General features: G+C 40.3%; 4 protein-coding genes and 1 long non-coding RNA gene across 16 annotated transcripts in view; 2 read left to right on the forward strand and 3 right to left on the reverse strand.

Annotated features, from left to right (window-relative positions):
• Window positions 1-48,834: 48,834 nt before the first annotated feature.
• On the reverse strand, window positions 48,835-109,145 carry stat3 (signal transducer and activator of transcription 3). Of its 5 annotated transcripts, XM_008113408.3 has the most exons (24): window positions 108,996-109,145; window positions 73,422-73,563; window positions 69,589-69,733; window positions 67,695-67,793; window positions 66,162-66,257; window positions 65,984-66,065; window positions 65,259-65,353; window positions 64,148-64,299; window positions 63,397-63,555; window positions 62,515-62,607; window positions 61,807-61,866; window positions 61,627-61,656; window positions 59,744-59,837; window positions 59,135-59,182; window positions 58,587-58,670; window positions 57,311-57,409; window positions 57,082-57,217; window positions 56,404-56,456; window positions 56,215-56,309; window positions 54,547-54,686; window positions 53,523-53,738; window positions 53,082-53,127; window positions 52,220-52,332; window positions 48,835-50,986 (listed from the first exon to the last, which is right to left on the reverse strand). In XM_008113408.3, the coding sequence occupies exons 2-24, from the start codon at window positions 73,547-73,549 to the stop codon at window positions 50,928-50,930; spliced, it is 2,322 nt and encodes a 773-aa protein (XP_008111615.1). In that variant the 5' UTR covers window positions 73,550-73,563; window positions 108,996-109,145; the 3' UTR covers window positions 48,835-50,927. The 5 variants fall into 5 exon arrangements, with proteins under 5 accessions (XP_008111615.1, XP_003222526.1, XP_008111616.1 ...); XM_003222478.4 differs by lacking the exon at window positions 108,996-109,145 and having other exon boundaries at window positions 53,082-53,124; window positions 53,526-53,738; XM_008113409.3 differs by lacking the exon at window positions 108,996-109,145 and having other exon boundaries at window positions 53,526-53,738.
• Window positions 109,146-126,994: 17,849 nt separating this feature from the next.
• On the reverse strand, window positions 126,995-160,703 carry cavin1 (caveolae associated protein 1). Its single transcript, XM_003222477.4, has 2 exons — window positions 160,082-160,703; window positions 126,995-132,610 (listed from the first exon to the last, which is right to left on the reverse strand). The coding sequence occupies exons 1-2, from the start codon at window positions 160,499-160,501 to the stop codon at window positions 131,921-131,923; spliced, it is 1,110 nt and encodes a 369-aa protein (XP_003222525.1). The 5' UTR covers window positions 160,502-160,703; the 3' UTR covers window positions 126,995-131,920.
• Window positions 160,704-172,157: 11,454 nt separating this feature from the next.
• Window positions 172,158-219,951, forward strand: atp6v0a1 (ATPase H+ transporting V0 subunit a1). 8 transcript variants are annotated; one of them, XM_062984144.1, is made up of 23 exons: window positions 172,158-172,309; window positions 176,241-176,403; window positions 176,762-176,840; window positions 177,453-177,550; window positions 178,216-178,344; window positions 184,185-184,288; window positions 185,795-185,921; window positions 188,297-188,379; window positions 188,555-188,648; window positions 192,234-192,446; window positions 193,967-194,117; window positions 197,278-197,417; window positions 197,997-198,154; window positions 198,283-198,373; window positions 200,234-200,352; window positions 201,458-201,671; window positions 201,944-202,051; window positions 202,915-202,989; window positions 205,334-205,441; window positions 206,703-206,720; window positions 210,658-210,775; window positions 211,281-211,452; window positions 218,179-219,951. In XM_062984144.1, exons 2-23 carry the CDS (start codon window positions 176,287-176,289, stop codon window positions 218,270-218,272), a joined length of 2,610 nt encoding a protein of 869 aa, XP_062840214.1. In that variant the 5' UTR covers window positions 172,158-172,309; window positions 176,241-176,286; the 3' UTR covers window positions 218,273-219,951. The 8 variants fall into 8 exon arrangements, with proteins under 8 accessions (XP_062840214.1, XP_062840217.1, XP_062840216.1 ...); XM_062984147.1 differs by having other exon boundaries at window positions 184,206-184,288; XM_062984145.1 differs by lacking the exon at window positions 172,158-172,309 and adding an exon at window positions 172,339-172,493.
• An 18,561-nt stretch (window positions 219,952-238,512) lies between these two features.
• LOC134299933 (uncharacterized) lies at window positions 238,513-246,221 on the reverse strand. The gene is made up of 2 exons (XR_010007176.1): window positions 245,587-246,221; window positions 238,513-238,687 (listed from the first exon to the last, which is right to left on the reverse strand). It is a non-coding gene; the product is annotated as an uncharacterized LOC134299933 (long non-coding RNA).
• A 181-nt stretch (window positions 246,222-246,402) lies between these two features.
• Window positions 246,403-288,358, forward strand: part of asic2 (acid sensing ion channel subunit 2) — a 553,450-nt gene continuing 511,494 nt past the window's right edge. Inside the window, exon 1 of the mRNA XM_016994592.2 lies at window positions 246,403-247,137. Coding sequence (XP_016850081.1) covers window positions 246,556-247,137 — 582 coding nt within the window. The 5' untranslated portion in view covers window positions 246,403-246,555. The remainder of the gene's footprint in view (window positions 247,138-288,358) is intronic.

Consider the following 288,358-nt stretch of genomic DNA (forward strand, 5'->3'; position numbering starts at 1 on the left):
AAAACTGGCAGAATTCGATGCCAATATACAACAATACAAAAGAATAAAACATAAGCAATTTAAAACAGATTTAAAATAATACAAAATACTTGAGCCATTCATCCACAAAACCTTGTACATAAACCCTAGCCCAGACGGAGTTGAATATCTGCTTTGAACTGGGTTATCTGAAGCCCCTTCCACACAGCTGAATAAAATCCCACTTTATTTGCTTTGAACTGGGATATATGGCAGCGTGGACTCGGGGCCCTTCCAGACAGCCCTGTCTCCCAGAATATTAAGGCAGGAAATCCCACAATATCTGCTTTGAACTGTGTTATCTGAGTCCACGCTGCCATATATTCCAGTTCAAAGCAGATAATGTGGGATTTTCTGCCATCGGTCTTGATAGCCTGGGTTTTATGGCTGTGTGGAAGGGCCCCAAAATCCGCATTGAACTGGATTATCTGACAGTGTGGACTGCAGTCTCTTCCACACACCCCTATATCACAGGATATGATATACTCTAGCAACCACCATGTCAGACTATATAGAGAATCCATTGAAATCCACAAGTATGTGGATAGATAATTTCAACACAAAGGAGAAAACAATGAAAACGAACAAAATCTGGCTGCCAGTATTTTTTAAAAACTCTAAAACTCTAAAATTTGGACAGTAAATAAAGAACAACACTCTGAAAACAGGAATTCCAAACATGAATCAATCAGGGTCAGCTAACTCCTCCCAAGAAAGGATTCCCCCAGGCAGGAATCAGCCAGGCCTTGAAGCTGCAAGGTTTTTCAGTGCTAATCAAGGTGATTAATTACAACATTCACACTTGCCTCCATCAGACAAGAGTTCTTTCTCCCACCCTGGATCTTTTACAGATATAGATAAACCTCCCTTACCTAGTTTCCAATATACCTCACAACCTCTAATGATGCCTGCCATAGATGTGGATGAAACGTCAGGAGAGAAAGCTTCTCTCCTTTGCTGAGGGACTCAGAGCGGCTAACACTCGGCAGCAATTCGATTCTTTTCAAACATAATCTATATATATAAAAGAGTGATGGAATCCTGGTGACCGCCAAAACAACAAAACTAAACACCCCACAACCTCGAAAATTGGCAACACAACCCATCATCCACTAGCCTCTAGGTTGATACAACAAAAAGAAAAGAAAAATAAAGTCCTAATTAGAGGGAGAGGAATAATTGTTTTTATCCAATTGCCAGTTAGAAGGCTAAGCTCCGCCCACTTGGTCTCCTAGCTACCCACTCACCCAGGAGACAGGCAGAGTTAGGCCTCACTTAGGCTTCTTCCACACTGCCTATAAAATACAGATTATCATATTTTAACTGGATTAGATGACAGTGTAGACTCAAGGCCCTTCCACACAGCTATATAACCCATTTATAATCTTATATTATCTGCTTTAACTGGATTATCTGGACTCCACACCTTTACCCTTTACCTTAACTACCACCAATTCCTCAATACTTTATTTCCCATACCACCCTACTTCGCCACAGCAATGCGTGGCCGGGTACAGCTAGTACCATACTAAAACAAAATGCATAATCCAGTTCATAGCAGATATTGTGGATTATCTGCCTTGATATTCTGGGTTCTATGGCTGTGTAGAAAGGCCCTGAGTCCACACTGCCATATAATCCAGTTCAATGTGGACTTTAGACAGCTGTGTGGAAGGAGCCTCAGATAACCCAGTTTAAAGCAGATATTGTGGGATTTTCTGCCTTAATATTCTGGGTTCTATGGCTGTGCGGAAGGCTCTCCCTCAGCCAAAAGACTCCGGACCAGAAGTGTTTGGGATTTGGGAGAGTTTGGGGTTTATTTTGAGATATTGATAATCCCTTGTCCCAAAGGCTTGGAACCAGTAGCGCTTTGGATTTCAGGATTTAGTTTTTTTCTTCAAATTTTGGAGTACTGGCAGTCCCCAAGTTACACACAAGATAGGTTTCTGTCGGTTTGAAATTGTACGTGATTCAGAACAGGTAGATTTTTAAGTGTAGCTACAGCCATATATATGTATATGCTATACAAAGCTAAAAGATACATACACACACATTTTAAGTGTAGTTCCAGCCATATATATGTGTGTATATATATACACACACACACACACACACACACATTTTAAGTGTTGCTCCAGCCATATGTGTGTGTGTGTGTTATTTTATATATCTATATATCTATCTCACAGGGAAGGGTTAACACCCCTGTGGTGTTTGTTTTGCTGTTTGTGCCCCTGTTCAGAAGATCAAACCGCATTTTCTGTCCCTGTGAGAATTGGATTTTGGAAAATTTGGCTTGTGGAAGCAGGGACTGGTGAGAAAACTTAATCTGAGACACCTTTCTCCCCTGATAACTTTCAGGATTGAATTTCCCTTCCTTCCTAAAGGTAGATTTTTTTCTCACTTCCTGTTGTCTTACACCAGTTCTTAACTATGAGTCATTTGTAATTCAGATGTTTGTAATTTGGGGATTACCTGTATTGAGTATCCCTTACCTGAAATGCTTGGAAGCAAAAGTGTTTTGGGATTTGGGAATGTTGTGTATTCTTGATCCCAAACTGCTGAGACCAGCTGTTTGGGACTATTGAGTGCCCCTTATTCTAAATGCTTAAGACTAGAGGTCGTTGGTATTTGGGAATATTGGAATATCTCTTATTCAAAAAGCTTAGGACCAGATGTGTTTTGGTTCTGGGAATATTGTATCCTTTATCAAAATGCTTTGGACGTTTTAGATTTGGGAATGTTGTGCATCCCTTGTCCAAAATGCTTCCAATCAGAAGTGTTTTGAATGTGGGAAAATTTCAGATTTGGGAATGTTAAGTATCCTTTGCTTAGAATGCTTTGGACCAGAAGTGTTTTGGTTTTCAGGAATTTTCAGATTTGAGAATACTGAGCATACCTTATCTAAAATGCTTGAGACCAGAAGTGTTTTGGATTTGGGAGCATTTTAGAATACTTGTATTTGCATGTTCATACATAATGAGATATCTTGGAGATAAGACCCAAGTCTAAACATGAAGCTCATTTATATTTCATAGACACATTAAACACATAGCCTGAAGGTAATCTTATACAATATTTTAAATAATCTTTTTGCATGAAATGACGTGCACAAAGCAAAGTTTGTGTACACTGAAGCATCAGAAAGTAAAGGTGTCACTATCTAAGGCCCGCATGTGGAGGATTTTGGAGTGTTTCCGATTTCAGAATTCCTGGTAAGAGACTCCACCTGTATCTGCATGTATACATAACGAGAGATCTTGGAGATGGAACCCAAGTCTAAACATGAAATTCCTTGATATTTCGTGTGCATCTTATTATACACATAGCCTGAAGTTAATTTTATACACAAGACTTCTAATAAGTTTTATGCATGAAACAAAGTTTGTGTGTCATATCTGAGCCAGCCATGTAGAGTCTGGAACATTTCAGATTTTCTGCAAACTCGTATATTTCCTATTACATCTTCAGGATTCTCTGAGTTTACCTATGAAATAATGGGATCACCATAAGTCAACAGACAACCTGACAGCACATACAGAACACATTCATGTATCACATTGCCCCCACACATTGTCTGAAGAGCTCTCAAACCTTTCCTCCCTTGCAGCCCACACATCTGGCATTCCTTCCCTCCCTCCTCCAAACTGTTAAGCAAGCCCTTATTTGTACCCTTGAAAACTCACCTTTTCAGTGAACTTGTTGGTATGCAGCCTCTTTTAGTCTTCATCTTGTTCTTAAACATATGATAGAGCAGAGCCCACATCCTTCCCCTGTTTATCCTGGTCTCCATCTATTACCTCAACACTGTGGCAAAGTTTGTTCTCCTCCAGTGAATGACAGTTATTCTGTATAAATATGACATATCTTAATTGTATTGTGGAGTAGTAACATCAGTGTTAAACTGTAAACATTGAAGGCACTACACTTCAGGAGCACCTTTAAATTTATATAGCCTTTAACAACACACACACATACACAGTCTTTTCTTTATATTCCTATTGTCTGTCAATATAAGATGCCCAAAAAAGTTCTATTATAAATTTAGTATGATAATAAATGACATAAACTATCATTAAATAAGCTAGACAGCAAGGGGAAAACAGAAATACAAACTAAAGGGGAGGAAAGAACGGTGCAGACTCCGCTTATCAAAAAAGATCTGAAAAAGATCTTAACCTCTTCCTAAAGAGATTACCAAACCAGAATCCTTGTCCCCAAGGTTCGATTTCTCAGTTTCCTCAGAATTAAGAATGGGGAAGAATAAACAATCTAATTTTCAAGGAAAGCTTGTGGCAGAGATGGATTAATCCATATTTGAACATTTTGCAAAAAGCGACACCAGAGGGACTGAAACCTTACTGTGATGGAAAGGGTCACCCCTCTCTCCCGTTCTTGTAGTGAGAACATTACATGTACAATTCTTAGAATGCTATTGGTCCCATTACTAATCGTAGTGGTCCCATTACTAACATGCAACTGTAAAATGATAGAGAAGACACCAGACAATCACGTCACTAGGTTGGTGTCATCTGGTGCAGTTACACATGGTGTCACCCTCATGACCTCCTCCCATACCAGATCATAATACCAGGAAAATTTGACAAACTTAATAACTGTTAAAGCAGCAGCAAGAAAAACAAAACTTCTGCTTATTACACATGCAGATAAAACTACTTAATTGGAAGCATCATTGTAGTTGGGTAATAATGACAGCATACACATGTGAAGGTTCTAAAAGTAAATTAGCATGCAGTTTTAGCTTTGTAAACTTACATTGTGAAAAACGTTTTTGTGGTTACATCTAATGAGGGATATTGCAAGTTTAGAAATAATTATTTGACAAATACATTGTAGAATAGTGGGAAAGACAGGCTCCTACACTTTCATATAATCCAGATTGTCAAAGCAGATAACCCACATTATCTGCTTTGAACTGGAATATATGAGTTTACTCTGCCATATAATCCAGTTCAAATCAGATAATCTGGATTTTATATGGCAGTGTAGATGGGGCCACAGTCTTCTACCCATTCACTTTCTTTCCACCCTAAGACTGTACCTGTCATGCATATATTACTCACTTGTATTAATGGCCAATAAGGAAAAAGGTGGAGGAAATATTTTTATTTAACAAATTTTGAAAAAGCCACATAGTAGAAGACAAACATTTGATATGAACAACAGTTATTAAAAAATACAGTTGACCCCCTGTATCCATGGGTACTACATCCATGGATTCAACCAACTATGTTATTTGTTTATTCATTCAGTCGTTTCTGACTCTTTGTGACCTCATGGACCAGTCCACGCCAGAGCTTCCTGTCGGCCGTCGCTGTTCCTTCAAGGTCAAGCCAGTCACTTCAAGGATACCATCCATCCATCTTGCCCTTGGTCAGCCTCTCTTCATTTTTCTTTCCATTTTTCCCAGCATAATGATCTTTTCCAAGCTTTTCTATCTTCCCATGATGTGGCCAAAATACTTCATCTTTGCCTCTAATATCCTTCCTTCCAGTGAGCAGCCGGGCATTATTTCCTGGAGTATGGACTGGTTGGATCTTCTTGCCATCCAAGGCATGCTCAAGATTTTCCTCCAACACCAAAGTTCAAAAGCATCTATCTTCCTTCGCTCAGCCTTCCTTATGGTTCAGCCATCACCTCCATAGGTTACTATGGGGAATACCATCGCTTTAACTATGCGGACCTTTGTTGCCAGTGTGATGTCTCTCCTCTTCACTATTTTATCGAGGTTGACCATTGCTCTCCTCCCAAGAAGTAAATGTCTTCTGATTTCCTGGCTGTAGTCTGCATCTGCAGTAATTTTCGCACCTAGAGATATAAAGTCTGTCACTGCTTCCACGTTTTCTCCCTCTATTTGCCAGTTATCAGTCAGTCTAGTTGTCATAATATTGGGTTTTCTTGATGTTTAACTGCAACCCACCTTTTGCACTTTCTTCTTTCACCTTGGTGATAAGGCTCCTCAGATCCTCCTCACTTTCAGCCATCAGAGTGGTATCATCTGCATATCTAAGGTTATTAATATTTTTTCCAGCAATTTTTACTCCAGCCTTGGATTCATCAATCCCCGCATGTTGCATGATGTGTTCTGCATGCAAGTTGAGTAGGTAGGGTGAAAGTATACAGCCTTGCTGTACTCCTTTCCCAATCTTGAACCAGTCTGTTGTTCCGTGGTCTGTTCTTACTGTGGCTACTTGGTCTTTATACAGATTTCTCAGGAGACAGACAAGGTGACTATCCCCATACCACCAAGAACTTGCCACAATTTATTATGATCCACACAGTTGAAGGCTTTATAGTCAATAAAACAGAAATAGATGTTTTTCTGAAACTCCATAGCTTCCTCCATTATCCAGCGGATATTGGCAGTTTGGTATCTCGTTCCTCTGCCTTTTCTAAACCCAGCTTGTACATCTGACAACTCTTACTCCATGTATTGTTGGAGACTGCCTTGCAGGATCTTGAGCATTACTTTACTGGCATGTGAAATAAGTGCCACTGTACGAAAGTTTGAGCATTCTGTAGTGTTTCCCTTTTTTGGTATGGGGATATAAATTGATTTTTTTCCAATCTGATGGCCATTCTTGGGTTTTCCAAATTTGCTGGCATATGGCATGCATCACCTTGACAGCATCATCTTTCAAGATTTTAAACAACTCAGCTAAGATCCCGTCGTCCCCTGCTGCCTTGTTATTTGCAATGCTTCTTAAGGCCCATTCAACCTTACTCCTCAGGATGTCTGGTTCTAATTCACTCATCAAAGCTATCCTCTATGTTATTATCCTTCCTATAACTATGGCTTGAATTTTTAAAAAATTCTAGTGAGAAAACCTTGATTTTGCTGCACACCGAGCATCACACTATTGTATAGGAATACCCTACTTTGGCCTTCCACCATTTCACAGATCCTCAGAGTCCCTCTAAGTTGTTTACCATTTTATATAAGGGATGCAGGGCCGGTTGTTACTAGGCGGCCGCGGACGCGGCCGCCTCGGGCGCTGGCTGCTAGGGGCGCCATTCGGGCCTGACTTCCTGGTCGCGGCCGGCGATCGCCCGGGCGGTCGCCGGCCGCGACCAGGAAGTCAGGCCCGAATGGCCTAGCTGTGCTGTGCGCGTGCGCACAGCACAGCTAGGCCATTTTGCCCTTAGTAACAAACGCACAGCCAGATAAGCCATTTTTGCCCTTAGTTTGTTACTAAGGGCAAAATGGCCACGCTGGGCGGGGGCGGGGCCAACTGTGGCCCCGCCCCCCTCACTAATCGCCCTGGCCCCGCCTCCCACGCAGCGTGGGAGGCGGGGCCAGGGCACGCTGGGCGGGGCCAGGGCGCGGGTGGCGGGGGCGCTTTTCAGCACCCCCGCTTCCCATTAAAAAATATCTCCGGCCGGCCCTGAAGGGATGCTATTTTACTACACCTTGGTATATTTGAGCATCCATGGGTTTTGGTTGCCACATCCCAGCAGATACCGACGGCCCACTTAATAAGTTTGCAGGAAGCAAACAGGCAACCTTTTGTTTAGCACCTCAAAAGCCAATAAAATGATCAATATTATTTGTTGTTTTATGGCATGATTGAAGCAACTTTTTCCACATCCATTTATCTTTTTTGGCACTATGGTTGCTGCTTTTGTCAATATTGTTGTTATATTACAAGCAGGGCTCTTTCACACTGTGCAGTTATAGTACTAAAATTGTGCTTTCACTGCCATGGCTGCATCCTATAGAATACTGATCTTTGTAATCTGGTGAGGCAGTAGAACTTTTTTCTCTCAGTACTCCTCTCTAAATGACAATCATTTAATTATCCTAGGATGCTGGCAGTTAAAATGAAATCATAGTGCAATTGCACTATGATTTCACTGTGTGTATAATGATTTCACTCTGTCTATAATATTTTATGGGGATAAAGCATTATACGCACAGAAAATGGTATAAGTCTTTACATATGGCTAGCCCAGGCTGTTAGGAATTGTGGGAGTTGAAACACCCGGAGGGCTGAAGTTTGTCCATGCATGGGCTACACCAGTGCGGTCACAAGTCCTAGAACTGTACATATAAGTACATGTAAAGATAATTATACAATGCCATGCCTTCTCACACAGAGCTATATACCCGGAATATCAAGGCAGAAAAAACCTACAATATCTGCGTCTGCGTTATCTGAGTCTACACTGCCATATATTCCAGTTCAAAGCAGAAAATGATTTTATTCAGCTATTTGGAAGGGGCCTCAGAACCATTTTGATAGCCTGTCATTCCAGTGGCCAGAAGGTCCCCTTCTAAACGACTCACCTGCCTTGATTACGCCTCAGTTAACATTAATATTTCATTGGTGCCCCTAAAGGTAAAGGTTTTCCCCTGACCTTAAGTCTAGTTGTGTCTGACTCTGGGGGTTGGTGCTCATCTCCATTTCTGAAGAGCTGCCGTTGTCATGTGGCCAGCATGACTGCATGGAGTGCTGTTACCTTCCCGCTGGAGCAGTAGCTATTGATCTACTCACATTTGAGTATTTTCGAACTGCTAGGTCGAAGCTGGGGCTAACAGAAGGAGCTCACCCCGCTCCCTGGATTCGAACTGCTAACCTTTCGGTCAGCAAGTTCAGCAGCTCAGCGGTTTAATCTGCTGCACCACCTTGGGCTCCTGGGTACCTTACACCATGCCAAAGAAAACAAAATTAGCCATTTGTGAAATTGTGCAATATGTTGTTTCTGCAGCAACGATTATCACTATGATTTTATTTGTATTGTATATCATTCTTTAATTCATATAGCTTACAAATAATTCCACAATATTTGAAAGTTGATAAATAAAAGACAGTGTACAATAAAAATACAATAAAACCATACCCTCCAACTATCTCAAATTGACAAGGTCTGTCCCAATTAATCCCACTATTTCACCTTTCACTGCTTTTAAAATATCCCAGTTTCTTTTTCCTCCTCCCAGTTTGATGTTTTTTCAATTTCTAATTTCAAAGTGCAAAAGCATTTTTATTCTATTAACTCAGCAGGAGATAAATTTGCCCTTCCCAGTAAATTCATGCACAAGGAAACTTGCATCCTCTCCAAGTTGTGTGTTTTTCCTCATTTAATAACTGTTGACATTTTGACCACACTCTTATGTTGCTTGGTCACACAGATCCCCGTTTTAATCTGTCAAATATTGTGAATATATGTAGAACAAAATAAATAAACAAAACAATATAGGGCAGTACATTTACAGTACTGACAAATTTAGGCATGCCTAACTTGCAGAAATGGCAAAGAAACCTGTTTTTCCTAGACGCAACAAACACAATAACTTTTCCTCTGGAAACAAGCTTGTAGGGCATAAGTCATTTGAATAACATGCAAATAGCAATATTTTGGTTGATAATATAGATCAGTGTTGTCTTTTTAAACTTTCTTAGCCTTTCCAATTGCATTCCATATGGCATTAAAATAAAGGGTTCATCAGATTTCCCATCCTCCTCGAAAGCAAAACTGGGAAGTTGAGCACTTCAGCAAAAGTGAAGCAAACGCCACAAATCAGATAAATGATTTTATATTTTTGACTGTGAGCAGAGGTTAATTTGATCTATGGCTCAGACTTGGATTACATATTGATTAAATGCCTGGGCTCAGCATGATGACTTCCCTTCATTGGAGAAGATATTACATTAACTGAAGGTCTTTAATTAAGGTTAAATGACCACCTTTCAGGAATGTTCTAAGCATTCTTGCATGGCAAAGAATTGTACTAAATGGCTCTTGGGATCCCTCCCAACTGTGTGATTCTATGATTCTGTGATGTGAAGACAAAAAGGTTGTGCATTTAATCTTGTAACTCAGCAAGTTGAATTCAGATTAAAAATTGAATCCTTTGCAAATTTTCCTGGGAATAAACTCCATTGAAAACAATTGAACTTACTCTAAAGTGGATAGATAAGATTGTTTTATGAAAATATATTTTAAAAAGGAGACATGACTCAATACAAAAAACAATAATGCTTGGTAAGGTAATAGGAAAAGACAATGACCATAGTACAAATTGATAGACTCAGTCAAGGAAGCCCCAACTCTGATTTTGCAAAACCAAGCCGTGCTGTTAGTAAGTGAGTAACTTGGAGATCTCTGATTCATAGGATTTCCATATGTTCAAGTTAACTTGATAATACAGAAATCATAGATATAATTTATTTATTATTTATGCCTCTGGTATCAAATATTCTATTAAAGGCAGACATAAAGCTCATGAACACGTCAATTTTATTAATTAACTGAAGTATACCTGCACCTCGTTTTACTCCTCAAATAATTTACAAATAAGAACCTTATCGAAATGCTTGGAACTAGAAGTGTTTTAGATTTTGGGTTTTATTCCAGATTTTGGTATACCTAAATTTGCCTATATGAACATAATGAAAAATCTTGGAGATGGAACCCACATCTAAATTTAAAAAATTAATGGATGTTTCATATACTCTTTATAACCATGGCCTGGAGGTAATTTTCCCCAACGTTTTAAAAATAATTTTGGGCATGAAACAAAGTTTGTGTACACTGAAAGCAAAGTTGTCACTATCTCAGCCACCCAGGTGAACATTTTCAGATTTTGGAATTATAGAAAAGGGATGCTCAGCCTGTAGATACAGTATAAATACTTCAAATTCAATAAGATACAATAAACATTTTCAGATTTTGGAATTATGGAAAAGGGATGCTCAGCCTGTAGATACTTCAAATTCAATAAAATAAGATACAATAAACTATGGAATAACCAAAGACACTGAAAGCCCCAATGGAATTGGTACAGGAGAAATTGCTCAAACTTTACTTATCCATTCCCATTTAACCTGAATTTTTAAATCTAAAAAAGATCCTTGGCAGCAGGATTAACATAAGACAAAATAAACAAAAATTACATGCATGTATATCAATTGACTTTCATGTCATATAGTTTAATCTGATGCATTAAAACTAAAGCAATGTGAAATAACCTGTTAATGTGTTGTTGTTTCTGAAGGCCTGACAACAGAAGCGTGACTTTTGCATTGAACTATTAATCCCTGCACTGGCAGTAAAAATGTACCTGTAAAAAAAAATCCCCACTAAAGTGAACATGATCTAATCCTGACCTTGAAGTTGGAATCACATTATGCTGGCAATATGTTATCACAGTCATCAGTCTGCTTTAGGTAGGTGTGTCTCATTCTCCCACTGCCTATTTTCACATTTCTGGGTGCATTTTTGCGTAAAAGTCATGTCCTATACCACTGAATTCTGATCCACAATTTAATAATTCTGCATATACAGTTTGTTGTTGTTAGCTGCTGTCAAACTGACTTTAATTTATGACAGACATGGGCAAACTTCGGCCCTCCAGGTGTTTTGGACTTCAACTCCCACAATTCCTAACACCTGGTAAGCTGGCTGGGATTTCTGGGAGTTGAAATCCAAAACACTTGGAGGGCCAAGGTTTGCCCATATCTGACTTACGGTGACAGTATGAATGGGAGACCTCTGAGTCACCCTGTTGTTATCAGCAGTGCTGCTCAGGTCTTGCAGACTCAAGGCTTACTTGATAGAGTCTATCCATCTGTAATGAAATCTTTATCTTTTCCTACCATCTTCTACTTAGACAAACCTTTCTATCTTTTCTAGTGAGTCATGTCTTCTCGTGATATATCCAAAGTATGGCAGTCTCAGTTGATCCATCTTGGCTTCTAGGGGAGAGCTCATACTTCATTTGTTTGAGAATTCACATTGTCTGTTAGTCTTTTTAGCAGTTCATGGTATTGGTAGAATTCGTCTACAGCACTACATTTCAAATGAGTTAATGTTCTTCCTATCCACTTTTTTCACAGTTCCATTTTCACAACCTTACATAGAAATCAGAAATACGATGGCATGGACAATCCTAACTTTAGTATTCAATTCTATATATTGACATTTTGGGACTCTGTCCAATTCCTTCATAGCTTCCTTTCCAAGTCCTAGGTGTCTTCTGATTTCATGACTGCAGTCTCCACTAAAATTAGACCAGTCCAATATATTTTGTCCAAAAGTCAATAGTGAATGACAACACAAATGCTATTGTATATGTGACACGAGCAGCATGCACCATGCATTTCCAAAAATTCAACTGCAAATTGTCAAAGGCTTTCATGGCCAGAATCATCAGGTTGCTGCGAGTTTTTCAGGCTGTATAGCCATGTTCCAGTAGCATTCTCTCCTAACATTTTGCCTGCATCTATCTGGCATGTTCAGAGATTCTGTTGGCAGTGGGGTCAGTGAAGTGTATATATACCTGTGGAATATCCAGGGTGGAAGAAAGAACCCTTGCCTGATTAAAGAAAGTGTGAATGTTGTAATTAGTACGCTTGAATTAGCATTTGAGTAGCCATGAAGTTTGCAAAGTCAATCAGTCAGGGTATCTGCATAGAGGTAGCCTGACCTTTGTTGCCTAGAGCAGTTTCTCAGACTGCTTCTCCAGATGTTTTGGACTTCAGCTTCCACAATTCCTAACAGCTGGTAAACTGGCAGTGATTTCAAGTCCAGAGTTTGAGAAACACTGGCCTAAAGGCATCCTCTGTTTGAGAAGTTTTAGCAGACCCTCAATTGTTTATTGTCTGGAGTTCTCCTGTTTCTGAGTGGTGTTCATTATATACTGTCTTGATTCTGGTGTTTTTTTAATACGGGTAACCAAATTTTGTTCATTTTCATGGTTTGCTGCTTTCTTTTGAAGTTATCCACTTGCTTGTGGATTTCAATGGCTTCTCTGTGTAGTCTTGACATAATAGTTGTCAGACTGGTTCAGAATTTCTGTGTCCAGGTTGATTTAGCACGTGTTCTGCTATAACTGAATTCTCTTGTTGTAGTAGAGCCTGTGAGTAACGTTACAAACAGTAGTATGGGTTCCAGGAGGGGGAAAAGGGTTACCCGGGAGCAGGAATCCGATGATGAGCAGCAGCGAAAGAGGATCCGGGACATACTTACAGCATCTACAGATGAGGAGTCGTTTGAGGGGTTCTCTGGGGATGATAATGTTGCAGACAGTAGTATGGGTGTCAGAAGGGGGAAGAGGGTTATTCGGGAGCAGGAATCTGATGATGAGCAGCAGAGAAAGAGCATTCGGGACATACTTACAGCACCTATAGATGAAGAGTCGTCTGAGGGATTCTCTGGGGATGATGGGTCAATGAGTGAAGGAGAAGGAGGAGACCTGAACCGGTTTGGCTGGAGACGCTGCTTCTGCAGACACTGGAGCAACACTGCTTTGGATTCCTCCTGCTTCGACCTTGGACTTCGACTGACGATGCTTCTCTTCTTGCAACTCCCTCTGTTAACCATTTGTGTACTGTGCCTTTTTTGTTTTGCCTTAGAGCACTTTGTTTGACTTGCTGTTTTTTGCATCCAGTTGATCTGGATTACATTTCTGTTTACCTTTTGGACCAGGTCTGGTTTGGGTTTTTGAGTTTTTGACCAGTGGAACTGCATTTAAGTATCCCTGTGTCCTTTTCCTTTTGTTTCAATAAACTCTGTTTTGAAGACACTTTTAAGTCTGGCCCTTTAAGGTGTCTATGATTCCAACATCTCTGGTTGAATTAGTCTGCAGTGCCTTTTGTGTTCTTTGATTCATGTCTGGGTGCTGTGTTTGGTGGCCCCTATGTAGACTTGTCCACAGCTGTACACTGCATACAGTAGATTCTTGCAGTGGTTAGAGAATCCGTCTTGTCCTTTACTACACCTCATTACTAACTACTCCAAGGACAAAAATTTGAATTAGAAGAGAGAAAAATGTGACTGGTGTAACTGTGCTAGCATAAGATAAGGCAATGGAGGAAATAGTGCTATCAGAGAGGAAATGAGGTTAGAGGTAATGAAACTATCCCCCTCAGGAGCTAAAGCTGTCCTGCCAGCTCCCAGGCAGCTTGGAAACAGGTAGTTCAGCTTTCTTTCATGACAGGGATATTTTATGTTGCCCTACTCCCCCACAACTATGCCTCCCAGGAAAAAGGACATACACTTAGCTAGACAAAATGTCTGCTGGTGTAAGTCATGAATTATAGGTTCCAACCAGTATAAAGAATTTATAGGAAAATTTCAAAATTGTTTTGGGCAAGAAACAATCTGATATATTACGTGCCCTAAATGGGAAATAATTCAAACTGAACATAGTGGGACTTTTCTCTGACACAAACTTGCTTTCCAAAGCAAGGTTTATCTGGCATTTAATCAATGTAGAAGCTTGGCTCATATGTTTACATATATGGATGCATAGTTTGACCCCTGTATCTGCAGGAGATATATTCTCAGACTTGTATGATCAATCAAATAGTTTATTGTAAGAAGGCAATGACCAAAAGGTACAGGATGCAAAGAATAGTACCCTCAAAGCAAACAGGAAACAAAAGATAACAAACATAGGCAAGCTTTATGCCCACACAAAGAGCAAAAAATAATGTGAATTATCGATAGTTACTGGAGGAGGGTCAAATTAGCCCCCTGAGTCTTCGTAGCAGTTGATGGCAATTTTATCTAGCTCTCTTGGATCTTTTTACAGACAAAGCAAAGAGAACCACTTTATATGTTACATCATCATTTGAGTCACTTAGCAAAACCTGAACCGTTTCTGCCATTGTCTTTTATCAGCAGGAATTTCAAATATCTTTTTCTCTGGTCACTATACAAAGGCAATTTAGCATATAGTGCACAATGTTTTCCACCTGACAATGGCTACAGATGCAAAGTCTATTTTCCAATGGCACATTATGGTAACAACCATCTAATATTGCAATGGGCATTACTTGGAATCGCAGTTCAGTGAAGGCAATTCTTAAGGAGGATGGCTTAAGTTTAGTCAGATATCTGGCTCTAATATTTTTGGATTTCAACAAGGGAAAACATGGGGAGAATTTTGTGTTCCTGATTGATTGCAAATCCCTTCTTGAATCAGTCTTGTAATTGCCTTTTATCCATGCCCAAGGCAGAATTCAGCTCGGAAAAGTTGTAACTGTATAGGAGATTTTCTAAACTTATTTTCCAGTCTTGGTGGTTACTTATTTCCAAGTAACACAATGCTGGAAGACGGTTACTTGGTAGAGTGGCAATTCATTTAAAGTATCTTAATTGGGCACAGTTTACTTTTATCTTGACTGGTGGCCATCCAGATTTGGTATGCAGAAGTGCTGCAAGAATTCCAGTTGGGAGATAAAAAAGTTTTCGGAGGAACTTTTTCTGCAATATTTCCAAGGTTTTACAAGTATTATCTAGGCCCCAGATTTCTACACCATATAGCATCTGTGCCAACACTTTGCTATTGAATTTTTTTAGAGCATGTTCAGTTAGCTGACTACCCTGAGTATGTAAAAATTAATTGTATGGAGATAGTAATGCCCCTTTTGAAATGTAGAACATCTGGCCCAAGAATTTCATAGAGTCATAGCGGAGGATCTAGAAAATGCCTAGAGAGGATATATTTTGTTGGATGTGGATAAATGAAACCCCAGATTCCACTCCTATGGATACAGGATCATACTGGAAATGCTTCTAAGGTTGTGACATCAGGCCTATCAATTATGAAATTTCAAGGCTAAACCTGTGGACCTAGAGGTGAGTACCTAGAGATTCCTAGAGTGGTGTTCTGTCTAGAAATCGATAGGTCTTCCAGCATGACTGGAGGAAGTTGATCATAAAGTCATACTGGAGGAGTTAGAGATTACTAGAGAAAACATTTTAATTAAATCCACGATTAATAAAATCTGCAAAGTCAAAATCACAAATGTAGTGTGATGACTGTATGATCCCCATATCGATAGGGGATATGTTACGAGACCCCCTATGGATACCTGAAACCAGGGATAATCATGAACCCTATATTTTGACCATACTTGGGACGGAAGTATACCATAGAAGCACACTGAAGGACCTAGAGAGGCTCAGAAATACTTCCAGAGAAGAATTTTTTTTATCATAAGTCAATGAAATTGTGGCAATTGAGTCCTTGGATAAGTGGGTCAGATGAAATGGTTTTTGAAAATAAACTTTCAATGTGCTATCGTTTCATGGACCTAGAGGTGATCCTTTGATGTGACAGAGAACAGACCCTTGTGATGAGTATGGAACTGAGATGTTTTAAAAAAACAAGTCTAAGTAATAAGAGCAGTATATATGAATAATATTTCAAGGTAATGCTTTTACCCTGAGAACTAGACAAGAAACTCTAGGTACTGAAATCTGGGAACCCTATGAGAAGTATCTTGAAACAGGGGAAGAGGGAGACACAACAATGTAAAGTGTTGTTGTTGTTTGTTGTTGTTGTTGTTGTTATCAGTCTAGCCAAAAATAACAACTTTGGATGTTTATCAAGACATGAGGAGTGTAGAAGAGAAGCAGATATAGTGGGATTTGGTCCCACACTCCGAGTTACCTCTTTCACATACGAGATCAAGGAAAACCCTTATGTAAAAGAGGTAACTGGGAGTATAGTGGCACAGAACACAACTGAGAAAGACGAAGACTTCAACAGAGATATTACTGTATCATTTCTATCAAATGTTTTGTTGTTGTTTATGTTCAGTCACTTCCGACTTTTTGTGATCTCATGGACCAGCCCACGCCAGAGCTCCCTGTCAGCCGTCGCCACCCCCAGCTCCTTCCAGTCACTTCAAGGATACCATCCATCCATCTTGCCCTTGGTCGACCCCTCTTCCTTTTTCCTTCAATTTTTCCCAGCATCATTATCTTCTCCAAACTTTCCTGTCTTCTCATGATATGGCCAAAGTACTTCATCTTTGCCTCTAATATCCTTCCCTCCAGTGAGCAGTTGGGCATTATTTCCTGGAGTATGGACTGGTTGGATCTTCTTGTGGTCCAAGGCACTCTCAGAATTTTCCTCCAACACTATAGTTCAAAAGTGTTACTTTTCCCTTATTTGTAGGTGACCTAGGATTCTCAAATAACCTAGGATACTTTCTGCTTTGTGAAATTTGACTGAAGCAGGTTGCAGCTTAAGTTTGGAAAGGAACGTTTTTAGCAATATCTCTTGCCCAATTATGTTGAGATTTTGTTAAAAACACCACTACTTTATATCAATTATTTTTCTTTTCCCCAGTCCTCATATGTTATTAATAAAACTATAATTGAGAGTTTGCACTAATGACTTTATAATACTGCAATTTGTTTGTTCTGGGATGCTCTGTGTTCTGATTTGGGTGTAATCACTGGTCTGCTAATACTTTGTTTGCATAACTGGTCATAATGTTCTGGCCAGCTTTGTTTATGTCCTGTTTTGAATGGCATACAGATAGCTATTTTCTAACTTCTTGCATTCTTTCCCAAACAATCATCCAGACAACTGCCAAGCCCTAGCTACAGACAGGTAGGTAGGCAACTGTGCTGTGGAATGGTCTATTGTCCCATTACAGTTTGTTGGAGAGAGAGCAGTAATTGTCATTCCTCTGTGAACTGCAAGGGAATGAGAGGTGGTCCTCACTGTCCAGGCACTTCTCTTCTCTCCTCTTCCCATGACCACTTAATAGCCATAGTAGCAGCCCCACAGGCAGCAGATGCCACCAAGCAAGTCAGGCTTTATACAGTCCTGTAGAATAATCACATTAATGTAGACCAGTGGTTCCCAAACTTATTTGGCCTGTGGCCCTTTTCCAGAAATAATATTACTCAGTGCCCCCTGGAAAGGGGGCATGGCTTAGAGGGGTGGGCGTGGCTCCTGCTCAAGAGGGCGGGGCTGAGCCTCTCCCCTAGTCCAAGATGCAGGGCTGGGAGAGGTAGGTGTAGGAGGCGGGGCCACAAATGGGCGGCCAGGACTGGGATGGGCAGAGTTACGAGCTCTGAGGCAGGGCTGAGCTATCCCTGTCCTGTGGTGCCTGCCAGGACACAGGGCTAGAGGAGGGGGCGGGGCCTCTATACTCCGCCCCTGTGTTCTAACAAGAGCCTCAGGGGAAGTATACAGAGGCTCGGCCCTGTCTTGTGCTCTTGGGAAGAGGCCCCGCCCCAACCCCAGCCCCGCCCTTTAGTCCTAAAAGGCCCCTCAGGAAAGGTATAGAGGCGCAGCCCTGTCTCAGGCTCTTGGGAAGAAGCTACGCCCACTCCTCTAGCTCTGCCCCCTGTGTCCTAACAGGCGTCTCAGGTGCTCAGCCCTATCTCTGGCACTTGGGAAGAGGCCCCGCCCCTCCCCTGGCCCCACCCCCATGTCCTAATAGGTGCCATCATCGCCCCCCTGGATCGCTGCAGCACCCACCAGGGGGTTATAGCGCCCACTTTGGGAATCACTGATGTAGACTCATCAATGAGCAACTTGTTCAGGGCTATTGTATTTGACCTCATTTCTGTGTGCAAAATTAAAAAAATCCAGTTTGCAACACCCCAAAGTTCTTAGACCACAGATGCCTCTTTCCATTTGTCAGATCCACATATATCCATTAGCATCTTCAAATTAAAATACTCCTCATCTTCAGATTAATTTTTGTATTGTTTCTTTCCTCTAGTTACTTATTGGTAACCACAAAGAAGAAGAAAAAATAGGAGATACTGGATTTCTCTCACCATAAGGACAGGCTGTAACAAAGTGTCAAAGTGTTATTCTTTAGATGCTTCTGGAGCTCATAGATCCCTTAGTTGGCCATACTAATTAGGACTGATGGGAATTGCAGTCTAACAATATCTAGAAGGTCACATACTCTGCAGTCAGGGCTATTTTTCAGTATTTCCAGTTCTAAGTTGGGAATATTATATGTTGTATGTGAATTTGAAGCAAACTAGAAATGAAAGGAACTTTGGTATTCCCTTCCTGTACGAGAAGGGAGCACAGAACTTACACAGTAAATTAATATGTTCTTAGTTAAATGAATTTCAACAATCAACTGCCTGTAACATGATACAGTCAAAGATTTAGTGACCTCCTTTGGGATGCCGTGTCTGAGTGGGCAATAAAACAACCCTGTTCAACTTTTACTGTAACAGCTTAGTAGAAGGTGTCTCCTCCCTCAATAGACTAAAACACAGAGCTTTTTTGGACTCAACTTTTTGAGTTTTCAACTCAGACTGGTATAATTCTGTAATTTGTAATTCTCAAAAATTAACTTTTCATAGAATAGTAGAGTCATAGAATCATAGAATCGTAGAGTTGGAAGAGACCTCATGGGCCATCCAGTCCAAGCAGACTGAAGACTGAAGCATGAAAAGGTATGTTTTCATAGAGCGTCTGCCTTTCTGTTGTTTGCTGTGTTGCATTGTCTTCGTTGCATAATGTTCCATAATGTTTCATTGCCTAATTCTTATTGATGCCAATTTATTTAATAATTGTATGGAAGCTGCTTGGTGACAGCCAGATGAAAACCAGTGTAAGAATGCCTTAAACAAACTGGTCTTTCGGTATAAATGTTGTGACTGAAGGCAGGGCTGTAGCCAAGGGGGGGGGGGGGGTAGGGTTCAACTCCTCCCCCCCCCCCCTGAAAATTTTCAGTTCATGGTTTACTTATGAATTTTAACTGGTTAGCCAAATCCCCATGAGTGTCCATTGACATTTATCTGTCTTGAGTGTCCACTGAGGCATGTAGGTTCCTTGAGCACAGAACAACTAAGATTAATATTTCATAAAGCAAGTCCAAAGCCCTATGTATATGTAGTACTAAAATCTCATTCATGTCAAAGGGAAAATAGCTGGCAAACTACATATCCAAATAATATGGCAATTTTTCAGGCCTCCTTGGACCCCCTTTCTCTCCTGATATCTGGCTACTGTGTAAGATAACAACTATATAGCAGCAATCATATCAGACTTGAAGAAGTATCATTACCTCTTTTCCCACACATGTGCACATATGTACAGACTGAAAGGAACCATGAAAAGTAACATAATTGTGGTAGGACAGCTTGTATTACTCTCTTTCCAGCTTACAAGAAGAAAGAGTCCTTCCAGGAAACAGAACATCCATAGTGAAAATAGCTAGCAGGCAAAACTGTCTGCTGTACTATTTATCAAAAGTAATAAGTCAGAAACATATGAAAAGAATTAACAATATAAATTATGAATTTAGTCCAATGGCAAATATTGCAGTATCTGTTCATGAGGCATCTATTTCTGTGTTTTTACTACTACTTTAGTGATGGCTACAGTATTTAATCAGCCAGAGTTCTCTTGAGTTCATCTCTAGTGCCAAAGTCCACTTCCCTTAAAATGTGAAATAACATTGGAAATTGCACCTTAGCACTACCTGTCTGTCTGTGGTGGTGAGATTGTATGTGCCAGTGAAATTAAAGACTATCCGGGCAATAGCACTGCCTCTGTTAAGGTGGTCCCAAGTTCTATAGGCTTTTGCTGAGGATTATATGTGTTGAGCAACTTGTGAGCAGCAGCGGTATTTGTGAAGGGGTGACATTGACAAAGGATCCTCAATTCTTCTTTTGCCTATCTCATAGAAGGGAAGTTGAGAGTGCCAATCCCAGCAGGTGATCAAATATATTTGCACTGGTGCTTTGTCATTTCTCATCTTTGAACGGTTCCAGTTTGGTAGAGACAGTTCCAGTTAATCCTCTGGCCTCTCACTTATTCAGCTGCTTTTAAAATTTCCCACTTTTCTCTCCTCTTCCCACTTTACTCCTTCCTTCTCATCTTACTTCAGTTGCGGAATGGATACTAAATTCAAAGTGCAAAAATAGTTTTCTGACCATTAATTAAGCAGAGGGAAGATGTTTCCCTTTACAGTAGACTCAGACAAAAGCAAACTACTGCAGACTCTCCCAGTTATTAATTTCTTCCTCGTTAATAATTGTTGTCATCTTGGCTACACTATGATATTGTTTAGAGGTTTTCATCTGTAAAATGACGAAGCATATGTCATTGGTGGTTTGCTGCTGGAATCATTCCTAAACTGATCATACCGGCCATATTTCCCCAAAGACTCTTTAAAAATTAAGAAAAAGTTGAAAGCATTTTGCAACTGAAAAAGATCAACAGAAATGAATGCCAAACAGCCTAATTCTACAGAAATGAATACTATATAGAATATCCAGATAGTGCACTGTAAAATGGAAACACAAGCTTCTCTGAAAAGCTGAGAGCATGCCTGCCCTTGAAAAAAGCAGAAAGTGTGCAGACTCAGAGACTTTTCTTCCTTTCTGTTCTGAAAGCAGTTCCCATGAATGTTGTATAACCTAATACAGTGTGAGGCAGGAAGCAATATACAGCAGTTGTCTATACTTCAGTGCTCTCTAGACAGACACTTGAGAGTTTCCTGCACTTTCACTTTCAGTAGTCGCTGAGATAACGACAACAACCACTTCAGAGAATATGTTAGCCTTCTAATAGAGCAGAAGTTGCACACCATTTGTCTCTGCTAATTGAAGCAATTTGCATGTGTGAAATGTGTTCTACTTTGGGAGTTTTTATACATGTATTGTCAAGCATTTTTTTCCATTCCTTATGATGAAAGCTTCATTTAAGTGAAATTAATTATTGCAGCCTAAGGAAGCAATAGCCCTGAGTTTACAAAACCCATGGAGGGCAATAGACTGCTTATTTTTACTTTTAATCTGGGTTGGGGGTTACATTATTCTACACATACATAAAGGTATGTGCTGCACAGAATCCAGTAATATACAGAATTATCTCCTAAACATCTGAGCATATCAATCAGGGTAGCTCCATCTTACTGTTCAATTTAGGACTCACTTACTTGTCATTATTATCTGGATTATTGATGTGTGTCACACAAAAATAAGTGTTTGGATTGAAAGGAATTATTGTCTGTTTTAAATGAGACCATCTGCCAATCACAAGCATAAGTTACACAGAATAATTCTGAAAATCATTTTGGGTGAAACAGCATATAAATACAGGGCCATACTATGTTTCTGAGTGGAGATGTCCACATTTTTGTACAAATGAGGAACTGGGAACTCATCCATTAACCATTTTCAGCATGATGTGAACCTCTGGTGCATGGATACTGCAAAGGGGAACATACTGGGGACATACCCATTTGAGAACCATCACTCTCACACTGCCTCGAATCATGCTCTTGCATTGCTTCTCCTTTCCTCTTTTTCAGTCTTATCTATTTTCCCGAATCCCAGCTCCTTCCTTTCTGTAGGCTTTGTAAAAAGATTGTCCCATTCCCCAATTTTTTTAAACAGAATGTGTTAGCAAAGAGGACATGCCCCTCCCTTCTCTCTTTCCTTTCTATATGAATACTCTTCTTTCTATTGGAGGGGATAATTCTGCTGACAATTGAGGGAGAAAGGTATCCAGAGTGGCCAAAAAGAAGAGGATATTTCCTAGACAACTTGCCACAACAACCAGTAATTAAATTAAAAACTATTTATTATATATTAATAGTTTTTCTGTCTTTCCTTTTTCTTGCTCCTCAACAGCCAAGCATCATTCTTGCAGTTCAACACTTCTTAGCTACTAGCATGAAATATCTTCCGCAACATAATGGCAGAAAACAAAGCTAGCATTTCATGTGTGTAATGTCAGCAGTGAGGGTATTTCTCTTCCCTTTCCCTCTTTACAGGAACTAGAAAAGCCTTCAGGCATTGCTGTATCTGTATGCAAAGGAAGACTGGATGCAGCAGGAAAGGTGAGAAAGTTTAATTCCAATAAATAAATAAATGCTTAATAATTAATTCACGTGCAGCATGAGAGTCTAGCCGGGCCCTTGGCATATCTACCTGCTAATGAGCCAGAAAATCACTTCTGAAGTTTCCTCGGCCCTTGCTCAATGCAGCATTCTGCTGGGCGGGTGAAAATAATGAAAAGCTCCTATTACGAAACAGTACATTCTGTTCCTGTTCAGTTGCTAGATGGAATCACTTGGGGAACACCTCCCTTTCCTTCTTATTAAACCCAGTGCATGGTGTCTAGCTGGATAGGACCCTGGAATAAAAGTTGTTCCGCTGACATATGCCTTCAAACAATACATAATTTTATCAGCACTATAACATCTTTTGAACTTCCCATGAACTAGTTGGTGGAGTTAACTCAAGCCTGCAGCTCCATCCAGGCAGAACATTAATCAGAGCTTGGAAGTACACCAGCACAAATAATCCAGGGGCAATTCAGAGTACTTATGTCTCAGTGCCATCCCAAATTCATCCCGTTAGTACCACAATAGCTGTAGGAACCAGGGGACTCTCAGGTACCTTGAAGCTAGGGTGTTCCAAAAATCTCCTGGGCAATTTGGGGCTTTTCCACACTACACAATTCTAGCACTGTGGTCCATTTTAATCACCAGGGACTGACATGGGAGGGAGGTTAGAATTCTCAGCCAGAGAGCACCAATGCTTCACTGAACAACAAATATCATGATTCCATGGAATGGAGCCATGGAATCACTGCATTATAATTGTTTAGTACAAAAGGGCCCCTGGTTTCCCAAAGTCCAAGAGGGCAACCACTTTCCCTTTTTCTGAGTTGCAGAGCTTCAGAAGGTTAACTTTTGGGAAGCCTTCCTGCCCCTGAGGAATTGCCTGCCCATGAATCGGTTGTGAGAGCGTACCTTAACACTTCAAGATGAGATGATGTCTGAGAGCAGAAAAAAAGCCCAGCACCATTTTTTTTATGCTCTGTTAGCACTGAACGGGAGCCCCAAATGGCGCAGCAAATTAAACCGTTGAGCTGCTTAACTTGCTAACCTAAAGGTCGGCGGTTTGAATCCGGGGAGTGGGCTGAGCTCCTGCTGTCAACCCCAGCTTCTGCCAACCTAGCAGTTCGAAAACATGCAAATATGAGTAGATCAATAGGCACTGCTCCAGTGAGAAGGTAACAGCGCTCCATGCAGTCATGCCGACCACTTGACCTTGGAGGTGCCTATGGACAACGCCGGCTCTACGGCTTGGAAATGGAGATGAGCACCAACCCCCAGAGTCGGACACGACTAGACTTAATATCAGGAGAAAACCTTTACCTTTAGGATCTAAGCCCTAAAAAAGTGGAACAGAAGATAATTGAAAAGTAAAGAGCAGTCCAAAACGTTTTGTAACAATTCATTTCTTCATTACTAATGAGTGCAGCCCAATGAGCCCTCCACATTTGCTGGTGTTAGGGGCACAGTATCACCATGAAAGAAAAAAATTGGTTGGGTTGGGTTTTTTTTAGAAATTCCTCTTTAGGAATTTCTAGGTCTTTCAGCAATCAGCATGGCTCTACAGTCAACCATTGCTGAAAGCTGAACATAGGATTGTACTTGAGGACCTAGAGATTCATAGAGAGGTATTCTTTCTAGAAATCTGTCTTCTAGCATGGTTGGAGGAAGCTGATCATAAAGTTGCACTGGAGGAGCTAGCGATTCCTAGAGAAAACATTTTATTTAAACCCCTATGTATAATAAAATCCACAAAGTCAAAATCGCAAATGTAGAAGAACAACTGTATGACCTCAATATCTACAGAGGATATGTTACGAGACTCCTTATGGATACCTGAAACGGTAACCCTATATAGCAAACCCTATAATTTGACTATACTTGTTCCAGAAGCATAATACAAAAGCACACTGAAGGACCTAGAGAGACTCAAAAATACTTCTAAGGAAGAACACTTTTTGGAACATAAATAAATGAGTCCTTGGATAAGGAGGGGACAGATGAACTGGTTTTTGAAAAGAAACTTTCTAAGTGTTATCATTTCATGGCTGACCTGGCACTGAACTAAGAAACATACATAAAGGGAGAAGCCCCAATCGGCAATTGTTTTTCCCACTACAGTAATTCTTTGTGTGTATTATTATCTGCTGTAATCTCACAAGACTGTGGTTTACCATTCGGATTATAAATTGATCCTGGATCTTTCATTTTTTTTCTGTTGAGACCGCAGGGGGATTTCAGTACAGTATTTCATTAGCAATTTTTAAACCATACAAATCCACTGGATGAAAAAAGTTCAAAAGAATCTAGGCAACAGAATTAAATGATGAGTACATAAAAAAGATCTATAGAAAAGGAAATAATTGAATTTTATTTCACATTCAAATTAAAAAGAGTATCATCTTGTCTCAGATTTATACTACATAGTCTTTGGTTAATCCAAATAGAACAGCCTATAGTTTAATGTAACTTTTGAGAGTTTGCTTGCTTCTAACATTTGGTATACAGTAACCTGACTACCACTTTCAAATGAAACAGCAATATTTATTTGTTTTGGAGAATTTTCTACTTTTTAAAGACTCACTAAGCCAGGCTAGACTAAACCTCTATTACTTATGGCCTTTGCAAATTATTCAAACAAATGAAAAAGCATAATAGACTACAAACTGCATTTACAAATACCAAGCATGAATGCTCAAAATAAAATGTACTCAAAATAATTTAGCAAAATCAAGAATAGTAATGTGAGTATTAAAAAAGAGTTTTCTTCAGATCAAATTTGAGCATTGCTATAATATATACATCTTTGGAAAAGCTCTTTGCACAAGGACTTGAAGCAACAAGCACAAAAAAGAGACCCCATTAATGAATGGATCATTATCTAACAATAGGTGGCATACATTTACTGTTCAAAGTGTTTTAATATAATCCAATTAAAATGAGACCCAGACACGTAAAACAGGTTTCCAAATACAAAGAGGAAAATAAAAGTTGGAAAAAATTCTGTCTCAGAGATTCTAGAAAGATAGCCAGTTCAAGCCAAAAGAGGCCAACAGTATTGGCCAACATCATAGTTTGAAAGCGAGTTTAGAAAAACAAAAAACTAAACAGGACTATAAGGATCATTTTTATATAGCCAAAAACTACCTGGAACAAGTGAATCTTATCAAAGATACCTACTGACCAACATCATTTGTACTGTTTTCTTTCCAAAGACCAAGAACTTGGAGTTCTGCATGATTATTATTCTTTCTTTATTTGTAGTACTATATTATCCAAGTCTGAATAACTTTTTAAAAAGTCTACACAACTAAAAAGTACTATATTATCCACATAAAGAAGAACAGAAGACTTAATGGAAATCATTTGTAGGTGGAAAAAAAATAAAAGACCACATTAACTACACAGTGGTATAGTTAATTAAAAGAGTGAAAAGTATAGAAGCTAAAATTCACCCAAGCTTTAATGTCTTGATTCACTGCAATTTATTTCATCAAAGTCCTCCTTCGATTTTTGCCCCAACGTTACTATGAAACATGAAGCAAACCAAAACACCTTTATTAATGGTAATTTGCTCTATATATTATTTATCTTAGCCAAATTGCATGCTTTAAGTTCATAAAAGCTGCATAAAGATGTCTAGTAAAGCTCCTAATGCTTTGTTGATCAAGTGTTGCAATGATCAGTTTTACTTTGACCTTTTCTGAAATGATGTTTATGACAGATTATATGATTTCCTTTCTCCCACTCTTCCAATTTATTCAAAAGGCATGTGTCATACAGTTTAGAAGGAACTTCTAAAAGGCCTATTAGTGGAGAATAAGAAAGAAGCAGCAAAAACATCTGGAAAAAGGTTACACTGAGGAGAAGGAGAATTATTATTAATCAAATCTCCAGCCAAAATTGGATTCCAGGTCTGGTTGTGGTCATTGTTCATCTTTGTACCTCATTTTAACAGGAAGTTTGGAAAGTTGAGGAATAATCAAGAAGTCTCTAGAGATATGGCAGAGTGTTGTTTAGCCAAAAGCCTGGATTTAGTAACCACACTGAGAAATATTCCTTGCATGTGTAGACATTATTATTCACAAATTATTGAAATGGCAAATATTTTTTCCAGCACTGTATTTAATCGAGGTGTGGGGAATCATCAGCCTCTGCCAGTATGGCCAATAGCCAGGTATGATGGTCACAGTTTCCACATTTTTGATTAAAACAGTGTTTATGCCCTAAATTCTCAACTACTTGTTACAGAATGAAATATACAAATATAAAATCCTTTCTGACTGTTTTGGATGGTTTTTGGACATTCCCCAATACCCCATCCTTCAGGACTCTCTTTAGGTGTATAATTAGCAACTCAGCTCCATGACATAGATTTGAATTCATTTCAATCTGGCTTCAGACCCAGCTGAGGAACAAAAATGTCTTTGGTTGCTGTGGTAAACAATCTACCATGCTTTAGTTACGTCCCATTGGATTACTGTAATGTCTCTTGCATCCATCGGTCTTTGAAGAGCTTCAGAGTTTGGAAATTTGAGCTGGTTCAAAATTCTGAGCCAGACCACTGACCAGAACGGGTTACTAGGAACACATAATTTCTGGCTACCCTTTATCTCCTGGGAACAGTTCAAAAGACTGGTTATGACCTCTAAAGCCTTATGCAACTTGAGTCTAGGGTACATCTACACTGTAGAATTTTTGCTGTTTGACAGCACTTTAACTGCCATGGTTCAATGCTATGGAATCCTGAGAGTTGTAGTTTGGTGAGGCACCAGCACTCTTTGTCAGAGAAGGCTAAAGACCTTGTAAGTCTCAATCATTTCAAAGCATTGAGCCATAGTAGTTCAAGTGGTGTCAAAACTGTATTAATTCTGCGGTGTAGACGCACCACAAGACTGTGATTCATTTCAATCATAGTAAGTTGATTTCCCTCCCATCTGTAAGCCATTTACCTGCATGGAGAACTAGTTTGTTGTAGTTCCTTAAGTGCTGGATTTGTATTTTGGGAGACTATGGCTTGAATTCTGCCCCTCTCAGCCATGAATATCCACTGGTCAACTGTGGACAAGTCACACTCTCAGCTTCACAGGAAAGCAATGGCAAACCTATTCTAACAACTCTTGGCTAGAAAATCCTGTAGAGAGTTGCCTTGGGGTCACAATAACTTGGAAATTATTCAAAGGCACACAAGTCCTAGATAGCACCAAGTTTATTAGCACACAGAGACTATTGGACATAAGTTATTAATAGTTTCAAAAAAGCTCCAGTGTACCCCTTTTGTAATTTTAGGAAAGCTAATCATAATATAGGAAGCCTTTTTTTCTTTGGTAAGGTTTAATGTTCTTCCCTCTCTCATATTAAATGTCATACATTATAAAACCCCACTGAACAATAGATGTTGTCCTTGGAGTAACCTCAAAATAGAAACAATTAATCAACTTTATTATCATAGATCTAAATCTAGAAAAACATACGGAGAACAAAGTGGAAAATAAAGGTAAAAAGCAACTGAAACTTGCAAAGATTTAGTGAGAAAGAGAAATATAGATACAAAAGTATGTGGCTAGGTGATGTGTGATGGTTTGAGTACTGGTCTATGATGCTGGAGATGAAGGTTCAAATCCACATTCAGCCATGTAAACCCACTGGGTGACTTTGGGAAAGGCATGCTCTCTCAGCCTCAGAGGAAGGCTCTTCTGAACATATATAGCTAAGAAAATCCCCTTAGGGCCACCATAAGATGGAAAGATTGAAGGCAAACAACAGCAACAAGAAGGCAGTTCCACAACCAGCTTCTAAATCAATAATTAGTGGTGTTCACTAGGGTTAGAGAGAGTCCTTATGAGATTTGATCAACTTACTCCTACTGGAAAATGCTGGCACATGACACAAATTCCAAAGTTGAGACGGATTTTCATGTATTCCTCCACTGCTGTTATTATCAAGAGCTAGAGGGTAGCTCTTGTACCCTATTACACAACCTTTTCTAAATTGTTCTAAGAGTCTCTTATCATTATTTTATTGCAGAATTTTAACAGGTCACTTACTCAGCAAGGGCTGTTTCTAAATTTGGTTGATTTAACTAGATCAACAATGGCTGTGTAATCATCATGTAAATTAATATATATTTTAAATAAATGCTGATTTTGTGTCTAATACAGTACCACAAATTGTATATTTTACTAAAATTAGATTTAAATACAATACTTTAATGATCTATAGTAAAGAGATGATGATGGTTGATGATGGAGATGATTTGAAATCCTACACTTTGTTACAAATTATCTGAGGGCCCATCTAAACTGCCATATAATGTAGTTTCATAATGCAGTTTAACTGCACTGGACTGAATTATATGGCAGTGTAGACTCATATAATGCAGTTCAACGCAGTTAAACTGCATTACATGGTCAGTGTAGATGGAGCCTGGAACACATCCACTGCACATTTATTTATATACTTATTTATTGAATTTACATCCCACCTTTCTCTCTCAAAGTGAAATCTATATAATCAGTAATGGGACTTATTCCTTCATGGAGGAATAAATCTGAGTATTTTACTTGCGGTGTAATCTTGGATTTAAATTTAACTGAAACATAAATTTTAAAAAAGAAACAATTCTTCCAAATATTGCCAATTGCTTTCAATCCAGAACATACTGTTCTCTTAGCAGGACCACCAACAGGGATCGAAATATGGTTGCTTTCCACATATTTCCACCACAATTTTAAATCACCTCTCTCCACTTGGGTTAACTTAATCACAGTGCAACTTTTCTACAATATTTTTCACTATGCACTTATAAAACTACCTGCATGTGCAAACAATTTCTCATTGCATCTACTAGCAGATATACCAAATTCTGCACAAGATGGAATACCCCAAAGCCTTCAAAATTGTGCCTATTTAAACCATGGGAGTTCATTATCATTGGAGACCCGTGGAAGTTATCAATTCCATGCCCAGTTCAAACTCTATCAAATATAATGGAGAATGAAGAACTGTGCCATGCCACCTAATGACTAACAGTGGTATCGCTTGACTCCATGTTTGCATGCAGACATATTTAACAAATAACTTTTATTGGCCTCACTGGCTGTGACAGAACTGACTGCTTCTTTGTCCTTGTCTATTAACCTTTGTCAAAGGTTTAAGAGCAGTGCACAGTATACAATAAAACAGTAGCACAAACATCTTTAAAATTCTCCTACAATAAAGTCAAGACCAACACTGAAACATATAAGTTAAATGTCAGCTTGGAAAAATAATTGTGCCTGAATTCAGTGGCTCTAACTATTAAAGTAGGTGCATCACCCACTTTCTGGAAAAATAGAAACCCTAAAGCTGGAACTGCTGGAGAAAACAGTATTTACATAGTACTGCACTCACAAAGAGAAAAACACTCAAAACAAGTCCTAAAAGAATCTTAATGTGCCTCAGACTAAATGACTGTGAAATTCTATCTCATTTTATAACATTTTATAACATTTTAAAGTATGTACTAGGAGAGTGTTTTTATGTCTGATAAGATTTGATAAATTAGAGATAAGTGGGTTGGATCCAGACTTTGTGAGACTTACGAATACTGAAATCAATGGATCCAACAACTCAGTAATGATTAACCTACGTCATATTTATGTCAAAGGACTTCAGATCTGGCTTTATCTGTTCCATCCTGTTTTGCTTCTCATTTATTCCTAATGCTACTTCCTTTGGTTTGCAACAAGTAGATCTGCCTAACAATGCAAAAATCTTCTGTGCAACTACAGGAGCCCTTACTCTGTGGTTAGAGTCCTGTTGAAATGTTATGTCAGTCTGGGTTATGCAGATCTACTTTTATAGGAATTAACCAATATCCCTTTATGCAAATAGCTCTCCATTTGCCCTGAGCATAAAGAGCCATCAGGAAGGCTGATTTGGCATGTGAACCTACTTCTACCCCTCCACAACACAAAATGACCACCAGAATGTCACCCAGAAAACTACAACAGCGTAAGTAGCACGTTAAGGAGGAACTTGGCCAATGATTTGCTGAACAGCTGCCCCATACCAATTATGGAAAATGTTTTCTTATCATCAGACAATATCTCACTGGTCTGGAAATTAATTCTGATACGCTGAAAACTTGTGTGCCTTGGAGCAAGGATTGCACAGAAGTTTAAACATGCATGTGTTACTATTTCGGTGTGGCTAATTGTTCACTGAGGCACATGGAGATGTAAACCTTTGAGGCAGGAACTGCAACATTGTGCAGAGCCTGGCAAATTATCAGCACCAAATAGTGATAGTAGAAGGATGACCCCAGGAATGAGCCTTCCACCAAGTGGAGCAAGCATCCTCTTCAAGTGATATTACACAAAGAGCAATGAATCCAGCCACCACTTCAACCACCCCTGCCAGAAAGTCCTGCTACTGCTTTGAAGAGTCTCCCCATCTTCAGGAAATGCAGCACTTCTACTGCTGAGAAATGACCAAGCAAGTTCTCCATGATAGGATAGTGGGGATACCAGAATACTGCAGCCAAAAATGTAGAACCAGAGGAAACAATGTGGTATGCTGGTTGGAATGGTGGACTGGGACTACGGGAGATCAGAGTTTAAGTCCTAGTTCAGCCATGAAAACCCACTGGGCAATTTTTGGCAAGGCACAATCAAAGAAAGGCAATGGAAAACCTCATCTGGCCAAGACCTTCATAGTAGGGCCACCATAGGTCACAGTCAACTTGAATACACATAATGAGACCAAAAAGGGAAATAAACAATGTGTATGTACAGAAGATCTGATGGCAGTGGGGTAGATTTTACTTTGAAGTTTGAAAGTTCTAAATCTGATCCCGAAGGAAGTGCAACTGCTTGGATAGTTCCTTTACATTTAGCCTAAATACAGGAATAGATTAATTCCTTCCATTGAAACCAAACCAACCTATTTCCTTTGGTCTCTGTCCTAGGCTTTGTTTGTGGGGCAGCTGCACGGAAGGTCTCCAGGTTCACCCAGAGCCACCCACTGGGGAATTATGTATTCAGAGTGAAGCTTTTGAGTTGAAATAAGTGGTGGAGAGAGGAAGTTGGGGCAGTGTGGTTAAGAGTAGAGGGGCAGGGGAGTGAAGAGGGGTGCATCAGGCTATGCTTTCCTCGTTTGGAACATATAAAGCCTTTCATCCCACAAAAAATGCAGACCTAAACCAGACTTTGGAAAAGGCAATCTGTTTAGGACGCTAGACAAGGTGCCAATTTTCTCTTGCACCCACCTGTTTAGCAACATGGCCCTGTTGAGTGGGTCATGGCAGGTCAGACAGCAGTGGCTCTAAAACCAATAGTTATAGTAGGCCAGGTAGGAGTTAACAGCCCCACTGAGTCACATACAGCTATATAGCCATGCCAAATCAAAAAGAAATGTAGAAAGTTGAGTATGTTCCATGGCTGTGGGATACTGATGATCTCTAATTGATTTCCAAGAAAATTGTCCGTCCTTGTTCCATGTCAGATGTACACGAATGGACTGTTTTCATGGTAACCCTTTTTCCTTCCAAATGGCACTTTCAATTACCCTCTAAAGAATATGCATCTGTTTAGCCAAGAGATGAGACGTAGAAGGGAGAGCTTTGCGTATTTGGGCTTATTCCTACTGCCAAATACGCTTTGTGAATGCACAAACTCAGTTGTGCACCAGCTGTGCCATACTCAGCCAGAAGATCCATCCACTGGTGAAATGTTTTGCTTCCAATGTGCCCCTGCTAGTATACAGAGAGCCTGCTGGGCAGAATCCATTGAAAGAGGCATCAAGCAAAGCGCTGTTGTTGTTCCTGCTTTCATCGAGTGCATTCCAGCTTCAGTCCTCCAGCTGCTTCCTCGCTTGGACTCTGGGCTGGATGCTTCTGGGTTTTGCATAACAAAAATAAAAAGAGCTTCAGAAGTCCCACCAATGTTTACATTCACATGTTGTCAGTGTTTTCGCCAATTATATGCCACCAACTATGCAAAGATTTTTCATTCAAAGATTTAAAACCAATAGCATCAGCAACTTTATAGAAGCAAAAACAAAAGAAGACCAATACTTTACATGAAGAATCTTTGACTGGTTGAATCCCCCAGCCACATTAAGAACAAAAAACTCTTGACATTTAATGTTTGTTTCTTCAGAGAAAGTTGTTTTAAGAGGCTCACTGTCTCTCTCCCCTCCCCCCCCCCAACCGCCCAAAGTTCTGCCGCAGTATGCAATTATAGCACTACAATTCAACTTTAAGTGCCATGGCAACATCCTGGGGTTGTAGTTTGGGGAGATGTTGGAGCTCTTTCTGGTTGAGAATTTAAAAGCCCCCATCCCCCAAACTGCAAATCCCAGGATTTCAGAGGATGTTGCTGAGGCAGGTAACCCAGAATCATAGCTCTTTAACTGTATGGTGTGAATCCATCTATAATTTTTCTTGCACTGTTAGTTTCATAAAAATCACGCGAAATATATATATTTTTGCCATGAGTCAAATAGCATTGTGGGTACAATTTGAAGAACAATCAAAATTGGAAGAGAGTTGAAGTTTTAAATGAACTCTGACTTCCATGTTTTGTATAGGAATATCTAGGTCTTCCAGTGCCACTCAGTTGGTCATCAGTTGACCTTAAAGTTGTGCTGGAGGAGCTAGAGATTTCTAGAGAGGTATTAAAATAGTGTTAATTAGTTTAAAAATCCAGTTTTTCCAGTTTTATGCAGGTTTTGCATCCTTCACCCCTGCAAAGGAAGGCTAACTGTATGCCTATTCTTGTGCTGGTGAGTAAATTTCTCAGCTCCATGTCAGTTTAATCTGAAACAAAGTTGTGGGGTACAGATCTCCTCATGTAGCCATATTCCTTCTCACTCATTCAGCTGTAGCGAACAAAAGCTGTTACACAAGTTCTTCAGACATCTCTCTGCTGCTACTACTACTACCACTCCCCACCTTCTCTGGGACTCGTTTTTCTGCATTATAGGAAGATTGCAAAAGAGGCACTGATGCTGGTTTCAATTCTTGCCTGTTGTTTACTTTCTTATTTTTCCACTTCACTATTTCATACCACAAAAATGTAGACATAAACCAGACTTTGGAAAAGGCAATCTGTTTGGGACACTAGACAAGGCGCCAATTTCCTCTTGCAACCACCTGTTTAGCAACATGGCCCTGTTGAGTGGGTCATGGCGGGTCAGACGGCAGTGATTCTAAAACCAATAGTTACAATAGGCCAGGTAAGAGTTAACAGCCACACTGAGTCACATACAGCTGCTGAACTCACATCTAAAGCAAACCCATGATTCACAAGAGAGTCAAGGTGAAGACCATCCAAGATCAAGGCAACAGGGCCTTCAAGCTTATCTAATACCAAGAATGTTGGGGATGAAAAATGTTTTCCTGAGATTGTATATCCTAATTTATTTAGATTGCTGCTGCTCTTATGTACAGTGGGCCTGCTCATTGCAAAATCTCGCAAAACATGGTTTGAATTATACACAAAAAGCTTTGAATATTATAAAATCGCACTGGAGGACCTAGTGATGCTTAGAGGAAGAAAACCACAAATAGTAGCCAAATGAAGATGGTCAATGGCCATGGAATACTAGGTGACTTTGGGGGATTATGATGGAAAAGTGCATGCTGGAAAAGGACAGAGCTGGCTGGAATCTTTTATGGCAGCATTCTGTGCAGCAAAATATTGTCTCTTTCCACTTGAACAATCCCTATGTCAAAATATTCTTCAATTTTAATGTCTCTATGGATTGTGGAATGGCTTTATTGAATGCTTTGGAACCCACTGTGTCTCTCCATCCACCCACCCACCCCCTTTCCCTGGCCAATTGCTGCAGGATTTGCCATGATTTTGACACTGATCATCACTTATTCACTGGTAATCAAGAGGCATGGGGCAGCACATCTTGTTTCCATGGAAAATCATGTTTCTTGTTGCTTCCAGAAAGCAAATTCATCCATAAAAACTTAGTATGTGCTTTATGGATCATGTTTATGTACACAAATGAATCCGGTTTCCTGTCATTATGGCAAATTCAGTGCCATGGCTTGATGAGGACCCCAGTGTGTGGAAGGGGGAGCACCATAAACGTCCTAAAACCTTACCACCTAAAAACTTAGAAACTTTTCAAATCATTACAGGGGTCCCTAAAATTCCCCTAACTGCAGTTGCTATTCAAAAATAGGCAATGAGGATTTGGGGAAGGAGAACAGTGCATGTGTTAGGAATGGGGCCCTGGTTCAAATTGAATTTATGATCTGATGTTTCCATCACACACTCACACCTTGCAATTTCTAGTCCAAAGATAAGAGACAGGCAAAGCAAAGCTAAGAAGACCTTCTGAAAACACAATTATTTGAGGACTAGCAAGATGTGAGCTATCCCCCTTTGTGGGCCGATGACTGACTTTTCTGCCAAGCTCTCATTTCTCTTCTGTTTAGTTTCATGGATTTATTTATTTAAAGACAATGTTTCCCACTCATCCTTGTCATCATGATCAACAACAATGGCTCCCACAGCAACTTACAAAAACCTGTCATTATATAGTTTTCATTCATTATACTCACAAAATAAAATCCAAACATTTCAAGGAAAACATTGAGAGGAGGAATATGTGCATCTTTTTCGTACTTTTCCCATTTTCTCAAAGCAAGATGCAAATCCATCTAATGGCAAAAAAAAGCCTATAGCAAGTTGGATGCCAATTTGCATCACCTGGTGAATTCTCTCTTGTTAATGTAGTATGCCTTCAAATTATTTCCAATTTATGGTGATCCTTAGGCAAACCTATTGTGGGGTTTTCTTTGCAAGATTTGTTCAGAGAGGGTTTGTCTTTGCCTTACTCTGAGGCTGACAAAATGGGACCTGCCCAAGGTCACCCAGTGGATTTCTGTGGCTGAGACAACAGCACCATGCTTTAAAAGCATTGGAACCATCTCTAGTTTTCAATCTGTCATCCCAAAACCCTATTACATTTATCCCCCTCAAAACAAGGGGGCATGTTTAGTGGAGTAATATGTGGTGATTTTTTAATCTGTAGAATTGTAACAGTTTTTTACTCTTTTTATTTTTGATTGATTGAAACAGGAGAAGTATCAGCGGGACTGGAGATGCATTGCGGAAATGTACGTAATGCAGAAGTGAAAGAAATACAGGAAAACAGAGCAACAAGCAACAGTAATGTTTTTTAAAAAAGCAATTTCCAGTGCTCTCGTCACCACATTTGAAATGTGAGCCTGCATATCATTGGGTTCAGGCAATTAATAGCAGCTCAACAGGTAGTAAATGAAGAGCTAACTGGCAACGGATCTGGGAAGGAGCTGGCAGTTACAAGTGGGCCAGACAGGACTTATTGGGGGGAAAGCACCCAGTGTATTTGTTCCACCTTCACTTGACTTGAGCAGTTGCCAGGGTAACCTTTGCCATCTCTTTTCCTCCCACCACCAGCCTGTTCTCATTTTCTAACCATCTAACAGCAAGCAATACCTACTCCCCACCATGAAAAAAGTGGGGGAGGGATTGGTCACCGTGACTCATTTAAAACTCCACAGTAATTGCGAGCATTCAACATAACACGATGCAGAACATTTGTTCCTCAACAAAAACACATTGCCCTTGTCCAAGTTAGTCAGGATTTACATACATGCCAGTTTCCAGTTTCTGTACTGGAAACAAACACAATTCCTTCTCTGGAAAACCACATCCACCCCCTTATCAACAGTCTCCCAAGAAATGTGGTAAAGGTGAATATCTCCTCTGCCTCACTCACATCTGTACCAAGGGCCATAGGGTGCTGACTCAGAAATTCAGCTTTTGAACTGCTGCCTTCTTGCCTTGGAGAAATCAGATTTGTCAACTTCCATTTCTCTGTATTAATAACACCAGAAGTATTTGACAGAACATTAAGAAACAAAAAGAAAAGGGCAGTAGTGATAGTAATTTTCATAAATACCATAGACTCACCTCCTTCAGGCAGCTTTAAATGCATATGTGTGATGTCTCATGGGCCTTGTAGTCCCGTTCCTAGTGCTATTGTGGCAGATGAGGAGGAAAATTTGGGATTTCCACCGGTTCAGCTTGAATCGGAGCCTCGCCACCTGGAGGATGTTTGTCCTCAGGAAGCTAACCAAACAAGCCTTGGGCAGAATTCTCCCCCATTTTCCCGAAAGGACAATTATAATAGAGATAGAGGAGTGAGGGAGGCTAATCGCCGGAGCCTCAGAATCGCTGCCAGACAATTAGTTGATTAAGTCTGCTTCCCTTGGGAAATTCTGAGGAGTCATGCATCTGGACACAGTTTGGGTTTCATTTCTTGTTCTCCAGGGAAAGTGTTCTATTGGCGGGAAAACAAGATCCTATATAGGGGTTTTGCCGCAAGGGGAACCTTGCGGAGTCAATTTGTTCAGCTTGAGGAGAGAGATCGTGTGTGGACTACGTACCCCAGTTCCCTGTTTCCTGGATCGAGTTTTCAGCCTTGTCTTGTTTCACGGATCAAGTTTCCAGCCTAGCCTTGTTTCACGGACTTCTATGGACTCAGTTCATGTTTCATGTTTGCCTTGTTTCAAGTTTTGTTTTAGCCAAGAATCAAGTCTATTTTCCAGCCTTGTTGTCAAGCTACTTTGGATTTTAAGGACCCTGTCATTCCCCACACTTTGCTTGGCAAAGTGTGTGTTTCAGCCAAGTGGATTATAACTTTGGACTTTAATATCTTATATTGGATAATATATTTCTGGACTATATTTGACCTCATCAGAAAGGTCTGCTTCTGAACTATATTCTTCACTTGTTTTTATTGACTTTATATATTTCTTTAATAAAGATATTAGATAGATTCTGGTCTCTGCGCATGGTTATTGGTGCTCTGCAGCCTGGGTCCTGACAATATGCCCTATGTGCTGATGTAAGCCAATGATTTCTTCTATGTAGTACTAGGTGTCTGTAGGGCAGCTAAATGTAAAAACGTAATGAGTTGAATTTAAACATGGGGATCTACATTGAATCCACATGGCACTTAACATCCTGCTATAACATTTGCCGCTTTCCCCTACTTTGTTGCTTTCCATTAGGGAGATTCATGATGCATTGCTTTAATTGTCTTCTAAATGGCTTTTTAAAACTACTGCACCATAGATATTTCTGTAGAATGGAGAGGGTTCCTTGCTTATTTCTTTGCATTTTTTATTTTATGGGGAACTAGCACCTGTTTCAAAAGCAAGCAAGCACAAAAATGAGAGTAGATGCGTAATTAAAATCTCACTGCATGGCAACAATGTTGTTCAAGTTATTTCCAACTTATGGTTACCCGAAGGCAAGCCAAGGCAAACCAGGTTTCCTTGGCAAGATTTTTTCAGAGTGGGTTTGCCTTTGCTTTCCTTTAAGCCGAGAGAGTATAACTTGCCCAGCTGATTTCCATGGCTGAGCAGTAATTCAAATCCTAGTCTCAAGGGTAATAGTCCAGTGCTCAAACCACAATTCTGTCTCTAACAAAAAGTGACAGTGAGCCCAAGAAGCAAGAGTGAGGTTGTATCTACCTAATTGCCTAGCCTAGATAAACAGAAAACAATAAAATAGGAAGAACTGGCAAAGAGGAACATTTAATTAAAGGCACAAAAGCCCTCATTGTTCTGTACTTCTCCAGGCTAGTGCTATAACCCTTTCACCAATCACCAAAAGGGAAATCTTAATAGGTTGCCAGTTTGAATACTGGGCTCCTCCTGCTTACAGATACTGGATCAAAAGACTTGTAAAATTTTGTAAGGTGGAAATATGACATTTGTTGTTGTTTTCCAGCAATATAACTTTATGAATTGCACTTGTAAAAATGAAGAGTTAATTTGTTCAAAACATCAATACTAAGGATCCATGATGACACCGTGAGTTGCTGATTCGAACTCAAGTGATACTACTGCTGCATCCACAACTCTTTGATTTTCCTTAGACCTCCATATACCTGGAGTTTGCTAGCAGGTTTTTAAAAAGTAGGTATAGTTATGTTTACTTAAGACATTAACATGCAAAGTAAGAGTAAATGGAATAAAGAAGCTTTTAACTGAATTCTCTTTTGATCCTTCTTCTTCACTTCCATCTTATTGCTTGAATTTTGAAAAAAAATATCATCTGCATTTTCAGTAAACTCAAAAGAAATATTTCTTTTGAAGCAGCTATGGACAAATTCATTTGGGAGGTGTGTGCTTAATTTCCCATTGCTTCCAAGACACATTTCCCAATGCAACCAGATTAACAGTAGCATGCCACACTGTTTTCTAGTAACACTGGCAAAATGACATCATTCCTTGAAAATTGAACTTGCACAACAGTCTTTGTGTGGTATCTTGATAATACCAAGATTTTGATTGCGCTCTTCTTTATAGAATGCTATGAAAATTCATTGCTTTTGTACAAACCAGTGGAATAGCCATCCAACCAAGCCAATTTTTTTGTTTTAACAACCTTGCTGTCATGGTTACTTAGTACTATCGAGGGCTGTCAGGTCGAAAATGGAGAGAGCTCTGGTACCTTTAAGGATTGTGTAGAAGAGGGAATTTCAGCAAGTATTGCTTCTCACAAAACCAGGGAATAAGCCACACACACTAAAATTCTATCTTTCACCCTATTAATGGAATAGTACCCCATCTTCTACACAACAATTGAGATAAAAGAGACCTCTCTAGTTTCCACTCTTGCAGCCCTACTATCATCTGCATGATTTTTCCTCACCATACCTAGTCAATGCTATAGGTTGCTACTGCTTCTCCCCCACTGTTAATATGCAAGATAAGATTTCTTTTTCTCATGCATCTAGATCTTACTCGTATCATTTACTCAAAATATTTAGGATCCAGCATTTTCTTTTAAAAGTCAAAAGTTAAGAATAATCTATATACATAATAAAAGTGAAAATCTGTATGTGTGCATGTGCTCACACAGACAGCATTCGGCCTCCACAAACAGGCCATCGTTCCCAGTGTTGTGGAGCCACCAAGTCACTCCCACCAAGGACATTGCAGGTTACAACAAGCACATCCCAGTGTTCCTTTCTCTCTCCATTTGCATGGCCACACACACTGCCTCTCTCTTAACTCTTCCCTGCCCTTTCCTATGACACACAGCAAACAGAGGAATTGATCAGCAACTGAACATACTGAAGAGGTTTGAGGAGAATTCACCATGATTTATAAGAGTTGTAGGAACTGGTATGTACAGTTCACCTTCAATCAGGGCCGGCCGGAGATAATTTAAAATATTAAGCGGGGGTGGGGAAAAGCGCCCCCCCCCCGCCGGCGCCGCGGGAGGCGTGGCCATGTGCCGTGGGAGGCACATGGCCACGTCTCCCGTGGCGCCGGCGGGCCCCGCCTCCCGCGCCCTGGCCCCACCTCCCGCGCTGCTCGTCCTGACCCCGCCTCTCATGCAGCGTGGGAGGCGGGGTCAGGGCGAGCAGCGCAGGAGGCGGGGCCAACCCTGGCCCCGCCTCCCACGCTACTCACCCTCACCCGTCTGGCCTTTTCCAGCTGGCCAGACTGCAGCGGCGGTCCCTCCAGGCCACGCTGGGCAAGGCCAGCCAGGCCAGGGTGCACTGGGCGGGAGGCGGGGCACCATCAGGGCACTGCCCCGCCTCCCGCCCAGTGCGCCCTGGCCTGGCTGGCCTTGCCCAGCCAGTAGCGGCCATGTGGAGCTCGCTCATCGCCGAACAGGCCTTCCTGTTCACCAGCGAGCGAGCCCATGGTCCCCGCTGGGGCAGGGGAAGCCTGACGGCGCCCCCCGGGGACCTGCGCCTGAGGCGGCCGCCTCACGTGGCCTCTATGGTGGGGCCGGCCCTGCCTTCAATCTAAGAGCACTCTGAACCCCACCAACAATGGACCTGGAATTCACTTGGCACACAGACCAAACATGGCCAAATTTGCATACTGGTGGGGTTTGGAGGTTATTGACCTTGACATCCTGGAGTTATAGTTCATCCGTATTCAGAGAACACTGAACCCATTTGATGACGGATCTGTAGCAGCTATTGCTATTGCTATTAGAAGAAAGGTGCTCCTCTGTGGTGAAGGTCTTCACTGTGTTTGACCAGGTGGAAAATAATTGCAGGCATTTACTAATATGAAATTTCAAAAATGAGTATTTCAGAACTGAGGAGGGGAACTAGTGTAGAATCCTATGTATCACTTTATTTCCCCAGACAGGATGTGGAACTGGCACACCTTATCTCTCCATCCTCTCCCCTGGTCAAAGGGAGGGAATAGTCAATACCCAGATTTGGCAAGCCAAAAAGTTCTGTGCAATTCTGTATAAATATCTTTTATCCTGATTGGCATGGACTGGAAGGGATTGGAATTATAGTAGAGGACCTGTCACTCTCCTATTCCATGGGTCCATTTAGGAGAGCTTAGTCTATCACAAAAAGCAGGAAGATACTGCCACCCCCACCCTACTCCCCCAATGAAAACCACAGTAATTAAAATGATTCAACATTTTGTAGCAATTTAATTATCTGTAACAAATATAAAATGTATAGTTTAGTACAGCATCTTCAAACCTTCAATGTCCCCAAACCCTAGCTAAATAGGGAGGTTTCTAATTGTGGAAATTTTGTAGAAGACCAGGGCATAGTCGATGAGGGCAATAGCATTCCTTTCCCCCCCCTGCACTTTTAACCAGGACTTTCCTCAATTTAACACAAGTGAAATCTGCATGCATGCATATGAATGCATGGACATATGCACTTCACACTAGACAAATGTACAGATAGACAGCCAGAGATTGGAACCATTACTTTATCCAGTATGGCCAGTGGCTATTTTGCCTATTCTGGGTGGGAGATTCTGGGAGTAATTGGCAAAAAAGCATGTGTCTGTGCATCCATGTGGTGATGCCATTGTAACCACACTCTGATGTTGCATAGAACCTTGGGAGAAAGGTTCATTCAAGTGTCCTGATTTTCATCTGTGAAATGCTGGAGGACATTAAATAAATATAAAAGAACATCATCATTCAACTGCACTGCAACTGAAATCTAGATCTATCACACAAACTGTGGGCAGAGGAATGTGGCAGCTACTTACATTGACTTCATGGAGGAAACATGGAGGATAAACTGGAGGAGAGATGTTGAAAAACAGCTGTAAAAATAGGTTATAAACAAGTGTAGAGGCAGTGAACTGGATTTGGGAAAACAAGGAGGGGGCTGCGGCAAGATTAATGTTAATGATTGTGATTTTTTGCTTAAGCAATCTCTGCTATTGCATTGAAATGGCTCCAACAACATAAGCTCAAAATAGATTAAATTCAGTCAAGGTTGGTGTCTAAAGCTGGAGAACAAGGGCTTGTCAATGAAAATAGTTGTGAGGGACAGAGTTGGCTCAATAAAATAGCTGGAAAAGAGTGATTATTATCACAATCTGTAGGAGAACAAAGGTCTTACGTGAGACCCTCTCCCACTCTCCTGATGAGAAACCCACCCCCCATTAGGGATAACTGTTATTAAAAAGATGAAAAGGTCAAGATAAAACAGATGGGATGATTGTTTTGAGCTCCTGTAGTGTGTTTCCAAGAGCTTTGGGTTAAGATCAGTGAGGTTCTAATCATAATCCTTCTATAGCAGGAGAGAGGAAAGAGAAATTTTGAAAGACGAACAAATCTGGCAGCAGGCACTATGTACTGAGTCTCCTTATCCAGAATTCCGAAATACTGCAAAATCCAAAATTATCTACATGGGTGGCTAAGATTTGCTTTCTGATGGTTCAATATATGCAAACTTTGCTTCATGCACGCAGTTATTAAAAATATTGTATAAAATTATCTTCAAGCTATGTATATAAAATGTACATGAACATTAATTCATGTTATAGGAGCCCCCGGTGGCACAGTGGTTAAACCTTTGGGCTGGTAGAACTGCTGACTTGAAGGTTGGGTTGCTGACCTGAAGGTCGTCGGTTCAAGTCCAACCCGGGGAGAGCATGGGTGAGCTCCCTCTGTCAGCTCCAGCTCCATGAGGGGACATGAGAGAAGCCTCCCACAAGGATGGTTGTGGGATTTTCTGCCTTGATATTCTGGAATATAGGGCTGTGTGGATGCACCCTAAGGTACCTGAATTGGACCAGTGCTCCATTTGTTGTGATATCTGTGCATGTGGATGATAATTTACTTTCTGGCCATATGGTTAAGCTTCTCATGGCCAACACTGTTTCTCCAGATTTTTATCAGAGGCTGAGAGAGGGTAAATAAACTCCCCACAGAGGAAAGGACAGACAGGTGGCTGAGGTCTGTGAGTGAAAGGAGGGGATGGGTTGCAGACTTACCATGCTTGTTCCAATCTCAGAGACTGAATTTACTTGGAGCAGAGTTTTTTTGAAGGGGGACACTGCATGGGGTCCATCTTTCTAGGGGAGAGTAAACTCTTTTTCTCTCTAGCAATGCTCCAGAGCTGCAGCAAATCTTCTACTGCCTAATCTATATGCCTGAGGACATTACCCACTTTCATCAATTACGGGTGGAGCACCTGGTGGTACAATGGGTTAAACCCTTGTGATGGTAGGACTGCTGACCAAAAGGTCAGTGGTTTGAATCCAGGGAGTGTGGTGAGCTCCCATCTGTCAGCTCCAACTTCCCATGCAGGGACATGAGAGAAGCCTCCCACAGGATAGTAAAACATCAAAACATCTGGACATCCCCTGGGCAATGTCCTTGCAGACGGCCAATTGTCTCACACCAGAAGCGACTTGCAGTTTTTCAAGTCACACCTGCCACACACACATACACAAATTATGGGTAGTCTCCTTGCTTCTTGCCTCTTTATCACATACTCCACCAATTCAAGGGTATTAATAGAGAGTCATTTTGCATCTCAGATTTGCTTGCAAATGTGGTTACGTGCAATCCCTGCTGGATGAAGCAAAAGACAGCAGCCGAGGCTTTCAAGGGAGAGGTTATGCTATGTTCACACAGATGTAGTGACAAGACAACAGACTTTCCTTGTGTACATCTCATTACCTGTTGGCGCATGGCCCTTTGAATTTCAGAGGGTTTTTTTTCAAAGCAAGGAATACCCATAGGTAGTTTTGCCAGTTCCTTCCTCTGAAATATAGCCTACAGCACCTGGCATCCATTGGTCCCTATCTAACCAAGGCTGATTTTTTTTTTTGCAAAAATGGGATATAGTGCCTTTAGAGTACCCTGGGGTTATCTGGCTAGAATGGTGCCCTGTCTCTTACTGGGGAAGGACAAAGCTAGTGGACAGACTGGTTTAGGTAGAAGGAAAGTGTGCCTATTAGCAGCATTTTGACAAGGAAAGCTATCAACTGTTGAAATATATATATATAGACACACACACACACACACACACACACACACACACATATGCATACATATACACTGCCCTTGTATGGACCTAAAGCTCTCAAGGGCAGGGCAAACCCATCTGAGTCTAGGGATAAGTAGAACCCAAAGCAAAAAGGGGAAAGAAAGAATGAACTTTGACAATGGAGACTTTAGTGTTTAAATGATTCCGTTTTCACATGTGAGTTCATGTTTTAAATGGTTTGAGTGTTGGACCTGAACTCCCAGAGATCAGGGTTCAAATTTCCACTCGACCATAGCAGCACACTTGAAGAATTTGGGCAAGTCACTTGTTTTTGCCTGTTCAGAAATCAATGGCAGCCTCCCTCTGAACAAAACTTGCCAAGAAAGTCCTATTAAAGGCTGCCTTAGGGTAACCCTAAGTCATAAACCACCCGAGCAAATCAAGCCTGAACTCTCTAAATACTAAGATAACTAAACTAAGGCATTGAACTTCGGATACACCATGAGATGAAATGACTTATTGCAAAGAATTGGAATATTTGGTAAAGCAGAAGACAATAGGAAAAGGAAAAGATAACTTTATGGGTAGGTTGACTCAGTTAAAGAAGCCACAGTCCTGAGTTTGCAAGAGCTGTGTAGGGCTGTTAATGACTGGGAATCCTGGAGGTCTCTCATTCATTGTTGTTGCTGTGTGCCTTCTGACTGATAATGACCTGTAAGCAACCCTATCATGGGGTTTTCTTGAAAAAAAACTGTTCAGAGTGGGTTTGCCTTCGCCAGAGGCGGTTCAACCACCAGGCCAACTAGGCAGTTGCCTGTGGCGCCATCTTGTTGGGGGCGCCATCGAGGCAACTCCTGTCTCCTGCGGCCTACCTCCGCAAGGTATTGAATTGCTTTTTCTGTTGATTTGTTGTAAAACATTATGTTTTAGTGCTTAATTTGTAAAATATTAATGTAATTTGATGTTTAATAGGCTTTTCCTTAATCCCTCCTGCTTTTATTTTTCAGTGATTGGTTTGGGGGGGGGGGGGCAAAATTCTGTTCGCCTACACTTAAAAAATACCTAGGGCCGGCTCTGGCCTTCGCCTTTCTCTGGGGCTAAGTCCAACCTGCTGAAGTTCAGCCAGTGGGTTTCCATGTTGAGCAGGTATTCAAACCATGTCCTCCAGAGTTGTAGTCCACCATTCAAACTACTACACCATACCAGCTCCTATTTATAGCATGATCGTAAATTAAAGTCCACTTGATGGCAAACAACAGTTGATTTATTTTAAAATGTTATTAGGTTAGGCACAACCATTTGGTAAAGGAAAAGCAGGTAAAATTTTCAGAATATTGTCAAAGACCAGGAACAGCAAAAGGGACTTGATTTTGGTCTTTGTCCTCTTTACACTAGAAGTAGGCATAGGTGTTGCTATTACATTCAAAGCAGTGAGACTTGAGCAGAGAATTACAGCTGTAATGTTTTGAAATGACCACATGGTGACAGCATATCACCAATCTCTTTCTCTTCCAAAGCCTGGCGGTTACATTGTGTTCCTTTCCAACTTATTAGGAATTCAGTTAGAAGAGTAGTAATAACTGATGAGGACAGTTTGTCTATTATTGCACATGTTCTTCTGGAACAGAAAGAAGAGACGTGGCACATTCTGGGACATACACAGCCATTGTGTTGTCGAAGGCTTTCATGGCCAGAATCACTGGGTTACTGTAAGTTTTCCAGGCTGTATGGCTATGTTCCAGAAGCATTCTCTCCTGACGCTTTACCCACATCTATGGCAGGCATCCTCAGAGGTTGTGAGGTATATTGGAAACTAAGCAAGGGAGGTTTATATATCTGTGGTAGGTCCAGGGTGGGAGAAAGAACTCTTGTCTGTTGGAGGCCAGTGTGAATGTTGTAATTAATCACCTTGACTAGCATTTAATGGCCTTGCTAGCTTCAAAGCCTGGCTACTTCCTGCCTGGGGGAATCCTTTGTTGGGAGGTGTTAACTGGCCCTGATTGTTTTATGTCTGACTTTCCTGTTTTCAGATCATTGTTCTTTAATTACTGTTCTGATTTTAGAAGGGTTTTTTTTTAGTATTGGTGGCCAGGTTCATGTCTCCATGGTGGTGTGTTAGGAATTTACTTTTTTGTTTGCTGAATGTTTAAATGGGTGAGAATACTCCTGTCCCTTCCTTATAATCATTCATAGTTAAAATACAACCTTTTGTACAATTACATATTGGTCCTTGCCCCAGGAAGTTCATAGACTCATAGAACAGGAGGCTTTAAGGTGTCCTTCCATTGGATCTTGTGGCTTCCACCAAAATCACTAAATTCCCTCCCCTCCCATTCACACTTTGAAGGGTAGAGAAATCCTCTATATCAGGGTTTTGTTTTGTTTTTTTTGCACCACTGTGGCCTGCAACAGAATAAAGACTCAATTAAACCAGATGCCAAAATTCAACATCCCCCCCCCCCCCACACACACACACATATGTTAGAAATGTATCTGAGGACCATCTAGTTCCTTATCAGTACAGATGGCTAAACAACTTCTTTAACACCTCCAGCAAAGGGCAACCAATGACCTCCTGAGATAGACTAAGGAGCGGTTCTTGCCAGTTCTCTCAGGTCTTACTGAGGATCTGCTTCCCTGCCATTTCCACCCATTGGTCCTGTCTCTTATTCTGCAGCCGACCTAGTCACAAATATGGCCCAAGCCCATATTTCCCCACCATTTTCTTGTACTTTTTTCATATCCAGAAATTTAAAATCCATTGAGGTAAGGAAAGGTCACTATAGAAACAGTGCCTTTGATCTCTATCTGTAGGCCTCCTATACTTGATTGATATACTCAGACAGCTTCCATGTCTCCATTTAGATCTCTCCAGGCTATACATGCCCAATACTTGCAATCTGTCCTCATAAGGCATAGGCTGAGTTGTTACACCTTAGCTCTGCCCACCTGTCCTTGTCAATCAGCTGTCAAGCCCAAAGAGGAGTTGAAGTTGCTTCTCAACAGTGAGGAGGGACTGGGTAAGTGATTTAGATCATGAAGTGCCAGGTGGACCCAGTGATATGATGAAGAAATGAGGATGAGTAGTTTTCCCTTCCTCCTTTCCTTCCTACCTACCTACCAGGAGCCTAGAGCAGCTGTAGCTTCATTATCTGGTTTCTGTCCCTCGTCCCTTCCTTTCCCACCCTTTGGGGGCTTGACACTGCCTTGCAGGGAGAAGTCTGGGGATGGAGCACAAAAGCAAAAAATTAACTGTCTGCACCTCATCCATGCACTCTATGTGGGTCTGCCTTTGAAGATGGCTCAGAAACTGCAATTAGTGCAGGGGTCGGCAGCCAGATTATTAACTGGAGCTGCTTATAGGGAGCACACCATGCCGCTACTAAAGCAGCTTTGGCTGCCGATAAGTTTCCGGGCCCAATTCAAATTGTAAGTTATCACCTATAAAGCCCTATACGGTTCGGGTCCTACCTACCTACAGGACCACATTCCCCCCTATGAAAGTGCGTGGGCTCGGAGATTGGTCGAGGAGGCCCTCTTCTTGGTCCCACCTCTGTCTCAAGTATGGTTGATGGGGACGAGGGAGAGAGCCTTCTTGGTGGTGGCCCCCTGGCTCTGGAATGCCCTTCTCGGGGAGAATAGGCAATCCCCCACACTGTCCTCTTTCTGTAGGGACCTGAAGACCTGGATGTTTAAACAAGCATTTGAAAATTCCTAGGCCCCAGTTAACTAACATAATTTTTATGAAGCCTTGCACATCATCCCATGCCATTGTAATAGTTTTGCACTTATTCCTTGCCCTAGTGTTACAGCCTGGCTACATGTACCACAGTTTAATTGTTGTTGGATTGATGAATGCCGTTTAAACTAAGTTTTAAGTCATGGTTTTATATGTGCTGTTTGTTTCATTCAATTTGTGATTAATTTTAGATGTACTTTTTGTTTTGTATTTTTAGGCACTTTGTGCCAGGCGTAAGCCACCCTGAGTCCCTCTGGGGAGATGGTGGCAGGATACAAGAATAATTTGATATAATTTATTATTATAACAAGATATCCTTCACTATCATGGTCACCCTTCTTTAGGCAATAATTTGTCAGGGCCCTTTTTAATAGGAAGCAGTCAGAACTGAACACAGGAATTCAACAGGTAGCTGGGCCAACATAAAAGGATTTACTTCCATGAAACATGTCCATATATTGCAGGAGTGGTTGACTATAACCCTCCAGATGTTTTTGGTCAACTATGACCACCTTATTGGCTCTATTGAGTGGGGTTGCTAGGAGCTACATTCACTCAGTTTTTTGGGCAGCCACAGGTCTCTCCCCTCACCCCTTTGAGATATAGCATCCTTTATCTGAAATACTGAAATCTGAAATATTCCAAATTCCAAAATAATCCACATGGATAGTTGGAATAGTAACACTTTTGCTTTCTGATGGTTCCATGTACACAGACCTTGTATACATGGTTTTTAATAATGTGTACATGGTTTTAAATAAGGTATGCCATTATTTAAAATAGTCAGACTATAAGGTGTATATAAAAGATGAATTTTGTGTTAAACATATAGACACTGAACATTTAATGCAGTTTGAAGCTAGCTTCAAACTGCAGCAGCCAGGCAAGAAACCTTCACAAAACCGTGCAAAACAATGCTCTAATCTGCTTTAATGTTCTGTGGCTCATGTAATCATCGTCCAGGCCTCAAACTGGTTCCACGATTTCCTAGGTAACCATTGGCACAACGAAACCACTTTCTTCAATATCTTTTTGAAATTGAATTAAATAGTGTAAGTGGGGCCATAGACTATCTTCACTGCTCCATGCCTATTTCTTCCAAGCTTTTTTCACAAGCCCATCTGCTTTGTGGAATCATTCCACAGACAACCAACACAGAAAAACTCACTCATTACAATCTGCCAGAGAAATATGATATTAGACTTTATTTAAGAGAAAGTGGGGCCTGTAGATACAGCAATAAAATATACAAAACAAATTAAACTGTTATACTCCTAAGAGCAGTTAGCTATACAGAAACAGGAAAATGATGTGGGAAGGAGCAAAGAGAAGAATGATGCAAAATGGAATTTGGCATAAATAAGCTATTTGGTTAGAAGCAACCAGTGCAACTGTATACTAGCTAGAGACCCTATAGCAGCCTACCCACATTTGGTGCTGTCCAGGTGTGCTGGACTATAACTCCCAGAAACCCTGAGTAAGCATGGCCCGTGCCTCTAAGTAATACTGAGGAAAAACTTGTTTTATCACTCTCTTCCATAGACATATGGGAATAGCAATCTGAAGCCCAATAACTAAAACAATAAGACCAAGAGCATCCAGATTCTCTGTTCCTAACACCAGTGCTAATATCACAGTACTGGTTACAACTAGAGTTAAACTACTGAACCACAAATCATGGAAACGGGCATAACAGAGAACGCCATGGATCTGAACACAAAGACTGGGCAGAGAATGTCTTCAGTATAGCTGCAGATATAAAATGAAGAAAAAAAAATTGGCTAACCCAGAGTTTACTAGTTGGGTATATATCCAGACATCTTGGACTATACTTCCTCTAACCCCAGCCAGCTGTTTAGGGGATTATGGGAGTTGTCATTCAACACATTTACAGGCTTCTGGGCAAAAAGCTGGGCTAGCTCAAGCAACAAAGCATTGGAATATCGAAAGAGACACCACCTTTACAATATGCTCTCCTTTTGCTTCTAATTTACAGCGGTGGTGGAGGGTGGTGACTAGAATGGTGAACACCTACTTGGGAGACAAGGTTCAAGTCTCCACTTGACCACCAAGCTCATGTGACAACCACGGGCCACTTACTTTTGCTAAAGCTGCTTCACAAGGCTGTTGTGAGAATAAAATGGAATTCATGCCTGGGTTTGGGAAGGAAAAAACAGGTATGCTGTCCTGCGTTTCTTGGCAGGGCAACATAAAAGTGCAAATAAATAATAAGAACAAAAATTAATTAGAACCAAATGCCAACAACTCATCTGCCAGCCACCAGGCTCTTATATTTCATTCTAGTTGCGCTATCTGGACTCAAAGCCTTAAAAGTATGAGAGTCCCCTAGATCTGAAACTTTACATGAGAGACAAAAAGAGAAAGAGAGACCGAGGGACAGCAGAGAGAAATATTATATAGAAATTTGGACTTTCTGCTGAATGGCTTGGATTCCAATCATAGTTCTGCCATGAATATGCTTGTCAATCCTTGGGATATTACTCAGTCAATTTTGTATTATATGGTTATGAATCTGAGCATCCTTCTTTTGGCCACTGTTCCCCATCAGTATGGCTCAAGTCGCTTAGGGGTTTGAAAAATACATACTTCCAAATACTAGTTACCCACCATCTTCAAAGTCCAAGGTGACCAAGCCAATGTAGGCTCTGTGGACTCATAGTCATTTCACTTTGTAGGACTGTTGTCTTAGGTTTATGTTCATTTGGGAAATTTTAAAAACCAACAATGTACAAAACAAAATTGCACTTATTTTTAAGAAGCAATCCTATTTATTGCCCATCCCCACCCTGTGCTCAGCAGAGAGCATTCTGCCTGCCTCTTTAGCACAACCTTTTGCTTGAATACTGAGAAAACATCTGGATGTGACTACCAGCTGGAGGAATAAGCCTTTCACAGCATGCAAGCAAACAAAGACAGGAGACCAAGAAGTACTGCCAAGGGTGTGGGTATGAAGAGGCACTTGATCTAGCAAAATAAGACACCCCGTAATCTAACTTTTATATAAAAAGAAAAATACTTTTGCGGAGAAGGGGGTAAATCCCTACTAACATTAAAGGGAAGGGCCCTTCCTCAAGCCAAGAGGCTCAGGCAATGAGCCACCAGCAAGGAGGCACTTGAGTGGCTACAAGAGAAACCAGGATCAAGCATCTCCCACTGGAGCAGAGCCTAGCTGAGGGAGGCTCCACAGTGGTGCAAGAGAAGGAGACGTTTCATGCCAGGAAGCCAGAGCTGGTCAGTTGCCCTGGTTGGGCCAGTCACATGGGCGAGTTGGCACAATCGCCAGCCATCTCCATATCGAAGACTTGCAGTGACTCTGCAGAAAAGAGGACAAAAAAGACAGGAATGTCATCTAGTGGCCAAAGGCAAAGCCCCTGCTGGGATCACAGTCCTTTATCCATTTTATCAAAAGCAGAGTAAAATATGGAAGATATGGTATTACAACACAAATATTTGTCCACGACACAAGATTTGACTTTTGAGGCAAAATTTTTATTTTTTTCTCCCCCCCCCCCCCCGGCCCACTTTAGGGCAGAAGAAACATGGAAGATGCATTGCACAGCAATTTAAATACTGAGTTGGTCTTTTGAACCTTAGCTGGTTTTGTTTCATTCCATTTCCTTTCTGCTTTTGCCAGTCATTTTGCATGCATAATATTCTTCATGCCCTTGTGCTGCCTCATTTTCCTTCTCCTAGCTAGGTTTCTTCCACCCCACCTCCTTTAAGCTCCTTTTGTTGTCATTAATTCATGCATCTCCTGTTATGCGGCCTTCTAGATGTTGCTGGATTGCAACTTAGCTCTCATGGCTAACTGTGTGGGTGCTGGGGTTTGCAGTCCAACAATATCTGTAAACTGCATGATACCACTGTTCTTAACAACTGTTTGAAGGACTCCTTTGGGTGGAACCTTCAACTCTTCATTCTCTGTCTGTTCCTACTACAAAGGGCCTTGTTATGAGGTGTGTTGAACTTCCTTATGTTCTGCATCATATTTCAAACTTGTGCTTTAAATAGGTTAAAGTTTTAAGAAGAATGGCTTATTAAGTTATCTGTACTTTGTTTTAAGCTACATTATACATTGAACATTCTAAGCCATCTTGGGTTCTATGCCTTGGCATAGAGAAGTGGGATAAAAGGACATGAGTAACACTATGTTATTTTTGTTCCTGGGTTATAAATATCATTTCTTAATTGGTTCTATAATACAAACATGGAAAAGTTTATTAAACTGCAAAAAACTTTGTTTTTGCGGGACATCCTGCAGCACATTTTGTTATAGCTTTTCAGTGAATATCTCATTGAGTCTCAACCAATTCAACATAGCCACAAAAATGAAATTTCTGGAGTATAATAACTACTTTCAAAGTAAGTACCGCACAATTAAACAGGAATACCACTTTCAAACCAGGAACAGAATTCTTTTCAAATTTTGTTACATAGTGCAACCAAACAAACATCAAATGCAGATAGAGTAGGAACGGAGCCTCTCACCCCAAGCCACACACACAAATATCCACACACAAGTGCACCAATCTGCCCCCACACTTACCAAACTGGCCACTGGCATTTCCTTCAGCTCCCTCCCCATTACTGCAAAAAGGGATCAGGGATTCGAGTGTGCGGGGAGACATGGGCAGTTCAATGGTACTGCTGCAGGTTGTTCTGGAAAGAAAATGGAGAAGGGAAAAAGAAAAAGGAGGGAGCAGCAAGGAGGTTCATGTTATTAGTTGAAAATAATTCAGTCCCCAGCTCCAGAACCACTAACTTTGCTCTGTGCAGTAGGACATAGCTAAAGCTCAAACATCAATCAATACACACACTTTAAACACCATTTTGGGGAGGGGAAATAAACAGACAATGCGAGTTCTTTCTTATTATCCATGGTATTATTATTATGTTTATGATGTCATGCAAGTAAGAAATATTTATGGAATTTTGTTCCTTCACTATGCAGTAGGAGCAGGATATGGGTTGTTATAGGGACAAGGTAAGCCAATTTACAACATCCCTTTGTGCTACATTTAGTGATAGCAGTCGTGAAGTTTCTGAACAGAGGCCTCCAGCTACTGAAGCAGAGGGTCAAGAATACATTCTTGTTGTCTGTCTACCTTTAAGTACTTTGGGACTTATGGAGAACTTGAGACAAACTATTATGGGGAATTTTTGACAAGATACATTCAGAGAAGGTTTTTGCCTTTGCCTTCCTCCAAGAGAGAGCATGCCTTGCCCAAGATCAGCCAGTGTGCTTTCATGGCTGAGCAGGGATTTGAACCTGCTCTCCGAGTCTAACATTTACACCACTAGACCACATTGACTTTGAAACCATCCTAGGTATAAACAAATCCTATCTAATGGCTATATAGACCTCTGCCTAAGGGAGTCCCATCCCCTTAAAATGAAGGCATACTCACGGGGTCACACAGATGAACTTGGTCTTCAGATATGGAGCAGTACCTGCTGGGATGTTGGGAAGAAATATGTCATTAGTTTGAATATAATGATAAGCAGAAAGAAGAAAGAATCAAAACATACCCCAGAATTATATTAGATGGGTGTTGAGATACTGTCTTGATAAATGCTTGTAGAAGAGTCTTTTAATCTTGGGAGATGAGCATTTGGAAAATAACCAAATGATGTTATTATTGTGAAATGGATGGTGCCCAAAGGGCAAGATTGGGACTGTAAGACAGCAAGCTTTAGCATGAGGTTCCCCAGCCCTAGAAGATTGAACTGTCACCTAAAAAGGCTAAAATACACCCTGTGTAAGGTGCATGCACCACAGACAGGTGACCTACCTTAGAAATCCCATCACCACCAAAATACAGAGGAGAAGAGCACAGAAAGCCAACAACTACCTGGGTCAGTGGCTTCGGGGTGTTCCTGGCTCTCAGGGCGACAGTATTTTCCAAAGGCCTCCTCCTTGGGGATATCCGGGTACAAGTAAACAAGTGGGGACACAAGGATGTTGGTGGCATCCATGATCTTGTAGCCCATGATAATCTCGGCAAAGGACATGCTGTTGAGCTGCTGCTTGGTATATGGCTCCACTGACTGGATTTGGGTCTTTCCTACGTCAAACGTTTTACATGAGTGTTAGAAAAAACCCACAGCATAAAAAGGAACAACACATACAATTTCCCCCAAGAAAAAGCCAACAATGCAAAAGGTTACCAAATGCATTTTCCCGGTAAAAGTCTGAAAAGAAAGAAATCTTTCTGTCAGTGATGGGGCTCTCTCTTAATGATGCATTGGGCTGCTATGATGGCCCTGAACATTAACTTTGGGGAAAGGATAAGACTGCCGGCCACTGGTGTAGCTTCTGCAATTACTGAAATGTCCATGTGGCACAGTTCCAAAGTAGAGGATATGCTTTAAAGGCAGAAACTCCCAAGTTCAATGTCTGCCACCTCCATTTCGATGATCTCAGCAGGTCTGCAACAATAGACCTTTGCTTCAGACCTTACTCGCATAGTAAGTATAGCTCTTAAGGCGAACATTGATTCAAAAGCAGGGAAGTATGCAATAGATTCATCAGAATTTTTTAAAGCAAAAAAAAAGAAAGCTACTCCCAATAATTCAAGCAACAATTAAAAATAGTATTACTAACTGCTGGTAAAACGTGTAGATGGGAAGTACTAATTTAAAAGAAACATTCTTCATTCTTTCACACAGAAAAATGCCTCTTTTTAGATGGTGCCTACAAAACATGTGCAGAATTTTAATGTGCAGATAGCCTGAAGGCTATCCTTGTAGTTTCAGAAATATAGGTTTCGAAAAGCTTTCAATCAATTAAATGGCTGAAACACAGATAATAAATACAATAGAATTAATGCAAATAGTTGAGCAGCCCTTCTAATTTCAGGGCCCGCTTCTTACCGCTGATGTCCTTCTCCACCCATGTGAAGGTGATCCCACCTTCCTTGCTGCTCTCACTGAAACGCAACAGGAAGGTTCCAGGGGGTTTTGTGCTCAAGATGGCTCGTTCCCGCTCTTTGCTGATGAATCCCATGATGTATCTGAAGAGGAGAAAGTAATATGGTTTTGCTTCTTCCCATGGAGGTTTCAAAGTGGATGTTAACGTCATGCACAGAACTGGAGGGATGTGGTAAACCATCTAGTTCGACCTTACAGGATAATCAATAGACAGAACATTTCCAATTGTTTAACTATGAAAGGCTTCTAGAAAAGGAGAACCGATCATCAGTTTAAGCCTAAAGCAAGTGGTTCTCAACCAGCTGTTAGGATTTCTGGAAGTTGAAGGCCAAAACATCTCAGGACCCACAGGTTGAGAATGACTGCCTTAAGCCATCATTTTTATTGTCAAATTGCTCTGTCAAAATGTTTCTACTAGTCTAATCTAGCAGTTAATTTTAGAACGAAGCCCTGCTCTCTGCAGCAGTCCTCTGTCTTTGCCCTTCAGGTATGTGAAGAACACACTTTCTCTTTCTCTCATGGAGGCAAGGGGAAGAGTCTTTCCTTCTCCAAGCTAAACATAAACAGTCCCTTCAAATTTCTGTCACATGTATTGTTTTCCCTTGTCCATATTTGTTGCCCTCTTCTGTACGCATTCCAATTTGTCTATACAAATTCAATGGAGTTTGAGTCCATAACCTTCATGGATACCAAAATCAATGGATTCTCAAGTCTAATTATATACAATGATATAGTAAAACTGTGCCACTTATATAAAATGACTAAACCAAGGTTAGATTTTTAGATTTAAAAAAATACATTCAAGCTGTGGCTGGCTGAATCCATGGATGCATAACACTATGTAACACGATTTTTGTTCCTGGGTAATAAATGCCATTTCCTAATAGGTTCTAGCATAAGAACATGGAAAAAGTTTATTAAACTGCAAAACTTTGTTTTGTGGGACATCCTGCAGCACAATTTGCTATCGTTCTTCACTAAATATCTCTTAGGGCCCTTCTACACAGCCCAGGCTGTGGCGCAGGCTGGTGAGCAGCCAGCTGCAGCCAGCTGCAACAAATCACTCTGACCAAGAGGTCATGAGTTCGAGGCCTGCGTTTGTCTCTGTCTTTGTTCTATGTTAAGGCATTGAATATTTGCCTTATATGTGTAATGTGATCTGCCCTGAGTCCCCTTCGAGGTGAGAAGGGTGAAATACAAATACTGTAAATAAATAAATAAAACCCAGAGTATCAAGGAAGAAAATCCCACAATATCTGCTTTGAACTGGGTTAACTGAGTACACGCTGCCATATATTCCAGTTCAAAGCAGATATTGTGGGATTTTATTCAGCTCTGTGGAAGGGGCTCTAGAGTCTCAACTAATTCAACATAATTTGTGGCAGCCACAAAAACCAATTTTCTGGAGTATAACAACTACTTTCAAAGTAAGTACTTCACAATTAAACGAGAAATAACACTTTCAAACCAGGAACAGAATTTTATTCAATTTCTGTTACACAGTGTAATCAATGGAAACAGGTGGCTGACTGTATCCTTGTAGCACCAAGTAGTAGATAGAATGGACACCTGCGGAAGGCAATTTCAATGGCATCCACAGCAGATGCTCACCCTTCATTCCAGAGTGCCAGGATGTACTTCTTCACCAGGTCAATGATGTTGTCCAGCCAGACCCAGAAAGAGAAGCCTTTGCCTGCCATGTTCTCCTGTAGGGAGAAGAGGTCAAAGGAGAAGCACATAAACAAAACGTCAAATACCACACTTGCCTCAAACCACTCTTCATCTTATGAGAGATCCTACCTTACAGAACTTTGCCCAAGTTATCTGACATCCAGAATAATTTATGCCTGGCCCTGGAAGGAAGAAGAAATAAGGAGTAGTTAAAGATGTATAATGTTGTGAAGTGGTTGCACTATCCTCCCTTGGCTGTGATGTGCTAGATTACTACCTCATCGATAGGGCCATGCCAGAGCTGAGGAGAGCCAGATTTTAATCCCTTGCCCAACTATAAAGTTCCTCAAGGTCCCTCCAGCCAGTCATACTCTCTCTCACCTTATCCCATTCACAGGATTATCCTGAAGGCAAAACAGAGTACGGGGGAAACTAGATATGTCACAATTTTTAAAAAGGTTAATGTATGAATATAGTGAAACACATGTTCTAGCCTTCATGTCTTACTTGGAATTTGTTGATTTACATATTAAACTCTATGAAAAGCTTCCATTTCAATATTCAACACTTTGTACATGTTTCAGACTCATATGTCAGTGCTCAACTGAAGAATTTCTGGGATTGAGATCAAACAACTCCCAGAACTTCCTTCACCCTCCATAGCCAGTGGCAAGGCTATCCTGCAGGATATTATGAGTTTTATTCCTGAATTGTAACTTTCTGGTTGATATTCCCATATAAGATTGACCAAAGGGTAAGGGTAAGGGTTCCTTGTAGTCTGGAATCCAAGAAATGGAGATGGGTTACCAAGGAGTTTTTCAGCAAGCGTTGTCAGCTGTTCTATGCTGAGTCCTCGTTTGGTAGTTGAGGAGAACTGCCAGCTAAGCACCTCTGCAACCTGGTCCCACGTGCCAATTGGCGGTTTGGTGAAGAAGTTCACATTCTGTCCAGAGAGGAAACATTTATCATTTGGAATGAGAAGAAAACAAAACTCTGATTCTCTTTTCTACACTATGTTTTGGGAAACTCCACATACCTTGGGGTTGTTTGTCAGCATGTTGTACCACAAGATCGACGCCCAAGCGTTTGGCATCTGGCAAATGTTGGAGATCACCACTACAGGAAGCGAGTGGGTCTGTGAGAGGGAAAAGCAGTTGTTTTGAGCACAAATAACAACTATTATCTTTCTTTTTAGCCTTCATTGTTTCTGTTGCATAATATGTATATCCGAACATATATTCAAACCAGCCAATGAAACTATCAAGATTATAGTCCACATGTATCATGATGCTAACTGTATTAGGTAAGGAGCTAACAGAATTCCTTCAAATGAGCTGGCAAGGCTGGCATCAACATAAAACAAAATACGAGTGAAGAGGAAAGGCAATAAAACAGTGTATGGGGTTGGAATGGATTCCGTTGTATTCTAGTCTTGAGACACGTTTTCACCCAGCACCACACCAGAGTCCAATAGTACTAACTACAGCAGTTTATTAAGAAAAGCAGGTACAAAAGGAAAAAGGGCATTTTCTAAAATGCTCTTTTCTAAAACAGCAGTAGAAAAGGAGTTATAAAATAGCAGTAGTCCAAATACAAAAGATCAATACTTCAAAAAATGGCAAGGTACATAAAATCAAGGAAGTCAAGATCACAGGCATAAATCCATGAGCATGAAAGCAGAACTTTCCCCAGGGCAAAACTCTTCCAGGAACATAGGCCAACACAAGAAACTTGATTCATGAACTTGAGACCTAAGACAGGAACCTGAAGCTTTATGAAATGTTGTCTGCTATGAGAGACACTAATAAACAGCATTTAATTTAAATCCAAGCCCAACCAAGAAGCCATGAGATCATGTCTCACACATCTGGATTCCAAGGACTTCTCACGGAGTCTTTCTAACTAACTAATTAATCTCTCCTTCACTCCCTCCACATGAAGACTTAATCTGATATCCTGGGAAAACTCCCCATCAACTGCACCGGCTGAAGGCCGATTCCCAAGAGAAATTGACCTTTCACTGTTTTACCTTTTCTCCTGTGATGCTAAGGAATGAGCACTGGAATCCAAAACATACTATGTCTGCATTTCCCTCTGATCTAAAGCCTGTAATTCGCTATGATCACACACAGATTCCCAATTTCATTTTCATAAAAGTTGCCCCCTGAGAGTTACTCTGTATAACGATTCGTCTCTATGTTTCAAAGGTCATTTTTAAGAAAAAGGTCTCAGACATAGAACACCAGTGTCAAACAAATCCTGCCATAAATGGGGTGGACCAGGGAGTGGACACAGTCATTTTCAGGCCTCACCTCGAGGTCAATCTTCAGCCCTTGGTGGTAAACTTCTGTCTCAAAGGTGATGAGATGGAGCTCTTCTGTGACAATGAGAGAGGCCTGAGGACATGACGCAGAAGAAGTCAAACATTACTCCAGATTAGTGGTTTTAGCATGTCGAAACACTTGCACTTCTGGTTTCATCTCTGCAACCACTGTGGGCAGGTAAAGTCACCTCAGAAGTGAGAAATGGTCAAAGCCCCAGAGCTATACAGCAATTTGAATACAGGTCTCTCCTGTAATCAGCCCTGACAACAGCCAGTATTATTTGTTTTCTGTTTAATAGGAGATCCTTACAGCAAACACTTTAGCCACCAAATAAAAGGCTGAGTACCTCTGGAAATTTCCACAGAAAAGCTGATATGAGTGAGGGAATGCGAGAAAGAGAAAGAGAGAGCAAAATTGAGAGAGAGAAAGAAGGGAGATGCCAAGAGGGGACTATACTAGCATTTCACACTGGCGTTACGCAAGTCACTAGTCCTACTAGAGAATATTTAACACCTAAAGGCTGATGCGTCACTCACATCACAGTTTGCTCTTCCACCATTACCGCATCTTTGTTCCCGCAACGTCTGCAAGTGGAAAAAGAGGAATTGGGCAAGTTACTAAATACTAAAGTATCTAAAATAATAAATGGTTTAGCATTCTCTAAATAAATCTAGATGAGTAGCTGGACTAAAACCAGTGTTACTACTACCAAGAATACACCCAATGTAATGAATGAGCCTTCTTAGTCACGACTTAACAGGAAGAAGCAACTTCAAAGAATTGTTTATGAACTTCCTTTGTATTTAATAAACCTAAAATAAACCACATTTCAGGGTTTGAATGCAGCACAAACTAAAATGAGAAAGGTAGCTTATATTTACAGTATTGGCAGGGAATGTTTTAAAGTTTTCCAGGAGGGTGGCAATCATATAACCCTCCCAATGTTGCTGAACTACAATTTCCATCACCTGATGGTGAGGAATGCTGGGAGCTGCAGTTCAAAACATTGGTGGTGATGGGGGTCAGAATTGCTATCCCACTTGTAACACTGAACTATGGATTAGTATTATGTCAGAATCAAGTCTGCATGTCCAAAGAGTAGCTTAGCTGAGGAAGGAGAAGGGAGTTAAAGCAACACTGCTCACCAAGTGCTTGAATTCTGCAGAGAGGCTACCATTGTTAGATTCTTCCATGTTCATCACCTTTGTGTTTGTGCCCAGGATGTTAAACTTTCGGGATCTTGACAGGAAAAAAGGAGAGAGGAAAAGAAGAAATGCTTTTAGAATGCTTATGTATTTAAATAATAATCACTGTCAACAAATGTCAGATCCCAGTAGGGAAAGACATACTGGGAATCTACGAGCTGAATTTATTTATTTATTTATTTTTACAGTATTTATATTCCACCCTTCTCATCCCAAAGGGTACTCAGGGTGGATCACAGAACACATATACGGCTAACATTCAATGCCGGTTATACAATGACAAGACAGACAACAGATAGAAGTATTATAGGCTTTCTCCCATCTTTTCAGCATCTTTGGAGGTTGTGCTTGGTTCTGGCCACAGGGGGGTACTATTACTCAATCTCCTTGCCGCAGAATTTTCTTTGTTCGTAATTTTTTCTTCCTTTTTCTGATTAAACGGCCATGCCTAAAATACCTCCCCGCTTTAATGCGGTTCCTATTTATCTACTCAAATTGCTGTTTTTGATCCGCAAGGTGGGTGTGGAGCTAGGCTGAAGGTCAGGAGCTCACCCTGGCCTGGCTTCAAACTGTCAGCCTTTTGGTTGGCAAGATTTACTGCAGCTACAGCTGGTGATTAACCTGCTGAGCTAAAGCCGGCCCTTGAATCTTAGATCTCTTTGGATAGCACAGGAAAGGGTTAACACTCCTGGTATTTGTTTCACTATTTGTGCCCCTGTTCAGAAGATTTCACTTCATTGTGATAATTGGATTTTGAAAAAAAATGGCTTGTTGTGGAAACAAGGATTAGTGATAAAGCTTTAATTGAGACTCCCATTGCCCATGATAACGCTTTCAGTGGTGAATTTCCCTTCCGAGGGATAGATATTTCTCACTTCCTGTTGTCTCACCCCCATTCTCAACTATGAGTTTTTTGTAAGTTGGATGTTTGTAGCTCGGAGACTGCCTGTACAGTGTTTCCTCACTATTTATTTATTTATTTATTTTACAGTATTTATATTCCGCCCTTCTCACCCCGAAGGGGACTCAGGGCGGATTACAATGAACACATATATGGCAAACATTCAATGCCAACAGACAATCAACATTCAGTTTAGACAGACACAGAGGCATTTTAACATCTTTCCAGCTTCACGATTCCGGCCACTGGGGGAGCTGTTGCTTCACCGTCCACTTGGTGGCTGTTCTTCCTCATTCTTTTCCTCGTGTTTTGCTGGCAGTTTTATGGTGTTGTAAATTAGTTAAATTAGCTTCCCGCATAAAGCGTACCTAAATTTTCCCTACTTGACAGATGCAACTGTCTTTCGGGGCTGCATAGGTCAACAGCAAGCCAGGGCTATTTTTAATGGTCGGAGGCTTAACCCGACCCGGGCTTCGAACTCATGACCTCTCGGTCAGTAGTGATTTATAGCAGCTGGTTACTAGCCAGCTGCGCCACAGCCCAGCCCACTACTTTGCGGTTCGCTTTTTGCAGATTCCCTGTTTTGCGGTTTTTCAATAAACTCTAAAAGACTATTATAAATCATAAAAAATTACAATTTACAGCCTAAGGAAGGTAGGAAGGAGAAGCCGAAGGGAGAGAAAAGGAGCCCAAGTGGCAACGAGAGGAGAAAGAGGCGATTTATCAACGCACGATTGGTTGATAAAGACTTAAAATAGGGTATAACTACTAAAATAATGTATAAATATATAGTGTCCCTACTTCACAGATTTTCACTTATTGCGGGTGGTCCTGGAACCTAACCCCCGCAATAAGTGAGGGAACACTGTAGTCGTAAATAGACTTTAAAGGGTTGCTACAGAGAACAATTCCTTTAACTTACCCCCGAAGGGCAGCCACTTCACCAGAATCCCTGCAGGAGAGAGAGATAGGAGAAAAATAAATATCTTGGTCAGATCAGGGGGATGTTGCATAATACAAACAACACAAAAGCTTTAACGCAGAAGGAAAGCAGCTGCAAGTTCAGCACTTCTAGTGCTTCTTTTAAAGTGTTTGGACCTACTTGTCAATGCAGACTTTGATTTTCAGCTGGTAGTTGAGCTCTGGAAACTTAACCAGCAATCTGCAGAAGACAAAATACCTGTTAACATTTGAGAGCACTATGTCCACTATGCTTTCTGCTGCACACATGCCTTTTATTAAGGAAAACAACAGTGACTGTTCAGTAAAAAAAAAAAGCATTGAGAAGGTAACAACAAGAGACAGAAAATGGAACTTGCCAAATGAACTAGATTCCATTGCATACTGCCAGTCTTTAGGAAAAAGTGTTTTAACATAAACAAAGCTTTTATAACTTCTACAATCTGGCAGTTATAATTTGCAACTACATAAGCTAATACTCAGCGTCAATTCAGCATCTTGAATATCTCAAAAATCCAATGATTCATTATCTTTTTTTTAAATAAAAAAGAGGTTGCTAGTCCTTATGAATGCCTCAATAGTCTTCAAAATGAATGTGCAATGCTCTTGAAATCTGCATCATCTTTTGCCTCTTCTCAAAATGGAATATAATTTGGAATTGAGGGAAAGAAACAATCCATATAATTTTCTATAGGCTGTAGAATTTAGCTGAGAAATTCAGATTATTTTGATGCAGAATTTGAAACACATCACTTGTGCAGTCTTCTTTATAACTAGCACATATCACATCACCCTCAACTCTCTTCTTTACTCTAAAGGTGTGCGTGCAAGAATACAGCCAAGAACTCACCGCACTTTTGTTGTGAACTGTACCCCTGTTTTGATAACCAATGGGCGATCCGGATGCATGGGCATACAAGGTTGCCGCTCCACTACAAAAGCACTGCAAGGGATGAGAGAGATAAAACAGTGGTGGAAATTGGAGCAAATGAGTTGTCAGTCCAAACTTCCAAGCTTGGTAAAAAGATTCAGGATGTTCATTGGGACTATCAAAGATTTTTTCTTCTCTATTTGCACTTAAAAAAACAACCCAATCTGTCTTAAACTTCCCATAATATCATAAGCACTGGACCATAGGCATCCTTTGGCTTTGTGCATCTCCAAGGTTAGTTTTGTTTTGGCTAAAAATGTACACCTTATTGAGGATTCTGGATGAATGGATTCTAATTTTGGACATGGTTAAAATTTTATATAATGTGATTTTATTTTGTTATTTGTATCTATTTTTATATGAATTGTTGTTTTGTACATTGTCTTATATGAATTGTTGTTTTGTACATTGTTTTTAGGCATTGAATTTTTGCCTATTTATTGTAAGCCGCCTTGAGTCCCCTCGGGGAGAAAGGTGGGGTAAAAGTGGTGTAAATAAATAAATACACCGTACATTTAAAAATAAATCAGATGAAAATATGTAAAAACATGCATGTATTAAGTTAAAATTGGGTCATAATGTGTTGTTTGGGATAAAATGCACAAGATAATTTGTAGTTTAAGGTAATGCATATAAACATAAAGCCTGCACACAGCAGAAGCAGAAATAAAGAGACTTGAAGATGAGTTCATAAAAACTGAAATGAGCAGGAAATAGCCTATTCCACCTACTCTATAAATTCCACCCGAGTGCCTTTCTCTGTGATGATTTTGCTACATGGCCAGGAATGACAGGACGTACCTCTTCATGAGGTTACGGAACAATTCCACAATGCGTTCTTCCAGTAAAGGCCGGTGTTGTACGATGGGGTCACCTTTGTATGAGACCTTCTGCTGGAGCTCCTCCAGCTTCTTGATCTGTTGACGTGTCTGAAGCTGTGATTCAGCCAGTGATGTTATCCTGGGAGGAGGCAGAAGGAGAGAAGTAAATGCACACATACAGAACTCCCCATCATGTCAACTAGACCTGATCTCAATACAGTAAGACTCCTGTGTCTGAGAAAGATAAGTTCCACATTAGGACAAGGTTAAATGAAACTGTGGATATGATTGAACACAATTTAAAGCATACCGTAAAGTTGTGCTATGGGACTGAGAGAGGTATGCCCTCTAGAAACCTGCCAGGCTTTCCACACAGTTGTATGGTCACTCTTGGAGAAAGTATACCAACGAATTGCCTGGAGGATCTAGCAAATTTCTAGATCCCCCCATGTGCAGGTGAATGTGGTTACAGGGGTTTTTCCATGTTCTTGGAAGAGTCATTGCAACTTACATTCCTTGTTTCCTAACTGAACCTTATAAGCAGAATCATCATCTCTGTTTTGTCCGCCACAATGGAAGACCACTCATTGCTAAGCTCCAACATTTATGTCTCAGAGTGGCATTAGACACAAAGTCTTTACTCATAACCAATCCTTCTTTTTTGTAACAGGAAGGAGTACTAGCCAAGTAGCTCTAAGGAAAAGAAAGTATCTGGGTCACTCAATTCTCACCAATTCTCCAGGCGATCGAGGCAGATATTGGGTGGACCACCGATACATGCAATCTGTTGCCTCCTTTTCCAGTCTGCCAGTTCCTCATCCACCAGTGTCTTTTGCACATACTCCATAGCAGACAAGAGTCCAGCCAGCTCACTCACAATCCCCTAGTTGGAAAAAATAAGCAAAATTGAGACTTCCACAGATTTCCAATTAGCATTTCTAAATTCACATACACACTGTCACTTAGGGAAAGCAGTGAAATGATGTGTGAAGCAGATACACATCTGAGACGCAGCACTTTTGCATCAACTGTTGCCTCATTACATTTACTCATACCTAAAAGTCAGAACTAGAACTCTTCGTTTTGCAAAGTGGGGTATATCCTGGCCAGCACAGCCACTAGATAAGTGTTTTCCAACCTTTGCTTGGAGTTCATGCATTGAAAACAGTGAGATTCAAATCCAGGCAAGACTGATCTCTATTCATTACAATGGGTTTACTTAAAGCAAGATTAAATTTGGATCTGACCCAATAGTTTGAAAGTCAAGCTTCCATGTTTAATAGTGAATCATCCTGGAATAAGGCATGGAGTTCATATTCCTGAAAGTCTGACTCAGTGCTATACGAAGAGAGACAATGCCTGTAAGGCCTTTATCTGCTTGCCATAAACCCCAGCACACAACATGGAGTGTGCACTCTGTCAAAGCTTGCTGCTTTTCTTCAGAGTCTTATGATGCAAAGCAGATCATATTCTGGCTTTCCAGTGAATGGAGGCCAAGTTCCTGCAAGAACATGGCTCATCCCTCTCTGAGCAATTCCAAGTAAAACCCACAGGAAGACGATAACTAAGAAAGCTATCATGGTATGGTAGTTTAAGCATTAGATAATGATTCTGAAGACCAGAGTTTGAATCCTCACTAATCTATCAAACCCACTAAGAGATCTTGGGCAGATCACATTCTCTCAGCCTCAAAAGAATGCAATGGCAGATCTCTTATGAACACATTTTGCCAAAAAGACTCTATATGTTTACCCTAGGCTTACCATAGGTCAAATACAACTTGAAGGCACACAACAACAAGGACAATAATGGGCAATGAGGGAGGGGTGTGTGCCTTCTTACCCTCCGCATTTGATCAAGCGCTGTCAGCATTTGCTCCAGCTGCTGCATCTTTTGTCGGGTCACTGATTGGTTATTGCCATTCAGATCCTGCATGTCTAAAGAGAAGACATAAAGCAGACATATTGAAAGGTTTTGCCATATTGTGTAACAAAAAAAGTTCACTTTTAGCACTTTCTGGACAGCGCATGGTTTTGTGGAGACTATGTAACTATGATTTGTTTTTCATTTTGCTTTTAATTTATTTTCAGTGTTTATTCTTATTTAAGATGTGATAAATACCTTCAAATGCATTCATTTAATGGCACAAATTAGAAGTGGTAGACTTCACTAGCTATCTCTTGGTGAGAAGTGAGAAATCAGACTCCTTGTCACTTCTCTGGAGCATCTTAAAGCCCCTATCTCTCTCATTCCCATTTCAAAGCATCCTTCTGCAATCTGGGACCTTTCCCCAATGCATTTAATAAAAGTCTCACTACTGTAAGCCAGCACATCCATATTGACTGGGGATGATGGAGGGTTCTCACCCAATATATCTAGAGTAGTGCTTCTTATCCTGTGGGTCCCCAGATGTTTTTGGCCTTCAACTCCCAGAAATCCTAACAGCTGGTAAACTGATACTGTTAAGGCCTAATATTGTTAACACCAATTGCAATAGTCTTCTAGAACTTCAAGCGAAAGCTATTTCTTTCCACATCTAAGGTCACGTGGAACAAAGTCCTACTTACCTCCTTGACTCTTCAAAGTCTTGTAGTTGAAGTCAAAGTCATCCTGGAGATTTTCTACCACCTTCATCTTTTGCTCGAGGTCCTGCAAGAAAGCCAGGAAGATTGCATGGGAGTCACACCCCTGGGGCAATCTCAAATCTGGGACCAAGGAAGCAAAGACACGGCCTCTCCCTCTTACCTGCACTCTCTTCCTCACATCTTGAAGGTGTTGCTCCAGCATCTGCTGCTTCTCTGTCACAACTGCAGCTGTAGGGTGGTTCGCCTGTCCACCTTGCTGCGATGAAAAGACAAAGAAATTGGTTTTATTATAACATAAGAGGTTTCACTACATGTCACATCATTTATATATTTTAAAAGGACAAAAAGACATATATAACATCTGTATTTAATAAATGAAAGTGCACATTCAACAGGAATGCATCACTTTTCCCTATGGTATAAATTATTCCACTGATCCTCTAGGCTTGGCCTGTTCCATATTCTGGTTCAGTACAAAGACGGGAAGGAAAAGGGTGAAGGGGTTGAGTTTGGTTGGGTTTTCACGCGCATGGAACTCATGTATCACACTTATAGTTGCTGGCTTGGTTCAAGGAGTGCTTGTGGTCAGGGAGAAGGGAATGTTTTAAAGCAACATTGCAGATCTTCCCGCTTGACAGCAGACTGTCGAAATCTCGCAATGGCAGCCAAAGTTATGTTCTGCTGATGTTGAACCCAAGGGGGAGCAATTTCACTTCAAAAGTGATGGACAGTTGCTCACTTTAGGAAGAAGCCCTATTTTAGGCAGTTGTGAGTAGTCATGCAACTCATAAGTACATTCAGTATTTGGTCTCTTTCTAAGAGCAGAATGGATTGCTGTGTCAAGAAATAGATTCTTTCTGTCTGGACTAGTGGTGCCTAGAAGCAGGAGGTAGTGTAAACAGGGGACTACTTAGATGCATGTTGTTTCTGTTTCACAAGATCTGGGCAGAAGGTTATCATCACAAGCCCTCCACTACAACTGTTATGTAGCATTTTAATAATGAACAGGGAAGTGTTTATTTCTGGGGTCCCATTGTCAAAAAATCTTACACTTTGCTAAATGCTACTTGACCCTCATTGCACGAAGGCAGGCTCAGTTACAGGTTTACAGCAGATATTTTTTTGCTTCAGCTTGTACAGTCACTTGTCATTGGCCATGCTGGTGGGAGCTGAAATCTAAAATATCTGCAGTCCCCAAAAGTTTTCCAATCCTGAATTAATGTGTGGTTTCTCAATATATTTTTATTCTAAACCAGAGTGTGAAGCAGGAAAGGGGATACTGAATGACAGTGTACTTCCATACCTGTCTACTAAGGGCCCTTCCACACAGCCGTATAACCCAGAATATCAAGGCAGATAATCCACAATATCTGCTTTGAACTGGGTTATTTGAGTCCACATCACCATATAAGCCAATTCAAAGCAGATAATGTGGGATTTTTTATACAGCTGTGTGAAAGGGGTCCAAGATGCTCAATGGGACTGACTCCCAGGTGACTATGTATATGAGCAGTGGCAGTGCAAGGGGAACCCAGGAAGGTTTGGTGATCCTGATGTGTTCATGCATGCACAGAATCACCCAGGTGATCCACCATTTGTTTTTTGTTTTATCCCCCAGGTACTTTGCAGCAGCCTTACATGAACCACTGGTGTGGCACACTAGGACAGGCAAACAAAGGCAGCCTCTTCTCACCTGAGCCGCTGTTGCTGCTGTTTGCAGCAGACGGTTCTCCTCCCAGAGGCAACGAGCCACGATGCGGGCAATCTCCATAGGCTTTTCCAGGTACCGGCTCTGTGCAGAGAAAAAGAAACAAAATGAATGGTCGCAAAGTAGGCTCCGTCTTCCATGACTAGGCTTGTGATGCAAATGCCAACCTTTTGTCAAAATTATTGGTATTCTCCTTGTTATCTAGCCTTTTCCCCAGTCTGGACCTCAAGGTGAAAGGGATGGCCATGATTGTACAAAGGTAAACAGAGATGGAGCATTTACACCAGAGATGATGATGATGATGATGTGTGTGTGTGTGTGCGCGCGCGCGCACGTGTGTGCAATGTAAACACAGTGTCATGCTGGTTTCAGATTCAGATACACATATGTTACTGTTATATTTGAAACATCCAATATGTTATCATGCAACTGGTTTTTTACTTATATATACAACGTAAGTTTAAAAAAAGGTTGCATGACAACATATGATGTTTCAAATATAACAATAACATGCTATCTCTTGTATCGCAGTTATAGATATCTGTGCTCTAAGCATAAATATTCAGATTCAGAGCAGCAGGTGAAAAAAACACGCCAGGCGCCCAACAAGAGCAGCCGAGAATTTATGTCCTACAAGATGTCCTCGTAAAAGTTAAAATAAGTCTGGTATGGGCCATCTTGTCAGCTAAAGGACTTAGCACATCCTTAAAACCCTGTAAAAGGGTACACCAAACCCGTGTCAGCTCAGATTGTGCAACAGTTTTTGTGCAGATTTGGAAAGTTGTATTTTTGGAATATAGTGCCCAAAAGCCTATGGTCATGCTGCCTGGATCACTCAGATTTTGTTGTATCTGAAAGTAACTCTTTCCAGCCCAGGTTGTCCATTCGTATGCATATGTTTGGTGAGGGAAAAAAGAGAAGGGTAAAAAAGCCATGCCTTTATAGGAATGTTCTCATGGCTGTTCATGCGTAATTGAGATCTTGTTAAAGGGGCAATAGGGAAAACAAGAATGTGAAGTGCTTAAAAGCACACAACTGCAGATTTACTGAAATCCAAGTCTATTACAAGTCTATTACATGATATTGCTCATTTTATTTTTACTTCTACAGACTGCTTTCTCGTTCATATCATTTTAATTATATTGTTATTCTTTTTCATAGACCTAGTATTATATAGCATTGCAGTTGTGTGCTTTTCAGCCATACCCAGGTTCTATCTCACAAGAAATATGGCTACAATCTCAAAATGAGGAATATTGCTAAACCAATGTTCAAAACTGGTGGTTTGTTGCAACTTTTGTTTCATTTGTTTATTTTGTGTGAAATGCTTTAAGACTGTGCCTATTCTTTTGTCTTTTAAATTTCAAGTGCCAAGGGCACAATGGAAATGTTTTCAAATACATAGAGATGTGGGAAGTAGGTCCAAGAAAAGCAATTGAACTGCTTGTCAATATGGCCCTGATCTAAATTCAAGGCATTTGATAACATTTGAAGACCGAAATGGCTTGGAAACTTTATATCTGAGAAAATGGCTCTCCCTATATCAGGTGGGATATATACAAAATGAATACAGAAAATTGACCCTTTGACTCAGTTTTTTAAAAATTGTGTCTCTGGTGTGAGATAATCGGCTGTCTTCAAAGACGTTGCCCAGAGGATGCCCAGATGTGTTATCATGGTTTTAATTCCACTGTTATATTTTGTGGATTTGATATGTGATGTTATATGTGAGGCATTGAATTTTGTCATTGATTATGCTACGAACCTCTTTGAGTCCCCCCCCCCCCCCGGGGTGAGAAAGGAGGTATGTAAGTGCAATAAATAAAATAAATAAATAATAAACAATCAAACTATATACAATTAGGCTTGTTGTTCCCACCTGCAGAAATTGCTTGATCCGGCGCAAATTGTGCTGATAGAGAACATTGGATTCTTGAAGAAAGCGGCTGTACTGCTGGTCAATTTCTCCCAAGAGGTTGTGAAACACCAGTGTGGCATGGGACTCCTTACTGGCGGCATAAGCCCTGAGGTAATTTTGGGAGTGGAAAGAGAAAAGGAAGAAAACAAAAAAAGAGATCTGAAACAACAGTCTTTATGGCAGAGGATATGTGGGGATATGTGTTCTTCCCATCCTCAACACTTGTTCTTACAGCCCTCAATCCTCTCAACCTTTGAAGAACCAGGATTTCCGATTATTTCCTGATTTCATATATTTTGGAATGTTCAGTACTGCTCATTCTCCAGAAGACCCTGTACCTGAGCATTGACCCTTAACTCACTGATTTGAGCAGTGGTTCCCAACCTGTGGTCCATGAGAACTAAAATATGATCCGTGGTCTTACTGTTACTACTATGGATAATAACAGAGCCCAACCAAAAAAATTTTTTTCTTGATGTCTTCATTTTTAGGCCTGTTCCTGGGGTTATTTAGTGTGCTGATTAAGAAAATTGCATTGGATAGACCACATCAGCTTTAGATTATTAAATATGCTTTTCTGTGGGCGAGCAGATGGTAACTACAAGATGGCATATGGCCTGTATCAGAAACAAGAGTTGATACAATTTTCTGAATCAGCACCCCAAATAACCAAGCCAAATCTAAAATTGACTAAAAACTGATTCATAACCCTTTTGGTGCTAATGTTGGAGAGTGGTCCCTGGTCAAAAAAAGGTTGAGAACCACTGGTTTAGAGAAAAAACAACAATATCCCAAAGGCTAAGTAATGTGTTACTAGTATGTGCTTTCACAGACTGTAACCCATCATATTGGATAAACTACACTACTGTCATGAAAGATCATGCTATGAGACATTTTTAAGTTGTTATGATGCTGCAGAACACTTTGGCTAGATCTCTGGAAAATCTTCAGAGTGTGATCTTTAAGGCCAAGAATTTCCACTGAGTCCATTGAATGTTCTTCTCCATTAGAAGCAGGAAGTGTAATTAATGTCAGGAAGCTCCTGTGTATTTTTGCAAAACAGACAAAGGTTTCTGTCCATTTCCAGCTGAGTGGTATAAGCAAAATTCGGGGAACTTAAGAGCATCCACCAAATGATTCAGATATTCAGAATTGTCAACATTTCAACTATCAGATGCATTGTGTTTCCTTCTTTCCAAGTTGCAGGATACCAGTTTGACAACTTTGACATGATAAATAAAGGAGTCTGATGTTTAAAACCGCCAGACCAGCCTCCGCTTGAATCCTGCCTAATACAGTACATGGGTTTGTAGCTGCTGCCATTGTCAGAGAATACGTAGGAGGACCTGAGTTTTAATTCTACAAGTCTGGCAAGCATCTGATTGAGGAATTTGGTCTCAGATTTTCAACCAATGGCCCACAAACAAGGGCCCTTCAACACAGCCATATTACCCAGAATATCAAGGCAGAGAATCCCACAATATCTGCTTTGAACTGGGTTATCTGAGTCCACACTGCCATATATTCCAATTCAAAGCAGAAAATGTGGGATTTAATTCAGCCGTATGGAAGGGGCCCAAGTCTGATCCTCCAGAAGTCCTGCCTGGCCTATTTTGGTAGCCAAAAATCTTTCCAAGCTCTTGGGAAAGATAAATACAGTATACAGTTGGCCCTTTATATCCACAAATATAACCATCAATGTCTTGAAAAAGCCCTCCCTTCAAAAAACAAACACAAACAGCAGATCTTAATTTTGACATTGTATGTAGGGGACATCATTTTACAGAGCTTTTATATATAATGGGACTTGAGTATCCATGGTTTTTAGTATCCACAGGTGTTGTGGAACCAAACCCCAATGAATATTGAGGGAAACTGTAGAAGCATTTCAAATGAAAAAGAAATACATTTTCAAGCTGTAAAAGAGAGTAAAGAATTCTATACTTTAATGGGACATTCCATATAACTTGGCTTCCATGCTAATTTAGGGCCCTTCCACACAGTCATATAATCCAGAATATCAAGGCAGAAAATTGCACAATATCTACTTTGAACTGGGTTATATAAGTCCACACTGCCATATATTCCAGTTCAAAGCAGATAAGGTGGGATTTTATTCAGCTGTTTGGAAGGGGGCTTACTATGTGTTCCTCAAATCTGAAACCTTTAGATCAGGACTTTGGCCTTCCATCTAATTTCAAAAGATTTCTGCAAGAGATTACATATCAGACCTATGTCCATAACGTAGTCAAGTTACTTTTTAGACTACAACTCCAAAGTGCTGGCTGGGGATTATGGGAATCATAGTGTAACCTTTCCAAGTTCTCTTTCTAGCGACGGTGGATTTACTTTGTAAGCCTTCCCTGCTTATTATGACTCATTATTGCAAGTGAGCAGAGATGGGAAAAACTGAGAAATAGCACCACTTATAAAGAAGCCATAAAATCCTCAACTATTGACTGACCAAGGTTTATAGCAGTCCACTGTCGTCTGAAGGACAAATATTTTCATAGCACAGTTAATGTTTGGCCTTTGGACTATTATCTAGAGAAGGTGTGTTCAAAGTCTGGCCCGGGGGCCAACTGCGTTCCCTGTTCAAATTTCCACCGGCTCTCTCTCTCCAAGCCTCCCTCCCTCCCTTGACTTCCTTCCTCTCTTCCTTCCTTTCTTCCTTCCTTCCTTCCTGGGGATCAGGATCCTGGAAAAGGCAGGAGAGAAGGAGAGATGGCAGTCTCTTGCACACCTACATCCTGATTAAGCATCGCCTTCTTCTCGGGTGGCTCGGCTTTTTTTGCACTACAAATAAGACATTTGCAGGATGCATAGGAAAGCGTTCATGCTTTTTCAAACTATACTCTGGGCTGGATTGTTGTGAGTTTTCCAGGCTGTATGGCCATGGTCCAGAAGCATTATCTCCTGACATTAATGGCAGGCATCCTCAAAGGTTGACGTCTGTTGGAAACTACGCAAATGGGGTTTATATATCTGTGGTATGTCCAGGGTGGGAGAAAGAACCCTTGTCTGCTTGAGTCAAGTGCGAATGTTGCAACTGGCCACCTTGATTAGCATTGAATGGTAATTCAGCTTCATAGCTCCCCCTAATATCTATCCTCCAGAATACCCCACTCCCTTATGACCCTGTTCGCGGTGGTTTTTATTTTTTATGTCTTTCTCACCCCGAGTTTTAACTTAATGTTCATGTTGTCTGCCCTTGTTTTTATTGTCTCCTTGTTTTATTTTGTAATGGATATTATTTACTGTATTGCTTATTGTATTGTGTTGTGCTGTTCTTTTATATGCTGTTTACATTGTATTGTTTTGGGCATGGCCCCATGTAAGCCGCCCGAGTCCCCGTTGGGGAGATGGTGGCGGGGTATAAATAAAGTTTTATTATTATTATTATTATTATTATTATTATTATTATTATTATTATTATTATAGCCAGGCTGCTTCCTGTCTGGGGGAACTGTTGGGAGATGTTAGCTGGCCCTGATTGTTTCATGCCTGGAATTCCCCTGTTTTCTGAGTGTTGTTCTTTATTTACTGTCCTGATTTTAGTTTTTCAATACTGGTATCCAGATTTTGTTCATTTTCATGGTTGAAATTATCCACATGCTTGTGGATTTCAATGGATTTCTGGCTCTCCAACAGGCTGAGGGCCTGCAAACTGGCCCTCAGTTTAAAAACTTTGGACACCCCTGAATATTTGCTACATTTCCCCGAGAAAAAGAGGCAACCTATGAAAAAAATTCATCTTTAACCATGTATATTCACTGAGAAATATAATGGCTCACCAGTCCTGGCTCTCAATCCAGGGTGCAAGGAACTGCCTCAATTCCATTGGAAAGCTGTCACTGTAGAGTTGATGGAGCTGCTCCAAATACCGTGTGTCCAGCTGCTGAAGTTGGTTCCATTGCGCCATCTTGGCAGCTGACTCTGGAAACAGGAAACATACAAACGCTTTATATCAACCATCTATTGATGGCCCCGGTTGTCAGCACTGATAATAATGTACTAAATGTGACTGCAAGCACTCTACCTGTCCTGATCTGGAAGGGAAAATTCCAATTAATCCTCGGTCATCCCAATTCTCGATTGTCTTAAAAATGTCCTTTTCCAGTATTCCTCCCACTTTTCCTTTTTGTCTGAGTTTAAAGTGCGAAACTGGTTTACACTCAGTTAACCCAGCAGCAGGAAGAAAAAAGGAAGGAGCAAAATGTTGCCCTTCCCTTTAGGCTGAGGCAAAAGCAAACTGCTGCAGCAACTTCCTAGTTTATGTGTTTTTCCTCATTCATAACTTTAGCCATCTTGTCATGTGTCGCAGCTTTTAACTATTAAATACTGGAAGGTATGTAACTACATGTTTTTTAAAAGAGTAAAACATAAATATACTGTTATCACAAAGGGAAAAGTCAGTGATGAGCTTGGAAAAGCTCATTTTTTTACTATAGCTCACAAAATCCTGGAACCAGTATGGCTGCATACCATTCTGGCTGGGAGGTTTTTGGATTTGTGATCCAAAATGTAATGTTCCCAGTTTGGAAATACAATTTTAATAGTATGTCAACATTCTCTATCCCAGTTCTCAATATCCTCAGTCAGTTTATCAATGTTCATGTTGCCTGTGGATGATGAAGGATGTAGCCCCACAGATTTGGAGGACATAATGTTAAAGAAGTCTGTTGAATATTCTTTGAATAAACATTTCATATCCACACTTTTGTCCCATTGTCATAAGAATTAATCCAATTCCAATATAAAGTAATTGCTTTCCAACAATCCAAAATGAAGAATGGCTCAAATATTTGCTTCAAAGTGTTGTGATTCTAATGTAAACATATACAATAAGTTGTATGTGACACATTTTAAGTTCCATTCTTCCACTAATACACCCTTCCATAGTCTTCAGAATATTGCTAACAATATATTTGCAGTATTCACACATCATTGTAATTGCTATTCAGCTAGCATCCAGTAAGACGAGATAGGGATCTGATGTGCAAAAATGATGATCACTCATAGCAGGGAAAAAGGCTTACACACTTCTGAGAAATAGGAAATTATGGTATATGCTTATGCTGCATAGCCTTATCAAGGACATATCAGCCTACAGAGCTGTCCTGAAGGCAAAATACAAGCCTCACCCTACTCTCTGATTCCATATACAGGAACTAACCAGACTATCCCTATTACCCGACACTTTATAGCACTATTATTCCACTTTTACTGCAATGACAACATTACATGGAATTATGGGATGTGCAGTTTAGAAAGGGCATTTCAAATTCTCAGACAGCAGTCTTAAACCTTACTGAATTACAAATCCCAGAATTCCCACAGCAATTAAAAGTGAAATAATAGTGCTACAACAATGTACTCTGATAGGACCCATACTTCATAACTGTCAATTTCTTTCGTTCTAAATCGTTCCCATCACAACACCCAAGGCAGGCAGCTAACTATAAAATTAAAGGAAAGCACAACAAATTCCTGCCACACAAAACAAGAGCTAATGACCTGTAGTGCACCTAAACTTTGGGATTAGTACAATTTGACCTTGCTTTCATTTCCATTGCTCAATGTTATTGAATCCTGGGATCTGTAGTCAGTAAAGCACTAGTACTCTTTGGCACAGAAGGCAAAAGACCTCATAAAACTTCAGCTTTCATGAGTCCATAGCATTGCATCACAGAAGTTAAAACAGTGTCAAATTCTGTGTTGATTCACTTGTGCCAAAATACAAAAGTAGTAGGAAAGCAAGAGCCAGCAGAAAAACTTATAGAGGACAAGGTAAGCCACACTTTTCCTAGACACTTTCACCTCTACACATCTTATTTCTTTCTTCCAGGACCTTGATGGTGTTTCTCAACTTTGAGAATCTACTGCTCAAAATTGGGATGGAGACAGATGGTAAGAAGACGGAAACAAAAATCACATTTGGGATAAAGGTTTTTAAAAAGGCAGTTACTTCCTTTTCACATGTTGCTGAACTAGAGACATCATCACCAGTAACTGGCCAGGGGGGTGATGAGAACTGTATTGCAACGAACTCCATTTCTCCACCCCCAGATAATTAGGAAATGACTGAGCTATAATAATTCATCAAGGGGTTCCCTTTCCTCCAATGCAAATCGGAATTGCTGTGCTCATCTCCTATTTCTATATAATGAGGAAAACAAGGCATGACAGCATGTAGCAAATACCTTTTTGTTTCGAAAAAAGGGGAAGAACCACCTTGGGGCAACAAACACCAAATGGACACTTTCTCAAAAGCTACATAAAGCAGAACTTTGTGGTTTTAAATTCTATAATCATGACACATAAGCGGCCAAGTTCTAACACTGACTTACTAAAGCGATGTTAACAAAACGGTAAAACCCTCTTGATCAATTTTTCATCTGACAGCTTCATAGACAAGCATGCTCAGGAACACTAAGTTTGGCAGGAAAATCTTGTTTAAAAATGGTAAGGGGAGGGAAAGAGCCTGATGGAAAACTGAGCAAGATAAGTGGCCAGAGAAATGGTGTCACTTGGGAAAACAAACAAGAAACATTATGGGAAGATGATGGGAATGGCATTTTTGTGTGTGTCAGGAGTGACTTAAGAAACTGCAAGTCGCTTCTGGTGTGAGAGAATTGGCCGTCTGCAAGGAAGTTGCCTAGGGGACGCTTGGATGTTTTACCATCCTGTGGGAGGCTTCTCTCATGTCCTTGCATGAGAAGCTGGAGCTGACAGATGGGAGCTCACACCATTCCCCGGATTCAAAACTCTGACCTTTTGGTCAGCAGTCCTGCCAGCACAAAGGTTTAACCCATTGCGCCACCAGGGACTCCAACATAACTGGTGACAACACATTCCTATGGGAATGGCTGCACTTCAATGTCTTAGAACTTTTTATATCTTAGGGCATTTCATACTACAGCCATTGATTCCCAAAGTGGGTGCTACCACCCCCTGGTGGGTGATGGCCACGGGTACATATATCTTTCTGTTTAATTGCTATTAAAAAATTAAAAAAAAATTCCAGGGCACTGAGTAATATTTTTTCTGGAAAGGAGGCGGTAGGCCAAATAAGTTTGGGGACCACTGCGACTACACTATGATTCCACCTTAATTTACCGTAGCTGCATCCTATGGAATCTTGGAATTTTTACCTGGAGGAAGAGGCACCTAAGGTAGCTGGTTCCTGTATCTTTAATGGGCATGCCGAAGAGAGAATTTCATCAGGTACCTCTTGTTATGTAAGTAGATGAGAAATAACACCTCCTTAAATCCCATCTCTATGCAATCATTAGAGGTACAAGGCCAATCTCCAGTTTTCAGTTTGGCAACAAGACATACAAACTATGCTGGCTTTCCAATCCAACAACAACAACAACAACAACAACAACAACAACAAACTTTATTTATATACCACTCTATCTCCCATGAGCGGTTTACACATGGTAAACATTAAATACCAACATATATCATACAAGATACAACAATCCAATAGTAATAATAACAACTTAAACATAGTAAAAAAAATTAAAAACAATATAAACCTTTGATATAAAAAGCAATTATAAATTACACCATTGGGTGATTCTACAACCAATGGGTATAATTTCTGGATCGGACAAGATGGCTATATGAGCTAGAGTAGGGCTCATGTAGTAAAAATAACATAAGGCCAGGGGTGAATTGTGACTGATAGCAAGGAACATAGGCCAAAATTACACCATCTGGAGGATTCCACTATTCTACCAGCTGTAGAAAGAACACAGGATGTTGGCTTACACTATGTCAGACTATTATTGTATACTCATGTATTAACTTGGCCTCACGTATAAGCCAAGGGAAGATTTGAGTCATAAATTATGGATTTTGGTATGACCCACAGATCATTCCACAAAGTGTTGAAAGCACAAATGATGCCTCAGGTGACAAGCTGCCCTGTCTGCCACCATCACCATTTTCCTGCCAAGGCCAGAAGAAGTGTCACAGCAGAGAAAGTAGAAGGGATTGGTGCTTCTTTTAGATTCTCCCAAAAAGGGCTAAATTCTTGCTTTTTGCCCCTGTACTCAGAGAAGGGATGGTTCCCTTTTAAAGGAATTAAGGTACAGTATTTTCATTGATGCCTGGGTAAAGCAATCAAGGTTTTTGGGGTTGACTTTTTGACTAAACTACCCAGACCTAGTATTTAGTGTAGTTTATCCAGCCCAGTACTATGTGATTTTACTCTCAATTGCTCTCCAGTGCCTCAAATAGATATTTTTTCCAATCAATGGGGACCTGCTTTGCAAAAATGCAAACAGGCATAGACTTCCACATTCAATGGATTTGCAGGACTCCCACTAAAGTGGAAAATCACTGTTAATAAATCATCCCCCCACCCCCCACCCCAAGATAACACCTTTCTAGCAACCTCTAGTTTCTCCAGGATAATTACTGTCATCTTCGGTCTGAAACTAACCATATAACTCCATGGAGGATCTACAAGTGGGTAGTTTTCTCTTTAGTAATCTTTAGGTCTTCCAACGTGACTTCTGGTGGAAGTGGACCATACAGTTGTGCTATAGGTGCTAGAGCAGTGGTTCCCAACCTTTTTTCGACCAGGGACTACTTGACCAGGGACCACTCTCAAACATTAGCACTAAAAGGGTTATGAATCAATTTTTGGTCAATTTTAGATTTGGTTTGGTTATTTGGGGTGCTGATTTAGAAAATTGCATTGGATAGGACACATTGGCTCTAGTTTCTGATACAGAACACATGCCAGCCGGTAGTCACCATTTGCTCACCCACAGAAAACCATATTTAATAATCTTGAGCTGATGTGGTCTATCCAATACAATTTTCTGAATCAGAACTAGAAAAAACCCCAGTTTCAGGCCTAAAAACTAAGACACCAAGAAAAAAAAACTTTTGGTTGGCCTGTGTTATTATCCATAATAGTAACAGTGAGGCCGCGGACCATATATTAGTTCTTGCGGACCACTTGTGGTCCATGGACCACAGGTTGGGAACCACCGTGCTAGAGATTCCTAGAGAGAACATATTAATCAAAATTGTGAATAATCAGATCCACAAAAGGCAAAGCTACTAATGTGGAGGGCCATGTCAAAGATCTGATCAATTTAAGCCTGTGAATTGGTTCTTTTTGTGTAGAGAATATATCTGGGGATTACTGACAACAAATATGCAAAGGCCAGAGTCACTCATAGAAAATGTAGCATTACTTTCAGGAGTGCTATCGTTCACTGGAACCAAACCAATGCCTCAGATTATGTTTTTCAGAGGAACTACCAATAATGAAACTACATAAAAAATTTTGGGCTGCAACAGCGTGGTATTTGAAAACAAAACCTGGGAAGTTCCTGGCTCAAATTGCCTTTGCACCAGAAACTCACTGTACAACCGCAGGCAAACAACTATATCTCAGCCACCTAGACAAAAGAACAATATGTGGATAATAATATTAGCCTCACATACAGAACGGTTGAAAGGGCATTACTAAAATAATGTATGTACAGTAGAGTCTCACTTATCCAACACTCACTTATCCAACGTTCTGGATTATCCAACACATTTTTGTAGTCAGTGTTTTCAAAACACCGTGATATTTTGGTGCTAAATTCGTAAATACAGTAATTACTACATAGCATTAATGTGTAATGAACTACTTTTTCTGTCAAATTTGTTGTATAACATGATGTTTTGGTGCTTAATTTGTAAAATCATAACCTATTTTGATGTTTAATAGGCGTTTTCTTAATCTCTCCTTATTATCCAACATATTCGCTTATCCAACGTTCTGCCGGCCCGTTTATGTTGGATAAGTGAGACTCTACTGTATGTATACAGTTATGTAAATACAAACATACCTCAGTTTGCAAAGCCTCTGACAAAGAAGTTCCTTCTTACATACACATATACACACACACCACTTTGTCTCTCAGCATTTTTCAAGCTGGATATTTTTTATTTTTTTTTTGGCAGCATCAGTATTAGGAGGAGGGGGAAGAAGGGATGGAGAAACACAAGTTCTCAGCATCAGTATGTAATAATGTCTCTGCAGTAAGCAACGCATAAAGCTTGAACTGGAAAAGAGCAGGATTTTGCTCTAATAGCTATATGAGCCTGCCTACAACAGGCAAAGTAAACAGTAGCTGCCTCCAAAATCCCTCACTGCTTATCCATGCATATCACAACAGAGAGTAAAGGGGAGAGAACTACATGTGACTGTCTTACCTCCCGCTAGCCCCAGGATGTTAAATAAATATTGATCTGGAAGTCTGATCATCAAAATGGGAATTGTAAGAAATGTGAAGGAGGTAAAAGGAAAAGTCATCCCTAGATGCACTTTGGAAGACGCTTTTAAGTGCTCTCTAGAAGATTCCAAATACTTTTGTTTATTTCATACAAGGCTTAGCTGATCTGGCTGTTTCATTTCAGATCATACCAACTTTGGTCATGCCATTTGAATCCTGTCAAAGCCTGAATTTTATATTTGTAGGTCTGGGGTGAGAAGAGACTTCTTGCATCCTTTCTAGAAATGTTCCCTTCGGATATCAGCTGCAAGAGAATTGCTTGCATCTGTTTTGGAGAGATGCCACAGTTCACACATTCAGCCTCCACAAACTAATTATATATTGGTTGAATGGAGAGGTTACGCTACAGTGGTTTGCTAGGGTTTGTTGTAGTGGCTATTAAAATAATGAGCACATAAGAACTGCTAACCAAAGTCTACCCAGTCCTACATTGTTGGCACAATGATCAACTAGGTATCCACAGAATGCCCTACATAACTCTCCAGCATTTGCATGTGACTGCCCTACTCTACATGAATTTGTTGTCTTCTTTTAAAGAGCAGTCGACACTACACATACTGAGCATCCCTCATTTGAAATTCCAAAATCCAAAATTGTCTGTATGGGTGGCTAAGATAGTGACAGATTTTCTTTCTAATTGTTCAGGTTAAACAATTTTTTTTGTGCACAAAATTATTAGAAAATATTTTCTAAAATTATCTTAGGTGTACATGAAATATGCATGAATTTTGTGTTTAGACTTGGGTCCCATAGGTATATGTACGCATATACAAATGTATTCCAAAGTCTGAAAAAATCATTCTGAAAAGCTCCAGGATTTTTGAATAAGGGATACTTGACCTGTACAAGTAACTTGAATCACTTTAGACCACAGGTTGTAAAGAAATCATTCAAAATGATGGCTAAATTTCTCCACATGACGTATAAATTTCTTAGTTTGCCAATTTTGTGCCAGTCAACAACCTGCTACTCAGAGGCTTGTGATGATGATGAACTCTGAAACTGAACTTTGGAGATATTTGGAGTGTCTCTGACATCTAGAATCAGTGCAAGGACAAGTATCTAACCCTAACCTCACAAACCCAAGCTCAGAAGGCAGGCTCAGGACTGTGGGGAGGTTGGAAATCACCAAAATAATCCCAGAAGTCTTTCTAAATCAGGAAGAAGGGCAAGAGATCTGAAAATTCAAAAATCTTAGAAAGAAAGGCTGTTCAAAGAGGCATTTATCAAGAAATAAATCTGACAGATACACATCAAGAAAACTACTTGTACTATTGTGTTATATGCTATCTCATATTGCTGTGTAGTTTTTAAAGTTTTACAGTTTTACAGATTCTAGAAATGAGTACATTATACTTTCATAGGGATATATCTGGTGCAATAGGAACTTCAGAGAATCAGAGAAGGTAACAAGTTGAACGTATTTCCATACTCCAGATTATTTGCACATGGGATATTGCATTGTGTTATTGGCAAGCCAACAAATACACATCAACCTCATTTCCCATCATCAAACTTTTTCATGTTTGATAAACCCAATAGAGGTCAATTCCCTTCTTGGCCATGGAAGCCCACTAAATGACCTTGAACAAGTCACACTTTCTCAACTTCAAAGGCAAACGCCCCCTCTGAGAAAAGCCTGAAAAGAAAAACCCTTGATAGATCATCATTTTAGCCCCACCATAAGTTTGAAATTATGTGAAGGCACATGACGACAACAACAAATAACTGGAGGATAAGAAATCAATTTCACACCTCTATCCCAGTAACAACATCCCTAGTTTTTTGTTTTGGTCTTGTCCTGCCACGAGGAGGCAAAACATTACCTGCTGCCCTGTCTCTTTAAGGTTCCAAAGGGGCGGAGCTTAGCCTTGGCTCCTGCCAGCCTGAAATGGCAGTTATTTTTGTCAGTTAGAATTTGTCAGTTGGTGAGGCACTGGAAGGAAGTGTAGGAAGTAAAAGGATCACAGAAATTCACGTCACGTTGGAACTGTACCCAGATTAGATTAAAAAGCCATAGACTACAGCAATAGAGAAAGCCATGTCAACAACACTGCATTGAAGTCATCTCAAAGATACAAAGAATCCAGTCATAACAAGACTTTATACTCTGTGGCAATATCTATCCAGAACTGCATAGACTCAAAGATTTCTTTCCTCACAAGAGACTTCATAGTGGCATCAAGAGGAAAAGAGATCAATTTTGTCTATTAATAAAATATTTTGTTTCACAACTACAGTCTCCAATCTGTCCTTCGTGCTATGAGTCCTTCCAGTTCATTTAATTAAGCATGGAGGCAGAACAGTGAATTTCTTTCCTTTGACCTTCCCAAGTAAAAGTGAATTTCTTTCCTTTGACCTTCCCAAGTAAAAGTGAATTTCTTTCCTTCAAGCTTCCTGAATAAAAGTGAATTTATTTTCCTTTGAGCTTCCCCAGTAAAAGTGTATTTTCTTTAAGCTTCCCAAGTAGCAGTTGATTTCTTTCTTTTGACCTTCCTGAGGAGAAGTGAAAACTACCTCAGAAGAAGAAGGAGTTAAGCAGCCATTTTGACTGTAGAGAGAGTGCAGTCATAGAGGGCAGCGCCATTTTGAAGGAACCTGAGGGAAGCCCTTTTGGAGGAAAATGTGGTTTTCAGGACCACAATAGTTATTTTTAAGTCTAAAAAGCTTTAAGTCTCAGTAAAAGGACTGAGAATCTTAAAAGTTAGTGATCACTTTATTTAAGGGACTATTAGTAACGGACAGCAACAGGAGAATAAAAGACCTACATTCCAAAGTAACGGAGAATAGGCTATTCAGTCCTTTCTGTCCAAAGGCAATTCAGTCTAATATAAAGTGACACAAACTTCAGAAGACTTAAAGATGTCTGCTTCTTCCTCACAAAAGAGCAGAATATCTAAACCTACCTCAAAAATGTTGTCCTTCTGGCAAGATAAACTAGATTCCTTGAAACCTAAATATCAGAAGTCATGGCAGAGAATTTTAGATATGAGTCAAGCAAGCCATCGCTTTAGGCAGCAGAAAGAAATATTAGATTGTAAGGAAAGATTACAACATCAATACTGTGAGTGGATAACATATTCAGATAATATAATCTCTTTGCTTGAACATATGAAAACATCAGAATCTTTAAGTAATAAGGAAGAAATGTTGTCAGAGAGAGAGAGAAGGGAACTAGAATTTGATACCATCATGAATGATTTATCTAACAAAATATCAGAAGGTCAGGCAGAAGAAGACCCTGCCTCCCTTATGGAAACTGTTGATGAAGAACAAGTGCAACACATGTTTAGTAAAGACACAGATACAAAGTCAAACAGGTCTGTGTGTACATTAGCAGGCAAATCAAGATCATCTCACACATCCCATAGAACAGAAAGAACAAGAGGGACTTCTGTTCATAGTGGTTCTTCTGGCCAATCCCTTAGTCTGGTCATAAAGGCTAGGGCCGAGGCAGCTGCCGCAGTAAAACAAATAGAGTTTCTTAAGAAAAGACAGCAAATTGTTGCAGAGAAGGCAGAACTGGATGCCGCAGCTGCCGCCAAGCAAGCAGGTATGGATGCAGAAAATAAGGCCCGTCAAGTTAAAACTGAAGCTGCTCTAGCAACGTTAGCACAGGTTGCAAAGGCTGAGGTGTTACAAGTAAAGGCCTCAGTCCTAGAGCAAGGTCTCTTAGGAAATACATTCCCTCCAGATGTTACAACAGAAGATCCTGTCACAAAAGTGGATTCTTATTTAAATACCCAAATTATCAATATTGCAGCCCCTTCTGTGCTAACAAGAGAAAGTGCTGTAGCAAATAATTATTTTGTGTCACAACCAGAAATCACAGAGGTTTCTGCACCCAAAGTACATTATTTGCCATCTACAGAAGTAACAAGTCAAGCAGCAGCTCCATTGCATGACATATCTCAAACCAAGTTAGAGCAAAGCCTTCCAGTAGATACACAGGACTCAATGCAGTCAAACTACACAATGCCAACAACTGCATTCAGTCTCAATCCCAAAGCAGCTAGTTGGGTTCCAGAAAACCCACAGATCCAAACTAACTCTGGACCAACTTTGCAACAGTCCTCAGTCCCACTTGATATTTTAAATTACACCTCCTACAGAAACCCAAGAAGGGACTTAGCAGACAGAGGCATTCAGAAATTCTCTGATAAGCCAGAGGATTATATGTTGTGGAAGAATACATTTCAGTCAGCTCTCAAGCAACTAAAATTGCCTGTAGAGGAAGAGTTAAATTTATTGATCGCTTGGTTGGGACCTGCTTCTTCCATACAGGTGAAGAGAATTTATGCAGCAAACATAAATAACCCACATGCAGCCTTAAATCGAGTGTGGGACCGTCTCAATGAACGTTATGGATCATCTGCACAGATAGAAACGTTGCTTCTGCAAAAGCTTAAATCGTTTCCTGCATTTACAAAAGGGGAATATGAGAAATTATGGGATTATGCAGATTTGCTTGAAGAATTGGAGGCAGCTAAGGGAAATCCAGATTTACCAGGGCTTGCATGTTTAGATCAATATTTAACACAACAAGAGATTATTGATAAACTGCCTTTCTCACTGAAGGAGGTATGGGGCCGGGAAGTTTTCTCTTATAAAGAAACTCATCAACGGAAATACCCACCATTTACACATTTAGTGAAGTTTCTCTTAAGATCAGCTAGAGAGAAGAATGATTTGCAAACGGGGTTTCCTCTTTTATATCAAAGTAATAAAAAGGATAGGAAACATTTCATAGAAACCAAAAGCAAACCACAAGTCACAGTTAGAAAAACTGAAACCAAGGTCAAATCAGTTGAACATCACACAAAGACATCAGCAGGAGTAATATGTCCAGTACACCAAATAGCACATGATCTGAATAACTGCAAAGAATTCAGGAGCAAACCTTATGAAGAGCGTTTAACCTTTGCCAGAGATCAAAGACTTTGTTTTAAATGTGGTACTTTTAGAAACCACATAGCCAAGGAGTGCAGGAGAAAAGTGAAATGTCAAGAATGCTTTAGTGAAAAACACTGCTCTGCACTACATCGCGAAACAACACCTCATCAGAAAGAAAAGAACTCTGAAAAGTCAGAATGTATTCTTGTGGAAACACCACAACCTAAGGAGATTAAGATAGCAACATCAACTTGCACAGCTTTGTGTGGAGAAGCAGGAAAAGAACGAACATGTCATCCTATTTGCTTGGTAGATGTCTACCCTGAAAACTCTCCAGATCAAGTTAAACGCATGTACGTTGCCTTAGATTCTCAAAGTGACACCTCCCTAGCAACACCTGAATTCTTTAACATCTTTCAAATTCAATCAAAAGAGGTAGAATACGTTATGACTACTTGTGGTGGAGATCAGGTCATGGTGGGGAGAGTAGCATCTGGATTCATCCTCCGGACTATTGATGGCATGAAACAATTTAGGTTACCAACGTTCATAGAATGCCAAAATATACCTAAAGATGAAAGACAAATCCCTACAAGAGAAATAGCTATGAGTCATGCACACCTAAGATCCATGGCACATAAGTTACCAAGATTCGACCCTGGCGCAAAGATTCTTTTGCTTATTGGTATAGACTGTCCAGACTTGTTTTCAGTTAAAAAGCAAATAAAAGGTCGACCAGGAGCACCAATAGCTCAAGAACTAGAGATAGGCTGGACTATCCTAGGTCCAGTATGTTTAAACCGCAAAAGGTTGCCTTCTCATGCTCGAACCTTTTGCACAGGCTTCATGCCAAATGGACGTCCTACACAGATGTTAGATTGTCCGAATCACATCCAAATACGTTTCCAAAACACCGAGAGTTCAGAATCTTCAGTATTTAGGACTACAGTTCATGACAACCTAATAGCTTTGTCCAAAGAAAACCGGCGTTTCCTAGACATAATGGAGAAAGAATGTGTTCAAGATAAAAAAGGTAACTGGGTTGCACCCTTACCCTTCAAAGAGGATAGAAACAGACTGCCTAATAATCGCATCATGGCGATGCAACGCCTCAATGCTCTCCAGAGGAACATGGAGAAAAAACCTCAATTAAAGAAAGATGTTATTGCATTCATTAACACTATGATAGATAGAGGTCATGCAGAGAGGGCTCCTAACCTCAAAGAGCAGCAAGAATGTTGGTACCTACCGTTCTTTGGGGTGTACCATCCACAAAAGCCCCAACAAGTCAGAGTAGTGTTTGACTCTAGTGCCCTATTTAAAGGAACATCTCTAAATAAAGTTCTATTGACAGGCCCGGATTTAATCAACAATCTTCTTGGCGTACTTCTACGTTTTAGGAAAGAAGCAGTTGCAATTATGGCAGACATCCAACAAATGTTCTATTCCTTTTGGGTCAGAAATGACCATAGAGACTTTCTTCGTTTCCTGTGGTTCAAGGACCCCCAGCAAATGTCTGAAATACAGGAATACCGGATGTGTGTTCATGTCTTTGGTAATAGTCCATCACCAGCCATAGCAAACTATGCGCTAAAAAGAACAGCACAACTCTTAGAACATGAATATGGATCAGAAGTATGTGAGTTTGTTTGCAGAGATTTCTATGTAGATGATGCTTTAAAGTCAACATCTACTCCTCAAGAAGCAATCTACCTTCTTAAGAAAGCCAAACAAATGTTAGCCACAGCCAACATAAAATTACATAAAATAGTTTCGAATTGCCTCGAAGTTTTATTAGCCTTTCCCAAAGAAGATAGAGCAAAGGGGATGGAAACACTAGAACTGGGACAAGAGTTTATGCCGGTTCAAAGAAGTCTAGGCTTATGTTGGCACATCCTGGAAGATAAATTCATCTTTCGAGTACCAAACACCCAAAAGAGCTTTACACGCAGAGGTATATTATCTGTTATAAACAGTATCTATGATCCACTTGGTTTTGCTGCACCAGTCGTTATTAAAGGAAAATGCCTGATGAGAGAATTAACCCATGCAGTGAAACATTGGGATCAACCTCTTTCAGAAAAAGAGAGGTCTATATGGGAAAAGTGGACGTCTTCTCTTATAGCTTTAGAACAAGTTGGAGTCTTTAGGAAATATGTGCCTGTCTCAGGCAACTTAAAACAGTTACAGCTTCATGTATTTTCGGATGCTTCCAACAAAGCAATTGCCGCTGTAGCTTATCTTAGAGTGTTGCAAGGAGACCAGCCCTATTTAGGGTTTGTAATGGGAAAAGCCAAGTTGACACCATTACATGGTCATACAATACCACGATTAGAACTGTGTGCAGCAGTGTTAGCTACACAACTTGTAGAAATAATTAAAAGAGAAATAGACTTATCTTTCAGTGATATCACACTATATACAGATAGTAAAATTGTTTTGGGTTATATATATAATACCCAACGAAGATTCCATGTATACGTTAGCAATAGAGTAGACCAAATACTCCAGATAACTAAACCTAATCAGTGGTGCTACATATCTTCAGAATCAAATCCAGCAGACCAAGCCACAAGAGAGATTTATGCTCACGAGCTTATGAATTCGCATTGGTTGAAAGGTCCTGACTTTTTAAAGGATCCAAAATATGTGCCTCCAAAGGACCAAGTATTCAAACTCTGTAACCCAGAAGAAGATAAAGAGATAAGAACACTTAGCACCAACATATCAAAGTCTCAGGAAGATCTGTTCTCAAGAAGATTCATTAAATTCTCATCCTGGAAACGACTAGTTATAAGTATAGCTAAGATCTTACACTTCGTCAACTATAAAAACAACGAACCTACTTCTGTAGAGGATAGAAAAGAAGCAGAATCAAAGATTATCCAGATTGTGCAGTCAGAAGTGTACAAAAGTGAACTACAGTGCCTTAGACATCACCGGCTTATACCAAAGTCAAGTACCTTAAGGTATCTCAATCCCTTCTTGGACAGTTCCGGTCTAATAAAGGTTGGGGGTCGCTTAGCCCAGGCCAAACTTAAGTTGGGAGAGAAACATCCTTACATACTGCCGGCTAAACATCATATCTCACTACTCCTCATAAGACATTATCATGCTAAAATATATCACCAAGGCAGACACTTTACAGAAGGAGCAGTGAGAAGTGCTGGAATTTGGATAGTGGGAATGAAAAGGTTGGTCACTAAAGTTGTTAATGACTGTGTTATTTGTAAAAGACTTAGGGCTGAACATCCCCATCAAATCATGGCTGACTTACCAAGGGACCGTGTCACTATACAACCACCATTCACTAATGTTGGTGTCGACATTTTTGGTCCATGGGAAATAGTAACTAGAAGAACAAGAGGAGGAGTAGTAAACAACAAAAGGTGGGCAGTAATGTTTACTTGTCTATCCTTACGAGCTGTTCATATCGAACTTGTAGAATCCATGGATTCAACATCATTCATCTATGCTCTACAACGTTTTTTCGCAATTAGAGGTCCAGTGAAACTTCTGAGATCGGACTGTGGTACGAATTTTAAAGGCGCATGTAAAGATCTAGAATGTCCAGAGAGGTCTGTGTTAGATCCAGATGTTCAAGTATTCCTCAAGCAAGAAGGTTGCAAATGGCTATTCAATCCTCCACATGCATCTCACATGGGGGGAGCATGGGAAAGGATGATAGGTATCGTCAGAAGAATTCTTGATGCCATGTTGTTAAATGTTACCATTCTTACTCACGAGATTCTCATCACCCTTATGGCAGAAGTGATGTCTATAATTAACAGCCGTCCTCTAACACCAATATCAACAGATCCAGAGGATCCAAATGTGTTGACACCAGCGACCTTGTTGACCTTCAAGACACCAGAATGGAAAGACATTACTATTGCAGCAGAGCTGAAGAACATCCATCGTAAACAATGGCAGCAAGTGCAATCATTAGCCAATACATTTTGGAAACGATGGAAAAGAGAATATCTGCCTCTACTTCAAAGAAGATCCAAGTGGGAGCAAGTCCAAGAGAACCTTCGCATAGGCGATATAGTTTTGATGAAGGAAAAGGACACGCCTAGAAGAAAGTGGCCATTGGCAGTAATAACCCAGGTAATTCCAGGTGGAGACCATCAGGTACGTAAGGTAAGAGTGAAGACTACAAAGACAACAGGATCCAGAATATTAGAGAGGCCGATCACAGACCTTGTATTAATGTTTCACAGGAATGAACCCATAAGCTAGTGTGACCATAATCTGCATTAGATTAGTTAATAGTTGATATTTTGTGTTAGTTATTTGTTATTAATAAGGGGGTAAAACTTATTGATAAGTTTTAGGTGGGGAGTGTCCTGCCACGAGGAGGCAAAACATTACCTGCTGCCCTGTCTCTTTAAGGTTCCAAAGGGGCGGAGCTTAGCCTTGGCTCCTGCCAGCCTGAAATGGCAGTTATTTTTGTCAGTTAGAATTTGTCAGTTGGTGAGGCACTGGAAGGAAGTGTAGGAAGTAAAAGGATCACAGAAATTCACGTCACGTTGGAACTGTACCCAGATTAGATTAAAAAGCCATAGACTACAGCAATAGAGAAAGCCATGTCAACAACACTGCATTGAAGTCATCTCAAAGATACAAAGAATCCAGTCATAACAAGACTTTATACTCTGTGGCAATATCTATCCAGAACTGCATAGACTCAAAGATTTCTTTCCTCACAAGAGACTTCATAGTGGCATCAAGAGGAAAAGAGATCAATTTTGTCTATTAATAAAATATTTTGTTTCACAACTACAGTCTCCAATCTGTCCTTCGTGCTATGAGTCCTTCCAGTTCATTTAATTAAGCATGGAGGCAGAACAGGTCTAGTGACTAGACAAAGGTAAACAAGCAAAAGTGGGGACAGTAATGTTTTCACATCATAGTACTTGGCCACGGTAACTGCCACCTAAGTGGATTGCAATATCCATTTTCTTTCTCCCAAGAACACTTCCCCTTCCATCTTCTGTAAGCGGGAAATGGAGATCGCTGGTGGTCTTATGTTGAGCAAAGGGGCAGCAAGTAAGTAGGGGAAGGAAGGACAAATTTACTGTAGGGGGGAAGTAGTGAAGCAGGATAGCTTGTCAGTAGTGGAATCATCTTCCCATGTGGATCAAAACTATGGAAATAAGTGGGGTAAAAGCAAAACCGTGTTGGCTGGTAAACTACACATAAAATTGCACAAATATCTGTTCTGGTGTCTCCCAGAGACTGCCACATCATCCACTTATGAGGACAGGCAGCCAAGTATGAATAATGGACCTTTTTAGTGGCGAGACCAAGAAAATGAGAAAACTTGCCATTGGAGATGATGATGACATCACCAAAATACTCCATCTGTAATAATCCAGATTATTCAGACCCACAGTTCCCCAGGATCTCCCCTTTAGTACCACAGCTATCTGTAACATACCACACTGAAACTGTATGGCTGTCTACACACCAAATTTGAATAAGCACAGTTTCATCTGGTTCTTCTAAAAAGTAATTTGCTGTCTGCTGCCTTCCCAACCACATAGCCTCTAGGCAGAATCACACTGGGGAAATCGCTTGCCTGGATGTCAGAATGAGATGCTCAGATTGTGATCAACAGTGAGGAAGTAGCCCAATCAACCCTAGACATGTCGTTTAGGGCAAATGATTTCCCAAGCTGAGTTTTGCCAGGAAGCCATTTTTTGCTGGCAGTAGAAAAAAAGAGTGAAAAATCTCCTTCTCCAAGTACCACCACCTCATTATTTCCCAGTGCAAAAATACAGGGATCTTTAATGTCAAAAAGGTGACAAAACACATCAAAAGACCAGTTTTTCCCAGCACCTGCATAGTAGGAAGTAAGCTTTAGTATAACACATTCAAGCCTTAAAGGAACACCTTCACAGATAAAGGTGCTGTACATCCTGTATCAGTATCAAGGTGGCGATGAGTTAAGTATGACATTTGTCTGTGTAGACAGATTCTACCAAAATCCCATTCTAAATCCTTTGAGATGATCATGAAATGTTTAGGGCTAGCCAACTTTTAATGTCTGACGCAACATACTACAGCCTCCATCAGAGAGCCAGGGAACTGGTTTGTCCTGAAAACAAAAGCACTATAAAGAACAGCAGATCTGAGGTTTGAGGACATAAAGACAAGAGGGAAGTAGGACCTGTAATATATATTTTTTAAAAACCTAAGATGGTTGCAAGTTTTGAAAGTGACCACATGAGGAATTCTTAACCAGGTGTCCCAACAAGGAAGTCCTCCCCAAAATAGGTAAGAGAACAAAGGAAATGTGAACTACAGTGTTCCCTCACTACTTCGCAGTTCACTGTTTTGCGGTTTTTCAATAACTCTAAAAGACTACTATAAATCATAAAAAATTACAATTTACAGCCTAAGGAAGGGAGGAAGGAGAAGCCAAAGGGAGAGAAAAGGAGGCCAAGAGGCAACAGGAGGAGGAGGAGGCGATTTATCAACACACGATTGGTTGACAAAGACTTAAAATAGTGTATGACTAAAATAATATATACCGTAAATATTAAAATAAATATAGTGTCCCTAATTTGCGGATTTTCATTTATTGTGGGTGGTTCTGAAACCTAGCCCCCGTGATAAATGAGGGAACACTGTATATACAATGAGATTTTCATCATCAGAAACTGTCCCTACAGTCTGATGAATAAAGTCTTATAACAGAAGGAAAGAAGTCCATCTTGTCAAAATAACCAGCCAAGACCCTCCACACAACAAAACAATGATGAAATTGAATAGAACATAAATTGCCTTGATTTTGCAAGGAGAGTGAGAATGTAAGAAAGGTTGAGACCACGTCTTCACAACTGACTTGTTTGTTATGGATACATACACACTTATTTTATCAAGGGCTTGAGATTGTCGCTCCTAACATGGAAAAAAAAGGGGCAAAGGATTTGGATTCACAAATGATAGCACTGATCACAAGTGCCCCCCATGAGGCAGCTGATGAAGACAGCTTGGGGGGGGGGGGGAAGCATGAATAATTTTTTTAAAGAACTTGTGTTTTTGGTTCTGATGCAGATCATAAATTTCTGGGTGGAACAGGTGTTCCATAATTTGTTGCAAACAACTGCCAGCCAGAATCATAATTTTGAACCTAGCTCAGGATATATGTGTGTGTGTGTATTCCTTCAAGTCTGCACACCCCTGCTTAGCCAAGAAACATAAGCAAAGAGGAACATCTTGATTATTTTCAACTGCTTTGCAAATGTTGGTAGAAAACAGGAAGCAATACACTTAAATGTAAAATAAAAAGAGAAGAGGGCCAACAAGAAGTCATTGGAAACACTATACAACATATATATGCAATAAAATAATAAAACCGTAAATAATATTTGCAATGCAGAAAATAACAAAATAATAAATTGTATTTGCAATGTGGCACTGAAGTAGCCAAACTGTAAGCCACTCTGAGTTCCCTTCAAGGTGAGAAGAGCAGGGTAGAAATATAGTAAATAAATAAATAAAATCATGGAATCATACAGCTGGAAGGACCACAAGGGCTATCTAGTTTAACTTCAAGCCTCACATATACAATTCTGTACTAGAATTACGTACCAGCCAACATTTCACTGATGAAAACTGGGGCACGAAACCAAACAACATCAGCATGTATAGTAAAAATTATTTTTGCATTTTGAGTTCATCAAATGACATAAGCTGAAGACAAAGGGGAAAGTGGCAGAGAAGAAAGAAACTGGGATATTTTAAAAAGCAAAAAGTGTGATGACAGATAAATTAGGGTTTTCCCTGCCAAATTGAGATAGCTGGATTATGCACTATGCCATGATAGGAACTGAAATACAACACGTTTATGTAGTTGTGTGTCTTCAAGTTGTTTCCAATGTATGGCGCCCCCAAGCTGAAAATATTAATGGCTTGTCCTGGCAAGATTGTTTGGGGTGTGTGTGACTTTTTCTGAGGCTTAAAGAATGTGACTGTCCCAATGTGGAATTTCCATGACTGAGCAGGAGAGATTGAAACCCTGGTCTCCAGAGTTGTAGTTCACTACTCTTCAGATACACTCTACACATCTCACTACTGGGAACATTTCCTGTGCACAGGACCAAGCAGTCTTTCTTCAACACAGAAAGCTAATAAGCTCCAAAATCTTGAGGAAAATGCAATGGAATGGGGAAGCAAAAACAGTACTGGTATATTTTGCAGAGCAAAGTGAGTAATATTAGGAGTCACAGTAAAGAAATGAAAAATGAAACTCTGCCTTTCTGAGCCAGTAGGTGTTTCCTCTCCAAGAAGAGCATTCAATAGGTTAAGGGATCTCTCACGCAACAAGACTTCACCAAGCAATCCCCCGAAGAATGTCAACATACTGCTCTGAACTCCTTGGAGGAAGCAAAGTACACAGACTAAAACTAATTCTCTAAAGAGAGGGAGAGAAACCTCACTGATAGTTTTAGCAATATTCCCCTACGCAAGGAAATTAGGTCCATAAATGCCATCCTTGTTTACTCTGAAAGGACACATCAAGAACCCTCCTGGAATCTTAATGCCCACTTCAAGTAAACACAGTACAGCCTAATTCCACTTGCAACCCTACTCTCTACATCAGGGGTCCCCAAACTTTTTAAACTGGGGGCCAGTTCACGATCCTTCGGACTGTTGGAGGGCCGGACTATAGTTGGCCACCAAGCAATAATAACAACAACAACAACAACAACAACAACAACAACAATAATAATAATAATAAAGAGGATTGGAAGAGACCCTTTGGGCCATTGAGTCCAATCCCCTTCTGCTTTTGGGCACCAAAAGCACAAGCAAAGCACCCCTGACAGATAGCCTCCCAGCCTCAATGTTAATAATAATAATAATAATAATAATAATAATAATAATAATAATAATAATAATAATAGTGGGAAGAGAAGAAGAGAACCCTTGGGTCATTTAGCCCAACCCCCTTCTGCCTTTGTGCTGTGGAGGACGGATAAATGACTTTGATGGGCCGCATGTGGCCCCCGGGCCTTAGTTTGGGGACCCCTGCTCTACATAATGCACTATTCATGATGAATTGGTAAAATGAAACACAAATTTTAGATTTGCTAGGATGGAAATGCTATGCAGTTTCACCTATCCACCCACATCTCTTGGGATATTCTAAAACCTCGAAGGCAACTCTATAGTAGCTACTGGAAGAAGTCCTTCATTTAAATAGAGTTCACTGTTACCCAGGATTTCCTGATTCCGGGTACATTCAGAAATGTATCCCCTGCGGATAGAGGGGTCAGATTCTGCTTATATTGACCATGCATTCACAAAGGGACAACTCCTGCAGTCTTCTTTGCAGCTAAAGAGAACAAAGATTTCTTCATAATATTCTCCCAGTATTTGTGGATGTGAATATGGGGAATATTGAAGATTATTCTGGAGAACTATTCTCTGCAGAAATGATACATAGTTCATTCCCTGGAACACTTCAAACAGAAGTTGAAAACTGCACAGAAATCTCCCCAACAGGATTCGATTTCTCTACAGGAAAACAAAAATAAAATTTATTCCCATCCCTAAGACAGTAGTTGTTTGCCATTGAGTTGTAATTGCCCACAAAATTGTGGCTAACCTCTTCTACTTACTTGGCATTGAGAAGACAGGAGCTATAAATGTTTAGAATTTGCATAAGGAAGAGGAGGTTGATAAATGTTTAAAATTTCCTGCATCCTACAACCTTAATTATGGCTTGAAATAAATCAGTTTTAATTTGTGTATGTGTGTGCCTTCAAGCTGTCTGCAGATTTATGGTGACCACATTAATTTCATGGGGTTTTCACAGGTGGTTTTGACAGATCCTCTGAAATGCAGCAGCATCCACACCTGTTTTTCATTTATGGTCTCTGTTCTGCCTCCATCCAAACACTTTAACCAAAGCTGAGTTTGCTTAATCTCCAAGATCAGATAGGATATGGTGCCTTCAGTGTAGTTAGACTTAAGGCAGTGGTTCTCAACCTGTGGGTCCCCAGGTGTTTTGGCTTACAATTCCCACAAATCCCAGCCAGTTTACCAGCTGTTAGGATTTCTGGGAATTGAAGGCCAAAACATCTGGGGACCCATAGGTTGAGAATCACTGACTTAGGGAATAAAATATAGAGCATAGATATTGTGTTTCCTTGAAACAGACATCAAGATACAAGATGGGTCATTCATGTGTCCATGTTTTATGAAGGTATGGGAGTGCGGTTGACCCGGGCTCCAAATTTCCTTGCTTTGTAATTGCAGTTACAATCATAATTTTTTGTTTTACATGAAAGCTGAGGAATTTTTTAACCTTATGACATTTCTCTCTTTTTCAAAACACAAAAAGACATTGGGGGGGGGGGGGGGGAGACAAAGACACGACTATCAACAGGACTGTTTAAAGCAGAGCAGCTTCTCCCAAGTAATTCTCTCTGACTCATTAGGGAAACAACACTTACAAAGGAAATGGAACTATTATTGCCATTTAAGCCTTCGCCTTAAAAAGAAAGGTTATGCATAATATCAAGTGTTTCCCATCAAATGAATCCTTTACAAGCCTTTTTTGTGATGTTCAACTGATTTCCTCAGATAACATATCCTAGGATCAGAAATGTTCTACCCAGATTTAGTCCAGCTAAAGAGGATGGGGTTGTTATCCAATTAGGCAATAGACACAAACAGAGAACTGCAGTCTCAAATGAATAATAGCAGGGAATAAAAAGATGACCAAAAGGAAAATAATTACAGGGTTTATAATTACTTTTTCCTCCTGTATATGTACTGTATCTTTATGTTGTCTGTTGAATCCATGAATATCACAGGATTTTTTTTAGGCAAAGAATATTTTGGTAGTTTGCCATTGCTTCCTCTGAAATTTAGCCTACAACACCTAGTATTTTGTTGCCAGTCTTCCATCCAAGTACCAACCAGGGCTGACTAGGCTTAGCTTCCAAGATCAGATACGATCTGGTGCCTTCAGAGTATTTAGGCAGGTTCATTCTTTTCTAGGAGGGACACAACATGGAAACCTGTCATCAGGCAACTGTTTGGTGGCTAGAGCCACCTAGATACGTGGAATGACCATGTGTAACAGAGACTGGAATGAATTTTTGCCTCCACAACTCTGGAGTGTGGCCTTTTCAGCCCAAATCAGATCGGAAAAACTCTTGGAAGTTATTCAAAATCTTCCATTTCAGACTTTTTCTTTCCAGCTATCCATTCTATCCAACATTACCAGCCGTTTGTTTTGGGGTTCCTTGACTTTGAGATGTTCCGGAGTGGGTTGGGGCTGTAAACCTCCTATAGGTCACATTTATCTCTGTCCTTATTCTGTAAAGGCAAAAACATATTGGTCATCTGAGGATACATCTGATTTAAAAAATCTGAGCAGTGTTGGTGTTAGGTGGGCATCTCTGGGAAAGAATTCTGCATTGGCATTACTGTACAACTAAAAAGGTAGGATTCCTTCTGACCTGCAGTTGGTGAGTACTTGGAGAAAGCATCATTAAATTAGCTCACTTCTGGTCCCAGCATATCACAGAGGGATCTTCCAGACAGGCCCTATATTCCAGAATCTGATTCCAGGTTTTCTGCTTTTAACTGGATTATATGAGTCCACACTGCTAGTTAATCTAGGATAAACAGAAAACCTGGGATCTGATTCTGGGATATAGGGTCTGTCTGGAAGGGCCCAGAATTGAACTAGAGGACCTCTTTAGTTATCCTCTCTGGGAATTTCCTAGCTCCTCCAATGCAATTCTATGGGTAGCATATTATAGACCAGTGTTTCTCAAACTGTGCTCCTCCGGGTGTTTTTGACTTCAGACCCCAGAAATCCTAGCCAGATTACCAACTGTTAGGAATTGTGGGAGCTGAAGTTTAACATCTGTAGGAGCATAATTTGAGAAACCCTGTTATAGACTTTTGTAGATAGTCAATTCCCCTGATTACTTCAGATCATGACAACTACTTTCACTTTAAACACTCTTGTTATATAAGTGATGATACATGCTACTATAATTATTTCTAATTTAAATAACAATTTAAACTGATTATTTAGCAATATTTAATAACACCAACAGTTGCACTAGTCATATCAGCAGTATCGCAACACACCTGGGATTAGAGGCCCATCCCTCCCACCTTCAATACAGGTTTCCTTCCCACAACAACCATGAAAGGGACCATGATGGATGGTGAAAAGGACTATACTGTAGATGGAAGGTCTTAAGGGTCCCAATGCTACAGTGTGAAAACCTTAAATTCACAAGTTATAATCTTGGCCTTCGCCAGTGATCGGATATTCTCTATACGGTGCTTTGTTTTGTCCCATAGATTCTCAGTGCACTTTAAAAGGTTATTTGTTTCTCGGTTTCAGCAGGGTAGGTGGAGGAGGGAGACCTTGTAAAAATGTCTTGACATTTTAAAATAATTTTAACTCTAAAAAAGACGATGTACAGCAAATCTACCTTATACTAAGTCAGAATATTGGTCTATCTGATATTTTATTTCTTGCCCTGATAATAGTAGCTTTTCATGGATTCACTGTGAATAAAGCATATATGACTTAGACTGGAATCTAATCATAAAGTTTAGTCTACCACCATGTGCAAGTAAAACACAGTAAATGGTGTAGATGTATTTTAAAGTATTACATCAGTAGAAACTTTGGGACCAGAGCCAGAAATAACAATATACCAGAAGAATAGTTTTATTATGTTTTAGCAAACCTTTTCTTCAACAACAACAACAACAACAAGCACAAGATTTATTTATACCCCATCCCCTCTCCAGACAGGTCTTGGGGCAGCTTACAAAGAGTATAATACAGTGCAAAGCATAGAATAAAGCATGATACATAAACAGCAATATCAAAAACCAACAGAAAATCCAATACACTAAAAAAATAAAGCAAAAATAAGAACATAATATATACAGTGTTCCCTCACTACTTCGCGGTTCATTTTTCGTGGACTCGCTGTTTCACGGTTTTTCAATAAATTCTAAAAGAATATTATAAATCATAAAAAATTACAATTTACAGCCTAAGGAAGGGAGGAAGAAGAAGCCAAAGGGGGAGAAAAGGAGCCCAAGCGGGAAAAGGAGGAGAAGGAGGCGATTTATCAACACACAGTAGGTTGATAAAGACTTAAAATAGTGTATAACTACTAAAAAATGTATTAATATTAAAATTAATATAGTGTCCCTACTTTGCGGATTTTAACTTATTGCGGGTAGTCCTGGAACGTAACCCCCACAATAAGTGAGGGAATACTGTAGTGACAATATTGAAAACCTAACAGACAAAATTAACATTATATGCATGTATGAAATGGCATAGTCTGGCAAGCTTTGCATAAGTTACCAAAATATTTTGATATTTCTAGAGGCCACTCGAAAGCTTTTGCCAAAATGCATCCAATAATAAACTGACATATACATACGTATATTCTAGCCCCAGTTTTTTGTGGCTTTCATTTTGGTGACCAAATGTATTGATCTTTTTTTTTTAACATGCTGGAGAGAGAGAATAAGGAAACTTTATCTCTTTTCCCCTTTTCTCTATATTATGTCATTCACACATACTCAATAAGAGATTCTGGATGCAGTTACTGTTTATCTTGCCTTGTGTAAGTAAATACATGGGGTGCTACTCTAGGATCAGCTAGAGTACTGCTTCTTAAAATATGGATCCCAGCCTCTAATGGGGTCCCCTTAGCTCGATGTTGGAAGTCTCGAAAAGGTTTTCTGAATGCCAACTAGTGGCTGGTTTAGACCTTTACATGAATCTGTTGTGCAGTGTTTACAGTGGACTCTGCACAATGTGCTTCAGCTGTACTTTATAAAAAGGAAAATCAGTCTGTTTAGTAAGTCTTGCAAATGCGGATTTGTTATCAATTAATGTCTGATTTTTACATCTATTTTATTACTTATATACCTGCAGTCTCGTAAAAATCTCTTGGGCCAAAAGGGGTTGCTAATGGAAAGTTTAAGAAGTCCTGGTCTAAAGGAGAATTCCAGTATTTCCATTATTTTCTGCAGCCATGTTGTTTCCACCCAGAACTAAATCTGAGTTTCCACAGACATTTATCACCATCTTCCTTATGCCAACAGAGCTAAAACAACCTCCAGCCAAACAAAGAACAAGAAGGAAAATGCAGGCCTGGATTTTGTTTTTTAAAAGAGTTTATTTGTTGAAGGATTTGTAAACTAGAGTAAGCCTGTATGCCCTTTATCAAAGTAAAACTAGTGAATTGAATGGAACTTATTTCTAAGATAATTCCTACATCTGATTGCAGTGTAACTGAATAACCTTTCTTTAATCACATGACAGACAATATTTAGTCAAACTCAAAAACTATTTTAAGTTTTAGTTTTGTTTCCAACCTGTTTCTCCCCACACTACTCTGTACACATTTCCTTAATATCAACAGTTTCTTGTGCCATTGGTTATAGCTTATATTTAACTGAATTTTTAAAAAAGAAACGAAACCATTAAAACGAAAGAAACAAAACCACCAAATACAGAATATACGCACATGCAGCTGTGTAAATTTGCTGAGAATCAGGTGCTTAAAATATCTCTATTGGGTCTCACAATAGCCAGGATATAGGTGAGAAAGGGTACTGTGAGATGCTATTTAGGAGAGAGGCAGAACATAGTGGAAAATCCCATGAAGTAGAAATGCACTGCTGATGCCTACAGAAATCTTTGTGAAATAATGTCACCAGAAAAGATAAAGTAGCCTACCCCATTTGCTAATAGTGCATTTTAATAAAAATTTCTCATCATGTTGAAAAAAATAACCTAAAATAGTAAGAAAATGACTGGAAATTTGAAGAAATTCATCCCAAAGCAAACTGTTCTCACAACATACCGTAAATAATACTGATTTCAGGGAAAGTTGCTGGTCCTTATGTATCTTTTTAAAAAGTCATGGTCATCTAGCTACCCTAAAGGGGACCTGTTATAGGCAATGACACATTATTTCAAGTTCTGATGTGCCATATTTGATTTGGTCCCAACTGAATGGATTCACATGAATAACTGGCCAATGAGGGCATTTTGACTTAAGAAACACATGATTTTGCCTACAAGAATGCAAGTCCCACCAAGCTATGACAGGTAGGTTGAAGCTACAGCGCTAAAATTGAGACAAAGAATTCCAATCTTAAACAACTGGTGGGTAAGAAAGGGTCTTTTAATATTCTATATTCCACACTTCCACATATACCTCTGTCACTTCATTAAGAAGTTCAAGATGGCCAACAAAAATAAAATCTAGTAAAGCAACATTACAGCAGATACCTTCTTTTAATCAATTTACAAGCGTTGAGCTGTGTTCAAGGCTAAAGTTCTATTTCAGTGGTTCTCAACCTGTGGGTCCCCAGATGCTTTGGCCTTCAACTCCCTGAAATCCTAATCTGGCTGGGATTTCTGGGAATTATGGACCAGAACACCTGGGGACCCACAGGTTGAGAACCACTGTTCTATTTGAAGATCAGGGAAATCTAACAAAGTGGAAAACAATTATTCCTTGTGCCCAAGATCCCTGGTTCTGAGGAATGAAGAACTGTCTTAATGCAGTGATGGAGAATTATCCAAGAGGCCTTCCTAAGCAGTGAATTCTAGAGCCAAAGCACAACCACAGAAAAGGTCTTATTCAATAACAAATAAACCAAAAAATGTCTCTTCAGATTAGCTTTGAGTCATTCAGAAATTCTGAAATCATGTAACACAGCTTCATTTTTTTCCCTTTCACTTCAGAAGGTGGAGGCTGTACAGGAGACGTGAAATCAGAGTAGAATATATAAAATAATGTGCTGCACATTGTATTTGAAGTTTCATTATTCCACAGAATTGTCATGTAACCAGCAGTGGAGCTGTGGTGAAGCAATAGGTTAAACTTTTGTGTTCGTGAACTGCTGACCTGAAAGTTGGGTTGCTGACCTGAAGGTTGCCGGTTCGAATCCGCAAAACGGGGTGAACTCCCATCTGTCAGCTCTAGCTTGAGGAGACATGAAAGAAGCCTCCCAGCAACAGATCCAGACGTCCTCTGGGCAACATCTCTGAAGACGGCCAATTATCTCACAACAGAAGCGACTTGCAGTATGTTCTCAAGTCGCTTCTGACTTGATAAAAAAAACTAGCAGTTGGGCAGATAAATTAACCCTTTGTTTTAACTTAATAAATCCACATTTTTGACAAAAGATCCTCATCAGAAGCTAGACACGTGATGTTCTGGAGGAAAAAAATAGAAAATACTTTTTTTCTCTCCATGCCCCTCTCACAAAAACAGAGATAGAATTTCCCCTGTAAATTTCCCAAGTTTTCATATCTTTCCTTGCAGGCAGGCCCAGACCTTAGTAACTGGTCGACAATGTGATACTTCAAATCTGCTCCTAATAAAAGCCAGATTTGATGTCTCTCGTGTCCTACAAGTGAAACAATTAGTCTGCCCACATTTTTGCGGGGTGGGTTGTTTTGCATGCATGACCTTTTAATGGGTTTAAATTGCTTCCCAGCAGCCGGCCTTCCTTTGGATCATGATGGATTACACTTACAGAATAGCTGTCCTGATCTATATGTCCAACCTCCTAAGTAAGATGTCACCCTTTTCACAGCTTGCCTCCATAAATCCCCAACCAAATGCAGCACACAACACTGTGGTTTTGATTCCCTTCCGAGACCATCTGGGAGAACAGCAGCTACACAGCCAACCGGGAATCATAAATGTGACTTACTGCTAATAGTAATGGGGGTGGAGAAGGTTGAGGTTGATGTTCATAGCTAAAAGCTTAGTGAGTTTATATCCTGGATCACTTTAGTGTACAGTCACCATCTCATATTTGGGAAATACTATTTTACAATATTTCCCAATTCAACTGGCAACCAACAATGGAACAATTTTGTCTCAGTCTGGCCTGTTGGTTGGCCATTGCCATTCCCTTTTATAGGTGGGCAGCCGGATGATATTAGAAATGCACCTCTGTTTGAATATACAGTAGAGTCTCACTTATCCAACATAAATGGGTCGGCAGAACGTTGGATAAGCGAATATGTTGGATAATAAGGAGAGATTAAGGAAAAGCCTATTAAACATTAAATTAAGTTATGATTTTACAAATTAAGCACCAAAACATCATGTTATACAACACATTTGACAGAAAAAGTAGTTCAATATGCAGTACAATAGAGTCTCACTTATCCAAGCTAAACGGGCCGGCAGAAGCTTGGATAAGCGAATAACTTGGATGATAAGGAGGGATTAAGGAAAAGTCTATTAAACATCAAATTAGGTTATGATTTTACAAATTAAGCACCAAAACTTCATGTTATACAACAAATTTGACAGAAAAAGCAGTTCAATACGCAGTAATGTTATGTTGTAATTACTGTATTTATGAATTTAGCACCAAAATATCACGATATATTGAAAACATTGACTACAAAAATGGCTTTGATTATCCAGAGGCTTGGATAAGCGAGGCTTGGATTAGTGAGACTCTACTGTAATGCTATGTAGTAATTACTGTATTTACGAATTTAGCACCAAAATATCACGATATATTGAAAACATTGACTACAAAAATGTGTTGGATAATCCAGAATGTTGAATAAGCAAGTGTTGGATAAGTGAGATTCTACTGTAACTCTTTAGCTGTTTATGACTGCAGCTCCCATCACACCAAGAGTACGAGATGACAGGAGCTGTCATGTAGCAACAGCTAGAAGGCAAGAGCTTAATCACCCCTGTATGTCCACGAAAAGGCCTATGTCACCACCCCCATGAGTTGGAGAAGGCAGCCCTATCTATATAAATAAAAATATAAATGTCAGTTTGTGACAGATACCATATCTCCCATACCACTTCACTGATTGCTACAAAATTTTGACACAACACAGCATATGAACTGGCGAGTGTTGAAAGCTATTCACACTATGCAAATTACACACCTGAGACAGGTAAATTTGCAGAAGACACGCAGCAAGGCCTCACCATCTCCTCACAAAGGGGAATCCCTCTGCAGAAGCCACACCCCCACGAGGGAGAAAGGGAGGGAGAAAGGACAGAGGAAGAGCTTTCTTAGGTTAGATTAAAAGAAGGGAGAGACATAAAAAAAAACCAAAGCATAGCCAGCAGCTGCCTTTTGCTCAGAAGGACTTCATAGGGTTAGGCGAAAGGGAGGAGGGCCAGGAAGAGGGACAGTACACCTGCCACTCTAAAGAATCCTGGCTTCCCATTGGACACCTTATAATTCTATCTCCCTGGTGCTGCCATTGCGTTCCGCCGTTGGGTATTTTCTTTCTCTCAATCTCCTCGCCTTCCTTTTTCTCGTCGTGTACCTCTGCCAGGGAAAATAGTCCCTCTCCGATCAGGCCCCGACCCATTTCAAGAGGCCATGCCCCCTGCTTGCAGCTCCATCCCTTTCTATATAATAATAACAATAATCATATAAAATTATATAAATAAAATAATACATACTTATACAAAATTATATTAATAAAAGGAATAATAGGCCTGAGGGTGAGTGAGTGAGAGGAAAGAAAAGGGAGGCATTTAGGAAGAGCCTCCTTGCACTTAGGAAGGGGGGGCCCTCTTTGGAGCCCCTCCCACCAACAAACAAGAACTACAACAACAATAACATAGGGGAGGGGACATTGGGGTCAGGAAAATTACACGGGGGCATGGCCTTCGAGCAGGGCCATAGCCAGAAAAAAGTTTCGGAGATGGGTTGAAACTTTTTTTTAGCGAATCATGAAGAGTAGTTCTATAACGCAAAATAATTTAGAAATCAGGCTCCATCAATAAACTTCAGTAAATATTCAAGACAGATAAACTTCAGTGGACACTCATGGAGATTTGGTTAACCAGTTAAAATTCATGAATACACAATTTTTTTAAAAACAAAACCCTGAAAAATGGGGGGGGGGGATTGAACCCCCAACCCCCTTTTGGCTACAGCCCTGGCTACAAGGAATAATAATAATAACTTAATTTTTATATCCCGCCTCCATCTCCACAGGGCGACTCACATAGGGTCAAGCCCAAACAACACAGTTAAAATATAGCATAGAATTCACAAAACAATATCATAATAAACAACATAGGCATCACACAACATAACACAGTATAAACAACATCGAGCCAAACACTGGCCTAAATAATAAACAATTCTGAGGGACGAAGGAGGACTAGTGCAATTCAGTTGCAAGGACAGGGCTAATAGATAAAGTGCAGGAGCCATGTGATAAAATTGGGGGTGGAGCTAGTAAAAAAATAAGGAAGCTGAAGCAACACTCAGTGCACCAACTATAAATCACAGATAAGGTCGGATTTCTTTAGAATTACCCACAAATTAAATAAAAGGATAAATAATTTATACAACCTGCTGTCCAAAATGCTAACTCCTATCAAATCTCTAAGTCACATGCCACCTGCAAGGGCTGAGCATCCAGTGAAAGGCTATGTACTCAATGTAACTATTCTTAGAAGGTTCTTAAGACAACTTGGGGTTTTGCAAGTTCCGCCAGGCATAGATGCACACTTCCTATCATCATCTTTTTCTCCTCTCTCTGATGCAGTCTAAAGCTGGGAGAAGCACTGTAAGTTTACCTACCCCAAGGAAAGCATGGCACCAAAGAGCTATCTTTAAAAACAGAAAGGTAAATATTTGGATGAGTCTCAAGGCTTTACCAGACTGTTGCCTTTGGACTGTCCCGTTTTCACAGCAGTGCTTTCACAACACAGACGCCTCCCCCACACCTCATCCCCTCCAGGGTTGTGCAAACAGCAGCTTCCTGTCATTTCACTGATGGCTGGGCACCAGCCACAAATTTAGCCAGCAATGTCACAAACTATGAAAAAATGGGTCAACTTTTTGTGACATCAAGAGGGAGCAAGCCCTTCCTTGACATGAGTGCTTACCAAGCACAAATAATAACACAATCTCTCAATACAAAACATGTAGAGGAATACTGTGATGATAGTACTGCCAGCTACAAGCTGTGACAAAGTCTAGAGCAGAGCTTTCCAAAACATGTTCATGTTTGTGACAGGTTTTTAAAACCTGCGTCATTTTGCAACACAGTAATTTAGTTTTACTAGTGTCAGAAGCAACTTGAGAACATACTGCAAGTCGCTTCTGGTGTGAGAGAATTGGCTGTCTACAGAGAAGTTGCCCAGGGGACACCCGGATGTGTTACTGGGAGGCTTCTCTCATGTCCCTGCAGAGCTGACAGACAGGAGCAAACCCCTTTTCATGGATTCAAACCAGCAACCTTCAGGTCAGCAGTATAGGCAGCACAAGGGTTTAACCCACTGCGCCACTCCTTTAACTGGAGGTTAAACCAACCCCTTATAAGAAATATAGACACCTACGTACACTATAATAATGAAATGTGGAGGGGTACAATATACCTCAGGAAAACTTTTCATTTATATTTATAAAAATATTATCTGTAAGACAATAACATATTTCCTAGATTTTTGTCATATCTTTTGCATTCACGCAGTAAACTGATGCTAACATACTAAATAGCAAGACATGGTTTGGAAAGCTCTGGTCTAGAGAGAAACCAAAAGAAAAGCTTCTCCTTCGTTTCGCTTTCAGTAATTAGAGCTTGGGAACATTTCTGTTTGGACTACAACTCTCTGGCTGAGGAATTAGGGAACATCTACAGTGTAAAGTTAATCCAGTTTGACAACACTTTAACTGCCATTACTCAATACTAAAGAATCCTGGGAGTTGTCATTTTTTGCCTTCTCTGCCAAAGAGTGTTGGTGCCTCAGCAAACTACAACTTCCATGATTCCACAGCATTGAGCAAAGACAAAAATGGTGTCATGCTGCATTCATTTGACAGGATAGAAGCACCATTCAAGAGTTGTAGTCCAAACAAGAACTTTCTCAACTTCTGACAAGGCCATATGGCAATGACAGGAAACCACTAGTGCCAAGGTACAGCCCTTCTGTGTTGTATGATAAGAGAATCAATAAAGCCAAAGGCAGCTCGGGGTGGAGCTGCACTGTAAAATTAATGCAGTTTGACACCACTTTAACTGTCAATCTCAATGGTATGAAATCCTGGGAGTTATAGTTTTACAAGGTCTGTAGCTTTCTCTACCAAAGAGAGTTGTAGTTTGATGCCCCACCAAACTACAACTCCCGAAATCCCATAGAAATGAGCCATGGCAGTTAAAATAGGGTCAAACTGCATTAACTCCACAGTGTAGAAGCGCCTTAAAAGGACTATAGAGTTTCCAGCACTTCAAACCAACAACTCATGAGATCCCAATACAAAAGATTAGCCTTTCAGAAAACCCACAGGACAATCCTGCCCTTCCACACAAGCAGGTTAACAAGATTTTTGTCTTGCGATGCTCAGAAGAAACCAATTGACTTCCTGCTGGCAAATCTCTGCTTGCAATTGCCCGGATCCTCTGACAAACCTCAGAAGGCAGCTTGTTTTCAAGGTTTCCCTAACAGAGACCTCTTCCAAATACAGGTTGAGCATCCTGTATTTCCATTACTTGGAATTCCAAAATCCGAAAGACTCCCAAACCCAAAACTGTCCACATGGATGTCTGAGAGATGGTGGTTCAATGTACACAAGTTTCGTTTCATGGACAAAATTATTGAAAATCCTGTATACATTTATTTTCAGGGTACGTGTGAAAAGTATATACGAAACAGAAATACACTTCATGTTCAGATTTGTTCAGATTTGAGTCCCATCAGCAAGTGTATGTCTACATTGTAGAATAAATGCAGTTTGACATCACATTATTATTTATTATCGGCGCTCCATGAAGTCATGCCGGCCACATGACCTTGGAAGTGTCTACGGACAACGCCGGCTCTTCGGCGTAGAAATGGAGATGAGCACCAACCCCCAGAGTCGGTCATGACTGGACTTAACATCAGGGGAAAACCTTTACCTATATTTATACTAGGGCCCCTGGTGGCAAAGTGTGTTAAAGCGCTGAACTGCTGAACTTGCGGACCAAAAGGTGTCAGGTTCAAATCCTGGGAGCGGAATGAGTGTCCGCTGTTAGCCCCAGCTCCTGCCAACCTAGCAGTTCGAAAACATGCAAATGTGAGTAGATCAATAGGTACCGCTCCATAGGTAAAGGCACTCCATGCAGTCATGCCGGCCACATGACCTTGGAGGTGACTATGGACTAACGCTGGCTCTTCGGCTTAGAAATGGAGATGAGCACCAACCCCCAGAGTCGGTCACGACTGGACTTAATGTCAGGGAAAAACCTTTACCTTTTATATTTATACTCTGCCCTTCTCACCCCAAAGGGGACTCAGAGTGGCTTACAATAGGAAACAATTCAATACCGCAAAATACATACAAATGAAGTTTTTGTATTTGTGTGTGTGTCAGAAGCGACTTGAGAAACTGCAAGTCGCTTCTGGTGTGAGAGAATTGGCTGTCTGCAAGGACATTGCTCAGGGGATGCCCGGATGTTTTTTTTAAAAAATGTTTTTACCATTCTTGTGGGAGGCTTCTCTCATGTCCCTGAATGCAGCTGGAGCTGATAGAGAGAGTTCATCTGCGCTTTCCCTGGGTTGGATTGGAACGCGCAACCTTCAGGTCAGCTACCCAAACTTCAGGTCATCAGTTCTGCCAGCACAAGGGTTTAACTCACTGCGGGACGTAGGGGCTCCATGAAGTAAACATATGCATTAAAACCAAGTTAAAAACATCTGAACTCAACATTCAAACCAATTATTAAAACCACATACGGTAGTTTCAGGAATCATTTCACTATTCAGTATTCACTTATTGCACTGAAAAATCATTGTCCGAAAGCTTGGTCCAACATCCAAGTTCTTAATTTCTTTCTGAAGGTCAAGAGGGAGGGGATGCTCTGATTTTGTTGGGGAAGGAGTTCCCCAACAAAAGGGGCCATCACTGAGAAGGCCCTGTCTTTCGTCCCCACCAACTGCACCTGCGAAGGAGGTGGGACCGAGAGCAGGGCAGATCTTAACCTCCAAGGTGGTTCATAGAGGCAGATACATCCGGACAGGAATCTTTCAGGGCTTCATAGGCTAAAGCCAGCACTTTGAGTTGTGCTCGGTAGCAGACTGGCATCCAGTGGAGCTGACATGACAGGGGGGTTGTTGGTTGTATGCTGCCGCCAGTTGGGCCATTTGAAGCTTCCGAAAAGTCTTCAAGGGCAACCCCACATGGAATTTATTGCAATAGTCTATTCGGGATGTAACCAGAGCGTGGACTACAGTGGCCAAGTCTCTTTAACCGCTATGGCTCAATACTATGGAATCATGAAAGTTGCAGTGTGGTGGGATGCCCATCACTCTTTGGTGATGTGAGGTGACAAAACTGTATAGCATTTTTAGGTATGTTAATAGGTTAACTCTTGATTTTAGTAGTTGTGGTGTTCAATAGTATTTTAGTGTTTGTATGTTTTTTTTAGCTGCTTTGGGTCTCCTTGGGGAGAGAAAACAGCGGGGTATAAATAAACATAATAATAATGATGATAATAACAACAACAAGCGTCCGACGTGTGATTCTATACAAAAGACAACATAGTTTGCTGTGTACTAATCTTGTGTATTAATTAGCAATGGCAATAATAGTATAGTGTATTGTTTTAGTTGTCAGCCCAGGCATGGGCAAACTTGGGCCCTCCAAGTGTTTTGGACTCCAACTCCCACAATTCCTAACAGCCTGGCTGTTAGGAATTGTGGGAGTTGGAGTCCAAAACACCTGGAGGGCCCAAGTTTGCCCATGCCTGGTGATGCACCCCAAAATATTCCAAAACATCTGTGCAATGTACAAACACAAGTGTTTCAAAATCGAAATCCAAAACACTCCTGGTCCAAAGTACAATATTTTAGATAAGGCATACCGAAACAATAGTTTAGGTTGGCAGTATGTACTTAAGAAACTCCAGATCCCATCAAATCAACCCATTCCCCACCCTCAACGTGCTTCTTCCTGTGTTCCCGTTCCCAGCCCTCCAACTGACGGGAAAGTCCCTTAAAGTGCCAGGGCGCTCCAAGCTTTCCTGGAAGCCCTCAATGCCACTCATTGGAGACGAGCGCCATCTCAGAGGTTTGCACTCTGCACATGCTCAGGGGCAAGTCCTCTTCCTCCTCGCCTCAAGCCTACCTTGTGAATCCCCTCCGCCGGGGCCGCTCTCCCTTCCGCTGGCTCTCCTTCCCCAGCGCCTGTCTCGCTCTGCAAGCCCTGCCCCAGCTGCTGGCTCCCGGGGAGTCCCGCCCCCTCTGCCGCCGGCCAATGGCCTCCGCGCTCTGAGGGTACTCCGGGAGGGGGCGCTCTCCGGCGGCCAATCAGCGCGCGCCTCCGCTTTCACTCTTCGTCGGGCTGTTCCGGGCTCGGCTTCCTCCTCCCGCTGCTCTTCTGGAAAGCCAGCTGAGTTCCGGGCAGTGTGTGACGTCGGCAGCGCTGCTGTTGTCTTCGCCTCCGGAGGGCGGGGGCGTGTGTGTCTGACTCTTTGGAATCCTTAGGCTGCTCCTGATTGGCTGGAAGGAGCACATGGGGGGGGCGCTAGAAAGTGGGAGGAGGGCTTTCATGTGCTCCTAGGTAGCCATCCCGTCCCATTGTGGATCCTATTATTAATAATATCATATCATATCATATAACTAGCTGTGCCTGGCCACGCGTTGCTGTGGCAAAGTGGTGGTGGTATTGGTTAAAAATTGTTGTGGAATTTTTATTTGACATTATTTGTATTTTTAATTAATTTTATTGTAACTTATCTTTTTTATTCATTATATTTTATTATTTTGTTGTATTATTTTTAGTTATTTTATTATAGTATTTTATTGTATTAATTTTTTAGTGTTTTTTATTATTTTTTATTGTCTTATTTGTATTTATTTTATTTTTTATTCTTTTATTAACACTGGGCTGAGTGGGTTGCTACGTAGATCAAGTGGGCGGAGCTTAGCCTTCTAACTGGCAGCAATTGGATAAAAACAATTATTTCTCTCCCTCTAATTAGGACTTTATTTTTCTTTTCTTTTGTTGTCGGAACCTAGGGGCAAGGATGGTGGGTTGTGTTGCCAAATTTCTAGGTTCTGGGGCTTGTACTTTTGTTGTTTAGTGGGAGGAACGGACACCATTACTCCTTTATATATATACTAGCTGTGCCCGGCCACGCGTTGCTGTGGCGAAGAATGGTGGTATGGGAAATAAAGTATTGAGGAATTGGTGGTAGTTAAGGTAAAGGGTAAACGTTTTCCCCTGACATTAAGTCCAGTCATGTCTGATTCTGGGGGTTGGTGCTCATCTCCATTTCTAAGCCGAAGAGCCGTCGTTGTCTGTAGACTCCTCCAAGGTCATGTGGGATGACTGCATGGAGCAGCGTTACCTTCCCACCGGAGCAGTACCTATTGATGCACTCACATTTACATGTTTTTGAACTTCTGGGTTGGCAGAAGCAGGGGCTAACAGTGGGGGCTCTGTCAGTTCCCCCAATTCAAACCTGCAGCCTTTCGGTCCAGAAGTTCAGCAGCTCAGCGCTTTAACATGCTGTGCCATCAGGGGACATTATTTCCTAAAGGTTGTGAATATACAATATTTCTGATTGTTTTTTTTTGTCTGTTGGAGGCAAGTATGAATGCTGCAATTAGGAAAAATGATTAGGATGTAATGGCCTTGCAGATTTAAAGCCTAGCTGTTTCCTCCCTGAGTGATTTTTTTGTTGGGAGGTGTTAGCTGGCCCTGATTGTTTCCTGTCTGGAATTACCTTGTTTTCAGAGTGGTGTTGTTTGCGATATTTTATATGCTTCTACTGTCTGTGGCCCTGAGAAAACAGAGGATTGGCCAGACTTTGATGATGGGAATCCTTTGTTGGGAGGTGTTAGCTGGCCCTGATTGTTTTCTGTGTGGAATTCCCCTATTTTCAGAGTGTTGTTCTTTATTTAGTGTTCTGATTTTAGAGATTGTATTGTTCTGTTTTATTATACCACATTAATTTTTATATATTCTGATTTTAGTGTTTTTGAATACTTGGAGCCAGATTGTATTCATTTTCACGGTTGACCGCAACACAATAATAATAATAATAATAATAATAATAATAATAAGGATAGTAATGATAGTAATAATAATGACTTTGGTAATACATAGTGCTTCACTGCCTTCTCAGCTTCCTTTCTGGAAGAATCCTTTCTTGGGAGGTGTTAGCTGGCCCTGATTGTTTCCTTTGTGGAATTTCCAATTTCCTTGCTTTATTTACTTTCTTTATTTCTTTATTTCTTTATTACTATCCTGGTTTTAGAGATTATATTGTTCTGCATTATTCTATCCTAGAAATTATTTCATATCAAAGTAGAATCTCACTTATCCAACATTCGATTATACAATGTTCTAGATTATCCAACACAGTCTGCTTTTTCATAATCAATGTTTTTGTAGTCAGTGTTTCAAATTCATTGTGATATTTTACTGGTAAATTTGTAAATACAGTACAGTAGAGTCTCACTTATCCAACATAAGTGGGCTGGCAAAATGTTGGATAACCGAATATGTTGGATAATAAGGAGGCATTAAGGAAAAGCCTATTAAATATCAAATTAGGTTATGATTTTACAAATGAAACACCAAAACATCATGTTAGACAACAAATTTGGCAGAAAAAGTAGTTCAATACGCAGTAATGCTATGTAGTAATTACTGTATTTATGAATTTAGCAATATATCATGATATATTGAAAACATTGACTACAAAAATGTGTTGGAAAATCCAGAACGTTGGATAAGCGAGTGTTGGATAAGTGAGACTCTACTGTAATTACTACATAGCATTACTGCTCATGGAACTACCTTTTCTGTCAAATTTGTTGTATAATATGATGTTTTGATGCTTAATTTGTATAACGATTACCTAATTTGACGTTTAATCAGCTTTTCCAGAATCCCTTCTTATTATCCAATATATTTACTTATCCTGCCGGCCTGTTTATGTTGGATAAGTGAGAGTCTACTGTATATTGATCATCTTATATTATCTGCTTAGAACTGGATTATATGAGGCCCCTTCTTCACAGTTGTATAAAATGCACACTGAAGTGGATTATATGGAAGTGTGGAGTCAAGATAATCCAGTGCAAAGCAGATAATATAAGATTATAAATGGGTTATATAGCTGTGTGGAAGGGCCTTGAGTCTACACTGCCATATAATCCAGTGCAAATTAGATAATCTGTGGAAGAAGACTCAGTGAGGCCTAAATTTGCCTGTCCCCTAACTGAAACCTGGCTCTCCCTTGGTTGCTAGGCAACGAAGTGGGCAGAGATTAGCCCTCTAAACTGGCAGCAATTGGATAAAAACAATTATTGCTCTCCCTCTAATTAGGACTTTATTTTTCTTTTCTTTTTGTTGTATCAACCTAGAGGCGTGGATGATGGGTTGTGTTGTCAAATTTCGAGGTTGGGGGGCCTGTAGTTTTGTTGTTTTGTCCACTGCCCTGATGCCATCACTCTTTTATATATATAGACTAGCTGTGCCCGGCCACGCGTTGCTGTGGCGAAGTCTGGTGGTCTGGGAAATAAAGTATTGAGGAATTGGTGGTAGTTAAGGTCAAGGGTAAAGGTTTTCCCCAGAGATTAAGTCCAGTCGTGTCTTACTCTGGAGGTTGGTGCTCATCTCCATTTCTAAGCCTAAGAGCCGGCGTTGTCCGTAGACTCCTCCAAGGTCATGTGGGATGACTACATGGAGCGGCGTTACCTTCCCGCCGGAGCAGTACCTATTGATGCACTCACATTTGCATGTTTTCGAACTTCTGGGTTGGCAGAAGCTGGGGCTAACAGTGGGGGCTCTCTCCGCTCCCCCAATTCAAACCTGTGGCCTTTTGGTCCAGAAGTTCAGTAGCTCAGCGCTTTAACATGCTGCGCCATCAGGGGATATTATTTCCTAAAGGTTGTGAATATTTCTGATTGGTTTTTTTTGTTTGTTGGAGGCAAGTATGAATGCTGCAATTAGGAAAAATGATTAGGATGTAATGGCCTTGCAGCTTTAAAGTCTGGCTGTTTCCTCCCTGAGTGAATTTTTTGTTGGGAGGTGTTAGCTGGCCCTGATTGTTTCCTGTCTGGAATTCCCTTGTTTTCAGAGTGATGTTGTTTGCAATATTTTATGTGCTTCTACTGTCTGTGGCCCTGAGAAAACAGGATTTGCCAGACTTTAATGATGGGAATACTTTGTTGGGAGGTGTTAGCTGGCCCTGATTGTTTCCTGTGTGGAATTCCCCTGTTTATTTACTGTCCTGGTTTTAGAGATTATATTGTTCTGCATTATTCTATCCCAGTAATTATTTCATATTAAAGAAGAATCTCACTTATCCAACATTCGCTTATACAATGTTCTGGATTATCCAACGCAGTCTGCCTTTTCATAATCAATGTTTTTGTAGTCAGTGTTTTAAATTCATTGTGATATTTTAGTGGTAAATTTGTAAATACAGTACAGTAGAGTCTCACTTATCCAACATAAACGGGCTGGCAGAACGTTGGATAAGTGAATATGTTGGATAATGAGGAATTAAGGATAACCCTATTAAACATCAAATTAAGTTATGATTTTACAAATTAAGCACCAAAACATCATGTTAGACAACAAATTTGTCAGAAAAAGTAGTTCAGTACACAGTAATGCTATGTAGTAATTACTGTATTTATGAATTTAGCACCAAAATATCACGATATATTGAAAGCATTGACTACAAAAATGCGTTGGATAATCCAGAACGTTGGATAAGCGAGTGTTGGATAAGTAAGACTCTACTGTAAATACTACATAGCATTACTGCGCATGGAACTACTTTTTCTGTCAAATTTGTTGTATAATATGATGTTTTGGTGCTTAATTTGTATAACGATTACCTAATTTGATGTTTAATTGGCTTTTCCTGAATCCCTTCTTATTATCCAACATATTCACTTATCCTGCCAGCCTGTTTACGTTGGATAAGTGAGACTCTACTGTATATTTCTAATCTTATATTATCTGCTCAGAACTGGATTATATGAGGCCCCTTCTTCACAGCTGTATAAAATGCACACTGAGGTGGATTATATGGCAGTGTGGAGTCAAGATAATCCAGTGCAAAGCAGATAATATAAGATTATAAATGGGTTATATAGCTGTGTAGAAGGGCCTTGAGTCTACACTGCCATATAATCCAGTGCAAATTAGATAATCTGTGGAAGAAGCCTAAGTGAGGCCTAAATCTGCCTGTCCCCTAACTGAAACCTGGCTGTCCCTTGGTTGCTAGGCAACCAAGTGGGCAGAGATTAGCCCTCTAAACTGGCAGCAATTGGATAAAAAAATTACTGCTCTCCCTCTAATTAGGACTTTATTTTTCTTTTCTTTTTGTTGTATCAACCTTGAGGCGTGGATGATGGGTTGTGTTGTCAAATTTTGAGGTTGGGGGGCCTGTACTTTTGTTGTTTTGTGAATTGCCGTGATGCCATCACTCTTTTATATATAGATAGATAGATATAATATGAATTATTATTAATAATAAATATAATTAATTATGTACTATATAGAACGGGCTGAGGGGGAAAAGGAAGGGGCCTGAGGCTGTTAGAAATGGTGGGGGAGTTTTTTTTTTCAGATAGACATCAATCGTGGTCAAGGATTGATATGGCCTGGGCCTCGAATTCTTTATCAACAAGAGTTTCTAAAATTAAAATATTGCCCAGAATCATTTCTGACCACTGCCCGATAGAATTCAGACTAGACGAGAAGATAAATAACTTTAAATGGAAATTTAACGAGAATATGTTGAAATCCGAAGATGATATTAAAAAAAATAGGGAAATTTTGAAGGAATATTTTCAGCTGAACACGTCCCAGGAGACTTCGATTCAAGTAATATGGGACGCGAGCAAAGCCGTTATGCGAGGACATTTGATACAGCAGAATGCCAGGAAAAATAAACTGAAAAGAGAAAAATACGATAAAGTCACCGAACAATTAATTAAATTAGAAGCAGGTTTAAAAGCGAACCCCTCTGATGAGAAACTTAAACATGACCTGAATTTCTGGGCAACACAGATGGATTACTTAGAAACAGAAAAGATAGCTAAACAAATGAAATTTGTTAAACAATATAACTTTCGGAATGCAAACAAACCAGGACGATGGCTTTCCAGGAAAATTAGGAAAAAAAAACAAGCGCAGTTTATTACAGAAATTGAATCCGAGGGGAAAACTTATACAAAGGATCAGGACATATTGAAACAATTCTTTAAATTTTACAAGAAATTATATACCAAGGATACAATAAATAAAGAGAGTATTATGTCATTCTTAAATAGACAGAATCTTGAAAAAATAACAGAGCAACAGCGGGAGAGACTAAACAAGGAGATCTCGGTAGAGGAAATAAAAAAGGCTATTAGAGCGATGGACTCAAGTAAAGCTCCTGGCCCGGACGGTTTTTCGGCCAGCTACTACAAGATTATGATTGAGGAAGTAACGCCACACCTCCATAAAATTATGAATGAGATACTTCAAGGTCAAAAACCTCCGGATTCATGGCAAAAGACATCTATAACAATGATAAAGAAAGAAGGGGAAGACCCAAAAGACGTGAGAAATTATAGACCAATTTCGCTTCTTAATGTGGACTATAAAATTTTTGCAAACATACTAGCCGGAAGACTTAAAAATTTTCTTAGTGATTGGATAAAGGAAGAGCAGGTGGGTTTTCTCCCCACACGCCAAGTAAGAGATAACGTTAGAACGATTTTAAATGTAATCGAGTATTACGAGAAAAATAACCAAGAAGAATTAGCATTGCTAAGTTTGGATGCGGAAAAAGCGTTCGATAATCTAAATTGGGACTTCCTAAAATTATTATTGAAAGAATTGGACTTTGGATATCAATTTACGAACGCTATAGAGGCCATATACGACCAACAGGAGGCAAAAATAACAATTAATTTACAAGATTCGGAAACATTTAAAATAGGCAAAGGGACCAGACAGGGGTGCCCCTTGTCACCACTGCTTTTTATCATGTCATTGGAAATTCTGCTGAATGAGATTAGACAAGACTCTAGATTGAGAGGTTTAAAAATAAAGAACGAAGAATATAAAATCAGAGCCTACGCCGACGACGTGATTTGTATTATTAGCAATCCATTGGAAAATATAATAAATTGGATTGAAAAAATAGAAGAATATGGCAAATTAGCAGGTCTCAAATTAAATAAAAGTAAATCAATGGTTTTAATTAAAAATATGTCAAAAGAGAAAAAGAAGAATTATCTAAACTTGCTGGTCTTCAGGTGGTTGATAAAATTCAATACTTAGGTTTAACAATAACAGGTAAAAATTCTCAGTTAATGAAAAACAACTACGAACAAAAATGGAAGGAAGTCAAAAAGGATTTGGATAATTGGAAACATCTAAAGTTATCTCTACTTGGAAGAATTTCAGTCATTAAAATGAATGTTTTACCTAAACTGATATATCTTTTTCAGGCTCTTCCGATTATAAGGAATTTAAGCATCTTTAATACCTGGCACAAAGACATTTCAAAATTTATATGGCAAAATAAAAAACCTAGGATCAAAAGGATAAATTTAATAGACGAGAAAAAAAGGGGTGGTTTTGGCCTACCAGACTTACGACTTTATTATGAAGTTGCGGGCCTATGTTGGATTAAAGAATGGACGACTTTAAAAAGACGCAGAATCCTAACCCTGGAGGGATTTGATCTTCGGAAGGGGTGGCACGCTTATACATGGTATGATAAGTCAAAGGTAGAAAGTAATTTCTCTAATCACTTTATCAGAGCCGGCCTGATAAAAATTTGGAATAGATATAAATTGAACTTTTATACGAAAACCCCTCTGTGGGTTTCACCATTGGAAGCCTTCCAAAGGAGAGAACTAGGTTGGCGAACGTGGCCTACTTACGAGGACCTACTAATTAAACAAAAAGGGAAATTTGATTTAAAAGAGGAAAAAGATATTAAACTTTTATTTCCGAAATGCTCTTGGTTCCATTATAGACAGGCATATGATCTCTTTAGGCAAGACAAGGAAACAGGTTTTGCAGAAAGAAATGGTTTTTGGGACAATATAATGAAGACTGAGCACAAATTAATTACGAAACTATATAAAAAATTATTAGAGTGGGGCACGGAAACAGAGCAGACAAAGGAGTGCATGGTAAAATGGGCCCAAAATGTGGGTCATCCAATTCAATTAAAAAGTTGGGAGAAGGTATGGAACCAGGGCCTCAGGTATACTTATGCGTATGATATGCGCGAGAACTGGTTAAAGATGCAATATAGATGGTATATAACCCCCTATAAAATTTCAAAATGTTATAAAAATTCCTCAGATAAATGTTGGAAGTGTGAGCATCAAACAGGCACGTTTTTTCACTTATGGTGGACATGCCCGAGAGCCCAACAATTCTGGAAAGAGGTAAATGAAGTAATACAATCAATTTTGAAGATAAAGATTAGAAGAGAACCTGAATATTTTCTACTCGGAATGTTAGATATAGAATATGACAAAGATAAAGAGATCCTGTTCAACTATCTGGTTATTGCGGCGAGAATAACTTATGCTAGGAGGTGGAGACAAAAAGAGACCCCAAATAAGGAGGAATGGCTGATTAAAGTCTTGGATGTGATGAACATGGATAGGCTTACTTACTGGTTATCTTCAAGTCAAGGCTTGCCTAAGAAAGAAACCAACTGGGACCTGGTAAAGGACTATTTTAAACAAATAAAATTTAATCCCATCTGCTGAATAAATTCAATCTTAGAATCGGATAAGGACAAAGGGGATATGGTTTTGATTGACTATCAGAATTTTTTTTTGTAGAACCAGTCAAAGGAAGATGGAAGTCAACATTTTTCCTTTTTTTTTTAATTAGCTTTAATTTTATTTTATCTTTTATTTTTTTATCTCCTCTCTACTCTCTTTTCCTACTTTCTAACAAAAATAAATGTTCTCCCACTTTCGATGGAAAAACACTATTTTCTTTTCAAGATACATATATAGATGTTTCTTTTTTTTCATTTTTCTATATATAAAACTTTGAATAAAGATCATATACAAAAAAAAAAAAAAGAAATGGTGGGGGAGTTGAAGTCCAAAACACCTGGCGGGCCAAAGTTTGCCCATCCATGATATAGAATATAATATATAATATATGCAATATAGTATAATCATTTATTATTGATATTATTGTCAATTAATTATTGTTACTATATAATATAGTATATAGAATATAAGATATTATCCGATATGTAATACAGTAGAGTCTCACTTATCCAACGTAAACGGGCTGGCAGAACATTGGATAAGCGAATATCTTGGATAATAAGGAGAGATTAAGGAAAATCCTATTAAACTTTAAATTAGGTTATGATTTTACAAATTAAGCACCAAAACATCATGTTATACAACAAATTTTACAGAAAAAATAGTTCAATACATAGTAATGCTATGTAGTAATTACTGTATTTACGAATTTAGCACCAAAATATCAGGATATATTGAAAACATTGACTACAAAAATGCGTTGGATAATCCAGAACATTGGCTAAGCGAGTGTTGGATAAGTGAGACTCTACTGTATATTATAATTATTATCAATATTATTGTTAATTAATCATTGTTGCTATATAATATAGTACATAGATTATATATAACATAGTATCTAGAGTATACTGTATAATATACCTTTAATATAAAAGGTAAAAGTTTCCCCTGATGTTAAGTCCAGTCTTGACCGACTCTGGGGGTTGGTGCTCATCTCCATTTCTAAGCGGAAGAGCAGGCATTATCCATACGACATCTCCAGGTCATGCGGCCAGCATGACTGTATGGAGCGCCGTTACCTTTCCGCCAGAGTGGTACCTATTGATCTACTCACATTTGCATATATATACCTATAATATGGGGGCCCCTGGTGGCACAGTGTGTTAAAGCGCTGAGCTGCTGAACTTGCGGACCAAAAGGTCCCAGGTTCAAATCCCGGGAGCGGTTCAAAAACATGCAGATGTGAGTAGATCAATAGGTACTGCTCTGGCGGGGGTGCTCCATGCAGTCATGCTGGCTACATGACCTTGGAGGTGTCTACAGACAACGCCGGCGCTTCGGCTTAGAAATGTTGATAATTATTGTTACGTTCCTAACACAATTAAAATACAACCTTGATAAAAACATGAAACCATTTAAACACATATAGACCCTCATTTAACCGAAACCCATGAGGATTGGTAGATGCCAGATATGTGTCATTTTATTAATATTGAAATACAGTAATTAGAAGCATGTGCCTTGGTTCCATCCTGTTGAGATTGAGTTGCCTTTATTAAATATAGAATCATAGTTGGAAAAGGGCCATCCAGTCCAACCCTAGGCTTCCATGCAGGAACATGCAATCAAAGCACTCTAACAGATGGCTATCCAACCTCTGTTTAAAACCTCCAGAGAAGGAGTCTCTAAGGCAGCATATTCCACTAATGATTAGTTCTCTCCATCAGGAAGCTCTACCTAATGTTTAGGTGGCTTCTCTTTTTCTGCTGTGCCCTAGTCTCTAGCATCAGAAAGTAATCTTGTTACCTCTTCAATATGACATTCTTTTAAACATAGCTATCATGTTTCCTTTTAATCTTTTTTTCTCCATCCCCAGCTCCCTAAGATATTACTCATACATAGGATTTATCTTCCAGACATACAAATCCCAGGATTCCACAGCATTGAAGCATGACAGGTGAATTGGTGCCAACCTGCATTAATTCTACAGGAAGGCTCCATCCTTAATAGCCTTTCGTAAACAAGTGAACATGTTCCTTTGCCATTTATGAACTGGGCAGATGGCGAGGGATGGTGTAATTGGGATTGTGGGGCCGATGTGGCATTTTAATACATTTTAATATTTTGATGTGCAATGGTTTTATAAGGCTTTGATATACAGTAGGGTCTTGCTTATCCAACCTTCACTTATCCAACATTCTGTATTATCCAACACAGTCTGCCTTTTAGTATTTAATGTTTTCGTAGTCAATGTTTTCAATACATTGCTATGTTTTGGTGCTAAATTTGTAAATACTGTAATTACTACATAACATTACCATGTATTGAACTGCTTTTTCTGTCAATTTGTTGTAAAACATGATGTTTTGGTGCTTATTTTGTAAAATCATAACATCATTTGATGTTTAATAGGCTTTTCCTCAATCCCTCCTCATTATCCAACATTTTTGCTTATCCAACGTTCTACCGACCCGTTTATGTTGGATAAGTGAGAGACTATGGTATATTTATTAACGTATTAATATTGTTTTAATTTGATTTGGTCATATTTATTGCAACCCACCTTGAGTTGCTATATCAGGAGAAAGGTGGGATAAAACTAAAGTAAATAAAATAAATGCAGAAGTGAATAAAATAAGAAGAACGTGAGCTAGGAGGTGATGCAATAGTTTGCTTTTGCCTGAGCCTACAGGAAAGGGCAAGGAGTCAGCATGGCTTAGGTTGGACGGCCACTTCGGACTATCCCAATAAGAAGACGCAATAAAAATATATATGCTAATATATATGTATAGGCACAAAACTATACTTAGCAAATAATTTGCACAGTTTCGTGGGGGAAAACATCTTCTAAATGGTTCCAAGACCAAAAAACTTTGGGAATCACTGCTTTGGGACATCTTAATTTCAGCTCTGCTATTCATTCTGTCTTTGCCATTGGAGGAGCAGTGAAATGGTAGAGGCAGTTCTTTTTGCCAAGAGCAACTTCTCTTTTATGTAGTGACATTTCTTCTGGGTGACATGGTAACAGGGATTGGGCCAAGCAGCAAACTCAGTTCTCCCCAGCCGAGAAGGAAATAAAATGGGAAGTCTTCCAGAGCAAGGAGAGCAAGAAACTAACACCGAATCTTGCAAGCCATCTCTCACTCACTTCTGCCCTGAGGAGACAAAAGTGACAACTTCCTCCTTTCTCTTGTATTCTCTCTCTCTTGGTCACAGTGCAGAGAATTTGGGTAGATCTTGGAAGGCTAAGGGGTTCAAAGGGATCCAACCGTCCTGCATGAAAAACATTTTCAAGGGCCGCAGAACTACAGCCTTTCCCATTTTGCTTGCTTATTCTCTCAGGGTGTCCCAACCCCATTATCCAGAGAAAGGGAATTAATGGGATTTCTATTTTATTTGCTCTGCCTTTCTTTGAGTAATTCAGGAAGGCCACATCCTCCTTCCTACAATGCCAAGGTGAGAGACAGTAAGTCAGTAAGAGGTGGTAGTATCACCCATAAGAAGTAATAATAATAATAATAATAATAATAATAATAATAATAATAATAATAATAAAACTTAATTTATACCCCGCCACCATCTCCCCAACGGGGACTCGGGGCGGCTTACATGGGGCCATGCCCAGAACAATACAATATAACAAAATATAAAAGAACAACACATCATAACACATTAAACAATACAATAGATAATAATGTAAGTAAGCCTAACTCAGTCCTTAATGTGCATTACTGTGTATGTGTAGAGGGAGGGCCCTATCACACTATATACAGTAGTTAAAATACCACGATTTCACTTTAACTGCCTTGACAACATACTATGAAATCTGGGATTTGTAGTTCAGAGAGCAGTATTCAACAATGCTTCACCATACTACAGATCCCAGGATTCCATAGCACACAGTCAAAGTGGACTTATAATATTGTAAATGTGTAGTGTGAAGGGACCTTAATAATGTTCAAGTAAGCATGGGGATGCGATGGTTAAGATTAAGCACAAAGCAATGAATAGGGCTCTCTACCAGTGACATTTATTTCTGTCTTCTACTCTCTCTTGTCCGAAGTACACTGTCATTTCTAGTAAAGAGGCTTATTTCCTCTAGTTGCCATCTCTACCTACAAGTACTGTTTCCAGCAAAAAGTATTATTACTGTCAGGAAATCACCAAGGTGACTTTTCTTTAGTGCCTGTCTGTGCAGCATATTATTTAAATTTTTGAAAATTGCTAGTGGCACTGGCAATGGGATACTGCAGACTGGAAGGTTTAGGTTTATTGTGGTAGGCTAGTAGTCCATCTTTTTTCTGCCTATTGACATACTTATAGTAGACACTTGTCCTGTTTTGTCTTTCAAGAACATGTACATCTATGGCCAATCATCATGGTCATGAGCGTTTTTTGGAGGGTGGTCGGCGTCCTGTCACGGCTGGTGCCCAACACAGTGGGATTCAGAACTGTAATGGCTCAAGGCTATGGAATCCTTGGAGTTGGAGTTTCACAAGGTCATTATCCTTTTCTGTATAAGAGCGTGGGAGCCTAAGCAAACTACAGTTCCCAGGATTCTATAGCATTGAGACATGGCAGACAAAATGGGGCCAAAATTGCATGAATTCTACAGTGTTAAGAAAAGTAAAACACATAAAGGAAAATAAATATGCAATGGGATTTATGCCGTGGCTGGTGCCTAAGGGACCCAACTGGGCTGTTATCAACACAATGGGATTTAGAAAGTCCTGGCTCACAGAAGGAGAAAATATTTATTCAGGTGGGAAGGACTACTAGGGGCCACCTAGTCCAGCCTTGATGCAGGGCAGAAACCCACAATTAAGGGAACCTTAAGGGCTGAATGCAAGGGAGAGGCCAACCTAGAGGAGACCTATTGAACCAATTGGATTTATGATATTGTGCTCTGATGATGGGGTTGAATGAGATGACCCCCAGGGCTCCCTTTCTGCAGTTCACCCCACTTGAACTGCAATGGCTCAAGGCTATGCAATCCTTGGAGGTGTAGTTTCACAAAGGGCCGGAACAGTTTAATAACATTTTAATGGGGAAAATCACTTTGAGGTAAGAGTGATTTGAATTAAGAACTTGGTCACAGAATGAATTAAACTCAAGGTATCACTGTATTTCGCTTTGAGATAATCATTCATAAAATAGGAAGAGTTCAAGTGACAGTTAAACATACTGTACTGCCTTCAGTATTACTTGAAAATCATTTTAGAAGTATTCCCCTGCTAAATAATGTGTTTCCAATAGAGATGGTATGGTATTAAGAAACTTGTCATGTTCTGCTTCCTTGAAGAAAAGATCTGTAGAAAGAATTAATAATTTCCTTGTTGGTCTCTGTCTTGGGGCATCCACTTGATTTGTAGGTTTATCTTCTCCATGGAGGGACTGAAATCAAACAGTTGCAGCAAAGTCTGCAGATTTGTTTGGCACCTGCTGTCAAAATAAGGTCTAATATGGTGCCTTGGATCTTAGGCCCCTTCCACACAGCTGTATAAAATCCACATTGAAGTGGATTATATGGCAGTGTGGACTCAGATAATCCAGTTCAAAACAGATATTGTGGATTATCTGTCTTGATATTCTGGGTTATATGGCTGTGTGGAAGGGCCCTCGGTTCTCACCCCTTAAAAGGGAAAGACAGTACTTGAAGGTTTTTCTTAATTCAATCAACCCTGAGTTTGCAAGACTTCAGCAAGGCTGCTAATAAATGGAGTTCTTGGAGATCTCCAACTTGATGACAATTAACGGCAAAACACATTTTAATATGTTAATGTAAAATTGTATTTAATATTTGATGTATCACAGTTGATGTATTAGTTTTTCCTCTTGTAATTCTGTATTATTAATTACTGTACTATGGCAAATTAAGAAACATCTGCTTGAAATTACTGTCTTGCTTAGATTCATGTCTGTCTCTTACACATACACACACACACTTGTGTATAAACTCCAGTTGCTAGGAACTTTGTTAAGTGTTATTTAACACAGAATATATGAACAGCATGAGATCTGGTCACCAATACTACAATAATTTCTGGGAAGTTTGGACCTGATACTTAGGACAAAATGGATCCGGGTTTGTTGCAAGCATAAAACCAGCTGCTGCTTTGTCAGTTGTCTGCTCTGTGAGCTATGAAACACAGGCACAACGACGTTATGGCACTGAAGAACAAACATATAAAGTGTCATCTCTGACACCAGAATGGTGCAGTGACTGACAGCATGGTTTGACAACTTCTAATCCAAATATGTCATTGGATTGTACCTCCCATCACCCACACCATTGGATATGTCAGGATGATGGGAATTGCAATCCAATTACATATTTAAGCCCACGTTACTTATCTTTGCTTGTGAGCTTAGTGCTGAGTATCACTTAGGATGTCCTCCCCCTTCCACATGAAGGTTAGCGATGGTGCAATGGGTTAAACCTTTGTGCCAGCTGAATTGCTGACCTGATGGTTGGCGGTTCGAATCCACAAGATGGAGTGATCTCCCGTCTTTCAGCCCTAGCTTCCAATGTGGGGACATGAGAGAAGCCTCCCAGCAGGGTGGTTACACATCCGGGCATCCCCTGGGCAACGTCTTTATAGACAGCCAAATCTCTCACACCAGAAGCAACTTGCAGTATGTTCTCAATTAGCTTCTGACATGATAAAAATGACCCTATTCTGGACCCTATTAGAGTAGTACATTCAGAGGTTCAACAAGTGAAGTCTTCTCTGTTATTGTGTTTTCATGTTTGAAAGCTGCACAAATAGGATTTTTGCTAGTTCCAAAAATACAGCCACTCTGTTGCAAATAGGTGTGGTGGAATGAGGACACATCTTTTAACCAGCAGCAATTTTTTTAAAACGATCTTGCACACTATTTATTGATGATTTTATGTAACCAGCTTTCCAGTTAAGCAATATACTTCTTTGCAATGTAAGGCGAGACGTAATTCTTATGATCTCTATCTGATCATTGCAAACTCATTTTATAGCACCAAATAATAGTTTTCTCATGCAGAAGATAGGGAGGGACATTAGCAAACTTTAGTGAAACCTAGTGTTTACAGAAATATGAAAAACTATTGGTGGGGAGAGACTTATGAAACTCAGAATCAAGAATTTCCAAGATTTGCAAGATGCTTGCTGTTGAGGAGTGAGATGGGAAAAGGTAAGTTGGAAGAAAGAATGCCTGTCTGATACCTTGAAAAAGAACATACTCACTGCAATGTTTTGTTTTACAGGTCTCATCCTTTTTTATGAGCTATTCTAAGTGAGATTCCTCTCAAGCCTTGTTAGTGGTTTTACAGGCTTTACTGATTGCGGCCAGAATTGGTATTTGCTGGTACTAGTTAAATAAATATACGGTATAAAGCAGCATTGTCTGAAGACAGTTGTGGCTGGATTACTTAGGTATGTCTGGTGTATTGCAATGTTTTGCATAGAAACTCTCCATCAACAATGTTGAGATGTTTACCTTTTTGCTTTTACTTGGACTTTTTCTGGTAATACTTTGCAGAGTTCAGAAAATTTATGGGATTTTTGTTTGTGTTCCTGAAATTCTGAGAATCCCCTAGTAAATTTGGCTAGTGGTCATTTTAACTAGAGGATTCTGAATATTTCACAAGTCATCTAAAATATTCTGTCATGTAATATTGTTCTCTCTTATCTAGTGTGAGGGAAAGGAATCTCAGAGTGAAAGCACAGCCTTGAAAAGGGGGCATGTGTCATGTGTCTTTTTATCTTTCATTAGACTTGGTGTTTTGGATTTGAGTGGCATATCCTGTTGTGGTTGATATCTAATACGTCATTCTTAATGATAGAATCAGGGGCTATCCCTTGTAATATCACCAGGGCCCTTCCTGTGACATGATTCAGGACATCCCAAAGTCTTGGATTTTTGGCTCTGCCATTGTCCTGACCCGACCACTCCTTTTACAGTGACTTTTACATTCCAGGAAATATAAATGGAATTTTAAACTGAAAGCTGGAGATGGGAAATTCAGGACTCCCAAAAGGAAGTTCATCTCATATGGAACTTCCTGCCATAAGATGTAGCAACATTCAGCTTCAAAAAGGAAATTAGGCAAACTCATGGTATCAGCAGTCTTGGTGACTATTCTCTTTACTATCAGAGGCAGTATTCCCCTGAATACTAGTTGCTGGGGCACATGTAAGGTGTGTTATCCTGGTTATGTTCTCCTTGTGGGCTTCCCATAGACCAGTGGTTCCCAACCTGGGGTCCCCAGATGTTTTTGGCCTTCAACTCTCAGAAATCCTAACAGCTGATAAACTGGCTGGGATTTCTGGGAGTTGTAGACCAAAAACATCTGAGGATCCCAGATTGAGAACCACTGGGTCACTTTGAACACACATTGCTGGACTAGATAGGCCTTTGGTCTCATCAGCAGCCACTCTGTAGACTAAACATCTGACTGATTTTTCAGAGGTTCTCCTGTACTTACCACAGATACATTTTTTGTTTATTTCTCTCTTTCCTTAGCTCCAGCAAAGTCCTTGCTGGTATCAGTATGTGTCAATCCTTCAAAAGTCATCGCAGTTCATCTTGCTTCTGCTTCTGACTCAGATGGTCTTGACGTGTGGGTGGCTCTAGTGTGGGATATCCCAACCTCCCAAACCTCCCTGGTTCTTTAGCAATTTGCATCAGCCTGGGTAGCTGGTGACATCAGAGAAAACCCCACTGAGATAAGGAAGTGGCTTGCATACTAAGGATGAAGAGTTTTCTTTTTGGAAGATAGTTGGGAAATGTACGGAACAATGCCAATGCAAAATAGATCATGCTGCCTCCAGATTTACTTATAAAAATAGACAGCTTTGATGAAGTTTGAAAAGTTTACTTTTGAGACTACAACCCCCAGAATCATCATAGCCATTAAGGTCACAGGCTAAGGTGCACTGAGCATTATAGTTTGGGCAGAGACCTTTTCGAGATCTAATCTTCCTTTGGAGGTCTTTTTGAGGCCAAATGTACTTGCAAATGTGTATCCAGGCTCAGAATATAAACTACTGTAAAAGTTCCAAAGAAATATCTCATCCAATTCTTTCATAATCTGGATTCTAAATCTTGGGGGACACTGAAGGATAGGAAAAGATCATCTCTGGAATACTAGGTCATGTCATTTCTTCCACAGAAGTCTCAGAAAAATATATTTATAGTTGAGGAATAGATTGTTTCCTAAAAATCTCTTGATAACTGGGTGCAGCAGGGAATTAGTAATTGGTGATTTTCTGTGAGACGTGAGTGCATTAAACAAGAGGGAGAATTTGTAGCTACCTCAGGTAGCTGATTTGAGACAAAAGGCGCAATGAGTCAAAACAAGATGAGTACTAAAATCAAATATCCTGATTTTTATTCCCCTATACCTGACTCCATTTGCACAACAACCCTATAAGGGAGGTAGAAATCCACACCCAGGAACTTGTCACCTTCCAACTGTCACATGATCATAGCACCCATGAAACCTCACTATTGCTCATGCTGTTTAGGACTGATGGATGTTACAATCTAACAACATAGTGAAGGTTGTCTACCTCTGATTGCAAACTAGGTGGATTATTGATGTGACTTGATAAAAGGCAGCTTCCTCTAGTCTAGCTTCAGTGTCTTCATCCCCTCCATCTCTTTGTATCCTTGCTCTTTGCCCATATTGGCTGATAAAATCTTGTCTATTGACGTGACAACTAGTGTGAAATTCTCTCTTTTTTTGGTGCCCTAATTTCTAGCATTGCAAAAAGACACTGTGCATTGTTGACAGGTAGAGTCCTTATATTTGCTTTGCATGTTCTCTTGGCAATTTTATTCCTTTACTTTGGATACTTAACTGCATTTCTAACTGCTTAAGTAAATGTAAATTTCTGCAGTTCTGCTAGAACTTTGAGGGCCGAATGAAGATTTTCTGGAGGGAAGAATTTGGATGGGAGGGGCATGTTCAAATACCCTTGCAGCGTCACCATCATGGTCCTTCCCAGTGCCAGAAAATGGTAGACAAATTACTTGGGAATACGATGTAAATTGTCATTTCATTCTCAGAAACAAAAATAGAAAAGGTTTCCTCCCTACTGGGCAAGATTACATGATTTGCTGCACTTTTTACAATGATTGTTTACAATGGCATTCTCAGACTTTTGGAGTAAGAATTTCCCATGACTTAGTTTAGCACTAAAACTGTCATTTTAAAAGACGGTATTGTACTAAAACAAAACCCCATACCCCCAAATATGTTGTGTATTTTTGTTTTTGCAAAAGGGTGAAAAAGGTGGTGGAGTTTTTCTGATGGAATTTTTGAGTGCAAAAATTCTCAACAGCTTTACTCCAAATCAGTGTTGCCTTTGATAGAAAAATAATTCCTCAACCCTGTCCCATTTATCCAGCATATGACAAAGTTTCATCTTAGCTGATAGCTTTAGGCATCAAGCAAAAAAAAAAAATCAAATAGCTTTGGTAATTTGTTTGTTTCCCAGCTTTTAAATCCATGCTATTCCTGTACGTCTTTCCATTGATTTTTCATTTTTGTAGACCGTTATTGCATTTTTTATCATTTGTATAGTGGAATGGATTTTGAAAGGCCCCTGATATGCTTGGAATTAAAAACCAGGGTAGGCATTGTAAACATACAAGCAGAATATACAGCACAATGTATTTTCGCTTTCTAGCAGGAACGCTCCTGTTCAGTGTTTTAGCCTAGCAGCCACGTCCTACTCCTCTAAGTTTCTCTACTCTCACTTTGTATGTCCCAAACAGTCTTCACTGTTTTGATCCTTAGCAGACTCTAATTAAGGTTTATTTGGGTTAGTGCTAACTAAAATTGCCATTAGAATGGCCGAATGTAGGACAGTGTGTAACTCAAGGTCTTTGAACAAGAGGCAATGCATACTCCTTCCAGTTGTGAATCAAAGACAGTATGAAAAAGTGTCATGTATGACCATTCCCCAGTTCTGTCACAATGTGGCCCACCTGGGTAAAAAATAATTACAGGTCAGGGTAAACTACAGCAACAACCCCAAACCATTCGGGTCCCTCCCTGTTTAATTTTAATGCTATTTGTACAGGGGAGCTACTGCCACCTCGAGGAACAAATGGAAGCCACACTTTCAGATTTTGGCCAGGAGAACTATAATTGCTCCTTATGGTCTCTCTTTCTAATCTGACTGGTTGAAGATCAAAGTATACTTTTTAAAGGCATGTTTAACAGCAGTTTAATTTAGAGGGAAAAGATGCTGATAGTTGTACTGGAGATTATATCAAACAATAAAAGAGCACCTTTTGTACATTGTTTGGCCTGCACCAGAAGCTACAAAGGAAGAGAAACCTTTGGATCCCTCCACATATGGATAGTCCATACTCACTTCTGGCCACTACTTCATACCCTTCCTCCTTAGCCTTGTAAAAATGGATCAAAGGTACCACACGCCTCTTTTTCTCCCACCTGTTACTTGTGCTGTGGCTGCAAGTGATGTCCTGGTGATGGGAACTGTGCTCAATGAATCCAGCCTTCATCTCCATTCAGCCCAATGCAAGAAAGTGAGCCAGCAGGCATGGTAAAGGTTGCTAGCTTTATGTACTTGCTTGCTCTGGGCCTAAACCTGCCTGCTATTCTGTCCAGGTGCACAAACAGGAACTTCAAGAGGAAATGGGAATGACTTTTTGCTCAGTACTTGCTTCCACTTTGTAGGCACCTGCTTCTTCCTACTGGTTGTCTTCTTTCTCTAGGGCAGTGGTTCTCAACCTGTGGGCCCCCCGATGTTTTGGCCTTCAACTCCTAGAAATCTTAACAGCTGGTAAACTGGCTGGGATTTCTAGGAGTTATAGGCCAAAACACCCGGGAGCCACAGATTGAGAGCCACTGCTCTAGGTGGTAAAAAAATGGGAGGGTTTGATTTACTTGAGCAAAATTTCCATTGCTGGATGATGGAGAAAAACCATGTGAACAATTAAACAGACAAGCTGACAATTATGTCTTCATTCATATGCATACAGTTGGACCTGACTTTAGGAATAGTGAGACATCCATCTCAAGCAGCACCTCTCAAGTGTCACAAAAGGGCAGGAAACTGTTGTTTCATTAGCTTACTTATTACGGCATTTTATTTCATTTTTCTTTATCACCAGTTATGGGGAAAAGACACTTGTCAGAACGTGAGCCTTGTAGCCCAAAATAACTTTGCTGGCTCTGGATACTTTGCACTTTGACCTTAGGCTTGAGTTATCGATCTCAGGCAGTAAAACATAATGGTTTGGCCCCTAAGTGTCCCTAAACTGCAACTGACAAAGTAGCCTTCGTGATGCTTCTCTTCAAAACGCTTCACACCTGTTCTTTTAGAAAAGAAAGTTTATTAGTCATGCTGCTCACCAGGATGCAGTCTTATAAAAGGAACAATGCAGCTGCTTGGCACATTCCACACCCCCAAACTTGGGCACACTTACTCTCTCCATAAGGCATGGCCTTACTGGCCTAGTATATCTTGTTTACTGGGAGCTTTCTGTCCTTCTGTAACTTAAGATCTATAATAAGAATAGAAAAGCTTGCAGGAAAAGTCTATAGTGTGGTGGGGACAGCCCCTTGCAAACTATTTACTTGCATACTTCTTGGTCAAGTAAGAACACTCTGGTATTTGCACACATAGACACACATCTCCCCACTGGATTGTCAGTAGCTCAGCCAACCCAGTTGCTAGAAAAGGCAGCCCTTGTACAGGGTTTGGTAGAGGAAGTGGAAGGCATGAAATGGCCGAGTCTGCGAGAGAAGCCTGAAGGAATCCCAGCAGAAGATTGTGGGAAGAGGGCAGACCTAGGAAAACTTTTTTAGGCTACAGTGCTCAATGATCATGATGACTGCAAGATTCCTAGAGTTATAGTCCATAAAAATAACATTTCCAAATCCTGAAGGAGGGGGGTGTTCTGTTACACTAGGCAGAGAAGGACAGTTGCATGCATCCAACACTAAGAAAGGATAACTCTTTGGTATGCTTGGAAAAATTCCCATTGGAATTGGAAGATAAAAAAGAGGTAGCTGTATAAGTACGTAGTGGAGAGTGGTTGTTGAGAATGCATTGATGCTTCTCCACAACGAAGCTGTTTTGTCTGTGAACTTCTGCACCATAGCCCCTTCAGCTCCTACTTCTCTTACTAAGTAGCGTATTTAGCAAACACTGCTAAAGGGGTCCAAATGTTACCCTACTAGAAAGCACAAAATAATTTGGCTATTCAAAATCATTATAGCAGGTGAACAGGAATGCAGAGTATGATCTGGACCCTAAGCATTACTGTATACAACAGTGCTGTAGTGCTCAGGATCCAGTCCAGACAAGCCCCATGGACTGGACAAGAGTTTTCTCCTTTGTTCTTCTTTGATAAAATTTTATTACTTGTACTCAAAATGCTATCATAGCTCTCTCTGTTTTTGTGACACCTCTCACTCTTTCTCAGCTTAATGCACTTGCACAACAGTCCTTTGCACCCTCTTCACTCTCCCTGTGAGCAATACACACTGAAGCAATGAGAATCATATTACAATGAAGCTCACAAAGAGGTTCAGCTAAGAGCATGCATAGCTTTGAGGGCACTCCACTTAGATGTCTCTTCTCCTTTCCTTTCAGGTACAGAGTGGCAGCTTTTGGCCTTCTGTGTGCATTAACACAAGGCTCATCAAACATGACTGCATCCAAATGATCTCTTGGAAATTGCACAGACATGCTGTCTTGCAATATCATATGACATCACATCCTCTTTCCGCACAACTATTTCCCAGTTCTGTCCCTGCCCACCTCTCAATTCAGCAATTCAGTAATTTAGCCGATTTTTCTTCCTTTGTTTCCATGGTTTTGTTCTTCTTTCTGTCTGTCCAAACTGCTTTCTGGTCCCCAGGAAGCATTCTTGACACCAAGGAGAAACAGGTAAAAGGCAGCATGCCCCTTGGATATACAAATAGATTGTGTTGTCGAAAGCATCCTCAGGTGAGGAATGGGGTGGGGATTTGCCACAGCAAGCTGGCAAAGCAAGCGTTCAATAGCAGGAATGGTGTTTGATGGATTGCTATGAAGTCCCATGTTTGGTATAATGAAACAGAAATATACAAAATTGCGCCTTGGTACTATATTGCAGGGAAGGGGGTTGTAAGATTTATCTATAGAGAAAGATTGTGTGTGTGTATGTATGTATTTGTGTATGTGCATGCGTGTGCCCATGTGAGGCCAAAAAGAGGAAACGTGAAAGATTACATGTTCAGCTCTTGACATTCTTCTGATGCTGCCTGCCTCACTCACTGTCACTTTTGTCTGCCAGCATGGTGTCTGCCTCTTCCGTAATTTGCAGGAGTGTGCTCATCTCAGGGCTTTCACCTCTCAGAAGATCAGCATTCTCTGTTTCATCCCCACCAACTTCTACCATCTCAGTGGCTTTCACTTCTACCTCTCCTTCCCGGATCTTCTTGACATGGAAAGTGAAAGGTGGTACTTTGTAGACAGCTGTCTTGGAGCGTGCATAGACCACATGATCTGGTGTGAAGGACTTCTTCAGCTTCTCCCGAGAAGTCTTCATCTTCTCCCTGCGTTCAGTAGTGACAATCTTGGTGCCCAGCTTGTTCATCCTCTTCTCTAGATTGTGCCGAGTCTTCTCCAGATTCTGCTTGGTCTTCTCCAGGTTCTCTCTGGTCTTCAGTTTTGTCTTCTCCAGGTTCTCTCTGGTCTTCAGTTTGGTCTTCTCCATCTTATCTTTGGAGAATGCCTTTTTGAAGTCATCCACTTTTCTCATACCACTACGCTTTATGCGTTCTGCTCGTGATTCCTCGATAATCTCTTCTACCTCTACCTCTTCATCTGAAGAAAGTTCAATATGTTCCTCCTCTGGGTGTTCTTCGCCTGCTGGCAACTCTTCACCTGCTCCTTCTTTTTCCATCTCTTTCAAAGACTTACTAATGCTTAGCTTGGTTGGCAGTTTCACTTCATCCTGAAAGACAGAAGATTGAAATAGTGAGACCCTTAATGCTATACCATTTCTTGAGGGTTGCAGAAGTTTTTATCTAGCCAAGAAGTCTTGATTTTAAAACAGATTAAAACTGTTCAAAATAGTTTAAATTAAATAAACTATGTGCATTTGATGGTCTGTGTATAACTAGGCGCCAAAGGCTTTAATGAACAGACACATTTTGGTGTGGTGCCAGAATTATGGCAACATTGACACCAAATGGGCTTCTATGTTTTTCTAATTTTTGCTATTACTAGAGAAGCGGGTTCTTAAAATTTTTCCTTTTACCGTGTGTTGATTTGTATATTCTTAGGCGCATTACCATGGGTTTATCTAAATATTCAGGGAAGTTAATATAAGCCCTACTTCTTCTATAATGAACATTTTGGGAAGATTATTTCGCTCTCTTATCCCATAATTTGAAAAAGAGGCCTACATCACATATACCTCATGAAGTATTGTGGTCTCACTACACCACAGGTTTTCTTATTTTAATTTTTTATTTTCCAGATATACAGTATGACACCCATATCTATAGAACCCATGGATGATAGCCAACCCTATTAAAATTTCCACTGCAAGTTCTAGAGTCACCCTGGAGGACCTAGAAAATTCCTAAAGAGCTATCCTCACTAGGAATTTGCTAGGTCCTCCAGGGCAACTTTATTGTAATTTCAAGGAGAAGCATACCACAGAATCACCAAGATGATCTAGAACAGTGGTTCTCAACCTGGGGTCCCCAGATGTTTTTGGCCTTCAACACCCAGAAATTCTAACAGCTGGTAAACTAGCTGGGGTTTCTGAGAGTTGTAAGCCAAAAACATCTGGGGGACCCCAGGTTGAGAACCACTGATCTAGAAAATTCATAGAGAGGAGATATGTTGTTGGAGGTGAAACTGCGGGTACCGGTCCCATGAATTGTGAACAGCAAAAGACTTCACTTTGATAACCTCCTTCCCACTTCAGTTCCTGGCCAGAGTGCTATGCTAGAGTGTTAAGTCACATTGGACAGACCTGATCTGATAAAACTGGATTTTGCAGTTGCCAAGATTTGGAGAAAATAAATAAAATGGTTTTAAAAAGCCACATTGATAAGAGCTCTCTCACTCACCATCCACCTCTTTTTCCATTACCATAGGGGCTTGAGTATAATGCAGTGGCTCTAAAGTAGTTGTGGCATGTGCATTCAGAAATACTAAATATCTAGGAGTGCCCCCTTGTGTATATACCTCATTATGGCACTCACCCAAAGCCAATCGAAGAGGACAGGCCCTGAAAAGCATTTGACTGGACAGATGCCAATGAGACTGAGAATATCTACCTATAGCATTACCTGTCACATATTTGTCAGTGCTTCATATTTCTCTTCAACATACCTAAACCAACAAAGAGTTTGCATAATGCTACAAAATTATTTCTCTCTCTACACACACACATACACAAACACATATAATACCCTAAGCTCTTGAGGGCCATGATTCACGCAGTCAGATGCCTGGAGTCTTAATCTGACTTAGCAGGTACAGATACACAGATGCATACAGATGTATACATACAAGAAGAAAGTAGAAAGTGGGGAAGAATGCAATGTGGCAATGGAGACAGTAATTATTATGCTAAAGCTTACATATATGATACATTCATAGTGACAATTTACAAAAAGGCACCAATGAACATCATGGTGCTGATAAATTCATTAGAAACTGTCATTTTATAAAAATCATAATCATAATTCAAGACAGAGAATTAGTTGGAACCTCTTGATCACTGTTAATTTATCAGCTTTGTGCTGGGTTTCTCTTTTGAAACCCTTTATTTCCTGGAGACCAGTAACAGAGTATTTTGAGAAAGCATCACTCACTAGAGGAAAGGTTAGATATAAATATAGCCAATCAATCAATTAATGCATATCACGTGATAGCCTTGTCTGCACTTTGTAGTGGTACAGTCTGGACACTGGTATACATCTCAGGTCACAACTAAGCCAAGTTCTTTTCCCCGATAATTCAGTGCCTTGTTCCCCTCCCCACAGACCTCAGAGCCAAGGATGGTAGTGTGACTGCGTGCAAAAAGAAACCATGCAGGTTGACTTGTGTGGGTGACGGGAGGGCAGATCTGAACCAGGATGAGATAGGTTTTCACCCAAGCAGCACATAGTGTGCAACCCTGCTTGGCATTCCTGGAATATGCTGGAAATAGCCACTGCCATACGGCATACTGGGACTAGGTCTGAAAGAGAGACAGATTTATGGCTCAGAGTGTTGTACTATTTGAAATGAGAGGCTTGAGGAAGGTGCGGAATTAGTTAGGAAAGTCACAGCCAGAGACTTAGGGAAGCTGGAATGAAACACAGGAGAAAGATTACGTAGCATGATAATCCATCTTGATTTAACCAACTAATTTATATTTTGTGGAAATCCAAATTATTTAAAGCACCTGTCTATGCTTCAAAAGTCCACATTTGAAACTACTTTTTTCTCTTTTACTCAGAGCTGGGGAGAAAAGCCTTTTTTTTTTGGATTGCAACTACCAAAAATTTCCAGGGTCCATGATTTTGCAAAGAGCATTCCTGAACAAATTAAATTTCCATCCTGTCTGTTTTGAATTCCCAGTTAGGTGCTGTGGACTTGTTGCTTCATTATTAGGTCACCAAGAATTCACACGTGATTACCCAAATGTCCAAAATCATGAATTAATATATTAGAGATTTTTTTAAATTATGATTTATGGTCTTGTGAATTCCAGAAATTGAAATGTCTTATGAGTTACAAAGAGAATAATGTGGGGAAACAGAAGATCATCTCTCTTTGATACAAATCAACTTTATTTTGTGTATGTGTTCTCATTTGGGGGCAGAGCTCTATTTTATAATGAGTAGGTGCCTGCTTCCCAAAAATGTGTTGGTGACTCAATAGTGGTGTACAAATGCAAAGGATGTATTTTTAAAAAGAGATTAGTGGAGGGAAGAGCCTGGTGACTCTACCCTACAACTGCTTAGCTCCAAGCCTCTTTCCTTTGCAGCTCCCAGTCATGCTTACTTCCATGGGGATGGTAGTGGAATAATCCACTGTAGGTTATGGGATTTACAGAGCAAAAACAGTTGGAAGAGCACACCAAAAACCTTCTGCAATGCTACTACTTGTCTTTCACAAATATGCAGCTGGACCATAGATGCATTTAATAATGGCAGTAGAATTCAACCACTTAAGTACTTTATTTTATGGGCATGCCCTGTTTTACTCAAACAGTCCTTTGGGCTACAAAGACTGGAATTAAAGTTTGTTAACAATTTAAAAAATAGAAACCTGGAGGAGGGAGGCTGGGGTTTTACTGTTTCATGGTCACACAGTAGTTTTTCAATTGTCCTAAAGGAATGTCTTAAAACATGAATTTATCAGGTAATATATTGTTACAATATTTTTTTAAAAAATAGTTTATTGTATAATCCTTAAGATTGAGACATTTATTTAATTTTAAAGACACGGTTGTCTGATATTCTGTAGTTATTGTGCACTCTAGTTGAATGTTCCTTTTCTAACCAACCCTACATCTCCTGCTGTTTACTTGCAAACTGGCTGCTCTGCCATTTTCCAAAGCCTTGCTGGATACATTAGGCCAACATCTGCTTTAGTAATACAGTAGAGTCTCACTTATCCAACATAAACGGGCCAACAGAATGTTGGATAAGCGAATATGTTGGATAATAAGGAGGCATTAAGGAAAAGCCTATTAAACATCAAATGAGGTTATGATTTTACAAATTTAGCTCCAAAACATCATGTTATACAACAAATTTGACAGAAAAAGTAATTCAATACACAGTTATGCTATGTAGTAGTTACTGTGTTTACGAATTTAGCACCAAAATATCACGATGTATTGAAAACATTGACTACAGAAATGTGTTGGATAATCCAGAATGTTGGATAAATGAGTGTTGGATAAGTGAGACTCTACTGTAATGTTTGCAGATTTGAGACAAACTTGCAAATGGCCTCTGGGGGACTAGGACGGTTGTTAGGAATCAGGATATCCCCCACCTCACCATGGCACAGAGCTCCTGTAATTCTCTACACAACAACACCTGCGGGGGTGATTCCTTGACTCTCTGAGTAACTTCAAATGCTGCTGGACCAGCAACACCAGGAATCACTTCCTTCCCTGGGAAACCGCACAATGATGTTCGAACAAAAGCTGCCCCTCTGTCCAGAATGGCATAGCTGTACCTGGAAGCCAGCCATATCCGGAGAGCTCTAATCATTATCAGCCCTTTTTTGGCTTTACAACAATTGTGCAAGAAGAGGCAAGTTCCAAACTGCCAGTTGGTTGCACGTAGGTCCCATCTTGCCTGCCCTGTTTACAACACACATAATAAACAGGTGTTCTAGATATCTGCACAAGCTCTGTCACCCCACAGTATGTTTTGATTATTTTAAAAGATAGCAAGTTTAAAGTCCTCCAAATTGTTGGGGGAAATAAAAAATTATTATTACAGTAGAGTCTCACTTATCCAAGCCTCACTTATCCAAGCCTCTGGATTATCCAAGCCATTTTTGTAGTCAATGTTTTCAATATATCGTGATAATTTGATGCTAAATTCATAAATACAGTAATTACGACATAGCATTACTGCGTATTGAACTACTTTTTCTGTCAAATTTGTTGTATAACATGATGTTTTGGTACTTAATTTGTAAAATCGCAACCTAATTTGATGTTTAATAGGCTTTCCCTTAATCCCTCCTTATTATCCAAGATATTCGCTTATCCAAGCTTCTGCCGGCCCGTTTAGCTTGGATAAGTGAGACTCTACTGTACTGTACTTTATTATTATTATTATTATTATTATTATTATTATTATTATTAATAATAATAATAATAATACATATTTATATCCTGCCCCATCTCCCCAAGGGGATTTGGAACAGCTTCTGATTCCAGAATGATCTAAAATAAACACTGAAACATTGTGGTCCAAAATTGGGGAAAGCAGGGTACACCTCCTTTCATGGCACTGCAGAAGACAAAATAGAAAGGTCTCTTTGCACTGCATTTGCTGCTGCTCCCCATCCAAACCTGTCAGCTTGGCAGCACAGCTTCTCTTCCTGTTCTCTCTCCATTCCCCCCCCCCCCCCTTTCACTCTCCATGTGTTCTCCATCCAAGTCCACGTTCCTGAGCAGTGAGTCACTGACCCAGCAGTCTTTATGGGCATACTCAAACTGCCTGGTTGCTACAACACATATAAACACTTCCCTTCATGTATAAAAGGCCAACAAGACACAAAGACGAGTGATGTTTTCAAGCTGGTGGGGCCTGGGATTATGAAACTGGGGGTAGTTTTAGGCATAGGGAATGAAGAAGCACAAAACAACAAGACTATCAGTCCAGTGCAGGCTTCAGGGGACGGCCAGGATATGATTGAGGCGCCTAATAAATATATGTTTATCTGGACTAGTGAATGTATGCCTCTGTTGCATTTTAGGACCAGCCCTATAATGACACAGAAGGAAGCAATGGCCTCAGGCAGACGACACTAGGAAGCAAAAGCCATATTGCATGACATGAAGTCATGTGCCACATGGCTTGTCCTGGACCTTTTCTGAATTATCCTGGTGGTTTTATGGGTGCCAGAAGACATTGTTGAAGAAATATTCAACTGCCAGTCTAATTAGCTTTTGTATATGGAACAGGAGGGAAGAGATGTCCTGTGTTTTTGCCTCAGGCAGCTAAGTGCCGCAGGTTGTCCCTATCTCATTTTAGTTTGTACTAGATGTACCTGACCACGCATTGCTGTGGCCATGTGTGGTTTAATGGTAATGAACAAAAAGAGTAAGAGCTGGGTTCTGATAAATGTAATTTTCCCTTCCTTCCTACTCAACCTCCTTCCTTCCTTCCTTCCTTCCTTCCTTCCTTCCTTCCTTCCTTCTTTCCTTTCCCTGCCTCTCTCAAGTGGCTCCTTTCTCGGCTGCTTGGTGGAATTTTTCCCTTGCACAGGAGGCGGGCGGGGCCAGGGGAGTCTTTTTTGTGTATGCACAGTATTGCCTTTTAGATTTTTTGGATTATTAAGTCTTTGTAGTTGTGTTTTCTTTCAGATTTTATGAGTGATGGTCACTCGTTAGATTGATAGGCGTATTGTGTCCAAATTTCATGTCTGCTCATCTAGTGGTTTTTGAGTTCTGCCCACGAACGAACATTACATTTTCATATATATAGATTACAGATAGAGATGCCATTAGCAAAAGGTTGAGTGCCTATCTATCATTATTACAAATGTACCTTTTCTTCTACCATTCCTCTATGGAAAAAAAACTTTACAAGTCTGAATGGGAAACTTGTTGTGTAGATAGAGCTGACTAATGCCCACTTCCTTTAGAAAAACATGCTGCAATTCAAAAGTATGATTACAAAGAAAAGGGGGAAAAGAAGAAAAATGAGGAAAGGGGGCCTTCCCAAAATGTTTCTTTTCAAAGAAGTCTGAAGGCAATAAATTAATGGATAAATATATGAATGTCTACAGAATGCTTTTTAAAGATGAAGACAAAGATGGATAGCTTGTCTTAGTGGGTATGCATTCTTGTCAATGCAACTTAAAAGTTGGACTTGCACCACAACTGATGATACCGTATAAACTCACTGTCTTTCTAATTATTATGTCTGTTTTTGTCCTTTGCGTAAAGCTCAGATCTCGTGAAGTAGACTAAAGTCTAAGTAGTTTATGCTACCAACTCCTTTCTCTCAGTTTCAAAGGTGCTACAAGGTCTTTTTGCATACTGTCCCAAGACGATTTGCTTATTGCAGTGAAAACTTGGGCAAAGGGCAGGATCGAATTAGCCTGTCCACTTAGCATCTGCCACTTAAGGTGGCTGTCTCCTTGAGCTGAATGGTAGGTCTTGTTTTGACACATATGTCTGTTTTCAAATAGTGATGGGAGATTGAGATAAATTACAATTCAATAAACAAAGCTCAACAGATATATTTTCCTTTCAAAGGTGTTTTCAATAATGTTAATGTTTCTCTTTTTGATCCTTTTCAGTTGATCCATGAAAAACGTAAGTATTTACCTATTAATCTTAGCAGACTAATTGACATTGTTGAACTTTCTCTTGAAACAAAGATGACTAAATTGAGGCTGTCATACTTTGGACATATCATGAGACAACAGGAGTTATTGGAAAAGACAATCACGCTTGATACAGTTGAAGGCAGTAAGCAAAGATGGGGACCAAACTATAAGTGGACTGATTTAATTAAGGAAGCCATAGTCCTGAGTTGGTAAAACATGAGCAGAGCAGCTGATGACTACAGCTCTTGAAAGTCTTTTATTCATAGGATCACTATAAGTCTATATCGAGAGCATATACAGTGGGCCCTTGGTATCTCCTGAAGTTTGGTACCAGGACCCCTATCAATTTTAAAATCCATGAATACTCAAATCCCATTGTATACAATAGTGTAGTAAAATGCTGACTCATGTCAAAATCAAGATTTGCTTTTTGGATTTTCAAAACAGTGGATGGCTGAATGCGGATACAGATTAACATTAAAATCTGTTAATCAATGTAAGCACTTCCAACTGCACAGTCTGATGTACAGGATATTTATTAAACAGTTCCATGTAGTTAATGGAAAAATTTACATTATTTTAAAAAAAGAAAAATTGGAATGGAACAGCATGGAAACTCCAAAAAGGGAATGAAAAGTTGGCATGACAAGATGTGCTTTCCCCTCTTTTTCTACTATTCTCTCCCCTCACCCTTAGAGAAAAATGCACAGGTCCCAATCCGAGCACAAGGACAGCTTGGAATCAGTGATTCTGTAGGGACTATGTTATGCACTCTGCTCCAGTTCTTTATGATTACAGGTTCCTATTACTTTTTTAAAAAAATTAAAAGAAGAACATGAGAAGTCTTTTACTTCTTCTGTGTGATTTCACATTTAGCCCTTCATAATTCTGGAGTATGCTTTAGGACTGCAGTTTCAGAGCTGGGGGACTTGTAGCTAAGCAAGCATACAATCATACTCCTTTTTACTCCTGTTTAAAGTGTATTTACTCTTGCAGTGTTCAATGAAATGTAATCCTATTTTAGGGGGCATAGAATTTCATTCTTAGTGAATAAACTTTGATGACTCAACATTCTTAATTTTTTAAAAAGTTGTACATGTTGCCACAGGAAATATCAAAATAGGTGCCTGTGACTCTCATGCAATTGCATTTCATATTTCTACCGCAATAGCAACAGATGTGCTTCTGAGAGGATCTAGAGAATAAAGGCACTCTGTAAAATATATAATCTATGCTTCCTTTCCCACAAAAGGTTAATTTTTACAGTTACAAAATGTAGCATATGTAATGGTAGTGAAAAGAACCAGCCTGTGGAACAAAACATTTTTTCCTGAATAACATCAATGTAATTTTTATTTAGTTTTTCCTATTTGGGGGTTCGCATGGAGAGAACCTCACCAATATAGATTATATCAGTTTATAGCTTTTCATTCAACACATGTTTGACAGAGCAACACACATACATTATTTTCAGAGTCAAAAATGAATTCTTAATAGGCCAAATATCCCTCTAGCCTGAGTTTGACAATAGCTCTTAAAAGAAATTGATTCAGATTTTGTCCATAAGACATGCCATTTAAACACTATCCGAGCTCAAAATAAAACGGTGCCTGTAACATTCCTTTTTCAAATTAAGAATCCCCTAGGACAATACAGTGCTGACTGAAGGACCCTGGAGTCATAATCCAAATTATAGATTTTCCAAACTCTGATTTGGAAGCAGCAGATATATATTTTACAGCAGGAGGGTGGGAATGTGTGGTCCTCCAGATACTGCTGGACTGCAACTCACAGCATCCTCACCAGTGACTCTTCTGGGGACTACACATTCTGGAGGGGCATTACTGGCTAACAGCCTGGCTCTCCCTAGCCTCTACTAGCACACATTTTGTTTAGTCCTGGCAAAGCATTCCTTTCAAAGTCCTCCTTTGTCTCTTTGCCTTGCTTTTAGGTGGGGAAACTGGAAGGGAGAGGCTAGGAGAGCAGGAATTTGAAACAAATAGGCCAGGAGGGGGCCTTCTGTACCCGGCCAGGAAAATAACAAGGTTGCTTCTGAACAGCAGCTTTTAAAATCTGCATTCCTCTCCCAGCTTGGGTGTGGTTAGGGCGGTATGAATTCCAAACCCGAGGAAGCACACATCTGAGAAGAGACAAATGAGGAATTCATTGTACAGCAGCAAATGTAGCCTGAGGCCAACCAAATGTTTAAAAATTAACCTGGGCAGTATAGGTGACAGTGTTTATTCTTTTATCTAGTGCAGGGGTCCTCAAACTTTTTAAGTGAAGGGCCGATTCACAGTCCCTCAGACTGTTGGAGGGGGGGCGGACTAGGACGAAATAGTAAAAAAGAAAAAGAAAAAAATATTGTTTTTGTGTGCCTTCAAGTCGTTTCAGACTTAGGTCAGCCCTAAGTCTAAAGTTTAGGACAAACGATCTCATAAGACCATCGGTAAGAAAAGGGACCTTCTAAGGCCATCTAGACAGTCTCATAGGACTATAGGTAAGGAAAGTGACCTCCAAAGGCCATCTAAACAATCTCATAAGACCACTGGTAAGGAAAGGGACCCTCAAAGGCCATCTAGATGGTCTCATAGGACCATCGGTAAGGAAAGTGACCCTCAAAGGCCATCTAGACAGTCTCATAAAACCACCATTAAGGAAAGGGACCCTCAAAGGTCATCTAGATGGTCTCATAGGACTATAGGTAAGGAAAGTGACCTCCAAAAGCCATCTAGATGGTCTCATAAGGCCATAGCTAAGCAAAGAGACCTTCAAAGACCATCTAGACAATCTCATAAGACCATAAGTAAGCAAAGAGACCTCCAAAAACCAGCTAGACTTAGGTCAACCCTAAGTCTAAAGTTTAGGACAGGGGCCAGGTAAGTGGCTTTGGAGGGCCGCATCCGGCCCACGGGCCTTAGTTTGGGGACCTCTGATCTAGTGGAATGCAGGGTGTACTGATCCACTAAAGCAGTGGTTCCCAACATTTTTTTATTCATGAAGCCCTTTTTAGAATCAATTTCTATGGCGGAACCCCTTAGGACTACCCTATGTCTTACAAGTAGTCTTTGAAGTAGTGTTATGGGGGGAAGAAGACGAGATAGACAGTAAGGGAATGTAAAGTAAAGAGATATCTACGAGGGTTATCCACAAAGTAGGTTACATTTTGGAATTAAAAATGAACAAAGTATAAGAAAAAACATTTACCATATGCAGTTGAAAGCCACACTCAAATACCACTTCTCAACATAGTCACCATTGAAATCTAGGCACTTATCATAGCAATGAATAAGCTTTGCAAATCCTTCCCCACCAAATTCTGCCGCTTGCGCCCTCAACAGTGTGTGACCCGCCGCGTGGGGCCAGGCGTCCCCATGAAACAGCAAAATCCCTGCACTACTGGAATGCTGAAACACAGCCAGGCTGAACAATGAATGCACCAGGAAGAGAGGAGCAAAAGCAAGCAAGGAAGAACCCCGCTCTCACTTCTTTTGCAAGGAGATCTCAAGAGAGAATCAAAACATTGTGGCGTCCCCTCCCTTCCTGCCAGCTCAAGGAAAAGGCACGGGCTTACCTAAGAAGGCCTGCTCGGCCTGGCTGCTGAGCAAGCTCCGGAAAGCGGCCTGGAGGAGAGCGGTGTAGGCTTCCGAGGAGAAGCAGCCAGGATCGGCCAGGGCTTGCATGTATTTTTATTGAATCTTGATATTATTTTAATTCAAGAGGCTTTTTGTAAGAAGGAAGCGATCAATATCGTCTTTTTTCCATGCATTTCAACCAACACATGTTTCCTCTTAAAAGAAGACACTTTGGCGTTTGAATCAAAAACTGTGGCAGTTTTTCCTTGCAATTATAGGATTAATTTCATTCATTTTGCTAATAATGTGGCCAAGTTCACCAGTTTGCAAACCTAGTCTTCATCAAATAAAACCATCACCAATAGTGTGATATGGTCCATAAAATTGCTGCTACCTCTGCATGCATTTCCATCAAAGATATATCAACGCTTTTCCTCAAGACAACCACATACTTCAGTGTGCAGCAGGAGGGACTTCTGGTGGCTTCCCAGATCTTGACACATTAGTTTGAAGAGTCTGCTTTTAAGAGGTTGCAGATTTGTATAGTTTATTGTTTTATGGCCTAATTAAACAGTATTATAAGGCATTTTTCTCGAGGCTAGTGCATATCTATGAAGAATGCAATGGTTGCTGGTATATTTCTTTGCCTTATTTTAAATTTTGGCAATGGCCCCAGCAATGCGACCCATCATTGCCTTTGAACCTGCAGTGCAGAGTTTTTGCATAGTGTTTCGTTTGATGAGAGTTCATCCAAAAGATTAAATGTTTCACCCCCTGAAGTGTTAGTTGTTTGTGGTCTGCAAAGAAGAGGGTATCCTGATAGCTTTATAAGTAAACATAATGAACAAATACCATTAATACTGTCAACCCAGTGATGTCAGTGGAGTCATCCATTTGTAGTGCAAATTTGGTACATCTGATGCGACTGATAAGTCTTTTACATCATCAGCCATATCGCAGATTCATCTAGCAACAGTTTATTTGAAAAGGAATATTGAACACTAACTTAACAGCTTTTTCATCAAGCATACACTTGAAAATATCGATTGTACAAGGTTTAATAAGAGTCTCTGCAATGGTATGAGTTTCAGCAGTTACACAGTAACTTATTAGGGAGGAAGCTTCTATTACTTTCTCGTTATTGGTTTTAGCAAGTGTCATAGTTTTCTGTGAAGCCAAAATTTAGTTGCCCTTCCTCTTGAAAAAAAAATCAGATGGTTTATCTTTCAACATGGGATGCTATCCCTCGAAAGGACACCGCAGTCTAACAGGAAACATGGAACAGTCGGTCAATGCATTTCCGCAAATCACACAGGAAGGCTGACCATCATTTGGTTCTGTGAATCCCATTCGGAAGTAACTTGCTTTGTATTTCATTGGGTGGTCTTTCCCCCAATGCCCTACTTCAGTTGCATTTTGAAAACAATGATTAAAGTGGCACACAGATGCAGAAAAGGTTTCTTTAGCAGAAAGCTCTTCTGATAAATCAATGCTGGAATGCTTTGCTTAGTTAGCTTTTTTGTTATTGGCTCATCTGGCAAAATTCTGAAAAACTCTGATAAAACTTTGATGAAATTCTTACAAAACTGATGAAATCTCTGATGAAATTTCTGATGAACCTTTGATGAATGTAATTCCTAGTTTTCTTATTTAAATTCTGCTTTTTGTTTTTTATTCTTTAATTTCAATTTTTATTTATTATATTTTCCTGGAGCCACTGGAAAGTGCACGCGGAGCCCTTAGGTCTCTTTGGAGCACAGGTTGGGAACCACTGCACTAAAGGCTCCCCACCCAAAGCTCAAATACAACTCCACTTTGAACAGTTTGTGGTAGATAAAAGAAAATTTGGTGGAACAATCATATATCCCCATTACTAGATCGCCCACGATGAGACAAGCCTCATCTGATGAATTTTCATCTGTTTATCTGTCACAGCTATCAGAGTCAGTATCTCAATCATTTGTGGAACATCACTATCACTGTTCTGAAGGTAGGAACCTAGTCAGTGCCCTGCCTGCAATGAACACACATTCTAGGAAGTATACCTTCATCTCTCTTCAATCCCATGAGGAAGAAGCTGTAGGTCTTTGTTTCTCTTTTAGATTAACCACAAAATCTGATATTGTGGTAGTCTTTAACTATTATATTACTTGAACTAGACAGAAAAAATGGAAAGTTTCTGAAAGGCTGTTATGAAGAAGAAGACTGGGTGAAATACAAGGCCCTGACAGAAGTTGGGCTTATTCCTGTCACAACAGAGTCTGCTGAATAAACTGTGTTGATATGCTGCCAGTGAGAATAAAAACACCCTTGTTATCTCATTATGACATTCACAAAATCTAGGAATGAATTAAAGGTAAGGGACTTCAAGCCACCCTGTCCAAAACTTCTTTTTGGCTAACAAGCTGACCCTATTATGAGGTCAGATCTATGCGTTTTGCTATATCTTGAAATTGTTTAGTATATAATTGTTTTTAATGTTTTCAACAGTTAAAAGGGTACAATGTACTAAAATGTTCTCTTGTTCAGGAGCATCCACAGAAAATCTTTGTGGATTATTTTTATTGGCACTGGGGTTGTTATTACAACATCAGGAACTGTTCAACACTTTCTGGATCAATCTAATCAAAAAGAGGCCACTGTCCCAAAGAGTGTAAAAAAAAAATTCTGGAGGAGGGGAGATAACAGAAAGAGGCGAGGCAAGAGGGAGATTAAGATAAATAGCGTAAAAATAAGCCTTCTTTTTGGTTAGATCATATTTTTTTTCACCAGGAATCCTTGGCCCGAACATAAAGGGGAAGGTTAGATCATTTATTTGAGTCCCTCACTTATCCAATTTCTGCTTTTGGACAGCTCTTGGTGCTTAATCTGTTGGATAAGTGAGGGTTTACTGTATTTCAAGGTTTTAGACTTAAACCAAACTCTTTCTGGAGTAGGGCGTACAATCTTTCAGAAATGTCTCTCATAAACTCACATAATCTCTCTTTTGTGATGTGATTCTTAAAATTCATTGAAATTTCTGCCGCAAGTTCAAATAATATCCATTATTCTTTCATTTACAAGATACAACTTGCTCCATACAGATGACACATTTTATCCTGAGCTTATAAAGGTTACTTTTAAAGAAGAAAACAAATGTATTTGGCTAACTCCATGGATTTTCCCCCAAGAAGTGGATATTTTTGCATAGCAAATAACAAAGAAAAATCTTTATTGTATAGATTGAAGCACTATTCCAGTTTCTGAATGGCCTACTTTAGAATGAGATGCTATAATCTCTGGTTCTGAGAATGCAGATTGAAGTTTGTTCTGCTTGCTAAAAATTGTTTTTGGGAGAAAGGGAGGGACAAGATAAGAGAGAAGAAATATGCACCTAAGCAAAAACAAAAACAAAAACAAAACCCAACAACAGTGGGATTATTTATGATGTCTTTATTCCTATCAACATAGAAAAAAATTAATGGAGTTCATTTCTGTTTACTTGACCTCTTGCATGCTTGGCACAAACTTTGTGTTGAATGAAATTTTGCCAAATAGTGCCCTGTGCCAGTAGAAGCTTGACTGCATGAAAGCTAAGATGATTCAAAACAAAGCTCCAGAGCTCAGCACAATGCTACATTGAACACAGCAGTCTGCCATCATGTCTACATTATTGCCATCTGACCAACTAGAAGTGGTTTCTGTTACAAGGCCAAAAGAACACATGAAGCAACAGAGCATCTCATCTTCTAATCCCTTCCCATGCACTATTCCCAAGGAAATAAAGTGTCATATCTATATGGAATATCCAGAGGTTATGAGAGGATGGGGTAAGTTTTTGGCCTTCCAGATCTTTTGCACGTTAGCACCCAAAATTCAGTAAATGATATGAGGACTGTAGTATAAGGTTTAAGATTCCACACCCCCATTCCACGGTAAATTGTTAAAAACCGACACTACTTTCTCAAGCTTCTCATTTTTAGGAGATTTAGTAAGGAACTATCAAGGGATGCCAAGGTAAGTACTAGACCAGTGGTGGAGGGAAACAGCACCTTCACAAAGGCTAGGAATGTGTTTGGTGGGTCAGTGCAGAACCAGACAAAAGTAAATGCTAATGGTAATTCATTTTGAGTGTTATCAAAGCCCACCAAGTTGCTGGTTATTTACTTGTTGTTATTTTTCTGCTGTCAAGGATTATGCTTATGGGACTATCTACTTTAGCTTGATTTGGTGCATCAGTGCCACTGGCAGCTCTGCTTCCGGGATCCCAATGTCTTGAGGTGGCCCTTACCAAAAGATAAAACAACCCTGGTTGTAATGGGCAACTCAGAAAAAGCTGAGAAGTATGATAATGTGCAAACACAGTGGTGTCAAAAAGATGCAGGTAGAACAGCTTTCAGACCAAATGTGATTCGCTTGCAGAAGCACCTCGATCTGTCAGCCAAATCATTGTCTGCACAATGAGTGACCACTGTAATTCACTGTTAAAAATCCTATGTACTATGGATGCATGCTGAAGGCACACATTCCTATTCAAAATAGGAGGCTCTTTTGACCTCAGTTAACTGGGGTCTTCTATATTAGGATAACTACACCATCATAATCAGTACCGTTACTATGAGACATTTAGCAACATTAAATGACTACAGAAAAAAACAATTCTTTGGAAAATTCCATAATGATTATCTCTACAAAGGAGATCTCATATCTTGCTTTGATTCTCTTGCCTTTGAAATCTGAAATAACATGCTCTGATCCTGCAAAATACCTACAGATTATCTCCCAAACTTATGAAACAGTAAGGTAAAACAGTGAGAAACTGTATTTTGCGTGTGCTTATGTTGCATGGAAGAAGAGGATTCCTGTCCTCCTATCTTTTGTGAGAACCCATTCCACAAACATACTTTTTGAAAACTATAGGAAACCATATTTGACTAAACCTGATGGAAGTCAAGGATTAAGCTTGTCTCCTACCTCCACTGTTAATCTTTCCCCCTATAATTCAAGCTATTTCATAAATTAAGGCCAGGGCAAAGCACACAAAATCCCATGTTTCTCAATGAACTATTATCATTCCTTTTCCCCTTCCTTCCAGAAACAGCTAAGCAAACACAGAAAGGTGCAAACAAGGATTTAAGCAAAAAATCTTCCCCTAGGCAATTACAAACAGAGCCAGGACTGCTCTGCAAACACAAAAGGAGTTTCTCTAAGAAAATCAGCATCTACTATAGAAGGCCTGGGCTGGCTGCATTCAAAATTGGAGGAGAAGGGGCTCAGCATGATCCGCAGATGACTTTGCCTCTACTGGCCCAAAACCGCTGCATTCCTTCTCACTTTGTGCTGGCTGGTGCCATGGCACATTCTTGGCTAAAAGGCCTGAAGGCAAAGTCTCTTCAAAAGGATCAAGAGTCTTGCTGTCTTCTGAAAGGCCAAAGGGCACACTCTCTGATGAAAGGCCGAAGGGCATGCTCTCTGGTGAAGACTCACAGGGTGTACCAGGGATCCTCTCGGGCTAAGGTGAGGAAAATGAATATCAGTGGGGTGGGAGGCATGGAGGAGTCCCAAAGGTTTCTTGATAAGCAGAGGCACAACTGCCAGGCACAAGCCAAATCAATATAACAGCAGCATAGTAATTACACAAGCACAGAAGTCTATAGCAACCAAACAAATAATTTCTCCCAAAGCAGAAGTTCCTCTTCCCTCCCCATTCCACTCCCACACATCTGTGTTAGTCATTTGTGATCTATAAGTAAACTTGTTCTGTAAAGGTTCCTCTCTTGTCCATCTAGAGACCATTTTTGCTCTGCATAAGCAATGAGGAAAAATTGAAGAATATGTCCTTGCCCCGCCTCAAAGGATGGGGTTGCTAAGCACCTCACAGGCTATTAAACAGGATGGTGAACTATGGCTATTTTGGTATGTAACAAGTTGTATAGGCTCCATTTTGCTAGTTGCTTATGCAGAACAAAAATGGTCTCTAGATGGACAAGAGGGTGCATGTGGACAAGCTACACCAGAGTTGACCATGGCGGCAAAAGTTATTAATGAAGGAGAACAAGCTAGGAGAGGCTATGGCAGTCTGCTTTTGTCTGAATCTAGTGGGAAGGACAAGAATCAGGAAAAAGCAGAGAGGGACTAGGACGTTTTTAAAAAGATGAAAAAGTGGGACAATAGAGGAATAATTGGGGCTGTCCCTGCCAAATCAGGACAGTTGGGGCATTTGTATGGAGGAAAACAAAGAGGTTTCTTCCTAGGTGGCCACTGGACATAACACCAAAAAGAGGACACAGATTTGCATTAAAACCACATAGGTCAATTTATACACCAGGATACCAAATAAACTGAGGTAAGTTTGGTTTCTAATGCCACACAGAGAGATCTTCCAGTGTCATAGACTAATGCTCAAACCTCTATGTTGCATTGGCTCTAAAGAAGGAGATTGAAAAATTGAAATGTATTTAACCAAACACTAACTGCTTCGGCTTTTTATAATTTGAAACATTGGAAGTAAAGCAACATTGATAAATATTTGGCACAAAGGCTTTTTCTACATTTCTGTTTCCAAATTGTCTACAAATAGCCTATTTTGTTGCTTGGAATGAGAACCATAAATAATTTTAAGTTCTGATCAGTCTTTTCTTGTTGGCCACTCTGTCCAGTTAGAGACCAAAACTATTCTATAACTGAAGGTTTGGCTTTTTAATCATGTGGACTAAACTTTCAATTAAAAAAGTAAGTTTCCTCTCTGAAAATTATATTTTCTCAACATATACACTTTCTCTTGCCACTTGATGCAAAAAAGAGTCATTGCCTAATTCTGAAGCATCTTTACCATTCATAGAATCATAGAATAATAGAATTGTAGAGTTGGAAGAGACCTCACAGGCCATCCAGTCCAACCCCCTGCAAGAAGCAGGAAAATCTCATTCAAAGCACCCCCGATAGATGGCCATGCAGCCTCTGCTTAAAAGCCTCCAAAGAAGGAGCCTCCACCACACTTCGACAGTTCCACTGCCGAACAGCTCTCACAGTGAGGAAGTTCTTCCTAGTGTTCAGGTGGAATCTCCTTTCCTATAGTTTGAAGCCATTGTTCCGCGTCCTAGTCTGCAGGGCAGCAGCAAACAATCTTGCTCCCTCCTCCCTATGACTTCCCCTCACGTATTTGTACATGGCTATCATGTCTCTTCTCAGCCTTCTCTTCTGCAGGCTAAACATTCAGCCTGAAGCTGCTTGCCAGTGCACAACTGGCGAGTGAGAGTCACATCTCAACAGGGGCTTATTTGCCTGGAAGTACAGACTAAACATCCTGAAGCTTTTCTATTCTAAATGTTTAACTTGCTTTTCCTTCCCTTGTCATGATACATTATCAACAAAGGACTTCTGCTCTGGTATTTGTCCAGTCTGTAGGAAGATGTCAGATCAACACAGGTAGGGTTTGTTTCCTTTCATAATAATTGTACCTATAAAGATGCATCAATCTAGAGCTATGTACAAAAACTTCTTTTGGCTTTGTTCTCATGACAATTTTTTCCCAGATAATTTTCTTCAGATTGATTATTTTCTCTAGTTTTTTTCTGATGATGCTTTGGACCTCCTTTTACACTTTTCCACCTCACATAAACAATGAAATTATACACCTACAAGTAAAATCTCAATTTAATTAATTTTACTCCCCATGCTATACCTAGAATGAAAACTGAAGTGTACCATTCTGCACAAGAATGCAATCCATCTCTCATATAAACAGCAGTTGATATTAAACAATAAGAGTCTTTTAAATAGATAATTCAGTTTGTGATGTTGTGTAGTACTAGTTTACTGGCTGTATGGCTGTGTTCTAGCAGGATTTTCTTCTGATGTTTCATCTGCATTGTGGATGGCATCTTCAGAGGATCCTCTGAAGATACCAGCCACAGATGCATGCAAAAAGTCAGGAGAATATGCTGCTAGAACACAGCCATATCGATCGGAAACCACACAACACCCCAGTGATTCCAGGCGTGAAAGCCTTCGACAATACAATTCAGTTTGTTCTTGTCCTTGTCAGTACTGAAAGATAGGGCACATCAACATTGACCACTTAATGCAGTTTGAATAGTGTTTAGATGATGCATGCTACAAACAGGCGCATGCACAGCTTTAAACCGTGAAATTGAGAAATACTCCAAAATAGAACCTAAAATGTGCACCAGCTTACCAAAATGTAAACCACATTGTATGGTGACACTGGTTAAGGGACAGATACTCCAGTACATACTCATTGTAGCATGGGGAGGTGAAAAAACAACCCCAAATTCTTCCATAGCTGTGAAGCTGAGGATCCTGAGGACCCTGGAACCAGTTCAAGGCCAATATAAGCACTATCCAAGCCTTGAAAGGTTCCAGGACTTCACATGTAATCAGCCACACAGTGAAATCATTTCTCTCTTTGCCAGTTTCACACTGATCAAGGTGATCAGAGTAGATATCTCATAGTTTGAGTGACAAATTCAAGGACGTAGGGAACTAATACTACTTGCTTGTATTATCTGCACATTCATTCCAAAAAATACTAAATTTCTTTATTCTAATATAAAAACTTGAAAATAATCACAGGCACTTGTGGCCTTCTAAATTCTTTGTGTAATGCAACTTCAATGATCTTTCACAATTACCAATGTTGTTCTAGGGAACTGTAGGGCAAAAATACTGGGAAAACACCTCTGCTCAACTGCAAGAACTGCTAGAACAGGGAATTTCTAGCCTGAAGGCCTATGAACATTATAAGACCAAATCTTATAATGGGGAGAGATGCCTTGGCAGCTCAGTCAGTACTTCTGTTAAAGATATAGAGTAAAGTTTACGTTTGGCATGATAAATGTTCCTTTCAAGGGCCTATCCTTGAAGAAAGAAGCATGATGGAATGAAGTGTTATACCTGAATTTGCAAGATGATTTATAACACGATGAGAGCATAAAAAGGTAAACAACACCACAAAGTAAACTGCTGTGAAAAATACTGTAAGAACAAGCAATTGTATTTTCCAATAGGACCAACTTGATATTCATGTGGGAAAGAAATGTAATAGTGTGCATATGAGCCTTCAAGTTGTAATTATCTCCAGTTGAACAGTGTATGAAAAATGCACTTCTTTAGAGCCCACAAGTTATATTGTTGTTGTTGTTGTAACCTATATGCTACATAGAAAAAGCCAACCTCTAATCCTCAGAGTTTACAATCACAGCACAAGCTAGGTGTGTGTTCTTTCATATAGGCCTAAATCAATGAGAAAGGTTTCTTCCTTCTGTTTCCATTACTTTTGGGTTAATTTATCACCAGCCTGCAATAACAGTGCAAGTGACACGCCAGTAAAGTCAAACCTTCCAGCCATAGCTCCTCCAAAATAAGCATTGGGAGAAGTAATGTTTTAATAATAAATCACTATGTTTTATTATTGAGCTTGTGGGGATAAATCATACCCTGCAGCTGGATACAGCAATGTCTCTGTCCCTTTTTTTTAGTGTCTTGGAAATATTTTGTGAGAACACCATTATGATTGTGAGATGCTGATGCTTAAATACAGTTGATGGGAACCACAGATCTAAATTCCCTGGGTGTTATTTGGGAACTGCAGCATTGAGGCCATGAACGATACCAAAAATAGATGGAAGAGAACAATCCCACAGCCAGCTGCCAAGGGAGGTCATAGCCATGGCCTTATAGGGCCTACTGGAGCTCCACATGGAAGGGATTTTTATGGCTGAAAGGGATAAAGTCATTTGTCAAAAATCACCTGGCTATATCCAGGGCAACTGCTCTTCTTACCAGGAGTGGAAAGACTATTGAAAAATGTTTGCAAAACAGACAAAAATGTTTTTAAAAGAAGTGTTGGAAAATGCTGATGAGGAAAATATTGGAGGTATGGAAATCTTTGCAAATCAGGACTTGTTTGCGGTGAAAAAAGCATATGGGTTCTGGCAAAGGAAACAGCTTTGTTTGTTGATGTTTTTGGAGGGAGGAATCAATGCGGTTTTTCAGATTCCATACAATACTCAGGTCTATAGGATACTGCAGTTTAAAGACTTTTTTGCAATGAGAAAAAAGGTAAAATATTTATTCTTCCTTGATTATGAAGATTTACATCTCTGCATCTATAGCTAAGAAATTACTGGGATAGAGTAAAGCTGAAGTGGGGAAAATACATAATTGCAGGCCTGTTTGCGTGGCCATCAGGAATGAAATAAAATGTCATTTTTTGTTCCAAAATACTTCAGAGGATGTGTGGAGATTTCCACAACACTGAGGTCCCTTGTGCCCAACAGAAGACCAAACACATTTAAAGAAAAAAGATTTGCCTTAAAATGCCCCTAAATGGCATTTGGGGCCCAAGAATCACCCCAATGGTGAGGTTGCCTCTATATTCCCCAAAAAGGGTTTTCTCTCTCGCAACATTGAGCAGGAGCAGGTAAACAAGTTGATAGCAGAACAACAACTTCATCTGATAACACATCTAGTATCAGAAGAAGTATGGCTCTCCATAATAATTGCTGGGGAACTCAAGCAGCAATGTGGGCAGCCCAAAGGCATCTGGTTGGTAATGTATAAAATGTTGTGGAATTTGTGGCCCTCCAAATATTGTTGGGGTACAATTTTCAATAGCCAACGATGAAGCATAATCAATGTTATTTTGAAGTATAACCAGTGTTAAAGAATGCTGGAGCTGAATTCTTACAACAGCTAGAGGTCTGCCAGCAGTTCTGCAATACGTATTTGGTGTGATACAGCACAGTCCCTTTGGTATTTTTGTTCCTGGTTCAAATCGCATTGTCAAGCTGTCTCACTATAACAGGGAATACGGCAAAACACTCAATTGTACATATGTTTGCAACCACACTTCTTACTCTCACGGTTCAACTAGAGAATATGGAAAAGTTCACAACTAAAGGGTGATATGGATGCAGATTGTAGTGGTTAATGTACTGAGTCTTCTGTGCATCTTGTATCATGATTTCTTTCTTCTTATACATAAGGGGTAAGAATATTTTTAGACCTCCAGATGCTTTTGAATACTGCTCCCAGAATCCCTGCCATTCATCCCTTTGGGAATGGCCAATGGGAGTTGTAGGCCAACATATGCAGGGGGACAAAACTACCTCATGCCTATTCTAGACTCTTGGCCACTCTTGCTGCAAAAAGAAAAAAAATCCTCCCATCCATCTATATTTCACATGTAATTTTGAGAAAGTTTATTTGACATCTCAGTCAAAATCTTAGCAGCATTTATAGAGTTATGTGTAAGTGAACCTAGAAAGTCAAAGTGTGGCTGCAGAAAGGACTTGCCCCACCTGCCTCAAGCATGCAAAATTACTATTTTTTTAATTGAGAAGAAATTTTCCATTTGCAAGCTATAGATGGTATCCCAATTCCAGATAAAGGAGAAAAAAAAAAGAAATTTTACAAATCACAGAGGTGGAACAAAATATGTTTAGAGTCATCTAATCATGCACCATCAAAAACACATCTGGCATAGCACTGCCAAGGATTTCAGGATGTATTTTGAATGACTCAGAGCTGCCCTTTCACAGGCAGACTGCAAGGACAAGAAATCTTGATCACACTTTTATTCCAAAGAGAATAAAGCCAGAACAAATGCCACACCCTGATCCCCCCTCCCAACACAAAAAGCACGGTGATCCTTGCATCAAGTTAGAACTGTACTTTCAAAATGCTTTAAGCATGTTGGGGGGGGGGGGGGTTGTGAGCGAGGACAGACTATTATTTGCAAATACTGGAAAGCCATGACTAATGTGCGTGTCCTACTAAACACATATTTGAGGGGAAAATGGCTGTGAAAAGACCCAAAGAAAGATAAAGCTGCTATTACTAAATATTTGCAGAGGTCTCCTAAATTGGCTAGATACAAAACAGATAGAGGCCCTATTTTGTAGGAAAAGGGGTTTAGCAGGGGAAACTAATGTAACAGAATATCTCTTCTGCTGAAATGCCTTTTTTGACATAACTACTAAAAGTGAGAGAAGGAAAGTTATGTACTTATTTATTGGAAAACATAAATTTAAATAATGAATGCACATAAATCTGGAGCTGGGTGGGAAACTACAGCAGGTCTAGGGCCACTTTTCAGCCCTGGAACTCTCTGGGGGTAGCAAACACTGCAAAACATGGGGAACATATTGATGCAGCAGGGAGCCACTCCTAATTTTGAAAAATAGGCATTTTAATGTTAGTGGTAAATGGGAAATCTGAAAATTATTTAAAAACAAAATCACCACTCCCAAACATTTCCAGGAGACACAACTCACTATTCTTTGGCCAGAAAAGCGTGGTCATAGAAGTCCATTGGGGGTTGAGGGTCGCACAAACAGCTTTAGAGGTCGCCTGCACCCCAGTAGCCCGGACAAAAAGTGCCCTCTTTCCAATCATCTTAAATTGGCTTCTCAAAATCATCAAACCAGCATTTAATTAAGTTTATTGCAATCTCAGCCAGACACAGAACAATTTCATAATCACGCTAGCCTGATATCTACAGTATGCAAAATGTTAGTACTATAGTGGCAGCCCAATCAAATCCTCAGTCTGAACAACAAGCTGTTTTCAATGTGCAACAGAGAGCAACTCTGAAACAAAGCAAACAGTGCCAGCCAGGCAGGTCGAGAAGCATCCAGAGCAAAGTCACAGACTGACCTCAGTGTGAAAAAATCTCCCTTTGAAAGCAAATCTATTTTTCCCCATTGTATGGAAAGAGAAAAGTTGTTGCAGCAAGGCCAAGTTCTGGAATATATACATTTGCCAGCTTTTCCCAAGGCCCCGCAGTCCATTGTTATCCGTCATTGTGTTAAGAGACCTCATGTGATGGAGCTAATTTATTTCTCTGCAGCCCACTTGCCCTCCATTCACCCAAGAGGGTAGCATTTAATCATTGTTTCCATATCTCTGTGCATGATATGAAAAGTGCTTCATAATTCTATGCTCATTTACCCACCACAGTAACTTTGGAACAACAGGCTTTTGTGCTGCTACTAGCTGAGTTAGCCACCTTTACTTTCATTTTACATATAATTTTATAACTATATATACTCATGTAGAGTCTAGAAACTTTAGTAAAAAAAACAACAGCCCCCCAAAACCCAGGTTGATTTATTCACGGGCCAATTTGAGTACTCTACCTTAACTATTACCAAAAAAGGAATCACCTTGTTTGAATAGAATAGTGAAAAGCAAGAACTTAGTCTGTTTTGCGAAAATGTAAAAGATGCACTGACCTCTTCTACTGTCTCTATCATAGTGCCGTTTATGGGCTTTTTTGAACTCTTGGATGGAGAAATTGTGATGACAGTGACCTGGGACAGCTGTCATCCCAAGGGCAGGATTAGTGCTTTCCCTTCTCTGTGGAATGATCCACAAATTATCCACAAGCCATATGAAAAACCATAGTTTTGGTCCCCAAACCTGTCCTTGGTTTGTATGTGAAATCAATGTATGCAGTTTGTTGAAATCTAAACCCTTGACTTCAAGACAAGTCAATTGTCCAGCCCTGAAAAATGGGAGTTTCACATAGTGTAGGAGTGGAGACCACTTTTTTTTCCACTGAGAGCTGCACCATCTTTGGGGTTGCATGCTTGCAATGGGTGAGGCCATGGACACAAGTGGAAGGGACTGCTCCACCCAGTCCTTTTACTGGGAAAAATCTTAACTGTATGAGCTAAAAGGTACCATGCAGTGTCTTAGCTGATATTTGTGATAAGAAAAAGAAATGGATGAAGCAATGAAAAATCACAACAGCATAGCTTGGAAAAGAGAACATGCTAGTAGGGGGAGTCTGGGAGCTGTAGTCCAAAAATTAAATTTGCCAAGCTCAAATGGGAAACAATTTTAGTGTCATTCGTACAGTTTTGAAAATAAGTTTTGCTTGGAATTTCCCTCTCCTTTTTCCTACTACAAGCATTCCTCAACCTCTTGTCTCTTTTGCTAAAGAAGGAACAGGTTCCTGCTGCTGGAACTGATCACTTGCAGAATTTTTTTTAAGGCTACTCACTCGTTAATTATGATTTCACTCGTAGACAGTATAATGAAGTGACTAGAGCAGGAATGGAAATCGGTGTACCTTGAGGCAAACTTGATTCTCCTGATCACCACACCCTATTTCTCGCAATACCATTATTTGGTGATTTCTCAGCTTTTGTATGCATCTCTCTTTCTATTAGACTGAAATGTCTCTCCTGGGACTGGCAATAAGAACTATCATGTAAAACTTATATTTTTGGCCCCACCCTTTTGCCTGTGGTCCCAAACACTCTTTGAATGTGGTCTCAGTAACTTATTTGAAAATGAATTTGACCCTTGGGCTGAAAAAGACTGCCGGTTCTTAGACTATAGCCAGATATTTAAGAGGTGGAAATCCTGGATTCAGGTTCTAGCCCAGCTATAAATCTCACTAGGGACAGGCAATGATTAAATTTACCATTTTATCTCTTTTTTTTCAAAATCTGAGTCACCACGTCAACATTCTATTGTGAAAAAAATGGGATATGAAATGTAAGAAATAATAAATGAAACTATATAAATATATATAAACACAAGAAAATACTGCAGTGACATCAAAAGACTTTGGTAGGAAAGTCTCTGGTCTCCATCTGAACATTTTATACCTCTTTGAAGGTTCTATCTTGATCATGTCTCTCCTCAATCTGACACCAAACACCCAAAAATAGGAAGCATCTAGACTAAGGCATAGATTAGATCTACCAAAATTAATGGTTAAGTTACTTGTGACTATGTGTCCATGATTTCATTAGAGCTAATCTAAAAATCACTAGGAATGGCACCAATCCAATGTTGTCTTCTTCTCAGAGAAAAGAAATAGGATAAAATGGAAAAATGGCAACAATAATAACAACAATAAATGAAATTTACTTTTGTCAATGACTGTGATTCCTGAATCACTGAATAATATTTTCTATGAACAGGAATGCCTACATCCTTTCACTCAGATGTGATTGGGACATCACCTTATAGGAATGACCAAATCAAAATGAATGACCAAGAAAAAACAACATTATGTTTATGTCATAATAAATTTATCTGCATTATTTTTAAGTGAGTTTTATAAAAGATAGAAGCCTAGTTTTTACTACTATGCATTAATTTAAAAGTGCAATGACACACATTGTCCCAGGAAGAAGTCCCACTTAAACTCTGTGGAACTTTCTTCTCATCACTGGACTGAAGCATCTCAGATGTAGGAATGCAACCCTCTTGAGGCTTAAGAACAACCAAGTTATTTAGATTAAATGTTCAATGTTTTAAAGGCTGGGACTAAAGTCAGTTGTTTTAATGCCATGCAGTCCACTCAAGTTATGAGATACAATTTAATTTGGGAAATTGCTAGGTCATAACTCATCCTCTTAATCACTGCATTCAACATGATTTAACAAATGTATCCTCAGGCTCACTCCTAAGTCCACATCCCATAGGGTGTTTTATTGGTTTAAAGCTCTGTTATCTCTCAGAAATGTAGGATCCACAGTTTCTCACTCTTCCAAAATAAGGTTGTTGATTCTGCTTTAATAAAAATATTGCTTGTATTAAAACTGGAAAATGTCCAAAGTGACAGTGATTGAGACTGACTACCAAACTTCTGACTCTCTCCTTTTTTTCTTTTCTGAAAGTTTCACCATTTTCTGATCCCAATTTTCTTTCAATGGGTCCTCAAAACTCCCACCTTCAACATGATCTATAGGGCTTTTAGTTAAGTATATTTATAAACTGTTTTTGTGGAGTTCACAATTCAGATATACTGGAGTATTCCCGCCTTTGAGGCATGATATAATTGAGAATGCTCAAGCTGTGAATCAGACGGCTATATCAGTCACCAACTTGCAAGATTCTTCAAATAGACATAACTAGATCCCCTTTCATGTTGCTGTAGTAAGAAACGCTGCTACATTTTTACCAGTTTTCCTCCCCATACATTTTGGAATCATCATGTTAACTTTTAACATTTGTCCCTGCAGTGTAGTTTAACTTATTGCATGATGTCCCATTTCTCCTCTGCCCTGGGCTAAAAAGTCTGGACCACCACAGAAGAGGAAATCTGGCATGGAGCTGCTTGTTTAGGTTTCTTTGATATTAGGAGATCTAAAGCCTGGCCAGGAAATATGTTAGATTGAGGGCTGCAAAGCAGAACAAAGCCGCCTCTCACCAAAACTGTAAAAACTTTCAGCATCTGAAAGGTCAGGGACAAAAGAATCTGTAACTTACACCACATCAGCCTTAGTTTTGCAGGAAAAGTAGCAAACATGAGCCCAAGAGAGAAAGCGCCTTCATTTGTCACCAGACCCAGCGAGCAAAAGTGTGTTATGTTTAATTCTAATTCTTTGGCAGACCACAGTTAAAGATCAAGAATTAGTTTTCTAAATAACTTCATCAATATGTGTGGCCAAAAAACAAACAAAAAAGTGTGTGTGTGTGTGTGGGGGGGGGGGGGATATCAACTCTTTGCAGCTTTAAGGACACAGTTTGTCTGCTTGCTGCCATATAAAACAGCTGATTATATGTCTCCAACACTACAGTTCAGCAAATGCCAGAGCTGTAAAAAGCATTTTTTTAAACTGCAGTTCCCAGAATCCTTGAGCCAGCAACTTTGGAAAATTTGAGGTAAATCAGTTCAACTTCCCTAAGCTCTGTCCAAATCTTACCAGATTTTTATTAATAGGAACCACTTAAAATCAACTTTGGAATATTTACAAAAACATGGTGGCAAAAATGCCATCATGCTAGAGAGCCTTTTTAAGTGCAACCCCCTCCCCAAGAGCAAAATAAATCAAAGGGCACTTTACCTGGTAAATCATAACTTTGAAATTTCTGCGTTTCAGTAGCTCTGCTTCATTGGACTCCAGCTTCTTGATTTGCCCAGCTTGTTTCTCCAGATTCTGCCGGACAGTTTTCACATTGACACTGACTTTACGGACCTTCTCCAACATCTTGTTCACTGTATTACTGGTAGTAGTGTGAGCCTTGGTTAACTTGGCTAGCTCTCCTTGGATGCTGGCTACCACACCATCCATTTCTTGTTGCCTCTCCTCCAATTGGCTTTGGGTCAGCTGAATCTGATCCACAGCCCCAATAATCTTGTCCAGAAGGGTGAGCACCATAACACCATTGATCTGGTCAGGTTTGATAGGTTCATCGCTGGCTGGTTCTTCGGAGGCCTCGGAGACTGCTGGCTGTTCAATGATCTGGAGGGTGGTGTCTGCCATGGTTGCTCAGGAGTCCTGGCTAGCAGAGCTCAGAGAAGCCTGACAACTGCAGGACAAGAGAAGGAGAGAGAGAGAGAGAGAGAGAGAGAAGGGGAGGCTGAATCTGAAATCTCTCAAAACTGGGAGACAAGCCAGCAGTCAAGAGCACAGCAGCCTATGGATGTGTGCTTCAATTGAAATGGCTCAGCCCATGCAAGGCTGTCCAGAGAAACAGTCCTGCAAAATTTTCCAAGCTTTTAGGCCATTGGCTGACTCCACCTCAGCTGGAGGAAAGGAGGCTCCTGCCCAACGCCTGGTGGACCCACCCCTTTCTCCCCCCTCCTTTCTGAAATGATTAAAATAGTTGGAGAAGAAGGTTTAGCATGTAAGCACAGGCACGGTTCGCTCACTGGCAAAGGAATGTAAAACTCCCAACTCCAACAGACTCTGCTTTGACTAGACAGTAGGAAGGCAGGGATTCCTAGCAAGATTTCTGGGGCATCCAGTGGGGAGACCAAGTTTGGGGGGGGGGGGGCAAACAAACAAAGTGCATTGTTCAAAAAGCTGCTGATGAGGAAAAAACTGAGCTGTTCTGTGAACAACTGCAAATATTCAAGGGGAACTGGCCACAAACAGCTGCATGGAGAAGCACCACTGGCTGGAGAATCAGAAACATTCCTTCTCTGCTTGGTTTGTGTAAGGTTTTGTGTTGCCTTTTAAAGACACAGAGCTACAGTTTAGGACACATGTGGCTCAGATCACTCATCACCCTATACAACTGACTTTATGGCTGAGCTTATTTCTCCCACAGACTTGAGCCCATAACAACATGTATGTCTGGCAGACACACTTCATAGGAATTCTTTCTGAATGAAAACAGAGCTCTTTGGAAAATACTACAAAAGGAAAGGGTAACTGTATTGTACAGTCTAACTACCTTCTCGTGTTATCAATTAACCATTGCTAAATGTATAAACAAAGTTAGAAAAAGTTACTTTTTGGACTACAACAAAAATTATTAACTGAGAGTGTGACTTGCCTAAGGTGACTCAATAGTTTTCCATGATTCAAGATTCAAACTCTGTCTCCTAGTGTCCTAGTCCAGAGTTCAAAGCATTACATTATGTTGCCCTTCACATTGAAGAACTACTTTGGGTGGTGTTACCCATTCCAAGGGGCGTGTTGATGGAGAGCAGTCATGTCATGACATGGATGGCAGGGAAGGAGAACTAAAGGCTGAGGTCCACCTTTTAAAAAGCTGTTTACAACCCCGCGCGAGTGGATCTACTTGCAATTAATCTTATTTCTCCCCACCCTCTTGTTCTTGGTTATTTATTTTTTGTTGTGTGTGTGTGTGTGTGTGTGTGTATTTGCCAAGATCAGATAAAAATGTTATTAAAGCAATAAAGAATTGGGGACTCTGAAAGATGCTTCATAGGTTGTGAAATATTTTGCAGTTTCAGGAAACTTTCTTTTCACTTTCACAGAGATTCATTGGAACCAAATAGCAGGGCATACAGTGGGGAATCATCCCCGTCTCAAAAGCAAATATATATTACAGAATTACCTCTCACTTGTATGATGCCAAACAGTTGGCCGTTCCTGGTACGCAGCACCACACTTCCAGCCTGGTGAAGACCAGCAGCCACTACATTTGCCCTCCTGCTGGCTTAGGCTTCCGTTTTTACTCTATTTTTTTCTGGGAGAATGTATGTAACCCTGGTGGAACTTCCTTTTAAATGTACATTGATGCCTTACAATAACATCACTTATAATTTGTCAAATTAAACTAAACTCTGTGACTTACACTATGTTGGCTCTCATGTTTAAAATACATAGCCTGCTATTCCACAAGAGTCTTCAAAGCAATGTATTATTATTTATTTATTTATTATTTCCAACATTTATATCCCGCCCTTCTCACCCGAAGGGACTCAGGGCGGCGTACAAAATTGGCAACAATTCGATGCCTATACATAATTAAAACAGCTATAAAAATCCAATAAAACAATTAAAACAATATAAAAAATATAAAAACATATGATTAAAATCCATTCCTCCAAAATCCTCGTGCTGTAGCCGTAAATCAGTCCGGGTCGTCATTATCGTTTAATCTTCAAAAGCCTGGGCACATAGCCATGTTTTCAGGGCTTTTCTAAAACTCAAAAGGGTTGGGGCTTGCCGTATTTCTCTGGGGAGGGTGTTCCACAGCCGGGGAGCCACCACCGAGAAGGCCCTGTCCCTCGTCCCCACCAGCCGTGCCTGTGAGGCAGGCGGGACCGAGAGCAGGGCCTCTCCAGATGACCTTAGGGATCTTCCTGGCTCATAGGAGGAGATACGTTCGGACAAGTAGATTGGGCCAGAACCGTTTAGGGCTTTATAGGTCAAAACCAGCACTTTGAATTGGGCTCGGTAGCATATCGGCAGCCAGTGGAGCTGGCTAAGTAGGGAGGTGGTACGCTCCCTATAAGCCGCCCCAGTTATTAATCTGGCTGCCGCCCGTTGTACTAATTGGAGCTTCCGGGCCGTCTTCAAAGGCAACCCCACGTAGAGAGCGTTGCAGTAGTCCAAACGGGATGTAACCAGAGCGTGGACCACCGTGGCCAAGTCAGACCTCCCAAGGAACGGGCGCAGCTGGCGCACAAGTCTTAGTTGTGCAAAGGCTCCCCTGGCCACCGCCGAGACCTGGGGCTCCAGGCTCAGCGATGAGTCCAGGAGAACCCCCAGACTGCGAACCTGTGTCTTCAGGGGGAGTGCGACCCCGTCCAACACAGGCTGTAACCCTATTCCCTGTTCAGCCTTGCGACTGACCAGGAGGACCTCTGTCTTGTCTGGATTCAGTTTCAATTTGTTCGCCCTCATCCAGTCCGACACAGAGGCCAGACACCGGTTCAGGACCTGGACAGCCTCCTTAGTGACAGGTGGGAAGGAGTGACAGAGCTGGACATCATCTGCGTACAGATGACACCGAACCCCGAAACTCCTGATGATCTCTCCCAGCGGCTTCATGTATATGTTGAACAACATGGGGGACAGTACTGAACCCTGCGGGACCCGACAAGTCAATGGTTGTGGGGCCGAGCAGGTGTCCCCCAATGACACCATCTGGGAACGCCCCTCCAGGAAGGACCGGAGCCACTGCAAAACAGTACCTCCGAGACCCATCCCGGCAAGGCGCCCCAGAAGGATACCGTGATCGACGGTATTGAAGGCCGCTGAGAGGTCCAGCAGAACCAGCAGGGACACACTCCCCCTGTCCAGTTCCCGGCGTAGATCATCGACTAAGGTGACCAAGGCTGTCTCGGTACCATGCCCCGGCCTGAAACCAGACTGCGCCGGATCTAGAAAATCAGTGTCAACCAAGAATGCCTGGAGTTGTGCGGCCACCACACGTTCCACGACCTTGCCCAAAAAGGGGAGATTGGAAATAGGCCGATAGCTATCCAATTGAGTGGGGTCCAGTGATGGCTTCTTCAACAGCGGTTTGACCACAGCCAATTTAAGACTCGCTGGAAATATGCCTTCCCGAAGGGAGGCATTCACCACCACCTTCACCCACTCGGCCAATCCCCCTCTGGCTTCTCTCACTAGCCAGGATGGGCAGGGGTCTAGGATGCATGTGGTAGCCCTCACCTCTCCAAGCACCTTGTCCACGTCCTCAGGCTGAACCAATTGAAACTAATCCATCAAAATAGGACAAGCAGGTGCTCTTGCTACATCCTCGGAGACTGCCGTTAATATGGTGTTAAAGCCAGAACGGATCAAAGCGACTTTGTCCGCAAAGAACCGAGCAAATGCTTCACAGCGGGCTGCCGAGTTGTCAGGGATCCCGTCTTGAGGGACGGGATATAACAAACCTCTGACAACTCGGGACAGCTCTGCCGGACGGTTCTTTGCAGACGCAATATTAGCTGCAAAGAAAATGTTCTTTGCAGCATCTATTGCCGCGGCATATGCCCTAAGATAGGAACACAGCCGTGTTCGGTTTGGCTCGCTCGGCTCCGAACGCCACACACCCTCTAGTCCCCTCTTCTTTCGCTTCATCGCTGCCAACTCCTCGGTGAACCAAGGAGATGGTTTAGCTCGGGTACTTGAGAGGGGACGTTCCGGAGCGACCGTGTCTATTGCCCTAGCCGCCTCCTTGTTCCAATGTAGAATGAAGTAAGCTAAATATAATGTCAAAGCACCCCACCCCATTTAAGAAACAGCAGCAGACAGACTATTAGCCTACCAAGGTGAAATCTTCTGAACAGGGACACAGACAGCAAAAAACAAAAAAACAAACAAAAACAAAACAAAACAAAAACACAAGGGTGTTAACCCTTCCCTATGGTAGCCAACACTTTCGATCTGTCTGTCTGTCTGTCTATCTTTTTTGTAATTTGGGTACAAACTAGTGTATGATTGTATCTTCCTAATAGGCAGGAAAGAAGGGTTATGGTTCAGACAGAATTAAAGAAATATGTGTCGAACCTATCCTATTTATGATGCCACAACAGCTTAAAAATCAGTTAATGATTTTGCAAGGAAGTCTGATATCTTGCAAGAGGGCTGATGACTCTTTTGCAAGACAGTCTGATTAAATTGTTTTCTTTGTACTGTCAAGGCATCTCAGACATACTGACTCTTGGTCAACCTTACAACAAAAATACCCGAGAGTCCATGGATAGTGTGTAGGGCTCAGATGTAGAAATCCTATTCATACAATATATGAGATGCACAAGAGAGAAATATGGCCATAGTGGAACTCCCTATCCAGCTCTGTATCCTTATTAAACCTCTGTAGAACGACCTTGTGAACAACGAACTGGAAAAACCTTATTCAAACTAGAAGCAAAAAAGGGCACTAGTTGGAGGCTTTTAAACAGAGGTTGGATGGCCACCTGCCAGAGGTAAGTTGCACAGTAGTGGTTTGGCAAGAGAATCACTTGTCTAGAGGTGGTAGGGATTTCTTTCTGCAGATGTCTTCAGAAAGAGGTTGGACAGCTACCTGCTGGGGATGCTTTTACTGGAGATCCTGAACTGAGCAGGAGATTGGACTTGGCCCATGAGACCCCTTCTAAATCTACGTCTTACAGTTAAAATGGCATTACTTGGGCTAGCAACTGAAAACATTAGGAAAACCCCACTAGTAAACTGCTCTTCCATATTACTGCAGTTATCTGATACAAGTTTTGTCTCCTCAATACCGAAAAAACATTCATCTTCCTAATGAGGATTCCCTATATACTTAAAACTATAAAACAATGCACTGTAATAAGATTATTCATACTCAGTTACTCTTTTTGTTGTCTAATTCAGTCTTTGTTATATAATGACTTATAGTTGGCTTACGGTTTTATAAATAAATACAGCTGACATGGTATCTGGGAGGCAGGTGGGCATGTATAATTTTAAACGGTGCATTCTGTCAAAACAATGTCAGGTACAATATACTAATTTGTAGATGGCTGTGGAACTACACAGAATAGCACAGTGTGCATTATTTTGCATTTATGGTACAGCATTTTCACAATGCATGCAATATAATACCATTGTTTACCTTACTTGTATAAGTAGTCAAACACAGCTTCTGTAGGATTGACCATCATCTCACTCTTTCTAGTTCATGCTTTATTACATTATTTAGTGAAAACAGACCTCTAACACCAGCCATCGGTGTTTCTCCTGCTCTCATTTATTGTCTTTTCAATGCCAATGCTACTAAAGAATGTTCCAGTTAGAGAAGAGGGTGAGGAAAAATGGCAGCTGTGTGTAAAAAGCACCTTCTTTGTTGGCAGCTTTCTTAACTGAGGTATGCCTACTAAACACCAAATATAAGGTATCTTCACACATAGGCTCCTATTTTGACCAAATAGATTTTTGAACACAAGAGATATTTGAGGATAGTCAATTTATTATGCATTCTCCCTAATTTGCTGTTCTTCATCCACACATTAATGGTTTTACTTCCACCCCCACCACCAGATATTAATAACCCCACCTGGATTTTCCTCCTGGTTTCCTATGTGTTAAAAATAACTGACCATTTTGTACAGTTATTTCCCTAGGGATCCCACTCTTTCCTGACCATTCCCTTGAAGACAAACATTTCCAAGACTTGAGGTTGATGAATCAGATTTACACTGAAGGAATTTGTCTCAAATGAAAGCAAGGACTTTCACCTGTACTACTCATACAGCATCTGAATTAGAAATGTTTGAAAAAGAACTGGATAGTAAAGCCCTTTGGCATGCAATCTGTTATAACATAGGGAATACAGAAATGCTTTATTCCAAATGTTTTTAAAAGACACTAAAATGTCCACATTCTTGCTGGAAAACTGGGCTTCATTAAGAATATCTGTTGTGCTGCTGGCCCTCTATATTTGTGGGTTTAATTTTTGTGGATTTGATTATTAATGTCCTCATCCTCCAATGTGACTCTTTGGTCCATTACTGTTAGAGGCTGATGACAGAATTATGATTTCGAAGTCCAAAGGTTGGATATTTAGTAAACACAACCTATTGTATTGCTTCAGGGAGCTGTGTTTAGTATCTGCTAATCTATTAGATTCAATGCATGATTCTGGGATAGTAATAGTCTCTTGGTGTAATACAGAAATTGGAAATGCTCCTTTTATGAGCAACAAATCCCCAGATCCCTTAGTAATTTTACCAAGCTCCTATAGAGATTTTTTTTAATAATAGTGAGGAGAAATGGTCGGAAAGGTACACATAACTTTGAACACACAGGCTTCGGCCTAGCAACCTATAAGAAGAACATAAACAGTATGCACTTAAAATGTTATGTATTGGTTTCACAGTCTAGCCAGTGTACCTAACACAGATTTTGGATCTTAAATGATTTGGATTTCATCCAAAAATCTAGGAAACAGTGAAATGATATTTCAAGCAAAGTTACTCTTTCAACCTGTGTTATTGTGACCCTATATATGGCTCTTTTATTCAGATGTTTGGTCAGTCAATTTGGAATAGCTCCCAGAGCACCCATCACTACTAGAACTAGAGCTGTTTTCTTTTCCCAGAGATGTTGAATCCAAATTTGTAGCTCTTGATATTTCACATTCTTTTCCTTACATTTGTCTTCTATTCTGCTGTTTTCATGGATTCTTATATTATTATTACTATATTATTACTGCGAGTACTGTAGATCTAGCCCCTGTGCAGTATAGCACGGGAAGAATCCCTTGCCTACCCTATTTACATTCCAACCCAAACCAAATTGTAACTGATGCACATATTGAACAGATTTCACTTTGGGAGGGAGGTTTAAAATTATTACAGGTTGAACATCCTTTTACCTGGAATTCTGAAATCTGAAATCCACCAAAATCCAAAATTTTGCACAGATGTGTCTAGAATAGTGACACCTTTGCTTTCTCATGGTTGAATATACATACGCTTCATTTCATGCACAAAATTATTAACAATTTTGAATTGGATACTTAATTGGGAAGCGAACAAAGTATGAAACACAATTAATTTTGTGTTTACACTTCAGCCCCATTTGCAAGATATCTCATTATGTACTGTATATGCAAATAAAAGTACAGGCAGTTTCCAAGTTATGAACAAGGTTCTGTAGGTCTGTTCTTAAGTTGAATTTCTATGGAAATCAGAACAGGTACATTTTTAAGTGCAACTTCAGATAGATAGATAGATCGATAGATAACCTTTGAGTAACACAGGGAAGGGTTAACATCCGTGTGGTGTTTGTTTTGCTGTCTGTGCCCCTGTTCAAAAGATTTCACCTCACTTTCCATCCCTGTGATGATTGGATTTTGAAGACTTTTGCTTTTGTGGATTGGTGAGAAAGCTTCAGTGGAAACACCTTTCCCCCATGATAAGTCTTTCAGGAGTGAAGTTTCCTTCCAATGGGTAGATTCTCTCACTTCCTGAGGTCTCACCCCTGTTCTTAATTAGGAGTTGTTCATAAGTCGGATATTTGTAACTCCTGCCTGAATTCAGAAATCATCAAAAAATCAAAATTCCAAATATTACAAGCATTTTGGATAAAGGATATTCAACCTGTAATAGAGCAGCAACACTTAACTAGCCTTTTGTTCATTTCCCAATTGAGTATTGAATTAAAGCAGAATGCATTTTTCGTGATCGGTAGGGACAGGCAGGCAACTTAGAAGAGATATGCTTCCTCTTATCTGCATGAAATGCTTCTTCCCCATGTTTCCACACATGACCTTTGTACTCATCATAATTTATCACAAAGCACTGAAAATGTTTTTCTTCCTTAAATATGCAACTCATGTTCAAATATTTGAGGAATTAAGTTAGTCAATAAAATCTCATTCTCCCCCCTCTCTCTGTACACACACACACACATATAGGCAGTCCCCAGGTTCTGTAGGGTTGTTCTTAAGTTGAGTTTGTATGTAAGTCAGAACAGGTTTTTTTTTAGTGTAACCAACCATATATGTGTATATACTATATACACATATATTGAGAAAGCTTCAATGGAGATACATTTTCCCCATGGTAACTCTGCCAAGAGCAGGGCTGTAGCCAGGGGAGGGAGGCAGTTAAGGGTTCTAACCCCCCCCAAAAGGGTTCAAACCCCCCCCCCCCCAAACCTGGTTTACTCATGAATTTTAACTGATTAACTCATTTATAAATAAACCAGGTTTTTTTTTAACCTGACACATTTCAGGTTTTTTTGTTTTAATTTTACCTCCCCCCCCCCTTTTCCGGCTACTGCCCTGGCCAGGAGTGTATTTCCATTCCAAGGGGTAGATTTCTCTCTTCCTGATGTTTTGCCCTTGTTCTTAACTATGAGTCATTCATAAGTTGGATGTTTGTAACTTGGGGACTGCCTGTATTTTTTTTCCCTTCGGCTGCCATGCCTCAATGAGATGTAATTTTTATAAGGTTGACCCTTATCTGCCAAAGAGTGCCAGAACCCCATCAAATTACAAATTCCATGGTCCCATTGCATTAAGCCAAAGCAGTAAAAGTGATGTCAAACTGCATTAATTCTACAGTGTAGATGTGGCCACAGATTGGATCACCTCACAGGGCTGTTGTTGAGGAGGGGAACCACCTGTGTCACTTTGAACTCAGCGATGAAAGGAAAGGGTTTCAATGTAGCTACCAAAGAAGGTAACATATATAATCTCCTGATCAATAAGGGATAAGTTGCAAGTCACTTCTGGTGTGAGAGAATCAGCTGTCTAAAAAGATGTTACCCAGGGAACGCCCAGATGTGTTACACTCCTGTGGGGAGGCTTCTCTCATGTCTCCCTCCTGGGAACCCAAAAGACTAGGCAACTTGGAAGATGCTGAACAGACTGTGCTCTGGCACCACGAGATGCAGAGATAATCTCAATAAATGGGGCTACAAAGTGGAATCCACGATGTGCAAGTATAGAGAGGAGCAGACCACAGACCAGTTGTTACAATGCGGCCTGAGCCCTGCCACATGCCCAACCAAGGACCTCCTCACAACGACACAGGAGGCCAGCTTCTGATCAAGGGAAATTTAGTATAATGTCAAGTTTCTGACTTTGTGTTTTTTTAAAAATACATTATAATTGTACCCTCAGTTTGCTTCTGACATGATAAATAAATAAATAAATAAGGGGCAGGTAATACTTACGTGATCCCTCGAATGACAATCCTTCAAGTGTTGTGTCTTGGTGGTGGATACGTAGGTGGCTATAGAACCCTATTCTTGATCCACATGTTCTTCCACAGTGAGGGCATCGGTTTCCAGGTGGAAGGCGGTCCCACTCAGTGTTGGTGTGACGCGCCTTCCTCTTGGCATGTTTCTCCATTTTGCCCTCCATTCGAGCCTCTTTGAATTCCACAACACTGCTGGTCACAGCTGACCTCCAGTTAGAATACTCAAGGGCCAGGGCTTCCCAATTTTCAGTGTCTATGCCACAGTTTTTAAGGTTGGCTTTAAGATTATCTTCAAATCTTTTTTTCTGTCAATCAACATTCCATTTTTGGCTCTTGAGTTGGGAGTAGAATAACTGCTTCAGGAGGCAATGATTGTACATTCGAACAACATGGCCAGTCCAGCGAAGTTGATGGCAGAGGAGCATCGCTTCAATGCTGGTGGTCTTTGCTTCTTCCAATACGCTGATATTTGTCCACGTGTCTTCCCAAGGATTGTTTGGAGGCAACGCTGATGGAATTGTTCCAGTTGAGTGTGATGTCTATAGACAGTCCACGTTTCGCAGGCATATAACAGTTGGGAGGACAACAGCTTTATAAACAAACATTGGTCTCCCTATGGATGTCCCAATCCTCAAACATTCTCGGCTTCATTTGGAAGAATGTTGCACTCGCAGAGCTCAAGCAGTGTTGTATTTCAGTGTCGATGTTGACTTTTGTGGCGAAGTGGGCTGTTAAGATAGTGGAAATGGTCCAGATTTTCTAATGTTACACCATTACGCGGTACTTCTGGCATTGCAGAGGGATTGCCTGGAGACTGCTGGATGACGACTGGTTTTTTCAATGTTCAATAGGAGGCTGAGCTTCACGTATGCTTCTGCAAAGGTGTTTAGAGTGGCTTGTAGGTCTTCTTCTGAATGTGCAGAGACTTGTGGTCTTTGTATTGCAGGGGGATTGCCTGCTGCCTCATGAAAGGGTTTTTTGGTTTTCTCCATGTTCAGTGTTTTATTTATCGTGTCAGAAGTGAACCGAGGGTACAAGTTGTAATGTATTTGAAAACACAATTTTTTTTTAAAGAACAACAACTTGGCATTATACTAAAATGTCCTTTGACCAGTTGCTGGCCACTTGGAGTGCCTCTGGTGTTGCTGTAAAAAGGTCCCCCGTTGTGCACATTGCAGGGCTCAGACTGCATTGCAGTAGGTGGTCTGTGGTTTGCTCTTCTCCACACTCGCATGCCGTGGTCTCCACTTTGTAGCCCGGTTTCTTAAGGTTGGCTCTGCATCTTGTGGCACCAGAGCCCAGTCTGTTCAGCGTCTTCCAAGTCACCCAGTCTTCTGTGTGCGAAGGGGGAGTCTCTCATCCAGTGTCAGCCACTGATTGAGGTTCTGGGTTTTAGCCTGCCACTTTTGGACTCTCACTTGCTGAGGTGTTGCTGCGAGTATCTCTGTAGAACTTATTAAACTATTTCTTGATTTAAGGCGTTGGCGTGCTGGCTGATACCCAAATAGGTGATGTTCCATGTTCAGTGAAACACCCCCTTTCAAAGTAGCTTTTTCTGTAGCCTATCTATCTATGTAGGAGCCCAGTTGGCGAAGTGTGTTAAAGCACTGAGCTGCTGAACTTGTAGACCGAAAGGTCGCAGGTTCAAATACCAAGAGCGGAATGAGTGCCCACGGTTAGCTCCAGCTTCTGCCAACCTAGCAGTTCGAAAACATGCCAATGTGAGTAGATCAATAGGTACCGCTCCGGCGGGAAGGTAACGGCGCTCCATGCAGTCATGCTGGCCAGATGACCTTGGTGGTGTCTACGGACAACGCCGGCTCTTCGGCTTAGAAATGGAGATGAGCACCAACCCCCAGAGTCAGACATGACTGGACTTAACGTCAGGGGAAAACCTTTACCTTTACCTTATCTATGTATATTTATATGTATGGATACTGTCAGTGTGGACAATCTTCAAAGAGTATGACGTCATCCACCGCGGAGTGACGGCATCAGAATTGTGCCAAAGAGAACAGGCAGCAAAATGGCGGCGGCTCTGCCAGGTCCGGCCAGGCGCAGACTCCGTTGCTAGGAAACCTCACTAACCGGGCGGAAGAAGGGAAGGGCTGTGCGTCCTTTACGTGATTACGTTAATGACGGAAGTTCTGACGTTGCCTTGTCCTGACTAGGCGCTGCGGCTCGTTTAAAGGTCTGTATGGAGGACGTCGGCTTGTCTTCTTCCCCAAAGAGGGGAGGGGGCGGCAGAGGAGGCTAAAGGGAGGCCCGGGGCAGGCTTTGGGATACATTTTGGGGGAGGGGGTCCAAAGGGTGGCTTGTGTGATCCTCCCAGCTTCACTGCGTTGGAGGCTATAATCTTCCAAAATATTATTGAGGTTTGTTCTCTGTGGGCGGGGAATGGGAGACGTCTCTGTGAGGGAATTAATCACTCCCTAGGATACTATCTGGCCTCGTTATTTTAAAGCAGGGATGGGGAAACTTGGACCCTCCAGGTGTTTTGGACTTTAACTCCCACAATTCCTAACAGCCGATAGGCTGTTAGGAATTGTGGGAGTTGAAGTCCAAAACACCTGGAGGGCCCAAGTTTCCCCATCCCTGCTTTAAAGCCTCAAGTAAAATCTTTGTTTGCCAAGGTTTTGGAATATTTATTGATATATATGTATTATTGATAACCTTATCTATTTTGCTGACTTGTATTGATCGATTTTTTATATTATCTTGCATATATTTCCTTATTTTATCAGGATCAATTGTTTTACCACTGGATTGGATGGTTTTACAATATTATCCCTATGGTACAATGGACTCAGTTAACCAGGGGCCCTTCCACACAGTCATATAACCCAGGATATCAAGGCGGAAAATCCCACAGTATCTGCTTTGATCTGGATTATCTAAGGAGCCAGCCACACAGCAGAATAAAATCCCACATTATCTGCTTTGAACTGGAATATATGCAGTGTGGACTCAGCTAACCCAGTATCAAGATTTTCTGCCTTGATATTCTGGGTTATATGGCTGTATGGAAGGGCCCTGAGTCCACATTGGTATATATTCCAGTTCAAAGCTGAAAATGTGGGATTTTATTCAGCTGTGTGGAAGGGGTCCAGATCTCAATCAACCTGAACTCTCAAGCAACCAGCAAAAAATATTAAAAAGCTGGTTTTATAATACAGTAAAACTGTGTTACATTAGGTTTGTCATAATTTGCTTTTCATTATTGTATTTCAGTATTGAGGGCCCTTCCACACAGGCCTATATCCCAGAATATCAAGGCAGAAAGTCCCATAATATCTGCTTTAAACTGGGTTATCCGAGTCCACACTGCCATATATCCCAGTTCAAAGCAGAAAATGTGGGATTTTTTTCAGCTGTGTGGAAGTGGTCTAATATCAAATCAATACAGAGTTTATGGTGTGATATAGTATTAGTTAGGCCTTTTGTTAACAGTAACCCTCAGGCAACTACATTCATCTGGCATCTGCTATGGGTGCCAGTTAACTGAGAATTTACTGTATTTTGATGACAATTTGCTTTATTTAATATTGTGGTTTTTTTGTATGTGTGTTATCAGGATAATTTGTTTTGAATCATATCTTTTGATAACATATATTGGCCGGTTTGCTTTATATTGTATTGTGTTTTATCAGGATAAGTTGCTTTTATATATGTTATACAGTTTTACAGTCTATCGATCCTTACCTCTCTGTATTTGTATGTATATATGTGTATACATATGTACATGTATAGTGGAGCCTTGGTATTCCTGGGGTTTGATTCCAGAACCATCCATGGATACCAAAATCTATAGATGATAAAGTGTTCCACCTTATATAAAATGGCAAAATCGAGGTTTAATTTTTGAAATTCAATTTTTTTTCAAGACATGGTTTAAATCTGTGGATACGGAATCAATGGATAAGAAAAGGTGACTATATATAGTAGACTCTCAGTTAACTGGCACCCATAGTAATTGATAGATGCCAGTTAAATGCAGTTTCTGTTTGCTTGAGAGTTACTATTAAAATCGGCCTTATACCCCATACTATACCATATCATAAACTCAGTACTGATTTGATATTAATATTAATATTGAGTTATAGCAATTTAAACCAAATAAGGACAAATATGACCAAATGGAATACAGTTTTACTGTTTTACTATATTGTAACATTGCTTTTTGTTGAAAGTATTATTTTTTGTCGCTTGCTTGAGAGTTGGGTTGCTTGAGTTCCAATTAACTGAGAATCTACTGTATATATTTTTGATTCTATGCTTTTGGCAGGACCACTTGTTTTTGATTACTTTGTTTGTAAATTGCCTTATACGTTGATGATGCTATATAAGTGTGTGTTTGGCCCTTTTAAGCACAAGGCAGGAGAGGATCTCTCATCCATTATCCAAAGACCAGTTACTACTTACTTGGTTGCTGTGCCTTGTAGATTGCTCAATTTTGGATTTATGCTTTGATTCTTTTTCATGGGTTTGTACAGTGACCATAAACTAGACATTAGGCCAATGGTCAACATAGTACTAGTTATCCAATACCAGAGAAATCGGGCTTCCCCAAATGTTTTTACAGTTCAGGAAGTGCTGCAGGAAAGAGAGGACTCACTGATTCTGGTGAAAGCAGTGACATCCAGCAAAACATACTGTTAGTCATACCCTGTTTCCCTGAAAATAAGACATCCCCGAAAAATAAGACCTAGTAGAAGTTTTGCTCAATTGCTAAATATAAGGCCTCCCCTGAAAGTAAGACCTAGCAAAGTTTTTGTTTGGAAGCATGCCCGCCAAACAGAATACCAGAGCATGCAGGATCAGTAAATGTACATACCAGCTGTACATGAAATTCTTGATAGGATTCAGAGTTTGTCTGGTTACGTTGGTTTGTGATGACAACTACTGTACAGTATATAATAAATGTTCATTTTTTGTTCAACAATAAATGTGAATTCTTCTTCATGGAAAAATAAGACATCCCCTGAAAATAAGACCTAGAGCCTCTTTGGGAGCAAACATTAATATAAGACACTGTCTTATTTTCAGGGAAACACGGTAGTGGCAAAGTCTAATTGCGATGATGCTTGCAATCATCTCATTTTGTGTTGATGAGATCCAAGGAATAATTTTTGTGTATGGTCTTTGACCTGGTTTTGTTAGCATGTAGTAAAATTGTGGCAGGCAGGATAGTAAGTATAAAAATGTCGCTTTTTAATGCTTTAGTTCTTTTCACCCTTACAATTCTATCGTCTTTTCATCATTTTCCTTTGGTATGGGGTGTACCTCTCATTTGCATGTAATCTAAAAAGCTATAGAACATGTATATTAATGGGGGTTTAGTTGTTACTGGGCATTTACTAGGCATGCCCCCTTCTGCTGTGGTTTCTGTTCAATTTCTGGATCAATTTCTGTTTCATTTGCGTGGCAGGGGACCACAAAGTCAACCAGATTTGGCTTTCACTGGATAATCTACGTGGACTGTGACATCCGGATGCTCTCCTATCCCTTAGTGAGAATGTGTTCTGAGTCCTTGTGCAGCCGGCTAAATCTGCCGCAGTGCTAATGCTCTTCTCTCATGATAGCTATCAGCTGATCAGCCGGTGGTTGCATTTCTAGGACAGCAGCTTGGAGAAGATAGTAGACACCCACGTGATGGGCAGTTGCTTGAAGAAGTTTTAGGCCTGAAGCTGAGAGGTGGATTTCAGAAGCAAAAGCATTCTTTCATTGCAGATGAGCTTGGCAGCAAGGACTAATTTTGTATCACATATAACTGGATCTTGAAATGGTTGTATGTTCACAGATGCCACATATACATCATAAATCTCTAGATATTTATTTATGCTTTGTGTAAAGGTTATTACAGAATTTCTGTGTAGCTGAACGCAGATGGATTTGAAGCTAGCATTGTATGGTTTTTTTTATAGGTCTTAATCGCTCTCTGGGAAAGCAGTAAGAGAAGTTTGATTTTTATTGTGCTGGTCTGAAATCCTTTAAATGTTCCATAGATACTACAGAAAGGAAGACATAATTTCATTTATAGTATATGACACTTGTAGTTCCACATGGGAGATGTATATTGTTCTGAAGAGTCTCAATTTTATATCTTTATTTTGTTTTTTAAGGCATAAGAAGATTTGGCCCTAGTTTGACCAACTCTTCTTGTTCACCATGGGGGAGCTCTTCCGGAGTGAAGAAATGACCCTCGCACAACTTTTTCTTCAGTCTGAAGCAGCGTACTGCTGTGTCAGTGAACTGGGAGAACTTGGAAAGGTCCAGTTTCGAGATGTATGTATCTGCTTTTAATATCTGATGAGTTAGTCCAGTAATGTACTTGTGCTTTGACTGTCAGGCTTAAAAGGAAGTTGTCTTCTGATTTTAACTGATTGTCTGTTCTGTGTAAATATTAGTGGCCTTCCCTTTGGGTATAGGTAACTTTTCCTATGTCTACTGTCTTCTTGATAAAACGTGTATTGACAGGTTACCAGTTTTTGACAGAAAAGTGATTTGCTGAAATGTTAGTTTTCTGTGATATAACAGCAGTTTAGCAAATGCTATGAGGGGCTTTGAAAAAGACAAACACTGGTTCTCACTATCTCTCTACACACAGTTGTATGTCATGGTAATTATGTATTTTTATTGGCAGCTAAACCCAGATGTGAATGTGTTCCAACGTAAATTTGTTAACGAAGTTCGGAGGTGTGAAGAGATGGACAGGAAACTCCGTATGTCACTCCTGCTTTTTTGTTTTCTTTGTCTCTGTGTTGATTAATATAAATAAATCAATGTGTATGCCATTTAAATCTTTCCTCGCCTCTTTGTATCTGTGCTAGACAACAAGGTCTGTCTTTGCCCACTACAAAGGATAGACTACCCCATAAAAAACATAATAAAAGGCATGACTGCTGGCTATATAATAGATGGACTGTGTAAAGGAAAATAGAGTCCATGAGTGGCCACTGGAAATCTAAGGCACCCTTATCATAAAGAAAGTGACTCGGCTTTTAGAAATTCTTAGCTGAAGTTTGAAGAGAGTGACTTGTGGTAATCTGATCTCCAGGCAAGTTTTATATAAACCATATATATGCCATCTTGAAATTATACGAAGGTCTATACAGCATTTTTTCTTCTTTTATGTTTGATGTTTAACAATTATTTATTACATGCTTCTTGATTTTTAAAAATTGGGAGAGGTTTGTGTATGGGCTGATGGAGGGAGGCAGCAGAGGTTTAATTATAGGATGTGGATTGGCAGGTCCTTGGGGATCCCCTTTCTCCCCATAATATTACACATCCTGCTTCAATCTCTTCATCATGAAAATTTTGTTTTTCTCCAGGATTTGTGGAAAAGGAGATTAAAAAGGCCAATATTCCTATCACAGACACTGGCGAGAATCCAGAGGTGCCATTTCCTCGTGACATGATTGATTTGGAGGTAAAGAACACTTCAGCTGAATGGACTTTTTGAAGTCCTCACACCTTTGAGTACCTTGGTACTTTGCAAGGCTTTAACTTCTCTTGCTGTATGCTAGGCTATCAAAAATTAACTTGAGTAAGCTAAGGTGTGGGAGGAAGTAATTTAGATTTTGAAGATTCTCTTTGTAAACATTATGGTATAAACTGATAACATGTATGTATATGGCCATCCTTCCTGAATAAAGTCTTTTGGGAACAGACAAAACAATATTCCTTGAATATTGTAATATTAAATTTTAGTTGTATAGTGAATCATTTAAAAATCTAAAGAAGAGTAACATTATTTAAGTGTCACGGATCTACACTTAGATTCCTAGAGAATGCTATATTTTTATAAATATCTGATTCTTTAAGAAAGAAGAACTTTTCATAAATCAGATAATGACAATCTTGCAATTGGTTAATATCATTTGTATTAAGGATGGCTCTATCTACTGAAGACAACTTTATTGAGCTTTAATCTAAAGAGAAAGGTCTGCAATCTGGTACAGTGTGTGTATTGGCTTGAGTGACCCTTGGACTGGGAGTGATCCAAACAGTGAAAAAAAGATATATCTGCAGGATGTTGACAGCTAATCATTGAGTCATTTTTTTCTTGCTTCTTTCTCCTTTTTATCCTTCAAGGCAAACTTTGAGAAGATTGAAAATGAGCTCAAAGAGATCAACACAAACCAGGAAGCATTGAAACGAAACTTCCTAGAGCTGACGGAATTAAAATTCATACTGCGCAAAACACAACAATTTTTTGATGAGGTCAGAATATCGTATAACTTTTGCCTCTTATGCAGCTGGGCTACCTCATCGCCACATTTCCTTCTTGAAAATGCTTATTTAAGTTGCAATTTTGGGCAGAAGTGTCCTCTCTTTGGTTTTAAGAAATGTCTACAAGTTGTTTTGCATCATTCATATAAATATACAAGCTGGCCAGCTCATGGCTTCATTATCTGCAGTTGTTAGACAAAAAGTTCTTGTCTAGACAAGAAGATTGCGCAGACAATTGTCAAGTATTTATTAGTTGACAAGTAAAGGTACTTGAGGCTTTTAGATCCCTAAAATAATTACTGGGGGGCTGTTGTAGAGTCCATCGTGGGTACAAGAAAACTGTATGGGACAGAAGATTGTAACATTTCCAGTCTTGCTCCTTATAGTTAAACAAGTCATGGAATATCCTGTATCTGTATAAAATGTTGAATCCTAATTTTTATTCTACAGTATTTTCTTCATATTACAATGTTAAGGCAGGAGAGTAGGAGCCTACACTTATGTGCTATCTTAGTCTTATCACTGTCATAGTAGGAGACCTGTATGTATTCCAGGCCTGTTGCTCAAAGGAATATGTATTCCAAGTTTCTTGCCACCTGGGTGGCTAGTTTTTGGGGGGATTTTTTCCAGCTCTGTTAGGCTTTTAGGAAGGGTAATGGGGAAAGTGAATCAGCAAGGATTTCTGAGAGATTATTAAAATAATGCAATATGCAAAGCCAAATTAATACATTGTAAAAGGTTGAGCTTCCAGATTAGGGATAGAACACATTCAGATTTAGGTTCTCAAATCTATCTACTAGAGATACTGAGTACATTAAATGCTTTGTGCAAGATATTGTGATGTTCTATGGTCACCTTGGGTGTAGTGCTAGTTGCCTGTAACCAGTAGCACACCCACTTTCAACCAAACACTTCAAATAAACTTGATTCATAATGTTGCTCCCCCCAAATCCTCCTTTGAAAGATCCTTACTGCTGCTTTCTTATCTTTTCACTTGCTCTGTGAATGATACAGTGGGGAAGATGATCAATAAATGAATCTGATGTTTTGTCTTCCAAATGCTGAATGTCAATTTGCAGAGTCAATTTGGGGTGGTGCCTTTAGGCTACAGGCTAATAGGTGGACTGGGCCTGGCAACTGCCACTTTTAGAAATATGCTGCTTCTGCTTTGAAAATGAACATTAAGTCATTAACCATAACAACTATAGAAAACACTTGAAAATGTAGTGCTTGGGAAAGCATCCAATCTCGGTGAAATTTGTGCTTTGCTGATTTTTCATTTTCCTGGCAACATACATCTATGTGAGTTAATGTTGAACCTTGTGTGTTGCTTGACAGCTAACTTAACTTACATACCTCTTCAGTCTTTCTGAAGAGCAGGCTTATCTTGGACTACACAACACTATTGCTAAATGCTGAGTTTAGGTTAATGGTGTAGTGATTTTGCATAAAAGTTGCCTTAATTATAGCTGTGCCTCATTTTCAGTGAACTATGTTGGACATATATTTGCCATGACTGATGTTTTAAGATACAGATGTTACTGAAAAAGGCCTGAAACTTAGGACTAGTTTTTTCAAGTAGCAGCAACTTCTGTCCAAATCGTATTACTTTAAACTGCAGGTGGAGAATGATATGATGCACTATTCTTGCTAAACAGAGAGATTATCTTCTGTTTGGCACATGGTTTCTACATGCAGGACCTTTTTTGTCTGGGGAGAAGTATTCCATCGTGTAAATTCTGCTTGCATTTTGAACTGTTACAGTCGACCTCATCTGTTGCTGAGAATCTCACAAGTAAAGTGGTGCAGGATGGGCAATGTCACATGCAGTTACCTGCACAAAGTATTTCTTTAATGTTTTCAGTATTTGGAACCGTTTTAGCAACTGTTTGGATTAGCCAAATCAGTGTGGACATTATGTACTGTGTAACTTTCCACTGAAATGCAGCTTCCACAGTGTCATGAGTTACTTCATATTTATTCTTTGAACAAGTTCACATAAACAGACAGATGGTTTGCCAGTGATCCAGATTTAAGACAGTACTTCTTAAGGTGGCACAGCCTAGTTGTTGCTCTGTCTTCCATTTGTTATTCTTGCTACTGAAAGTCTTGCTGCATTCAACATTCAAAGATTTTTGTAAATTGTTGGGGGGAGTTTGCAAAATATTGGTAATTTGACAGTAAGAAATGGTTTGCAAGGCAAGACTTCGATATGAAGAATTTTTGGCTGAAAGAAATTGACCGTTGTTGAAGTGTTTGCCATTGTAACTGTTTCTTAGCTGTGAAAAAAGGAATGCAATGGTTTTGATTCTGTTAAATGGTGATCCTTTTCTCAGTCTTCATATTCTTACTTTGTGTAAAACAGAGAAAACTGGAGAAATATCTCTGGATCTAATAGCCATAAGTGTCCCAGAATAGATTGGAAGAAGACTGGAAAAGTAATGGTTAATGGCATGCAGTTCCCATCTCCTCCCTCTGATTTCTTTCTTTTTCTTTCACCATTTGCAGTCTTTAGTTCTCATTCTTCATCTATTCCTCTCATTGGTGGTCCTTGCTGCAGGCTTTGAAGACTGTGGAAAGTGTTTCTGTGTTCAATCTTGGTGTTTGTTTGAGGGCTTGAAGGACCTTGAGTTGTCTCTCCTGCACAGTTGTCTGTTTAAGGGCACTTTCAGAACATGGATATTTTCACTGTGTTCCTTTTCCTCTATTGTCGATGCTACTTGATGGTAGAGATACTGACATGGGCCTAAATCTAAGCGTAAGTCATCTAGAGTAGGCCTATTGAATTACGTGGGAACATGATCATCATGTATACATTCCATGTATTCGATTGATCTGCTGCACTTCAGACAACTATAGTTCTCAGTTCTTGTTGAAAGGGCGTAATCTCACTATAACTACCACTGCGAATTCTCCTTAGAGAAAACGTTTGCCCTCCCTTACAATGAGCAGCTCTTGCAGTATTCCATAGGATTCATGGTGAAAATGGCAGTGGAAGTGATGTAAACCCCGAAGAGATGCAGGTTTTGAAATGAGCCTGAGCCTTCTGTCTCTTCTTGATTTCCCTTTGACTTTTCTTTAAAAGAATGATTTCTTGTAGTGCAACTTTGCAGTGATATTAATTTTTTGTACTGACAAATGCAACTCAAGATTCTTCATTTAAAAACCATGTGTTTTCTCTGTGTGTGTTGGAGTAGTTCTGCTTTGGAGTACGGTGACATTTATTTTCTGCTTTCTTCTGCTTTTTGGTGAAGACACAGTCAGCAGGAAGCTTCAGCATGTTAGAAGGCACAAAGGTGGCAGACAAGGGAATGAAGTGGGCTTCAAGGGAAATGAATGTGTTTTATTAAACGAGTGTAGTGTAGAGGTAAATATGCATAAATATAAGAATTCGACCAATTCACATAATGCATTCTACTTCTCTGTGCAGGACCTTTATTGATCACCCAAAATGCATAAAATATGGTACATCATGCAAGCTTTCAAAACTTCACTGGCTTCTTCATCAGGCAAAGATGTTAAAAATCATATAACAGAAGAAATGTGATGATATTAGAATCACCAGAGTACTTTTGTCTCAGATGTCATTCATTATTTAATCCACTAAAGGTTATCACTGTCCTGTAGTTTTTGGATTTAGTTGTATTTTGCAGCATGTTTCCCGGATTTCAAGATATCAAACCAAAGCATTTTGTACCTTTCTGAGAGGTTAGAAAAATTAAAGAATTAAGTCCCATTCCATTAGCTCTCTCTAGTTATAGTTTCCCGTTTTGCAGCAAAATTTAGATCTTTAAATCCAGGGAACATATTCATGGGTAGCTGTGTTGGGCATATAGCAAAATACAGTCAAATACACAGTGATAATTTATCGGGCCAGTCAATATGCATCTAAACTGACCACAGAAGTAACATTCGAGATAAAATATAGGGCTATAACATCATCACTTTTCTTCTAATGTATGATTTTTAACATGTTTGATGAAGAAGCCAGTGAATCCTTGAAAGCTTTCATGATGTATTTTATGCAATTTAGTTGGCTCAGTAAAAATATTGCTGTTTTATGGATTTTGTATACTCTTGTATTTTGCCACATATCCAACACAGGTACCCATGAATATATTTCCAGTGTCTGGATTGTTACATGAAAATATTGCACACATAACATACGTATGATTAATTTGCCACATGTATGTTAGGTGTGCAACAACACAGAATCTCCATCTTATGGGTAGTGTGTGGCTTTGAGTCACCTAAATGTAATGCAGAAATGCACAAAGATCCAGAATTGATTACACCTGATTATAAACTGCAAAAAAATATTTTCTTAAGGTTATTAATATAGCATGCAGAGGAAATTGGCAGAGCAGGAGAGCATATTTAATCTGAGAAACATCATTATGATTGGATTTAGACAGCATGATAAGCCAGAGTGTGGAATAAGGCAGGTTGTTGGCGCATGTTGCTAAGCTAGTCCCATTGCAAAAGGAAGAGGTTAAATAAACCAACGACTTTATTTATTGTGATACCTGGACCTGGTATTCTGGCTTTCCTCTCTCTAGACAAGCTAATGTCTTATGCTTCTGGCTTGTTTGGAGAGCAATGAGCTGGGTTTGGATGTTACAATAAACAAACCACAGACAGAAAGTCTGTGGTATGTTTGTTTAACTGTTCCCAGTTGCTCCAGAAAAGATGGATATTGGCTGACTATGGAATCTGAATATGGCTAGTATTGCCATCAAAACCAGCTTGAGATTTGCCATAATGTTCTCATGGCTTATTGTTGGCCTAATGTATGTTTTCCAAATCACATCTAAAGGCTACTTGCTTCAGTTTTCAAGAGCTCTTGCATGCATCAGGAGGTAGAAGATTATCCCTCCCACTCTAGTTTTGTATGCTTCTTTTCTTTAAAATGTTTCTCTTTACTGTGTGGGCTGTCAAGATAGAAATTATTTTAACTGTTTTGTCATGTTAATGCTGCTTCCAAAGGTGTGGCATCAACATCTTTCCTGAACTGTATCATTGGTGGTTATGCAAGTTAAGTTCCCAGGACTCTCAGTCAACAATTCACAGAGAGAAATTAACATATATATCCCTACCTATTTGAGTAATCACAAAGGTGATATACAATTGTATAAAATACTTCAAGTCATGCTTGCTTTGTGTGAAAAGAATCTTGTGAGTGAGTGTTGGGCATCAAAGCACTTTATGAGGAAGCCAACTGAGCTGCAGAAAATACAAATTACTTTTAGTCAAAACAGGATTTAAGTGATTGTGTGAGGGATGTTGAGAATTACAGATTCAAAATGGCTGGAGGTCTCTACTCTGGTATAAAATTATGTTTTTTTCTTTTTAGTTCTTCAGTGTGAAATTTAAGAGTATATATAGTCCAGTGTATATAGTATCAAGTGGTTGGCCCAATAATATCAGTGTCTTCTTGCAGTTCCTCAGTTGCTTTTTGCCTCATTTTCTGGAATATTGACAGATAGAGTATGTGTTCCCTGCCCTCCCTGTTAGGATGGAAAAGTGACACAATTCACAGTTAAATGATTGGGAAATGTTTGCCATCATAATTCTGTGGAGCTTAACTTGCAATCCAGAACAGTTTTTGCCCAGTTCCTAAGACTGGTGTGTTTCATAAGCATCTTGCTTCTTTCCTTCTGTTCGTTTTCCACAGATTCCTTGCTCACCTTTTCATATTTTCATAAAGCTGTCTCTTCTCTCTCATTTTATCTATCTTTTCTGTCTGCTTCTGTTCATTCATCTCCTGGTTCCTCATCCCTCTGCATGCCACTAACTAGTTTCATTAGATATTAATTGATTTGTGAATTCAGGCTGAATTGCATCATCAGCAGATGGCGGATCCCGATTTGTTGGAGGAGTCCTCATCTCTGCTGGATCCAAGTGAAGTGGGAAGAGGAACCCCACTGCGACTGGGGTATGTACTACTTTTGTACTTTCATAACAATCATTTGCTGCTTTGTAGACTCTCTTCTGAGGCACTGATATAGCTGGTTAAGACAATAGGACTTTAACCTGCATTATTTCATCCTCGTCTTGGTTCCTTGTCCAGGTAACTAGAAGAGAACAGGTCAATCCTTTCAGATATCTTGCCTTTAACATGAAAAACTACAATTAACACCTCTAAATTAACTAGTAATCAGTGAATGGGGTTCTAGATCTGAATTGACTTTGTTCACCTCTTGATCCAGGGATGGAAAACCTCAATTTTCTGCCCCTTGGAAATCTCCAGTGGTTACATAAACTGCATGCAAGTGCATTTACCCAAAGTTATTCAAAATTCATGGTTTGAAAACCTGATATTTTTAGCATTAATGGTAAATTGCTGTGATTGATTTTTGTAGAAGAGGAAATTCAGCCTCTAGGGCAGTGGTTCTCAATCTGGGGTCCCCAGATGTTTTTGGCCTACAACTCCTAGAAATCCTAGCCAGTTTATCACCTGTTAGGATTCCTGGGAGTTGAAGGCCAAAAACATCTGGGGACCCCAGGTTGAGAACCACTGCTCTAGGGGCCGAGAAAAAAAAGTTCAGAGACTTTGGAGGAGTTGTCTGCAAAAGCATCCAGGGGTGTGTGTGTGTCATTTCCCCCCACCTGTCTGATTTTCTCTAAGTTTGATATAATGTTTTATGTTTGCTAATTTTTTCTGCACTGTAATGTTTTTTCATAATTTTATATCCTAAGGAATTTTGAAGAACAAACCTGCAACATGGGTTTGGTCATTAGAACTACTGTCAGCCACTGCTGTGTAGGTTTGCAGCTTCTGGTGTTACTGGCTGGCAACTATGAGAGCAATTTTTTTCCTGCTGCTTGGTTTAGGACCACTTTTTCCAAAAATCTATTGAAAAGATTCATAATATGGGCAGTATGGATTTTTAATAGATGGAATCTTCCAGAAGACTTCCATTATCTTTTGAGAGCAAAGCTTGTTTACATTTTGCTCAGTTCAGACATTATTCCAGACTATGGCTTGAGTTGATCACATCTAGAAGCCAAAGAAGAGTTTGAACCGCTGAATGTACAGGAAGCAAACTATATAGAGCATAGAGCTTTTGTTTTCTTTCATCTAAGTACTGTGCCATTAAGTACATGGTTATCTCCTTGATGCAAGGAATTTTGTGATGGGTGAAGCCTGTAAAGATGCCTTATCAATAAAGACAACATCTCAAATTCAAAATAGCAGACAATTAGTTTTGTACTTCAGACTCTGGTTTCTTGATTGCTGGCCAGTTGCAAACCTTTGGTTTGTTAATTCAGACTTACTTGGTTTGGGTAATTTCTGAATTTTCTTTTATAGCTCCAAAGTGTGACTTCATATCTCGGGGGGGGGGGGGGAGTCCATGTTCTTATATACACTGCGCTGATGAGTACATTGTTCTAACACATTATGCTATTTCCTTTTGCCTTGCACTTCTACCATGGACAGATTTGTGGCTGGTGTCATTAGCCGTGAGCGGATCCCCACTTTCGAACGAATGCTATGGAGAGTATGCCGTGGAAACGTCTTCTTGCGTCAAGCTGAAATTGAGAATCCACTGGAAGACCCTGTAACGGTACAAAAACTATTTTCTATACAAGCAGTCTGCTGTATTCTGATATGCCAAAACTTGTAGCCTGGCCTGTAATGTATTATTTTTCTTGACAAAACATGGATTAAAACATAGTTTCTGCTATGGATTTGGGCGAAGGCTTATTTTCATTGTGTTATCTGAAATCAGGAGCTCCTGGTGGCGCAGCGGGTTAAACCACTGAGCTGCTTAACTTGCTGACTGAAAGATCGACAGTTCAAATCAGGGGAGTGGGTGAGCTCCCTCTGATAGCCTCAACTTTTGCCAACCTAGCCATTGAAAAACATGCAAATATGAGTAGATCAATAGATACCGTTCCAGCTGTAAGGTAATGGCGCTTCAGGCAGTCATGACGACCACATGACCTTGGAGGTGTCTATGGACCAAGCATGCTCTTCGGCTTAGGAATGGAGATGATCACCAACCCCCAGAGCTGGACACGACTAGACTTAATGTCAGGGAAAAACCTTTACCTTTACGTATGTGAAATCAAGAGACAACTTGACTTGCTGTGAAGCTCTGTACCATATCCCATTAATGTGGGAGATTGTGAAAGAAATTGGCATTTCCTTTTGAAAAAAGTGTATCATCTGCTATATCAGTAGCCTAAAAAATGTAATTGAATTTTTAAACCCAAACACAAGTGATTCAGCTGCAGAATTTGAATAATAACTCAGATTAACTTAAATTTGCATACTCTGATATAGGTGTTCTATATATTTAAATCAGCACTGGATTTTAAACATGACCACTTAATCTGGAGGGGGGCTACATATGGTTCTGCAAAGCCCAAAATGTACCACTAAAATTTGTCTTGAAGAAGGCATTCTGAGTCACCTTCCCTCTATCACTAATGGATGATGTTCTAACTGCTAGGAAGTTTGTGTATAGTGCTATGATTCTCATCAGGATTGTGCAAAAGTTTCCTAATGGAAGCAACTCAGCGTCTTATTTGAACAAATGCAGGAAGGCAGGGAATTGCTATCTGAGCCTGGCCAGTGGCCTGAGGAATGCACCTCTAGCCTCCCTAGAGAGCTCAGGGGTTGGACTCCAAAGTACATCAGAGGCGTGCATTCCTTTCCATTCATTTCTGGTTGTTTACTCCGAAGCTTAATCTTGTCCAGCTGCTTAGCTTATCTGCCTGATTTTCTGATTTTATTAAGATACTTCTGGACCTTCAGAGTTCATTAGCTAAGTTGAATATTCTCCCTCCGTCCTCTTTTGTAGAAGCCTAGTGAGGTGCCCTTTAACCTCCAGCTGGACTATTTGGTATTCTTTCTGGACAGTTGTGAAGGTCTGAAAAAAAACTGGATGGACATTGGAATCTGCCTTACCAGTTCAAAAATGATTCTTGAAAGTCATGTCAGTCTATTCCTGCAAAATCTATGAGCAAGTTTACCTGGCAACTATTGTACAGTTTTTAACTATACAGAGGCTGCTGAGATGTGTGACATTAAAGGCTATAACATGGCTATGGGAACAACTCTGAGGGCAGGTTTTCCAGCAGTATAACTCTCACAATTTTCAAGAAACACTGAGGCAGTCTTCAAAATTTATTTGTCTTTCCGGGTTCTCACAGCTTAGTCTCATTATGGGGTCTCACTTAGTCTCTAATGAAAAAATATATTGGTCATGCAGTTAAGTAAGCTACAAATGACTTTTTTAACAACACAAGTGACCCCTGATTTTGATCTTGTGATAGGACTTTAATCCATTTGCTCCTTCCTTTTTTAAAATAAATAAATAAAAAAATATTTTATTGTATTACTTCACTCCCATTTTCCTCTCTTTCCCTTGGACATACTCTTTGTACAATACACTACAGAAATTACATTTGAAATTCAGTCCTAATCTCAATTTTCCCCCTTTGCTCCTTACTGTGAACCTAAATCCAGATTAGTCATCCTACACTTGCTGTTCACACTTTGCCATTGATTAAAGAGTCTGGAATGGGTTTTGGTGGGTGTATGGTAACTGTTTTGCTTTTATTTGCCATGCATGCCACGGCTGTCTTGCTTGGGTTCTCTATATAAGTTATTCCATTCTTGGAGGTTGAAGCATAAGAACAGATTTCCTTCCAATATTCCAGGGACTACTCTTCTGTATCATGAAAAGCTTTTTGTCTTTTAAGCTTTTTGGCGTTTAAGGGAATGTGCTTTTTAGATATAGAGTCTCTCATGTTTTCCTCACAACATCCCTGTGATGTAGGCTAGGTTCCCTGTAGAAGAACATTACCCTGTTTTCTGGTTAATGAATATCTCAGTATTGCTAGTGCTTGAGGCATTTTGGGGTTAACTACAAACATTTATTTTGTTATTGCTATGAATATTCTTTTTCCATTAGTTTCTTTTTTCTTCTAGGGTGACTATGTGCACAAGTCTGTGTTCATTATTTTCTTCCAAGGTGACCAACTGAAAAACAGAGTCAAGAAGATCTGTGAAGGGTAAGCAAGTTGAAGTAAAGGGTTCTTTGCTTCTCTCTTGAGTTCAAGCAACCCATACAACTCATCTGAGTTCCCTTTTCTTTGAAAAACAATTGATATAACCTTGTTTTCTATCAATCACTTTTCATTTAGCATCTCTTTGTCTTAGTTGCTGAGTAGTTCATGTGTCTTTCAGATTCCGGGCTTCTCTCTATCCCTGCCCAGAAACACCCCAGGAAAGGAAGGAAATGGCTGCTGGAGTCAACACCAGGATTGATGACCTTCAGATGGTATAAGTAGTGGTGGGAATAAGAAGAGGGAGGTTTTTTCTTTTCTTTACCTCTGAGCTTTCAGTTGTTCTCTGCCGTGGCTTCCTGTCTTTTGGTAGGTTTGTCTATACCTCCACAGTATAAATTGGAATGTTTTGCTCATTTAGCTACATCAAGGATGGAAATTGTGCAGCCCTCTGGATATTTTTGAATGGCAGTTCCTAGCATTGTGTCATTGGACCTTGGGAGTTGTAGTCTAACAACTCTTGGAAGATTGCACAGTTCCCACCCCAGTCTAAATTTTAAAAATGCTGTGGATTTGATATCTAATACAAGTTGTTTCTAGAAGAAGGAGTGATATTACTCGTACTGTGTCTTTTTTATGAGATTTTGGAAGGTTTTGCAGTTCCTTTAGGTTTGCTTCACTGCTGCTCTGTTGTGTATTTTTTGATAACGCAAGATAGGTGTTATCATCCTCCACTTAGTAGGTTCGTATAACAATTACGGTCTATTCACAGTTGAGATCCCAGAATACAAATTATGTATGTGATGGTTCAGGTTCAAGCTGACCAACAAATGAGAGCTGCATTGTATTTGTTTGTTTTTCTGCATTTCTGAGATCTTTCTAGCATACATGAAGCGGTTCTGGCCGAAGAAAATTTAGTCCCCAATCATAGGTCTTTAAACCTTTGATGGTGTCATCAAATTCTTTCAGATCTTTTTGACATCTGAGTAGGCATTAATTTATGAGGCACTTTCTTAAACAATTTCAGTCTTCCGTCTGACCTCATTACATGACTGATAGGTGATTAAGTTTTAAACTTCTTTATGTGCTGACTCCACATTGGTTATATTTTTGGATGAATATGAAGGTAGCTTTGAGAGAGTGCCAGATGCTCCATTTAGTAGCTGTCACAATGATGGCATCACACTTGCCTTCAGTGTTAGACATCAGAATGGATGACATTTTTCCAGAACTTTAGTGCTGAGTAGTTACAGAACATTATGGCAATTCTGCTTTGTTAATTTGGCCTCTTGGAATAGTATGCTTTATCATGTGAGTTTATTTATTATTGATCTCTTGGAGCAAATGTGCAGCCTGTGGGGACTGTTGATTTTTGTTTTGCTGCTTTTCTAACCAGTGATGACTGTGCAGGACTGTGTCTTATTGGCTAAAACCAAAATACCAACCCTACCCCTTCTTGGAAAGTAAAGATTTTACCATTTTAGGCTCTGTAACCTTGGAAACAGGCTATTGCATTTGTTCACAGAGAAAGCTGTAAATGACATGGAGTACTGTAGCTTTCTTAGTATAGGAGTTCGAAGGCACTAATCTGCTCTAACTTTATGTTGATTAGGTTTGTCTTAATTTCTGAATTTAGTTCAAGATATCAGCTTCGTTCTCTCAAGACTTGGAATCATCAGGTCTTTGAAGAGCATTTCTCTTGCCAGTATATGTTCTATTGTTGAGGTTCTGCTGAAAATCCTACTGATAACGCAATCATTGCTGGCCACATTATATATCTTTTGCCCCAAGGGATAAAGGTTACCAATATGCTTTTCAACTAGCTTTCAATATAAAGATACTGACTTTCGAATAAAGTAAAAAGAGGGTCTTGCTGTGCCCTCCGGAACAGTTATATTGCTGTAGTTCTGTCATGAAGATAGTTTGTGTCAATGAGGGCCACAAAAATCATGTTGAGGAATAATTTTTTTAATTAAAAACAAAATTTCCGAGAGCACCTGTCCTCCCTGCATCCCCTCATTATAATTAATCTGTGTTATTAATGCAAAGTTCCAAACAATTATATTACCATACTAGCTGTGCCCTGCCACGCGTTGCTGTGGCCAATTGGAATTGCAGTGTATAGCCTTGCTGCTTGAAAGCCTGGCCGTTTTCTATATAGGGTATGCTTGCTAGGCCAGGTTGAATGAGATGGAGTAGCCTTGTGGTTTCCAAAGTCTGGCTTTGAAGCTGCAACGCTGTTCAGTGTTAATCAAGGTGGGCCACAAAGGGGTTGATATATGTGTGGAATGACGTGCAGTGTGGTAGAAATAACTGTTGTGTGGTTGAGGCAGGTGTTGCCATGGATCTCCTTGATTAGCATTGAATAGGCATGCAGCTTCAAGGTCTGCCTGGTCAGTACTTGGAAGAATCCTTTACTGGGACGTGTTAGCTGGGTGTGATTATTTAAGTTGTTTAGCATTGAATGGTCTTGTAGCTTCCAAGCCTGGCTGCTTCCTGCGTGAGGGAATCCTTTGTTGGGAGGTGTTCGCTGCGCCTGGTTGTTTCCTGTGTGGAATTCTCCTGTGTTTTGAGTGTTGTTGTTTATTTAGTGTCCTGATTTTAGAGATTATATTGTTGTGTATTGTTATTAGAGCACAGTAATTATTATACATTATATTGATAATGTTATATGATTTGCCAGGATTATATGAGGCCCCTTCTACACAATGGTTTAAAATTCACACTGAAGTGGTGTTTGTGTGTGTGTGTGTATGTTTTTTTTTTTGTGGCCTACGAGGCAGCCTGGCTTTGAAGCTGCAAGGTTGTTTAGTGTCAATCAAGGTGGGTCACAAAGGGGTGCATTCCGGTTTTTGGGGGGTTTTTTGGCCCCATGGAGGTTAGGGATGTGTAGTTTGTTTGTAAGAACGTAGAGACGTGGATGAGGGGTTGTGTTGTCAATTTTCTAGGTTGGGGGTCCTTTAGTTTTGTTGTTTTGCCTGGTGGAGCAATGCCATTCTCCTTTTATATATATAGATAGATGGTACTCTTTCTAGCAAGTAGTACCAGGTGTGGGGAAAAGGTAAAATTACATTCCTTCTTTTGAAATAGTCATAGGGAATATTCTGGGAAGGTCAAGAATGTGCTTATGCATGGGTAACTTATGGAAAATGTATCAACATGATTGGAATAGTGGAACAAGTAAGCATGGTGGTCTTTTCCACTCCCATCTACTTTACCATTCTGCAGTTTTATGTGCTTCCCTTTGATTACAGCTGAGTATTTTGTTGATATGGAAGGGCCTGTGCATTTTTCATTTTGTGGGTAATATGCCTTTGAAATAAATCATTCTGTGGTAAGAACTGAATGTCCTGTGAACCTTGGCTTGTGAATGCTGCACAAAGAGACTGTAGAAACCGAGTGGGTAATTTGAGTGTGTGCAGAGAGAAAATTTTAAGTACATTATGTCAGAGAGAACTATTTCATTTTTCTATAGAGTGTAAGATTGAGAAGAAATGCGTTACATACCTCCTTCCTGTAGACACAGAATAAACAATTCGCATTAAGGGATATGGACAACTACCTTTTTAAAACCTATTTTACATGGGGAGGCAAATTTTATAGATGGCAATTCACAAAATTTGAATCAGAATTAAAATCGTCAGTGCTATAATCAAGATTAAACTAATCTTTAAACAAGTATCATTGCCCCCCCTCTTTTTTTCCTGTGCACAGATTTTGTGCACAGTGGTCTTAGTTCCAGATTTTTATATTCCTTCTTATAGCAGAACCTTTAGCTCTAGCTGTGAATGAATGCAAGCCCATGTTTCTAAAAGCCCTGAGCCTGGCCTTACAATACATGCCCCCCTTTCTCCTGACAGGTGCTGAACCAAACAGAGGATCATAGGCAGAGGGTCCTGCAAGCTGCCGCAAAGAATGTTCGTGTCTGGTTCATAAAAGTGCGCAAGATGAAGGCAATCTACCACACCCTGAACCTCTGCAATATTGACGTGACCCAGAAATGCCTCATTGCTGAAGTCTGGTGCCCTGTTGCTGACCTTGACTCTATTCAGTTTGCCCTCAGGCGTGGCACAGTAAGTGTGAAATGTGGATCTTCAATTCTGCCCTAAAGCTCTTGATATCACACACTTTAGGTACATTTGAGTAAAATTCAGGGAAATGTGTGTTTCAGACAAATTTCAGCCAAAATAAATTTTTGTCTGACAAGCAAAGTTTGCTTCTCTTACTGGGAAACCTGATTTAGAATCAGAGATGTCTGAACAGGCCTAGAGAAGGGCAGTGACCGATTGCTTCTTTGTGTGCTTGCATGTATGAGGGGCTGCTTTCCACTGTGGTAAATAGTTTGTGTTCTCAATCCCTATGTAGCTGTTTTAGCATCACTCCATTTGAAGGGTCACACTGTCGTAGGACTCCTTATTTCGAGTGTTCTTTTCTTGTCCTCTCCTTTTTGCAACAAGAACAGTACACAGTATTCTCTCACTTGAAAAATATCCAGTTTTGAAAACACACAGCCTTTATTCCACATTCCCCAGCTCTTACTAAGGAGAATGTTTCCCTACATTTTTGGCCTCTGAAAGGACACACCCCTGGCATAGATTCCCTTTCTGGTATATGGAGGATTCCCTTTGACCGGAGGACAATTGGCTCTTTCTCATGCTGACATTATTTGATTGGTTACCTTTTCCTAGGAACACACTGGCTGCTTTGATGCACACTGTTTATATGTGACTGTGTGTTTTGATTTAATGCTCAGAGGTTTAAAAAATATTCAGTTCGAGACATTTAGCTGGGACAGTAATGGAATCCACTGATTAGTTTGCTGGTTGAGGCTCAGGAGGAAATTCTGTTTACTCTCTTTTTCTTAATCCTTTTTGAAGGAAACCTCATGTAGCTTGAGTCCACCAAAAGCAAAAAAGCAGTATTGTAGGGAGCTTTGAAATGACAACCTGGAGCCACTTTCCAAATAATTGACAAATGTTTGTGTGAATGGATGAGCGAGAGAAAGAAACTGTAAGTGATATTATTATGATATTATTAGGCCAGGCTTTAGCACAGCTGCAGTAAATCTTGCCAGTCAAAAGTTTGGCAGTCCGAAGCCTGGGCCAGGGTGAGCTCCTGACCTTTAGCCCAACTTCCGCCTAACTAGCGGTTGTAAAGCATAATGTGAGTATATAAATAGGTACTGTTTAAAAGCGGGGAGGTATTTTAAGACACCCATAAGGAAATGCTAGAAAAATGCCAACGATTCAGTCAAGGAGGAAGTTTATGAACAAAGCTCTTCGGCAGGGAGATGGAGTGACAGCACCCTCCTCCCTCTGGTGGTCTGACCAGAACACAAGCTTCCAAGATGCCGAAAATGGGGAAAGCCTATATATACCTCTTTCTATGTACAATTGTCTGTCTTATCTGTGTATAAAGTCATTGAATGTTTGCCACATATGTATGTTCTGTGATCCGCTCTGAGTCCTCTTTGGGGTGAGAAGGGCATAATATAAATACTATAAATAAATAAATAAATAAATAAATAAATAAATAAATAAAGACTTCACTGTAAGTCATTTTCTTTAACACCCTGACTGCTTGTGTCTAACAGGAACACAGTGGATCCACCGTTCCCTCCATCCTAAACAGGATGCAAACTAACCAGACACCCCCTACATACAACAAGACCAACAAGTTCACTGCTGGGTTTCAAAATATAGTAGATGCCTATGGTATTGGAACCTACCGTGAGATCAATCCAGGTAATTGTGTTTGGCGCCTACCAAAGCAGTCTTTCCTTATAACTTGTGATGTATTATTACTGGAGCCTGATCTGATTTCTCCCTCTGTCCCATGGACTGCAGTGCACTGAATGTAAATGAGAGATCTGAGTGTGTGTGAATGGGACCAGGTGGGTTGGGAGTTTACGTTTAGTAAAGGGTACACAGCTAATAACAGCTCTTTTTTTCTCTCTGTTCTATTATCTGCTTGAGACCACTTAAATCTCTGGAGCTTTGGAGAAACTTACTAGAATGTGCCAATTCATTCCCAGAGTCCTGCCAAATATTTTGGCTGAAGTCTTAGTAAGAGAGGAGGGACTGGCTGCTTTTTTCTGCCCCCCCCCCCCCTTTCATTTCTCATCCTATTTCCTCCAATGGAAGTGAATGCAGCTCCTGCAAATCTTTGCTCTCTCTTTTACTGCACAATATCTCATTCTGTCTCCAGGGCTTAGTAGTACACTCATGGCAGGGTAGCAAAAGGGTTTCTGCTGTCACACCAGGGAGTTTTGGAGGTGGGGGATTTGTATCAGCAGAATTGCTTTTCTCTCTCACACACTATTAATGCAGCAGCTCTTTGTCATCATCTTGTCATTTTTTCAAAGGGAACACAGGATTTAGTCACTTAAACAGTAAATTTCCAAGAGTTTATATCCTGTTTTCTAAAAATATAAGGATACTCAAAATGATTCATGGAGGAATTTGAAATAATCTTTAAACCACAACATAAAAGCATTGGTCGTAAAATATTATACAACCACATTATAGTGAAAGCAACATAAATAAAAGTAAAAACACAGTTCAGACTGCAAAAACAAAAAGATTTGTAGCAATTTTCTACAACAATATAATACATTCCCAAGAGACTTACATACTGCATAAATGCAAAGATTATTGCCTTTCTGCCAACAGGTACCTCTTGTAATAAAATTGTTGTATCTATCTGAGGTGGTGTTGTAATAAAAGATTTACATTTCTGGCTCCAGGGAAACACCTTTATGTTAACAGAGTACTCATAGAGAATGTATAGACTCACTCAGGGTCTAGTATCAAAGGTCCAGGCAGCATAGTGTTCTGAATGGTCTTGGAAGCCTATAAATGGCATGATGAAAATAACTATACCTAATGATGGTAATTAGAGGTATGGGATGATCTAAGTATGGGATGATAAATTTCTTATCATATATGCTAATCTATATATATAAAAGAGTGATGGCATCACGGCGACCCACAAAACAACAAAATTACAGGCCCCCCAACCTCGAAATTTGACAACACAACCCATCATCCACGCCTCTAGGTTGATACAACAAAAAGAAAAGAAAAATAAAGTCCTAATTAGAGAGAGAGGAATAATTGCTTTTATCCAATTGCTGCCAGTTAGAAGGCTAAGCTCCTCCAACTTGGTCTCCTAGCAACCCAATAAAAAATAATAATAAACACTAAAAATTAATACAATAAAATACTATAATAACAGAAAATAACTAAAAATAATTCAAGAAAATAATAACATTTAATAAATAAAAATATAACTTACAATAAAATTAATAAAAAATTGCAAATAACGTCAAATAAAAATTACACAACAATTTTTAACCAATACCACCACCACTTTGCCACAGCAACGCGTGGCCGGGCACAGCTAGTATATGATAAGATGTATACATAGTGTAGATTTTTCTGTCATTAAAATGAAGCCATCCAGAGTAGAAACAGAAAATCTTGTCAGGGCAAGGAAAAAGCCCTACTGCGAAATAGCTTAATAGGGACTAATTCAATAACTCAGTTAAGTAGGCTTATTGGGCACATCAGTGGTATTCTGGGTGGGAAATGGGGTGGCTTAAATCCTACGCATCATGCTGCAGCATTTTTGTTGCAGGTCTCACAGAGAAAATTGTAAGGAAAGAAAATAGGGCATCCCATTTCCAGGTTGAACCTTGGATAGAAATGCTGACAATGGCAACGTTTAGTTGCAGGCCCAACTGGTCACAACAAATAGTTGTTGGTAGACTGCATCTCCATGTATTTGTTGTAGAATTTTTTAAAGTAGGTAGTTTGGCTAGTTCAGTAGCCTATAGGAATATTTGAAAATAAAACAAAGATAACAAATGGGATTGGAGAACAATCTAAGCCTGCACACTCAGCTAGAAGTTAACATGTTTAATCTGAGGCTATCATCCTTTGGACATGCTATGAGGTTATATGACCCATTGGAAATTGGATAATGATGCTGGGTAAAATTGAAGGCATTTGTAAAAGAAGATTGCCTTATGACTAGATTGACGGGATCAAAGAAGCCACTGCCATAAATTTGCAAAAACTGAGTAGGGCTGTTAATAACAGGCTCTTTTGGAGGACTGTCATTCACAGAGTCATTAGAAATCAAAGCTTCACTTGCCAGCACACAGCAGCAACAAAAATCAAATATAAGGACATTTCTTACCAGTTTAATGTTGCTTTTCGTGCTGTCTCTTTGCCTTGGATGCAGTCTTTTCCTTTTAATGCAGTATCTCACTGTGAGAAGATAATAGCCTCCTTAAAGTAGATGGATTAGTTTTTTTGTAGGAGAGAAAGAGAGCTGTGCATTGCTGATCTGCACACTGAAAAGGAGAAATAGCTGTGCTGGTATTGCATCTTATTTTTAATCAAATTGGAAGCAGCATGAAGCTCATTTCCTCACACACAACGAGTTCTGTTTTCAGAAGTCTTATGGTCTATTTAAGGTTTTCCCTCCCCCAGACCAAATTTGTGGGTAGTGTTTTTTCTGAAGCAACATTAACTCCTGAAAGGCTGTCTAGTTTTCTGGGTACACAGAAATTTGCCGAGAGAATAGAATGCTACACCCACAAATTGCCTAACTTGAATGAGAAGATTTTTGTGAGGTAATTTAGGGAATTAGGAATTGCAGTAAAGTGGGCGTGCCTGTGTTCCAACATTGTTAAAATTTCCATTTTGCTATGTTTTAAGGATAGGTCTAATATATATAGATATAGGTAGAAACATGCAAGTATATTTTTTAATTATCTGGTGCCAAAACCAACTCAAGTTCACAGCAGTTGATCTCCAGTGCATATTAAACCAACTTCCCAGTAGGTGATGTGTGTTGGTTTGTTATGTGCTAATTTTCACTCTTTGTCCTTCCCAGCACCATATACGATAATTACCTTCCCCTTCCTATTTGCTGTGATGTTTGGGGATGTGGGCCATGGAATTCTTATGACGCTTTTTGCTGTGTGGATGGTCATCAGAGAGAGTCGAATTTTGTCACAGAAGAGTGACAATGAGGTAATGAGACCATCTGGAAGTGGGATTGAAAGGAAGGAATAAATGCAAAAATGGGAAATAGCCCCTGGTTCTTTCTGAAACACTTAGATGATCAAAGTGACTCAATTAAGAGATCTTTTCCTTCACACTTGATATTCTTGGAGCCTTTATTTCTGAGTATTTAATTTAAAAATTAGCTGATAAAGGAGCTTTGGACACTATGGTGAATTCTGAGACAGACACAATGGACAGGAATGTTTGGTCCAGAGTAAGGGATGCCAGTAAGCATAACTTCCATTTTTTTGAACTCAGATTTTCTCAGAATTTGCTTTCACTTTCAAATATAACTTTCACCCCTTCTTTTTTTGTGCAGAACAACTAGCACGTGTTCCCAGTGCACCCAATGTCTTTCTAGATCAGGACCAAGGGGCATCCAAGCACTTGAATGAAAAAGAGAAAGATGTTTCCTAAGCGATCTTGGGACCACAATGTTTTCTTTTTAAGCCAAATATTTTGGTGCTATACCTCCTGTCATTTTTTAACACTTTCTTTTCCTGTCTTTCTTCTGTCTTTTCTTTTTCTGACTTCTTAATCTTTCAGATGTTCAGCACCATTTTCAGTGGCCGGTACATCATTCTCCTGATGGGCAGTTTTTCCATTTACACTGGCCTGATTTATAATGACTGCTTCTCAAAGTCACTCAACATGTTTGGCTCATCATGGAGTGTTCGGCCAATGTTCACCAAAGAAAACTGGACGTAAGTTATGTGATGTGCATGGAGGCAGGAGCCTGGGAAATGCTTAGCAAGGTGGTCTGAGAAATGTGCTTTAAGTCTGTGCCTGTGCTTTCCTTCTTCAAGTTTTCCTCATGCTCCTTTCCACATAGGGAAGATCTTCTTCGGGAATATCCTGTGCTTCAACTTGATCCTGCCTCTGAAGGGGTCTTTGGTGGACCATACCCTTTTGGCATAGATCCGGTAAGGACACCCATTTCCTGTCTGTCCTATTTTTCCTTGCCTGCTTTGTCTGTTTTCCTTTTTTCTGTATCTTCTCATTGTCTTCCTTACTTCTGCTGATATCATTTCTTACTTGAATTGTAACCATAATTAATGTTGTGAGCACAGTTATTAATTTACTGCACATCAAAAGGTAATCAGTGCATTATTCAGAGTAGAGTAGTATTATTCAGGACCGGCCCAAGGGAATCTTCAGGGGTAGGCAAAAAATTTTTGCACCCCCCCCCCACTGCGCCCGGGAAGCGTGGTCAGATCTGGCCCCGCCTCCCACACCACGCGCAGGTGCCCTGACCCCGCCCCCATGGCGTGGGGCAGCGCGGGAGGCGTGGCCAGACCTGGCCCCGCCTCCTACGCTGCGTGCGGGTGCCCTGACCCCGCCCCCCACAGCGTGGGCAGCTTGGCCAAGGCGCGCGCGGCAGGAGGCAAGGCCAGAGCTAGCCACGCCTCCCACCCCGCACACCCTGTCCCAGGCAGGCTGCAGCGGGAATCCGGTCCTTCCAGGCCACGGTGAAAGTCCAGCCGCGGCCTGGAAGGACTGGACTCCCGCCACAGTCTGGTTGGGACAGGGTGCCCGCCGCGGGAAGCGGGGCTGGCCACGCCTCCCGCGGCGGGCACCCTGTCCCAGCCAAGTTGCAGCGGGCGTGCGCTGCGGGAGGCGTGGCCGGCCCCGCCTCCCGCAGCAGCCACCCTGTCCCTACGGCAGGCGCCGCAGGAGGCGGGGCCAGACTTGACCTCGCCTCCCGCGTCGCGCGGCCATGCCTCCCACAGCGCGGGAGGCAGGGCCAGGGCGCCGGAGGCGGGGCCAAGTGTGGCCACGCCTCCCAGGGGCTCGATAGCGCCCCTGGGAACATGGCGCCCAACGCGGGGGCGTGGCTAGCGTCCCGTGTTGGGCCGGGCCTGGTATTATTTCATACTGTGCTACTTGCATCTGAAGGGCCACACTTTTTTAATATAATGAGTTCTCTGCAAATGATGAGTTCATTAGGGAGAAGCTATGTCATGGAGGAACTAAGATAGACATCACGCTTTCTGATTTATTAGTGTATCACATGGAGGCAGGCACTAAAATGTGTGATACTTCAACATTCCTCTTCAGGCTGAAGTGGTGCGATCCATGTTTTTACATCACTTTAGGATAGCTCTGAATCTCAACAATGAATGCCATGGATCTCTCAGCTAAAAAAAAGTGAGACAATCTCCATCTGTTCAATATAATCTAGCTGAATTTATATTGTAGTACTAAAGCATCAGTTCAATGGAGTTAAGGGAAGACAAGAGCCCATGAAGTGGAGGCAGTGAGCCTTTGAACTATCCAAAGAGTGTTGGAAATGCCAGGTCTGGGGGACAATTTCATGTCCAAAGCTATTTTAAGGGTCACACAGACTGCTAATGACACAGCCTCCAAAACAGAAGTGGACTTGGGATTCTGAAAACTTGTCTTCTAAATGGTATACAATGTGAGGACTGTCTTTATAGCCTATTTCAAAGGTGAATTGCTGTTCGTAAAGTCTTCTAGGAGAGGCAGTTCATGCTTTTTTGTTTAAGAAATGGGCAGTCCGAGGACTCTGAAGGGACAGCAGATCACAGAAACAGCCTTCAGGAGGCTGCACTTTGCCTATCCCTGCCTTAGTACTGTAGACTGAATTATCTGAGGAGAATCTGACACTCTTAGACCTAAGGATGCACTGTGAGGCTAGAGACTGTCATTCCAAAGGTTACTGAAGCTGAGGATATTATGGCCCAGTGGGGGAATTCCATTGTAAGTACATTTATTCTCTTCTTCCTCTAGTTCTTAATACTTCTGTTTTGACTTTGTGCTAGATATGGAATATTGCCTCCAATAAGCTGACCTTCCTCAACTCCTTTAAGATGAAGATGTCAGTCATTCTGGGCATCATCCATATGATGTTTGGAGTCACACTCAGTCTTCTCAACCACATGTGAGTATAGGCTTCAAGTATTAACTTATAAAAAGACAAACGTAATACTGATGAAGATGTAATATGAATCGATCATAGGCTTTTAAAAATTATACCTAACTATAAATAATCTGTTCGCTTATGATACTGTCATCGAATCTCAGTTGTATATATTCAGTGAACAGTATTTGATCCGGCACAAATCAAGACAGAATCCGGCATAATTATTCTGCATATTGTTTCGTTAACTTTTCCATAGTTTTACTCAAACTAAAAATGACTTTTAATAATACTCTACCCTTCTTCTATGATTCTTTGATGCCATTATTATGCAAAATTATGTCATTGTTCTAGAAAGCTATCTTTTTGTTCTCTCATGTGGCTTCTTAGTGTAATTTCATATCAGTCTTCTAAATAAATTTACAACAGTTGCTAGCTTGTAATATTTCCTAGCCTGTTGGATCCTGGAATGGATGGGACAAAGCATTGTGTTTATGAAGGAAGGGGCTTTTCTCTTTAACAATCATGCTGGGCATAGAAGAGGAACAGAATTAGGGCCACATTGAGACTTGATGGGACCCTAAGAAGCTGTGGCGCGATTAAGAGGTCCAGTTACATGCCTTCCATGAATTCTAACAGTAACATGAATTTAGCTTAAAAAGTTACACTTAGAAGCCCCACCATAATTTGCGGCACCAAACCATTGTTGCTAATATTCAGAGGTATGAGTGTGCTTTTTATTAGCAGATAAAGTTGGGCTTTGCTTCCTGTCCAAAGCAGTCACCTTGTGATACAGATGACAGTTAAGATTTACATATTTGTCATCCCATCTTCATGTTATCCCAAAATCATAAAATTAGAGAAAAAATACCATGGTTTAGAATGAGAAAACAGAAATAAAAATCCCGCTAAAAAGACAAAGCTAATGATGGAAAGTATTTTGAATAGAGGATCAAAGTGAAGAGGATCAGAGATGAGCCAAAAGCTGTGATAAAAACCTTAGAGTTTCTTAAAGGTTTATTGGTTGTGCCTAAATGGTGAACAAATGCCTCTGAAAGCAAAAATGTTTTGTCAGCCAGTGAATGAGTGTATTCCTTCTAAAACTGTGTATCTTTATTGTCTATAGCTATTTTAAGAAACCTCTGAATATCTACCTTGGGTTTATTCCTGAAATCATCTTCATGTCATCACTCTTTGGCTATCTGGTTATTCTGATCTTCTATAAATGGACAGCTTATGATGCTGCAATCTCAAGGGATGCACCAAGCCTTCTCATCCACTTCATCAACATGTGTCTGTTCACCTATTACCCCAACGACAAAATGCTTTATAGTGGACAGGTAGGTGGTCTGGAAGAGACAAATAGTATATTGCAGGATTTAGGCTTTTAGCACAGTGGAAGATATGAGTTGGAGAGGAGGGACTAGAAACTTAAATCTTCTTATGATACCACATCAGTGTGTTCTCCTGAATGAGTTCAAGGTTAGGGGTGGTGGGATTTTTGCATTCAGCAGTAGCCTTTAATTGCTGACAGGTTCCTCTTTACCCTTGGATCTGTAAATTGGAGAAAATCTACCTGCATATATTTGACATTGTTTTGTTTTCCCCACAGAAAGGTCTCCAGTGCTTCTTGGTAGTGGTAGCATTGTTGTGTGTGCCATGGATGCTGGTTGCAAAACCCCTGGTCCTTCGGCAACAGTACCTACGAAGAAAGCACTTGGTAGGTTACTCTATTTTACTTTTGGGGGGTTTTCTCTCCTCTTAGTAGGAATCTTTATAACGTATTCAAATTCTAGGGATCCATCCAAGTTTTTTTGATGGGTATCTAGAGAATTCTTTTTTACTTGGAAGTAAATGTCAAGTATAACATTGCATTTATGTTCTGCATGGCATTCGTTCTTTATCAGACTGGCAAAACTTGTGATTGCTTTGGCTTCTGAAATCCTGATTTCACATGCATGCTTTCTCCACAAAGTGGCTAGGGTCAAAAGAGCTGCTTTAAATGTATCCAGCCCAGTAGTTTTTTTAAAAAAACATTTTCTTTTTAATGGCAGTCCTTCTATATCACAAACATCTATTGAAATTCTCTTTGGTCTCAGAAGAGGCTTGCTATGTGGACTTGAGGGAGGGGAGCAGTGTATTTAGGAAACATAATACTAAACTACCACTTATGTGTGTGGAACTTGTGTGGTTCTTTTCAATCCAGGCCTGTAAGACAAAAGTTGAATGACTTTGCCACTACATTGATGGTTTGTGCAACTTAAGTCTATCAGTAGAGCATACAGAATTAGTTAGTGTCAAAAATTGTCACGCAGTGGTAATCCTTGACTTAAAGAAAATCAGTCTGCCAGTGTGATTCTCCAGAGATCTTCCTCAAGCGTGTGGCTGTAGTGTTCTTGTGGCAAGCACATATATCAGGCAAATGTTAGGATGCAACAGCCTTTCAAAGTGCTGCTCGGTTAAAGACGCTCCCTCTTCCTTCTCTGACCATCTCATTCTCCCATGACCCCTCCATTCGTCTCCCTTCTTTTCTCTTTGTTTTTCTTCTCTCTTCCCCATTTCTTTCCTTCCATTCGCTATCAGGAAGGGCAGCCTGAGGAGCCCCCTGTCAGCCCAGCTCAGAGCCCGCAGGCAGTAGAAGCAGCAGCGGCTGCAACAGTGAGTGGATTAAAAGATGCCAAATGATGCACATGTCGAGGACGAGAGATACCCCGGGGCTTTGGAAAGTATCTGCTCAGAGGAGGAGGATCAGCACAATGGCTCTTTCCTCGGAAAGATACGTTCCAGCCATGTCATACATTCCAAATTCTACCCTCAAATGCACAAAATACATGATGCAACTGTGTATTGTGGTGGATTATCCACATCCCACCCCACCCCAAATTTGTTTTGTATGCTAAGGAACCCTTCCACTGTGTTGCAGAGGATTCTGGCATGTTCTAGGGCAGAGATGCAGAACCTTTGGCCCTCCAGGTATTTAGAAAGTTCCAATTCAGCATGACCAACTAATGGATTATGGGACTTGAAGTCCAAAATAGCTACAGGACCAAAGGCTATGTGTGAAAAATGGCCCCTTCCAGATGCAACAATCTCTGTTTTTTGCATAGCTCCCTGTTTTTCTATGGACTCACTCATATTACTTCATAATCCTCCTACCTGGAATTTTTTCACATCAGTTCACATTTAATTTTACATCCCATGTTTCCAAACATCCATAAATGATGATGTCTCCTCAAGAATCCCGTCCTTTCTGATATACATCTTTGGCTTTCATCAGTTTCTTGCTGTCCCTCTACTTAATGCACACTTTGGAGCATCCATGTGATTGTGTACTAGCAATTCAGCATCCATTTTATGCTGTTTGTTTCTGTACACATAATTATCTATGCTGCTGTCTACTGATAATTGCTGGAGGGCAAATACGTATTTCTGATCTATTGATTTCCTATGGCAATCCTGAAATTCATTGTAAAATCCTGCAAGTGCCATGCTACATATCGTGTTCTTGGAACAAACCACATGAGTACCAATGTAAAACCAGTCATGATATTTTCCTGATAGCTGTGGTAGGATCCTCATTCTTTATGCATTCACTTGGAATTGGATGTACTGTACAAAATTCAGCATCTGTAGGATCTTCTTTAGTGGGGCAGGAGTTTCTTACTTTAAGTGTTGCAAAGCCAGTGTTAAAAATATAACATCTGCTGAGTCAGAGGAAAAGCTCATATAAGATAATTTTCTAGCCAGATTCTTCTATGGATTTTTAATCTTGACCTCATCTTTTCATCATATGCTTGTACTGTCTCTGTAAATGGAGGCTGTATTCACCTTTCAAGGACTTACATCTTACATTTAGTAAAATTAGAAGAACCTGACCCAGATATCAGGTGGGGTTAGTGGAGGTGATGGATTTATCACAGTCGGATGTGCATTCTATATAGATTTCCCAGCATGTGATACTTAGCCTCTTCATTTTAAACACTTGATACTGATAGGCAGGTCTGTGTAAATTAAATCATTTCATATAAAAACAAAAATAACAGAGATATTGTTGGCTTCTTGATGCATGGAGTATTTCATTCACATGTTGAATGAAGGCTGCAAATATTGGATCTGAGCGTCCCAAACAGCTTGAAAATATGGCCAAAAAGAAGTGGCCTGTTCAGATTGGGCCTCTCCTATAAGGGCATGATGGAGGTAGAGAGTCTGTATCAAGAGAGTTTCCTAGAGGTTTCTCTCATTTCAATTTGCTAGCACATAAGCTACTGACTGCATCTTTCCTTGGGGAATCTGAGAGTATCTTGCTTATATTGCAAATGTGTCACCATTTAAGATGTAAATGCTTTGTTTTCTGGCCTTTCTTTTCTCACCCTGCCCCCCTCCTCTCCAACCCCTATCTCTTTTGTGGTATTCCCTCTTCCAACCCCAGTTCTTTTGAACTGATTTTGAGAGTCCCTATGTCTGCTAAACTATTGCTTTTGATGGATATCATACCTCCAGATTCAATGTGCTTAGCAGATTTTGCAAATCAACATAGAGCTCTTTGAAAGGAGAAGCAGTTGGGGAAACAGACCATAGTATGCTGCAAGTGTTGACTACCTTCCATAAGCATTCTCCACTTCTATAGCTTTAAAAACATATACACACACAATTGTGCAGAACTCAAAGTTATTCTAAACATTGTACTGCCTAATGTGGAAAATTGAATAGTACATGCTCATTCCCAAAACGTGTAGCCTGAAATGCTCTTTCATAATTCTTGTTCCACCGGTTGGGGTTTACACAGGAGAACTGTTGTGGATCACGTCTACCGTTTTGGTTTATGCTGTTGTTCTTATTGGTACTTATAATTCATGTTGCAGTGCGGTATATGGTTGTTTTTTTTCCTTGTCTCATGGTATAGCCATCTCTTATAATTGGCCTGCATACTAACTTTCCTTTACTAAAATACAGACCATTTGCATGCCTACTCTTGTTCTCCCTTCTCTGTTGCCTGCTTTAGGGAACACTCAATTTTGGTGGAATCCGAGTGGGCAATGGGCCAACTGAAGAAGATGCTGAGATTATCCAGCATGACCAGCTTTCAACCCATTCAGATGAGGGGGAAGAGGTAAGTTTTTCTTTTCTGCCTTGTACCATAATGTTTTTTGGAAGATGAATGGAATTGAAAACCTGAAATGTGTAGGATCCTCCTTAGAAATATAACCAGATAGAACTAAACCTATATCCTTTTGCTCTCTCTTTCTGCTTGTACCTTGACTCAGAATTCACCCTAACAATCCAGCCAGGACAGACTGGTTTGAATATATATTAGTTGTCCCTGTGACCATTTGTCTTAATGTTAGGAAATTAGTTTTGATACTTAAGAATGATTTTCCCACAGTGTTTTTCTTGGAAATCATACAAATTGGTTTATCATTCCTTCGCATACTGATATTCCAGATTACTATGTATGGAATTCATTCCTCTGAAAATGCTCATGACACTGGGGAGGTGTAGTATTTTGGGATATTGGACTGAATCCATTTTACATGTGAAGGACTTCATAGCTCATTGGGGCTGGTTAAAATCTTTCCTACTTTCCCCCAAGGGAATTTTAAGACTGTTTAGTGTTAAACTTAGCAGGATTGCATCAGTATCCATTTCATTGCAGAGAGAATTGAACAACTGAAGGGGAACAGAGTACATGTTCTATCTTGTTCTGAGCCAGACCTTGGGGTACAGGGCAGTCTTGTTCCCAACCCTGCTCCCTGAGATTCATTTTTCAATTGGAGGTGTCTGAGATGGCCTTCTGCATGCAAAACTGTATGCTCTGTCACTGAGCTATGGTGATTCATTCTGTGCAGAGTACGTGGTACCCTTCAAGTGTTTGAAGTACATCACAGTTGGCAAAAAGCATTGTAAAAAACAAAGTAAATGCTATCACTGTTGCAGGTGATGGGGCTGAAGTAAAATGCTAATGGCCTGCCTAAGGCTACTGGTGAGATTGTTGATGATACGAGCTGAAGGTACTTGGTTTCAGGACAGCAGAGAACACTGTTGTTACAATCTGAATGTGAAATGGATGTAGTCACACCAGCAAAAGAGCACTATGGGGTTTTAGGCTGTTCGCTGAACAAAGATACTGACTTCTGGCTGGGCTGGGGAGCTCAAGTACTTAGTGTTATTGGATAAAATAACATACTATTGTCAAAGGCTTTCATGGCCGGAATCACTGGGTTGCTGTGAGTCTTTCAGGCTGTATGGTCATATTCCACCTTTCTGGAACATGGACATACAGCCCAAAAGACTCACAGCAACCCAAATAACATAGTATTTGTGTGCTATAAAATGGTGTGTGACCAAACCGAGTGTTTCCTTGTGTTTTCAAGCCTGCCATGGAGGAAGTGGTAAGCCTGTAGCCAGTTTCTGTGTTCATCCAGACCATTTCTCCCATCAGTAAAAATTGTTTTGTCGCATACTTGTATTTGTGATATGGACTTTTTTTTTGCCCTCTGCATAGCACCTTGTTTTGTTAAGCCACCTTCTGCTTCTCATCACTGGAGACCATTAGAATAATCTCCTTGTAAATTGCTTCATTTTCATTTTAGAACATGCGCCCACATTTAAACAATGCATATACTTAAGGAAACACCGCTGCTTTAGTTTTGAGGCTTGGGTTGCATGTTCTTGCTTTGATCTGCACAAGCAATTAATCTCAGGATTCACACAATGAAAGTAGCAGGGGTTGTTGGGGGGGGGGGACACACGTCAGTGTATTTGTATCTTTAAACTAACTGCCCCTAGCCTGCCTTTCTTAAGCCACTGAATCTCGAGGACATTTCCTTAGATCTTTTAAAAATATGTTTTCATGGCTCTTCCTTGAAGATACTGTCAATGAGACCCCCCCAATCACATCGCACACTGGCAAGCTCTTCAAATGATAGCAGCTTGCTACCAGCACATTGAACCTGCTTAGTCTTTTCTAGACATGCACATATATTTGTAGCTGTTAGCAATACTGTAAATTTATGTAATTAGTGTTATTGATATTGTTCGCTTTTCTGTGTCTGAGTTCAGCAAACTGGTTACAAAATAGGAAGGTTGCACGAAGTAGATGTGTTTTCTACTCTTCAAATGGAGTCACAGAATCATATTTCTCTTTCCAAGGAAGGGATAGTGCTACAGAAATTTAAACAGTTCAAAAAGGAGAAACAGGGAAGTGCAAACAATCAGTGATCTGCCTGCTAAATCAAGTTAACCTTGATTTTTCTTTTTAAGGTTTTGCAGCTTTATTCCTTGGCATATCCTGAGTATAAATTGATGGAGGCAAATGGTGCTCTATGGTTCTGTGGCCGCTGGCCCTGTTTTGCATGTGGTATTGCACCCCCAGCCCTTCATTCAACAGTGTGCTGCTCCTTCCATGAAACAGAGCATGCTGAACTTTGCCACATGCTAATGTTTCATATTAGTATTTTTGCACTGCTTCTGAGCGCTTTTCTAGCTGTCTAGATATAGCAGTCTTTACCTGATCTTATGAAATAGCTAAAGTTTTGGGCTGCTTTTAATACAGATACTAGAGGTTCAAGTGTGCAAGGCTTGGTAAGTCCCAAGTGTCTAGATTGCTTAATACAGACAGGGTGAAAACATTCTTTCAACTCGGATAAGAGACAAGTTTTCTTGCAAATTGGGAATTTGCATTAATCCAAAATATTAATTTCTTAATCTGGTTAATAGCTTTTGTGAAAAGGTGTAAATTGTCCAGAAAAGTGCAGGAGATGAAAAATTTAAAAAGAAGCGATGGATACCAATCTAAACATTGCTAGCCATCTCTTTTGACTTGAGAGGCCTGATAACAACACCAGGAATTCTTCCTCTACGTGTTTTCTTTGTAAATATGACAGGATATCTTTGATGTATTATGCCTCTAGTGTACTTGCAACTTGCTTTTGTCCATTTAATGATCTGCTACGCTATTTAGCTGGGGGTGGGGGCATCAGTACCCTGGCAACAGATGATAGCGGAATTTAAAAATAGACATTTTGTCTTGATGGCTGTGCCAAGTGGAAAGCAAAAAAGATCTATCCGTAGTGGTCACTTGATAATGGCTGTGAAGACACTAATGCAGTATTTTACTTCACCCCAGACCAAGAAAATATGCTCTTTTAAATTAACTTTTAGTATTTCAGTGAATTGTAAGTTTTTACAAGCTTGTTTTCCCATGCAAAGAGTTGCAGTCCTAACGCTTTTCTCTTTGATAAGTAGGAAATTGAATTGGCTTTCCATTCCTTTTATCAAGTGTTTAGAGTTTTTGCATTAATAATTATGCTAAAGGGCAGAGCAGCAACAGCGTGGATACTTATAGAGTACATTCAGACTATGCACAACTCTAGTAATGTAATTTTTGTCTCTTTGATACAGAATGGGCCCACAAGTTCTATGTACGAAGAAAGCATACCTTGAACAACCCCATTTAATTTATACAATAAACATAGAAGTGCGTGCTCTCTCTTGAGGGCTGTCCTAGGTTTCAACTGAATAAGAATCAAAGTAGAGGACAGAACCATAAAATAAAATGCTGGAAAAATACTTGCAATCTTAATGTGGGTTTATTTATATCTATCCAGGGCTGCAGTGACTTCTGTACCCTCACCACCACTACAGTGAATAATAGAAGTGTTTCATCACCTGCAAGCTATATTCTACTGTTTACTGGCATCAATAGAAAGCTGTGTGCATGTGTGTCTCAAATTTTGTGAGAGTGCAGGGAGTGACTTCAGGCACAGAATTCAGCTCCCTGGGATTTTCAGCTTTCACTTAGTAAACAAAGCACATTTCTGTCCTTTTTTGTTGTGACTACACTTGAAAACCTGTGGGCAAATGTCTACTTAAATCTCAAAAGCCCAGAGAGATAGCTAAAGAAAGTGTCCTATTGTTTTAAGTTCAGCATCAGTGCCTTCTTCTTTCTCTTCCACATGACTAGCAATATAAAACATTTGAATAGTATAGTAAGATGACAATGACGTTGGTATTTGGAGACTGTATTATACAAAAGTCAGTGTGAACTTGTCTGATGGAGATTTTTTTTTAAGTTGCAGAGGATGAATATCCCTATAAGTAATTTTATAGCTTTTTTGGTATATTAATTGAGACAACTTTTGTTGACTTCTATGTCAAACTCCAAAACAAAAACCCTAAATGCTTATTTATTTATTTATTGGTTATTACCTTGTTGTTTCTTAAAGTGGCCTACTATGACTTTCCTTAGCACTTGTTTCTTAAAACAACCCTGCGAGGTAGCTTAGGCTAAAATAGAATGACTGGCCCAAGGTCATCTAAAGCATGCCATGGCTGTATGTGAAAAAAAATCTGAATCTCCAGTTCCTCAGTTAACAATTAACTATCATACCACAGTGGCTCCAGTTTAGTTTGACCTTTCCTGATATGAATTACCTGTTTATTTGGATTGCAAGACAACAAGAAGGCCTCATTTCATCTTTCCAGTTGTTAATTTGGGAGCACGCTTTCACATAGTTGGGCCTTGGTTTCAAACTTGGCAACTTGATCTGGTTGCACGCAGTTTGGTTGCAAAATTATTTGAAATGTCAAGTGGGATCTTTAACTGCTGCTTTTACAATCCTTAACTCCCTCTGGTCACATTTTTTTCCTGGTCACATAATCTCTACCTCTTCCCCCAGTATGTTCTTTGTCATAATGGCTTAAGCACCTTAACATTTCCTGATATTTGGGGGGGGGGGGGTGTATGGTGGGAGTTAAAGTTGTACAATAAACTTAAATAAATCTCAGTGGGCAGGCAAGATCAGGGCCATGCCATTCAATTTCCTGTTGGATTTGTGAGCAACTCTTGATTGCATTTAAACAGTTTAAAGCAATTCCTTTTTAAGGCCAGTTCTGCAAAGCACTCACTTTGTAGTTTAATAATTCTAAGCTACATCAAAACAAGGTTGTTTTGAGCATTGTCAGATACAGCTTGCAGCACAGATATACGAGGAAAATGTGACTTCTACTATTTTTGTACTGTTGCTCTGTTTCCAGTTGTCAGTTTTGTAGTAGAAGGGAACAGTTGTGAGAAATATAAATTGTGCCTAATTTTTGAATAAGTCAACAAGCCTGTTCTGCAGTTTAAAATTAGCTTGTGCAAATGATCCTCTTCAATCCTGGTGGCCAGAGAGAAAAATACCCAGGCCAATACATCACATTGGAGGTTTTGAATGTCCTTTAGGTAGAATTGGCTACTGCTTCTGGTGCTGCTATTCTTCTTTTCTGCTTTCTTATCCCTCCAGTCATTGCTTTTTCACTGAGAACATACTTCATTTCTTCCTACAGTTTGACTTTGGGGATACAGTTGTCCACCAGGCTATCCATACCATTGAATACTGCTTGGGATGTATCTCCAACACAGCCTCATACCTGCGCCTCTGGGCACTCAGTCTGGCTCATGCACGTGAGTAGCTTCTCCATGACTAGGCATTTAGGCCAGGGGTTAGGAAGAAGAAAGTCCAATCCATTGGCAGAGGGGAGGTTGTCGCAAGCACCATTTTCTTTAGTACAAATCAACTATCTCTGTATATTTTTCCTACCATACACAGGGGAATAGAATCTTTTAGAGCTTACTCAGTATATATCGCCTCTCTTTCTCATCACAGTTACTTCTCATATACATCTTTCCTAAGAAAGGAAGCAATGGCTGTTATTCATGCCTGTTGAAAAATATTTACAGAATGAAGAACTTAGGCCCTTAGCATAGGTAACTTTTTCCTTAAATATGAAGCAATACTGTAATGTAATTTAGGAATGTAATGAATTTTGAGAGTTTGTGTGTTCTTAGTAACAACCCCTCTTGTGATGCAGTAGATAAAGAGGAGCAGCCAAAGTATATGTACATTTATCTCTTTTTCCTCCAGATCCTTCCTGTCTCAGAGTCCTTTTTATTACTTTTCTTTTCATAGAGCTCTCAGAGGTCCTCTGGACCATGGTGATCCACGTGGGGCTCAGTGTGAACAGCTTGGCAGGTGGATTTGGGTTGTTCTTTGTATTTGCCGCTTTTGCCACCCTGACAGTTGCCATCTTACTCGTCATGGAGGGCCTCTCTGCTTTCCTGCATGCCCTCCGCTTGCACTGGTGAGTGCTGTCTGATAAAGTTATCTCCATACAAGTGGGGTGGGGTGAAGCAGAGTTCAGTGATCGAGAGCAATTTTACATCTATAAAACTCCTTGTAATCTCCAGCTCAAAGATCTCAAATATTATCAGGGTTGGAAATTTGCTGAATGGAAATGAAAATCTGCTGTTCAGATGGAGCATCTAGATAAAATCAGTATTTCTTGTGATGATCCTAAGCCAAACAGGGTTTTTGAGCAGAATTTGTTGGGTGGGGGGGAAGAGTTGCCATTGCCTTAATTTGCAGCTGAGAGGGAGAATGCCCTTTCCAAGGACATCCAGTAGATTTCCATGGCCAAGCGGGCGTCTGAACCCTGGTCTCCCAGTGTCCTAGTCCAGCATTTGAAATCACTATATCATACTGGCTCTCCACACTTACATGCCTATAGATACTTGGACTAGATGGACTCAAACTGTAGCTTGAACCAGGGATTTTCCATGTATTCAAGCCCAATTTTCCCAGCTGCTGTGCTTTCTGCTGCAGTTTTATTCTCTTTCTTTGCTTTCTGCCCATTTAGCTGATGGTACTCCTAGGTGTGTTGGATTGTAGTTCTTTGCATCCTGGACATCATGGCCATTAATGTTTGTCTCTTCGTGTGTTTTAACCATTTGAAGTCAAATCATGTTAGCTCCCAAAGTTCATAAATATCCAGTTCACGCTTAATGGATTAAAGCCAGATTTAAGGAGTTTTACTCTCATTCTCAGTGAAGCTTAAGGAGCAATCCACTACACTGAAATTGATAGTTCTTAAGTCACGAGTCTGAACCATATGATAAGTGCCATATTGGCTTATTCTCTGAAGCTGAAGAATGACTGGCATCTCAGGGCTGGGTAAAGATGTTGAAACTAGCAAGGGGCATCTCCAGAGACATTTTGAAATAAATTGCCAGTCTTCATTTGTCCTTTTTTCCCAAGGTCTAGGGTATTTATCTTTTAGAAGTCTTAAAAGGGGGGGGGGGGAGGAGGAAGAGAATGTTGTACAGTAAACTTCACAGAGCTAATGTTCAAAGGGTCATCCCTGTGACAATTTACCCAGATGTTTACAGAGAAGATGCCTATGTGTCTTGAAGTGTATGCTCATAGGCTTCCCCTTTGCAGATATTGAATAGGTCATGGGGCATAGTCTCCTCCACTTCCATTCAGTAGCCTTCACATATGGGGTTAACACTTGGAAAAGGTCTGTCTTCAACTATGAATAGGTTTGTATTGAACCATCTTACAAAAATATACTAGAATACAGATGGAGAGGACTGTGCATGTGTGACAGAGTGTGCATACCTTGATAATGAATTTGCATATATCATCATTTTGAGGTACTGAGCATTTTCCTTATGTTTGATAGACATGTCTTGTTCTTCAAAATCTAACTGGAACATTCCCTATTACAGTGTTGACTTTTGTACTGCTTTTGGGCTGGTCTGTCACTAGTTTGCAAATAGTCTTGTTATTGCTTTACTTGACTTTTCAGTAACTGGCTGAGATTTGTTCCTTCTCAGGAAAGCCCAACTATAGCAGAACAATAGTGGCTGGGTCCTGAGCAATCATTACATCAGCCATTATCTTGATCTTGCACTTGGGTCCAGGGATTGGATTGCTTTCCTTGCCCAGCCCTTTTCTCTCTCTGCCAAGTTCAAAACAAAAAAGCTTCCAGCAGGGCCAACTGTGTCTGGAGATAGGAGCAGTTGAATCATTCAGTTGCAGGGCTAGAAGGTCACTGTGAATTTCTGGGGACTGACTGTTAAATTCTGCTTGAGGGAAAAGCCAGAGATAGAATTTGGAGGCCTTTCAAAAAGCTGTCTCTATTGATAAATAGAGAAAAAGAAATGGGGAGAGGATTCCCTATTGCATCAGTTGATCATAATCAGAGCTGCTGATGCCAAAAAATATTCTGTAAAACCTTTGTAAAGTAAGCAAAATGTCATACAGAGATAATTTCAGAACTTACAGAAGTACTGCTCCACCCCAAAATAATCTCCTTTTTCTCTCTTTTTAAGCCGAGGGCCGGTCCACAATCCTTCAGACTGTTGAGGGGCCGGATTATCATTTGAAAAAAATACAAACAAATTCCAATGCACACTGCATATGTCTTATTTGTAGTGCAAAAACAACAACAACAACAACAATGAAAGAACAATACAATATTTAAAAATAAAAACAATTTTAATCAACATACATTTATCAGGATTTCAATGGGAAGTGTGGTCCTGCTTCTGGCCAATGAGATGGTCAAGTTAATTAGGGTTGTTGTTGTTGTTGTCGTTGTTGTTGTGTGCCTTCAAGTCATTTCAGACTTTGAGCCTAAGTCTAAAATTTATTTATTATTTATTTACTGCATTTATTTACTACATTTGTATCACACCCTTCTCACCCCAAAGGGGACTCAGTGGAGGCTTACAAATTATATGTACATACAATATATTATATTATTAGCATAGCACAATATTAGCATTATATATTACTATATTGAACTATACCACTATACTGTAATATTATTAGTATTATTATATGTAATATAGAATATATAATTAATATTATTATATGGTATTATTATTAGTGTTATATTGTATTACATTATAATATTATTATCAATATTATATGTATATACAATATATTATATTATAAAACTGAGGGCGGGGGCCAGGTAAATGACCTTGGAGGGCCGCATCCGGCCCCCGGGCCTTAGTTTGGGGACCCCTGCTATAGAGGTTCATCAACTTCTTTGGATCCGAAAGCTGTGGGGGATGTTTCAAGAGCTACTGCAAGGAGGAATGCTGTGAATTCTCTGAACCTATTAAAATGCTTTTCCATTTCTCCCCCATCAACCACTCCTGTTTAGGATGAGTTTATTTCATTATTTTTCAGGTAACCATGCATTCCAGAGGGATGGTTACCTTGGGAATAAAACAAAGTTTTAAATGAAGCTGAGGCTTCCTTTTCTCTCTGTGTGATTGAGAAGCCTCTACTCCTGCAGTGTTGCATTGAGCTGTCAGCTGATAGGGGGTTGGGAGTTCATTTTACCACTTTGGAGTGCAGGAGAGCTGAAAGGGACCAAGTTGGTGGAATCATGCTCTGAAGAACAGGTATGAGAGTGTTCAGAAACCTCTTCTGTAATTCATTTCTATCATTGAAAATCAGTGATGGGGCAGTGCTATCTCTGGCCTGTCTCTCCGTGTTTAAATTGGCATTCTGTAAAGAGTGATGTTCCAAAAAGGAAAGCTGGAACAGAAAGAAAGCCTTTTGCCAGGAACAAAAGAAAGCTATCCAATTGGCTAGCCTACAGAACTTGCTGGAGGTGAGACATGTTCCAGCTGGCAAAGAGAAAAATCTTTGGAACCTCTAAGCTCAATGTGAAAAACTACCATTGCTCCAGATGGCTGAGTAAAGCAGGAGGTAGAGGAGCTGCAGCAAGAGCAGCTAATTTGGTGCCCATGTGGAGCTACACATTCAATGATGAGAAGAAACGGACCATTCCTCTGTGTGTTCAGAGTGGGTTAATTTAATATAGAACCTAGTAGACCTCCAAAGTCTAAGCAGATTCAGAAGAGAAGAAGATTGTGTGTCTGTGCTCCAACCTTGAGAGGTGACTTCTGTGCAATGCTGTTGTAGCAGAAAAGGATTCTTGTATCACCTGAAACTGTAGTTTATAGTCTCTAAACATTAATTCATCTGCTTTAGTCACTATGTAAAGCTGCCCCCTTGGAATCTACAGACTTCCTTTCTCTTAATACAGGGGTGGATAAAGTACACTGCAACTATGATAAGCTCTAACCAGCATAGCCAACATTACAGGATTCTGGGTTACAGTTAGAAGAACGTCTGTGACTGCTCTAACAATAAATTCTATTGGGCAGTTCCTCTTCTTCTCAGGTTATTGTGCAAAGTGCCTGTGAGGAAGAAGTGTTTAGCTTTGGTATTTGTGATCCTTCTTGCTTTTCCTGTCCCAAAATATTGAGATATGGGATGCATAGACTCACCTGTCTACATGTTTCCTTCCACTGTTCAGGGCTGTATAGTAGAGTCTATCCTGGCAGTTCTTCATGCAATTCCTTGGGACATGTGGAAGGTCATGTTTCTAGATTGTGTGTTTCCTGGCCTGTCAGCCCTCTAGCAATTCATAAATGTTCCTGAGGCTGGATTGCAGCTTGGTGATTGGAGGACAGTGAAACTGAGATGGTGCAGCCTCCCTGCTTCTTGGCTTGGAACCACATATTTCCTGCTTGTCTTTTGATCATGCAAAGCCGCTTGCTGCAGACATTGGTCTCAAAGCTTCTCATCTTCTAGATTCAATAGTGGTTTGAAATGTTTGAAATGTGGTCATTTTCCTTCTGCCACCACTCTTCCCACCCCATTAGTCTTCTAATTCATGGGATATGTGAAGATCTTCAGAGCAAATAGCGGTCTTCAATCTATACATGCTCTTGGCATATTGGACATGATAGCTATGCTCTGTCTGGCAGTGCAGTTGGCATTCTGAGTGGGCGGACGTTGCTCCTTGCTGTTACATGGGCATGATAGAGTAGGTGAAAAAATGGGGGGGGGGGGGAGAGCTCCTTCAATCTTCCCCTTTATTTCTTCTGTAGTGTTTTCCCATCTTAAAAGTTATGGGAAGTGCTCACAGCTTTTTGTCTTGAAATGTATTTTTTGTGTTTTTCAAGATACTTGGATCTCCCCCCTTTGACTATCATTGAGCTACGGTATTTGGTTTTCGCAGTCCGCCACAGATGCTTATAGTATTTAAGATTACAGACTTTTGTCCTGCCTGCTACTTCTCATATCTGAGTGGAACACCTTTTTAGATTTAATGATGAAGATTATTTTTGGCTTGGAGGAGACAAATGTTTTACGTGACGTCTGCTGTAGCTTGATTCTTGCTGTCTACAGTGGGAAAAATCTTCACTTAAGTATATGAAATAAGTAAGTTTAGCCTACAAATGTTCTTGAATCATCTTCAGTGCAAGAAATGCCCCTGCACATAAATACCAAGCATGTCAGAATTGACAGGTCACATCTTGCCTTTATCCTGATAATGGTTGTCTTTCAAGTGTAGAAAAATGATTTGTAACAGTGAAACATTCAGTCACGTGGGTGCCTGCTTGCAGTAAGTTTGACACTGCAAACTTGATCAAGGTTTCAAGCAAATACTGTGTAATATGGACATACAGCGAACGCAGAGGACTTTGCAATGAAAAAAAGGCCAGCTCAAATTGTTAGAGGCATCACATCTCCCCCTCCCATTGTTTTATTTTTCTCTTGGCAAATTGTCACATTTGCCCACAAGCTTTATTCTGCTCTGCCTCTTGTTCTGTAATGAAACTTCACTCTGTCTCTTCTTGTGTATTTTGGTTTACAAGATAGATGCTGCCCCTAAAAAGAGTCCAGCACTCTAAACATTCCACATTGAAGGAGGAGCAGTGGCAAAAAAGCTCTTGCTAGGTTTTTCTCTGGAACTGGCAGGCCAAAAGGAATGGAAAATGTTTCTCACCCACCACTGGGCCAAGAGAAGAGCTCAAGGCTTGTTTTCTTAATGAATCATGGGGTTTTTCTTTCCATGTTTGGTGCCTGTTTATGATTGGGCAGCCTTCCAGTATCATTCCCCTTACATTTTGAGTTCATTAGTGGAAATGGCAAAACAGCAAGAGAAACTGATACTGGAATACAGGGCTCTCTCTTTCTCTTGTGTCTCCCAGCAGTATGCATAAAATGGGGATAGATTTAACTAGTTAAAAGGGCTTTTGCATTGTTCCTTTGCAGAAGAAAGAGGTTTCACTTGACATAATTCAGCCGGGAATTGAAAGTGAGTTTTGGAATATAACTTGAATTGTGTCACACAGACATCTGAAAAGCCCTGTGGTCATGCTTTGAGTTATGGAAATCCAGCAGCCTGTCTTCTTGAATTTTACCACAACATAGTACTTCTATTTCTCACTTTGTGAACTGTGTTTTACACCTAAATTGGAGGATAGGAGAATCATGCAGTGGAAAGAGTATGGATCCAGTGAGTTGGCTAGATGGACCAAGATTCTAATGTCTGAGCACTGATTTCCTATTGGTGCTGTTGGGAAAATAGACTATCTTTTGTAAAATCTCCTGGTGCAGATGCAGCCTAGGAAGCCATCAGAAAACAACATGGCATGGCCACCAATTTTTTCTATTTCCCTCCACAGCTCTTTCATAAGAGCAGGGTTTATTTCCTTGATTTGGATTGAGAGAAACCTGGTTTCAAGGCCATTCTGAACCATGAAGCTCTTAAATAATGTGTTACTTCTCAGCCTACCTTCCTGCTGTTGAAAGTATACTAAAGAAAACAAATTTCTTTCCTCTTCTTGTCAAAATACAATATGAACATGAAGAAATTATTGCACAGGTGATCTGTATATGAAAAGAGAGGACAGTAGGATTGGGTAGCAGCGGTGGTGGCCTTTCACAGACAGTCCTTGTAGTTGTCTGCTTATATTTGTTGCAATCCGAACCTTCAGTAAAGGCAGCAAAATGGGGGAGGGGGGGGAGGGAATGCTATTGGGGGAGCTTGGACAGAGCCTAGGACATCTGAAACAGTACATACCAGTAGTAAACCATAAAGGCCATTTAAAGTATTAGGTTGATGCTACTTGTGAATTTTTAAACAATTTTCTGCTGATACTTTGCAGCTGATGGCTATTTACTTGTTTTTTCTCCCCTTTCCCACCAGGGTGGAATTCCAGAACAAGTTCTACACAGGCACTGGATTCAAGTTTCTCCCATTCTCATTTGATAGCATTTGTGATGGTCGGTTTGATGAATAATCCCCTTGAGACTTACGTGTTGGACATGTGGCAGTAAATCTTGACTCTCTTCTGCATGTGTGTGTTTGCCTGTGTGATAGTCAAATTCTGTAACTCTCGTGATTTTGCCACAAGTTGCTGCTGTGACAATAATTTGCTTTTCTTCAAGTACCTTGATGATGGAAAAAAAGAAATTATGAGGAGCTCATTGGAATGGTATTTCAGTCTTGGTAAGTTCTGGGATGGGACAGTGGCCCTCAGGTTGCACAGACAAAGATATCCTGAGAAAAAGATTGTGGCCTACTGTCAAAGAACACATCATGGTAATCTCCGGTCATCCCAATCATTGTAGGCATGCTTAACAGCTCAGTGTAATAACAGAACACAATCTAAATTTTTAGTCCTTTTTTCCTTTGAATATCTTTGGAATAAGTATTTGGGCTCATATACATTTTATGAAAACCTGGTTAAATGGACCTCTGTCTACCCTTTTCCTACACACTTGTCTGTTCTTTCCTCTAAAACCATATTCTGAATTTCTTCTACATGCCTTAATTCTGTTTGGAATCCTAAGGATCAGCCTTTGCTCATTCAGACATGTTGCCCACATTCTTCCCCTTACACTCCCCATGGCACCTCTTTTGCTCCTTCCTCAATGTAATCACTATAGTAAAATGTGCTTTTTAGATTTTTGCAAAGGCAACATCAAAAGAGGCTCCTCACTGACATCCACTACATGTCCCAGTCTTTCACCTCTAATCAGAGCATTAACTGCTACTCCCTTTCACACTTGCTCTCATCTTGCAAATTAAATTGTGTCCCCTCTCCCCTTTCTCTGCTTCAAGCAATGTATGTGGGTGGGAATCTTTAGGAAACTTGGACTGAAAGCTAGTAATTCATTGGGAGTGGTGACCCCAAATAGCATTGCAGCTTGGCAGTGTTGGAATTTGTACTTCCATGGATGAGAGCAAGCCACAAAGTGAGGGGAAAGAGAGTTTGCTTGCTTGATGTGTTGTGTAGCCATAGCCCACCTGTGCTTGGCTCAATTGCATTTGCTAATAAGAAAACATTGATTAACACTCCCTGTAAGTCTGAACAGCTTGTTTTGTTCCAAGGAAACTGGGTCTTTTGCCTCCAGAAAACTCCCACGTAATGCTGCCTTCCATTACTTGACACAGGAAAAAGCTGCCCTTACCACGCCCCAGCTACCATTGATGATTTGCAAATAAAAGCTGTTGCATAGCAGCACTTGTGTATTTAGGAAGGGCTTCCCTTAGAAAATAGAAATCTACTGAGGGCAATACCTGCCTTCTCTTTGTGCAGAAAGTGGTATAGTAAAAAGCCTGGGCTTCATATGTCTTTGTAAGATAAGTATTTGTGTGATCCGTGGTTGTGTGTTTGTATTGTGTAACACAAATGTGCACTTTTATGCAAGTGTCTCAATAGGAGATCTTGAAGCACCTCTATTGAGCACTTAAGACAAGAGTCCAGATCCAGTATGTTAACTTCACAGGAAGGTGCTAGTACATTTATTGCTCTTGAGAAGACATTGAAGTTACAGATCTGCTTGTGTGAGTATGATATAGAGGAGCCTGTCATTATGTTTACCTGTGTTGTTTGGACAACTGTAGCATGCAATGAAGTTTTGCCTGGCTGTTCTCGTCAGCCAATCAGTGTATCTATTAAACAAGTTAATGTATGCTTGTAGTGTGTCAATTATGTTCTTGACTGTTCCGGAAGGTCGGGGGGAGGGAGGAGGGAAAGGGCAGTGTCCCGAGAGTCTCCAGTTGTTAATTCTGCACTCAGAGGAACAAAGGCTGAGTTCTGAGATTTTTTCTGCTTTCCAGAATCAACTGGATTTATCCTTCTTTTTACTGCTGTGATCATGGGGAGGATAATAGTTATGCAGAAGTCCTGCCCCCACCCAGTGAAACTACTGACAGTCTCTTTCGGCTGCTACTTTTTAGAGACTACAGTATCTTTTTACAACCAAAAAGACCAAAGAAATTCTGGTTCTCAAGAAAATAAAATCTTGCTCAGTGACACGTTGTTTCCTTTACATTCCTGCACCAATATTAACTAGCTCTGCCATTTTTCACAGCCTGTAGTGGTTTACCAAGGAGTCCTCCAGCCTCTCAAGCTTGCAGTCTTTGTCTGGAAAAAATCCAGTGTTTGTTTTCTCCTTCATTAGGGAAATGAAAGACATGCCCGGCACCTTTCGTATCATCATAGCTCAGGATAATTTGTCTTAACAGCTTGAGATTTTTTGCTGGGGAACAGGAAGTTAAGGAACAGGAAGTTGTTTCTCAGAGGCTACCCAATCTTTACTGCTTCTGTTATTGTCTTTCACTTGCAAGCAATAATATAAACCAATAATGAGAATATTTTGTGCTTTGCTTGCTTAGAAATCTTCTCTTCTGAGTTTGTATAGCTTTAATAATTCTGATTACCCCCCCCTCCCCCCGGCAGCTTGTGGACCGGCTGTTAGAAATTGTGGAAGTCCAAAACACCTGGTGGGCTTAAATTTGCCCATGCCTGCTATAACTCCCCTGCTATCATAAATGCCTTCTTAATTATAATACTTTGGGAATGTACATATTCTAGATTTTAAAAGTGTGTCTCTGGGGAGGGAGAGCTTTTTGTAGGGTAATGAAATTGTGGAAAAGGGGTGGCATATTGAAATGGGTAGATTTCTGAAGCAGGTAGATTCCTCCTCCTCTTTGTGTGAATGTCCTTTGGCTGAATTGAATGCCATAACAAAAGATCCCTACTAATTCCCTTTGATATGACTTTTTCCCTCCTTTTTTCCTTTATCCTACTATCTGTGGGAAAAAAGCTACTGTTGTTGATCTAAAAGTGTTTTTTGTGTGTGTGGTTATTGATGAGAGGAGAAATGTGTGCCCTAAATACCAGCATTGTGTTAACACCCCAATCCACATATCTTCTTACATGGCAGTAGTGTGTGTGTTCCCCAAAAAAAAAAAGATACAAGAGATTGTAGTAACCAGAAGACTATTACGTGAATTCCCATCCAAGCAATGTGATACTCAAAATTGGTACAACGAAGACATTTACCACATAGAGCAGGGGTCCCCAAACTTTTAATGTAGGGGGCCAGTTCACTGTCCTTCAGACGGTTAGAGGGCCAGACTATAGTTTTTTTTTTAAAAAAACTATGAACAAATTTGATTGTCTTGATGTGTAACTGTATTCAAGATAAAAGGCTACGATTTGGACAGAATAAAGAGAAATGTAATGGTTTTCCAATTGGCAAGGGGGTCAGGCAACACTGTTTTATCATCCTGTGTAACTTGCATGCTGAACAAACACATAAAGCAAGATTGAACTCAATGAAAGAAAGCATAGAAGGCATAGCCCGGGCTGTGGCGCAGGTTGGTGAGCAGTCAGCTGCAACAAATCACTCTGACCAAGAGGTCATGAGTTTGAGGCCAGCTTGGAGCTGCGTTTGTCTCTATCTTTGTTCTATGTTAAGGCATTGAATGTTTGCCTTATATGTGTAATGTGATCCGCCCTGAGTCCCCTTTGGGGTGAGAAGGGCGGAATATAAATACTGCAAATAAATAAATAAATAAATAATAGAAATTGGAGGGTGAAACATCCAACGACTTACGATATGCAACTGACAGTATACTACTAGCAGAAAATAGAAAAAAAAAACTTTGAATGATTACTGAAGAAGGTCAAAGAAAAAAGTGCAAAGCCAAGTTTACATTTTAAAATTAAAACAAGTATAATTACCACAGATTATTTACATAACATTAAAGTAGATGATTAAGATATGGAAATACTTCAAGAGTATAATTTGGCTTAATCATTAATCAGAATAGAAACCACAGTGAAGAAATCAGAAGACTAGGATTTAGAAAGACAGCTAAAAGGAAACTAGACAAGATCCAGAATGTAAATATATATAATTGAATATTAGGATTGTTCACACCATTATATCTCATTTCTATTTATGGTTGTGAAAACTGAACAGTAAAGAAAGCTGATGGGAAGAAGATCAACTTTGAAAATTCTTTGGAATGTGGTTCTGGAAAAAAGTTCTATGGCTATCACGGAGTACTAAAAAGTGGTTCCTCAGTGGATTCTCTGGTGACCCCAGTATCTCTAGTCTAGTTTGAGAACTTCTGACTAAAGAAGAGTATGTAATACTTCTGCCTGTAGAGATTAAAAGGGAGGAGGCTACCCACACATTGGCTCCCTCCCAGTCATTAGAAGAATCTGTCAGTGGGGTGGAAAGGCTTATATTATGCTGTTCTCTAAAAGAGTTTTGCAATGCTGGGCTGCTTACCAGATGCCCTCTTGGGGAAAGAGTGCCTGGGGGAAAGTGCCATGTGGTGTGTGGGAGGAGGGGGCGGATAGCGTTGGCGTAAGCCTCCTTCTTGCAAAACAGCAGCTGAGGTGGTAACTCTGTCTCTGAGTTGTACCCACTTCAGACAGAGATTTGCAAGATGGAATGTTCTCTCCATGCAAACTTCCCTGTCTGTTGAAAGTTAATATATTAGGCAACTACTTTTGCCTGTTGAAAATTAATGTGTTAGGCAACTACTTCTTAATGTAGCCTCATCCCAGATACCATCGAGGTGCTTGGTTTTTTATTTCACAGTTGTTCAGGTGTCTTATTTTTCCTACCCATCTATTTGGCTGTACCAGTGCCCTTGTTCTCATACATTTTATATGATCAGCCCCTCGGTTACAAGAACTTTCTCTACTCATTAAAACATCATGCATATGAATGGAGCTAAAGCAACAGAATTATGTTTTTTGCAAAAGGCTTCAAGTGATAGCAGGGATGGGGAACTTCTGGCCATCCAGCTGTAATTTGTGCCATTCCTCTTATTTCCAGGTCTATCTAGAGTTTATGGGAGTTGCAGCAGGAGCTGAATGGATACAAACTGCTCACCCCTGAATGATTGATATTGAGAGAGAAAGAGAGAGAGAGAGAGAGAGAGAGAGAGAGAGAGAGAGAGAGAGAGAGAGAGAGAGAGAGAGAGATATGTTAGGACTTAGGAAAGACAGAACTTCTCTCTTTGCCCCCACCCCCTCCTTCTAAAAACCAATGGGCCACAATTAGAATCAACCAATTTCTCCTATGGCTGGAAGTGATTTCGAATAAATAACTTTTTCAACTTGATAGCTGGAGATTCATGTTATAAAAGGCTTGAGTAAGAACATTTCTGATAAATGGTTAGCCATGGATAAGCCCTTCAAAACAGGAGGGAGACATGCCTTTCAGGAAGGCTTGAATTCTATCACCTTTTTAAAAAAAGCCACTGAGGTTAGTGGGTGTAAATGTGTGGGCGGCAACTGGCATGTACTAAGTGTGTGGGTAGGCAGGGATAGTAGATATGATGGCTCAGTGCCAGAGGATTCTTGAAGAAGACAGAAGAAGCCTGGCACAATTTGCAGTTCAACTTCTCTCCCTGCTTTCCATCCTGGTGAATAGCTTCCCCTCCCCATCTGTCATCTCAACCCCAAAATTCTCTGACAGCTGGACTGGACTAGTCTCTTGGGCAGAAAGAGGGTTATAATATACCTCCTCTTTCATCCATAGGATATGCGTGCTTGCTCTACACCTCCTTTCCTCTATTAAAGCCCCAGTCCTTGGTTTACAAAATAAGGCCTTTCCCTCACCTGTTCACACAATCTTGGTGCTGCATTGCCCTCTGCAGGTGGACTACAAGCAACAGAGGTTGTTTTTCTCCTCCTGTCAATACAGCTTGTTGACAGAAAGAGACAAATGTAAGGGGAATGCTTTGCACTGAACTAAGGAATTTATTGATGGGGATAGCATCAAAAACATTTTTCTGCATCCTGGTCAGGGCTCTGTACTACAGGTGAAATGTTTTTAATAGTTAAAATAGTGAAGAAAGTTGTAGATGACTGAATGGGATATTGGTGATGTTTAACCTAGTGCAGTAGTTCTCAACCTTTGGTCCTCCAGGTGTTTTGGACTTCAACTCCCAGAAATCCCAGTCATCTTACCAACTATTAAGAATTGTGGGAGCAGAAGTCCAAAACACCTGGAAAATGAAATATTGGGAACCATTGATCTAGTGTAACTACTTATCACTAAAAATGGCTAGGTTTTGTTCCAGCACTGCAAGCCTGCCACACATTGGCCTGGTTTCATATATTTTGTTGTCTGAGCCAAGCGAAAGCAGGTATTTCCCATTTTAAACCTCACCTCCACCACACTTGATGATTTTTTTCATGGCAGGAGTGACTTGAGAAACTGCAAGTCACTTCTGGTGTGAGAGAATTGGCTGTCTGCAAGGACATTGCCCAGGGGATGCCCAGATGTTTCATGTTTTACTGTCCTGTTAGAGGCTTCTCTTATGTCCCTGCATGGGAAGCTCTCCAGATTCGAACCAGCAACCTTCAGGTCAGCAACCCAATTTTCAGGTCAGCAATCCTGCTGGCACAAGGGTTTAACCCATTGCACCACCAGGACTCCATCCTTGATGATAGTGGTGAGTAATTAAAACAATGGGTATTGAAAAGACCGTGGAACACCTAGCTCTTCTACATTCATAATCAGTTCCACATCAGCTGCCCAAGGTCACTATCTTAATCTGCCACTGTTAGTGCTTCATTAAAGTCTTGATTATGGGGGCTCTGTTTTATCTCCTTTTAGTTGTTTAAATCTAGTACATTTCTCTTCCAGATGTTTCCTTTCTTATTGCAAGCAGTAAATCTGACACTAAGATAGTCATCTTCCTGCCCTCCCCAACAGCTCTTTGAAGAGAATATCTTTCAGTGCGTACTTCCTATACAATGGAAGTACACATTGAATTTCCTTTGTGAGGGAGATATTTCCCTAATAACTTGGGTGTACAATGGAACCTACTTTTTCAGCCTTTGCATGTTTTAGTGTTTCTTTCCTTTTGGTGGGGTGGTGGTGATGGATTCCACATTGCACATCCTGCCCTAGGTACAGCCTGTGGTCTGATAGAAGAACACTGAGTACTGGTCAGCAATCTGTTAACCAACAGAGGAGATGGTTCACCCCCCCCCCCCCCTTTGGACTTGCAAAGATATGAGATCAATACACTGCTCTGCTGCATCACTTTCATCCCCTTCTCCTTATGTATGTATACGTGTTGTGTGTAGATGAGAAACACCAAGAATAGAATCTTGCTAGTTTTCTATATTTCAATTCTGGAGGCCATAAAATATTGTACAGACCAACTACTAGGCAAAATAGGTAACAGAAATAAAATAAAAGATACTGTACAAATAACTGTTTAGCCTTAATTTGTTTGATAGATGTTTGTAATGACTGAAAACCAGTACAATAAGACCTGTGGTGGGTATGTTCTCAGCTGGACTGCAGTTACATGGAAGGTGGATATAACTGAATAATAATAATAATAATAATAACAACAACAACAACAACAACCCCCCGCAGGTGCCACCTTGACGTGGTGGTGGTGGTGGTGGTGGTGGGGAGGGGGCTTAACTGCTCCAATGATGACTGAGGGCTGTGCTGGCGGTAGTGTAACTACTGGCAGGTCTAACCAAGCCAGAGAGGCCTCAGCTGAGGAGCAGAACTAAGAGCACCTAACCCATTAGCATTAAAGAGAATCAAACCAAAACGAAGTCTATACTGGCTCGGTTGTCGCCCAGGATAAAAAGGACCGCAGTAGATGCTGCTGATTCTGGACATCTATCGACAAGTGGTCTACGGAATCAAAATACAAATGAACAGTCACAGAAGCGGCAGAAATATACAATGCCAAAATGAAATCCATCATATCTATCTTGTTTGCTGTGTCATACAATAAAATAATAATAATACTTTATTTATATTCCACCCTATCTCCCCAAGGGGACTCAGGGCAGATTCCAGCAAATAGACACAAACAAACACTCCGTGCCTAGAAACAACATAGATGATGGTAAAGGTTTCCCCTTCCTGCTGTAAGGAGTGGTACTTATCTCCAGCTCTGGAGGGTGGTGTTCATCCCCATTTCTAAGCCGAAGAGCCTGTGTTGTCCGTAGATACCTCCTAGGTCATGTGGCAAACATGACTGCATGGAGCACGATTTACCTTTCAGTCGAGGTGGTACCTATTGATCTACTCACATTTGCATGTCTTTGAACTGCTAGGCTTGCTGAATCTTGGGCTAACAGTAGGAACACATCCTGTCCTGTGGGTTCAAACCACCAGTCTTCCGGTCAGCAAGTTCAGCAGCTCAGTGGTTTAATCTGTTGCGCCACTGCGGCTCCCATTAATGCCATTAAATTACCTGACTTCTGGCTCTAGTACACTATAGAATCACTCTAAAGGAGTTAGAATATTTTTTAAATAATTATCCTCTCTAGGAGGAGCCCTGGTGGCAAAGTGCGTTAAAGCACTGAGCTGGAGACCGAAAGGTCCCAGGTTCATAGAATCATAGAATCATAGAAGAGTAGAGTTGGAAGAGACCTGGGCCATCCAGTCCAACCCCCTGCCAAGAAGCAGGAAATCGCATTCAAAGCACCCCCGACAGATGGCCATCCAGCCTCTGCTTAAAAGCCTCCAAAGAAGGAGCCTCCACCACAGTCCGGGGCAGAGAGTTCCACTGTTGAACATCACTCACAGTTAGGAAGTTCTTCCTGATGTTCAGGTGGAATCTCCTTTCCTGTAGTTTGAAGCCATTGTTCTGTGTCCTAGTCTGCAGGGCAGCAGAAAACAAGCTTGCTCCATCCTCCCTATGACTTCCTCTCACATATTTATACATGGCTATCATGTCTCCTCTTAGCCTTCTCTTCTGCAGGCTAAACATGCCCAGGTTCAAACCCCGGAAGCGGCATGAGCGGCCGCTGTTAGCTCCAGCTCCTGCCAACCTAGCAGTTCAAAAACATGCCAATGTGAGTAGATCAATAGGTACCGCCCCGGCGGGAAGGTAATGGCGCGCCATGCAGTCATGCCAGCCACATGACCTTGGAGGTGTCTACGGACAACGCTGGCTCTTCGGCTTAGAAATGGAGATGAGCACCAACCCCCAGAGTCAGACATGAATGGACTTAACGTCAGGGGAAACCTTTACCTTTACCTTTTACCTCTAGGAATCTGCTAGAGCTTCCAGGATGGCTCAGTAGTTATTTTCAGGGGAAGAATATTACAGAATTTCATTAATTCCTAAAGAGACCTTTTTTGTCCCAGGTACAGGTAAGTGAAGAAGTCTCACTGTTTGTATTTTATTTGATATTTTATTGTTGTTACTGACTAAGTGTATTGTTTATAGACTATTGTCAATTACCTTGGAAGGATAATTTATCCTGAGAATCTGAAAACCTATTAAATATAGACAGAACTTTCTGACTACTTTACCCCATTAGCAGAATATTAATACATGATGATATATTTAGTCTGTGTGGAGTATATTCCATTGATGAGAAATTATGCTTAGCATCTAGCTGTCTGGAATTTAAGGAGATAGAATTCAAAGGTAGTGTGTATAGCTTAATTCCTAGGGTAAACATTTACGTTCACAGAAACCCCAGTCAACATAGACTGTGGACATGGACTTTGGACACAGTAATTCAAAACATTTGGAAGACTGAAAGTCCTCATATGCAATGAATGTTGTATGCAGTTCGAAGTTGGCCTCAAACTGTGGCAGCTAGACAACAGACTCCCATGAAAGTGCATGAAAGAAAGCCCTTAACGTACATCAGTACTCTGTGATTTCTGTAATCACCATCTGGGTCTCAAACTAGTTCCAGAACTTCCTATAATCTTTGGCATAGTGAAACAACTTTCATCAATACCAGTTTGAAACTGACTAATGCGGTCAGTGTAGATGTGCCCAGAGTTTCCTACCCCTTCCCTAGCACCTCTTTTCAGCAGATACATGTATACAAAAAGTACACATGTTATGCACAATAGAGAAAGCTTGATTGATACTGGAATTAGCCTTCTACTCCAGTGTATTTTAGCTGATGTGAACTTACCTTTCTGGCCAAAACACAGATCTTTTCCAATTGGAAATTTACCCATCAGTCAAAGCAAAGAATTTTCCCATATTTTAATATCAAGAAATGGTGATCTATACTGGAGTTGAACATGAGACATAATTGACAGACCCGGGCTGTGGCGCAGGCTGGAGAGCAAGCCAGCTGCAACCAGCTGCAATGAATCACTCTGACCAGGAGGTCATGAGTTCGAGGCCCGCTCGGAGCCTGTGTTTGTCTTGTCTTTGTTCTATGTTTAAAAAGGCATTGAATGTTTGCCTATATGTGTAATGTGATCCGTCCTGAGTCCCCTTTGGGGTGAGAAGGGCGAAATATAAATGCTGTAAATAAATAAATAAATAAATAAATAAATCTAAGAAGAGGAATCACATATCATTACTACTGTGAAACTGCGTCTCTAATTGCATTCTTTAATAGTATCAGATGAAGAAGAGAATAATGGTCCAAGACTTACATGAAATTTTGGATGTTTGACAACCAACTTCTTAGCAATACTACATCAAGGAGGTAGATCTGTAAATTAGCCAAGTATGTAAAAGATTGTTAATGCAGGAGACAAAAGGAGGGAAGATGACGCCACACCAAAATGTTTTACTATCTGAAACAAAGGCCAAAACACTCTCTACTTTCACGTACAGATATGAGTTAAAGTGGGGATTTATTTTACTTCAGTACTAGTGAACAGTCTAGTTTAGTGAGTGCAGAATGGTTTGTGTTATACCAGGCATTGACAAACTTCGATCCTCCAAGTGTTTTGGACTTCAACTCCCACAAAACAGGCCTACCGCCTGTTAGGAATTGTGGGAGTTGAAGTCCAAAACACCGGGACGGCAAAAGTTTGTCCATGCCTGATATATATACAGAGCTCTGTTTCCCAATAAAGGGAAAAGTGGTTGTGTTAAGGCTCAGGAGGAATGGCCCTAGAGCTGCACTGCTCCTGCCTCAGTCTGTCTTCTGACAGAGCCAATCTTGAAGAAGCCCTTATTAAATAAGATGTTCACCCACCCAAGGCAAAATGGATTTTTAAAATGTTTGCATTTCAGATTAGTCATGATAACTGTTTTTAAGGATTTTTTTTTTAAAAAAAACTTTTATGCATAACATTCACACATTTTTAGAGTTATGTGTAAAAATTCTACCTGGTTACGCAATTTCCTCCTGCATGATATACTGCAATAAAAAAGTTCTAGTTATGCTTGGTGAAATGGAAAATCCAGCCAAATTGAAATGTAATGGGTTTAACTAACTGGAGGCCTCTGAAGAACCAGTGACAACTCATTTTTTTGTATCAGTTTTATTAAAGCAGGCTTTGAAATATAATTCTGGAGCAGTAGTGAGTATGTATATGCTTGAAGTACTGTGCCTTATTTTTAAATCTTTTCACGGGTAATTATGTTTTAAGTGTCTTAGCTGTTTTAGACCATATTTTTAAATATATATATATACTATATTTTACCTCTTAAGTTTTATAAATTAATATCTCTGGAGAAAGGCAGGATATAAACTCAGTAAAGAAAAGGGCTATATTAATATCTCTTCTCTTGTTCAATTATAGTTTTGAGGCAGATGAACATTTGGGGCACTTATTACATAAGGCAACAAAATCAACTTTTTTGTAATCATCAGAAATGGGAGTAGCACAGTTTAAATAAATTTTATGCTGATTTTAAATATGTCTTTATTTTTTCCATCATGTCAACTTTTTAAATATGACGAATGGTACATTACAGTGGACTACTGTAAAGTGCGCACATTTCCCATCATATTCATGTAATACAAGCCAACAAGTATTTTTCATTAGATATAATTTTAGGTCATTCTTATAGAAGTTTTTGCGCTGAATTCAGATCTGTGTTTATTTTTTCTCTATCACGTGAAGTTTTTGCAATGAGGCTAATTGAATAATAAATGCATTTATGCACCGATATCAATAGAATCTAATTGATATTAGTGCGTAAATGCATTCATTATTCAATTAGCCTCATTGCAAAAAACAAACATGATAGAAAAAAATAAACACAAATCTGAATTCAGAGGGAAAAACTCTATAAGAATGACCTAAAATTATATCTGATGAAAAATACTAGTTGGCTTGTGTTATTGAAAACTGCCACGAATCGCAACAGGAACAATTGTTTGAAGAACTAATTTCTGAGATTTGTTGCCATCTTGTGGTTGTATTCTACACTAACACACACACACACACACTTTTTTCTAAACCTAATCATTTATTATTATTCCTGTTTGCAGAAGTAACTAAATAATGATTGCTAAAACCCCGAACTCTCAAGTTACTGACTTGTACAGGAAAACAAGTTTTGACCTATTCAGGTGCATCTACACTGTAGAATTAATGTAGTTTGACACAACTTTAATTGTCAGTGCACAATGCTATCGGATTGTGGGATTTGTGATTTGATAAGGCTAGTGCCTTGACAGAGAAGACTAAAGACTATGTAAAATTCCAATTTCCACAATTCCATAGCATTGAACCATGGCAATTATAAAGCGTAAAGAGGTGTCAAATTGCATTAATTTCACAGTGTAGATCTTCTTGTTACATCAGCATCCAAAAATAGAGTGGTTCTGGCCCTTCCTGGAGGACCGCTCCCAGAAGGTGTTGTTGGGGGACACCTGCTCAGCCCTTCAGCCCTTGTCCTGTGTGGTCCTGCAGGGCACAGTATTGTCCCCCATGTTGTTTAACATCTACATGAAGCCTCTAGGGAAGATCATCTGGAGTTTTGGAGTTCTATGCCATCTGTACGCAGATGACATCCAACTCCTTTCCACCTGCTACTAAGGAGGCTGTCCAGGCCTTGAACAGCTGTCCAGCTTGGCAGCTGTGACAATCTGGATGAGGGCAAAAAATTGAAATTGGATCCAGACAAGTCAAAGGTACTCCTGGTCAGTTGAAAGGTTGAACAGGTTATAGGGTTACAGCCTGTGCTGGATGTGATTACCTTCCCCCTGAAGACACAGGTTTGCAGCTTGGGAGTTCTCCTGGATTCGTTGCTGAGCGTGGAACCCCAGGTTTCGGTGGTGGCCAGGGGGGCTTTTGCACAATTAAAACTTGTGCGTCAGCTGCGCCTGTACCTTTAGAAGCCAAACTTGGCCATGGTGGTTCATGTTCTCATCACATCTCAAATAGACTGCTGCAACACACTCTACGTGGGGTTGCCTTTGAAGAGTCTTCTGAAGCTTCAAATTGTCCACCGAGTGGCAGCCGGGTTGCTCACTGGTGCGACGTACAGGGTGCACATAACTCCCTTGTTACACCAGCTCCATTGGCTGCCAATCTGCTAATTAGCACAATTCAAAGTGCTGGCTTTGGTCTATAAAACCCTAAACAGTTCTGGCCCAACTGACCTGTCTAAATGTATCTCCCCTATGAACTGGTTAGAGCATTAAGATCAGCCGAGAAGGCCCTGCTCTTGATCCCACCCCCCTCGCAGGTGCGATTGGTGGGGACGAGAGACAGGGCCTTCTCAGTGGTGGCCCCTTGACTCCTCCCCAGCGACATTAGACTGGCCCCTCCCTCCTCACATTCAGGAAAAAAGGTGAAGATCTGGCTATGGTACCAGGCATTTGGGGAATAGTGCAACATGGAAAGCAGCAGTAAAGATGAGTATAAGTCTAGGCATTATGTTTTTAATATTTTAATCATTTTATAATCTTTTAATTGTATTGATATATTTTTTTATCTCTTTTATAACTTCATGTATTTACGTGTTAGTTATATTTGTAATGCAGCATTGAATCTTGCCATACTTGTAAGCCACTCTGAGTCTCCTTGAGGGTGAGAAGAGTGGAGTAGAAATATAGTAAATAAATAAATAAATAAATAAATAAATAAAGATCAAGGCAGTGCATGAACCAGCATTCGAATGCAATACCTTTTTTCATTTAGTAAGGTTACATCACTGCAACTAAAAAACTGCAGCCACAAAAGGCCTAAAATTATCATTACTTTGTAATTGCATTGTACTATAGTTATAGCTGGAATAGTAAATGAATGATACATAACTACGAAGGTTGAATTAAAAGTAATGCCTCCACCTTCGTTACTTGGGTTTGGATGGGAGTATTTTAATAAATCAAACACAGAAATAATCCTTAGAACATGCTCTTTAACTACCATTATTCACTTTTCCACGTAATCACCAGGCAATTTGATACATTTCTGTCAACGATGAACAAGTTTTCTGAAGCCGTTACAGAAGAAGTCGACACTCTGTTTCTGCATCCAGCGTCTCACAGTATCGTGCACAGATCTTCCGATAGCCAAACAAAGCAATAATGTGACCCACACATTCTTGTGAAATGCCGATTATGCTTGAAATTTCTCTCCGAGTGATAATCATGGTATCAACAGAAACATGTAGAATTTAAAGCTAGTATTTATCCAAAATAGTCAAATATAAAAATTAGTCTAAAATAGGCTTGAGAATCCTGCTGCTTTCTAGGTTTGTTTGGACTGCAGTTCCCAATTTGTTGGCAATTGCTTTGGGGAGTCACAATCCAGACAACATAAATTCCAACTTGAGGTTAAAGCAGCCAAAAAATGTTAAAAGTAACAGCCACCAAATTCTTCTTAAGAAGCACTTTCTTTGCTGCCTTTGAGAAGATGAGCAATAATGAATCCGGTGGATTTCCTTTTGCAGCATGTCTTAACTTCTCAGGAAACAAAAAGGAGACTTGCTTCATGTTCTTATTGATAGTCAACTCTTTATTCTTTTAAAAAGCCAATTTATATATAAAGAAAGGACTTCTTTAGGGTCTAAAAACAGAACATATGTCTTTATAAAAAGATTTGTATTCATGTTCTGTTTTTATCCCCCGAAGAAGGCCTTCTTTCATATAAAATGAAACAGTTGACGATGAATTAGCACGTGAAGATTGTTTCCTTTTCTATATTTTTATGCTTTTTGATACTATTTTTGTCTTAAATTCACATTGAAATAGAGTAATTTAAAATGGCTGCGGATAGTGAGATCCGAGCCACGGATAGCGAAACCTGAAGTGCGGATACCAAGTTCTGATATGCAGTTACCAGTACCAGGCCACTCTGTAGGTCTGTGTGCCTGGCGAGACGAAGAAGCCCAATATTCCCAAATAAATCTCACCAAGTTGAAAAAGAAGCCACCAAGGTATTTTATTCAATCAGCTGAAAATGATTCCAGCCTGCGATAATCCACTAAAGTATACCATACATTGCAAAGCAGACATTTTTATGACCAGAAATCCTTTGGTGAAGCTCTGTTGACGTCATAGGCCAGCTGAGGACTCCCTGCAGAGGTGGGACTGCGGCACTTGCTGGACAATAAGAGAGCGTTCCCCGCTCCCAATGCAGATTTCCACTCTCCAATGGCAGAAGAGGGGAAGGTGAGTCCAGAAGACAAAGGAAGGATGATGGGTCTTGAGTGAATCATCAGGTCCCAGTCAAGGTACAAACAAAGGGGGCCAATAGGTCCCATGAGTCCTATTGTCAAGAAAATAGTGATATGAGTCCCTGGCAAATGGGTCCAGTGCCTCTGGCGCTGCTGTCCAATGTGTCCAAAAACAGAAAGATTGTCCATGATGATAGGATTAAGTGGGCAGTTCCTGGGAAAGAGGAAATGCCATTGTTGGAGACGGGGCATGACTCCCTGGCAAACTGGATAGTCATGCCATGTGATGAATGGTGGTAATGTCCAGGTGACTGAGACAAAGGAAAGGCAGCCAGAGAATAGGTCCTGTCATCCTCTGCCCAGTCAGGGGTCTATAGGGCCAGGAGAGATGGACTGGCCTGAAGGTGATGGGTAAATGAGTCCTTCTTATGTAAATGATGCCAGGAAGACAGCTGGATGCTGGGTGGACTTCCCCGGTCAAGAAATATGGGTGAAAGGTCATTGCAGAGGCTGGTCAGTGGCAAACTTTAAAAAAGGATTTTATATTGAAACATAAAATATAATAAAGTAAATGCACACACACAAAAGGGCCCGTGGATATCAAGGGAACCCAGTGAATAGGTAGTTTAGATTGATATCCATGGGTGTTGGAAATAGCAACCTCCCAAGCCTCTCCCTATTTACTTGTTAATGTATATACAGTAAGGTCTCACTTATCCAAGCTAAACGGGCCGGCAGAAGCTTAGATAAGCGAATATCTTGGATAATAAGGAGGGATTAAGGGAAAGCCTATTAAACATCAAATTAGGTTATGATTTTACAAATTAAGCACCAAAACATCATGTTATACAACAAATTTGACAGAAAAAATAGTTCAATACGCAGTAATGTTATGTTGTAATTACTGTATTTATGAATTTAGCGTCAAAATATCACGATATATTGAAAACATTGACTACAAAAATGGCTTGGATTATCCAGAAGCTTGGATAAGCGAGGCTTGGATAAGTGAGACTCTACTGTATTTGCTAACCTGTATTTTATGTCTATGTTGATTTGTCAGTTTGTACCTCTTTGGTGTGGGAGGGGTTACAGACATGTGATTATACATGTGCAGACTCAGGACTCCATTTTATATGCAGGTGCTGTTTGGACTTTAATTGAGAAGTATGTGTTTGATCTTCAGTGAAAACAGGTGTGTGTCCAGACCGCAGTGAAGGTGGATGCATGTTGCTGCTTTAGAGACTTCGATATAGAAGTATGCTTATGGACTTCAGTGAGTACAACTATACTTAAAGATTGTGGACTATTGATAGAATGATACCTTGTGTACTCAACACAGAGAGAAACCTACGTTCTATCTATAACTAAACTTCAATAAGAAATACAATAATACAATATAACTTTATTACAGTCTATGGACCCACAGCTGTTAAGTGAATAATATACAAGAATTACAGAACAGTCAAACTGGGAAAATTGCTAAAAAACACAAAATACACAATGTCAGGTAATACCCGGTTCTGTAAACTCTTGTATGTTATTCATTTAACAGCTATGGGTCCATGGACTGTAATAAAGTTATATATATTATATGTCAATAAGAAATGTGCCTGTATGGTGAATTAATACAAGATGTTTGTGAGTAAGCAAGATGTTTTAATTTTCAAAGAAGAGTTCATTTTTATCTCTGAGTGCATATTTTAACTAAGAATTTTCAAGGAGTGTATATATTTTGGGCAACTGCAACTGCAAAGAAACATCTTTAAAACTCTGCTAACTAAATATATATTTTTGTAGTGGCATGTCTTTATCCTCGGCAGTTTAAAGACATGGCTTTTCAGTTTAACAGCCGAGTTACCTGTGTGCCATTACATGAATGCTTGTAAATATCACTTTTCCAGCTCCTGCAACCTCCGGAACTCTCCGCAGCGGTATCTCTGCTGCAGTATCAATTTAATATTTAGACCTGGGGTGAGGGAGATGTGCTTGACAACAACATCAGAACACAAAAAGCTCCTGTCTTCATGATGACACTTTGCTGCCTCAGGTGAAAGACAAGATGGCGGCCTCATTTCTCTTCAGAATGTGACAGGATTTCCCATTCTTTCAATATCGGTCACCTTGCAGTGTACATTAGTAAGAATAAGAAAGTCAGTTTAGGGAGTTGAAAATAAATTGTGTAGCATATACAACAATGTCCTCTGATGTTATATAGTTGGACTTCATAGAAAAAAATACCACAATGGTTCCCTCACATGCCCTGAGGTCAGCCGTGCCTTCAAACTGCAGAATAACGCAAAATGGTACCTCAGAAGCACATCTCAAAGGACAGACGGGTCCATGTCATTTTAAATCCAGCCATGTTGCCTCAGGAAAAACAAAACGGTTATTATTTGCCTTCTTTGCTGAGGCTTGGTGCCTTAAAGCAGTGCTTCTAAAGATATCTGATGTGAGGAAAAGCAGTGACTTTCCCCACATACACTGTGTTGGAGACTGCTGCCATGTTTTTGCCCGTTGGCTATAATTGCGTCTTTCTTTCCTGGAAACAGAGACCAATATTTTGGGAGAACAGCACTGGTCCTATATCACCACAAAGAGGAGAAAAAGAAGCCAACTTTTTCTTCAGAATGTAATGTGAAACAGCCAAGCCAAGTTATAAGCAGGCACACATAGTTATAGTAGGTTGGACTGTAAAAAAAAATCTTATTCTTTTTCAGGACAAGGTTTATTGCATTGTTTAGTGTAGCCATGTTGTTGTAACCTGACAACGAAAGTTAGTGTTTCTCCAGCTCTCCTTTCCCATTCAGAGTCAATGCTGCTAAAACAACAACAACAACAACAACAACCTTCCAGTTAGATCAGGCAGGCAAAGTTCGGCCCCTCAGGTGTTTTGGAACTACAACTCCCACCATTCCTAACAGTCTCTGGCCCTTTCCCTTTCCCCCTCAGCCGCTTAAGATGTCTTACCCACTATTGGTTTGAAAGAACTACAGAAAGGACTGTGAAGTGGCTCAAATTGAATACAACAAGAATATGGCTTCTCGATTCTATTAAAGGTCCCATCATTTCTCTAACACATTTCCCTCATGAAGCAAGCACTCTTAACTGTTTCTGTAGCAACAGTTCTGGCCTAGTAGAGCCACAATTGACAGTCATAGGAAGAAATGAATAACATTTTCTTGTTGTGTATTGGCCAATGAAGGCAAGAGGGACAGCCTTTTAAACTTCCCTTTGCTTCTCAAGCAGACGTTTTTGTTGTCCTGTGGCAGAGCTGTAGGAAGCCTGGGGAGAAAATTAGTTTATTGATTGCAGCAGAAATGGCACTTGTTTAGAAACAGTATATTGAGCTGAGTTTCATCTGCAACAGGTTAGTTGCAATTACATTATGGCTTTTGCCCCAGAACTGATGTTAAACATTGTGTCTCAGCTTCAGAAAAGGTGGAATGACAAGAATAATGCTAAAATAAATGTTGCTGAATATGCATAGAGTATGTTATCAAGCCACCAAGGTAATTTATTTTATCTGGCCAGAAAGGATGACAGCGAGCGGTAAGCCACTTAAAGAAGCTGACATGTTTTGCAAGAAAAACATACATTTTTATACAGTACTGTCTTATGTTTTTCGTGGAGCTGGCCTTGATGTCACATTGTAAGGCTTCTCAGCTCCAGCTGTGTTGCTGTGGGTTAGTCTTCTCTGGAAGGATACACCAAGACACACGAGTGAAGATACCATATGGCTTTATTGCTCGGAATACCAGAGTCCACAGCAACACAGCTGGAGCTGAGAAGCCTTACAATTTGTTCGGAATACCAGAGTCTACCCTACTGCCCATCTATATAGGCCCTAGCTACAGTGTTATAAATCACTCGAGTCCTGGCGCCAGGAGGTTCCCCTTTCCCACATTCCAGAGTCCTTTTGCCCCCACCTCAGGGCAATTGAGTTTTATGGCTGGTTCATATTCGTCTCCTCCCTTTCGGCCCATGGCCATGTGTTCTGTGTCAGCACTTTGTATCCGGGAGATGGCATGAGATGGGGACCATGACACACAAGCAGCTGGGAGGGTTCCCTCCACATGGAGGAATGATGGCCTCCAGCAGCCAATCAGAGAGCGTTCTTCGCTTCCAATGCCGATTCCTGCTCTCCAATGATTGACGGGGCAGGGTAACCAGTTGAACAAAAGGAGACATAGTTTTATGACTGGATTACTATGTCTCAACCTCGACGAGGGGCCTTCAGGTCCCAATCAGTTGTATTGTCTGTATAATGGTCCTGTGAGTCCTCAACGAGTGAGTCTAGTGCCCATTATGTTCCATCTCTGTATATTGTCCAGGATGATGGGATTAGATAATACATAATTGGGAAAAGGGCATGGCAATCAGGGAGAACAGTGGTATAGCTTCCCCAAATTGTGAGATGCCTGGGTGATTGTGAGTCCTTTGTCCATGTGGCTGGCACAAAAGAAGGTTTGCCCAATTCAGGGTCCGGTAATTCCTTGCTCAGCCAGTTCCATTGATCCTGGAGATGCTGGTTGTTTGGGTCCAATGTTGAAGTGATGACCCAGAGGACACAGGAGTTAATCTGGGTCACCGTGTGTCAGAGAAAGGTTACCAAGGTGGCTTCATACTCCAAAGAGTTACATATAAAAGTATAAAACACAAAAAGATTAAACAGACACACATAAGGGTCCCGGTACTGTTTGGCCCGTGAAAATGTGGGCTATCAGTGGATACCAGGGCCTTCAGGGATGCTGGAAATGGGGAAAGAGGAATGGGATGGATTTCATTCAGGGCTAGAGTGGCTCCATGGTAGCCCAGGGAGGCAGTTTGGAACAAAGAAAGAGACAGGAAGAAGGAGACAAAATAAACGACATAGACACAAACATGTGCGTTAATAAAAGTGTCCGTTTATTAAAGGGGATATTTTGCATTTGATAAAGGGGGTCTGGAGACAATGTATCCTCAGGTGTTGGTAGCTGCTGTAGATCTTCCCTGGTTCCTCGGCTCCCAAATCTCTGAGGCCTGGGGCTCCCTGTTAGCAATTTGAATTTCCCGCCAAGGTCTGAAATTAAGATTTAATTCATAATTTTCTGGGCCGGGGGGGGGGGGGGGGGTGTCTTTCTAAGACATCAAGTCTTTTTCACTTGCCAATACAATGGGTCTTTGAGTTTTATTTCCTGTGGATTCCAAAATCAATGGATGCTCAAGTCCCTTTACATACAGTGGCATAGTAAAATGAGGTCCCTTATATAAAATAACAGCATCAAGGATTGCTTTAAGGATTTAAAAAATATATTTTCAAGCCATGGATGATTGAATTCATGGATACAGAGGGCAAACTCTGTATTCATGGCAGCAGCATGTAATGTGAGCCATGTTTTCCAGAGGTTTAAATGAGGGGTTGGACCCAGTTTTGAAATGTGGTGTGATAAAAGCCACAGTAAAGACAACAATCATCTCTAATGTGGCACCTTAAAGTCTTAGATGAGGGTGAGAGAGAGCCAGAGTGATTTTGTGATAAAGAGTACTGAATGGGGCTTGGAAAGTTCCATCATTTAGTTCCCACTGAGCCATGAAATCTATTGTCTGACCTTAGGCCTGATCTGTTCATTATACTGCCTTTCATCAAGTAAAAAGCCAAGTCAGCTCACAACATGGATTAAAACATAATGGAGCTAAAACAAGCATAATAGCAAAGAACAGCATAGAAGTAATTAAATAAACTGTCCTAATAAAAACAACATTGGTGTTAAACAGTTCAAAAACATTTAAAATAATGAGGACAGAAGTACGGTACCCTCTTCATTAAAAGACACCCCACAGCAACAAGTTTATAATTCTAAATCCTGTCTGAATAGAAATATAAGGAGCTATAGTATTTTGAGTAGTCTACCTCGGAAGGCTGTTATGAAGGTGAAGAGGAGGAAAATTATATTTGTGTCCTCGTGCTCCTTGGAGGAAGGATGTAAGTATAATGAATTAACACCTTAGTTTTGACATAAGCTTTTGTAGACAACAGTATTCTTTATCAGAGGCAAGGACTTTGGTCCTTCAGAGCACATGCCAAAATTAATCTGTCAGTCCTTAAGAAGATATAATATCTTTTTATTTGCTGTGACACAACTATCACTTATAATATCAGAGCAAGTGCAGAAGATCCCAAGTTCACTGCTCAGTAGCCACGTCTGGATAGCATATTGGAGCTCTACAAAGTCTTTGGCCTTCTCTGCCAAAGATTCCTGGTGCCTCACTAAACTACAAATCCCATAGCATCAAGTCATGGCAGTTAAAATGGTATCAAACTGCACTGATTCTACAGTGTAGATCAGTAGTTCCCAACCTTTTCTCTGACCAGGGACCACTGGTTTGGGTCCCTGGTTTGGGACCCGCCTACCTTTGTGACCGCATCTCCCCCTATGTACCCACTCGTTCTCTTCGTTCATCCGGTAGGGCCCTTCTATCGCTCCCGCCACCATCCCAGGCTCGGTTGGCGGGGACGAGGGAGCGGGCCTTTTCTATTGTTGCTCCCCGGATCTGGAATTCCCTTCCGGAGGAGATCCGGCAAGCACCCACTCTGGCTTCCTTCAAAAAGCTGCTTAAAACCTGGCTCTTCCGCTGCGCCTTTGGATAACCAAGCCCATAGCTAAAGTAGTTGCACAGGCCATCTCTTTGACTTGAAACACTGCACCTTATTCCTCTGCCCAAAGCATCTGAGAATATCACATTGCACTTTAGTTCTAGTGGCCCCTCCAGGCCATCCTCTCCTCCATCCCAGTGTTTTTTTTTTGTTTTTTTCTTCTTCTGTGATTCATATGTTATTTGAGTGATTATACTGCTTCTGTTTATCTGACTGTCTTAGTCAATTGTTATGTGGTTTTGTTTTGTTTTGGGGTTTTTTCTGTATTTTTATAGCGTTTTATAGTGTTTTCGGTGTTTTATTGTACAATGTTTTATGCTGATTTTATATTGGAAACCACCCTGAGTCCCTTTTGGGAGAGAGGGTGGTATACAAATAAACTTTTACTTACTTACTTATTTACTTGACCAGTGACCATTCCCCAACATTAGTACCAAAAAGGTAGCAAATCAGTTTTTGGTCAACTTTAGATTTGGTTTGGTTCTTGGGGTGCTAATTCAGAAAATTGCATTAGATAGACCACATCAGCTCTAGATTCTGATACAGAATATATGCTATCCAGCAGTCGCCCACGGAAAACCATATTTAATAGAGCTGATGTGGTCTATCCAATGCAATTTTCTGAATCAGCACCCCAAATAACTCCAGGAACAGGCCTAAACATGAAGACACCAAGGCATCCCTGCTTCCAGGCATCACATGGAATTGCTCCGCTCAGGGGGAGGGAGGGAGAGGAGAAGCAGCAGTGAGGAGGCTTGTTGTTTCACCTTTCATGGGTAGTGAGCCTTTCCCCTCCTGACATCCCTGGTGCCTCGACACTATAAGAGGGTTTCACAAGACCAGTCGCTCTCATTATGGTGTAGTAATGTTGAGGCCATGGACCATATTTTAGCTCTTGAAGACCACTGGTGGTCCAAAGATCACAGGTTGGGAACCAATGGTGTAGATGCACTCTAAAGTTGAACTTGAACCATTCTAGAGAATAAATGGTAGGTGGAATCTCTTATGTTCTCTTGACATATAGGCAATTAGTTTTTCAGTTTTTCAAAGGGATGCTGTTAGATGTAAAGGGTTTAGAAGTTAGAAGCATGAAAATAGTGACTTGATTAAGCTAGTGTGGCTTCAATACTAGATTTTAAAAATACAACTTTCAGAAAATTACGTTTAAAATTTTGATATAACTTTATTTTGAGATTAATCCACATGTTCTCAGTGGCTGCCAGCCTGCAGTGCCACTGGGATGTTATCATAGGCTAAATTTTCCTTACACCCAGGAAATGCACCTGCCAATTTTCTGCTCCAGAGAGCACATGACAACTGGGCAGTTCACCTCTCACATACACCCTGCACTTGTTATTTATTCTTGTTTTAATGCTCCTTGAGAACCACTGACCGGTAGTGATTCGACTATATGTCTCTGGATAATACGGTTTGAATCCCTGCTTGGCCATGGGAAACCACTGGGTGACCTGGGGCCCAGTAACACTCTCTCATAATCCTCAGAGAACTGCAAGGCAAAACCATGTCTAAACAAAATGTTGCCAGGAAATCTCCGTGATGTTTGCCTAGGTTCACCATAAATCAGAAAAAAACTTGAAGGTTTTAAGGAGAGACAATTCTGCCTTTCTCTTAGACCTAAAAGGCTGCATGCAATCCAAAGTCCATACTAGGCCAACTTCGCTGGGTAGGCTGTAGTGTTTTGAGAAGCAGGCCTTAGAAATTACTTTGCACGTGCCTGGAGCAATCAATTCTGTTTCTGAAAATAAATTCTTTTCTTCCTTCTTATGTCACTAGTCCTAGTAAAATCCCATACTGGCTACTGTTCCTGTTGAGTCCTGGTTCTGGTTATGACTCCCTACTTTCTCTTATGCCACTTATTCCAAGATTAGACTTTTCCTCTAAGTGAGGAGTAGTAGTCATACCATACAGAGCCTTCTATGGCTCTCAATATATTGTCAACTGGGCACAAATTCAGTCTATGATTTCCAAGATGGATACTGTGACTTTCCCTCCCTCCTCCCATTTCATAACTCTGCTTTCCACATTGTTGACTTAAGTCTCAGGTGAATAAAATGGAAGAGATAAAGAGAGAGAGATTTGCTGGATGGTTTCTAGATTGCGGGTGGTTTCATAGTTGCACCTTATTCACCAAAGCTAGATATTGTTGTCTTTCTTTTCTAGTTCTGCTGGATCTTCCCACTGCTTTCCCCATCTCTCTCTTTTCTTTTCTTTTTTACCAGGGGAGGGGACATTAAAAACGACAGAAAAAATGAATTGATTTCACAAGGTATCTATTTTGCAGTCCCACCTAACCCTAACTTGGCCATAGTGGCGTTTCAGATATTTCTTTGTGCAGGATTGATCATATCACTTGGTAGAGAAAGGTTGCCCCTTCAGCAGCACGTTTTGCATTATGTGTCAGGGCAGCAAATTATTAGTTATGAGTGAAGGGATAATGGGATTTTCTGCCTCCTGTGATAAAATAGTATGGCTGGCTTTCAGTACTGTGCATTTTGACTTTTCTCTCTGTGTTAGGGATGGTGGTATGGTAAAACAAGGAATTACTGCTATATGTGAGAGGCAGAAAAACATCTCTTGGGCCCTATCTTTGGATCTTTAAAAACACATCAAAGTTTATAGCCATTCTTTAGCTTTTGCCTCTGAGATTTCTTCCTTAATATTCTTAGATAATTTATTGCTGAATGTTGTACTCAACCCTGAGGGGTCAAAGAAGTAGAAGAACAGGGGTTTGCTAGATATTACTGGACTGTTTTGCTCATCGTCTGTGATCCTTTGCCATAGGAAATAGGTTTGATCGCAATTGTAGTGCAACAACATTTGAAGGCCTAACCTTGTTTTAAAGGATTGGGCAGACATCAGACTTCTCAGATCACTTTTATTTTTATTACAGCCTCAAAATTCACCAACCAAGGCCAGGTTCAGAATTAATAGAATTAAATAATTTTTAGTCCAGGAAAATTGTTTTTAACATCAGAGGTCAGTAGTCTTTTACACAGAAATCTGATCCTAGATAGACTCTCCTAAGGTTTCTTCATTTCAGTGGTATGATTCAGTGGGGATTAAAGTTATGTTGTTGTTTCTGATATTAAATAGGTGGTGTAATCAAAAGTGAAATCACCTAGAGATCCACCAGTGGATCTTGATCTGTCTTCAGCCCACCTTAAAGTAACCCCCCCCCCCTTTTTGCTGTGAGCATCATAACTCCATTTGAAGGCAACCCCTCACACACATACCACATTTGCTATTTTTTTTAAAAAAAGAAAGATCCTATTCTATATTTATTTACTTGGAATTAAGTCCATTATTTTAATAAAATTCAAGTGAACATTCCCAGGATTAGTTTGTAAGCCTTGTGACATCTCTGTATGCCCAGCCATGCATGCAGTACATAAACTGCTCAGTGTGTGCACGTGTAATGCAGAATCTGCAAAAATAAAAGTATTTCTGTAAGTAGCTACCAGATGGGCTGATATACGTAAATTCAAAGAGATGAAAATAAAATTGTAAAAAACGGCCCTTCCAGACAAGCCCTTTAACCTGGATTATATGAGTCCCCACTGCCAGATAATCTGGGATAAACAGAAAACCTGGGATCAGATCCTGGGATATAGGCCCTGTCTCGAAGGGCCTATAATCTCATAAATATGTGTGTGGCGATTACCGCAGCCACTAATACTACTGCTGTTAAAAGAATGTACAGTAGAACTGTTTTTGCTGGAATTCCTTTTTCTGTGCAACTGTTAAAAGCTCAGGAGCCCCGTCTCTCTTTTTTTGTGCAAACTGGAGGCAAACTGGAGGCAAGGCTTAGCGGGAAAGAGCTGCAGTTAATTCATCCAAATAACAGCATAAATTATTTTTTTTAAGTAACCTTGGTACTTCATCTCATATTTTTTGAGAGAGGCAGTGCGGTATAGCAAATAAAACATTGATCTGGACCTGTTTCAAATTCCCACTAGCTACCATCTCACTGGGCCAGTTCTTGTCCCTCAGCCTAAAATCCACCTCACAGAGTTAATGTGAGGATCAAATATGATAGTGAAGGAGATCCAAGCATCCTGCCTTTGGCCCTTTAGACAAACAGGGTCATATACATTTTGTAGGTAAATGGTAAAAACAGGTTCATACAAATTTTTGTAGGTAAAATTCATAATAACATGAACAGGAAAAAAAATCAAAGTAGTAAATTGCATGCTGAATGAACCCTAGCTCCTGCATATATGCATGAATATTTCATATATTCTATATTATGAGCAATATATTAAGAGCCTGATATTATGTACTGTGACAACCCATTTATTTCAATAAGTGAGGCTGAAGTAAATGTTTAATTCAAATCAAGTGAACTTGTTTGGTAAATGGCAAAAACAGGTTCATGCAAATTTTTTTAGGTGAAATTCATAATAACAGAAACAGGAAAAAACCAAAGTAGTAAAATGCAGGCAGAAGAAACACTAACTTCTGCATATATGCATGAATATTCCATATATTCTATATCATGAGCAATATATTAAGGGCCTAGTATTATGTACTTTGATATCTCATTTATTTCAGTTAGTGAGGGTGAAGTAAATGCTTAATTCAAATCAAATGAACTTGCAGCACAGCCTCATGCATACTGAGAAGCAGACCTTAGTTCAATAGGATTTGTCATCTAGTTGTGCACCAAACATAACAGCCTCACAGTGCAATCTTATATATACATATATGCATGGAAATGAGTCCTCTGGCTAAACTGGGACTTGTTTTCAATAAAATGTGTATAAAATTACCATCTTAAAATTATTATTTTTGGCTGAATCTTTCCTTGAGTGTGTTTGCAATATAACGTATGTATATTGCAGTGAAATTCAAAGTAGACATTAATGAGCATTCTCTATCAGTGTTGACAAGCTCAAATGAATTTTGTTAGAGAAAGAGAGAGATGTATTTTACCCACGCTTCCTCATGCACGCACACACACACACATACACACACACACACAAGTGCTGGCACACAACCGCTAACATCCACTAGTCTGTTTTGAGACAACAAAAATGTGTTGCCAATTGTCAATATACAGGTGTGATTACTGCCATTACTTACTAAATTCCAGGAAGCTGTTTTACTTTATTTCTTAGTAGAAATCAAAATAAATTTGCTTTGCATTGTGACATACCCTGATGTTGATTTCTTCCTTCTCTTTTTTCTCAGATCCAGCAGCCTGGATTTTAAATGAGCAAGAATTGAATTGTGAAGGTTTCCTGTGAAGCAGATAGTATCCTGTTAAGACACATAGCAAACATTAAAGGTTAAAAAAGGCAAACCTAGTTGTTGTCGACAAGTGCAATTTCGTTTGTGCATTTTCCAGTGAATCCTTCCAGGCGAACATCATCGGAGTTCAGCTCTCACTGTTTCTACCATTGTTGCAACAATTGCTCAGCCTGCGAATGTCAAATCTTTTCCAGATGCTTTGGTATAGTGCTGTGGCCTGGTCCTATTAAACCCTTTGTCCTGTGAGTTTTGTCCTCTTCCTCCTCGGCTTTGTTTCAGATGAACTCCCAGGCTCTTCACTGTTTGGTTTTGGATAGGGATTCATCCTGAGAGGAGAGAGCAGAGAAAGACGCTGAAATCCAACAGCCTGGAAAATAATGTGCAGGGAGTTGGCAGGGGCAAGGGGGGATTCGTCTTGCTGCTTCATCAACAGCCTCACTCCATTCTGCAGTCTGCTGGCTCAGAGACAGACAGGAACATCCTTAAACACAAAATGTTAGATGATATTTTGCAAGCTTTGACTTAGTTAGCTGATGTGTTGCAAGCAGCTTAGCATATCCCCCCATATGCACACACATTGGTAATCTCATCACTACCCTGTGTGTGTGTGTGTGTGTGCGTGTGTCGAGAGAGAGAGAGAGAGAGAGAGAGAGAGAGAGAGAGAGAGAGAGAGAGAGAGGGAGAAGGAAAGGGGCGGGTGTTCTTACCATTGGCCAATCCTTTCCTTCCCACCCACATCTCTTCCACATCACCTTGGTGTCTCCCTAAATAAAACCAGCCCTCCTTATCGCAGCGAGGAAATCAAGCTGTAGAGTTGCAATGGATTTTAAATAAACATTTTATCCCCCATCGTCCCTGCTAGCCTGCCGGGGAGCACATAGGAGGTACCTGACCCATTGCTATCCAAAGACACATACAGCTGCCTTTCCTGCTTACTCTCTCTATTGCCTCTTTCACCCCATGTGTAAGAGCTGGAGCATGCAAGAGGCTGGCTGCAGACAGAGGAGGAAAGTGACACCTTTATGACCAATCCTTTCTCCATGGATTTGAAGGAGAGCATCAGCGAAGGCAGTCTGGGGAGCCTCCAGCCCTCTAGCCTCCAGATCTTTGCCAACACCTCAACCCTACATGGAATCCGCCACATCTTTGTCTATGGACCTATGACTGTCCGGCGGGCCTTATGGGCTCTGGTGTTTGTGGCTTCTCTAGGAATCCTCCTGGTGGAGAGTTCTGAGCGGGTGGTCTACTATTTTTCCTACCAACATGTCACCAAGGTGGATGAGGTCGTTGCTAACAACTTGGTCTTTCCTGCTGTCACCATTTGCAATCTGAACGGTTTCCGCTTCTCCCGCCTCACAACCAATGATCTGTACCATGCGGGTGACCTTTTGGCCTTGCTGGATGTCAACCTTCAGATCCTTCATCCCCATCTTGCTGACCCAGCAGTCCTGGCCATTCTCCAAGAGAAAACCAACTTTCAGCATCACCGAGCCAAAGTCTTTAGCATGAGTGAGTTCCTGGGACGTGTGGGCCATGACATGAAGGAGATGTTGTTGTACTGCAAGTTTCGAGGCCAAGAGTGCAGCCACAAGAACTTCACAACTGTGAGTGCAAGCAAGAGCTTGGTTTTTTTTTCTTGTTATCTCAATATGGTGGTGGGACAATGGAGATAATTCAAAATGTGGCAATTGATTTTCTTTGTGGCAGGCTGGATGTAGTTGGTGCCCTGACTGAAGCATGTTTACTTGATGTAGTTGTGGCAGGAGGGTTCCATATGTAATGTCAACACAAGCTAAGGGAGTATGGCCTGCTACATCTAAAGTTTCTACTTACTGTCATGGCTGGCTGTCCTATTTCCCAGAAGTGAGACAAAAGGCAATGAGTATTGTATTCTGACTTTCTAGAGGAAAAAAGGGATCTGTACCTAAAAGCAAAGTGATGTTGAAATTGTGTGATGTTTTTGTCTGATATGATTAAAGTTAATATAGTTGCCTTATATGGAGTAATCCTATTGGTCCATCTATACCAAAAGTTATCCAAGGGCTTATGTAGAATGAGCACAGGCTCTGTGTGGCCCTCCACGGTTGTTGGATAGGAACCTCTGTCATTGCTCACCATTGGCTATGCTGAATGGATTTGATCCCAAGAATATCTGGAGGGGCATACATTCCCCAGTTGTGATATATCAGCTTTTTCCAGCCTTCCTGCAGGAGATACTTTAAGTGGAGAAAGTGGATCGAACCAAAGATTTTTTTTTGTGGTAGAAATGTGCTTTTGTCCTGAATTAGAGCAGAAAAAAGATCTGTGGTTGATGGGCAACAGAATTCAAAATGTGGTAAAGAAGATTGTTCTCATCTTAGTGGTTCCATCTAATCTTCATTCATTTTCTGTGACAGTTGAGTAGGGGACAGTAGAATTTCCATCTCTTTTCATGGTTAATTCTTTTAAACAGGTTTTCCCCTAATAGCTGCAGCATCAAGTGCTGACTTGCATCCATGTGGGAACGAGCTATAACATATACTGTACAGTCTTTGTATTCCTATCAGGCACAGTGTTCTTCAGTGGAGACTCTTCACACATTCTCCTGTCAAGCCATTGAGGCAAGTGTTGAACATGAATGCACACGTGAAGCAACCTTTTAGCTCTTTTTATACCTTTAACAGCAACTAGAAACACAGAAGTTTTCTAGGCATGTGATTATGATATAAATTGCTTCATATCTTTCTATCCAATTCCTTTAAAGATTCAGGTACAGGGCCAGAAAAATAAGTTGATAACTTCCGGGAACAGAAATGGATAGGAATTTGAGAGTCTACAGCAGGCATGGGCAAACTTTGGCTCTCCAGGTGTTTTGGATTTCAATTTCCAGAAATCCCAGCCAGCTTACCGACTGTTAGGAATTGTGGAAGTTGAAACTCAAAACACCTGGAGGGCCGAAGTTTGCCCATGCGTGGTCTACAGTGTGGTGCCCTGGATTTCTCTGCACAACAAACTCTGTAAAGAGAAAGTGAGGCATTCCTGATATTATAGAATTGCAGTTCCCACTGTTCCTTACCATGATCAGTGTTGAATAAGGCTCATGGGGATGGCTGTGCAACAACACCTGGAAGACCATGCTTCCTTCTCCTGCTTAGGATGACCAATTTCTTTCTCTCTAGATTTGCTCATGTGCTGTTAGTTGCAGCCTGACATGGAGAATTTAAGCAAGTTTTCCTGGCCTGGTGGGGATGTTGTTGAAATAAATTTAATCTGCTTCCTTCCATATTTCAAACTGCTATAAAACCACAGAAGCAGGACCAGAGCATAAATAATAAATCTGTGCCCAGGAATGTCATCCCCTCCAGCATTTCACAACTGGGACATGTGACACTAAGCAACATCAAAGTGTGGTCAAGATGGCAAAAGTTCTTAATGAGGATAGACTGTCACAGTTTGTCTTCGCCTGAGCCTTCTAAGAAAGTCAACATTCTTCACTCTCCTCTCCTTTCTGCTGAGTAAATTAAGTGCAAACTACTTTTGGACTTTAAACTCAGTTTACAGCAATTGAATTGAGTAGAAAGTGGAAAAGTGAGATGACAGAACCTGGGACATTTTCAAAGCAGCTGAAAAAGGGACATGGCAGAGGATTATCTGGGACGGTCCCTGTCAAATTGGTACTGTTGGGAGTATGCGGTGTTGCCTTCTTTCACTTGGAAGCAGAATGAATGGATCGCATAGTAAGAAGTTAGGCCTTTCCTATAGTTTAGTGGTTCTCAACCTAGATGTTTTGGCCTTCAACTCCCAGAAATCCTAACAGCTGGTAAACTGGCTGGGATTTCTGGGAGTTGTAGGCCAAAACACCTGGGGATCCACAGATTGAGAACCACTACTGTAGTCCAAGGGCAGTCAAGGTGTGACCTTTAGACTGCATTCGTCCAATGCTGCTTGCTGTTCCCTATACACTGCTATGTATAAATAAATCTCCCCCTTTGATTTTTTTTCACTTTTTAGACTAGAAAAAGGATCCCATTATCCCAGTTCTAAAAACATGAAACTGGCATAGTCACCCCCGATTTTCATGTATACCTGGCCTGATATGGACTATATTGGGGTGAAAAAAATGGCCCCCGGATGATTTGAAATTGTCCATCCTCTCATCACATAACTTATGAACATGTATGTTATACAGAAGGTACTAACTTGGGCTGTTTTAAATACAGGTGGCACTTTTTTAAAATCTGGAATTCAGAAATTTGAAATACTTGAAAATCCTTAATTGTTCACATAGGTGACTGATAGTGACACTTGCTTTCTGATGGTTAAAATATATATACACACACACACACTTTGTTTCATACAAAAATCATTAAAATTACATTCAAGTCATGTTTATAAAGTGTGTATGAAACATAAATTAATTTCATGTTTATACTTGGATTCCACCAAGAAATCTCATTATGTATAATAATAATAATAATAATAATAATAATAATAATAATAATAATACTTTATTTGTATTCCGCCTTATGTCCCCTAGGGGACTCAGGGCGAATTCCAACAAACTAAAAAACACAGAGGCAAACATTCAATGCCTCAAGACAAGCATAAACATGAATACACTAACGACCCACCCAGTCCCAAAGCAAACTAACATCAAGCAACTAATTATAACATAAGACTTACAATTACACATACAGTTAAACAGTAAAATTATAATTTTATGTATATGCAAATCTGAAATCCAAAAAAAATTTCAACAATCCTAAACACTTGGATCTGGATAAGGGATACTGTAACAACAATAATTCACAATTATTTGAACACTTAGAAATCCTCAAAGTATACATTATAATCCATACTTCAATTCTGTACATTAGGTCAGCTTTATTATTTCTATATTACAGACCACAGAACTGAACGAAAGTGAATGCTTTGCTTACAGTGTACTAAGCCCAAATGTTTTGAGGTTTGAAGAAGAGGCCAATCTCTTTTCATAGCTGGAGCCAATTGTTTACAATCTTTCAGACCACCTTCTGCTTTCATTTACACCACTCCCCCTGCATCTCATATGAAATAAGTTGCTTTACTTTATTGCACAGAGCCATTTTTCAGGATGCCTAGTGAGCTCACTCATAGATATTAGGTTGAACAGGAGAATTCTTGATTTTTACTCAGTCTTTAGCCACTATGCTACACCAGCTGTTTGGTATCACTGATGTGGTGATTATATCTGTGTGTGTGTTATTGTTATAGACACAGCGTATTACACTTCTCTGATGCTTGAAGATGCTAAACTGCTGTCTAGACAGATGTCTTCGATGTCTGATATGAGCAAACTCTGTTAAGATTAAAAATTTACTATTGATTGACTGGTGCATCTGTTCTGTGTGATCCTTACTGGAGAAAGCCTATCTCAATAATACTCCGAGAAATTTCTGAGTTCTTACGTTTGATCTAGAAGCAGGGGTCATGGCTTATTTATGTGCACCATTTCACCTACCTTTAAGAAAATACCTGCATAAACTTCACATGTTTTTTATAATTTCTGTCTAAAAGGTTTTTTTTAAAGTAGTCTAGTATGGAGGTACTGTATTTGAGAACAGGTGAGCAGGATTGTGAAAAAATACTGTGCACAGCATTTTTGTTTAACTAGCTCTTTTTGGAGTGGGATAGTTAGAGGAACGTGGGTGGGTGTTAGGACAAATAATTGTTTGCCTCTGATAAACAAAAACACCATTAGACAAGATGTTTTAAAACAGGGTTCGGGAATGTGAGACACTCTTTATTCCCAAGGGCCAAGAATTATCTCTACATGTATAATATATATGTGCATATATGCACATAAATGCAAAATTTATGATAATTTGTATCCTTTGAGATTAAAATATTTTAAAGTACCTAGCAATGCCCCAGATATTATACTCTTTTAGTATGCCTACTCACATCACACTCTGTTCAAAATCTCTAACTCAGCTTTTAATCTCTATAATCATGCATTGCAAAGCATGGGGAATGTCCGCATTCACAATGATTTTGAATATGACAAGGTGTTAAAATATGGGTATTAAAAGTATGCAAACTCAGTTCAGCTGAAATTAAACAGAGCCTTTGAAAGGTATGTGAATATCCCCTTGGGATATTGGACAAGCAGGTGCCAACAGAGATATAAACACAGACATAAACGTACATACACACAGAACCTTGTGCACAACAGAGTACAATTTTATTAGTTACTGTAATAACCCCTTCCTTCTTCAGTATAGCCTTGGTTCTTAAAAATCAAAAGCACAAATAGATAGAGCTAAATATAGGTGGTTAAAAATAATGATTTAGATCACCACGAAGAATGACTAGTTTAAATCAGATTTCCATTAGGCCTCCAACTTTCTAACATGTGTTTCCAGAACCAACATGCTTACTAATTGGTGCTGTAACATATGGGCAGGATAGAGTGCTATTGCTTTAGATTCAACACAATGCCAAAATCCAGTGTTTGTGAGAAGGATTGTTTTGAAATGATATGCTAAATAGGTCCTGAGCAACCATATCAATGGGCAGGAGCTGGGCATTGGTGAGATGGATATGAAAAAATGGATATGGTGAGTGCTCTGCTTTTCAATGCTGTACATTTATTCACTTTGTCTTGTGAGACCACCTGGTTTTTAGATTTTTAGAACAAGAGCAAATAATTGAAACAGAAATTGTATTCGCCCTTCTACACAAATGCACTCTGCACCCAGTCCATTTTTAGCGGAGATTGGGAGGGGTAGCGTTTCCTCCTGTAACCTATAAATCTCTGCCAGGAAATGCTCCCACTGAGACAGTGTGATTGTATTTACAAAGAGCTGCAGTGAAACTGGTTAGGAGAGGCACTTATATGCATGGCCCTTTTTGATCGTTTATGACTACTAATACCACCCACCGTTGCTTTCTGTGCAAACTGGAGTTAATGTGCTGCAAAGTGAAAACAAAAACAGATGGGAAGCAGCCTTAATAAGCTGTCTCAATAGGACTCAGCTAATCAGAGAGAGGCTGTTCCATAAGAATCATGGATCAGATTGAGCTCTATTGAGTCCAGCCTTGTGTTTCCAAAGTGGTTAGAGCAATGCACCTAGGTACTTGAAAACAGGGGCATAAGATCGGTGAATTTCCCTCTATTCTACCTCCCTGGCCTCTAGAGTCATTTGTCAGGAATTACATGGTTTCCAATATGAAAGTTCTACTTAGAAATAATGATATACATCAAGCTTGATAACCTATTTAAGTCTTTAAGCCAAATTTCAATTCAGGGGGCTTCATTCTATGAGAGGACCCAGGGTGAATGACCAACATCAGATCTTACTAATTTGCTCCAGTTTGCAAATGAGAGTTACTTGACAGTCTTTAAAAATAGCTTGCATTTCCAGGGTTTCCAGTGAGACTCCTGCTCCATGCAAAGCATTTCAGGACTAAATGTAGTTTGTTGTAACCAAAGCCCAGCCAGCAATGAGAGAAGAGGGCAGAAGGAGAGCCAAGGCAGGATGAAGAGCCTTCACCAGTTAAATTAGGCCAGTGGGTTGGAATCTTCCAATAATAATAATAATAATAATAATAATAATAATAATAATAATAATAATAATAATAATAATAACAACAACAACAACTTTATTTTTATTCCCCCTCCCCACCATAGTAGTCAATATATAGCATAAAATATTAAAAGCAGAAGAGTAAAACAAGGATCTGGGCCAAAGTGCAAAGTATATCAAATAGGAGAGGAAGTTTCTCAATAAAGTGCAAAATAGTAGTGGCAGAAAAGACCTGTAGTTGGATGGGCAGATAGTTCAACCTAATAGTTAATCGTCGAAGGCCTTTTTGAAGAGCCAGGTTTTTAGGCTCTTCCGGAAGGAGAGGAGGGTAGGGGCCTGCCTGATCTCCTTGGGGAATGAGTTCCAAAGTCAGGGGGCCACGACGGAGAAGGCCCTCTCTCTCGTCCCCACCGACTGTGACTGCGAAGGTGGTGGAAGTGAGAGGAGGGCCTCCCCCGACGAGCGAAGAGAACGTGTGGGTTCATAGAGGGAGATGCGGTCTCTAAGGTAGGTGGGTCCCAAACCATTTAGGGCTTTGTAGGTAATAACCTGCACCTTGAGTTGGGTCCGGAAAGTAAACGGCAGCCAGTGGAGCTCCTTAAACAGAGGCGTAGAATGTGCCCTGTAATTCGCTCCGGTTAGAAACCTGGCTGCCGAACGTTGTACTAATTGTAGTTTCCGGGCCGTCATCAAAGGCAGCCCCACGTAGAGCGCATTGCAATAATCCAGTCTAGAGGTAACTAAGGCATGGACCACCATGGTCAGATCAGATCCTATCTTGATATACACTAATATTAATCCCAGTCCTTTGCCTAGTTGGGTTTATGTAGTCAAAAAACCCCACAACACTACCCACACAGAAGAAATCCCAAGGTTTGTAGAAGTTTTATGTTGTTGTGCACATTCAAGTTGTTTCAACATATGGCAACCCTATGGCTGGATTTTCTTGGTAAGTTTTGTTTGCCTTCTTCCCAGGCCTGAGAGTGTGCAACTTGCTTAAAATCACCCAGTAGGTTTCCATAATTCTGTTCTCCAGAGACTTAGACCTAATGTACACTGATCATTTAATGCTGTTCAAAACTTGCTTCGAATTACAGCAGCTAGACAACAAATTCCCATGAATGTGCAGGAAAGAAAACCCTTAATGCTGATCAGTGCTCTGTGGTTTGTGTACTCACAATCCGGGCCTAAAACTGGTTCCAGGATTGCCCATGTAATCATCTGAACAGCAAAACCACTTTTTTTTCAATACCAGTTTGAAACTGTTTGAAAATTTGAAAGGAACCAGTGTAGTGCTCAAACCACTGCACCATGCTGGCTACCCCTCAGAATTTGTAGGGAGTAGGGACCTTCAGGGAAGTCTCATTTCTCTTCCCACGAGGACAAATCACATCCAGTTTCCAGCTGCTTGGCTGTTGCAAGGGAAAGGAATGGAAAAGCAGATGGGTGGGGGAGTGGAAGAGCACACCTCCCTAGCCATTGCACATTTTGTGGCAGTGGCAGTGAAATTTACATATTGGTTATGCCTTCTATGAAGATTAACTGCTCATTTAACAAGTAGAGAAAAGCCATCAAATGTTGGAAACTTCCTTTAAAAATACTTATGCAAATTCCAAGTTAGACTGAAAACTGTTACCACTGCTTTATAGTTACATTTAAAACCAGCAGTTTGCTTTTTAATTTCATTACTTTGAAAAAAATGAACACAGCTTTCAAGGGCGCAGCATAAACCAGCACTGGAACCATCCCTCCTTCGCCATTTAGTAGAAGTATGTGATCAAATTTTTGCAGTTATGCCCTGGGTTATCCTCTCATGATGTTACAGTTATAATATGACGTATAACGTATAAATATCATAGAATTAATGCAGTTTGGCACTACTTTAAATGCTAAGGTTCCATGCTATGGAATCATGGGATTTGTAGTTTGATGAGGCACCAGCACTCTTTGATTGAAAAGGTTAAAATTATAAAACTACAGCTCCAATGATTCCATAGCATTGAGCCATGGTAAAGTGGTGTCAAACTGCATTAACTCTGCAGTGTAGATGCACTCTTAATTATACTTGCATTATTAGAAAAAGGAATTACTAATAGTTTGTTATTTGCAGCTGCTAAGTTCCATCCTCTTCTCCCACTATTTCAGAAGACAATCCTAGTGTCCTGCTACCAATCCAGTTTCCCTTCATTTAATACATTTATAGCACATCAATCTTCATTAGAGGAGACAATACAGGCGGAATAAAAACTGCCAAACATACAGTAATAGAAGTATAAAGAAAAAAAACAATTCAAATCAATTGAAAGCAATCAGAGCAGCTGTATTCAACTGTTCAAAAAAGATAGAAGTCCAGGAAGAAAATGTTTTTATAGGCAGAAAGCTAACACCTCTTTGCTTAATTAGGCCTATAATGGCATTAGTATAGGTCCTAAGCAAGCTTCCTGAGAGAGGGCCTTATGAAGGCAGGGCCACCACTAAGAACTCTTTATGTATTATCTCTAATTCTGTGTCTTAATAGTTGAGACTAAAGATGTGAAACCCAGAAAGAAACCAGAACATTTGGGAGAAAAGGTTTTTCCTCTCTAAAGCCTTACCTTTCTGAAAATATGTGGTGGTGATGATGATGGTGATGGGTTGTTTTCTTTTAGAGTGAAGAATAAATTGTTTAAGACCAAGTGTTTATATGTTCTGCCTCCTACACATTATTTCTAAAAACTATGTAGCACGTAGACTTTTACGTACGGTTATCACTGCTAAGCAATCTGTAAACTGAAGCAAGACCAAAAATGTTCCTCATAATTCAAGTGTTCTTTATAGTTAGGACCTTTTGGCTTCGTTTGTGCGAAGAAATAAAACTTGAAACTGTAAAATCAATGTGTGACTATATCCTGAATATATTGGACTTTTAACATACCAAACATGATACATTTATGCCGAAACAAGTTATACATAACACATTTTATGGTCTTAAAGTAACAAAGTGACATAAAGGGAACTAATATTGCATATTTTCCAAAAATGTCAACAACAAAAGAATATCTTTCTGCATGGTCTCACAATTTCTGGAAATGTTATATCTCTGGATGAGAGATACAAACAGAAACAGAATCACTGTTAATGTTGTCAGCAAATGAATTATCCCCCTTTCTCAATTCCATTGTAGAATCTGTAGATCAGGAATGAAAATTGTGCATGTGACCCTTCTTGGCTCCAGTGCAGCCCCTGGGACCTCTGGGATCCCTTGAGTCCCCTAAAGACCATGGCATCCCTACCAAAAATTCCAGCTATATTTTGTGGGCAAAATAATTGTAAAAGGTTAAACAAAAATGCGGGGCTGTTATGGGCTATTTTGGAGGGTTGCGTGCCCCAAAACAGCAAGACCCCAAACCTAAATGATCTCAAATGACACATCTACTTTCCCCCAGAATGATGACCAGGACAACATCCTGCAGCCTTCTGGAGCAAGAAATCAGGAGACATAATTCTCTTGCCTCTAGAGTATGTCTAGCCTTGCTCTAAATGTTGCTCTTAATCCAGTCAATGCATCTTTTGGTACTTCTGTCTTTTTAGATTATGCATGTCTGTTTACCTAAGCATAAGAGTGCTTTATGTAGTAATTATACAATGCATATAGTACTTTACAAGAGTCTCATAGGGAGTAGGAAAGGAGGTCTCTGCTCCAGAAGCCTACAGTTTTGGCAGTGATAGTTGGAGAGGTGAGTATAAGACAAAAGAGAGGTGAGAGTGACGAAAATGGTCCAATTATAAGACACTTCTGGATGTCATAAAAAACCAGATGGTTTAATTTGTTTGCTGGGATAATGGAAAAGTGGTGTGTGTGCAGGTCAGCACCACTCTTAGGCAAAGTGAGCGATTTGCCTCTGGCAGCAGAAGTTGAGAATCCTCTGTCTTCAGCTTAGTGTAGGGTGCTTTCACTTATCAAAACTGAAGTTAGTTTTTGATGTTACATGGTCGGCTTTTGTACATAATTAGACCACGGAGGTGGATTTTTCCACCTTTTTTGCCTCCCATAAGGAAATACCCAGGGCCTGAGTGGGTGTTGTGTGCTTTTAGTTTTTACTTTTCCACTTACACTCAAATTTTTCTACCTTTTTGGAACTGTGTAGAGCTTTAAATTGTTTATTGTGTTGTCGAAGACTTTCTTGGCTGGAATCACTGGGTTGCTGTGAGTTTTCCAGGCTGTATGGCCATGTTCCAGAAGTATTCTTTCCTGATATTTTGCCTGCATCTATGGCAGACATCCTCAGAGGTTGTTAGGTCTGTTGGAAGTAAGAGGGATGGCTTAGGCATCACTCCTCCCCCTGCTTTTGGCAGAGGGTTTAGTCGTTCTGTAGAATCAATGAGTTTGCGGACAGTTAAACAGCCCTTCTGCACCTGTTAATAATTCTCACACGTCTACAGCATTTTTGCTCTAAGGGCAGAGGACCAGGGAATGCTTAAAAAAACCCTAACAACCCAAAAATCAGATTCATAGGGATCAGTGGCAGATAGAGCAGAGATCTTTTTGTGTGTGTGTCAGGAGCGACCTGAGAAACTGCAAGTTGCTTCTGGTGTGAGATGTTGCCCAGGGGACACCTGGATGTTTTTGATGTTTTACCATCCTTGTGGGAGGCTTCTCTCATGCCCCCAGATGGAGATGGAGCTGACAGGGGGAGCTCATCAGCACTCTCTCCAGGTTGGATTCGAACAGCAATGTTCAGGTCAGCAACCCAACCTTCAAGTCAGAAATCTGCCAGCACAAGGGTTTAACTCATTGCACCATTGGGGGGCTCCTTAATGGAGACCTACGGATGCCTGATTCCCTGTAAATAGGTAGAGATGTTGTGGCTCACTGTTTGTCAGGCTCCTCCTCATGGGGAATGATATAAAGTGGGTTGCAGAGCAAATCACTTACAGTGTTGTTTAAGAGAATTCATGTGATAATTGGCTATAGCAGACATGCCCTAAGTGGCTATTAACTAATGGCCAATGCTGATGGAGTATTTGTGCCATTCCCATGAATAAGAAATGCATTTTGTGACTGTCAAAACAATGACAATGAATTGCAATTGAATAAACACAAGGGTAAGTTGCCATTCTCCTCAGCAGTCACAATCTGTTTTCTTAAAATTTTACACAGAGGCAGGGCCAGGAAAACTATAAAGAGCACATTGCACCTGCATAAACAATGTTTGAAATAGAAGAAATGATGCCCTGTTGTGCTCTTGAAACAGGACTTGAGTAGGAGAACTGGCATCTATATAGGTTTCAGTGAAGTCACTGAGAGCACAGGGGTGCTGTGACTTCTTAAAATCCTGCTATTCTCATATAAATCTTAGGGAAAACTAAATACTCCAGTCTTAACATACATATCATGGACTAAGCCTCAGTGAATACAGCATGGCTTACTTTTGACAAAACATGCAGTGGATTGTGCTGTCACACTGGGGATAAAGGGAGCACTAATGCATTTTTAAATGTAAGCTGTATTTGAAAATGATTCCATTTTAATGTAAATACTTGTTGTTGAAAGAATATATGCAGGGCTTGGAAATTTAGAGTTTTTTGGGGGCTAGCAGATCCCAGAACCATTCAGCTAGCATGATTATTGATCATATTGCCTGCGGAATTTAGGGAGCTATAGTAAAAAGAACTTTACTTTTTAGGGTGCTTTTTCTTTCAACTAAAAAGAGTGGAATGGAAAATAGTGAATGGTGCATAACAATTAGCTATTATGTTGCTAAGCACAATTATTCATAATTTTTATCTGAGTAAACTTAATTAAAACATCACTGCCTGGGATGTGCAGTTTTAAATTTATGCTGTTGCCTGTATTGAGAGCTAAAGAGCCACAATGCCATTTTGATAAAACTCAATAATCGTTAAAATCACAGTGCAACCTGAGTTGAAATATAGGAGAATTTCCCTTGTTTATTGTTGGAGAATGAAGTTTAAAATGATAGGGGTGTGGCAGGAGTTTTAAATAGTGTTACAGATTTATGGGTGTTAGGCAAGAAAGTCAGAAAAATGCATGAATGATTGTCAAAGTCACTGATTGTGCTGAGTTTCTTTGCCCATTGTTAGTTAAGTTACAGGTGATATGTTGGAATGGGAATAAACCAACCAGTTACCGCTCAGTATAGGACCATGTTGAGTAATAATGTTTTCAATAATATTTCTAGCAAGAATGTGTCTGTGCAGTTGATGAACTGCAACACCCAGCAGCCCTAATAAGCATAGACAAAGGTGAGAATGCTAGGAGCTGCTTTCCAATTGTATTAGGAGATGGACACAGTTCCACTTTATTTTAAAAGGAAACAAGAGGGCAGGATTGCAGTTTTGAAGAAAATTGAAAAGCAAACCAACATAGCTGAGTGTTGAGCTCTAGAGGAATCCTACAATGTGGGCTGTGTCCTTAGTGGTTTTATGTAAAGCAGTTAATTTTTGCTATTTATAGAAGCTATTCCTCTACCTGTTCTCTGTGTATATTTGTTTAAAAGGCTAAGATGGAAATGTTACAATAACAATATGTTTCTGGTGACTATCTTCCAGTGGAAAGCAATCCCTAGGAACTTTTCACCACTTTAAGAACTGGGAGGAAGAAGAATGTAGGAGTGCCCCCCCCCCAAATCCCTTGATGCTCATTATTCCAAATGCATATGGAAGTGAAGATGAATTTACTTCTCTACTTATTATATTATGTCTCTCATAAGCTTTTCCTTTGCCAACATCATCCTTTCACAACCTAGTAATTGAATTTACTTATTGAATTTAGGTCACATAAAGTTGCAGTTGGGTGGTAGTGGTAATCTTTTGTCAGCTACATCCTAGTTTTCTTCTTCCTTTTTCCTATCCCCTCTATATTATTCCTTGCCCACTATGGATTTGGGGAAGGACAGACCAATTTTTCCAGAGACCTGACCTTGCAGAGATCTTTGGGGCTTTATGAAATTATGTCAAGGGCCACATGAGGCTCTGAGGTTGCTGGTTGTATTTCACTTGCCATTCATGATGACACTCAAGGCAGCATCCACAGAGATCTAGACACTGTCCAAAGCTAGACATTTTGAGCTTCAGCAAGGTTGCTGCATTGCATGCTTTCAAGTCATGAATATATTTCCTCCACAATTTCAGTTGAGCAGAGGCTTGGAGCTATTGTTCTTAGTGGTAGTGTGTGCCTTCAAGTCATTATGGTGACCATAAGACAAATCTATCACAAGGTTCTCTATGAGACGTCTAAACACATGACACTAGAATCACCTTGGATTCTGGCGATTCTGCCAGTGCCTGTTGGGGAGCATGGGGAACCTGTCATCCCATGCCCTGCGTTGCCCGACTTACTGGTAAGTCCATTCCATGAGGGGAAGTGTCTGCCTCCTGGTTTCCCCCCGTTGATCTAAGGAAACACGAGAAGCCTCCTATGTTGCCACCCTAGCAGCATGCTCTGCTTCACCTTCCCTTTCACCATGCAAGCCCACCAGAAGTTGCAGTGCGTCATGGGATGGGAGCTGGCTGGCTCCATAGTGAAAGGGAGATGAACCGACGCATGCTGCCAATTACACCCTCATCTGATGAGGTCATTTGTGATATTTGTTCTGAGGCTAAGAGAGTGGAACTTGCCCAAGGTCACCCAGTGATTTTTTTTACAGTTGATCAGCGATTCAAACCTGGTCTCCAGAATTGTAGTCAAATACTCAAACCACTGCACCTCTATTATGGTTCTCAGGCACATACTTTATAGAGCTTTTGGTCTTCTATGTAGCTCAAGCAGAGACTGGAGGTAACTGGTTACAAATAAGTAATATTTAATTCTTCTTCTGATACTATTTTTTATTATTAAATAGTACAGAATCCAAAATGCACATTGCAGTGCTATTTTTCTTCTCCCAAGTGAGGTATGAGTTCTTTCCTGTTTTGAAAAGGTATCTCCTTGGCCTAAAATGGCCTTCCCATTAAATGCATTAAAATTGCCTCAGTGCTCCTAGAAGATGTTGGAGTCATTTGCTGTCACAACATTTGCTTTTTTGTGTGTGGCAAATGCAACAGTGGGTGGAATACTCCAAGGTCTCTTTGGGCGCCAATGTGGCCCTTGAACCCGTACATTTTCTCAGCACTCTGCCATATGGTGACTCAAATGAAAATAAAACGTCCTTCTCCATTTGCAGCAACAAAGTAATGATAAGGACCCATGTGTGTTGTGGCTACAAGCCACTTTGTTAGCAGAGTACATTGAGCTTCTTAGAAAGCTTGTATACAGTGAGATCTGAAGATAAATTTGGCTGTTGTAACAGGTAATGGTCAAATTCAGGGTTTTATCTTATGTTGGAGGCTAATGAACTCAGAAAGCAAGTCTTAATCAATTTGTTTCTTGTAACTTAGGATTTGATATCTTCTGATCTAAAAGAGAGCCATGCTGGTTGTACAGCAAAATGCAACAAAATCCAAAATACATGTTGTGGTGATATCTTTATTAGTTCAACAAAAAGGTACAGAGTGTATGACACTAGCTTTCAGATATCTCTGGCAGACACAGAGATGTGACTGTAGTACCATCTCTTTTATTCCTTTGTATGATTTTACCTTCTTCTTTTCCCAAAGAAGAGGCCAAAGGGGTCCAGACAGTCTTCCCTGAGCCTAAAATGACATGCCCCTCAAATATAGCATGATAATTACAAGGCTGGGGCTTCTCTAAATAGTGGAGGAGGAGCAATGTAGCATGGTTGAAATTATGACTCCTGTTGCCACCTTATGTTTTGTTGTGGTTGTGAAGCAATGAGGAGAGTTCTCCCCACCCGCAGCCAGTGACTTGAAGTAGTCAGGGTTTTTTTTTTAAAAGCAGCTAAAAGTAACAGTATCAAAGTAAAGAATTACAGTAGAGTCTCACTTATCCAACATAAATGGGCCAGCAGAATGTTGGATAAGCAAATATGTTGGATAATAAGGAGGGATTAAGGAAAAGCCTATTAAACGTCAAATTAGGTTATGATTTTACAAATTAAGCACCAAAACATCATGTTATACAACAAATTTGACAGAAAAAGTAGTTCAATATGCAGTAATGCTATGTAGTAATTACTGTATGTATGAATTTAGCACCAAAATATCACGATGTATTGAAAACATTGACTACAAAAATGCATTGGATAATCCAGAACGTTGGATAAGTGAGACTCTACTGTACTTTTAAAACATTGAGCTGTAATGATAAGTAATGACTTTTGGATGATTTTGAAACTTAACAGTAATTAATTTATTTTAAAAGTAACACACCATGCTTTTTGAAACAGAAAATCCTTGGCAAAGCCCTTGTGAGCTATAGGATTCTGGTAGCTGTAGTTCAAATATTAATTTTTAAAGTTTTCTCAGAGGAATGAGCAAAAGACTCTCTATTGTCATTGCCATTAAGGATGACAGCAGGGCCCATCCAACTAATAAGCAATACCTGTTGAAATTCTACATAACCATTAACGGTATAAGAGCCCTCTCCAGTTTTCATATTGGTAAACCTAGCATGTATGCAAGCCCTGCCTACAGTATGCATATTATTGTCCATTGATTGCCTTACTTTTGGGAACTGGGAAGATCTGAAGGTGGTATCTACTCTTTTTTTTTTTGTGAATGTCAACATAAAGCCACCTTCACAGCTTTCACTATAACCACGAATGCCTGGATTTGGGGAGAAGTTAGATTTTTTTTTAAATGTGCCCATTTCCCTTCTCCACTCTTACAGTCCTGCATAGGTTTAAGGGCCCATTGCTTTTCTCAACAGGGAAAGGGCTAATGGAAGAGCTTGTATGCAATTCTGCTGTTGGCCTTTCTGACCTTGCAGGCTTCACAACACATACTTTGAATTTAAAATAAAACTATTGAATAATTGAGTTATGAGTAATTATCAGAATGTTATTCAATTAATACATTTTATTTATTCATGTATTTATTTATATACTAGCTTTGCACGGCCACGCGTTGCTGTGGCTTATGGGATTCATTTGTTGGCCAGGTGGAATAGCAGTGAATAGCCTTGCAGCCTCAAAGCCTGGTCATTTTCTGGAGTAGCACCCTCAGTCAAAGAGCCGGTTTGAAGCCTGACTACTTCCTTTGTAGGAAGTTTGGCCAGATTGAATTGCACTGAATAGTCTTGTAGCTTAAAAACCTGCCTGCTTTCTACATAGGGCATTCTTGCTAGGCCAGGTTGAATGGGACGGAGTAGCCTCATGGCTTCAAAGCCTGGGGATTTTTCACCTAGGGGAAATTCTGGTTGGCCAGGTTGAAAAGCACAGAATAGCCTTGCTGCTTGCAAGTCTGGCTGCTTCCTACCTTGTGGAATCTTTGGTTGGCCAGTATGAATAGCAATTAATAGTCTTGGTGTGGCAGGTATGAAAGCTGCAATTAGGCACCTTGATTAGCATTTAATGGCCTAGCAACTTCAAAGCCTGCTGCTTCCTGCCTGGGGGAATCCTGTGTTGGGAAGTGTTACTGACTCTGATTGTTTCCTTTCTGGAATTCCCAGTTTCCCTGCTTTCAGAGTGTTGCTCTTTATTTACTGTCCTGGTTTTAGAGATTATATTGTTCTGTATTATTATACCACAGTAATTATTTCATATTATATTTATAATCTTATATTATCTGCTTAGAAGTGGATTATATGAGGCCCCTTCTACACAGCTGTATAAAATCCACACTGAAGTGGATTATATGGCAGTGTGGACTCAAGATAATCCAGTTCAAAGCAGATAATGTAAGATTATAAATGGGTAATATAGCTGTGTGGAAGGACTTCGAGTTTACACTGCCATATAATCCAGTTCAAATAAGATAATCTGTATTTTATAGGCAGTGTGGACTCTGCCTGTGCCCTGGGCACCATTTTGGCTGAGGGAGTTGCTAGGATATGAAGGGGACGGGGCCTAAAGGCAGCGCGGGGGGGGGGGGGGGGGGGGCTAAAGGGAGCAGAGCCTACCTTTCTAATTGGCAGCAAGGGGGAGAAAGGCTCTTCCCCATCCTATGTAATTTGGACTATTTTTCTAGGTTTTTTGGAGTGAAAGACGTTTTGGATGACTATGTCTTTTGTGGCCAAATTTTGTGTAATTTGGTTCAGTGGTTTTGTTGTTTACTCCATAGTAAAACGAACATTACATTTTTATATATATAGAAGATGTATTTATTTTGACTTTCTGCCAGAAAAGATGTTTAGTGTGTTTACATTGAGTTGTATATGAAAAAAACAATAAACTAGGAGCTAAGAATTTGATTTTTTCAAGGACTACATGAGTTTGTGTAATTTGTTGGGGGGCTGCATTCTGGCAATGGGCAGATCTGAAGACAATAGCAAGTATGGCCAGAGATCCAAAGGGTAGCACCAAACCACCCCTTTTCTTCCTCCCTCCTGCCTTTCATACTCTTCCACCCTCCACAATGAACTGCCAACAGAGGGCAGATCACTGTTGCCAAAAGTTTAATTTAAGCACTTAGCAAAACATCCCTTTGAAATTCGATTGCATGAAATTTGGCTAAGTGCTTTATATGTCTTAGAGCAGACATTGTCTCTGAAGAGGTATTCCCCCCATGCTTGAGAGAATAGTGAATGGTTCTTTAAAAATATTTCTGCTTGGCTTTGTCAATTGTGACTAACAATAATTAAAAATATACATCTGAGTAAGAAACCTTTCTCAGTCAGTCAGTTTTTTTTAAAAAAATGATAAATATAACTAATCTTTCATAGAAGTTGCAAATTTGCAGTCCTGTTTAGTCATACTATCTCAGTTTAGCTTAGTATGAGTATATGAGTGGGACATTAGGGACATTAGATTCCTTGGAGAAAATGGCAGGGTTTTGGATAAGACCAATTTAGCATGGGTAGTGTTGATGGTGTGGTCAACATGTTTTCTGGGCATTATCTATGGCTCACATTTGCCAAAGTAGCCATGTGACTTGAACCTAATTTATGATGACAGTAGTGATATTCATTAAAATGTCCTGGAGGTCAGTTGTAGGACTGTTTGGAGAAAGGGTGAGTGTTGTTTATTTGCTGAGATGAGAACAATGTTGCTGTGTGTATATTTGGGTCAATCCTGATAGTTGAAGTTGGCTCAGGAGTGAAGCTGGGCCTTATGAATATTTGATGGACTCTATTCTTGGCAGCAGTATGTCCTTGAAGGTGTTGAACTGACATATTTCTTGCGTGTTAGCTCCAGGGCGGGGATTGCCCTCTACTAACAGAAGGTGCTTCTGGATCCAATACTTTAGTAAGGAGGACAGATATTAGTTCTGATCCATTGGGTCAGTATGGGTTTTTATCAGTGGATATTGTGGCTACTTACACTTTTCCCCGAAAGAGAAAACATGTCATCCCAAAAGAGGACACATATTAATATAAAATAATTACATGCTACTGTCTAAGTATATGCACACACTTACAGTTAATGAAATAGAAATACAAGGCATCTTTCCATAGGTGAGCTGTATGCCAGCATAGTACTGAGCTCTACTCTTTTGTCTAAGTGCTAACTCCCAGTGGAGATCTTCAAGGCCCGTTTTGTTCTTAATTGTAGTGGTTCTTTTTCTTTTAAATGGGCATGGACTGGGCACCTTTTCAAATAGAGGATGTCTTCAAAAAGAAGAATGTCCTCTGGAAAGTCAACAGGCAACCCCACTGTCTTCAGACATGCATACAACATAGGCATGTCTCCTTCTATCTCTCTGTCTGTATCTCTCCTTCCTTCCTTTCCTCTTTCGATCTCTGCTATAGTTTAGACCTGATGTAATATAGCATGTAAGGCAATGGCTGGCACCATTTATATTCTCTAAGATAAGTGTGCTCATGCACACATTCTGATCCAGATTGTTTTGTGGGCTCTAATCTCTCTCCTGACAGCTGTAACTGGTGAGTCAGGTATGCACTAATTAATCTTCCATGTAGTTCTCTTCTACATCTAAGGTTCAAGAAGCTCATGGTTCATGTAAGCCTTGAGAAGTATTGCCCGCCTACATAGTCCCCCCAGCTTATACTCAAGGAGCAGGCTTGCTGAACGTCCTTCTTGGTAGCATTAGGAGCCAACCTGACACTTGAGGAGGCTCTGTATACTATGCAATGTGGGAGGATTACCTATTCCTCCCTTTCTTGCATTAATGGAAATGCATTTCAATAATTTCTAACTCTAGGGATTCCCCTCTTTGCTCCTCAGGTGGCAATATGCATTACCTTATTTAATGTAAAGCAACACAATGCACTGGGGGAAACAATTCTACTTATTTTGCTGAGGAGGGCATAGGACATCTGCACCAAATGACTTCCCTGATGACTGTAATGTGTATAAAACAGCCTCAGTTCATGCCAATCCTTATATTTAATAGTAGGGTAAAGAAAGGCCTACTTGGATCGTTCTCTGTGTTGATTTGGCATGCTGAGGTGAATACTAAATTATTGCAATCTATATTCCTTTAAATATGAAGCCTGGAGATATAGTTTGAATTGGTAATGTTGTACTGAGGAAAGTTTGGCCCCATAATCCCTTACCAATCCCTTTCAGCTGAGAGCTTCCATGTCAGTGGAGCAGTGGGGCTGTTCTGTGTTTTAGTCCAAATGAGCTATCCTATGTGCTGAATTCTAACTCTAGGATAGGTTGTTCAGTTTCTATAGTTTTGTGTAAATTTGGATTTACTGTCCCACTGATGTGGCTGCCACTGCTGGCTTCGCTAGTTGAAGATTCTGGGAGTTTGTCAACAAATAGAGGATTGCATGTTTCACATTTCTGTGATAAATGGAGGGGTGTAAGTTAAACCAAAATGAAGTAATAGAGTTTATGATTGGGGCCAGAGTGAAGAGGGGAAGCTGGGAAGACATTTCCATCTTGTCTTCTGTGCCATCAGCTGGAGGCCTCTCCCCCCAGTAACATGCTATGCTAATAATAATAATTATATATATATATATATATATATATATATATATATATATGTGTGTGTGTGTGTGTGTGTGTGTGTGTGTGTGTGTGTATAATGTACAATATAATTTACAATTATAAATAATTAATATATAGTATATACATGTAATATTGATAATATAATGTAATGCAATATATGTAATACTAATAATAATACAATATAATAATATTAATTATATATTTATTACATGTAATATTACTGGTAATATTACAGTATAGTGGTGTGGTGCAATATGCTGGTATATAGTGCTAGTGTTGTACTGTGATAGTGATATAATATACTGTATGTAAATATTACTTGTAAGCCTCTCTGAGTCCCCTTCAGGGTGAGAAGGGCAGGATATAAATGTAGTAAATAAATAAATAATAACATTGTAAACAAGATTATGTATAAAGTGATTTGGAAGAAGGATGTTATACATCTGGATAGCATTTGAATGCTTTCTCAGTTTTTGATAGTGGACAAGATATAAGGTGGGTGGAGGCAAGGTGTACTCAAAAGTGGATTATCTGTGTTTCTATCTCCCTATCTGTGTTTCTTTTTCCCCTCTTCTTTGCAATCCAGCAGGCTTCCAGGAGAAATGCAGATCCCTGAAATCACAAGTCTGAACTGATCTCTCTTGATAAGAGCTTTGTGAATTAGACCAGAATCAGGCAGTGTGCCACACATTGCACATTTACTTTTTTTTACATGTCAGGAGCGACTTGAGAAACTGCAAGTCATTTCTGGTGTGAGGGAATTGGCTGTTTGCAAGGACATTGCCCAGGGATGCCCAGATGTCTTTGATGTTTTACTGTCCTTGTGGGAGGCTTCTCTCATGTCCCCACATGGGGAGCTGGAACTGACAGAGGAAGCTCATCCGCGCTCTCCCTGGATTCAAACTGGCAACCTTCAGGTCAGCAACCCAACCTTCAAGTCAGCAGTCCTGCCGGCACAAAGGTTTAACCCATTGTGCCACTCTTACTGTAAGAAGTCAAAGATTACTTTTCCATCCTCCAACTTTCAGAGAATTGATTTTTTGCTTACAAATTAACCTGGGCGATCATGCTAGCCAAAGTGTGCTACAAACAGTGTACAATTATATCTTGAAGAGCAAAAATGATGGCTCAGAGAAGTGAGCCAAGCGACATGTTTCATGAGAAGTGGCATTGGTAATTATTTGGGATGGCTACTGTAGAAAGTCCCTGTTGTTTTCTTCTTATGTATAGTATACCGTTGGCGGTATTGAATGTAATGTCAGAATAATCATCGGAACTTAGAAGAGCTGAAGGAGTGAAAATACTGTCCAAATGGTAGATTTCTAAAAATACATCGGTTGTTCATCTTTTGTGATAGCAGAATGCAGGACTGCAGATCTGCTGCAGTGCATTTAAATGCATGCTGCAGATTATGCCAGCTATAGCGTCAGGCCGGCGGGAGCCTTCCTCAAGGGATGCCTTCTGGCAGCTCCAGGAAATCTTATGAACCATTTCTTTTGCTTCTTTGGTGGGCTTACTCCAAGTTATTCCAAATCTTCTGCATCTGGAGTCTTTAGCTGGTTTTGCACCACTATCTAGCTTTTTGGCCAACTGATACAATAAGGGTGAAAGCTTGCTACATATACACTAATGTTTGATGTGGCAACCTCTATGAAATGTGAAGCATGAAACCTTGTCTGTAGAGACACTGCGGACAGAAGTGAGGAGGCGGATGCAATCAAGACTCTGTAGTGCATGACCGAGTATTTGCAAAAACACATTACTGACTCATCATTCCAAATGCCACTCAGTATTCATGTGCTATAGACACCTTTGCTTTCTAGAGTGTATATTGTTGTAAAAATCTTCCAACATGGTATTAATATTTTATTATATTTTATTAGAGAGTACTCGGATTTTAAAAATTGTTTTTGCTGTGAATAGATTTTAAATATAGTACATTTTATTGATTAGCCCATCAGCCGTATCAAAAAACTTGACAAACACATTTAACATGTACACATACAGCATACAACACACAGTACAACAGAAGTTAAAATAAACAAGATGTTGAATATAGATATAATGTGTGTGTGTATGTGTGTGTATGTATGTGTGCCTTCAAGTCACTTGCAATGGAAGACATTCTAAGCTTTGCTCCAGATAGTAAAATCTCTTGGGTTAGCTTGTGCTTCTGTATGTACTTCCAAGTCGCATGTCGACTTTTGGTTATTTCCTATATGCAGGAAATACTGGGAACAATGTCAGAGGTAACCAAATGTGCCAACATGCATTTAGTCAAATTTTAGAAAAAGACAAGAAAATCCTGGCATAGAGCTATGGCAGGACAGAAGGTGTTGCATTTTTTGTTATGTTACTATTGCTGTTACTAAGGGACTTGGCAGCAGGATGGGAACCTGCTTTGTGAGAATGCTGATTTTAGTATCAGATAAATCAAAAGAAAGATCACAAATTACTGGATACAGAACAACAGAACTGGTCCAATTTTTTAATCAAAATTCCCCCTAATACTATGTCTTACTAGATGCTGAGCAGCCTAATAGTATTAAATGAACAAACCTTCAGTGGTATTTTAATTTCAATAATCAGACTATATTTCAGACGAATCAACTGACAAAAACAGCTTTAAATGTTCCATGACCAAGAAAACTTTATGAAATTCTCCATAAATTGACAGGTGACTTGAAGGCACACACACACACACACACACACTTTCAGACTACACACACACATACACACACACACAGACTACCATACATCCTCATGTATAAGTTGACCATTTGGATAAATCAAGGGCAGGTGTTGGGCCCAAAATTATGATGACCTGTGGATATGTTGAGTTTCATTCTATGGAGAGGGGAAAGCACCACTGTCGTTTCAGGAGTGCAGCTGCTACTGGCTGGTGCCACTGTGATTTTCCCACCAGGCATCCAAAAAGGCTTTTCTCCACTCAGAGAAGGGTATAATTCCAATTTTGATAAAAATTTAAGGTACAGTATTAACTCTTATCAAAAAGGAACACTATCCTTCTCTGAGTAGGGTGATGAAAGGCAAGAGCTTTGATTGTCAAGGCACCAAAACGCCAGCGCTGCCACCACATTAAAACAAGAAGGCAGAAGTGGTGCTATGCAAAAGAGAGTGTAGAAGGGTCCATGCTTCTTTTAGGATTTACTGGGATAAATTAAGTTTTTACTTTTCTGAACTCTATTCAAAGTAGGGGATGGTTCCTTTTTTCCATATGAATTTTATTGCAAAATATATATGAGGAATGGAAAAGGGTACAAGAGTGGATACAGAGCAGGGGCATTTGCAACTTAACCTTCCTTAACTATCTTGCAACTTAACCTTCCTCCATTGTTATCTAATACAAAAAGGTTTCTATGATGTTAAAAAGGAAAAGAAAAGAAAGAAAACATTTCTTTTCTAATCTAAAACAGAAGGACAAGAAACCGGGTGTATAATGTTTTGAAACAAAAGAGATAGAAAAGTTAGGAAATAGAAAATAGAAAGCCCTAACACTTCGTACCCTGTTTCTGCTGTTTTATTCATAATAAAAAACAAAACATAACAAAAATATTATTTTTGTCATAAAACTTATCTCTATTAGATTAACATTCCAGGATACCAAGTTAATGAAAGTGTGTTTCCCAGATTGCTGGGGGGATTTGAGAGTTTGACTGTGGGTCGATCCGAACTTCGAATATTAAATGTGATATGCCTTGACTGCTTGTATGAGCCGTGCCCAATTATTTTTCACGGCACCTCCAATTAAAGTTTTTTCATATATTAAATATCCATGCCATCCATATCTTAAATAATCTCCTAATATCAGTAGTCTTTTATTATCTGGGATGGTTCTTTTTTATTTTTTATAAAAGTTAAGTACATTGACTTGTGTATAAGTCGACCCAGTTTTCTGAGTGGATTTTTTTATTTAAATTTTTTTGACTTGTACATGAGTGTATATAATATTTAAGCTACATGTATCTGGATTAAAAACTGCTCATCAATATCATTGAAATAATTTTGAATCTCAATTTCACCCATAAGCTTTTATTTAAAATTCTTATATTCCAAGAATGCAGACAGTCGTTCTATATCCAAGACACTTAATATGGAAAACTCAAGAGCTCTGGAATATTTGCATTCCAGGTTGTTCCTTGATCTACCTTGAAGGCAGAAACACATCTGGAGACTGCATGAGATGCTCATAGCATTGACTAATAAAACTATGTAAAAGGTGCCCCATTCAAAATCCTTCATTTTGAGAAGTAAGCAACGGTGTTATCTGAAAGCCAGATTGCAACTCTCAACATAATAAATGGCCATGATACTATAACTATAGGATTCACTATCTGAAACTGAAAGGGGGATTTGGGAAAAGGGATTTTAAAGGCAAGTTCTTGTATTAAATAAAAAGTTAAAATTAATTCAAATATGATTTTTAAATACAATGTCATTTTCAAATGTGTTTCAGTTCAGGACAATTCATTGGAGACAGTTTGCTATGTTGTCAACATTTGAAATGTTGAATTTGAAAATATTCATAGTTCTAGAATGTCAAAATCTGATTTTATAGTATAATTTTGTGTGTTCAAATATATGTTACATGTTTTTCCTCCAACTCTGCCACTAAATGCATGGAGCAGAAATCACAGTCACCTGAAAAGTGGCAGATGCTACTGGAATGGGATACGGAAACTGAAATAATTAAAGATTGCATGATTAAATGGGAGAGAAATATTGGGAGATCGATATGATTGGAAGAATGGGAGGCATGCTGGGGTAGGAAATTAAAACTTAAATATTCATATGACTTAAAGGAAAACTGGACGAAGATGTTCTACAGATGGCATATAACACCAAAAAGATTAGGACTAATAAACAAAAGTATGAGTACAAAATGTTGGAAATGTAGAGAGGAAGAGGGTTCATACTTCCACATTTGGTGGAAATGTAAAAGAGCAAAAGAATTCTGGACAAAAATCCATGAGAGTACACAAATGATTTTGGATAAAAAGTTTAATAAGACTCCTGAAATATACTTATTAGGCATTTCAAACTTCCCCCCAGGTTCAAATGAAGAAAAGATAATAACATACTTAACAACGGCAGCTAGAATTATATATGGGAGATTTTGGAGACAAAAAGAAATTCCTAATAAAACAGATTGGCTAACTAAAATCTTAGAAATAAAAAATATGGACAGATTAACCTTTTTAATGTCTAAACAACAGGGAAAACCAAGAAAAGAAACAAACTGGCAACAAGTGGAGAACTACATAAATAAGAAGGAGAAAGGAAAAACGAATAAAAAAGAGGTCACACATCTAGATATACACACACACAAAAGGAAAAAGATTGGATGAAGAAGGAGAAAGAAGAAAGAGCAGAAGAAACCAACCCCACTGAAAGACCTGGAAGACCTATTTTTTTTTTTTCATCTTTTTTCCCCCTCTTTCTTTGCCTCCATCTCTGTCTCCCCTCCATCTCCCCCCTCACTCTTACCTCTATCTTTCTCTTTTTACTCTTTATTTCCCCAACGCTATTTTATCATATACATGGAAACTTCTAATAAAGATTTATATTTTTTTTAAAAAAAGTGGCAGATGCAGACTTAACTTCAGTGAACAGTGCAAGAAGATAGCAACTCCTAGCCATTGGCCTTGGTTTCCCAGAGGAATGAATGTCTCTTAGGGTTTGTTGTCTGTTCAGTGCATTTGGGAGACAAGTCATTAGTTTTTCCCTCACAGTAATTAGCTGCTTTCGCTTTATTGTATCCACTGCTTTTTAACTTTTAACTTTCCTTCTTTTTATCTGTAACTATTTCACAGTATAAACTGTTGCCATGCAAATTCGATCAGCATATATAATTTTTGTGGTTCATATTTTATCTCTTTGATGGACTTTTTTCTCATAATGACATAACATTCACTCATCATGTAAAGTTTCTGAGATCTTGTCACATATTGCCTGTCTTGGTGAGGGTGTGGATTTGAACAATGAATTCTGACTTTCAGAGCATTCCATATACTAATATGATATCATTTGTTTATTTTATCAACTCATATTTATATCCTTTGTGACATTTTACCACAAGTGAGACCCATGGCAGGTTACATTGCAATGAAACATGTTCAAAGGTATGAAGAAATTAAAAATTAGAAAACACTATTAAAAAGTATAGCACAGTTGAAAACCCCTTTTGTGGCAAGTACAATCGGTTTGCTAAAGTCCAACTTGAATAAAAATAAGTTTGTTTTTTACAGGCAACAAAGATAGAGTCAGACGAGCCTCCCTCACAGTCTAGGAATAACCACTGAGAAAGCAGTTCTGCCACTCTTACAGAATGTACCCACCCAGACTTACCTATTTGTATTGCCCAACTATGTATTTTGTTTTTTTCTGTGATTAAGAGAAAATGGAAACAGTAGCAGTCCTGATTTGTAGGGCTATGGTAAGCAGATTGACATTATAATTGCGAAAAGATTATTCTCCAAATAGGAACACAAACTGCATTTGACTGAGACCTGAATATAGCCAAGTCATGAATATAGCCAAGTCATGGATCTCAGAAGAAGCTTTTGCTTTGGCTGAAGGGACCCAGTGCTCTCTGCCTCAGTCCAGTGCCCACAGACCAGTTCTCATACCAGCCTTTCCTTGACATTTGCAAGAAGCCAAACAGAAGGTTACATTACAGCAAGGTTCAATAGTCATGAAGTAACAGTTTGTTCTCTTCTCCCATCACCAACCCAAAGCAGATTATTATATACCAGATTATTATATATATCATGAGTAATTTCTTAAGACCCAGTGTTTCCACACTTGCTTTGTGAAAGTGCTTTCTGCCCCTCAAAGTTAAGCAGTAATGGGTGATGGAGGAGCTAAGTGGGGAGGTAGATGAGAGACATATGCTGCGTTGAGTATTTTACATGTGTATTATTCTATGTGGGCATGTGCCCTCCATCTGTTTTTGTGGGGAATATTATATAGTCATGTGGCCATCCATCCAAAAGACCATCCAGCTGCAAAATTGGTTTTTTGAAACCAACAGAAACTTTCTTTTAAGGATTTAATGGTTTTATTTTTCAGTGCATTGAGATGAGCTGGAAAGAAGAATGTCTCTGAAGACATCCAAAGTACTGAGTACAATCAATTTTTATGGGTTGGACTACAGTGTGTGCGGGTATGACATATGGAGAGGAAATAAGGGTTTTTATATTGTTTTCTACCTACTGCACACATTCCAATGTGTTTTTCCCCCCCTTATCAACTGCTCTCCAGATTTGTTGGACTATGACCCTCAGTTTCTGAGGGGTGGGATGATTGGACTTGATTCCTAAATCATATGGAAGACACCAGGTTGGGGAAGGCTGCCTTATAAAATGTATCTTTTTTTCTTAAGGACTTGATTTGAGTTTCCTTTGCCTTTTTTTCAGTGATGTGTTTATTGAGTCACTTCAAGGCTGTTGGTCTCAGCTTGTGTCATTTTCAAGTTCAGGCTGTACTGTTTGGCCTGGTGGAGGGTGGATATTCATGTCTTGTACTCTAGTTTGGGACGTAATGTTCTTTTGGTACATTTCTGCTTTATGGTCATCGGGAAAGGGAAGTTCAGATTGCTCACTTGTCTGCGATGGATTGACTGCCTCACAGTTCAAAGCTGAATCCTGTTATATACCTTGGCTAACTGTTCTGGCACAGTTTCATGCAGTTTAATGATGGAGTATCAGACTCTCAAATCCACATGGACTAAGATCTGTTTGTCTTACAAGTTATTTCTATCCAAATGATCATAGAGCTTAATCCTTTCTTGAGTGGTGGCACTGAGGAAGAGCTTACATTTGCAAATATGCCTGTGCTAATGAGTGTTTACATATGGTAATGGCATCTGATCTACTTGGTGCCAGCTGGTTTGGCCATGATGAACCATTGTATCTCCTCTTGGCAGAGCTGCTCTGATGTGGGATGTGATTTGTTTATAGTAGCACTGAAATGTTGCCATATCAAATTGCATAAGGCTCTAGACTCTAAGTTTCCCTCCTGTTATAAATTTCTGAATATTTGTCATCTAAACAGAGATGCTGCAAACAGGACCTGACCTAATGTATTTCACATGTTTCTGCTTTAGGACAGCCCAGAAGCCTATTCAAACTATGTATTTAGACTACTAATAGCTGTACCTGGCCATGCGTTGCTGTGGCCCAGTTGGGTTCAATGAAAAAAACTCAGGAAAGAATTGTTTCTCCCATCCTGGATGCAGATATATAAAGAAAAGCCGCCTACAGGATGGTAAAACATGTGGGTGTTCCCTGTGGAACATCTAACCTTCCCTTGTGGCCCCGCCCACACTGGTTGCTAAAGGTTGGAGACTGCTTGGCTGTTGCTTGCGTCATTGCTAAGGGGAGGAGCCATCTGTTATGATGGTTGCTAAGGGAGGAGGGAAGTGCTTGGCCATTGCTTAGGGGAGGAGTTGTCTGATAGGATGGTAGCTAAGGGACAAGGAGACTGATTGGCTGTTGCTTAGGGGTATGATTTTACCTTTCTCAGGTGTGTAAGGTTTATGAGAGTAGGCTTAAAACACATGGCAGTTCGACTGCTAGGTTGTGTCCAAATTTCATAGCATTCAGTGGAGTAGTTTGGGAGATATGAGGTCCCTCACTAACGGACATTACATTTTTGTTTATATACATTAACTGCCATTCTATGGAAGCCTGGGACTGGTAGTCTGGGAAGGTGCAAGAGCTCTCTGGTTGATCATACTAAATGTCCCTTCCTAACAGCAAATCCCAGGATTCCATATGATGGAATAGTGCTATAATTCTTCAGTGTGAACGGGCCCTATGTCTGAGTTTTGAAATTACTACATACAATAAAAAGTGCCTTTGGATATGTGCACATTAACTTTTGTTCACTACTATGTAAGTCTGATCAGCCTTGACATATCTGGAATGAAGTGAGAAGAGAAATCACAGTGTGTTTTCAAGGCGGGCTCTCTCTTTACAAATCAAACGATGAGCAGTATAGTCCCATTATCTAAACTGATGGTTGTATTGCCTTTGGCTGTCTTGAGCATCTCCTCAAAGGCAGAAGCAAATTTTCCTGGCTTCTAGGACTCAAGGAAATGGTTAACAGAAAGCCTAGAGCATAAGTTCAGGCCTAGATATGGGTGAGATGTGTTTCCATGGCAACATTTGCAGGGAGAAGGCTCAGCAGTAGTACAGGCCCAGGGCAGTGGCATTTCACGGCTTCTCTTCCCCACTTCTTATCCCAAATGTCAGCATTTTTGTGCCGTGTTCCCCCCTCACTGCTGTAATGACAAAGCATTCACAATTAGAAAGGCTTTGCCTCTGATGGTAAAGACCTCCTGAGCCCTGGTGAAGCACTTACACTATAGAAATAATCTAGTTTGACACCACTTTAACTGCCATGGCTCAATGCTATGGAATCATGAGAGCTGTAGTTTTCTAAAGTACTGTCTTGGGTACCCGGCATTACCTTGGTTATTAGAAGACATCATTTTTTATTTAAAAAAATGCATAAGGATGTGGGTGTACAACAACTTACATCATGCCAGATTAACCTCCTGAAACTCCATCAATACTTACAGTTTGTTAAGTTGGGAAAATTCGCTCTAGACGCATAATTGGTAGGGTTCAGTGCAATCTCCAGCTGCAGGATGAATTACAACTCTCCCACTATGGTGGGTCAGTTCCATCAAATCCCTCCAGTACGTTCAGTTGGTCATGGAGATTTTGTGTGCCAAGTTAGGTGCAGGTCCATCATCTGTGGGGTTTGGCGTGCTCTTTGATTGCAGGTGAACTATAAATCCCAGTACCTACAACTAACAAATGTCAAGGCCAATTCTACCCCAAATCTACCAGTATTCAAATCTGGGCATATTGGGTATGCATACCAAATTCGGTGCAGATCCATTTTGTTTGCGTTCACAATGCTCTCTAGTTGTAGGTGAACTTTAATTCCTATAAATCAAGGTGAATTTTCCCCAAAGCCCTCCTGCATTTTTATGTGTTATGTTAGGTCCAGGGCCATCCTTGGTGGGGTCCAAAGTGCTCTTTGATTGCAGGTGAACTATAAATCCCAATACTTACAATGGCTATAAATCAAGGTGAATCCCCTCCCAAAAAAATCTCTCCAGTTTTTTTCTTTGGTCATGGGAGTTCTTTGTGCCAAATGTGGTCCCGGTCCATTGTCAGTGGGGGACACAGTGCTCTGACTTGATGTAGGGTGAACTACAATTTCCGTCATGTGGAGTCAATCCCCCAAACGTCTCCAAAATGCTTAGTCTGACATTTGGGATAAGTTGTTGCTCAGTTCCATTTATTATGCAGACAGAGTTGAAAAGAATAGGAAAGGGTTAAAGGAGGGCAGTGGGTGGGATTATGCAAAATCCACATCAATGGAGAGATGTGAAACACTGAGAGGTGTCTTTGGTGGAGGAAACACATAAAATCAAGGATTAAATTGTCCCATATGAAAGCAGTCCTTGGGTGGTGGGCCGTAGTGTTTGGAGAGGACATTGGCAGGGTTTGGACTACATGTTTATGGCGCTCGCTATAACCTGAAATGTCATTGGAGGGAGTGCTTTTGGTGGCTTCTCAGCACTGTGGGTTAAAGCTGTTTGTGGAGGTGGGAGCCTGTCTGTGGAAATGGACACTGCAGCCACATACACACATACCTATTTTCACTTTTATCATGTGTTTCGGTTTAGCCTTCATCGGCAAAGTGAGCAGATGCCTTATCAAACTACAGCTCCCATTGTTCCATAGCATTGAGTCATGGCATTAAAGTGCTGTCGACCTGCATTAATTCTACAATGTAGGTGTACTCATGCTCCCTGCCACAGAGTTTCCACAGAACCAAATGTTGGGAGCATCAGTCTATGTTGTTGTGTGCCTTCGTCATTTCTGACTTATGGCCACCCTATCAGGGGTTGGGTTTTTTGGTGAGTGGTGTTCAGAAGAGGTTTGCTTATGCATTTTTCTGAGGCTAAGAGTATGTGATTTGCTTAAGATCACACAATAGGTTTCAATTTCCAAGTGGGATTCAGATTCTGTTCTCCAGAGCTGTGCTCTGCTCAGTCATTTTGTCGTCTCCGACTCTTCGTGACCTCATGGACCAGTCCACACCAGAGCTCTCTGTCGGCCGTCACCGCCCCCAGTTCCTTCAAGGTCAAGCCAGTCACTTCAAGGATACCGTCCATCCATCTTGCCCTTGGTCGGCCTCTCTTCCTTTTTCCTTCCATTTTCCCCAGTATCGTGATCTTTTCCAAGCTTTCCTGTCTCCTCATGATGTGGTCAAAATACTTCAGCTTTGCCTCTAATATCCTTCCCTCCAGTGAGCAGCCGGGCATTATTTCCTGGAGGATGGACTGGTTGGATCTTCTTGCAGTCCAAGGCACTCTCAGGATTTTCCTCCAGCACCAGAGTTCAAAAGCGTCTATCTTCCTTCGCTCAGCCTTCCTTATGGTCCAGCTCTCGCATCCATAGGTTACTATGGGGAATACCATTGCTTTGACTATGCGGACCTTCGTTGCCAGTGTGATGTCTCTGCTCTTCGCTATTTTGTCAAGGTTGGCCATTGCTCTCCTCCCAAGAAGTAAACATCTTCTGATTTCCTGGCTATAGTCTGCATCTGCAGTGATTTTCACACCTAGAAATATAAAGTCTGTCATTGCCTCCACGTTTTCTCCCTCTATTTGCCAGTTATCAATAGGTGTAGTTGCCATAATCTTGGTTTTCTTGACGTTTAACTGCAACCCAGCTGTTGCACTTTCTTCTTTCACCTTGGTGATATGGCTCCTCAGCTCTTCCTCACTTTCGGCCATCAGACTGGTATTATCTGCATACCTAAGGTTGTTAATGTTTCTTCCAGCAATTTTAACTCCGGCCTTCGATTCGTCAAGCCCCGCATGTCGCATGATGTGTTCTGCGTACAAGTTGAATAGGGAGGGTGAAAGTATGCAGCCCTGCCGCACTCCTTTCCCAATCTTGAACTAGTCTGTTGTTCCGTGGTCTGTTCTTACTGTGGCTACTTGGTCTTTATACAGATTTCTCAGGAGACAGACAAGGTGACTTGGTATCCCCATACCACCAAGTACATGCCACAGTTTGTTATGGTCCACACAGTCGAAGGCTTTAGAGTAGTCAATAAAGCAGAAGTAGATGTTTTTCTGAAACTCCCTGGCTTCCTCCATTATCCAGCGGATATTGGCAATTTGGTCTCTGGTTCCTCTGCCTTTCCTGAACCCAGCTTGGACATCTGGCAACTCTCGCTCCATGTATTACTGGAGTCTGCCTTGCAGGATCTTGAGCATTACCTTACTGATATGGGAAATAAGTGCCACTGTACGGAAGTTTGATCATTCTTTAGCGTTTCCCCTTTTTGGTATGGGAATATAAATTGATTTTTTCCAATCTGAAGGCCAATCTTGTGTTTTCCATATTTGCTGGCATATGGCATGCATCACCTTGACAGCATCACCTTCCAAGATTTTAAACAGCTCAGCTGGGATCCCGTCGTCTCCTGCTGCCTTGTTGTTAGCAATGCTTCTTAAGGCCCATTCAACCTCACTCCTCAGGATGTCTGGTTCTAATTCACTGACCACACCATCAAAGCTATCCTCTATATTATTATCCTTCCTATACAGATCTTCTGTATATTCTCGCCACCTATTCTTGATCTCTTCAACTTCTGTTAGGTCCCTGCCGTCTTTGTTTTTGATCATGCCCATTTTTGCCAGAAATTTGCCTCCGATGTTTCTGATTTTCTGGAAGAGATCTCTTATCCTTTCTATCCTATTGTCTTCTTCCACTTCCATGCATTGCTTGTTCAAAAATAGTTCCTTGTCTCTCCTGGCTAACCTCTGAATTGTGCATTTAATTGGGCGTATCTCCCCCTATCGCTGTTTCCTTTCGCCTTCCTACTTTCTTGGGCTACTTCCAGTGTCTCAACAGACAACCATCTTGCCTTCTTGGTTTGCTTTTTCTTTGGGACGTACTTTGTTGCTGCCTCCTGAACAATGTTGTGGACTTCTGTCCATAGTTCTTCTAGGACTCTATTTATTAAATCTAGTCCGTGAAATCTATTCTTCACCTCCACTGTATATTCACTGGGAATATTTGTGAGATCATATCTAATTGGTCTGTGTATTTTTCCCATTCTCTTTAGTCTGTTTCTAAATTTTGCAATAAGAAGTTGGTGATCTGAACTACAGTCACCTGGATGGATATCCGCCACCTTTGGCTGCAAAGGATGTAGTTAATCTGATTTTGGTGTTGACCATCTGGTGAAGTCCATGTGTAACGCCGTCTTTTAGGTTGTTGGAAGAGAGTGTTTGTTATGCACATTGAGTTTTCCTGGCAAAATTCTACCAGCCTACGTCCTGCTTCATTTTGTTGTCCCAGTCCATGCTTGCCTGTGATCCCGGTTATCATTTGACTGCCCACCTTAGCATTCCAATCTCCTGTAATGAGAATAATGTCTCTTTTTGGTGTGTTATCCACTAAGTGCTGCAGATCCTCGTAGAACTTATCTAATTCTGCTTCTTCAGCAGCTGTGGTTGGGGCGTATGTTTGGATCACTGTGATCTTAAATGGCTTGCCTTGAACTCGAATTGAGATCATTCTATCATTTTTTGGGTTGTATCCAATCACTGCTTTCACAACTTTATTATTAACTATGAAGGCTACTCCATTTCTTCGGTGTTCCTCTTTTGTGAAGTGGCCCATTCCAGTCCGTTTCAGTTCACTGACTCCCAGAATGTCTATCTTTAATCTTGACATCTCACCAATAACCACATCCAGTTTGCTCTGGCTCATAGATCTTACATTCCAGGTTCCTATAGTGTGTTGATCTCTAGAACATCGGATTCGTCCTGCACCTCCAGCACCGTCGGCCGTTAGCCTTCCTTCCAGCTTTGAGCTAACTGCGTCATCACATCTGGGGCTACTTGGACTAGTCCTTTGCTCCTCCCCAGTAGCATTTTGACCATCTTCCAACCTGGGGTCCTATCTTCTGATGGTTGTACTGATCCATGTAGTTTTCATGGCAAGAATACTGGGGTGGGTTGCCATTACCTTCCCCAGGGATCGTGCTTGGTTTGACCTCTCTGCCATGACCTTCCCGTCTTGGGTGGCCCTGCATGGTATAGCTCATGGCTTCATTGAGGCACTTAAGCCCCAGCACCACGTCAAGGTAACGATCCATCGCACGGGGATGTAGTCCAGTGTTTAAACCATTTTACCACACTGGCTCTCAACATCACTCTGTACTTCCCAATATTTTGTTCCTAGGTAAGATCTTAGTAATTTACATTCCTTTACGTATAACATTTCTGATTCTTCTTCTTCAGTCATGAGTGTTAATGCATATTAAAATATTAAATTCATTTATAGCTATATGTGAGGGAATACATTTTTCCTCTGTGCATTAATTTTTATCTTCTTTGAATTAGAGCAGTTAATTGTGACCAATTGTTAAAAGTTCAGAATGTTAAGAGATAACCTTAAATGTTCTTCATTATGTATACTAAAGTCCCTATGTCTCAAAATGAACCTATTTATGGAGTCTCCCCAAATGGAGATTAGGATAGTGTTTTTCCCTAAGAACTTTATAAAGTGCAAGAATTTGACAGAAAGAACTTGAGATTTGTTTTTTAAAAGATGTATGTGGAGAAAGCAAAACTGACAGGATTTACCTACCCAGCCAGAGGGGTTTAAGAGCTTAGCTCTTAACAGTCTAGTTTTGAATCTGTATGTATCTATGTTTGTAGTGTTGAATTAGGGATGTTATCCCCTGAAAGGCTATTCTATAACAGCTACATGGCAGATAGGTATCATCTGGCAAAAATTGCCTGTTTTGGCACCCTCTAGAAGTGGCAATTCATGGCCTCTTAATTTTTTGCGTCTCATAGACTTAGCATGGGGATTTGGTTAACCAGTTAAAATTCATGAATAAACCAGGTTTTTTTTTTAATCTGAAAAATTTCGGGGGAGGGGGGTTTGAACCCCTACCCCCCCCCCCCCCCCGGCTGCCTGGGTGTTACCACAGTAGTGTAAGTAAAGGTAAAGGTTTTCCCCTGACATTAAGTCTAGTCGTGGCTGATTTTGGGGATTGGTGCTCATCTCTATTTCTAAGCTGAAGATCTGGCACTGTTCATAGATACCTCCAAGATCATGTGGTCGGCATGACTGCATGGATTGCCGTTACCCGCTGGAGCGGTACCTATCGATCTACTCACATTTGCATGTTTTTGAACTGCTAGGTTAGCAGAAGCTGAGGTTAACAGTGGAAGCTCATCCTATTCCCCGGATGCAAACTGACGACCTTTCGGTCAGCAAGTTCAGCAGCTCAGCGGTTTAACTCACTGTGCCACCGGGCGCTCCCACTGTAGTGTACCCTTATATTATTTACAGGAAATAATTGGACTTTCGAAGAAATGTCATCATAGAATCATAGAATCATAGAATAGTAGAGTTGGAAGAGACCTCATGGGCCATCCAGTCCAACCCCCTGCCAAGAAGCAGGAAATCGCATTCAAAGCACCCCCGACAGATGGCCATCCAGCCTCTGCTTAAAAGCCTCCAAGGAAGGAGCCTCCACCACAGCCCGGGGGAGAGAGTTCCACTGTCGAACAGCCCTCACAGTGAGGAAGTTCTTCCTGATGTTCAGGTGGAATCTCCTTTCCTGTAGTTTGAAGCCATTGTTCCGTGTCCTAGTCTGCAGGGCAGCAGAAAACAAGCTTGCTCCCTCCTCCCTATGACTTCCCTTCACGTATTTGTACATGGCTATCATGTCTCCTCTCAGCCTTCTCTTCTGCAGGCTAAACATGCCAAGCTCTTTAAGCCGCTCCTCATAGGGCTTGTTCTCCAGACCCTTAATCATTTTAGTCGCCCTCCTCTGGACGCTTTCCAGCTTGTCAACATCTCCCTTCAACTGTGGTGCCCAAAATTGGACACAGTATTCCAGTTGTGGTCTGACCAAGGCAGAATAGAGGGGGAGCAGGACTTCCCTGGATCTAGACGCTATTCCCCTATTGATGCAGGCCAGAATCCCGTTGGCTTTTTTAGCTGCTGCATCACATTGTTGGCTCATGTTTAACTTGTTGTCCACGAGGACTCCAAGGTCTTTTTCGCACACACTGCTGTCAAGCCAGGCGTCCCCCATTCTGTATCTTTGATTTCCATTTTTTCTGCCGAAATGAAGTATCTTGCATTTGTCCCTGTTGAACTTCATTTTGTTAGTTTCGGCCCATCTCTCTAGTCTGTCAAGATCATTTTGAATTCTGCTCCTGTCTTCTGGAGTGTTAGCTATCCCTCCCAGTTTTGTGTTGTCTGCAAACTTGATGATCGTGCCTTCTAACCCTTCGTCTAAGTCGTTAATAAAGATGTTGAACAGAACCGGGCCCAGGACGGAGCCCTGCGGCACTCCACTTGTCACTTCTTTCCATGATGAAGATGACGCATTGGTGAGCACCCTTTGGGTTCGTTCGCTTAGCCAATTGCAGATCCACCTAACCGTAGTTTTGTCTAGCCCACATTTTACTAGTTTATTTGCCAGAAGGTCGTGGGGGACTTTGTCGAAGGCCTTACTGAAATCCAGGTAGGCTACATCCACAGCATTCCCTGTATCGACCCAACTCGTAACTCTATCGAAAAAAGAGATCAGATTAGTCTGGCATGACTTGTTTTTGGTAAATCTGTGTTGACTATTAGCAATGACCGCATTTGTTTCTAAGTGTTCGCAGACCACTTCCTTGATGATCTTTTCCAGAATCTTGCCTGGTATCGATGTGAGGCTGACTGGACGGTAATTGTTTGGGTCGTTCTTTTTTCCCTTCTTGAAGATAGGGACCACATTCGCCCTCCTCCAATCTGCTGGGACTTCTCCCGTTCTCCAAGAACTCTCGAAGATAATTGCTAGTGGTTCTGAAATAACTTCCGCTAATTCCTTCAATACTCTTGGATGTAGCTGATCTGGCCCTGGGGACTTGAATTCGTTTAGAGAGGCCAGGTGTTCCTGGACAACTTGTTTCCCTATTTGGGGTTGGAGTTCCCCCAATCCTTCGCCCATTCCATGTTGCTGAGGTTGAAGATGGCTTTCTTTTTGTGAGAAGACCGAGGCAAAGAAGGTATTGAGCAGTTCTGCCTTTTCCCTGTCCCCTGTCGCCATCACCCCATCTTCTCCTTGCAGAGGCCCTATCGCCTCCTTTTTCTTCCTTTTTCTACCAACGTAAGCAAAAAAGCCTTTTTTGTTGTTTTTTATGTCCCTGGCAAGCCTGAGCTCATTTTGTGCTTTAGCCTTGCGAACCTTTTCCCTACAGGTGTTGGCTATACGTTTGAATTCTTCTTTGGTGATTTCTCCCCTTTTCCACTTCTTGTGCATGTCACTTTTGAGCTTTAGTAGCTCTGAGTATTCCTTCACTTCTGAGTATTCCTTGCCCAAGGAAATCTTTTGAAATGCACATGATCACCATAGGTTAACAGGCACCTTGAGAACATCCACATACACACAAAACCACTGTTTCAGAAATACTTTAGTTATGTATTCCTGCACACAGAATTTGGTCCTTCCACCTTCAAGATTCTGGATTTCATGAATTTGTCCAGTGCATGTGATTAACATTTTTGATCAGTTTGTTTTTTTACAAATATCTGTATGAATCTGATTGATTCTGATTGATATTTAAAACTAATAGATTCATAAAGGAATGTGGAAGAAAGAGAAACGGACAAGATACATCCTTCCTTACATGGCATCTAACACAAAGCTTGTCAACATCACCTTATACTGTTGCTGTCATTTCAATATATTTTTGCATAGCCAGATTGTTCCCAAGGCTATTGGAATATTGGTAGAAGCACTTCCAAAAAGCAGCAGGCTTGTAATTAAAGACCAGGCATTAACTGGATCTGACCACAGCCTGATGGATAGCTTGCAGGCAGCTTGTGTTGTGGTGGAGGAAGATTTACTCTATCCCCTGTGGATGTTCATGTGAGTTTGTGGGTGTCATAGCTGACTGATTGAATGTACATGTTGTCTTTGCTTTTATTACAGCTGAATACAAGATAACCCATTTTAACTGTTTAATTTCTTGGCTCTTGATTCATAAGATTGAAAATAATCCTGAAATGTGAACATTTTAATAGTACTATACCTTTGTTACATAAAACAGATTATCTTGGATTATGAGGCAGTTAGAGTTGGTAACAGTCATTACAGGAGCTAGGAAAGACCAGTTTGCAGAATTAGGGATAGTAAATGGGTTTAAAGTTGAAAGAATGGTATGCCTTGAAGGGATTGACAGTGATTATTCTACCTATAATGCAACCAGAGAAATCCCCATGTTCATGTTAGCTCAAGTGACAGACTTTTTTTCAATCATTGCACCCTAGCCTGTGCCTAACAGACTGTAAGGCTTGAAAGTCTGGAAGCAGAGAAAGATCTAAGGGAGGCATCTGTCTACAACCTTCCATACACCATCTATCACATACAGTTTTTTGGGTTGATCAAGTTACAGAATGCATGGCTGTGGTAACAAATCACCCCTTTAATCTTGGTATTGGGGTGCTACTAAAACTTCACTTTTCTTTTAGTGGCCTATTATTGTGTTTTACAGCTTACAGAATTTGATTTCCCTATAAAAGGTGGTTTTCAAGAAATCAAGAAGAAAGCTATTACTATGCCAGTTCGGTTACAGCCACCCAACTCTATATGTGCTATTTAGCACATACAATGTTCTCTCACTTATCGCTGGGGTTAGGTTCCAGGAACACCCTCAATAAGTGAGAATCCAGGACACTATATTTATTTTAATATTTATACATTATTTTAGTAGTTATAGACTATTTTAAGTCTTTATCAACCAATCGTGTGTTGATAAATCGCCTCCTTCTCCTCCCGTTGCCACTTGGGCTCCTTTTTTTCTTCCTTTGGCTTCACCTTCCTCCCTTCCTTAGGCTATAAATTGTAATTTCTTTATCTATATATATAAAAGAGTGATGGAATCGCGGCACCGAGCAAAACAACTAAACTAAAGGACCCCCAACCTCGAAATTTGACAACACAGCCCATAATCCACGCCTCTAGGTTGATACAACAAAAAATCCCATCAAAAAACCCCACGGGGCCTTAAAACCCCAGCCCTCAGCCTGGCTGGAAGGCCCCATGGTGGTCGGAGGAGGAGGGGCCTCCACGCGGCGGGGCCGCGGAGTCAAAATTGTCAGGGGCCCGAGCAGGCGTGGAACAACCCCCCCCTGCGAAGAGCCACCGTGGCCTCCTCCATGCGCCACAGGCCGGAGGGAGGCCGCGCCCCCCCCCCAAGAGCCACCTCAGCCTCCCACAAGCCGGAGGGAGGCCGCGAGGCCCCAAGGTTTCTTTTTTTTTTTTTGATGTTGAGGCCTGCAGGGGCGAAGGCGGGGGGGGGGGAGCTTCCAGAAAGGCGCCCCCCCACAAAGACCCCCGCAGCCTCCTCCGTGCCCCGCAGGCCTCAGGGCGGCCCCAGCCATGAGAGAGCCGGAGCGCGAACCTTCCCCCCCTCCAAGAGCCACCTCTGTCTCCCGCCAGGAGGGAGGCCGCCAGGCCGCAATGTTTATTTGTTTTGTTTATTTTAGATGGAGGCCTCCAGAGGCGGAGGCAGGGGTGGCCGCAAGGCCGGGAAGAGCCCCCCCGTCCTAAAGGGTCCTAAAGCCTCCCTCCCCTTTTCCCCTCCTCAAAGGAGGGCCCTGCCTTCCAAGCTCAGCTGCCTGGGCCTCTGTCTCTCTTCCCAGGATTGAAAAGAGGGGCCGCCTGCCTGTACTCTCAGGCAACAAGTATCATATCTACAATTACTGTGGTGTAATAATACAGAACAATAGAATCTCTAAAATCAGGACATTAAATAAAGAGGAACACTCTGAAAATGGGAATTCCAGAAAGGAAACAGCCAGAGCCAGCTAACACCTCCCAACAAATGATTCCCCCAGGCAGGAAGCAACAATTTAATCTCTAAAATCAGGACATTCAATAAAGAACAACACTCTGAAAATGGGAATTCCAGAAAGGAAACAACCAGGGCCAGCTAACAGCTCCCAACAAAGGATTCCCCCAGCCAGGAAGCAACCAGGCTTCCAAACAGCAAGGCTATTCAGTGCTGTTCTATCTAACCAAGCAACATTTCCCCTTCATAGTACACCCTCAGTGTTTCAAGCCATGGGGCTACTCTGTCTCATTCAGCCTGCCCAAGAAAGGATGCCCCTATGTAGAAAGCAGTCAGTCTTTGAAACAGCGAGGCTATTCAGTACAATTCAAATGGGCTAAAAAACCATTTCCCTACAACGCAAGTACCCAGACTTCCAAGCAGCAAACCTATTCCATTGTATTCCACCTCACCAAACAAGGATTCACATAAGGAGAAAACACCCAGACTTTAAGGCTGCAAGGCTATTCACTGCTATTCCACCTGGTCAACAAATGATTCCCATCAGCCACAGCAACGCGTGGCCGGGCACAGCTAGTTATTTATAATAGTCTTTTAGAGGTTATTGAAAAACAGCGAAACAGTGAATCTGCAAAAAGTGAACCGTGAAGTAGTGAGGGAACACTGTACTGTATTAAGCTTGTTCAGCATTTAGCTCAGAAATGAACTTGAAGAAAATAGGTCTCTACCCCAAATAAAGTGTATGTGTGGAGTGTAGCTGTCTGTGGTACTGAAGCACTGCTGACTGAATGAATTACTAAAGCTTATATATCAGACTTATATAATCATGGATGTTAAATTTACTGCCATTCAGTCCCCTATATGACTTAGAAAGATATCTTTGGGTGGCACAGTTGATTTACTCCCCTGATGATTTTGAACATCCTTGTGACTTTTTATCTAAGGGAATGATAGTATTCTTGCTGTTAGTTCACATTTGCATGGTTGCTTCCGGAGTTCTTTGTACCCTAAGCTTGCAATGATTTGTTTCTTTGTAATACAGTCAGGTGGATTGTTTTCTATATATATAAAAGGGTAATGAAATTTCGGCCTAGGACAAAACGACAAAACTACACATCCCAGAAACACTAAACTTGGCAGCACAAGCCCTCATCCATGCCTCTACGTTCATACAACAAAAAGAAAAGAAAAATAAAGTCTGAATTAGAGGGAGAGGAAAAATTGTTTTTATCCAATTGCTGCCAGTTAGAAGGCTAAGCTCTGCCCACTTGGTCTCCTAGCAACCCACTCAGCCCAGGGGACAAGCAGAGTTAGGCCTCACTTAGGCCTCTTCCACACTGCCTATAAAATACAGATTATCAGATTTTAACTGGATTATATGGCAGTGTAGACTCAAGGCCCTTCCACACAGCTATATAACCTA

The sequence above is a fragment of the Anolis carolinensis genome, chromosome 6 (assembly GCF_035594765.1).
Source record: "Anolis carolinensis isolate JA03-04 chromosome 6, rAnoCar3.1.pri, whole genome shotgun sequence".
In the NCBI taxonomy this organism is placed as follows: domain Eukaryota; kingdom Metazoa; phylum Chordata; class Lepidosauria; order Squamata; family Dactyloidae; genus Anolis; species Anolis carolinensis.

What these genes read in the sequence shown, in the direction of transcription:
- stat3 (XM_008113408.3), bottom strand. Translation starts at nt 73,549, where the DNA reads ATGGCGCAATGGAACCAACTTCAGCAGCTGGACACACGGTATTTGGAG. An exon ending in CAGCAGCAACAGCGGCTCAG is followed by an intron (nt 66,258 to 67,694) that starts GTGAGAAGAGGC and finishes TTTTCATCGCAG; the next exon opens with CAAGGTGGACAGGCGAACCA. An exon ending in TGCTGACAAACAACCCCAAG is followed by an intron (nt 57,218 to 57,310) that starts GTATGTGGAGTT and finishes CTCTCTGGACAG; the next exon opens with AATGTGAACTTCTTCACCAA.
- cavin1 (XM_003222477.4), bottom strand. Translation starts at nt 160,501, where the DNA reads ATGGCAGACACCACCCTCCAGATCATTGAACAGCCAGCAGTCTCCGAG. An exon ending in TCAAAGTTATGATTTACCAG is followed by an intron (nt 132,611 to 160,081) that starts GTAAAGTGCCCT and finishes TCTGTCTTTCAG; the next exon opens with GATGAAGTGAAACTGCCAAC.
- atp6v0a1 (XM_062984144.1), top strand. Translation starts at nt 176,287, where the DNA reads ATGGGGGAGCTCTTCCGGAGTGAAGAAATGACCCTCGCACAACTTTTT. An exon ending in AGAGATGGACAGGAAACTCC is followed by an intron (nt 176,841 to 177,452) that starts GTATGTCACTCC and finishes GTTTTTCTCCAG; the next exon opens with GATTTGTGGAAAAGGAGATT. An exon ending in GTCAAGAAGATCTGTGAAGG is followed by an intron (nt 188,380 to 188,554) that starts GTAAGCAAGTTG and finishes TGTGTCTTTCAG; the next exon opens with ATTCCGGGCTTCTCTCTATC.